Source organism: Marmota marmota, unplaced genomic scaffold, assembly GCF_001458135.2.
Source record: "Marmota marmota marmota unplaced genomic scaffold, marMar, whole genome shotgun sequence".
Classification (NCBI taxonomy): domain Eukaryota; kingdom Metazoa; phylum Chordata; class Mammalia; order Rodentia; family Sciuridae; genus Marmota; species Marmota marmota.
Genome location: NW_025999944.1, coordinates 2,638,814 through 2,887,977, shown reverse-complemented (window position 1 = coordinate 2,887,977; position 249,164 = coordinate 2,638,814). Strand labels below are relative to the sequence as shown.

Below are 249,164 nucleotides of genomic sequence, written 5' to 3'. Positions count from 1 at the left end.
CCTCCAGCCTCTGCACGGCGCCCGCCAGCGCCAGCAGCGAGTCCGAGTGGTTCTGCAGCGCGTCCTGCACCTTCCACACCTGCTCCGTCAGGTCCGCCTGCAGCGGAGCCTGCAGCAGCCGCAACTGCAAGTCCCGGAAGGTCTCATTCAGCCGGTTCACATTGCGAGTCAGCGCCTTCAGGTCGTCCGGGGAGCTGCGGGGCCTGGACACTGCGGAGGAGGAGAGGAGAGGTGAGCGCTGCTGGGGAAGAGGGTTCAGGCGACAGGAGGCAAGCCTGGCATGCCGCCGTAGATGCTCAGTAAGAGACAGGAGACGGAAAAGCGGAGCGCTGGGCTAACGAAGCTCAATGATCCCAAACGAGCTCACACCTTAGAATCACCTAGCTAGGTGTCCCAACTGCAGAGATGGCGATTTAATTGGTCTGGGACGTGACCTGGGCTCTGAAACTTAAAGGATCTTGAGTAGCTTAGAGGTGCAGGTGAACTGCCCGGCTGAGCTAAACATCCTGCTGACGTCAAGAAGACCCATAAGAAACTGCTGTTGTGCATTGAAAAGTGGTTGTGTAAGCGCAGTTTTGTGCAGTTCCATTTAATATTGGGCGTTGTGATCCCCTTAACTTTAGGAGGCAGAAATCTCCAAAGGTGTGATCCCCACCCTGCCCCGCCCCCAAATCACTTAATTGCCAAAGTGATAATATTAAGAGGTGGGGACTTGAGCAGGCAGCTAAACCCTGCAGTCAGAGCCCTCAGGAAAGAGATTATGACCTTGTAAAAGAGGTGCAAGGGAACTGTTTGCTGTTTCTGCCATGTAGGGACACACGGGAGGTGTCATCTATGACACCTGGTGAAACAGGGCCTCACCAGACCCTGAATCTACTGGTGCCCTGACTTTGTACTTCCCAGCTTCCAGGTCTGTGAGCACCACATTTCTGTTGTTTGTAAAGTACCCACGCTAAGGCAGCAGCCTAAAGTGGACGGAGCCAGTGCACTTATCTCTTTCACTGTGAGACCAGTGAAGGCTGTGCACGGAAATAAAGCAAATCCTAACCCAGAGGGTCTCTCTGGAGCCTGGGCCTCCTTAGTTCAAGGTCCCATTTCCTCCTGCTGCAGCAATGGCCCCTCTGGGCCAGGGAAACCTGCTCTTCGATCTCTATACTGTCCCTCTCTGCCTCCTCCGTCCTTCCTCTAGGTGTCCTCTTCCTCTTGTTGGCAAACAAGCCATCCTGGGGACTCCTCATCCTTTCCTTGGGGTCCCTTTTCTTGGTTATAAACAGCTCTTTGGTGATACGGAGAGAAGGGACCTTATTGCTAGACTCTGGCATCTCTGTGTCTCTTGGGGGTTCATGGACTGCACTGAGCCAGGTGTGCTGCTGCCTGGGGTGTCTAGATATGCTTGTCTCCCCGCTCTGCTCTGCACGGGAGGAAAAGGAAACCAGGAGCAGGGGAGGGACAGAGTAGGAGGTGGGAGAAGATGAGGCACAAGGAGAATTCTGCCTTGTAAATCTTGGAAATGAGAGAACCCTGAACTTGATACAAATCTTGTTCAAACAATGAGAAAGTTCAAAGTAAGTTCCCTTCCAGAACTTCACACTGGGAAGGGGGAAATAGGTGCGAGGTTTCTTGGACCACGTGCACATCTGCTACTGCAATCCTTCAGTGATGCTTCTGGAAGCACACTGTGTGGTGGCCACCCTGGAGGAGGTATGTCACCTCAGATTAAGTTCAGAGGTGCAGAAGGCTGGAGAAGTTGGAGTCTGTCTCAAATTCCCCCCAGCCCAGCACTTTCACCCAAGAAGGTCAGAGAGCCAAGTGGTCACCCAACCTTTGCTTATACTCATCTCTTGACTTTCAGCTAGTTCTCTTAGAACATTTTGCATTCTGTTCAGACTTGATTTTTTGCCTCCCTGGAGTTACTATCCACTGATCCTGCTCTTTGGTGGAGTATAGGACTGGGGAAAATTTTTAATTTTCTCACAAGACAGCGCTTTAGGATTTCAAAGATACTTGTATCCTTGCTACGTGGTAACTTTTCTGGTTTAAAGTCTGCAGTTCCTTTATTCTTTCAAGTCTAGTTCTAGCCTCCAAACATCCGGGCTGCCCTCTTCTATACACAGATTAGTTTGTTGGCATCCCCTAGAAGGTGCTTCTCGATCAAGAGGTGGTTCTCCAAGATGTCGACAGACTGGCAGAAAGATCTTCCCTTTCCTTCTGTCAGGAGACTTCCATGAGATGCCCACTGGGCCCTGGTCAGCTTCATCAGGGCTTGCAGAGAAGCCATGGGGCGGGGTTATGTAGCCTCTAGTGAACTGGACATTTCTCCATTTTACAGAAGAACAGATTGACTGAGGCCAGGAGGTGTGAGTGACCCACCTAAGGCACACCTCCTGGCCTTGCTCCTGGGGCTCACACCACTGCCCTCCTCTGGAAGTTTCACTAAGGAATCACCAATTCAAGGAAAGCTTCCAGAGAAGATGAATCCATGACCCCACCACAGCCAGGTGACCTCAGGAATCCTCTGCTGAAGAATTCACCTCAGGCCAGGATTCCATTCTACAATCAGTGTGTCTGCACCGTGTCCACCCACACTGGGGACACATACTGTGCAGGCTGGTGGAGAGCAGACAGCCTGCTCTCTACCTGCCAGTCCTGCTCGGGATGCCCCAGCGCTCAGAGGCACGTGGCAGCACATCACAAGTGGGGAAGAGGCTCTGAGTTGGGCCCATTCTGGTTCTGAACTGGCACTGTGAGTGGCTAAGAGGAGCAGAGCCAGCTGCCCTGGTGGAAACCAGAGCTCCCTGGGTGGACTTGGGCCACCTTTGCCTAGAGAACAGCCCATGAGGTGGGCTACTCCCTTCCCTCCTGCTGTGCCCCAGCCCCCACTCACCCCTCCCTCCCCCTCAGGAGGTCCCTGGGCCACCTGGTCCTCTGAGCCCTTGGAGGCCCCAGGCCCTGCCCAGCAGCCAGCTCCTCTCAGCACCAGCAGCCCTGGGTCCTCCTCCCTGTCCAGGAGCCTGCACTCAACCTGTCCATATGGGCACAGCTGAGGATCAGTGCCCCTGCCCAGAGAGCCCCTGAGGGTCCTCCATTGTTGGCTGTACATTCCACAGCCAATATTAACATCAACTCAAACAAAAGAAAGGAAACTTCTCCAACAGCCCACAACCTCCAGCAGAGCACACTGGTTTTCTTTCCATTTTCTCTCTCCAGCTCCATCCATTTGCAGGCCCAGGCTTTGCAGTTTGATTCTGTCATATCTCCCCATCTAATGTTATTATTTCACAAGTGTTTTCCACTCTTCTCTCTGTCTTTTGTGTAATTATGATTTTGCATAAGAGTCCCTGAAGGGAACACACTGTAATTTGCCCATTTTATTTCTGGGTAATCTTTTTTTTTTTTTTTCAATCATGGTAAATAAATGCTAAAATGTTTTCTCTTTTTTTTAAAAAAATTTTCCTAGCAATAAATCCCCAGAAATTGGTCAAAAGGCATGGATATTTTTATGACTTAAAAATCACAGCTAGGGGCTGGGATGTGGCTCAAGCTGTATCGCGCTCGCCTGGTGTGCGTGCGGCCCGGGTTCGATCCTCAGCACCACATACAAACAAAGATGTTGTGTCCGCCGAAAACTAATAAATAAGTATTAAAAAAAAATTTAAAAAAAATCACAGCTAAATGACTTCCCCAAATTATATGAATTGATATGTATATTTTAGACTTTTAATTGTGTCAACTTCATTGCACAGTGTATTACAATTTTCAAATTGTTAATTTCATAGATATAAAATGGGACCTTGTTGTTAGTACGAATTGAATTTCAGAAGTGATCTTGTCAAGGCGATGCCTTCCCTCCTAGGAATGATGCACACAGTTTAGGAGCCAAGGGTAATGGGAACATCATCTAGGAGGTGAATACCCTTTGGGCATCTGCTCGTGCTGTCTAAGCCTGGCCTGGCCTCACACTCCAGAGTGAATTATCTCCTTCCAACAGTCACCGAGTGTTCTCTGCTCACACTCCACCACCACCCACCCTCTTCCCCCCGTAATTCCTTCCAGATGTTTGCTGTCCTCAACAGAGAACAATTCTTACTTGAGTGTGACTCTTTTAATTCGTGTTTGTGCAAACAGTTCATTTATCTCTGTGCCTGGTGTATCTACTTTTAATGTGTTTTAAATATTCTTCAACTTTTATACTTTCACAAACAGGAAAATCAATCATCGACTACAATAATAGCTGGCATTTCCGGATCATTTACTGTATGCCAAGCACTGTTCTCAGGGCTTTCCACATTAGCACACTACCTCTCCAAACTACCCTGGGAGATAAGTATGAAGCCCCCGAGTACGTTTAGCATCCTCTATTCCAAACAAGGACATTGAAGCATGCAGAGGCTAAGTAACTCACTAAGCCACATGGCTAGGAGAGACAGGGGAGACTGACTTAGGGTCCTGGAAGTTGAGTTCCAGAATCCCCAGCCTGAATGTCTTTGCCATACTCCTGAAAACATGGAGAGTAGAGAAGACTTGGTGCCAGTCAGAGACTCAAATGTGGAACGTGTTTTGAAGGTAGTGAGCTCCCCGCTCATATGCCCAGGCTGGACTCTGGCTGCTTGGTAGGAATCACATAGAGATTCAATTTCAGTTTCTGGCTCAGTTTTGATTGCTGGATCCTAATGATGTATGATCAGTGTCTGAATGACTACCTCAGGCCTCTGCTGGGCTAGGAGGCTTGCGCATGCATGTCTCCTGCAATCTTCTTGCTGGCTCTGCCTCGCTTTGCTGTCCACACCCCAACCCTCTGTCTGCCCCCTCTTCACAATTGTCCTTCGTGTTCATAAAAAGTCATCTTCAGGCTAAGTCAGGGGGCTCCAGATGTGAGCTGACCAGCCCGCTGTTTTCCCCAAACACACCAGGCACACCTATCATTCCAGCTAGGCACGTCTGTCTGGGGTGGGAAGAAGGCCAAGCTTTCCCTCTGATGTTTAGTGACTTAACCTTGGGCACTGGTGTTAACAACCCTGGGTCACTGTATAGAACTCCACATCCATTTAATTCCAACCTAACTACTCTCGGAAAATAGGGAGGGAGAAGATTCATAATCTCATTTAAGGACCAGAAAATGGAGGCCCAGAACAATAAGAGGTTGCCTGAAGCGTAAAATAAGGACGGATTTAGGCCATCTGTCCCATATTCTAGTGCTCTGTCCTTTGAACCTGCGGCAGAGGGAGTCAGTCACCGTGTATGCTGAACTCCAGCAGGGAAAGCAGGAAAGGAGATTCGATTAAGCATCTACTGTATGCCAAACTGAGCCCCTATTTCTTAAAAGAAGTTGCTTCCTTTATCCTTCCTAACAACCTCAGGAAGTAGAAATCATCATGCCTATTAGCACAGGAAGCAGCTCCCGAATAGCAGGGGCAGCTCAGCTACTGGGCTCCGCAGTCCCTGTTGCCCACGGCCTTCCTCCCTTGCTCACAACAGCATCAGATCTCCCCTTCTTTTCTTGGGGAGCGCTGCTCAAGTGCACACTGCCAAACGCCCTGTGATCTCCAGTGGGCCTCCCACCCCTGGGGCAGATAGTGTCACCATTTTACAGACAAAAACCCAAACTAGGGTGATTTGGTCACCCATTCAAGGCCATCCCACCAGTAGAAGTGGCTCCAAGTCCACACATCTTCCAAGGCCCCAGGGCAAGTCCTGCTTCATCTTCAGGCCCATGACACAGAAGGAAGAAAGGAGGGTATCAGAATTCACAGAGCATTTATTAAGGACCAGGGGCTGAAATGCATCTGCAAAGCCAGCCTGTCAATAGGAGGGTCAAGGAATGAAAGGGGACCTGCTTTCAGGTGATCTGCAAAACTGGGTTGAGTTACTTGAGGCCTGGATCCCTGAGACCTGAACGGAAAATTCATTTAAATGCAGAACATAATATTCTTTCAGACTTTGTAACAAAATGGTTATCAGTAGAACTCTGGCACCTAACATGATGAACATTTCAATTAGGACCCTCCTGACCCAAGAGGTAGGAGAAAACCCAGGCTAGCACTCCTGGTGTGCGTCCAGTCCCTCTCCCAGAACGGGTCATAAATTGATCTTTGAATTTGTGTTTTCCCAGGGGATGATGGATCCTCAGCTCATGAGCAGACCCCCGACCCCTCACCCTTGGGAATGGGTCTTGCCTTCCCATCTCCACCTGCTCCCTCCACTCTGCCTCCACTGGAGACAGTCACATGAGGAGGCACAGGTGGGGGCCCAGGTCCCACGAGGGTCTGCACTGGCTCACAAGTCCCTGTTTTTGTGGATGCCCAACACAAACAGCAAATAAAACCACTGTGACAGTCAAGAGAGCACGGCAGCACAGGACAGCTTTCTAATGCTTTTTGGAGAAAGAACCCAGCATTTTTGTTGTATATTGGGCCTTGAAAATTATGAAGCTGGAAAACTAGCCAGTGTCACTCTGGGGCCCAGACTTCGGCCGTGACTAGGAGGATCCTGCAGGACTGTAGAAGTCAGCTCTGGCTGCGTAACAGAAGACCCCAGAATGGGCAGCCTAAACTGGTGTCTGGACATCCAAGATCAAGGGTGCCACCAGGGTTGGTTTCTCTGAGGCCTCTGCTCTTGGCTTGCAGAGGGACATCATCTTGTTGTGTCCTCACATGGCCTTTTCTCTTGATGTCTCTTCCATTTTTTTTGTAAGGACACTGGTCCTATGGGACTGGGCCACCTTTATTATTTCATTTAACCTTAAATATTTCCTTAAAGGCTCAGACTCCAAATATATCGCATTAAGGGTTAGGGCTTCAACATTTGAATTTGCGTGGGCGGGGGTAGGGCACAAACTTTCAGTCACAACAGGGTCCTTTAGCATCCCCGGTTAGCTGGAGCCATAGGAGCATGGGTTTCTGCTGCCCACTGCGGGTACAGAGAACAATCCTTCCATCAGCAGATGTATTCCACCCTTCTAAGAGGGTAGGTGGTGAGAAGTGGTCAGAACAGGCAGATTCCTGAGTGTGGGAAACATCTTAAAATCCATAACGTAAATATAAATTAGTGTAACTTTGGAGAAGCAATTTGGCTGGAATTTTTAAGAGCCATAAAAATGTCCACACCTTTTGACCTACTAATCCAACTTCTGGGAATTTATTGTTAGGAAAATTTTCAAAAGATGGGGAAAGCTTTGTGCATTTATTTACCATGGTTGAAAAGAGATTCACCAGCAAAAAGAATGGGTAAATTACAATGTGTCCCTGTGGTATTGTGAAATACGTATTTGATCTTCACCCTGTTTCCTGGCATTGAACTGAGAAATCCTTGCAGTTTCCAAGGTGATAAACATCTTCTTGTGTGCTACTAAGATGACTGGTGCTGGCAGCCCCTAGATTGCTTCAGGAGCAGGGCTTGGTCACTGGAAAGACCAAGCCAGGATTAGAGGTTTGGGACTTTCAGGCCCAGTCCCCAAACTCCCCCTTGGTGATCAACTGGAGGTTAAGTTGATTATCAATGGTCAATGACTTATTGATCATGCCTACATAATGAAGCTTTCCTAAGAACCCCAAAAGACCAGATTCGGGTTACCTCTAGAGAGCTGAACACATGGAGGCTCCAAGGGGAATGTACCCGAAGGCCTGTGAGCCCTGAGCCACCTGCCACCTTTGTCACCTTGAGCATCCCTCATCTCTACCTTGGTTATATTCCACATAATAAACCAGCAAACTTAGTATTTCTCTGGTTTTATGAATGACTCCAGCAAATTCTTTGCACCAAAGGTGGGGGTTCATGGGAACCCTAACTTACTGCTGATGAGTTAGAAACAGTGAAACCCACTAGGCCCTGAGGCTGACAAAGAATATAGGGTCTTTCTGGAGGACTGAGCCCTCCACCTGTGTGGTCTCGGGCTCCAGGCTGATGGGGTCAGAATTGAAGTAGTGAGCACACCACTGCTGCCCACTGCAGAACTGACAGTTGTTTGGTCTGTGTGTGGAGGAGCCCCACTGCCGCCCATGGTCACGTGAGTCTTCTGTATTGACTGCGGAGTGAAGTCTGAGGAAGAATTGTCTTTTCTCAGAGCTCCCTTGAGAAACTCTGATGCAGTCATCAAAATCATAATTACACAAAAGGCAGGGAGAAGGGTGGAAAACACTTGTGAAATAATAACATTAGATGGGGAGATATGACAGAATCAAACTGCAAAGCCTGGGCCTGCAAATGGATGGAGCTGGAGAGAGAAAATGGAAAGAAAACCAGTGTGCTCTGCTGGAGGTTGTGGGCTGTTGGAGAAGTTTCCTTTCTTTTGTTTGAGTTGATGTTAATATTGGCTGTGGAATGTACAGCCAACAATGGAGGACCCTCAGGGGCTCTCTGGGCAGGGGCACTGATCCTCAGCTGTGCCCATATGGACAGGTTGAGTGCAGGCTCCTGGACAGGGAGGAGGACCCAGGGCTGCTGGTGCTGAGAGGAGCTGGCTGCTGGGCAGGGCCTGGGGCCTCCAAGGGCTCAGAGGACCAGGTGGCCCAGGGACCTCCTGAGGGGGAGGGAGGGGTGAGTGGGGGCTGGGGCACAGCAGGAGGGAAGGGAGTAGCCCACCTCATGGGCTGTTCTCTAGGCAAAGGTGGCCCAAGTCCACCCAGGGAGCTCTGGTTTCCACCAGGGCAGCTGGCTCTGCTCCTCTTAGCCACTCACAGTGCCAGTTCAGAACCAGAATGGGCCCAACTCAGAGCCTCTTCCCCACTTGTGATGTGCTGCCACGTGCCTCTGAGCGCTGGGGCATCCCGAGCAGGACTGGCAGGTAGAGAGCAGGCTGTCTGCTCTCCACCAGCCTGCACAGTATGTGTCCCCAGTGTGGGTGGACACGGTGCAGACACACTGATTGTAGAATGGAATCCTGGCCTGAGGTGAATTCTTCAGCAGAGGATTCCTGAGGTCACCTGGCTGTGGTGGGGTCATGGATTCATCTTCTCTGGAAGCTTTCCTTGAATTGGTGATTCCTTAGTGAAACTTCCAGAGGAGGGCAGTGGTGTGAGCCCCAGGAGCAAGGCCAGGAGGTGTGCCTTAGGTGGGTCACTCACACCTCCTGGCCTCAGTCAATCTGTTCTTCTGTAAAATGGAGAAATGTCCAGTTCACTAGAGGCTACATAACCCCGCCCCATGGCTTCTCTGCAAGCCCTGATGAAGCTGACCAGGGCCCAGTGGGCATCTCATGGAAGTCTCCTGACAGAAGGAAAGGGAAGATCTTTCTGCCAGTCTGTCGACATCTTGGAGAACCACCTTTTGTTCAGGCAGAACCATGTGACCCATTGGAGTGTTTAGTTATTGGTGACAGCCCCCAGGAAACCAATGCAATATCCAGGGCTTAGAAGTTTCCTTGGCATCAAACACAGGCCTGAGGAGGACACTAGTGTCATTAAAGTAGAAGAAGCCACAGCACCCCAAACCAGGCTGCTCAGTGGTGATGGAGAAATGATAAGAGGAGGCTTACTAAGAGAAGAGAATGATGGTCTCAGTGGGTGGCTCATGCTCAGCAGCAGCGTCTACAGTCATTAGGACCCAGGAGAAACGCAGCAGATCAGTAATTTGGGGGTGAACCTATTTTTATTATTTTAACTACCACATGCCTGGTTTCTAGCTCAGCAGGATACACAGGGTAAATATTTACAAGCTAGAGGTCAAATTCTCCTTCCTGCCTGGGCCCCACCAGCCCCTGCATGAAATAGGACGGAGTGTGGAGCTTCTGCTACAGCTCAGAGCTACGCAGCCCCTTTGGCAAAGAAGCCAGGCAGGCTATGTCTTTGCACAGTTGGCCCATGCACTTTGATGCAGTGGCACCTGGATGGCCACAGGTAGTCTGCGTCGGCTCAGTGTCCTACCTGTGCTGGCCTCTGTCCATTCAGAAACTGGTGGGGCTCTAAGTGAGCAAGAAAAGATGGTCAATTTCAGGTCCAACAAATGAGCAAAGAAGGAGGGCATCTGCCTCACTGGAGTGGTAGGTTGGCCTCATACCAGACAGCCATCATCTACAGATAGAGACTGTCCCTGGCACAATGGTGAGCATGAGCAGGAACTGAAGGAGGCCCGACACATGCTGGCAGTCACAGATACCCATGTGAGGACGGCCTGTCAGAACTTCAAAGGAAGAAAACTCCACCAGTGTGTTTATTACCGTCCCTGGGGTGGGGCTGGACACTCTGTGACTTGGCACCAAGGTTCCCCACTGGTGGCCTCAGCACACAGAGTCTCTGATAACCTCCTGCTGATTACTGTGAAAGTGGGATCTGAGATGAATTATAAATCAAAACCTCCCGAAGAGATTATCCCCAGATTCCCATGTGGGCAGCTCTAAGGTCTCACACCATGACTAGCAACGGCCAAAAACCCAGGGTTTCAGAAGATGTGTGCACCCAATAGGAAAGCAAATGATTCTCTGCGAATTCCTAAATGCAATTCAATAGGGCTTTCTATCTAGATTACCTAGTGCCTGACATACGACCTCAGACCTCAGTAAATAGTTGCCAAATGCCTAAGTGAGGGAAAATGCAGTGTCATGAATCTCAGAAGAAGCTTTGTCTCCTGCTAGAAAAAGACAGGGGTGGGCTGGAGGAGGTGTGTTGGCAGGTCTTGGGCTGTGCCTGGGGTCCTCTCAGCTACCTCTTGCTCCATCTGTGGCCGGTGGCTGTGGCAACCGTGTCCCCGTAGGAGCAACCTGGCAGCATCAGCCCAGCCACAGTGCCATCTCTTACTTTCTGCACATGGCGCACGACCTCCCAGAGTCACAGGAATGAACTGACACTCACACATGCGTGGCCTTGACCCTTGGGGAAACCCTGACCAATGGAGGCAGGAGCTGGAGGACAAGCACTGCCTGGAAGACCCATGGAGGCTCTTGCAATGGTTCCCTTGCTGGCAGGGGAGGGAGCCCCATTTACTCAACGGAGACCAACTCAAGGCCACGTGCTTGCCTTGCCTTCCTCCTTCCCAATTTCCAGATCCCCGGATCCCTCGTTCTGCTCCTCGCCATCTCCTCACAATCAGCTGCCTGGCTCAGGTACCTCCCACAGCTCCCTACCACAATCACCCTGGCTCAGGCTCTGAGTCCACAGACTTCCCAGGCTGAGACGAGAGGCCCTCCTTCCTCCCTCCACAGAACCTGGCCGGCTGCTGCCTGTCTTCCTTGCTCTTGGCTTCTTGACGTCTTGATTCCCCATTGTCCCAAGAAACCACAGAGAGTGTGAACTTGGGCTGCTCATTAAGGCATTTGATCTGTGTATGTGGGGACCCAACTCACTCTACGGATCCGGAAGATGATGAATATGGAGAAGTTCAAAATACAAACTCTTTCATTCATGCAGTTTATTTGGGGAAATTTACACCAAAAGAAAGAATCTACCCATTGTTTTGTTTTTTGTTTGTTTTTGTTTTTTTGGTACCAGGATTGAACTCAAGGGCACTCCACCCTGAGCCCCATCCCCAGCCCTAGGTTGTATTTTATTTAGAGACAGGGTCTCACTGAGTTGCTTAGCGCCTCACTTGCTAAGGCTGGCTTTGAACTCGAGATCCTCCTGCCTCGGTTTCCTGAGCCGCAGGGATTAGAGGCATGCACCACATGCAGCTTACCTATTATTTTGTTTAAAAATGTTCATTGGGTAAAAGCAAAAGCAAGATCCAACTTTGAGATGACGTAAAGAAGTTGAACACTACTAGCACAGTTAGTAGACCTTCGTGGTGTCTGCGAGGGTGGGGTGCTTTCTGCATTTTCATAAGATGCTTCCATCAGAGGTGTGAAGAACGTACTGGAAAGGAATAAGAACTTGAAAATGAAAAGTGGGCGAGGCGGCCATGGTCCCATTGAGAGAGAGGGCCCTGAACTGTGCCCAGGCCTATTAAGATGAAGAGGGGGACGGACACAAGACAGGACAGAAATAAAATAGATAGGACTCAGTGGCCTCTTGGCATTAGAGGTAAGAAAGAGGAAGACTTGAGGACTATTGAATGACAGTGTACCCTGTGCCATTCCTCAGCTCTGCAGGGTCACTATGCCTATGGATGACCAATAGCAGTTGCAAAGCTGGCAAGAGTAACACTGTACATGACAAAATCAAAATTCAACATGTCCTTAGCAGATGTGAAGTCCCTAGCTGAAGGTAAGAGGCCACTTCAACTAAAGGGGACAAATGCGGTATTTTGCATACATAAGCAGACTGAAAGAGAGTGCTGGATCCATCATCTGTCAGCTCCCACTAATGGAACTCCCTTCTGCTCCTCAGATACTCTGTACACCTCATCCCCTGAAACCCTCAGACGCCCAGGAGGTAGGCATTACTGTCCCCACACTGAAGAGCTGAGAATGAAAATTCAATGAAGTTATGTCAGATTTTATAATTAGGAATATGCCCTAGATGCTCCGGGGCCAGGAGGTCTGATGCAACTTCCCCAGAACTTTCCCACTGGCCTCCATGTGGCTTCCCAGGGTGGAGGTTGGGGAGACCAAAACCACATCACAGAAACCAAGTGGTGTGACGTCCTGGTCTGGAGTTGTCACAAGATTACTGCTCAGGGTACTCCGTGGCACAATGAATTCACCTCAGATGAGTTATTCAGGAAGAGGCAGGTCTAAGACCATCCTACACGTGGGTATATATTTTAAAATGCCAAATAAGTGGTGTATTAGTCTGCTAGGGCCGCCATGACAGGTCACCACAGCCTGGGTGGTTTCAGCAGCAGACATTTATGTTCTCACAGGGCTGAAGGCTAGATGTCAAGATCAAGGTATTGTTAGACTTGCTTCTTCTGGGCTCCACTCAGTGGCTCAAAGATGGCCTTCTCTGTGTCCTCATGTGGTGTTCCCTCTGCGCACATGTGTGCCCAGGATCTCTCTGTATATCCAAACTTCCTCTTTTTATAAGGACATCAGTCACATTGGATTAAGGCTCATCTTAATGGCCTCATTTCAGTCTAATCATCCTTTTAAAGACCCTATCACCAGGGCTGGGGATGTAGCTTAGTGGTAGAGCACTTGCCCTGAGTTCAATCCTTGGTATGGCAAAAACAAAGACCCTTTCTCCCCAAATATATCACATTCTGTGCAACTGAGAATTAGGAGTTCAATAAATAAATTTTGGGGAGACAAAATTCCGCCCCAAATAAGTGGCTAATGATGGCTCTTATTGGACTGGAAAGAAGTTGGGGTGCACAGTAAAGGTGGGTGCCAATTTGCAAGCTATGGTCATACCATCAGGCTAATGGATGCAGCCAACTCACAAGAGCCTAGGAGGTGACCATTCTGAGTCCCATGGAGCCAGACCATCTGGTGCTCCCAGGACCAAGCATGTCTTCAAATCGCTGGGGCTGCCCTTGGACAATGACTTGCAGAAACCCGATTATTCACAGTTTAGAAACTTCAGATCTTCTAGTGGGACACAGCAATGTAAATATACTTACCGCAAATGAACTGTCCACGTAAAATGTTTAAGAAGGTAAACTTAACAGTGTGTGCTTGCACCACATATGTTTTTAATCTCTTCTGGGGACTCTTCTCTATACTGTCTTGGGAGCTGTTGGTGCTTTCTTGAAGCTGTTTCTAGAAAGGGACCCTCAATGACCTTCTAACTGAGCACTAAAACTGTAAAGAAATTCAAACCTCTCCTGGCGCATTTAGTGTGTTCTCAAACCCACATGGAAAGTGGAGTCCACCAGAGAAAGGGAACCTGTCCCACAGTAGCAGCTCCCTGACTTTCCCGGGCACTCCTCTGCATTTAAGCATAAATCCCCATTGATTTGCAATAAAATAGAGCCTCCTCCTATAATGAAATAATGTCAAGAAAGACGGACATGAGCGCTGCGCTTTTAGAGCACAGGGTTATATTATCTCCAGAAGTTTTCATTCCATTGGAAAAGGAAAAGAAAAAAAAAAACACCAACTTACTGGACTTTCTTAATACACAGCTTTTTACCCACACAGAGCACCTGCTTGTCATGAAACAGAGACTCTTTTCTGGAATCCATTGCATCACTGACCTAGCAAATTGACCAAGCATGTATTTTGAAGACATAAACGAGTACTTTAAACTTTGTTAAGAAACAAACATGGGATTCTTTCAACACTTATTGCAGAGATATTCTTTCTGTTTATGTGATGATGGGTTTCTGATATTTCCTGGAGGGAACACTTTCATTACTTCAGCTCTTACCGATTGCCAGGCACTACGCTGGACACTTTAAAGTATATAGAATATCAGACCCACCCAGATCTGCTCATTTTTATAGCATTCTCAGAGATAGATGCTGTGGGAAGCCTAGCATTTTGAAAGTGCAGGCAAGATATCCAAATGATGGAGAGAATTAAATTAAATGTGGTGGAACAAAGACTTTTTGTGCTTCATTGGCTCAAATACCCTATCCCTTCTTCCCACCCCTCAAACGGATGGGTGAGGTCAGGCACAGGGGAGAGAACCACATGGCCCTAGAGACCCTCATGCAGAAGACTCTGTCAGAGCTGGGATCTGTGGCATGAACAGCTCTCTCCATCCAGCATCTTTCAATCCCAAGCCAACAAACGTGCTCTGCCTTTCCCATGCCTCCCAACAGGGCCTCTTATCCCTGCCTGTTATGTTTTGTGTATGAGGTGTCCCCAAGAGCTCATGCATGAGACAATGCAAGAAAGTCCAGAGGTGAAGGGATTGGGTTATGGGAGCCTTAAACCAGTCAGTACATTAATCCCCGGATAGGGATGAACTGGGCAGTAACTGTGGACAGGTGGGGGTGGGACTGGAGGAGGTGGGTCACACAGATGTGCCTTTGGGGTTTACACTTTGTCTGTGGTGAGGGAGTCTCTCTCTGCTTCCTGATCACCATATCCAGAGCTGCCTTCCTCCAGCATGCGCTTCTGCCCTGATGTTCTGCCTCCTCTCGCACACAGAGGTATGGAGTCAGCCATCTGTGGACTGAGACCTCTGAAACCTTGGCACTAAATAAACTTTGCCTCCTCTAACAGTGTTCTTATTGGGTCTTTTGGTCATAGTGACGAAATAGCTGACTGACACACGGCCCATTCAGCCCACAACAGTGCACTGCTGGTGCCACAGGAATCAGGCCACACAACAGCACTGTCAGGCCTGAGGAGTGCCTATGACCACCTGGACGTCCCTCCCTGTTTTACAGGTAAGGACAGGGAGTCCTGGACAGAAGAACCCTCTTAGTCCAGACCGTGCAGTTCAGTAGAGGTACAGGGGACAAGGAACCCAACAGTCCATCCACCTGACTGGACAGAAGAAGAAAAGAAGGTCCTACTAACGAGGTCTACCTAGTGCCAGGTGGTGGGCGGGGGCAGCAAGTCTTCTATCTCAGGTGATCCTCTGAGGTCATTGTTCACATACCCAGATTACACATGAGGCTTAGAGAGATCCGGTGGCTCGTTCAGGATGACACCCTTGTGAACGGCAAATGCAGAATCGAAGCCCAGATTCTGCACCTCAATTTTGCTCCACCCAGCACAGTCTCACCCTCTCGCTCCAGCAGGAGCCCACCGAGGCTGGGTAGAGCCCCTCCCATGTTTCTCCAGGCTGCCTCCTGGCCACAGTCCCATGAGGCTGGAGTCTGAAATCAGCGAGGGCAGCCAGCGTGTTTCTCTGTTTCTATCTTTCTGGACACTTTGTTCCATAAGTGCTTGTTTTCCAACAGCTCAACGTTGCTCCCCCCAGGGGCTCCACGCAGCCTTTGGTTGGAGCAATGTTGGCTGATTTTCTCAGACCTGTCTTTCTCCACTTGTTAGGCTTGTCATAAAGTATTTTAAGGAAGTTGGAAATTATTCTCAGTAATAGTATGTAAGGAATCTGGATCAGACTCTATGGGGTCTCCCCACTCAGAACATGGGGTTTAGAGCCTCAAATTTCTCATGTCACTGTTTTCCAAAGAGAAGTGTCACAGGACAGGAAGATCATACACCCTTGAGCCTAAAGTGACCTCAGTGTGAATAAGTGGACAAAAAATGATCTGAAAAGTCCCAGGTTGCCTAGACCATTGGAGGCAGAACCAGGGCTAGTGCTCGTATTTCTTGAAACCTTGTTTATATTCTTTCTACTACTCACTGCTGTTGAGGAAACCAGAACTAGGTATCCACCCACCCATCCATCCACACTTCCACCCACCCATCCATCCATGTGAATCATCTCTGACAATAATGCAAAGGCATTTCTACGCAAATAGGCAGAGTTTTTTTTCAATTAGAAACTTATTAATGCTAAGAGTAAGAGTTACTGAGGATTAATTGGTCCCAAGAGTACTTTGCATTATTAAGTTGGTTGGATATCTCCACTATTGTAAAAACATTTAGTATTGCAAAAGAGTCATATGAAATTGTTCCAGACACAATCATCAATCACAACACGGCACTAGATAGATCCAGAGCCTTTTCTACAAAAGAGAAAAATTTTGATGACAACATTTAACATCTTGTAATAAAAAAAAAAACACCACATGCATCTCTTCTTTACAATTTTTCAAAAACTGGCAGCTTTGTGTGAAGTGTACAAAGCTATACAGAGGAAATGGATTTTAGAATTGCATAGCATTAGAGCAATCCTTGGACATAGTTAGATTAGAAAGGCAGGACCAGCTAACCTGGAATCAAGGCTATCCAACACCTTCGTGTTCCCTAATGCTCAAGCCTGCCTTGCTGTCTCTTTCTTTCAAGCAACTCTGTACCCGCCTTACCAAGAATATAAAAGTCATTTTTCATGAACTCCACTGATTCTAGATCAGAGTCCAAAATGCTTTCAAATATGAAGCTTTCTGAGTACCAACCTGAAGCTACAAGTGGAAAGTTTGACCCCTTACATCATGTGACAGGTCACAGTCAAAGCACAAGTACACTGTAAATATTGCATGAAATTACCTTCAGTCTGTGTGTATAAGGAGTAGTTGAAACAAATGAATTTTGTGTCTAGACGTGGGCCCCATCCCCAAGATATCTGATTATGTATAGGCAAATATTCTAAAATTACACTTGATCTTAGCCAAAAGGCCGAGAAGCAATACAAATATTCTAAAATTCAGAAAAACTTGAAATATAAAATACCTCTGGTCCTAAGCACTTTGGTTAAGGGATACTCAAGCTGTAACTAATTAAGGCAAGAATTATCTGTAGATGCTAAAATCACTGAGTGAAGGGGAGAAGTACAGCTGTGCAGATTCAGAGTGTTTCCCACAGATCACTCCTAAACTATGAAGAGAATAAAAGATGCCTCTCAGTAGATAAACCTGGAGGATGCCATTTACCACCACCAAAGAGGAACAAGCTGACACAATTTACTTCCTACGCAGGATTTATAGTTACCGCCAAGAATGTGTAACCTACATCATTCAGTCATGGGGAAACAATCATACAAACCCAATTTGAGGGACAGTATACCAACTGACTGGCCCATATTCTCAAAAATATCAGTGTCATAAAATGCAGAGAAAGGCTAGGAGCTATTCTAGATAAAAGAAGACCAAAGAGTATGATTATGTTAAATGACTGCAGCTAGTACATGTAACTAGAATGTGCCAATGAACGCAAAAATAAAATGAAATATAGAAGACAGAGGATGGTGAAAGAGACGCGTCAACTACGTGTGTGATCCTGGGCTGAATCCTGATCAGGGTAAAAATAACCCTCTAAAGGCCATTATTGGAGCAATTGGAGAAAGTTAAATATGGACTATATATTTAGAATCATATTATATGGATGTTAAATTTCCTAAATTTGATAATCCCATTCAATAATATTGTTGGGATATAAGGGAACATCTTTGTTCCTATAAATACATACTAAAGTATTTAGGGGTAAGATTTCTGCCTTACTCTCAAATGGTTTCACAAATTTTTTTTAAAAGGCTATAACCAGGAGAGAGAGAGAAAGAGAAAGAGAAAGAGAAGACGAGAAAGAGCACAAATATAGCAAAATGTTCCCAACTGATGGACCAAAGTGAAGGTTATAGGGGTGCTCAATAGAGTTTCCAACTTCTATACAGGTTCAAATGTTTTTCAAATTAAAAAACAATTGAAAAGAAAAAAAAGTCAAACATGAAGCAATTCTTTAACCTTCATGAAGCTGAATAGGACCATCACCTCCCTTATTCTACACACTCCACCTCTATCAATGTAACTGGTCACAATAGCTTTGGGAGGACAGCTCTATCACACATTTACTCATATGGAGCAGACCGCCAACCTCAAACTCCAAACCTTGCTTTAATTGTCAAACATGAGTTGAAATTTCACACTGTACTCCATAAAAATGTTCGATTATCATGTGTCAACTTAAAGTAAAAAATGAAGTTATTGTGGAGCCTCATCTTCTCCAGTTCTGTCACGCACGACCGCATGTTCATCATATGGAATTGCCAGATCTGAGCTCTGTCTCCGGGTTTCAGGCTCAGATTGGATTCTGATTCTGCATTCCTCTGAATTCTGTGCAGATCCCTGCGAACCACAGAGAAGATAAACATGCCATCTGGGATAGAACTATATCAACAAAAATCCACTCAGCATGCACAAAGCGAAAGCAGTGGGTCGGGTACAGAGAAATCAACAACAAATAAACAAGATGTGATTGCTGATTAGAGCTTTCTGCAAGATAAGAAGGAGGCCTCCTGCCTCCTTGTTCATCCCACAGCACCCCATAGTGGTCAGCATGTGGCAGGCACTTCATCGATACCCTTTGGGACCTTCCACAGTCCAGAAGCGAAAGGCTTCACAAGTGAGTCCCCTTAAGAGATGATGCAATTAATAATCAAATGGATGGAGAACGTTGTGGGATCATCAGCTATCAAAAAAAAAAAAAAAAATTCCAAAAAGTTTTTAAAAAAGAAAGAAAAGGAGGGGAAAAAAAGTAATTCTCTTGAAAAATCCTGCGACAATGTTACATCATGCTGGAGAGACTGGGGAACACGAGTGTGTTTATGTATTGCTGATGACTGCGCAAATTCTTTTGGAGAGCACTCTGGCAGAATGTATCAAAAGCCATAAAAATACTCGGATCCTTTGTAAAATAATCCCACTCTTGGGAATTTACCCTAAGGAATAATCCAAAAGATGGGAAATGCTATAGCGCAAAGAAATTCATTGCCCTCTGATTTGTAGCGTGAAAACCTGGGGAAGTCGTGAATGAGCAATTAGATCAGGGCATATCAATTGGATGGACTTATTAAAGCCCTCAAAATGATAGCCAAGAAGCCTGTTGGGTAACAATGCAGGAAATGTGTATGCTTTAATCGGAAGCAAATGCTCACACACGCTCAAACCCAAGGACTCAATGAAAACTGGCATTATTGAAAGTAACCGCCCGAAGAGCAATGGAATTCTGGGAAAAAAATGTAAATCACCAGTATCCTGATGATACTCTTCTTTTGGGCAATATAAAGAATCTGAAATAATCATCCATTGACTGATGGAGGCAAGAAGCATGTCATGGGCTTAACGGTGCCTCTCTAAAATTCATTTGTTGAAATCCTCAGCCCTGATAACTCAAAAGGCAAAGATTTGGAGAAAAGATCTTTAAAGAAGTGACTAAGGTAAAATGAGGCTGGGAGAGTATGCCCCAATCCAATCTGACTCATGTCCTTATAAAAAGAGGAAGAAACACCGGGAGCCTGGGCCTATATGTAGGGAGCAACAACCAGGGAGAAGGTGGCCATCTGTAGGCCAAGAAGAGAGACCTGCCTACACCTTGATCTTGGATTACCAGCCTCCAGAACCGTGAGATATAAATGTCTGTTGCTTAAACCACCCAGTCTGTGGTATTTTGTTGTGGCAGCTCTCACACACTAATACAGACCATCACAGACAAGCCAGCCAGGTGTGGCTAACTGCCATACATATGTAAGGGTCCAATCAGAAGAATGGGTGTGGTGGCTACATGGTCATTATTGATAGCCCCATGTGTGCTGAAGGCCAGAGAGACTCTGATTAAGACCCCTTTTCCCATCTTCAGCCAGTAAGTAGAATGTCCAACTTTCTGACTCAGGAATGGGTGGAATGTGCATTTCTATTAACAACCCCCTTCCTGTCCCATTTAGTGGCCTAGCTGGGCTGAGATCCTGTAGGATGGTTGACATTCATTATCCTCATAGCTCTTGGTTTTCTTCTCTATCTTCTTTCAACCTCTTGAGAAACTAATGTGACTCCATTTTTGAGAAACCAGCCTCTACCTCAGAGCTAAGCCTGTCCAAGGAAGGGGGCGTGACCCTTGTCCTTGGAAAAACCCACAGAGCACTCCTAAGCACATACCCACCCTGCTGAGTTGTTTGTCTATAAATAACAGGAGAGGGGCTAGGGATGTGGCTCAAGCGGTAGCGGTAGCATGCTCGCCTGGCATGCGTGCGGCCCGGGTTCGATCCTCAGCACCACATACAAAGATGTTGTGTCTGTCGAAAACTAAAAAATAAGTATTAAAAAATTCTCTCTCTCTTTTTAAAAATAAATAATAAATAAATAAATAACAGGAGAGGTCTGAGGCGCCAGGTGTCCCTGACTCAATTAGGCTAGGTGAGGACCCATAGCAACCCCCTGGCAATCTCCAATCAGCATTAGACAGGGAAAATACCTGGAATGCCAGATGACCCCCCAGTAGTTTATGGTGGTTGATAATATGTTGGGAAACCATGTAGATTAGCATGTACACCCCTCGTGGCCTAAACTAATCAGTTCAAAGGAATCCCCCTCTGGTACTAACCAATCACCCCTACCCAACTTGTTCCCGCCATTGAATATACTAATCAATGTTAAGAGTTGTTGTTTGATTTTCCTGTGGTATGGAACGATTTGAGGTGTGATGTTGTGACGCATAGAGTATCCCCCCAAAACTTATAAAATCTCACTGAACAAAGGACCAGGACTCACTCCCTGGGACCGTGTCGGGAACGGTTGTGAGTCCAGGCTCCAGCTTGCAATAAAGACTCTTGTGTGATTGCATCGGATTTGGCTCCTGGAGCTCTATTGGGGTCCCAGGAATCTGGCATAACATTCTGTCTCTCCCAGCAGACAGAGGTCCTAGTGGCCAGAAAGTCCTATTCAACTTTCAAGGGCAAACTAGTTTAAAAATCCATAGGACTAGCAATTCCACTTTTAGGCAGAAATTAATAGCAGAAATTTGAACAGATCATTGTTCAACCAGCAGTAGCCATTACTCACAGCAACCAGAAGGTAGAAGCAACCCAAGTGTCCATGGACAGATGAGTCGATATGCAGAGTGTGGTCTATATAGGGAAGGACATTCTGGCACATGCTACAACACAGACCTCAAAGTTGAAATTCCAAATGAAATCAGCCAGTTACAAAAGCACAAATACTGTGTGATCCTACTCACCATCAGGTACTTAAAACGGTCACATTTCTCAAAGAAACAGAAAGTAGAATAGGGGTAGTCAGGGACTGGAGAAGAGGGAATGGGAAATTTGTGCTGAATGGGTGACAGCTTCACCTTAAGGAAGATGACCGGGTTGGGAGCTGGGGGTGGCAATGTTGGCAGCCCCATGTGAATGGGCTTAGGGCTACTGAACTGCACACTAACAATGGTTAAAGTGGTAAATTTTATGTTGTGCATTTTAACACAATAAAACCATTCCAAAGGGTAATTTAAGAGGCAGCAGTGTGGGTGGGGTGGGGGTGGGAAGATGGACTAAGCCTGGGCTGGGTCTCCGGCTTCACCCCAGGGGGGATGGTGGCGACTTAGGGGAGGGTCTGTCTGGATCCAAACAGGCAAGCGCTCCAGGCAAGCAATTACTCAGACTCAGCCCAGTCCCACCCAGGCCTAGAGGATGGCTGCTCCAACTGGGAGTGACAGAGCAGCCCAGCTCAGCTTTCACAATTGAAGTCTCAGGACCTGGCCTGGAGCCCGGGGGGCTGGAGTCTTCTTTCTCCTCCTCCCTCGTCTTCTCTACCATTAAATAAAAAGGTGGAGGGGAGAGAGCTGGGCCTGCTCTGTGGGCAGGTCTGGGCTGCGGGCTAGCCTCTGCCCACTAGCCCACAGGGATGGTATGAAGGGCACAGCATGAGCACCACGTGTTTGGGGTTTGTGTGGCTGGGGACTTGAGAGCGCCTCAGACTGGCCATTCCCATGGGGCCTGGTGGGTACATTCCCGATCCCTCTCCTAGGAAGAAAAACAAACAGCTGAGAGCAGGCCGCTGCAGCTGTGGGATGCGTTCCAAGACCGAAAGGGGGAAAAGAACGATTCCAGCCCCCAAAGCCTAGTTAAATTGAAAGCAATGGGCTACAGGAGGGAATGGGAACTCTTCCATAAGCCCGTTTTATCAAAGAAATTTTAAAATCCGTCCTTGAGAGTTCATGCATTTCGCTTCGTGATTTGCAATGCGATGCCCCAGCCTGTGCCTAACGCAGACCTTATANGTAGAGAAGACGAGGGAGGAGGAGAAAGAAGACTCCAGCCCCCCGGGCTCCAGGCCAGGCTGTGTGAGCCAAGCCCTAAAGGGTCGAACGTGAATTGGCTTGGGACTGACCTTCCTTGGAGAAAATTGCCCTCTGGTTCCTCACTTCTGGGTGCCTCAGTTTCCCTGTCTGCTTCTTGCCAAGGAGCCAGTGGGGCAGTGGACAGCCCAGTGGGTGATTGTGTGCCTGGCTCAGGCTCCAGGTTAGCTGACCTGCGTTCCCTCTGGGAGGCCAGGTGGAAATCCTGTGGGGCAAAGGTTCGTGGGACAAGCTCTTGACTAGGAAAACAGTGAACCCCAGCCCTGACCCTAACTACCATTTAAATTTGATAAGCACCTACATATTTTGTACTCTGAGAACTAGAAACCTCACTGGACCTCAGTGTTTTCATCTGTAAATGGGGATAATGGCCTCATAGTTGCAGGTCTCATGGTATTGGGAGGACAAAGTGAGTTATTTTATGTGAAATACAATTACTATAATAACACAGTGGCAGAGTTGGTGCTGGTTGGCAGCTGCCAAATGTGGAAGGTCGGGGTGTTTGCGGTGCTATAAATTGGGCAGCTTGCACATCAGGCTAACGTTGCCAAATAGCTTCTCCAAGGAAGGCAAGAGAAGTAGGGATTAGCAGTAGCACATCCTTCACCTCCACCCGACCTCCTCCCCCCATAACCAGATGTCAGGGATTTTCCAGTGGAATCCGTTATGACCGTGGTGACTGGAGCCAGGTGGAAACCCTGACAGTGTTTGGGGGTTGAGACCCCCATACAGTCTGTCTGCACGTGGAAATAATGTGCACTGGAGTCTGGCTCTGAAGAGGGCCTGGGGGCTGCAGGCCTGGGGGCTGTGGGCACTGCCAGAGACCAGCCCGCCCGCTCTCTAGAGAGAGAGCACCAGGAGAGAGCGGGCGCGCTGGTCTCTGGCAGTGCCCGCAAGTCCTGAGCAGAGAGGCTGGGAGGTGGTGAGCATGTTCCAGACATCATCGTTCCTCCCTTGGGCACTGAGCTGAGAGCCCTGAAACAGCCAGAGCAGCGTCACTCAGCGGCCACCTTGGAGCTGAGTGTTGTGGACAGCGGAGGTCCAAAATTACCAACGAGAGGAAAGGGCTTAGCACATCCTCTCTGCCAACTGGAGGGCAGCCCCAGGGGCTGAGGCAGTGACACCAACATATTCACCGTCATTAAATCTCCCGTGCCTGGGCTTGGAGCAGAGCCAGGCCTCATAGGTGCCAGGAACCCAGACTCCTACCCAGAAACTGGTCCAGACCCTGCCTCGTGGGGAGTACCTCCCTGCCCCTGTGCAGACCTGCAACACCGTGGGCCCTACACTCACGCCCAGGGACACCCCTGCCTGCATGTCCAACTTCTACCCCCAAGTTCTACTGAAAAGGCTCCCCCTTCACCACCCTCCAGCCAGCCATGTGGTTCACCCTCAGCAGACCAGAGGCCCTGGAAGAAAGCTGACCTTCAGGGAAGGAAATTGCATAGTCCCAGGCCCCTGGAGCGTGCTCTAGAAGAAGGAGACATGGGCTCCAGGCAGGCATGTTCTAGCCTCACCTGGTGGGTTGGACTTTGGCCAGATAAAAAACAGAACGGGCCCTCTAATGTGTGGGGGACCAGGGTGGGGACTCTAGTCCATGGGGCTGGTCTCAGAGTGATGCTGACCTTGTCCATCCTCAGCAATGCCCAGGAACCCAATGGCCATGTTACACTTGGAATATGTGTTCACAGACATTGTCTATGCCCTCTCAGTCAATCCACATAAGCCATTATAAAATGCCTATTGAGTGCTCAGCTCTATGAGCAAAAAAACAGATGATTGTGAAGTAAGCAGTTTTTTATGAACACCGCACCAAGAATTGCCATTAAATATATTGGGACTCAACCCCTTTCTGAGAGGGATGGCAGGTGCTTAAATACAGAGTCTCCTTCAGGGATTGCCACAGGACTCCTAGGAGGCATTAGGATCCCCTTTACGGATACAGAAACTGAAGCTCTCAGAGCTTCAGTCATTTGCCCAGAGTCACAGAAAAATAGGAACAGAATGGGATCAGAACCCGTGTCTGCAGGACTCCCAAAGCTAGTTCATGTGGCTGGTACGAGGTCTTTGTGGGGGTCCCAGCTTAGCGGGGTCAGACCTAGAACACCTGGCCTCCATACAATGCAGGACAGGAGCCACTGAACGTCCACAAAGGGGAACAGTGGGAAAGGGGCAAAGCCTGGTCCACCAGCCTGGAGACCTGCCCTCCTGGGGCAGCCATGGATTTGCCCCCAACCACATGGTAAGGCAGAAGGTGGAGCCTACTCTAAAACAGGAGGGTGCCCCGCTAGACCACCTGGAGGGCTGGAAAGTCAGCAGAGCTGGGAAAGTGTCTCCTGCAGCCATGGGAGGGAGCCAAGTCCTGCTCTCTCACAGCAGGGAGGCTCCCCAGACTCAGCTGGAAGAAAGGGGTCTAGGATGCTTCTTATCCTTTCAGCTCTTCACGAGGAATGACTTCAAGTGGACTTCCATGCCCTGGTGTGCCAGGTCAAATGGTGACACACCTCCAAGTTCATGTCCACCCAGAACCCTGAATGTCATGACGGTACTTGAAAATAGGGTCTTTGTGAATGTGATCAAGATGAGATCATCCTACATTAAGGTGGGCCCTAAATCCAACGTGACCAGTGTCCGTACAGGAAGAGGGTAAGTGGACAGAGACACAGACAAGGAAGAGGACCACACGAATATGGAAGCAGAGATTATGATGAGGCTGCTACAACCCAAGACATGTTGGGGACAGTCAGTCCCACCAGGAGCTGGAAAACACAAAGGATTCTTCCCTGGAAACTCCAGAGGGAAGGTGGCTTTGCCAGCACCTTAATCTTGAACTTTTGGCCTCAGAGCCATGAGAAAATGAACTTTTGTTAAACTACCCAGTTCATGACACTTGATTATAGCAGCCCTTGGAGACTGACATGCCTGGGAGTCATTTCTGATCAACTCCCATTTGGAGCACAAGGGTTTGGGTACAGATGTGCGTTTCTGTGGGTCAGGTCCCTGCAAAAGTCATGGACAGGGCCCTCTCTGCTTCTGCTGCCACCGTCTAAGGCCAAGGATGCATCTTTTCCCATGTCCCTGAGAAATACTGCTACCTACCCTACTTCCCACAGGGAACAAGACCTTTCTTATGGGCCATGTGCGCATATTCAGACAAAATAATTTAAAAACTCTGCTGTTCCATATCATGTAAAGTGCAGCAAAACACTGAGGCATGGAATGGATTTTTTCCCCTTGTCCCTTCGCCCTTTTTTAGACATGACACACAACGACTCCTTTTGGGACTAGACACAGTCCCGGCTAGAATAACAGGTGGGGACCCTGTAATAAGCCACAAAGAGAAAGAAAGGGGACAGGAACCCTTCAACACAGAGTATAAGTAGAGCACAGGGGCTTAAATATGTCGTCTCATTCGGGTGGCAGCAGGTCACATTTGCAGGATGAAGTCCGATGTACTTGGATGCCTGACCCGGAAGCAGAACCCAGCACTGATCTTCTTCACCTCGTTCTCTCTCTACAATGGAATCCAGGGGCAACTAATGGCTCAAGGCTGACAACTGGGGCCAAAGGCTAAGAGGAAGAAGTAGGAGCGGGGAGTCATCATGGGCAGCTCTTTAGAAGGTGTTGCCTGCACAGAAAGAAAATGCGGGAGGTGTCCGACTGCGGCAGCAGATTCACGTTAGGAGACTCGGGGATGGAATCGCTGAGGTGTGCCTCTCAGGTGGGAGGAGGCGCCTTAGAAAAGCAGGTGAGAGGGAAACTGGGACCTGGGAATCATACTCCCAGAGAAGATAGAGATAATTTTAAAAATTAGCAAAGCAATAGACTTTAGCACCTAGGGAGGCTCCAGGAAGCCTGTGTCTGGGGACCCTCAAGGAAGAGGTGCGCTGCTGGGGTCCTGGAGCCTGGAGCTTCTCGCCCCTGGCCTGGGCCCCATGTACAGAGGGCCGACAGCCCTCAGGACCAAGGCTCCTATTTACACTGCTCCTCTTCCTTGCCTCTGCCCTCCCCTGCACTTTCAGGCTGTGGCTCTTTCCAGGAGCCTCTGCTGGCCAAAGACCTTTAGCCAGGTAGGGGCAGCACCTGGACAGAGGCTAGAAGAGACCTCCCTGCCCACTTGGGGGCTGCCAGGCTGCCCTCCCCCAGGACAGCAGAAACTCCTCTGGGTTGAAGAATGAGTCCTATGGCTATTAATAGCACAAATATTAGAGGAACTTGAAAGAGAAAAATATATCCCGCAAGCCTCCCACCCAGCTGGCCACGGTTGTTCTCACTTCTCCAAGTTCTCATCCCCTCTTTGGCCTTTTGTATGCATATCTGCATGATGGCCTCTTGGTGTATGCACCCAAGAGGTCTCTTTTGCCCTTAACATGAGCTCTCCTGTGGTGCTCCTACTTATCATTTGAAATGGCTGTGTAATATTCTTTTTGTGTTAATTTAGTTTTTAAAATCCCCAAAGGCTGGACATTTAGGGTTTTTCCAGTTTTCAGTGATTATGAATAATGTTCCAAAGAGCTCTGTACATATGCCATTGGCCTTCTTTGTCATTGTTTCCTAGAGACAAGTACACTGGGATTTCAGAGCCAAAGGGAATAAACTGCTTCCAGAGACCCTGAAAGCACACTGACTCCTGCAGGAAATCACCCTTTGGTCCCCGCCGTGGCAGGCGGTCAGGAGCAGGTGCTGATGGGTTTATAAGAATGCCTTTCCTTGAGCCCTCCAGGAAAGATGCAGCTTTAAAAAACTCTGGCAGACACTGTACTGGAAGGGTTTGGCAGCGGTTTGGCCAGATCTCACGGTTTTGACAACAGCAGGAGTCCAGGGAAGCCTAAGAGCCTTCAGACCATGCTGGCCTGCCCACTGAGAGGGCAACTGGAGCAAAGGAAGATTCCCTCCTGTCTCAAGGGCTTCTCAGAGATGGAAGGTGTGGGATGGATCTGGACATTGTCCTTACAAAACCAAACATGTCATCTCCCTGGAGGCCACAGCTCCGGGCCACTAGTCTCTTCTGTAACCAGAGAGAGACTAGGAAGAGTTACTGCCCGCCACTACTACCAAAACCACCACCACCAACACTAACACCATCACCCACTAATGCCACCACTACCAACAACAACCATGTCATCACCCCTACTAACACAACCACTAACTCCATCACCACCGACAATACAAATGCCACCACCACCAACAACAACACGAATAACACCACCACAATTAGCACCAACATCAACACCAGCATCACCAACAACATCAACAACAATGTCAACACCAACACCAACACCACAAGCAACAACACCATCACCAACAACACTACCAACACTCACAATACCAACACCAACACCATCACTAGCACATCCCTCACCACCACTACCAGTGCCAACAGCATGACCAATTCCACAGCACAAACACCACCACCAACACAAACATCGTCACCACCACCACGATACCACCATTTTCAACACCAACACCACCGATAACAACAACGCCATCACTGCCATCACCACCACCACCACCACCATCACCACCATCATCACCAACACCACCAATGCTATCAACACCAATAACAAAAACAGCCCTTCAGGCCCGAGACTATGGGTTATTTGAGAAATCTTCTGCTTCCCTCTCCTCTTTCCTGGGTCCTCCCACCAAATACCAAGATGTATTTATACTAGAAAGTTATCCACTGTTTACCTGAAATTCAAATGGAACTGGGCTTCCTATATTTTTCTTGGCTAATTCTGGCGACCTACGTGGGAGATAACTAAGGGAGCCCAGGCAAGGGATGAGGAGGGCCGTCAGGGCTTGCTGGTGCAGTGGACGTGGAAAGGAGGGGAGGAAAATCTAGAAGCATGGCTTGGTTTTGGATTCATACCCCTGGGTAGATCAGAGTGTCACTTACAGAGATGGAGGAGAAACAGGTCTGGAAGGAAAAATCAACAGCTCTGCTGAGTTTGAGACGCTTCTTAAATAATCAAGTGGGGATGTCACAGGAGGTAATGGAACATGTTAGTCTGGGATCCAGGGAAAAATTTGGAGAGAAGACAGATGGGACTCGATGACGGTCACTGGGAAGAGACCAGCTGGAGACTGTGAGAGGAGGGCGCAGCACAAGGTGAGCTCCTAGTCACTTGAGATGTCAAGTGAGGTGGGTGGGGCAACCAAGGACACCCAGTGAGTTAGATGGGAGCTGCCCGGAGGCCTCAGTACCTCTAACTTGAGGTTTACAGGGAAGCATTTATTGACCCTTTGTTGAAAGTGGGCGGTGTGCAAAGACACTTTACAAGTCATCTCGCTGAGTCTCAGTACCGTTAAGGGATTATTCTTAGTCCCATTTTAACAGTCTTTAAAGATAAGGCTCAGAGAGGCTGAAGTAATTTCCCCAGATCACAGCTCTCAGACAATTGAGCTGAGATTTGAACTCAGGCTTTCCTGGTTCCAAATGTCCATCCCTTGCTGTGTCTTGTTTACTCCATGCCTATCTGCTCTACCAGTTGGCCTGACCTTTATGGCCAGGGCCTCTCCTATTCCTCTTCAGACCTCCTAGTGTCTCACATGGTGCCAAGCACATCATTGGCGCTCTGTCAGTAATGTTTTGAATTTGGTGCCCTTGGGTGGGGTCAGCCAGGCATGATGCCTGCAGGATTGTCACAGAAATTCCAAGATTTTCTTACTCCTTTTCTCCAAAAGGGTGGAAAACAAGGGCATGCTAGTTGATCTGCTTCCATCTCGGTCCAAATGCAGAGCCACGGTGGTTGGCAAAATCTCCTCGCAGCCTGGGCATGCCCAGCAGAAGGCGGTAGAAGGAAAGTTGGTTGAGAAGGTACAGAAGCTGCGCCATGAAGGAGGAGGGCAAAGCTGGGAAAGGAGAAGGCGCTCCCCAGCCCCCACCCTCTCCCTTTGTTTAGGGAGGAGGGTTCCTCATCCTCGCCAGTTCCATGTGCTGTGCAGGGCTCTCCAGCATGTTCCTATCAGGGCTCCGGGACAGAAATCAGAGCACCTGACGAGTCTCCCTGGACAGCCCAATGGAGCAAGGTGAAGTGAGGGCTGGATTGTCCTTGGCTATACTCACCCGACAGACACCAGCGCACGCCAAGCATATTCCAGGCAATTACATGGTGATCAGTGGCATCCTGCCCCGCCCCTGAGAGTGGGTAGGCAATCCCGTCCACTTTGTAGATGAGGACATTGAGGATCAGACAGCTAGAATAACCTGCCCAAGGTCACACAGTCAGGGGCAAAGCCGAGGTTTGTACCCTGGTAGTCTGACTCCAGCACCTGTGCACTTCAGCACTGGGCAGCAGATCCAGCCTCAGACCAGGAGATTCGGGTGAGAGAAGATCCACGTTCATGTAACCACAAGACCCAACCCACAGCTGTGGGAGCAAAACTCACCAGCTCCTCTGGGGTCTGTTTCCTCCCTTAGAAAATGAACTATCTTCTGAATTTCTTAGATTATTGTAAGGATTAGGTGACAGAATGTACGTAAAAATCTTTGAAAACTATGAAGCCCAAAATGCAGGGATCAGCTGAGCCTAGCACAGGGTTGGCCAACTTTTTCTGTAAAGGGGCAGGTGGTAGCTATCTCAGGCTCTGCAGGCCTTGTTGACTATCATCACTGAGCACCACAGTGGCACAAAAGCAGCCATAGAGACTATGTAAATGAATGAGTGTGGCTGTGTTCCAATAAAACTTTACTTACAAACGTGGAGGTCCGAGTTGGCCCTTTGACTCCAGCAGAATGTGGCTGAGACCTGTCCTCTGCCTTTTCCTCTCTAATGACTGTAAGTACCAATGTGGCTGAGACCAGAGGGTACAACGACCTCATTCACAGGCAGCATGTCGGCTGCCTCTGTCCTCTGCTTTTCTCACTGTGGGGGACTTCAGGGCCATCCAACCTGATGCAGGAATCTTTTGTGGGGAAAGCCAAGGTGGCAGAGTTCTCCTGGCCCTTCTTCTCCCACACCCTAAGGTGAGAGTGGGGTACCTTCTGCTAGGAGCTCTGACAGTGTAGGGAGCCCATAGAGTCGGGAGGACACAGGCGAGGCAGTGAGTCTCAGTTCAAGGAAGAGGTTGTAAGGATCCCAGATGTGACCCCGCCTCACCTCCTAGGACTTGGCCCTCGCAGGGTAAAGGACTGGCATGCATTTGTGAGCCCCGGGTCACGTCCTCCTGGGAACTGGACACGTGGCAGCAGGCTAGGGATGGGGACTAGGTTGAGGCTCTGGCTCAGACATGACCGATGGCTGATGGCACCAGGCTGAAAGGGAAAACTAAATGATGAATGTCAGCCTCCAGAGTCAAGTGGATCCAATCGCCTGCAACACTTGGCAGGAGCCAGCGTGATGACATTCCACTGGGAGGACTGACAACATCTGCATTTAAGCTGAAGCAACAATGAAACCCACAAAGCCGATTGATTGCACTGGCCCAGAATGGGCAGCCCTCAGTGTCCTCAGAAAGATACCTGGGGCTGGGGAGGAAGGGGATGGATGTGACCTTTATGGGTTGCGTGGGATTCCTGCTGTGGATGCGGTGAAGTGCAGTACTGTGCATCACCTCTGGAGGGCCTCAGGCTAATTTAGGCTGCAGCAACATGGGTAGACCAGATCCCACTCGGCCACAGCCATCTGCCCTCTGCCCTCTGCCCTCTGAATATCAGTACATTCGTTTGTAAAATAAGCAGGTTGACCAGGATCTAGACACACCACGAGTGATGTCCAATTGTGTTTCCTACTCAAACCTGTCACAGGGTGGGGACAAGATGGCCATTGCTTAGCCCACAACGCAGGCATTGTGCTGGACAGTGAGGGGTATGAGGATGAAGGAGATGGATGCCTCATCATGAAAGCTCTAGCAGACTGGAAGGGGTGCGGCCACCCAAACTGGCTGTTTCAAAACAATGTGGAAGTGAAACGCAAGGCCTCCACTCACAGAGGTCTCCAGACCCGGTCTCAGGGGTGACTACTGTGGGGGGAGGGCCGGCTCTGGGGATTTCAACTCAATGACCAGCACCGTGAGGATGGGGGAAGGCCTTGCTGAGTTGTTCCTGGAACAGGAACTGGAAGCCGTGGGAGGGAGTGAAGGGGGATAAGGAAGACGAGTCCGTCACCCGTCACAGTGGCACAGTCCTCTGGCCAAACAAGAGCTACCTGAAAACAACATCCCTCTGAACATGTTAATAATAATAACATACATGTTGAGCTCCTTTTGTATGCCAAGGACTTAGAGTCTTCACGGATTAATCCATTTAGTCTTCACATCAGTGCTCTGGGGTGCACCCCCATGTTACAGATGAGGAAACCAGAGGTCTTAGAGGCTACCTCACTTGCCCCAAAATGATAGAGCCTCTGAGACACAGCCTGGGTTTGAACCCAGATATTTGACCTCAAAGCCCACATTCTGAAGGGAATAAAGCTATTCTCGTAAAATTTTTGAAAGACACAGAGAAAAGTAAAACAATCATTTAGCCTGTTGTTTTGTATACTACGACTTGTGACCCATTCATGGATTGTGAAATAAATGGATGGGTTGTGACCATTTGAAAAAAAAAATAGAGTAGAAAATCATCAGTGGTCATCATAACTCAGTTATTTGAGTTATGATTCCATGTGTGTGTTGTTCAGGGTGTAAAATGTGCCTAGATCCTGGTCAACCTGCTTATTTTACAAACGAATGTACTGATATTCAGATGGAAAAGTGATGTTCCCAAGAGTACAGAGTATTAGCAGATGAGCCGGGATTGAATTTCAGTTTACGTTATCAGGCTTAACTGGCCGCAGAGGAAACCAAGAAAAGGAAGGAGCATGGATACCAATAATAGGCACGACTGGGGTAATGACAGCACTCACAGGCTCCTGCTTCCTCCAGGCTACTGTGGGCAGCCTCTGCTCTGGTTGTTTAGACATACCAACTCCTTTAACCCTCAGAGCAACCCAGTGAGGCCGGTAGGAGCACCAGTTCCTTCCATTTTCAGATGGGGGGACTCAGGTCCAGAAAGGTCAGGTAACCTGGCCAACGTCACCTAGCTGGTAACGGAGAAGCCAGGGTTTAATGCCACCACAAACTCAGAACATGGAGACAGGGAGGATCAGGTAGTACTTTCCACTGGGACCCATCCGGGTTTTGGGGCCAGCCTGGCACACACTATGGTAAGTGTGTTTACTTAATTAATTGCACGCCTACTTAAGTCCTAGCATGGTGATTCACTGTTCATGTCCTCGAGTTGCCTGGTTAAATTGAAATAATCCCAGGTACTTTTCCAAGCTTCCTTATCTCCAACACTCATTTATTCATCCATTCACGTATTTAAAGACACCATGAACTTGAAGAATCAAATAGAACAGGGAGGTTTGCTTTTTTTTAAGACAAAACCTCACAACATCCTTCCTTGTTCCAAAAGGGATCAAGGCGGTTCATAAGGATATGTCACATACACCAAGGTAGAAGCAGATGGGGACAAGGGGGGACGAGTAGGGAAACACTGCTGGCACCAGCAATGAGCCTCTCGCAAAAATGTTTTCCCTACAGTCCGTGTGCTGGCTACAGGTGGACCACCCATCCGTCTCCTGCTTCTCATTTTAATTATCTTTGAATGTTAGGATGGGATGGCAGCTGCCTCCGTCTGTGTTAATTGCCCCCTTGGAAGTAATTTTAATGACTTCAGAGTCACAGCCTCCTCAAAGTGAAAACAAACTAATTGCTTAAAGAAAGCATTCCTCCTTCTGCAACTGAGACAGAAAATAATTCCTCCTGGGTCCTCTGAAGTCAACATTCTGGGATGTCATGAACAACATCCCCAGCAGCATCCTGAGGATGAGCAAGGACGAACCCTCAGGGGGTTGTTTCTGATCGGAGTGTCCCGATAGGCTGGGGGCACCATGCTCTTATTCCTAAGAAGCATGATGGAGTCAGATCTACCGTATAAATAAAGTGGGCTCAGAGCACTCTGTGGAGTCCAGGGACTCACCTACTTGAAACAAGGTGATCCAAAAAACAAAGGGTCACTTAATTCAAATATCTGGACAAGTCTCCCCCAGGCTGAGGCCTTCCCCAACCTGCCAACCTCAGGAATCAGGCTCTCCTTGGCATAGCACATAGCACAAGTGACATCACATTACCCGTGTGTGTGTGTGTGTGTGTGTGTTTATCATTTTAACCCACCCAGTACATCTATCGTATCTCATGACTTTTTATTCCCAGGGTTTTCCCTCGCCCTTTACCCACCAAGTGCACAGGAAGAAAGCAATGACAAAAAAAAAAAAAAAAAAAGATGGCAATGGTGGGTGCTTGCTATTCAGAAGGTTGGCCTCAGGTGTGAGAGGACCCCTGTCTCAGCAGGAGCTCTCCCTGGCTCAGGTCCTCTTTGTTGCTATGATTCTATAACATCCCCCAAATCAGCTCCCCAGGTGTTAGCACCTTCCCTTTCTGCCTCCAAATCTGTCAATGGAGTTGCCACTGGGAAGAGGAGGAAGAGATGTTTCCAGATGACCACAGTTAGTCACCATAGTGTTGTCCCAGAATGGTTGTGGGTGAGACGGAGCCTTCCCTAACCCTTTACTCTCTCACTGAGACTATCTTGCCTGAAGTGCTCATTGGGAACCTCCTGACCATGTGACCCGCCAGTCTCGATTCTCTCGTTCAGGAACTTGAACCCCATTGTCTACAGTGAATCTGGAACAAAACAATAACCCAGTAGGGGACTACCAGCCAGATGTTTGACAAAATGCATTGTAGAGATTTCTTTTAAAAAGGAATTTGGAAGTAGAAGAATCAACCACAGTAGTGTCCTCAGAGATCCTGGAAGGCTGTGAATTGAGGCAATGGCACCCAGTATTTGGGAATATCAGAGGGTAGTTCCTGGGAAGATGCTGGTCAGGAATGGGTGGTTGGATAGAAAGCAGAAGGTTCAACTGGGAGCGTACCTGGGTGATGGCTGGATTAATCTCTGACTGTTGCATAAACACAAGGTATAGTATTTGCCTTTTATTTTGAATATTTGAGCAAGGGTATGACTTGTGAGAAGTCCATGGGGGGTTTATAAGAGTAATATTTTTACACAATGAGATTATGGTTTTGTAATATTGAATACAAGTATTGGCACTCCAGTGAGATACGGCCAGCCAGGTATTCCAACATGGCACTTGTTACAGGGGATAATTCTTTCATCCGGTTGGAGGGTGTATGAGATTTGTGTCGACAAGGAGGTTTTGAAGATTAAGATGGTTCAAACAGACGTCCTGGGCAACAATTTATCCAAGAAGCAGAAGTCCCATAGCAAGACCCCAACAGAAGACCAAGCAAGCTCTGATTCACACTGACCCATGTGACCCTCTCCGCCATATTAGCATTTGCTGAAAAGGGAGTATCACTGAAGGCCTTCAGTCGGGTCATCTGAAGAAGCCCCCCTAGATCAGGCAGAGCCTCCTGAAGGAACACAGACTTGCCCACCGCGTCCCCCTCCCTATGACAGAGGGAGCCATGGATCGTACTCTTCATTGGCACCTTCCCCAGGCCTCTCCCAGAGGATTTTTCAGACAGAAACCTGGGGAGGTGACAGTGGCCCACACCCAGAGCCAAGAGATGAAGCATGACACTCTGCTTCTTCAGTCCAACCCCCTCAACATTCATTCCACACGGGCCACATGGAGCCCTAGAGCTTCAGGTTTAAAGGTGACCATGATGATCAGAAAATCCTCCCAGGTTTCCACCTGGAACAACTAAGGAAGCGTGGCAACATTTTCGTGGGACTAGGAAGTCCTGTTCCACCCTCCTTTCTGAAGATTCCAAGATGTCATCATAAATCCCATTCGACTTCCAAGCCAGGGGAAAGCCTTTCTGCGTCAAGCTGGACAGAACAACTGCTTAGCAAAGTTCCTCTGTTGTGAATGGAAATCTGCCTGCTCACCATGACCACCCGTTGGTCCTGGTTCTACCCTTGGGTCATACAGAACAGTGTCCACCCTTTTCCACATGGCAGCCCTTCAGGCAACAGAAGGGAACGTTCCTCTCCTGGACGTTTTTTTTTTTTCCCCAGGAGATGATTCCCTATGGGCCCTCCAGGCGTCCAAGACCCAGCCCTGGCCCCACCATCATTGTGCCTGTCCTCTGTACTCCCTTCTGTCACCTGAAAGTTCCTGTTCTGCAGGGCAGTTCTAACACCACAGTCTGGCTTTCCTGCTGGGTTGAAACACTCTCCAAATGTTCCAGAAATTTGTTATGGTCCTGGCAGCCAAACCCACAAAACCCAGATCCCAAGCTCTCACTGAGCAGCCCAAGAACATGTCCAAATCATCCTCTGCCTGGCTTGGCCTATGAGAGATCTTGCTGGACACCATCCTTTGGTCCCTGGGATGAATCATGAGTTTCTCTTGTTGTTGCTGTTGGCTGCCCCCCAGGTCACTGGCTGGTGGGACAGACATCACCCCTGATGCCCTGAGCATGGAGGTCTGAAGGCACAGGTAGCACTGGGCATCCCGTTACCAAGCCCAAGTGAATAGTCCCACTTGCTGGGACCAGAGAGATCCTGGGCATCTACCTCAGTTCTCCAACAAAGGGTGACCTATAAGGGCTGGACCTCCAGACTCCTGCCCTGGAGTTAACTCAAGGACCCCACCCTCGGCACTGCAAGTCAGCTCTTCCTGGCCAGGAGCCTCACTGGGACCAACCCCACCCTCCTCCACGCAATAGCCTCCTTCCCAGAGTGCATGCCTCCCGGCTTCACCACGGTGCTACTTGTGCCCCATCAGAGGGTTTGTTGTGTTCCACCTTGAGAGGGGACTCTATCTGCCCTGCCTCAGCCTCCAGACTTGAAACTCCTTGAGAGAAACCTCTGGGTCTTATTTAGCTGTGTCCCCAATCCTAGCACAGAGCCTAGCACTGCCATGAGAGACATGTTGGATTGAAATAAAGTGGCTCTGTGTCTCTACTTCATCAAGCTTCTCCAATGAGAAAGATGGGAACTCAGTAGCTCTTCTCTGGAAGGAAACCAGAGGAGACCACCACAGCTTTACTGCTTTCCTGTCTCCATCATGGTGGGACATCCTGTAGGTGATGAACCTGGCTGCTCAAAGCACAAGATCAACAGACCCCCCCTCGGTGCCACCACCACCACTACCATGTGGACCCTTCCTAAGTCTATGAGCTCTACTTCACCCTGGCTAGAGAATGGCTCCAAACCCCAGCCCATCAGCTGCCCATCTTGCAAATAGAAATTGAGGAGGAGAGCCTGGCTGCATTGGGACAAACTCATCTCACCCCCAGGAGCTGCAAAGAACAGTGGGTTGACCATGATCTCAATTAGCCTCAACACCCAAGGGGCTTGTGACTATTTCCACGACACTCCAGGACGAGGAGCTAAGAAGATGCTCAGCCTGCTCAGTGCAGACCACACTCCAGAGGTCTAGGAGACCCAGTGTAAAGTAAGGTCTCATGACAGTGCAGCAAGTGTCAGAAGCCACACTGAGCCACCAGACCTCCCCTGCTAGACGCAGAGATTCCACAAGCTCATGTGACACCCGCCAGTTGCTCTCACATGAAGCAAGCAAAGTTATGGAAGGATTCTGCCTGGGTGGAGAGACCAGCTGGCTTCTCCCTCTGTGGTTTCCAGGGTGACACGGACAGCGTTTGGGCTCATAACAGTAGGAATGAGGGACGGAGGCTCCACGTCTCCCTTTCTCATCCTAAAGTCCAGAATTGAAAAGAGCTGCTCTTACCTGCTAAGATGAAGATGCCCACGAGAATCAGGAAGACCAGCAGGTACAGCCCCAGGACAGCATGCTTCAGGGCTGACAGAGAGCCCAGCTGGGTACAACAGCCTCCTGCCCGCCGTTTGTGGCATGGACCTGGACAATAAGGATAAGAGGAGGAAGGGGAAAAGACACGTGAAAAACCCCATACGTTTTTTTCTCTGTGGATCTCATTTCTCACCCATGCACACAGATGTTTACGTAGCATCCCTTCTGCTCTTTCTGCCCATCTGTCACGCAGTCATCAGTGGGGAGCTTTCTGGAACCATCACAAGACGTTCAGCTTCTAGCTCTCCTCCCACCCTCTGTGGTCATGAACAAACAGGCAGGCATGGCCACAGCCCATGTGCTCACAGAATACACCTCCCTTGAGTCATTGTAAGCAGCAGAAAAACATGGAAAGAGGTTTGGATATGGACCCTCTATCAAGCGTCACTGACTCTTGTGGTCCAGGGAATACGGAGAGAATTTAAAACAGGACTCGCAAACTCAACTCCATAGTGACCAGGAAGGGATGGGAATGAGGAAAATGGGCCAGTGGGGTTGTGAACAAGCATGCCCCGCTCTGTAAAAGGTTGTCGCCCAGGACTGAGGGCTTGCATGTTGCCAGATCCAGAATTTCCAAGATGAGCTAGAAACAAATAGGAGACATCCCCATATTTTAAAAATATTGGCAACTAATTAAAAGCCAATAACACTGGGAAGTTAAATAAACACATTGGCAAGCCAGACCTGACCACCACCAACTGGATTTGATTTACTGGATGGAAAGCTTAGGAACCTCACCCTGTTCCCCAAATGGAACAGTGAAATATCGTTGCTGTAGTAGACCTTATAGACCATGTGTCCAATCCTGATCTTTGACTTACAGATGAAGAATGTCAACTGTAGATAAGGGAGGCTGAGACAGGAGGATCACAAGTTCAAAGCCAGCCTCAGCAACTTAGTGAGGCCCTGAGCAACGTAGTGAGACCCTGTCTCTAGATAAAATATAAAAAAGGGCTGGGAATGAGGCTCAGGGGTAAAGGACCCCTGAGTTCAATCCTCAGTGCCTCCAGCCCCGCAAAATGTCAACTGTTAATTATTGGCAACCCCACTTTAGGATCCAGGAGATCTTTGAGTTGAATTTGTCCCTTGAGGTGAGCTTCTCAGATGGCCCATGCAGAGGCCAGGAAACTGACTCACCTCTACCTGCTATGTCAACTGAAACTGGAAGGGAAGGGATGCTGTCCCATCCTGAGTCCCGCCGTGCTCGGGAGAATCACTGCAGGATGTTTTTCAATGCACACATGCCCCCTATTACCTATTCCCACCGGCCCCTGTGGAGGGACCGTCCCTACGCTGGGAGTGCTGCTAACCAAAGCGCATTGCATGTGAGGAAGGTGTGGAAACGGACGTGTGTTGACAGATCATTGATAGTTAGAATATGTCTTAAGCCAGGTGGCTATGCCTGGAACCCCAGCTAATTGGGAGACTGAAGCAGGAGACATCAGGGCTGGGCTGGCAACATAGCAAGACCTCATCTCTGAAAAAATAAAGTTTGATCCCAGCATCAGATTAGGAGATAGCATCTTTAGCAAGGCATAGCAGCACTTGCCCTTGGCCCATCTTCTCAGGAGGCTAAGGCAGGAGGATCTCGAGTTCAAGGCCAGTGTGGGCAACGTATCAAGACCCCATTTGGAAGGAAGAAAGGAAAGAGAAAAGAAAAGAAGGAAGGGAGACAAGAGAAGAGTCTTGAAAGATGGTGTGGCATTTGCAATCTCTTGGTGGGGTTCTATTTTTAAGGAGGTACTTCAAGGACTGTTTTACCTCTCAGGTATCCTTTGGCCTCAGGAGGTTTTGTTACCATGAGGGAGAGGGTGGTGACTAATGATGGCTGCTGTCATAGGGATCTTAAATGTCCCCAGAGGCCCATGCACTTAAGGCTTGGTCCCCAAGGTAGTGCTATTAGGAAGAGGTGGGTCCTCTAAGAGGTGGCCCTACTGAGAGGTCTTTAGGTGAAAGCCTTGGAGGAGATGGGGGACCCCCTCTGCAGCCTCCTCACCACCTTTTGCTCCCTGGTGGTGAGGTGAGTTGTTTTGCTCTGCCTCCTGCTTCCTGCCATAATGTGCTGCCTCGCCACAGGCCCAAAACCAACGGGGTCGATTGATTGGGATGGAACTTTCAAAATTGTGAGCCAAAACAAACCTTTTCTCTTTTTGAGTAGATTATTTTAGGTATTCGTCATAGTGATGGAAAACCGGCTAACACAATGCCTTCAGGATCCAAACAGCCCTGGACCTCCAAAGGTGCTGTGGCCTGAGGAACATTTTCACTTGTTTACTACATTTTGTTACAAATATTTCTGTTAAAACCACTGAGCGCAACAATTACATCACACATCCACAGAGCACTGGGTGCAGCACGGAGCAAGCAGTCAATAGATACAAATTCAAATAGCATTTTCATCATCCTTAAATGCTGACAGATTTTAAAGAGTCCCCTTGATTGCCCACTAAGACTTGAACAAAGCTAACATTCTAACTCATTCCACATCTCCTTTCCTAGGGCTTTCTATCCCTCTCCATTCATTGGGGCCCGTGGCTGGTTTTCTCCTAAGTACATAGGCATCTGATAACATTTCTGGGTTTTTGCTTGTGTGTTTTCTTTTGGGTGAAAGCCGCTACCCACCTTCTCAGAGAAAAGTCTTTCTCCCTCAAGAGCCAGAATGGTGGCACAGAGTTGTACAGTGTTACATGAATATTGGCTCTTGTTATCCCAATGGTAGTTCAGCTCTCCTGCTTGGGACACTCCCGTGACTGAGCCTCATTGTGGAATGAGGGGAAGAAAGCCACACAGCCATCGATACTGTTAACTTTGTCATTTGCATGTGTGTTGCTAGCTCACTGAAGGAATGGGTCATGATGCAATGATCTTGCTCTATTTATTTCCCTGTGAAAAGAGAATAGTGCTCTTGCTCTCTACCTGTGATCTCTAATAGTGAGTAGCCTCTTGGGACAGGTCCCTTCATCAACCAACGCAGAGAACACAGACCTTCCTCGGAGAAAACAGTCCTTTCAGTAAGACTTGATTATTTTGTATATTAAACAAAGTCTATTTTAAATAGAATATAATAAGGCTTTCGGAGAGTGATTTTCCACAAATAGATAAGCTGAACAAGCATGTTCTGCAAGATGCTTAGAGAATATGATTGAAGGGGAAAAAGACAGAAATTAAGAGCAAGATGAGTCCTATGCTTCCCCAAACACTATGGAGTTGTATTTTTTTTTTCTTCAGCAAAATGTTAGCTGGGTAAACCATTCAGATTATTTAAGCTTAGTGGAGGATTAAAAACACAAAGCTGATACAATTAGCAAAGCCAGGGCAAAAATCATGCTTACTTTTTTGTTTTTAAAAAAGTGAAATGAATGAGCTATAAGTCATGAGAAGACCTGGGGGGGACCTTAAATTCATATTACTAAGTAAAAGAAGTTAATCTGAAAAACCTGTGCACCCTGTAATTCCAACCACGCAGCTTTCATGTGGAAGTGATGGAAGATTGGCAGGTGCAGGGGCTGGGGGAGGGGTGAGGAGACAGAGCATGGGAATCTGCAGGGCAGTGGACCTGCTCTGTGTGATACTGTCACAGTGGGTGCACATGCTCTCAGTATGTTTTCCTAGATTCCATGTGTCTATTTAGCATTCAGGAATCACAGGGCCAAACTACTAGCTTGAAGAGCTGGTCCAAGGCCACGTCCCCATTCACCTGCATGTCTGACTCTGAGGCACCATGCACATATTTTCCTACCCTAAATCACCCAGGCTCAGCCGGGTTCAGGGTCAAGCCAGCCCAGAATAGCACGATAGCCCAAAGCTGGCCTGCACCATTCACACTAGCCCACCCTGACGTATTGGCTGAGCCCTGCTAACATTCTAGGACACCCCAACACAGACTCTGGCCTTCACCTTACGCCTCCCCCTGCCCAAACCTGGCTTTTCCTCTGTGCCCACACATGATGCACAGTGTGTGTACTTCTCTCTCAAGAAACCTGAGGAGTAGACTCTTCATTCAATGGCATCAGCCTTTCCATATTGACATATAAATTGCATCTGTGTACAATTTTAAAATATGTTATTATACGTCTGTTGAAACTCACAGAATGTCCACCACCAACAGTGAACCCTAATGTGAACTAGGAACATTGGGTGATAATATGTCGGTGGAGGTTTTTCAATCATAACAAATGTACCACTCTGGTGGGGAAATTGGCACCGAGGGAGACTGTACGTGAGGAACGGGTAGGGGGTGCATGGGAACTCTCTGCACTTTTCATTTATTTTTACTGTAAACCTAAAATAAAATACAGTTTGCTAAAAAAATAAATAAATAAGGTTTATTCCACAATTGCTAAACTATGAAACCGACCTAGGTGCCCTTCAACAGATGAATGGATAAAAAAAAAATTGTGGTATATAATACTCAATAAAAGAAGAACAAAATTATGGCGTTTGCAGGTAAATGGGTGGAACTGGAGAATATTGTTCTAAGCGAAATAAACTAATCTCAAAGAACCAAAGGCCGACTGTTTTCTTGGATATGCAGATACTAATTTACAATAAGGGGCAGGGGAAGAATACAGGTACTTTGGACTAGACAGAGGGGTGTGAAGGGAGGGGAGGGGCCATGGGGGTAGGAATGATAGTAGAATAAATCAGACATTATTACCCTATGTGCATATATGATTATATGACCCGTAACTCCACATCATGTACAACCAGTTGAATGAGAAGTTATACTCCATTTATATATGATGTGTCAAAATGCATTCTACTGTCATGCATAACTAATCAGAACAAATAAAAATTTAAAAATAAAAAAAAAATTTTAAAGTCTATTAAAAATAAAAGTAGAAGCCTTGACTTAGCTTTGTAGAGGTAAAAATAACAAATTCATTCAGTGTCCACTGTCACTTGCCCTACAGTGACAGCCAGACCTCAAGATGGCTCCCCACAACCCTGCCCTTGTGTAACCTCCAGGGTTGGTTTGTGTGACCAAGGGAATAGAATTTGATGTGTGCCTTCCAAGATGAGACAGAAGAGACTGCTGCTTCCTTCTTGCTCACTCCTCTCTCTCCGGACATGCATTTGGGGGAAGGCCAGCTGCCATGTCACCAACACCCCAGGGAGAGGCCCCTGTCATGGAAACTGAGACCTTCAGCCAACAGCCAGGCGGGTGAACCTGGATGCTCCAGCCCTGCCGGCCCTCAAGGGACTGTGCCCCAGCTCAACCTCATGAGGGACCCTGAGCTGGAACTACCCAGCCAAGCTACTCTGGGATTCCTCTCAGATCATATTCTACCTAAGCATATTTTTGAGCAAAAACTTTATCTGAAAAAAAAATCAACACGATTTTGGCTTTCCTTGCATACCCATGAATTCTGCAGAAAACGTGTGAGGAGTAAGTTTCTGTTTTATGCTGTTAGTTTGGGAGTAATTTTGTTATGTGGCAGCAGATCAAAAGGCACTTAAGACAGACACGGGGGAATACAAACCCAGTAGGCTGCTTGAGGGAGCCGAGTCCTTCACCCCTCCTTCCCAGTTCCCAGGCCAGAGCCTGGCACCTGCAGACACTCAGCGAGTGTTTGTTGAAGAGAGGTTCAGCCCTGGTTGCTGTCCTCTGGAAGCTCCCATGGAAGGGGAGGAAGGCGTGTGACCACGGAAGAAGCAGCAGAGATGGGCAGAGCAAGTGCCACCCACGTACAGAGGTGGGGATCGCATCTGTGGGGGGAGCCCAGGGTCCATGCAGAGGAAACCACAAGCCAGGAGGCTTGAGGGTCAGGCCTTTTGGGAAGCTGAAGTCCTTCCTCTCTGTCTTCTGCCTTATCATCCCATGGGCAGTTATTAATTTTAGAACTATGGCTTTAAGAGGAAAACTTTGTTCCTCCATGTGAGAACAGTTCTGGGGGCAGATTCTGACGGAGCTGCTAGTGATTAAACCTTGTTGTTCACAGGCGGGCACACTCCAGACCAGAGCGGTGGAGAAGACAGGGGAAAATGCTTCCAAGCTCTAGGAGGATCTCGGTGAAGTTTTCCCATCTTGCTGTGGCCTCCAGAAGTGAGGGTGGCCTGTCGGAGATCAGGGGGCCAAGGGAAGGGCTCTCCAGAGGGGTGGGGACGGGCTGGGGAGAGCACGTGCCTAACAAAGCCCTGGGTTCCATCCATAGTATCAGAGCGAGACAGAGAGAGAGAGATCTGGAGAGGGTCTGTGGCTCTGAGTGAACAAACAGAACCTAAAAAATAAATGCTAAGCAACTTGAAGAGTGAGCCCAGAATGCCAGAATGCTAGGCTGGGAGAGGGTGATGATACCAGCGTGGAGCATGTGGCTTCCTGATGCCTGCTGCAGGCAGGCAGCAGTGGCCTCCATCTCTAGGCATCTCATCTGCATAGATCTGTCCCACCTGCTCACAGCTGGGCATCCCTGGGCTATTGATTTTTTGAGATCACCCCACTATTGTTGTTTTTTTAAGCTAAATTTATTTTACAAAGACAACATCACATGTGAAACACTAGTATATTACTATTCTATATTGATAAAAACCTCATTATAAACATGGCACATTCACACCGGTATTCTGCTCAAAGTTGTCTCCATAACCACTGGGTCATGCATATTGTCCCATTCTGGGGAAGGGTGACATCCGTAAAAAGCCAGTCAGTCACGGTTCAATGACGAGTTGCAAGAAGAGAGCTGATGCACACCACAGAGGTCTCATTTATAAAGAAGCAAAACCAAACGTTTTAGATCTTCAAGATTAAGAATGTTCTGGAAGGTAGTACATCATGGATTGCTAACTATCGCCCAAAATACCATGTCAGAACTTTGTATGCTTCTCTAGCACCGTCCTCCTCAGGTGTGATTGTGCATCTCCGTCTCCCCACTCCTCTGCAAGGTCTTCTGAGGCATTTGCGTGCCTCTCCGTCACCCAGCACTGCCCAACGAAGAGCAGAGCCTAATATGGTTCTTTGCAAGAACAAATGTGCACAACATGTATTTTTGCTACAAAGATCATCTCTTAGCATTTGTCTTATGCAAACAATTTGACAAATTCTAGTTGGATATAAAAACATAATTTTGAGCAAAACTTTTTTTTTTAAGAGATAAACAAAAGCTCAGCTTCCCTTGCATATTCAGGACTTCCAGTTGCCACTTAGGGCCCAGGTAGGTAAACTGTGTGAACAGTTCCTTGGAGCTGAATGGACACCTCACTATGGTTGAGTATTGGAATCATGTGGAGCTTCTTAGACATTCTGAGGCCTGAGCCCTGGTCCCGGATCCCATTCTGACTCTGCAATGACATCTGAGATCAGGGCATGAAGGCCCTTGGTTCAAGAGTAAAGCATTTATCATATCAAAAGAGATGTGAAGACACATTCTTGGAAAGTGAATGAAAATCTTACTATTATAAGAGCTCAATTTATTGGAAAAAAAAATTGACTTCTTTTTTAATGGGACACATTCAAAATGAGGTTGTATCAAACTATTTTATTATTCCCAGAGGTTAGAACTGTGAATGGTTCCTCAAAATAATGGGAACCAGAATACGCCCAAAGAGCTTTTGCTAAAATATTGTAGGCTGAGCATGGTGAGGTGTTTGGTAATAGGGATTAAAGAAAACAAAAGAAATTTTCTATAAAAACCCCTCAGTCCCAGGGAGCTGAGCTGAGTTGAGTAAGGAGAGGTCCCCCAGTGTCAAGGCCACCCTGCAGTGGGAGCCTTGGCACCCGGGGATCCCAGCCTCCCTGAGTTAGGCAAGTGGGCATCCCTAGCAACCCCTAGGGGCAGACAGGGGCTTGGTGCTCCGTGGAGGCACAGTTAAGGCCTGCCCTGGCACCTAGTGACTGGGGGGCCATGAGAAAGCACTCTGAGCTGCCCCCCTCATCAACATAACCGTTCCTTTCAATTTATTATTTTAAATATTTATTTTTTAGTTGTAGTTGTCAATACTTTTATTTTATTTATTTATTTTTATGTGGTGCTGAGGATCGAACCCAGGGCCTTGCACGTGCTAGGCAAGCGCTCTACCGCTGAGCCACAACCCCAGCCCCAACTTTCAATTTCTTGAAAAATAATATTCAACTTCTTCATCATAATCATAGAGCATTTGGGGAGTTATCTGTTTAAATTTGTTTTCCTCCCATTTACAAGAATACTCACAGATTGGACCGGATAAAAGTGGGTGTTTCTTTATCTCCACAGAAACTAGGTCTAAACAGCATTAAAAAAAATAAAAATAAAAGCCAAAACAGGCCGCAATGATTCACTAATCACCTAATTAAGTTTTAACAACACACACTCTGTCATTTCTTTTTGTTCTCTTTGGTCCTGCTGTTCATAAAAGGCAGGTGGAGACGGGGTTTTATTGTTGGGAGGGACCTCAGAAGGATCTCCATTCAACCCGCCCAAGTCTGACTTCATGGGAGCAGCCTGCCCATCTCCCGTGCTGACTCACACATTGTTTTCCTTGTCCAGTCGGCCTGGTAGGAGGCAGCCCCGGTTGACCTCTCTCTTTGAACTGCCACCATCTCTGGCTTTCACAGGGACCTCCTTTTGCCTCCCTCAGAAGAGGGAGGGAGAAAGACGTGACACGGGGACACTGCCAAGGAAAGCCACCACCAGAAGAAAGAGTGGACCCAGGTAACAAGCCTCACCTGAGCCTGGGAGGGCCCTGAACAACTGGTGTGATGTAGGTGTATCCTGGCAGAAAAGCTCCCCACACCCCTAAAAAGCCAGGAATAATGCTGGGAATGCTGGGCGGGGTTTGTATGCTAATGAGGTGGCTGGTGGCTGAAGGTCCCTGGATGAGGCAGGTCACTGGAAAGATGAAGGCATGATCACAGGGCTGGCCCTTGGAGCCCCACCTCAACCACTGGGGAGGGGAAGGGGCTACGTTGAGTTGGTCACCAGTGGCCGGTGCTTTACTCAGCCATGGCTGCACAAAGAAGCTTCCCAAAACCCCAGAGGGATGGGGTCAGAGGACTTCCAGAGAGCTGAACATGGGACGTTTCTGGAGATGGTGAGCCCCAAGAGGGCCGAGAAGCTCCCTCCTTCCTCCATGCCCTGTGCATCTCTTCCGTCTGGCCCTTCATCCGTAGACTTTGTTGACATCCTCTAGGATGAAGGGCCAATGCAAGTCAGGTGCTTTCCTGAGCTCTATGAGCCACTCCAGCAAATTAACTGAACCCAAGGCGGGGGTAGTGGGAACCCTGATTTATAGCCAATTGGTTGGCACTGGCTGCAACATGGGACTTACAGTTGACATCTACAGTGGAGGGATGGAGCCCTCTACCTGTGGGATCTGATGTCACCACCAGGTAGACAGTGTCAGAATTGAAGTGCACCTCGGGATACCAGCTGGTGTCCACTGGAGACTCAGCTGCAGAGTTGGTAATTGGTGGGAGGCAATCCCACACATTTTGGCAACCCAAGATGACATATTCTGTTGATTGTCAAGTGAGAGAATGGAAAAAACACTGGGCTTAATTTTTTTCCTGTCTCCAGAACAACCAGTTGGGATGTAATGAGCACCAATTATCTCTGACCGGTCGAACCCCAGACCTCAGAGAAGAAAGCTTAGAGCAGGTACCGGGGAAGATACGGTTTTCTACATGGTCAAGTGAGTCTCTCACATCCATTTCTAAGAAAGGGAGAGTGGGTAGAAGAAGGGACAGTCAAAGCTAATTCCATGTAGATTTCATGATGACTGAAGACAGTTTCTCCTTGTACTTTCAGAGACGTCTTATAATTTTTTCACTTCCTCATGAAATCTATTTTTTCCAATGCCTATTTTCCAAGTAAAAATTCTTGAAAACAACCAAGGGATTGTGCTTATTTTTCACAGAAAGTGAGCACAAGGAGGACAGGCCACTGGCTGGTAGGCAGTCTCTTTTGCAGCTGAGGCTAAGAGATAGAGAGAAAAACCAGGGGGCGGGGAGGGGAGGGCAGGCAAGGTGAGCTGGCTGGTCACTGAGACTTGGGCAGAAGAGAGAGAGCCAAGAGCACCCCCAGGAAGAATAAGCGGGTGGTGGGACTGGTGGAAGATGCCACTGTTCTTCCTCAAGATGGACAGTGCATGGATGGAAGAAATGTTATCTGATGCAGAGAGACTCAAAGAGCTGCTGGCTCAGGGTTCTGCCCAAATTCAGACAGTAGGTCCCTCCCCCTGCAGAGAGGCCGTGGACCCTGGTCTAAAAGATCCCCAACTCCTCTACTGGCCCCTTGTCAAAGGCAGTAATTCACTGGAAGATGTTTGTAAGGTGGAAGTCGGGCTCTGCGCTTCCGTGTTTAAGGCACTACTCTTTCTGGGGTGCTAACTGCTAATGCACCCGCCCTCCTACCTCCTCCTCTGCTGGTTTGATGAACAGATCTCCCCTTTGGGCAGGAACGGAACCTGTCTCACTCTCCCACTCCCACCTCCATGATGTTGGAAGGCTCTTGTGAGTGTCCAGCTTTCAAGACAGTAAAGTTGAGATCTCAGCCCAGGCCACCAGTATGCGACTCAGTAAGTCAAGTCTCTGGAGCCCGCAGCTCTGCCACCTCTGCACAAAAAGCAGGGCAGGCTGTGCCACAGAGGGAAGCAGCAGGTGTGGGCAGACAAGGTGTGGGCCTCGTCACTGCGGGAGTCCTGGAACCAGCAACTATCCCATATAGATTCTGCTGGGAGATTACAGCCAATGGTGTGGCCCAGGTGAACACAGCCACACCCATTAATCAATTAACAGATCATAGAGACTTTCAAGGGTCCAGTCCAGGAGGGTAAAGTCTGTGTTTGATTGATCCCTGTCATCCCATAGGTCCTGGTATACAGCAAGTGCTCAGTCAACATCTCTTGACTTAGTCAATGAGACTGATACACTAGACATAAATTTAATGGGCACCACAAGCCATTGAGTTTATCTGTGTGTACTCTGTTTTGGCTTTTGTAGTAATCATATTTCCTAGTTTCTGTATTTGATGCTTTGACATCTGGGCCCTTGCTGACCCTGAGAGTTGTTAGAGACAATAAAGGACTCACCCATGAGCAGACTTTTCAGATGCAAACCAACCAGTCCAGAGCCCAACCTCAACCTTCATTTGGGGTCTTACCCTCCAGGCCACTATCCACCTGCCACAATCACCCCACAGCCAGGTGCCATACAACGAGGGTCTCTATGTCCCAAAGCCCACTGGAATTATTCACACTAGTCAATGCTGAGCTACCTGACTGCCTCCTCCGGTCACACAGAAACCACAACAAAGGCTCCCAGCCTCCCCTGCTGGATTCCTCTGCCTCCTGACCAGCCCTGGTGCTGCCCATGTGACCTCATGGAGTGGTGTGAACTGTAACAAGTCGCCTTGTCAGTGGCAGTCATCTCCTGCTTTATTGGGCTCACCATGTTGGATAACAATAAGCTCTGCATTTTACAACAGATTTGGAGCCTGCTACCAGGTGACACTCAGGGTAATAGCTGTCAGTTCCCCACCACTGGCTCTGGGCCAAACATTAGATACTTTAAATCTAAACACAACGGACAGTCGCAGAGATGGTGTTATTGCTCTGCTTCTGCAGATGAGAAAACCGAGCTCAGAGGTTAGGTGACTTGCCCAAAGCAAGTGGCAGAGCTGGGAGGGTTTAGCCCTGAAGAAAGGGGGAAACGTGAGACCTGGAGAAGGGATGATGGTGTGGCAGTGGGAGTCAGGGCAAGGAACCTGGAAAGACAGCTGGTTTATTCTTTTGTGTGTGTGTGTGTGTGTGTGTGTGTGTGTTGCTGGGGATTGAACCCAGGACCTTGAGCATGCAAGGTAAGCACTCTACCAACTGAGCTGCATCCCCAGCCTGGTTCATTCTTGCAGCACTCATTACTTGAGCTTTCTTGAGCGAAGGGTAGCAGTTAGGACAGCTGAGCCCAGGCTCCACCTCCATTGCCCAGATCAGCCATGAGACAGGAACTCTCGGTCCTTCGGGCTGCCAGTCTCAAGCCCATGGACTCCCCAATTCTGGAGGGAATGCTACTTTGGGCACCCCAGGTGAGCGCTCCATGGCTGCTGGCTTGATCTATACTGGTTACCCCCAGACAGGGGTCAAGAGATTAGAAATGCCTTCCTCTCCATCACTTATTTACCCCTGTATCCAGGGGCTATTCTGTTTCTGAGTTTCCTTTGGGACTAGAGATGTTCTCTTCCCCAAAACAGGACTTACATCAGCTACAGATAAGACTTGGGAGCTTTGAAAACTCATCTAGAAACAGCAGCATGAACAACCATTTTTATATTCCTGACCACAAAGCGCACCTCCTTTACTAGAGACAGTCGAAGAAGGGCAAGGAAAGGGCCCAAGGAAAGGAAGGCCAGCCTCTGAGACTCCATGGGCATCCAGAGGTCAGCACACTCTTCTCACAACCACTGGCTGACCAGACAAGGACTCTCCAGCCTTCCGCCCATCGACTGCCTTCTGGGATCCTTAATACAATCCTACAAACTGAAGACACTCTCCTTGAGCACCCTGGAAACGCTTCAAATCCTTATGAGGTCACATTTACATTTTATCACACACCCTTAGATCTGGGCTGGGGGGTCCTGGTAACTTTGGCGGGACTATGGTATTCTTCCCTACATTTGGCAGGGTATACGGAGACTCCAACAGGACTGGGGAACCTAGATGCCAGGGAAAAAACCGTGGGCCAGGGGACCAAGGTCAAGCTCACTTAAGGACGAATTGCATCATCCCTTTCAAACAGAGAATTGTAGGCCATCAACAGGAGGGAGAGCAGGGGTAAAACCTAGGTGTCACCTGCAAATCGGGAGGCCTGACAGTCATCAGGCAAGTTGTCCTCAGTTCCCCCACCCTCAGTAGGTCACTCCCCTCCCCAACTGAGTGCTGCCCCCTTCTGGACTCTGGTATGTCCTACCTTGGCAGTCCCTCCTCCACCAGTGAGATTCCCTGTGCAGGCCAAGGCCACCTTGGGTGAATGTAGGGTCAGGAGGGAAGGCCAGGAACAAGACCCTTCTCTCCTCACAGGCAAGGCCTCCGCCCACTGTGACCCCCTGGGTATCTTGACTTGAACTGAATCTCCTGAAGCACCATGGTCCTGAGGCACCCTGGCCCCAGGCAGCTCTAGACCTAAGCTGTAGTGTCACCACGTCTGCAGGATGAGGCTGGGCCAGCCCAGGCTGCCAGGCCCCCTTCACAGATATGTTTATATCTCAAAGACCTTCAGTGGAATCATCCCACATGGTCATAAGACTCCAGAAGACCCTGGAGGGTGGGGTGGGGAGGGAGGGGAGAGCATCTTCCCACCTGAAGTCAGCATCCAGGCTTTCTTCAGAAGCCACCCAGGGCCCTATCGTTGTGTTCGTGATCAAAACCACTCGAATTTCTCTTTCCTGGAGCAGCCCCTCATGGATAATTCATCCCATCTGCTCCCTGCTCTCGCCATTTATTCCCACGGCTATGCTCCAGCCTCGTCTTGGCCCCAAAGGGCTCCACCTCAACCCTGAGTAGCAGGACTCTGCTCTCTGGCCACCATGGAGACTCTCCAGCTCCCACAGCCTCTCCCCACCCTCTGGCTCTGAGCACCCTGAGCACAGCTCCTGCCTATGTTGTGCTCAGTCGAGGGGGGCCCCTGCACTGTCATTTCTAATGGACCCCTGCCACCCTTCCCTCGGTCTTCTTCAGTCTCTCTGGGCCTCCACCAGTCTCCACTGGCCTCCCCTAGCCTCCACGGGCCTCCTCACCTCCCTAAGAGTCAAAATGAGCTGGTCTCCTAGTGCTCCAGGACAAGGCCACCCTTACCCTGACCCACACACCACTGTGGCAGGGCAGGGGAGGGGTGGCTCGGGACCTTGGGTGGTCATGGCCAGACTCCTCCCCTGCAGACCTTCCAGCTCCACCATCAGTTTCTGCCCTGAGATAACCAGCAGGACCCCCACCCTCACTGGGTCTTCAGCCCCACTGTCTTAGACGGGGCTGCTGAGACCACATGCTATAGAGTAGGTGACTTGGAAACCCCTGGGATTGACTTCTCACAGCTCTGGAGGCCGGAGATCAGGGTGAGGTTCTGGAGAGACTCCTGCAGGCCACACTGCAGCCTCTCACTGGGTCCACACATGGTAAAAAGAGAGCCAGGGGACTCTCTGGGGGCTCTTTCACCAAGGACCTAATCCCACTCCCAAGGGCCCCACCCTCATGACCTCGTCACCTCCCAGAGGGCCCACCTCCTCACCATCACTTTGCAGATGAGGAGTTCAATGAGTGAATTTCGAGGGGACACAGCCCTTGAATCCATTGCACACACAGGAACCCACCACTCCCAGAAGCCCCTCACCCCCCCCATCATCACCAACAGCTCTGCTCCTCCTCCTGTGGCCCCAGCTTCCTGGCCAGCTTCTCACATCTTCCCACGGTGGCCCTTGGACTTCCCAGCCAGGCACCCATGGAATCGCACATCCCCTCAGTCTCTGCTCTGGGCTCCTGTTACTCTTCCTCTGAACGAAACCCTGCCCTTCTCTGTGCTCCCCTCGCCTCCGCCACAACCAGGTGAGCACTTTTCCTTCCTGAGCGCCACATATAACCGACCCGAGTGTGGTAGGAATTGCTCTTCACTCTGTCACTACTTCCAGAACTTTCTCTCTCCTTCCTTCCTCGTCACAAGACTGCACACTTCTCATTACTAAGAGTGGCCTTGTCCTCCCTCTCAGGGTCTCTGTCACCACCCTTGCTCAGTCTCCAGTTAAACTCTTCTTGCTCCCAATCCACCTCCCCATGCCTTAGCCATTCACCGTGAGCCCTGGAAACGGGCTGGCCCCACAGACCCAGGCTCAACATGCACAAGAAAATGCTATGACGCAGCCTGAAAGCCCTTGCTAGGTGCCATCCCTGGACTTCCATGCCCTTGGACTTCCCAACCTCCAGGACTTCTTCACCCAGTTTGGGGTATAATGTTGTCACAACAGAAAATGAACTAAGACACTGAGCGTAGCTGGACAATAGGAGACCATGCACCACACCAACCGGGCTGACTTCAACTCCATGCCCAAGAGGGTCCTCGCAGCTGTCCCCTCTGTTCCCCCTCTCCTGGACACTGCTTCCCAGGGGTGCCTCCTCCTGCATCTCGGTGTCTACTTGACTGAGAGTACAGAAGCAACGAGGAGGGGCCCCTCCTCAGCTGAGCTCTGTGCCACTTCCCTCGAACGCCTGGAAAGCTCTTCCCTGCCCCTTCCCCAGCACATCCTGCTGGTCCTTCCATCTTCCTCCACTGTCTATCTCATGGAGGCCTGCCCTCCTCCCCAGACACATGGTCCCCCCAGCTGCACTCCAGGGTGCAGGACTTCCATTAGGGTATCTGTCACATCACAAGCCAGGTCCCTTCACCTGCCTGTATCACTGGGGGATGCTAAGCCCCCTGAGGGCAGGAAGCAACCTTTCTTTTCTGCCTCCCGGCAGCACATGACACCCGCGTGTGGGATGAACCAAGTCTCAGTTTCTTTTCTGCCTTTTAAACTCTCCTCTCAGCCTTCCTTCATCTGGGTCCTTATGGATTCGGTGACGTGTTCATTCAATCAAGAATCTAAGGCACCTGCCATGTGGGAGTCACAATGCTAGATCCTGGGGACATTAAGATGAATCAAAGGCAGTCAGTACTTGCCAGCAAGGAGTCAGAGGGGAACCAAGATGCACCTAGTAGTAGCAAATCTGTGAATGTGGGTATTATGGGATTGGGGAGAAGCCAGGAGGGGATTAGCCATTATCTGAAACCTGGGGTCAACACAGACACCTGGGAACGAGGTCGGAACAAAGCTCACTGTTCTAGGGACCAGGAACAGAGACTATGGAGGAACAGGGGCCCCATGGGCAGGCCCTGGAGTAAAAGGAAACAGGCTGAAGGGAGATCTTCCATGGACAAAGGGCCACATGTATTCCACGTTGGAAGGACTTGCTGTGGAATTATCCATGTCATCCTCCCAATAAGCCAGTGTTGGTGCGTTGACAGCCTGATCTATAGAGTGGGGAAGCCGAGGCTGGGGGCTTCATTGAGGCTTCACAGCTTGCCAGAGCCTAGCCCAGCTGTCCAGCTCCGAGGACTGGGCTTTTTGCTCCCATGCAATGTCATCCACAATGGAGACAGCAAGACTGATAGCAATCAGGTGCCTGAGGCCAGTGAGGCTGCCTGGGGTCTGCACCAAGGACGCAGCACCACCCTGAAATCCTTCCTACGGGGTCACCTGTCAGTAGCCTTGCACCTGAGCCAACTTTGTGTGGGTCTGCAGAGGGAGGGAGGAGAAGGAGCAGGACATAGTGAAATGATAGACATCGGGAGCTTGTCTTGGGCCACCTGGCATCCCTGACTACATAGCCAGTGGGTGACACCCGCAGGGACCCTGGAAACATTCTGTTGAAAAAATGAAGGATGGAGAAATGAATGAATGAACAAGCAAGGGAATGGAGGGCGGGAAGCATGAGAGCGAGACTAGGGCAGAAATGGTGATGTGATAAAGAATAACCACGATCCCAAACCACCTCCCCTCTTCCCAGGCATCTAACGCCCACCTGTGGCCCACTTGGGTGTCCTCCAAGATTGCCCACTCCAGAGCACACCAAGCTAACGGGAACGAGGTAGGAACAAAGCTCACACCAGCCCCGCTGCCCCCACACCACATGGGGGACAGTGTAGGTTAGGGGCTCGAGGTCCAGGCAAAGGCAGAGAGGAGAGGCTCCTGCCTGTGTCCATCTATGGGAAGGCGGCCCTTGGGAGATTTATGATCCTCTCCTCTTCCCTGACACCTCTGGGAGACCCCAGCCTCCACGTGGGGACAATGAGACCCAACCTTCAGCCTTTCAGGGAGCAGACCTTGAGAAGGACCCTCATAGCAAATGACCTCCAGTCAGAGAAAAGACCCACACCATGGAGCCCTCTGGACCCAGAGTATTTCCTACAGAACCTCCTCGTTATGGTTTGGATATGAGGTGTCCCCCAAAGGCTGCCATTAATGCTGGAATATTCAGAGATGGAATGATTAGATTATGAGAGCTCTAACCCAATTAGTCCATCGTCGTTCGAATGGACTGATGGGGTGATAACTGTAGGCAGGAGGGTATGGCTGGAAGAGGTGGGTCACTGGGAGTGACTGTCCCTGAAAGGGTGCCTCCTCCTGTGGCTCCTGCTTTCTGGCTGGCATGAGGGAGCAGCTTCCTTCCAGTGGGCCCTTCTGCCGTGATGTTCTGCCTCATGTAACACCCAGAGCAATAGTCAGCTGTCTATGGACCGAGTCTCTGAAAACACGAACCCCCCGTAAACTTGCCTCCTTTAAGTTGTTGTCCAGTAGTTTAGTCACAATGACACAAAAGCTAATTAAAATACTAGGATTTATTGGGAAAAGGACAAAAGTATGTGCTTAATTTCCTGAGCAACAAGTCCTTGTGGGAAGCCGGGCTCTTCTCTCCTCACCATGCTGCTCCCATTGTGGAGGGATGGCCCATCAGGCAGCAGAGGCCAGGAGGCCGCCTGGCCACCCGGCTCACCGGCAGCCTGCAGCCTCCTCTGCCAGGGATTGGCTCTCAGCTGGTGCTTAGCAAAGCCCGTCCTGAGAGCGCTGCAGTGCTCCACAAGTTAACCCCCTTCCCTTCTCCTGCTCCAGGGCCCAATTCTCCAACCTGCAGAGGGCGGTGGCCTCTGAGGAGGCCCTAGGCAGACCCTCCCAGGAAATCCACTCCCACCCTTGGGCCTCCGCCCGCAGCCATCAGCCATGCCAAATGAGGCAGGGAGATTTGATGGATGGGGAGGTGGATGCCGCGCTCCCCTAGGAGAACAGTTTAATTTTATGGGGAAGGAACACAGGAACGGGGAGCCCCTGGGCCCAGCAAGCAGCCCGGCTGCAGGCGTCCAGCCGCCGCCAGGAGCATGTGCAACTCATTACCTCGGCCAGTTTCCCATCTGCGGCCACGATGACGCCACGGGAGTGGAGGAGGGGCAGAGGCCATGGCGAGCAGGACTGCAATATTTTTCTGACACTAACACCTCTCTCTGGCCCTTGGAAAGTGCCTCCGAGAAGCCAGGCCCAGCCAGGCACCACCCACTCCCAGGCCAGGCTTCCTCAGCTTCATGGCGCCAGACTGAAGAGGTCCCCAGTCCCCAGTTGTTACAGCAGAGGGGAGGGGGACACAGAGGCATGAAGGGGAAGGTGAGGAGAGGGAGAGGAGGAGCAGGAAGAGAGGGAAGAGGAAGCAGGCCACACTGGCCCGTGTCCATCCGCTGGGTTTCCGGTCAGAGGGAGGGTAGGAGCTCCAGCCAGAGAGGGCATGGGTGAAGCGCCTTCAAGACACCCTCTGGGACTGGCCCTGCCAAGCAGGCCTGGCACCACAGGTGGCCCTCTGGCATTGCCTGGGAGCTACCAGGTAAGAGGGACTGTCCCTGCCTGTTAGGCCTTTGCATGAGCAGTGGGCTCCAAGGAGGAGGCCAGGTAGCCAGAGCTGGGCCTGGAGGCCTCTGGAGGTCATCCCTTGACAGGTCACAGACCCTCCCTTCCCTTCTAACCTGGTAAGTGAATAAAAGGGATGGGATGAAGGCAGGGAGGAAGAAGAGGGGAGGGGAAGAGGTGGGGGGCGGGAAGAGGGGGAGGAGTGCAGAGGTCAGTGCAGTGAAGAAGTAGATGTGACAGCAGGGGCCACTCCCTGGGGGAGGGTCCCTTCCTGCGCACTGAGGGAGCCAGCCCAGCCTGCAGCAGGAGGCTGCTCCCCAGGACCTCCTCTCCCCCTCTTTCCTGCCCCCACCCCTGGTTGCTTGGGCGAACTTTTTTCACTCTCTGGGGTTTCTGCTCCAGATCCTAAAATAAGCACTTCTCAGCCCTTCAGCTCCCCAGGAAGTGCGGCCTCCTCCCTTGGGAGCCACCTGGTACCCCTTTAGGAGGAGGTGACCAGGTAAGGATCAGTGGGGTCTGGCTGGTCCTGCCTGGGAATGTGTCCTCCAGAGAACTCCTGCCCAGGACTTCTCAGGGACAGAGGGGAGCTAGCCAGCTGCAGGTCCCGGCCACACCCCTGAGCTTAGCAGCTGGGCGTGGGCAGATAGTGCTTTAACCCCCCCCCCCTCTTCCCGGCTGCTCCAAGTCTGCTCCCCGACAGGGTCTGAACCCAGCAGTGGGAGGAGCTACCTCTCAGGGGCATCAGCCTCACCGCCTCGGAATTCCTTTCCTAGGAGGGAACCTGGAAAGAAGATCCCAGTCAGGTTTCAGCCCTGCCATTAACCCCTTGGTGACCTTGGACAAGTCGTACAGTCAGTCTCCAAGATCTCCTGATGCAGAGACTGCAGAGGACAGCCAATCCCCTTCCCTGGATTCAAGAGTCTATCAAGGATGAACAACCAACCCCCTACAGTGGGACTGCACAGAGCAGGAAAGCCCCCCCCCCCNCCCCCCCCCCCGCCCCCGCCCCAAACACAGCAGCAACACAGAGCGTTTCAGGCATCTTGGATGTTAGAACTGTAGGCCCTGCGCAGGCACGAGCTAGGGACTGTGATCCACAGGGTCTGGTGTGAGACTTGGGAGGGTTCTAACAGGTAGAGAAGATGGGGTGGGGAAACAGGCTTCCCAGGAGGATGGCACCAAGGCCCAGAGCAGGAAGGACAGACAGACCCCATGGATTCACATTGAGGGTGACATGTTGGGGGTGGGAAGAGCAGACCTGGGGACCAAGGGGCCAAGATAGAGCCTGGAAACCTTGCTGGTTAGAGAGGGAGCCACCAGGGAGCAACCCCCACTGGATAAGATGAGCTTACACCTGGCCAACTTGAAGGTCCGTGGGCATTGAGGTCTGAGTCACACCTAATAGCTGGCCCCCATTTTGAGGACCTTCTTTCCCGGTGCCAAGACCCCAGAGCCCGCTTCCAACAGGAGGAAGTAGTGCCCACTCCTCCTCCCTCTCAAAGACACCACTTTGATTCACTTAAGGCCCATGGAGGTGGCCCTGGCCCAGGCCTCCCTTCCGTTTCCCTTCTCTTTCCACCTTCCTCTTTCTCCCCGGCCTGGCCCTACCCCTTCCTCTCCCTCTCTGTTCTACTTTCCAGAGTTGATCCAGAAGCAATGAAATTCTTCAGAAACAGACCCAATCTGGCTTGAATTTCCTCAGGCTCTCCATCTTCCTCTTAGGAAGATGAGAGGGAGGAGGAATCAGCCAGGATCCCAGGAGTTTTCAGAAGCTGGTTTCAACCCAACATGGCTCTATTTGGCTTCTCACACCACCACCCACCACCCACCACTGTTTTCAGGCATGGAATTTTGGAACTGGAAGGGACCTGAAATATCCCCTGCAGCCCTATTTGGCAGATGAGGACACTGAGTTCCACAGATGTGATGGAGGCAGTCTGGGCCTCACAGCTTCCAGCCTCTACTGTCTGCACCTCACCAGGAGCCAGGCCTCTGGGGACCCTGTGTGCACAGGACCCTCTCAGTATGGATCTAAAACTGCCCTCTGACAAACCTGCCCACAGCTGGGGACCTGGCCAGCACAACAGCTAGCACAACATTTACCCCTTCTGGTCCAAATGAACTTTCTTGATCTGGACCAGAAAAGCCAAGAGTGGGATGAGGTAAGGGAGAGAGGATAGGATGGTCCTGGTGACATTGCCCCACCCCATGCCTCTCGCACTGCTGTGGCCCCCAGGCACCCCAACCTGGTGCTGATCATTGCTTCCAATCACCCCGCTGTGCTGTACCCTAGTTCCTTCCGGCTAAACCAGGCCTCTTTCCTAGGTGCCAGTGGGGACAGAGGAGGATCAACATCACCTTTGCTGATGTGCAGAGCAGGGCCAGGACCCCAGGGCCTTTCCTCTCTTCCCAGGCACAAGGACTCTAACAACAGAAGCTCTAGTTCAGCCCAGGGAACAAGCTGGTAGGCCTTTTTCCAACGTCTCATAAAATCTTTTCCAGTCTTCAAGTCCATATATTTCGACCCAGTTCACCTTTGGGGGAATTGTTCCCACGACAGCTTCTCTGATTTCTCTTCAGAGGCTCCCTGGTACCTAGCACATCACCCGACACATCGAAGGTCCTCAAAATATGTCTGTGGACCGCATTCCAGAGGAACAGCTACGTGCAAGAGTGGACGGTTCTTCACAAGGGTAGGCTGAGGAAGTGGTTGGTCAGAAGCCCCAGTGTCCTTGTCCCCTCTTCCTGCTGGGACTGTCCCCACTCCCTGCCTCGCTGAGCCACCCCACTTCCCTCCCACATCAGCCCCTTATGGGAGGAAAGAGGGCCTTGGAGGAAGAGGAGTCATTTCTTTTGAGTAATTTCAGGACAAAAATCTTGTCAGAGTCGTGCAAAGCAAAGCGCGATCGTGGGGGTCTCAGGAAGACCCTGCACATGAAGGGCTGGCTCTCCCTGGTGGTCTGCAAGACGCACTCCATCCTCTTTGAAGTGGATGCTCCCCTCCTGCACATGCTTTAGTGAGGATGGATTCGCCCATGCAGTCAGCATTTATTAAACACCTTTAGTATCCAGCTCCATGCTGGTGCACCAGGACCAGGTGCTGGGAAAGAGCTCAGGGACCCCTTGGATAAGCTGCACCCACTGAACCTCCAGAATTTTAGCAAATACCCAACCTCAAGATGCAGTGCCTTTCAGCATGACCGGAGCCTTCTCCCTTCACAAATGTGTCAGGAAATGGAAAGGAGGCTCCTCCTCATCCTGAAAGGGAGAGGGCCGGCTGACTTAGATATCCTGGTCTGACCCCAGCCTTACTCTGTGAGAGGCAGAAGGACTGGCCCAGGAGCGAGGAACCTCTCCATGATGGCATCAAGTGTGGGATCAAGTTGTTCTCAGCCTCAACTAGCCCATTAGTAAAGTGGGTACCCATCTTGCTAAGCACACAGGTTTGCTGAGATGAATGAATGAGAAAACACATGGAAAGATCTTTCAAGGCCTGAAACTCAACATAGGCAGAATTAGACTGGAGATCACCAGTGCCCTGGGTAATGCCAAGGTCAGGTGGGGGTGGGGCAGGGATCCTTCCCCAACCCAGAGAAGACTATGCACCCCAAGACGCAGCTAGGAGCACTTACCATCCTCACACAGGTTCAGCTTGGACAGGCTCCTGCCATCGAAGGGCTCCTCAAAGATGGAGCCGGTGTCTCTGTCGCTCACGGTGTGCAGATACATGGCCTTGTTCTCCATCACGTCCTGCAGCCACAGGGATGGCAGGTGGGGCAGGGTGGGGGGGCAGGGGAGAGAGACACAGTCAACTACAGGTGGGAACAGGAACAAAGGGACAGACCAAGGGGCCACATAAGTGGCCCTGGACCAGAACCCAGGGATCATCTCCTTATCAACAGGAGCCAGCAGCCACCCCCAGGTCCTCTCCCTGAGTGCTCGGTGCTTGGGAAGACCAAGGCACTGGGTCTTTCTGGTTGTGGAGCCTGACACTTCCATCAACAGCTCTTGGTGGGGCTGGAGCCCTGGGCTGGGGGCACCTTGGCCACCTGGGTAAGCCCTGAGGGAGCTGAACTGGCTACCCACAAGGTGACCAGGGAGCAGCTCTGAGATGTCTGGAAGCCTGGGTGTGTCAGAGAGACCTGGGCTGTATGGTGAGTTGGGAATGAGGGACTCACGGGGGTGTCCAGGATACAAGGCCACCAGCTAACACAACCGAGGAAGAAAGAATTACTCCAGATCCTTGGGGGACCACAGCAGGGCCTCAATGGAGGCCCCAGAGGCATAGAGATGGAGCAGCCTTAGACCAAGGCAGGGATCTTGCCTCGATGTCCCTGAGCCCGACCCTCTGGTCCTTGGGTCTATCCCATAGTGTTCCAGGGATGTCCCCACTGACTTGGGAAATCCTCTGTCACTTATGATGAACAAACTGATTTGCACAACAGTGTGTGCATTTGGTAATGCACCTGGGCAACAGAGGATGTGCTCAAAGGCGGCTGGTTGGCTCTGGTGAGGCTCTGGCATGGCAGGACTTTGGGAGGGACTGTGGGGATCGGGTACTTCTTTTTGCTTGTAGATTTTCTGAGTTTTCTATGATGCATTTACATTCTTTGTGTATCACAAAAAAATCCCTTTTTTAAAGCCAATTTACAAATTATTTACGTAAAATACTTCATATTCCTTTTCTCACATATGTGCTCAGTGATCTAACAAACTGTGCTTCATTCTTATCACAGTTTTAGTCAGTCATAAGTTTATGTCAACCTTGTTTCTGATGCTTTTTGACTTCTGGATATTTAACATGCCCCCAGGAACATGGGGTCCCAGGTCTAGAAAGGAGCATACTCAACTGGAAGCCAGAGGAGCTGAGCAGCATCTCTGGGCCAGGAGAGGCAGGTGCCTGCCGGGGATTAGAGGGAGCAAGGCCATTGATCACAGGACCAGTGGGCTCCTCTTCAGAGGCAGAGGCCAAAGGAGGCATTGCCCTTGCTCCGTCATGAGGGGTAATGAGGGGGAGGCGGGCCTCAAGCAAAACGCCAGTGCCGTTTTTATGACTTGAACTTGGTCTCCAGAGACCTCTGGCTTTGAGACTGAGAAGAGGCCAGAACTGACCATTTACTGCTCAACTGTCCTTCAGATGACCCAGGAAGATAGGACTTCTGCTCTTATCTCTAAAGTAATGAGACTCCACAACCCTTGCACGTGGGCTCACACACACACACACTGTGTACACACAGGCACACACAAAATCATGCGCACCCAGTCTCTGCAGCCTTCCCTCCAATCCGTGGGAGGGACAGAAGAGCAGGGAGGTCCATTGTCCACCAGGATCCCTCCTGCCCAACCGGCTCCCACCCAGCTTCTCTGTGCCTTCCCCCGGGGTATCTAGTCTGCTAACCTCCTAATACACGCCCTCTGTCCAAGGCCTCCACCCAGTGAGGGCCTCTAGGTGGGGCCAGGGTGCTCTGTCACTGCTCAGCTGCGGGGGAGCCTCCCTTGTCTCACGAGCTCAGTGTGCGGCACCCCTCCCTCTGGCCCCGCTCCCGGGGAGCTGCAAACAGAGGCCAGCATCTCCTCTGCCTTGCTAACCCTCACTCTGCCAAAGGCAACAGAGCCCGCAGCCAGAGTGGACAGGACATGGCCCCTGCGGATGGGGTGCAGAGCCCCAGCTTCATTCCACTGTCCTCCTCTCCTGGTCAGCCCCCGGCCAGCGCAGGCCCATTATCTGGAATGTATCTGCCGGGCGGCCCCTCCTCTGCCTCCTCCCTGCCCCTCAGCTGGTCAGTGCAGCAGCCCAGGGGACCCTTCTGGGAGAGGGGCTAGGGCCAGATGTGAGTGAGATGCGTTTGGAAACCTCAGCTGTTCGTTACTTGGAAATGAAACATACGCCCGTTCTGCCGGCCCCGGTTTTATTAGGGGCTGCTTTTTTGTTCTTGGGGAGCGGGGGCATTTGGACCCTTAGATCTTGAGTCTTATCACCCTCGGGCTGTTTGTGCTCTCAGGCAGGACGGGCTGACTGGTGAGGTGTGGCAAACTGCTGGCACACGCATAAACACGCCCCACAGGGTGCAGAGCGCTGACCCTCCAGGGTCTCCCTGTGAGCTCCTTCCGGGAGCACTGTGCCTTTTTATCCCATCTTTCCCATTTTAAAGATAAGCCAACCAAGACCACAGAGGCAAGAACTAATATATGTCAGAGTAGAAGGGTGCCAGCTGGACAGGGGCTTCCCACACAGGGCACTGGCTCAGCCACCGGGTTGCTGTGTCCAGAATGCATGGGTGCCTGCCTTCAGAGTCCCAGACCAGGCAGTCAGAGTCAGTGCGCCCCAGGAGGTGGGGGCTGGGTGGAGAGAGACTCAGAGCCAGAGAGGAACACCCATGCAGGATGCCAAAGCCAAAGGGACTGTGGACAAAGCCTGCAGAGCCTGGACTCCGGCATTTCAAGTCAGAGTAAGGTCACCCCGTGAATAGGGAGGGGAGGATTTACTCCCAGGCAGTTTTACCCAAGGCACTTAAAAGCACAGGTTAGAGGCCAAGGATTTGCTTCCAAACTGCATCTGAGAACAGAGAAAGCCCTCGGCTACCTGCACCCCTCCATGCAGACAAGAGGGGGCGGTGTATGGAGAGTTCAGAGGATCCTGTCCCGGCTAGTCTTCTCATCTATAATTGGAGAACTTGACCTCATCCAGTCCCAGATCCCAGAAGCATCACCTCTACCATGGGGGTCTGTCCTGCTGCCACCAGGGGAACTGTGAGACTGATAGGAGACAATGAACATGGAGGGCTCTGTGAACGAGGTCACCCAGGGCAGCTGGTGGCAGAGTCAGGTGAGAACAAACACCCTCCAGCCAGGGATGCAGCATAGATGGGACCCTGACTCTCAAAGCCCCTCTTTGGGCATCAGAAGGACAGAATGAACTCTTCCTGCTGAGGTCAGGAGCAGGGGGTGGCGGGAGCTTTGCCTGCTCTTCTGAAGATAGTTCCTGTGGCTTCCAGCCTCTGACGCTGCAGAGCTCACAGCTTTTCTAAGGACTGTCTCATTTTAAACTCATCAAAACCAAGTTTGTAAAAAAAAAAAAAAAAAAAAAAAACCTAAATGTGGCCCTAGAGAAAAAAATTGCTACATAGGTTTTAAACTCTTTCTTCCTTTAACTGTATTCAGTTAACCCAAAGCACAACCCACAGCTGGAGAGGTGCAGATGTTTTATAAATAGCCTATTGTATCAAATGTCCCCTCACTGGGCACACGTGCACACATACACAAACAGAGCACAGGGAGAGGGGCTGTCCACCAATCCATCTGCTCCCTGAATAGGGTCTCCAGCTGTGACATGAGCCAGGCAGAGTTGCTACCAAGACAACAGCTTCCCTCTGACACCCCGATGTGGGCTGATACTCTCCAGCCCAGGTAGCTGGATAAGGGCCCAGCGGATGTCCACAGGCTCCTTGGCTGGGACCCTCCCACCTGGGGCAGGCACCTTGGCGCTTTGCCTCCCAAAGACTTCCAAACACAGTGCTCTGCTCCATCCAGCTCATCGGGTCTCCTCCAGCTGCCTTTGGGACACCATGCCCTGGTAGGCACCAGGTCAAGGTTAGTGTCAAGACTCACCTGAGTCCCCCTGCTGAGGCTGGAGAGCCTGTCCCCTCAGTTCCTGGCATTCACCATGGTGGTCAGAGAGCTGGCTGATGCCCCACTGAGACCCAGGCAGCCCCTCCGAGCTTGTCTCCACAGCCAGCCAAATCCAGACGGAGTCATAGAAAGAGGGTGCAAGGCCACAGGGTCACTTCTGTGACTTGTCTCAGGACAAGGGCCACAGGGTCACTTCTGCAGGACCACCAGGTCAGGAGGCAAGACTCAACCTGGTGGCGGAGGGAGAGGGGGGTCTGCACCTGGGACTCTCTGTCTTGATGCGTCGCCTGCGTCAGCCTCAAGCAGCAATCCAGAGATGTTCTGAGGAGGCACCGGCAGCTCTGCTAGGTACTGACCAAGTGGGAACTGAGCTGCTCCAGCCGCGCGTCTTTATAAAAAGTTTTTGCTGCAACTGCGGAGGCTCTGCTGGCGGGATCTGGAACATGCACACCCTCTTGTGGCCACTCCCAGAATTACAGCCCCTCACAGGACTGCGCCAGCCGACCACAGCTGAGAAGCCAGCTTTGGCCTTGGGACTCCAGCGCCTGAAGAGCCGGCTCAAAATACTTTTTGGACAGCTTCTAGAAGGATTGCAGCTAGATCTGGCTTATGAGCCACACAAGGAAACCAGTCTTGCAAATTTATTTATAGGACCGAGTTGGCATTGCTCAATTCATTCAATAAATTTGGCATAGAATTGTTTTATGTATTTTCCTGAATCACACCCACGGCACAAGGACACAGATGGGCCACTCTGGGGTTGTTCAGAAGAAGGCCTCAGGGGCTCTGAAGTAACATCCCCGAATCAAGCTCAACACGATTCAGCAACAAGGTCAGTGTTCATAGAGCATCAACTGCGCCAGGGCTGGAGAATCCAGGACCCCATGAGGCAGGGCTGTTGGAAAGGGGTTGAAATCTGGTATGGGAGATGGAACGGGGCACAAAAGCCATAAGCCTAAGTACAAACAGTTACATTTACAAAAGGAGATTCAGCCGATGCTCTGGGAGCAATAACATTCAGAGCAGGTGGCCAAAGTGGGAAAGATGTCAGAGAAATCCCCAAAACAGTGAGCCATGGTGGCATGGCCAGTCCCATGGATGGATGTCAGAGGACTGAACACAGAAGGTAACTTCCATAAATGATTTCCTGTTTGTCGGTTAAAAAATTCAGCCTCCAGCTGGGGACAGTGGCCCCACACCTGTAATCCCAGCAACTCAGGAGGCTGAGGCAGGAGGATTGCAAGTTCAAGGTGAGCCTCAGCAACTTAGCAAGGCCCTAAGCAGTTTAGTGAGACCCTGTCTCAAAAATTAAAAAGGGCTGAGGATGTGGCTCAGGGGTTGAGTACCCCTGGGTTAAGTTCCCAGAACCCCCTCCTCCCAAAAATTCAGCCTTCACGCTTCGGGGTCAGCTTTCGAACATGAGATGGTTTTGCCAAGGCTCAGCTCCGCCTAGAGTGCAGCTGCCAACCCATGCTGAGTCCATAATAATAAGAGGGGAAGGAGAAAGAGGGGGAGGGTGGAGAGCAGGAGGAGAAAACGCTTCATAGCCTATATTATGTGCTGGGCAATTCCAAGTGCTTTTCCTATGTTAACTCATTTAACCTGTGCAGTTGTCCCTCAGCAACCACTGGGACTGGTTCCACGTCCAAAATTCTCGCTTCCAAAGTCTTTCGTAAAAGACGGCTTAGTGTTTGCCTAAAATGTATGTGTACTCTCCCTTATACTTTAAATCATATCTATATTACTATAATACCTAATGCCGTATAACTGCTAGGTGACTAGTTGTTATACTGTATTGTTTAGGGAATATGGCAAGAAAAAAAAGTCTGTACAAGTTCAGTAGAGACACGGGGCTTTTTAAAAAATACTGTTGATCTGCGGGTGGTTTGAATCCACTGGAGGGCCATCAGCACGGCAGTCCTGTGAGGTAGGTGCTACTGTTGTGACCACTTTACACAGACAAATCAAGTAACTTGTCCCAGATCACACAGCCTGTAGTGGCAGAGCTAAAACCAAGCCTTGGGCAGTTGGACTCCAGAGCCTCCGTAACCGCGCCCTGTACCATCTCTCACCAAAGGAATGCTTCTACCACCTGTCAATTCACAACATTCCCAGGAATGGATGGAATCTTAGAAACAGCCAGGAGTGTGCTTAGAACGTGATCCCAGAGCTCTTCCCGGCAGAGAAGCAGGCACTAGAAAGAGATGCACTGGCGTGGTGCTGTGGCTTCAATTTGTCCCCCTTAATCCATGTGTCGGAAACTTGGTCCCCAGAGCAGCAGTGCTGGGAGATGGGGGCCTCACAAGAAGGTGGTGTGATATAAGCTAAGAGCAGCCATAGAAGACGCCACCATCAAAGGGGCTAGTGATGGTGGTTCTCACTCTGCCATGTGAGCACGCAGAGGGAGCAACACACTAGATGCTGGCACCTTGAAGGTGGACTTCCCAGCTCCAAACTGGGAGGAAGAAAACTTCTGTGTTATACAGTCTCGGGCATTTCTGGTTTGTAGCGTAAATGGACTAAGACAGTTAGAGAGACCCTGCTCAAAACTCACTTTACCTAAAACAGACTGTTTTCCCACATGGCCACACTGGTGTGCCCTTCACCAGTTGGGGAAGGAGGAGGAGGAGGAGAGAACAGAGACCCCAACACAGCCCAAGCTATTGGCTGAACCTCTGTCACCATGGATAATTGATGATCCGACTGGGAAAGGGTCTAGTTTCCTGCATAAGATCCAGAAATAGGCATAGAACCATTAAACTGCACTGCAGGAGGGGTGAAATCTGTACTTTAAATCCAGGGACTGTGGGGCGCCTTTTCCCTCCCTTGTTTCAGGTCTATTTCACTCCTCGTAAGGATAAGGTGTGTCCATATTGATGCTTGCGACTAGTTCCTCCTTTATTTCTTTCTTTTGGCTGAGCATTAATGTCTGTTTATCTGCAAACACCACACTTATGTATGCCCTCTCCTGTTGATAGGCATCTGGGCTGTTTCCAGTCTCTGTCTAGAATGAAGTGGGGGAAAGAGAAAGGGGACGTTTGATGATAGTGCAGGACAGTGTGCCCCAGAGGACAGACATCCCAGGGGTGAGAGGCCTTTGGACAACTCTTAGCTCATACTATGCTGTCATTGCACCTAAAATCAGAATGGTCTAAGAGTGGTTTGCTTCATTTTGATCACAGATGGCATCTGTCCTTGACACTGTCCCTCAGAAGGTGTTAGGAAATGTGACAGCATTGATGGAGGGGTGACTAGACTTCTGAAGGAGCTGTATCCTTGAAAATGCAGGCAACAGAATCTGAGCACTTAACATGGAGAAACCACACTTGGCATAACCAAGAGCTCTCCCCAGTGCCCACATCTGTCCTGTGATCCACGTGGGACACGGAAGCGCAGGGACCACATCAGAGCATAGCGCATGTACCCAGGTGTTTCCTGCTTTCTTTAACTGTACCACCCCTGAGTGTGGCCCTGTCACCTCCTGTGTCCAGCCCTGCAGTGAGCTCACAGCCCATGGTAAGCCACCACTTTCTAGCAGGGTGTGCGGACAGTGGTCCTCAGAGGTGCTTATGGAGAGAAGCCCAGATTCCAAGCCAAGGAGCCCACTCCTGACTCCCAGCTCAGGGGATGGGGGAAGTCACAGGACCTCCCTGAACCTGAGCTTCCTCCTCTGGACAGCCAGGTTCCGACTTCCCGGCCTTCCTTCCTCAAGGGTGCTTCCCAGGGTCACAGGAGCTTTGAGACACCAATGCTCTTCAGCCATTGCTATTATTTTTCAGAGTTGACAGCCCTGACAAATAGGATGTTAGTCGCTATGTAGGTCTCTCCAGGGGCCAGCTGCTGACAGCTGGCGCTGAGTCCAACGAGGGGAGGCAAGAGCCTCCGCCTTGTAGAGTTCCCTGCTCCTCACCCATCGCGGAATCTGCCCAACCATCTGCTCCGTCTCCCTGTGCTCGGCTCGTTTTAATTCATTTCCCAGAAGGTGTGGGGATGATGAATTATATGAGACAGCCCAGGATTTCTGACACTGGCTCAGGGTCATAGGCAGTAAAACAGATGAGCCTCCTCCCTGACATGTGCATGGACCAGAGACCCAAGAGCAGGACCTGGCCAGAGCTCCTTATATTGTCAAACTCAGTGACCCAGGGTACCCTCAAAGGAGATCTGTCTTGGAGCTGAGATGCTCTAAATTTTGCTTGGGAATTAGATGATGAAATTATTTTAAAGTGAGCAATTTGTAGTTGGTAGCCAAACAAGTTCATTCAAGTGAATCATAAGGAACTTCTCAAAACAGGGTGAAACTTTGGGCCAAAACTCTTCAGAAGATATTTTAGTGGGATAAATGTAAAACAGACACCAATGTTGGAACAGTGCATCTTCCCATATACAGGATGTAGGATGCCAGGCTGCTCAGAGGACATAAGAAAAAGCCTCACATGTTATATGACTTTGAAGTTGATGTAAGTCAACAAGAGCCGAGGAAATAGCAATTTTAAAACTTAGGCAGCATTCATAGAAACATGATGAGCAGAAAAATGGAGGTTATGAATCCCCCTTGAATTTTGCATTGATGATATTACACTTGATATGTAGAGTATTCAGCTCTAGGGGCAGCTGGTCAAAGGATTTAGTCGTAAGTCAGAGGTTGACTAGGGTGGTGAAAGGTCTAGAAATGGGCAGGAAAGGGCTGTATTCAGGGTTTGTGGTCTGAGTTTGCAGGCATGTGAAGGTGTTAGGTGTCTTCTGCACCATCATGGAAGAAGAGGCAGAATGCCCTCCATGGGTAGAAGCTCTGATCACCACTGAGCCTCCAGACCTGGGTGCCTGGCTGATGACTGGGGAATTCCCCCACTGCCATCCTTCTTACCAGAGCCTGGGACTCCTCAGTGGAGGAAGCACCTCACAGAGGTCTCCCGCATTGGGTGACTGGCTGGACCCGCAACCTCTGATGTCTCTCCAAGTCTGAGTGGGCCCCTGCAAGACACATACATATATATGTATATCTTCTGCAAGAAACTTGTTCCACAGTGATAAGAAGCAACTTAGAACTGATTCTACTACCTAACTTGCTCTGGTTGGGGCAGAGAAAGAACATTCCATGAATGCTTTTAATAGTAAGAACTAAGAACAGGAAATATTATAGCCAATGACCATAATAAGTAAGAATAACGAAGATATTTCAGCTATGCATTATGCCAGGAAGAGAGAAAAGCAAAAAAAGGAGGTCGAGAAAGGACAATCGAGATAAAAGACAGAAAAATAATGCAAATGAGTGGGGGAAAAAGGAGGCATGGCGGAGAGAGGAGATGGAGGAAGAGGCAGGACTCAGGATATAAAGGGATGCAGGTTTTTTCTTTCCCCCCTTTCTTGAAGCACCAGTCTCCTCATGACTAGTGAAAAATGTAGGTTTTCTTCCCTTGTAGTTTAGACTGTATAATTTTCAAAGATAAGCATGCTTGTATTTTTAATCATGCTTTTAAATAATAGTTGTGCAAGGTTTTTTACGAAAACAGCAGCTCCCTGACCTCTTACATCATATCCTGCTTCCATGGTCACTCATTTCCAACCCTGCAACCGTTACTTTCTGTATTTATTTCCACATTTCTAATAACATGGTTATACTACCTTTTTCCCCCAATTTTATGCATCATTCATTCCCACTCTGGGGGAAACAGCTCCTTTTTACTGTACCTTCCATCCTACACGTCCCCATCCTCCTAGAACAGTATATCATACTTTTTGTCTAGATTGTTTTTCAGTTTATTTTATCATTACTTTATAAATGTGGTTCACAGCCAGATCATGCAGAATGTTTTCTAGAGTGAAATGTTAAATGTTTTATTTCCCTACATTTGATTCAGTGTCCTCTCAATAGGCTTTCTCTTATTTATCATTCTATGGAAGTGTCCTGAAACTTTCCAATTTGCTTGATTCTGGACCAATGGCTCTCAACCCTAGCTCATGGCTATTATCCAAAGAATTGCCTACATGTCAATCTGAAGCTTCTCTTTGAGTCTCTCTTGGCTGGAGACTCAGCTTTTTTAATAGCCTACTTTTCCTGGTCTCTATTTATTTCCTTGTTCGGGTAAAGCACATTTATGAGGAAATACATCTATGGATATCTTACCTATCTGAAAATATCATTATTTTTATCCTTGACCTTGAGTGATAGATAGTTCATGCAAGTATAAAATTCTGGGTTCAGGTTTTTTTCCCCCCTCCAAATTTTAATGGCATTCTTACATTGTTAGAAGCTTCCAACAAACCCCAAGACACCTTGATGATTGACCCTTTTCACACAACCTTTTTTCTTTTTAGGATCTTTTTTGTGTCCAGTATTTTGAAACTTTATAAAGACTAGTCTTAGTGTGGGCTAGTTTTCATCCCTCATTCCAGGCATTTAGAATGAATTTTCAATCTGAAACCTCAAGTTCTTTCTTTCAGGGAATTTCTATTAAATTATTCCTTTTTTTAACACAATATCTTTATTTTTTTATGTGATGCTGAGGATCGAACCCAGGCCCCGCCCTTGCTAGGTGAACGCTCTACCACTGAGCCGCAATCCAGTTTCTTTTCTTGTTTTTATTTCTCTTCACCTTTACTTTAACTATTGTTATTTAAATATTGATGTTCTTGGACAACTTCTCTAGTTTTTCTTGATTTTTCTCTCCAAGCTCTTCCATCTTCTTATCCTTCTTGGAAGATATTCTACTTTGGGGGATATTTCCTTGAATTTATCTTCTGCTGACATTCATATATAATGACATTCATAAAATATATTATGCACAGTTCATATTCAATCTGTTGTATTTAAGCAGAAATTCTGTTTATTTTATTTTATTTTAAAAATCATTTGCATGCATAATTTTATCCCAATGCATTAATGTCCACAATGGTTTTTAGTCTTTTTTTTTTTTTTAAATCCTTCTGCACATGGTTGCATCTAGACCTTCACCATGCTGGCCATCCTCCTCTGGATAGCCTATTTTTTTTTTCAAAAAGCCTGTTGAAATAGAGTCCACTATTGAAGCCAGGTCTGCAGCTACATGGCATGGTGAGACAATTGTCTCCTTGTTCTGAATGGAATTCTTCCCCGTTGCAGCCTGAGACCAGATGGCACTTCTCAACTGCTAGTCTACACTGTGGAATCCCACAGAGCCTAATGACCAGTCCACCTTTACCCACAGGCTACTAGAAAGCCAGGTTTGGGTTCCCATCTTGCACCTGTGTGATTGACTTGCAGACTCTGAGTGAGAAATCCCATATTTATCCCCAGTTATAGTTCATCTGAGCTTCAGCTCATGACTCTACCTGTTGAAATTTTCTGAGTGTGGATTCTGCTTCCTAGTGTTAGCGCTATTCAGCTTGACATCAGCTCCAACCAAGCCCTTGACAAGGGGCTGAAGAGCTGGGTGACTCCACTGACTCTCTTCCTCCAAGGACTCTGTGTATCCACTGGACAAACTGAATATAGTCCTATACTTCACCTGGGGTCTACTTGGCATTTGGTCTATGTATGCCCGAGTGCATGCAGTTTATCCATCACGAGCACCAGAATGGCGTGTCTCGAAAATTATTTTAGAAGACATTATAAGGTATTTCAGGTATGTTAAGGCCAACAGGTCAGGAGACAACAGCCAATGAAAAGATAATGTTTTTCTCACAGTTCCCAAGAAGAGTGGCCTGTCATGCCACGGGGGCCAACCAGGAAGCGCCAGATTTGGTCAGGAAGCAGAGGGAGAGGAGGCAACTAGGGCAAGAGCCAGAAAGGACAGGTGAGGCAGGGTAGGCTTTGGCTTAGCTGGCACAGATAATGTCAGCAGCGCCTGGGCATGGGCCGTCCCTCGTTAACTAGGGTAAGTGGCCCTGGGGTGATTATGGCAGATAGAAAATGGCCCGGGGTAAGAGCACTTCATAAAGAAAGTGGCTGGGACTGTGGTCCTGGGTCAGTTATTGGCATTTGAAAAGCCAGCTTGGCTTGAGAGAAGATAATTTACTGCTTCTAGGAATTGGCCACCCAGGGAGGGGCAGTTCCTCAGGGGTCAGTCAGGCCCCAGATGTCAAAGCATCAGAACATATGAAATGGAAGACAAAGACAACACAAAATGCAGTGCATTTATCCCTCGGGCTTCTGTTGATGAAGCTGAGTCTGGGCAGTGCCAGGGGGTCCTGCCTTGGGATCCATGACCCTGCAGGTCTGAGCTCTCTCTTATTGAAAGGAGAAGAGAAGAAAGTAAAACGCGGCCACTACCTCCAAGAACCCTTCTCCCTGCTCATGAGGATGGAGGCTCTTCAGGGAGGCAGCAGAGGTTCAGCATACAGGGAGTGGCCAGTATTAAAGTATGTGTGTCCCTGTGTCCCCTGAATGCTCCTTGGAACGTGTATGCCCATGTGCATGTACTTCAGGGTGGATTTATTCCCAGATCAATCATGTCCTCAATTCCCCAATTCCTATTGACACTTACTGTGCATGGAAACCTCAAACCAAAGTTCAAGGGAGCCCGTTGGATTAAGTGTCTGTCCCCTACTGGGATTAAATGTCTGTCCCCTAAGAGTCACTGAGTTGGTGAAACTGGGCTGCTGGTAAGGGTCAGTGAGCAATCTGCCACAAGCCGGTTTCCCTTTCTCCAGGTGGGTGCATTGGTCACCTGTCCAGCATGTGCTGGCCCCATGCCACTCACATGCCAACATAGCCCTCATGGTCTACACACTGGACTGTGTCCACCAGGATTTTAACACTCATGAGGAACGGGCTCATGTATCTCATTGCCTTTTCTGAAAACTGCTCCAGTCCCTTTAATGAGCAGAGGGTAGTTGCCAAGGACCCAGGCTAAAGGCAGACAACCAGAGCTCAGCCGGAGGCTGGGGCTGAGCCAGGGAAACTGCTCTTGAGCAATAACCACCATCAGCCCTGGTATCTCTATGTCCCCACATGTCACCAGGAAGCTGGTGCTCAGCAGGTGCCCTATCTGCGTGAGCAGAGTTGACCCCTCAGTGGGTCACATTCCTTGGGCTGTCCACAGCAACAGAAGATACAGAGAGAAAATCCTCCTGCCTCATCCCCCTCCACATGTCCCCATTTGAAAAGCAAGCTTGGCTTGACTAGCAGGCATATCCTGGGTCATAGGCATCCAGAGGGGTGTCACTGTCCCTTCTGACCTGTTCTCTGACCACAGGTGGTTGACTGCAGGATCCTCCTTTGGAAACCACCCTCCCTGGAGCAAGGCCTATTAGCCTGCCTTCTTCTCTGGGTTGTCCTCTCTCCTAGAGTAGGACACACAGAGCCGGTTCTACTGCACAGCTGATCTTCAGGCTGGTGACAGTATCTCAGGAGGCCACGGGCATGTTACATGTCATGGAAGGTCGCAGCCCAAGTATCCAGGTGCCGACACGCCACGCCCACACGGCCGGCCTCTGGATCCCGGCATCCTTCCCAGGCCCCGCGTGCTAACATTCCAGTATCCAGTTCAGCACGTTCAAGCACAGTCTCAGGTTACTAGAATAGCTTGGCCCAGGCTCACAGGCTGCACAGTGGCTCCAAGCGTCCCTGGCAGGCACGGGGCTTTTTTAATGCCTAATCTTCTCCGATGAAGAGGGGAGGGCTCTTCTCAGGGGCTCAGGGGACCTGTCACTAGTGAGAAGCTGGAGAAATACCAAATCCTTCAAGGATACAGCAGTTCTCTTTGGAATTGCCAGCTTACCATACAAGGAAATGAAATTCTGCAGTCTCTGGAGTGGAAGAAGCGAACCGAGATGGGAAGGCTCGTCTGGCACCCCAGCGATGGTAGTCATAGGAAGCATGTGTACGTGCCCTGGTCTCTCCATCTTCTTAAGGGGTGTCACGATTCAACCAGGGAGCCCCAGCATGGGGACCTTCTCCAATCCCCATCGCCTCTCAAGGGCACCACCTCTAAATACCAGAGTCAGGTGAAGTTTCAAAAGGGACTGTGAGTACACCTTGAGTATTCAGAGGACACGAATCATATTTAGACTCCCGCAGCCCATGTTAGCCAGAGAGTCTGTTCCTGCACCCCTGGAGCTGCAGGTGAGCTATTCATGGCCTCTCCTTAACCATAGCTTTTGAAAACCAGGTGTGATTCTAACACAATAGGCTTGCCTCTAGTTTCTTTCCAGAGCAGAGAGGCCAAGATTACCTCTTTCTCCTTCCAGTGTCCCCAAACAGAGCAGGCCCAGACTCCCGGCACTGGCTCTTTTAGTGGGGGAAAGACAAGCACTCCTAGCCCTGGGAAGACACCTGTTGTTGGAGGTACAACCCTCAGCCAGTCAAATAGGGTGTCTTGCTGGCCGTCCATGGGGGCTGGGCCTGAGCCCATGCCCTAGATACCCTCAGAATCAGTCAGCATCCCTAAGAGCCATTAACCACAGCAGTTCCTTAAACCAAGGGAATTGAAAATAAAGATTTGCTGTCTAGCTGTGAATTTGAGAACTTGGTCCCAGGAAGACCTGCTCATCCAGGGCCCATGGGGAAGGAGCAGGAGTTGGGGGGCAGCTGGGGAACCCGCTTCTTGTCATGTCTATGGGACAAACGGCCTGTTTCCCCTCTCTGATCACTCTGCTCTCTGAGAAAGCTCACGGCTTCTCTCTCCGTCCCCTGGTGGAACAGTTCCAACACTGACTTTGGAGAATAGATCTTGAGCCAGGGAATGTGACTGCCAGGTGAAGGGAGCCTGAAGGAAGTGTCCATCTGGGCTGTCCTCCTTGTGGCCATCTTCCTGGCCTCCCTGCTCTCCCCATGCACTGCCCTCTTCCCCCGAGGAAGGCTGCCCGGTGGTGGAGGTGCTCACCACCCCCCTGCTCTCACCTGACTTACCCAGCCACGCTTCCTCGGCCCCTTCACACACTGCTGGTATGCTGTAGTCTAGGGTGCTTCATTGTGGGGTCCCCCAAACATGCCACTCATGTGATTCCAGAACTCTTATTTACACTACCATAAGGCACTGATTTTTGGAACACTTAATGTCCAAGTTCTACTCCCAGAGACTCTGACCCAATTGGTATGTGGGGCAGGATCCACTTGGGCTCCCCAGGACAATTCAATAGTGCAACCACAGATGAGAAATATGCTCTGAAGTCCACCCAAATTGTGTAAATGAGTGCCATTCTCAAAAGGACAAAAATCAGGTACTGGCGCACGCCTGTATTTCCAGCAGCTCAGGAGACTCAGGAGGCAGCAGGATCGTGAGTTCAAAGCCAGCCTCAGTAAAAACGAGGCACTAAGCAACTCAGTGAGACCCTGTCTCTAAATAAAATACAAAATAGAGCTGGGGAGGTGGAATATGCTGAAATGTTAAGGGGAAATATTAAGTGGTCGAGGGCCCCTGAGTTCAATCCCCAGTACAAAAAAAAAAAGGACAAAAATCAGATAGTTTCAGTAAGATGTAAAGAAATACATGGCTAAATAGATCCTTAATTAGCATTGATGACTCTTTCTAGGACACTGGTGGTCCCAGAGTTTCAACTGCTCTGTCAAGATTTTATAAACTTTCTTCTATCACAGACATTGATTTTTCTGAGAGAAAAAGAGGGCAGAGGAAGAGGGTGGGAGAGGGAGCGAGGGGAAGAGAAGAGAGGTCTGATTGCCCTGGCTTGGTCAACAGTCACCAACTCTCTCCAACCAGCTAAGTACGGGCTCTCGTCTTCCGGTTTGAGGCAGATGCTGCCAATTCCTCCACAGTGGCGCCTGAAAAGAAAGATCGTGCTCCCATAACTTGTCCCCTTCCCAAAGCAAGGGTTCACGGGCTTCTTCCAGGAGAAAGCATAGTTGGGGGAGCTTTTATAGACACTAGGCAGGGTGTTTTTAAAACAGCGATTCCAAGTGGCCTTGGTGATAGACAATATCTAAAACAGAGTCCTCTCCGGGTTTCACGGGTCATTATCAATTTTCTCTTGATCCCTAATTAGATTAAGCTGTGCTGTTGGGAGCCAGGCGATGTACAGGGTTGAGATGGGATTTAGACAGAAGAGAATAAACAGACACAAACTTATGCTATTCTGAGTAATTCGAGGGGATGGGAAGAAATGGAAGAGAAACAGAAGAACAAAGGTCAGCACTAACACTGCTCGTGCGGAAATGCTTTCAGAGAAGTGGAACGTGAGCCCCTTTTTGAATCATCCTGTTGGCCTGGCGATGCTGGTGCATGTTATAAGATAATAGCATCTCATGGGAGCGGAGGGTGGCCTCAGCAGACACTCCACAAATAGCACACACCCTGATGTCACTCAGCACTGAGGAGTTTCTTATCATTCCAGCTTGGATGGTGCACCTTCTGAAACGATCATTTCCCTGCTTTCTTAAGCAGAGTGCATTGGTTACAAATCAGCTCTGCGTGTGAAGTAGAGCCACCTTCGTGATCATTGTAACGTGGTGAAACCGTAAAGATGACATCTCCCAAGGGAGGAGCCAGACACTTGAGGTTGGCACTGCTGGGTCTGATGGATAAGACAGTCCAACTCTGTTCAAGGGGTGCCTTTAGGGATGGCTGCCCAGAGCAGGGTGGACTTGGCCTCCTGACACTACTGTGCCAAGAAACCATGTCCTGAGAGTAAACTTTCCCCGTGTGAGATGGGATAGCCTTTCTTCTAAATAATAATGACCCTTGCTTTGCAGAGATGTGCTTGCAAATTACCTGTGAGCTGGGGGAGGCCGACGCTCTGCATCAGAGTTGACGGATTTGGGCAGAGGAGGGTCTCCATTCACTTCTGGTTGAAGCCTCAGCTCTGGAGTTTTCCAATCTCCCAAAGGTAGAGCGTGGGCATGGGACCCAAGGAGCTGTTAGGAGGAGAGAGGTTGTGGGGAGAGACAGAGCTATCAGGGAGAAGGGGCCTCCAAAGGCCTTATTGGCCTCTCTGCAGTTCAGCCTCTCTGGTAGGGAAGGGCAAAGTGGAGGCAGGAGGGTATTTGTCTCCAGAAATGGAGCTAGGAGACTACTCAGTCAGGTAGTTAGTTGATATTCTGCCCCCAAGTCTTCTCTATTCTTACTGAGTTTCTCTATTGTTCTATCAATTATCTCTCCCCTCCTCTACCACACTTTAAAATTATCTTCAGACATGCTACCCCTGGACGCTGGCAGCCATGGGCAGGTGACAGTTCAGGCCTGAAAGACTGGGAGACTTGCTCCTGACGTCCTTCAACCTCCTGCCCTGCACATTCTCCCCTGGTTGACTGGAGAGGGCCACCCTGCAGAGTGGACCTGCCCCCACACCACATTAGACTGCACCCCTTCTCACAGCTGGTCTTCTCCCTCCTTGTCAAGCTAGCAGCGGTAAATTCTTTTTAATCACTTTTTGATTAAAAAGGGAACCAAAGCATTTACATGGTTGCTTCCACCAAAGATGTGTGTTCTAAACCCAACCATGAAGAGACATCCGACAGATCTAAATTTTAGAAAACGCCTGTCTGTATTTCTCAAAAATGTCAATAAGAGATGTTTTATTAAAATTTGTGCATGTCAAAAATGTTATGACAAATCAAGGCTGAGGATGTGTTCCAGATTCAAGGAATCATTGAGATGGGACAGATAAATGCAATTTATGATTCCGGGCTGGATATATGGACTGCAACTGGCTATAAATGATGACATTTGAATATGGATTTTAGATAAAGATGATGATGTTGCATTGATGTTGAATTTCCTGAATTTGATGGTTGGACTAGAGTTAGGTGAGGGGAACATACTTTTTTCATGGAATATGCTGAAATGTTAGGGGGCAAAGGGTCATTGAATAGGCAACATCCTTGGAAATTGTTCAGAAAAATTTGTACAAACACACCCAGCACATACTCCAGAGGAATGGCAGAGCAAAGCAAGTGTGAGGTGCTAAACAGCCAAGTCAGTGGACACGGGAGTTCTTTTTACTACAATTGCAACTTTTTCTGTAAATCTGGATTTTTTTTAAAGTAAAAAGGAAAGTGACAGAGAAAGACTATGGAAGGAATAATTAAATAGAGAAAAAAATTCAAATAACATGAAAAATATTCAACATCAGTAACCCAAGCAGTGAAAGATGGTGCTGAAACGCTCTTACACTTAGACCTTGTGCTGAGTTTGGTTTTGGAATGTTTGTTGAAGGCTGGGTCTCCAGCTTGGTGCTGTTGGGAGATGGTAGACCTTTAAGAGGTGGAGTTTAGTGGGAGGCTTTTAGGTCATTTGGGGTGTGCCCTTGAAAGGGACTGAAGGATCCCCATCTCTTCCTCCCCCACCCTTCCCTGGCTATGGGGTGAGCAGCTTGCTCTACCATGTACCCCCCCTTCCTGCCTTGATGTGCTTGCTGCCCCCACTGAGGGTAAAAGCAATGGGTCTGCCTGATCACACGCTGGAACCTCCAAAATTGTGAGCCAAAATAATCCTTCTCCCTTAAGTTGATTCTCTCAGTTATTTGTTATTGATGGAAAGCTAACACACAGTGTAACAGAATTCTTCAAATTTTACCCTAGAGTAAAACATCAGAGATGGGACAGAGTTTTACATATAAGAATGTTCTCTCCTATGTTGTTTACCATGGAGGTAAACAGCATCAGCTGAATGTCCAAAATCAGGATAATGGTTAAATGGATATACATCTATATGTGAAAATACTGTGTAGTCACTTAGAGTCTTGTTTTTGTGGGAGTTTTTTTAGCACAAAAAAAACTTTCTTTATATCAACTTGAAAAGTATGAATGAGTCCTCAACAAGATAATCAAAAGAACCAACACTACAATCAACAGTTAGGAGGATAGATACAGAACAGAATTCAGGGTTAGATGCTCTGAACTGAGCACCTACACCAACATTGAGTGGGAACAGCTTCACACTGAGGAGAAGCCCTCTGTGGAGTCTTATTTTTAAAGACATTGTTTTTTCCTGGTGCACCCCTCCCACCTCACATTCTTCATAACACCTTCTCTCCTGGTCTCCTCTACTACTGAAGTGAACCCCAGCGTGCTTCCTGCCTCTCCTAGCCACTGCCCGCTTTCCAGAGTGGGGTCAGGGACTGCTATGACTTAGCACCCCTGATGGAGCCTTTCATCTAGACTGAGCAGCACCAAGACACTGACTTCCAGAACCAGCGGCCCTTGTTCCTGAGTCTCCTGTTTGTGAATCCTCTTGACTCTGCCCGTGGAATTCCCTTTTCCCTTCTCTGATCAGATCAGTCTGAACTTCTCTCTGGGAGTTATGTCAGTTCCACTCTCCTGTGGAGGGGTCTTCCCGACGGGCAGCTCTTCATTGTGTTCTTCAGGCAGTTAACGTCAACCCCACTGCCAGCGCCAGCCCAAATTCTCTAAGCGTTGGCTGGATTAGCTCCTTGACTCCTGATACCAACGAGGAAATTCTAATTGGACAAACTAAAATTTGGAGGAGAGAGATATAAATCCAATAAGAACAGTCCATATTCCTCTCTTGTCATACATTTTAGTTCTACATGTTTTAGATATATTTGTATAACATGTAGTTATATAGTTATTTAGAAGTGTCTTTAGTTTCCAAGTATTTGAAGATTTTCCATATTTCTGTTATTGATTACTGATATAATTCCATTGTGGTCAGAGAACATACTCTGTATGATTTCCATCTTTTCAAATTTATTGAGACTTATTTTATGGCTCAGGATACGGTCTATTTTGGTAAATGTTCTAAGTCCTCTAGAAATGAATGTGAATTCTGATGCCCAGTAGAGTGGAATGTTCTGAAAACTCAGTCAGGTAGTTAGTTGATATTCTGCTCCAAGTCTTCTCTATTCTTACTGAGTTTCTCTATTGTTCTATCAATTATCAAGAGGAGGTGCTGAAATTTCCAACTATAATTGTGGATTTGGCTATTTCTCTTTTAAGTTCTGTCGGCTTTTGCTTCTCATGTTTTGAAATTTTATTAGCTGCACAACTAGGATTATTATAACTCTTGATGAATTAACTACTTTATCATTATGCAATAGCCCTCTTTATCCTTCATAATAGTTCTTTCTCTGAAATTTGCTTTGTCTGATATTAATATATAAACTCTTCAGTTTTTGAAAATACAGATTTTCCATACTTTTATTTTTAACCTATTTGTGTTTTTCCATTTAAAGTGGATTTCTTGTAGACAACTTATAGTTGGGGCTTACTTTAAAATATAATAATCTAACCTGATAATCCCTGCCTTCTGAATTAGTGTTTTAGACCAGTTACATTTAATGTGATTATTCATATGATTGGATTTAAGTCTACTCTGGCTATTTTTTTTCTATTTGTGCCTTCTGATGTTTATTCCTTTTCCCCACTCTCTTTGCCTCTTTCTGGATTATTTGAACATTTTTAACATTTTATTGTATCTCCTAGTGGCTCACTAGATATGTCCCTCTTGTTCTTTAGTGGTTGCTCTAGGGCTTATACTACATATCCTTAACTTGTCACATTCTACCTTCAGGTAATATTATGTAAGTGCATATACCATTACGTAACTATACTTACAACATGACAGAGGGAATTATTTGGCTCTTTTGACATTGCACCAACAGTGAAAAGAGCATATTAACTTATTGACTGTACTAACTGTCAACCCTCCACTGATGCCATTTTATTACTCTGTGTGACAAAATGGGAAGCACACAAGAGCACTTCCACCACCTCAAACGAAAATCCCCTGTGGACTGAGCTGCGAGCTGGACTTGACCCTGTCTTCATGAACATCATTTTCACCTGAAAGAACGACTCACAGACTGTGGTTAATGACACATGGGCCTGTGCTCAGTATTTTCTTGAAAATGAACAAAATCAACCTATCGCTTCAGGGAAACAACCAATAGTACTTGTTGCCAATGATAGGATGAGCTTTTAGGGGAAAACCCACAAAGTTTTATAAAACTTGAATTCTCTACTATGAGCTTGAAAGTTTCCCAAAACCTCCAGAGTCTCCTGATAAGACTGGTGGGGATATTAATAAATTGTATTGTACAATGAAACATGCCAGCATTTCAAATACCTGTTTAACTCCATGAGCAAATATTTTCGAAATGATCAATGTCTGATGCCATAAAAGCATGCTTTGGTTAAAAAAATCCAAAAAAGTTCAAGATAAACCCCTGGGTTTTATTGCAACAGAGTTTTGTGTTTTGTTTTTTTTTTTTTAAGTTGACTGATGGAGTTTCAGACTGTATACTAAAACTGACCTTTAGAAAAACAACCATTTTGCAAGATTATAGTATCAAAGAAGAATATTTAGTAATTTGATAAAAGGGCAACTAAAAACAGTTTTTTTGCATTCCAACTATGTGAGACAGTTTTCATATCCATCAACCCAAAACACATACTACAGCAGATGGGATGCGGGAACAGTCAGGAGGCTCCGGCCGTCACCAAGAAGCCAGAGATGAAGGATTTGAAAAGTGCCTAACAATGTCACTCTTCTCAGTCAATGTTTTGGAAAATATCTTTTTTTTTTTTTTCACAAAAATATGTTATTTATGTTAACCTGTAATGGATTTATTATTGTCCTTTTAAATTAATTCACATTTAAATTTGAATGTATAGATATTTAAATTTATTTTAGTTTTAATTTCATGCAGTTACTATCAATATGTACAACCCAAATAAACAAAAGCTTTTCGGGGTCCTCTGAAGAGTAACAAAATGTTTGAGAAGCACATGCCCGGAACACAACACCCTGCAAGTGAGAAGTCCAGGTCTTGGGTCCCTCTCTCTCCCAGACCACGTTGTTTCCATGGGATAATGTTACCTGCTTACCCAAAAGTCTCGCCACTATTAAAATGGGAAATAGAATCGAGTCCCTAAAGTTTTATGTTGCAATTTTTTCATAATACTTAAGTTTTTCAATGTTTAGTGAAGCAAAATTCTCTTTTTCTTAAAGCTCTAGAACTCCATTGGGGCGTCAATATGGTGACTTTTTTTTTTAGCTATAAAATAAAATTATGTGAGAAGCAACAATGTATTGGGTTTCTATTGTGTATAAAAAGCCCAAACAGTTGGGAAATGTTCTTTATTGGATTTCAAGGAAACAGAAGTCATTCTGGTTACCATGCTGAGCCCAGGAAGCAGTCAGGTTCTGGGGGAGGCTTTGCTGGGGGACATTCTCAGGAAGTCCTGCATGCCCCTCCGCAGCTGCGCGTTCTCCGCCACCTCCCTCAGGCTCCTGTGGAGCTTTTCCATCTCCCTGTGTTCACTGCTGACATCTAGGGAAGAGCAGAGGGCACACATGGCGGGTTAGTGCCTCCAGAGAACAGATCCCCCAAGAATCCCGTCCTTGTCCCAGAATGGCAGATCTGGAAGGACACTGGGAAATCAGACAGTCCAGTCTCCTGGTATAAACAACCCGAATCAAACCGGGTATTCTCCCTCTGGAGGCCTGTGTCAGCGTGAGTCACCCCGAGAGGAATCAAGAGCCTTACCACCAAATAATGCCCCCCACCCCTGGGGGTCCCAGAGGGTCCTGGCTAAGCCTGTCCAGGGCGCCAAGTGCCAGCTGGAAGGAGACACAATTAAACCCTCCCCTCCCCTGTCTCCAGGCACCTGCTGGGAGGCCTGTTGTGTGAGGCCTGTGCTCTCTCCCCATCCATTCCCTCTCCTCCCCTAGAATCTCACGTCAACTAGCCTAGGCCACGGTGTCCAGAGGTCAAATCTCAGTCTCTGCAGACTGTTTGGGATGAGATTGACTTGTAAGTCTGCGGACCCTGAGTAAAGCAGTCACCTCTCCCAGTGCGTGTGGGCCTTGACCAATCAGCAGAAGGCCCAAGAGAACAGAAGACCCCACAGCCCTGCGGGAGGCGCTCCCCAGCAGACCTCCTGGCCTCCACCTCCACCTCCGATCTGCCTGCCTGTTCTCCAGAGATGGCCTCTGGACTCCACTGCAGCTCTTTCCAGTCGTCAGCCTGTCAGCCTCCCCATCGCGGAGCCTCCAGGATTATGTGAGCCAACTCCTTAAAATAAGCCTCTTTCTACCCCTACACGCGGCCTGTGGGTTTGGGTTTTCTGGAGGACACTGACCCACACAGTCCCCTCTGAAGAGACGCTTCAGACCCACCTTGGAGTTGGCTCCGCCTCTGCTCCTGAATGCCTTCCTAGTCCCGCTCAGTTCTCCACACCCCAGTGGCAACCTGGACAAGCCACCCTGAGGCTGACCTGCTGTGGGACCAGGACCAGGAGGGGAGTCAGAACCCAAGGCGCTCTCTGGGCCTTGACTGGAGGCCTCCCTCCTGCTGGCTGCTCTCCAGTCCTGCTACCCACCTTCAGGTCTACCCCAGGGCCCAGCTCATTGCAGGCTCCCCAGTGTCCAGCCTGAACCACTGCTGTCTTCTGAGCCACCAGAACAGATGAACCTAGACCTGGCACCCCAGTGGGTCCCTGCCCATGGGCCTTTACTTAGGGGTCCCGTTCCTGGGGAGACCTTTCTTGACCCCTGTCCCCTGCTCTCAGCATTCCTCCCTTTCTCCTGCCTGATTCCCCTGCCATGTATTTCACTTGTTAGCTTGTGTATCGCCTGCCTCCGGCCCACTGGGCTAGAGCTCCTTGAAGGTCCTGTCAAGGTCACTGCTGTATCCTCAGCACCTTGGTGCGAACTGGCACCACTTGGTGAATGGATGCAGGCTGTCCCATCTGCGGATCTCCATTCTCACCAGTCAGGCGAGTCCTGAGAGCTGTCTGGGTATCTTCAGAGCCCTGGCGCCTGCACAGTCTCCCTATACTATGCATCTTTGTTGTGGATGGTGAAGAGAATGGAGCAGAGTCCAACTAGGCAGGCACGATTTACATCAAACTGTCTGCAAGACCGGACAGTTGGAAGACCTTCTGCAAGTAGGAAACACACTTAGGTGACTATGACCTTAAAACAGACCTGGGCAGAAGGTCCTAGGTGGGTCAGTGTGAGAGTGCTGTTCCTCCTTCCCTGGGGGCTGTGAAATCCAGGCTCATCCACCCAGCTGGGATGGGGACAGTGTTGTCCAGGAAGGTAGGTAAGCACAGGTCAGAGGTTTAGAAGCAGCAGTTTAGCTTCTCTTGTGGAGATAATTCTGCCTACTTCCACCCCGGTTACTCATCAATAGTATCAGGTCTATGTATTTTTTTTTTTCCTAGCAAACAGCTGTGCACATGTTTTAAAATGTAAAAGGCAAAAATCTCTACCATCCCCTGTCTTCCTTCCTTCTAAGAGGCCACCAATGTCATCAATTTCTTGTGTGTCCCAAGAGATTTTTATGCCTATACAGACATATACATATGTATTTCCTTTGCTTCTTTCACAAATTGTCACAAACCACACACATTTTTAAAATTTTTTTCTCTCTCTTTAAAATACATTTGGAGATCATTTCATGTTGCTGAACACCACATAAAGCTGCTTTATTCTTTATAACAGTTGCATGTTCCTCTACTGGTCTTGTATCTAATTTAACCAGTGTCCTATTAATAGATATTTGAGTTGTTCCAATCTGTGTTATTATAAACAATGGCACCCTGAATAAACTTGAACATATGCCAAATTGCCCATGCAGGAGGATATTGACAGGATGAATTCCTAGAAGAAGGATTGCTGGACCAAAGCATAGGTACATTTTTAATTTTTCTAGAAATATCACAGGTGCTTTTCTCTCCAGCTTACTGTGGTCTCCAGTGTATACGGGGTAGCCAGGTGGCACACCTGGGAGGCAAAGGAGGTGGTTGCCAGCCATGGGCACGCATGGCTGGCACTGCTTTCCCCAGGTCCCAGGGGATTTAAAGGAACCTTTCTCCACTACCACCAGACAATGGGGTTTTTCCTAAGGAGGCATCAACTTAAAAGAAAGGCTTTACGGAGAGAGCAGGGCGACTTTGTGGATGGGAACTCGCCACTTGCAAGCTGTGAAACCTTGGGCACATTATCTGATCCAAGTCTCTAGTTCTGCATCTGCAAAATGGAGCAATAACGTCTATCCCTGAGGGCTAAGGGGAGAATTCCACGGACAGCACCCAAGAAGTCTCGATGGGGTGAGTGGCAAAGGGCCAGCCATTACCAGCATCATCATCTCCATTCCTTGCTCTGGAGATTTCTTTAAACTCAGGAAGGAGCAACCACAGCCAGAGGTTTCACATATTTACCTGCAAGCTCCTTGTAGAGACCATCCCCCTGGGACGACACGAGAGTCAGCATGGTGGCAATGCTGCCCTTCACCTTCTCCGTGATCCCGTTCTACAGGACAAGGACATTCAGTCTGTTAGATGGGTGTGCTCCAAGGGAAAGCGAATCCTAGACAGGGAACCTCACCCCATCCTCCAGCTGGAGAAGGTCCAGACTGGGGTTGCCAAAGTCAGGCCCAAGGGCGAAGGACTTTGGAGGGCCGGGGATGCACGTCCTTGGGCTCCCTCCAGTCTCTGCATGTCCCTCCCTGCCTATCAAGAGTCACAGGGAGGGTCCCTCTGGTACTGAGCAACTGAATGAGGAGCTAATGAGGCAAGGGGGTTGGGAGAAGAGCAGCCACAGGGATGGAAAGGAGGAAGCACACTGGTCACTACCCCACTGTCCTCTCCTGCATTTATTCACTGATAACTGTAAACTGGGCACCTGCTCTGTGCAGGGACAGGTCTGATTCTTCTCTCCCACAGCCTGAGGAATGTCATGTCTTGCTACTCTCAATCCTTTTATCAACTAAAAGCATTCTCTTTTGTCTCTTGCCTCCTTTTGGAAAACACCAGAATCCTTTCTCTAATTTGGTGGATTCCAGGTTTGAGCCTGGATCTCCTGACTCATATTTTTCTTCAATGCCAGGCCAGGAGCTCAGCCTTGAGCTGGTGACATAAGCCCTTCTGGCCTCAGCTTCGTTGTCTTTAAGATGAGGGAGACGGAGATCCACAGCTCCTTAAACCAAAGTAGCCGCCTCACTGCAGAGTGAAAACAAGTCAGCAACCACACACCTAACACATCGGAGGCTGCTGGGCACATTCAGCAGATCGTTACTCCATTCTCCAAGTCATAAGAACATTGGGAAGAGGTAATTTGTTAAAAAAGACAATAAATCTTCAAACATAAAATATATGTAAGAGGAAATTCCACCCTTATTTAGAATTAAAATATTTTAAACAATTGAAAGCTAACTGATATTCTTGCTGGATGAGGTGGTGGCGCACACCTATAATCCCAGCAACTCAGGAGTCTGACGAAGGGGACTCACAAGTTCAAAGCCAGCCTCAGCAACTTAGTGAGGTCTTGTCTCAAAATAAAAAAATAAAAAGGGCTGGGGATGTGTCTCAGTGGTTCACCTGGGTTCAATTCTGGGTATTCCCCCCCAAAAAAGTTCAATGATATTCTTAATTTTAGAAAAAGGATCAAGGATGAGAACCTCCTTTGGCCTTACCTATTTTTAACAACCTATGTTTCCATGATTTAAAATAACTGTGTACCTGGGTAATATACTGATCATTTTTTATGAGCACTGTTTTCTTAAGCACCTCTGGATCTGATGAATGGAAATCGGCTCTATGGAGTTCTGTCAATCTCCTGCATGTATGTGTAGACTGTGAGGATATTCTAATATGCCTGAAATCAAACTGCTGCTGGGAAATGAGACGCTCTTGTCCTTCTCCAAAGGAGATTCCCTGCTTTTTACTGTGGAGACAGGCACCTCCAGAATTGAATGGGACAGACACTGGTGGGAATGCTTTACCTGCCTGGCTTCCTCAGGTGATCAGGAGAGAGGATCAGCCAAGCCTGGACTGAGACAGAAGAACTTGAACCTCATGTGGACAGTGAGGGGCTTGAACTAAGACAAAGGCATTCTATCACTCAGAGGAAGGGGCAGTCAGGAGACCCAGAGCTGGGTGGTCCAAGTGTGCTTGACAGCAGCACTTAGGCTCCAAAAGACTGTTAGGAAACATCTTGCAATGAGGATGGGCTCAACCTAAATCTATGCTGGGTACTGTGATTGGCTGACCTGCAGCCGCATACTGACATTCACTTATTGGCATTTTATGTACATGGGTCATTTCCCTTGTTTAAAAAATCTGTCTTGAGATTGTACTATTGTTGGAGATGCTGGAGCAGATACCTGGTCCCGAAGTCCAGCTCTGCATCTCATTAGTGTGTGGCCTCTTGATTCACCTCTCTGAGCTTGCTTACATTTAAATTGAGAACAATGGTAGTGCTCACTCAGAGACTGGTGGGGTGTGGGTGTAAATTAGCTAGTGTCTGTGTAGAATTTAGCTCTCATCTAGCTATCAAGGCTGTTGTTCTATGGATGACCCAGGAGGGAGAGGGCTCAGGGGAGAGCTGGAGGTGCTTCGCCAGCACTCGGTGGCAGGGAGGAGGGAACGCTGAGCGCCAGGGGCTTCTTCTCCCAGCACTGAAACCCCCAGCTGGGCACACCAGGCAGAAGGCACCCAGCGGCACCTGGGCCCAATGCCTACTATTTCTTCTACCTTCTGCACCGGCTCCCTCAACTTCCCATGGGCTAGGACTCCAACTGCGGACGTAGATACCTTCAGCTGCTGAAACTGGTGCTGCATTCTTTCTTGAGCCCTTTCAAACATGCCCTCGGCCACCTGCCGCTCCACTCCTCTTCTGATGACATCCTTCATCCTCTCACATGCTTTTTTGCCAGTGATCTGAGCTGCCTCTGTAAAAGATGTTAGCCACAGTCACACCACAGCAAGGACTTGTCAGAACTCTCTGGCATCAGAAAAATAAGTAAGCAAGAAAACAAAGTGTGTGTGTGTGCACGCTTTTGTATATAGGTATATGTACATGCATATATAGATATGTACACGTGTGCAAACACACATACATATGTATATAAAATGCATAACATTAAAAAATAACATCACTCACTATTTAGATAACAATCATTTGGAATATGTAATAAATGAATTGAGCAGAAGCTTACTAACTTACCCCCCACAAAACAAAACCAAGAAGGATCCTGAAAGCGGGCCCACAAACACTTAAAGGAAGTTAAGAACAAGAGCCGGATACCAAGCAGCAGCGTGGAGAGGAGAGGGGGGGTTCCAGACAAGGGGAGGACAGAGGAACTGGGAACCACGGGGACAAAGGTCCCCGATCACCTCCCCCTGCTCCCTGCAGTTATCTGATCTCCATGTGTAGTTGGAAAGTGTTACAGGACTTAGGATGCAGGAAGACTGCTCCAGGACAGGGAGCCCCGGGATAGGATGCCAAAGGAGTGACAGGAAGACCCCAAAGGAAGAGGAAGCACTGCCTCCGGAGCCCCACCTTCATAATAGGGCTTCAGGTCGTTCTGAATGGAGCTGGTGACAGATTCGTAGATCCTCCTCTTCCTTCTGAGGATGTAGCCTTCCAGGCCTCCCAGGATGGCGCTTATCTGAGAAGCCACGTTGACACAGGCCTTCTGTGACATTTCTCTGGCAGAGGCAGGTCAGGTGTGCCCAGGTGTGGCCACACTTTCCTCTGCCTCTGTTCTGGTTGGCTGTGAGCTCCTCTACACAGAACTCTGGCTTAAGCCTCTGAACGCCCCAGAGTGCTTCCACAGTGCCCAGTCCCTACAAACTACTCAGTAAGTAGGTGCTGAGTTTGACCCAAGGATGGACAGGGTTCTAGCAGGGGCCATCTTTAGAGGGCCAGAGGTATCAGCTATCTCCTACTCTCACCATGTGATCTGGACTGGCCCTGGAAGAAAGTGAGTCACAGACAAGAGTCCAGAGTTCTCAAAACTAACAAGCGACCTGCAAAAACGTGACCAAGTCTTTAAGCTTTGCTGCTTTGGACGCTACTTCATGGTACTGGCAAAAACGATAGAATTAGTGACAATATTACAAGGTGAGGCACATTCTTGTACCTCTAAGGATTCTTTGAAGGTTCTTCCTGGAAGTGAGTCAACCCTACCACCTCAGCCTACACCTCAGATGCCACACTGTGGGACAAAGCGTGCCTGGTGTCTTACACCTCCCTGGAGGTCCCAGGAGCCCTTATGTTTCCTAGTCCATGCACCTCCTAGGAGGCACATCCAGACCCTGGACACTCCAGGGATCCAAGTGGGGAGAGACCTGCAGCCTTCAGCTCCTGCCTGGGAAGAAAGCCACTACCCAAACTCACTGTGCTCTTCACTTTATGAGGAACTTACCTCCTGGATCAGGAAACGTTTTTTGTAGCTTTCACACTTCCAGCCACTTCTTATCCCAATTTCTGCCATTTTCTCCTGCAGAGAATGCTTGAAAGCGTCAATGTGAGGCATCAGCGCCGAGTCGGCAGGCTTCCCAGCCCTTCAAGAAAGCAAGACAAGCGTGAAACTGGCTGGTGTCCTTTTATTCACTTTAAAGAGAAGAGAGAGAAAATCTGACAATGACCAAATTGCTGTGACATGCCAGGCGCTGTCCTGGGCCAAGTCATTGGCCTAAAAACCCAGAAGGCAGTGTGAGGGTGCCCGTTTACTGATGAGAAAATCGGGGCTCAGAGAAGATGGCTGACGTGTCTAAGGTCACACAGCGAGTAGGAGACAGAGCCAGGCTTTGAACACCGCTTTAACCTCAAAACTCACTGTCCTCCTGATGACGAAGTGCTTTCACTTGAAAGAATCGGACTTGGACTACACTTTCAAAGACAGGTAGGATTTGGGGAAGAAAATGAAAGGGAATTATTTCCCAGGGGACAATATCTCAGAATATTCCAGGTGTAAGAAGCAGCGGATTATAGAGCACTCAGACAGCATGGGCTTTAAACCCTCGCTCTCTACTCATGAATGGGGGCCCACTGCAGTTAGTTCTTCTGAATCTCCCTGTGTTCCTATGTAAACAGGCAGAAGCCCCTTGGTGGTGTTATCGAGCACATTTGATGAGATAATGCATGCGAATGCTTGGCACCGTGCCTGGGACCTCTCGGTGGCTCTCAGCTTCCCCCACGTTGGCTCCAGCAGAGGGCTGGCACCAGGCAGCAGGGCAGTGCTAGGTCAGAAGGGCAAGTTGAAGGCTCAATGGTTCAATGCCATCCTAAGGAATTTGGAGACTCCTACAGAGCTGTCACCAGGGGCAGGATGGGGAACGTGGACTGGCATGATCCAAGAAGTGTTTACAGAAAGGTAGGGGCAGAGACATGGACACAGAGGAGGACAGAAAAGGTAGGAGAATGGCCACTGCAGCATCAGGTGGTGAACCAGGTACAATTAGGAGAAGAACGAGGGAGACTGCTTCCCTGGGGGCTAGGAGAACCTTTGTCTGTTGGTAGAGGAAAGAGCTAGAGGTCAGAACTGCAGGAGGGGCACAATGAGATCCTCCCCCGGCTGAAGCTCATGCCATGTCTGTGAGCACACAACATGTCTGAGACTCCATGAGCCACTTTTTCTTTTTGCATTCAGGGAAGGTTCGAAGGCCATGTGTTTGCTTAATTCCACGCTCTCCAATCAAAATACCCTGTCCTGGGCTCAGATCCCTAAGAAAACCATCCCTGCTGCATGTAGGAGAGACTTGAAAAATAATGGGAAACATAATATTAGTCTGAAAGCAACATCTCACTCCACCCCAGGTCACCAGGGGAGACGGTTAAGTCAACCAAACCAAGATCGCTTTTGTGTTTTGCCGAAGATGGAGCAGAGCGGCCCTCAAGTCACAGTCTACTCTTTACTCTTCCAGATCCAGAGTCTCAATTCTTAAAACTGAGACTCTGGCTTGACGTTCTTCAGATGTTTGTTCATGCAGGAGCAAGATGAAAGACCACTTTACCTAAAAATGCCTCCAAAAACAGGGTCAATCTGGTCATAGATGGGCTGAGTGACGGCTTGGTTCAGGTCGATTCTTGCCAGAGTCCTGGAGGCATAGATGCCATTCTTCAGGCAAACAGCTTTCAGGGTCTGGTGAAAACCTTGGTTCCCTTTACTCCTCTAGAAAATTAAACGATGAATTAGCAGAGTTAGTTGGCATGAACTAGAAAGTCACAGAATCAGAACTGCATTGCCTTTGGCTAACGGTCATTACCAAGAACCACAGGAAGGAGTAGAAACACGACCGGGAGGACCCAGGTCACACCTCCAGCAATGTGCCCTGGCTTCACTGAGACCACCACCCTCCCATACAGCTCTTTATCTGGCAAGCCTCATGGCTGGGCTCCTAGACCATCTGCTTGTGAGTGTCAGGAACAGTGTCTCGCCCATCTTTATGTCCTCCAAGCCTGCACTGACTTAGCTGGTACTTAATAAGTATTTGTTAAATGAATGAAAAAAACGTGTTGTGACCTGAGAGTGAGTATATGTCTTGGATTTCCTGGGGATAGTCCAAAGTTGGTATGTTTTTTATTAAATAGTTAATTAAACACTATTTGATTTGTATAACTTGGTGATATTTTCCCCAGGGAAACAAATTTACAAATGAGAGAAAAATTACAATAGTTAGAGCTATGAGCTAATCAAGTTTAGCCAGATAGTGATAAATAATAAGGAGAAAAGAAATGTTTGCTAAAATTTTGGTGGAGGGCTTTATCATCTTTAATCGATGATATGTGTTTGGAGGGAATATGTTTTAAGTGAAAGGCTGTATAGCATGATACAATTGTATAATATTCTCTCTCTACTTAATAACTAAAACATGAGCACACTCCAGAATTATTTTAAATGCATTCCAAAATCATTTTATTAAACCATATACTATCATGTAGGCAAAGAATAATTCATTTTATGGTTCTCTTATTTTTAGACATTCAGGCTATTTTACTATGCTAAGTAAAATATCACATTAGTATATAGATGACTGCTCAAATTTCTGGGCACAAAAGCACACTGTTTATCAAAGAGGAGCCCCTTGGGCATGCAGGGGTCAGGGAAAGCAGCAGTGAGACAGGGGATGGTCCCTGGGAGGCCTGAAGATGGCTGGTGCCCCTCTCTTTCTCAGAGTGCCTCTCCTTTGTGCCTCATCTTCTGGGCACACTCTTGATCATCCACTCTGAGATCTGGATTCTTCCATCACCAGATAGAACCACTTCTCTCCCTGTAACTTAGCTATCTATTGCTGCAGAACAAAAATTACCTCAAAGAGAAGCTTAAAATAATAGTAAATGTTTAGTGTGATTCTATGGGTCAGGATTTGGGATGCCTGGGCTGGCCACTCCTGGCTAGGGCTTCCCATGAGGGTCAGTCAGCTATGACTGGGGTTAAAGTCATCGGGGCTGGAGGATTTGCTTCTAAGGATCACAGCTGGCAAGTCAGTGCTGGCTCTCAGCCCCGGGTAGAAGGCCTCAGCACATTGCTCCCTGGGCCCCTCCACACAGTGGCTTGACTTTGGCACATGGAGGCTGGCCTCCCCCGAGCAAGTGATCCCAGAGGTCTCCAAAGAAGCTTCAGTGGCCATTGATAACCTAGCTCAGAAGTCACACACTGGCATCTCTGCAGCATTCTCCTGGTCACAGAGACCAGCCTGCATCAAGGTGTGTGAGGAAAATCCACAAGGGGGACAGCAGGAAGTGAGGACCTTTGGGTGCCAACTTGGAGGCGGTCTACTCCATGGTCAACACTGAATACCCTCAGTGGTCCAATCCAGTGACCTTTCTTCATCATAATTTTCCTTGATCCCTGAGGAATATCTGATTTCCTTCTTAACAAGCTTTTCTACCTTGCTTTTCTTATTGGAAAATGAGAAATTTAAATTACAGTTAGATTGATTCATCTGAAGGCTCCCAAATGTGTCCTCCCCTGAACGTCCACCCTTCCCCTCCATTGCTCTGTCTATGGAAGTACCACTGATCTTTCAGCAATATTTCAGTCTAAGGTTGTAAAACCAATATATTCATGAGGATGTAGGCCACAGAAGTTGTTGTGAGGATTTACTAGGATAGTGTGCAGTGTCTGGTCCAGAGTGAGCCTTTTTCTCATGTTTGCTGAATGAATGACCACACGCACACACACTACACCCCCAGCCAGGTGGGAGGCACCCCGCCCTCATTTTCCACCATCCAAGCCCTAGAGTCCTCCCCGCTGGCCCCAGGATCATCCGATTGTATTCACTCTCTCCACTTTTATTAGCGTTCATTCTTTGTTTCACACTAAAAGCATCTCCTGCTTTCTTACATCCCCCTTGTAGCACACATTCTTACTAATCTAGATATCAAAACAAACTTTTACATGAAACACACATAAAATAACATGTGGAGAGCAAGTATCACCAAGAGTGCGAAAAGGCTTACTGAAATGGAAGAGCCCCTCACACACCTTTTCAGGTATTTCTCACTGTTGACGTTCCCACTTTACATCTCATTAAGACCAGCTACAACATGCCATCTGTGCCCTGCTCCTGGCCCCAGAGCCATCCTTGTGATTCTTGCCACATGGGCAGTGTCATTCATTACCCCTTACTCTTAGTGGGTGCTGTGGACTGAATTGCTCCTCTGAAAGTTCACGTATTGCAGTCCTAGCCTCTAATGTGACTATATTTGGAGACAGGGCCTTTCTGGTAGAGGCTAAAAATAAGCGAGGTCATAAGGGGTAGGGCCCCCATTCAGTAGGACTGGTATCCTCATAGGAAGAGAAACACCAGCAGGGTGCGCAGAGAGGAAAGACCAGGCAAGGACACAGTGAGAAAGTGGCCGTCTAGGAGCAAGGAGAGGCCCTGGGAGAAACAAACCCGGCCAACACCTGGATCTTGGACTTCCAGCCTCTTGCTCTAAGGAAGTCTGTTGTTGAAGCCGCCGTGCAGTCTGTGGTGTTTTGTTATGGCAGCCCAAGCAGACTACACAATGGGCCTCTTTCACCTCCTAGTCTTACAACACTACCTTAGGCTTGTATTTTCCCTTAGGAACCCCAAACTGCTAATTACGAAAGAAAACCACAATTTGCACACAAGTAAGAGGTTACAAGATGCTTTCTTCTTGTGTAATGTAATTGACACTGACATCAATAGCTCAAGATAAGTAGGGCAAGCTCTTAGCACCCAGTTCTACAGAAGAAACGAGTGAGAGGCTTTTTATGAACGTAAGGTCTTAAGTGGTTGGGCACCTTGCCCAGGTCTGGGTAGTAGATGTTTGCTGGAGGTGGCGCTCAAAGCAAGATCCTCAGACCCTAAATTCCAACCCTGCCCCTGCTGAACCGCAAACTTGCCCTGGTGCCCACATGCCCAGGCGAGCAGCCCCGCTCTGTGCTGGTGTATCTGCAATTTTCAATCTCTCTGACTCTCTTCTATCTCCTTGTTTCTTTTAAAAGCAAGGGGGTGATGTGAAAAGAGCTTGGGGATCAGGTTGATCTCGCCAGGTAGTACAGGTTTTCCGTGGAAAGGGTCACTCACCACCAGGCATGCCCCGAGGATGCGTCGGTAGGAAGTCCTGGCCACCCGGACCCCTTCTTGCAGAGGCCGCTCTATGTGGGCAAAGCACTGCTCCATGGCCTTCTCCAGCAGCTCCGTCCTCTCTTCCACAAATCTCCGCAGGCCGCTCAAGTGCAAATGTTCATTCTAGGGGCGAGGTCACAAGGAGCATCAGGCCAGCCACCAACACAAGATTAAGTTTGAGATCATTGCCTGGAGGTGACTTCCCCTTGCTGTCCCCAGAGGGCACCCCTCAGTGCACAGACCTCCTTAGGCTCTGTGGGATTGGAGAGCAGAACAACAGATGCCCACTGAAGCTTATTTTGGGTGTAAAATTCACCAGGCTATTTGGGGAAGTAATTATCCAAATAGCAATCCAACTGTTACTAAAACAGATTTTTCCAATGACATCTGACTTAACAAACTTTGAATGGGCTTTCACAAAGCAGTTTTGAGAAGAGTGTTTCTCTAGTGTTAATGTGTATACAATCATTGGGGAATCATAAAAAATCCAAGGGTCTGGGATTCTGCATTCTAGCCAGCTCTCAGATGAGCTGATCTTCTGGGCCCTTGATGACACTTTGAACAGCAAAGCTACAGGACTACAGAAATAAAGTCATGGTTCCTTCTTCACAGAAGAGTACAGTCTAGTCAGGGACAAAAATATGTCGCCACACATGCTTGACAATGGTTTGGTCAATGATGGAGGGCATACATGACAGTGGCCTAAGATTCTATGACAGCCCACGTGTGCAGGGTCTGTACCATCTAGGTGAGTACCCCTATACATTCACACAATGATGACATTGGCTAAGGATACCTGTCTCAGAGAGTATCCCTATCAGTAAGTAATGCCCACAAAGGTGTGACCACAAAGGTCAACCTTGATTTTTCTCAACTCGTCCTGTTGAGAACCTTGGTGCACCCCACAGTGCCTGCAGCAGGTGGAAGCCCCACTCCCTGGCTTGGCACTTTTGCACAATGGGCACTCAACAAACCCCTCCAGCACCACTGTCTCTATTTGCCTGACACATCTCCCCAGGTTCCCAGGTCCCTGCCCCTGGCTTGCTACCACTCCCCACACACACTGTCCCTCTTAGCCCTGTGCCCTTTTACAAGAAATTCCCCTTTCTCATTCTTCAAGACAAGGCTCCAGTGTCTCCTCCCTTGTGATGCTTCGACTGCCCACCCCCCATCAGGGTTGGGCCCCCTTCTGAGCTGCCCTCACGTTTGGTACACTGCTGTGTTATGACATGTCTCCCTCACCCCTCCTGACTCCTTCCTGGACCAGGCATTTGCTGAAGGGACAGACTCTCATTCGTGTTTGTTTAATCCAGGGCATGGCATGGGGGGCATGATCCATGAACGTATGAACAGTCAACCAGAGATATGGAGAAGATGCTAGATAATGCAGGATTTAAATTCTATTCCAAACAGATGGAAATAGCTGTGGGGTAGATGTGCGACCTCACACAGATGACTGACTCCCCTGCCTGTCAACAGCATCATCTTCAAAGCAAGTGAACCAAGCTGGCTGATGGTGGAAACAGCCTCCAACTCCACAGCTCTGAGGGCACAGGCTGTAGACCTCCCGGTGCACCTGGGGATTCTCCTAGACTTAACTAGTGAGGATTCGGTAAGCCATAACTTTTTTTTTCCTGGATATCCTTTATATTCTTAAGAATTTGTGGGGTTGCTGGTGATCAAAATGAAGTAAGAGGTCATGAAAAGAAAGCCTCGCGTCTCACTATTAAACGTAAGATTAAACTGATTAAACGTAAGAAGGGCAAGAGAGGGAAGAGCTGGGTGTGAGAGAACAGTACCAAGGGGGAAGCCTGGCATTTGGTGTGAATAAATTCAGGGCTCATGAGACACTGAGGCCTCATAATAAACTTCTTATTGATTTTTAGATGCAATGATGGCTCATTTAAAAGCACTAACTACCCAACTCTAAACTTTGGGTTTGGATCACAAACTTTTAGAAATCATCAATTGCGTACATTTTTAGATTTGACTTTTCAGAAGTCAAAGGCACTGACAAAGCTCTTGCCTTCCAACTTTCCATCAAAGAAATAACACCAAGACCAACGTCAGAGGCCCAGGAATTTTGAGGAAAGCTGCCAGCCTCTCCGTGAGGAGGCCATCACAGAGGCCAAGCAGCCCCGCCTCCTCTGTGTCTTCCATGGCCTGGCTCTGGCCATAGAGATGGGCGTGAGCCCCTAGGCAGCTGCACCTGAGTTAGCAGAGAACACGTGGGCAGGGCACTTCCAGGTTTGACTGTAAAATGCCCTGTCCTGCATTTACAAATAAACCAACCACACACAGCACCATAGCTGATTTGTTTTCCATCAGCACTTCCAAGAACAATCTTGTGCTGGGCAGAGAGGCCGCTGTCACCCTGAAGAACTTTCCAGAAAGATGGAAGGAAAACCCTTCCTCAACTATTTCAGAGCATAAACGTCAAATTAGAAAATCTCAGATTTCGGGAGTTGTGCTTTTGTCTCACACAGCTAGGCCAAAACAAAGCACACCATGTTCGATGAAAGAGACAGCGAATGCTGCCCCGTGTGCCGCTGTTTATCCAGCTCTTTTCAAGTGCAGGCCTGTGGCCAGACTGCAAAGCTCTCCAGCGGGCATCGCTTATATCCCACAGAAGTGGGTCTCCAGGACCCACCCCTCCTGGCAGCCGCAGCTCATCCCAGGCTGGCTTTGCCGGCTCCAGGACCAGCCCCTTGACCTCTCACAGGACCTTTCTTGGCCCTTCCCAGTTCGGGCACAGCAAGAAGTCAGACAACTTGATTATGCAGACCTGACAGGTGAAAGCAGGGTGGAATAAACAAGGATCAACCAAGTGGGAAAGGCCATGGCTGCTTACTCCCCTGGTTGAGGGAGGGGGCGGCTCCAGGCCTTGGATTTGGCAGAGACTCCAAGGCAGGCCAAGGGGAGGGAGAGCTTGATGGTGGAGGAGAGGGAAGGCTGCGGGTGTGCCCTCAGCGGAGGCTGTTGGCCTGGGAGGCGGGAGGCCTGACATCCATGTGATTGCTTAGGGTCTCACTGGCTTTCTCTAGCTGGCCCTAAGTTGCAAGCAGGGGTAAGGATTAGAGGAGCGTTTGATCAAGTAGTGGCCTTTAGGCACTGACTGTGACAGGAGTTATTGTGTGGCTTCCTGGCTGACTGCTAGAGCTGGCAGTGTGACCTCCTGTAAGTCTGACTTAGTGCACAAGACCGGCTTCCTGGCCTGGTTATTATAGTAAGGGGGTGGCCGGCTGGGCAGTTTCTGCAGGGTATGGGGTGCAGTCATTTTTATATATGGTTTTCTGTTGTCTGTAGATTCAGTCTCTTATAAAGAAACAAAGTGGTTGCTTTGATTGATTAAAGGAAGGGGTTGTTTTTCTAATTTAGTAGCTTATCCCTCTCATGTTAGGATTTTTAAAAAGTCATCCATCAGAGAGATAAATTTGTTGCCATGAGAAATGTAACTTTTCTCTGGTCATTCAAAGGGCTTGCATTCTAGACGGGGAAGATAAATGCCTGAACTTTGCTGAAACCCATGGACAGATGTGTCGTGTTTGGGTTGTGTGTACAGACGTGGCTCTCCAAGACAGCCAAGAGTCATCTGCGTTCCGTGGAAGTCTCCTTCCCCATCCTGCACAGACTCCGTCCTGCTCGAGCCTCGGGAGAGGTGAGAGCTACCACAGACTGCTTTTACATTTTCCTCTCGGCCCATCTGTCCATTTTATCCAAATGTTACAGTTAGAACCCTTTCATTATCTTTTAGTCCCCTGAGATTCTCTGGGCTTTGTCTCTTCCTTATCATAGTTTTCTAATAGGCAAAGGGAATGTTCTGCCCAGGTGGGAGGGAGAGAACGGATGGCCCAGGCGACTTCCATACCGGCAGGTTTTCTGTGGAGTTGAAGCTGTCTGTGAGGAGCAGTAGGCCAAAGGCTTCAGTAACATACTTGGTCACCATCCTCCTCTTCTCGTCCAAGAGCCTTTTCCTGATGTATTCTCTTAACTTGGGGATTTCTGGAATTCACAGGCGGCACAGACAATTTTAAAAGGTCAAGTTTGCATGGAACAGAATTCACACACGTTGAAAGATCAGTTGGCCCTTGCAGCTGGCTGCCTCCTCAACCAGCTTTCTGAAGGACATTTTTTCACGTCTGGGATCAACAACAGTGAAAGGTAACTCAGCAATGGTGAATATTAATTTGGTTTAGCTATTCGAAATAAAATTCATAGGAAAGTACAGACTGGCTATAAAAAGAATGGGCATTTTTCTTTGGGTTGGCATTCATTGCAGAGTTGAAGCAAGGGCGCTTAACTCTGTGGTTCCCCTAGGTTTTTCTACCTAAGCCAGGTGACCCTTAACATCAGAACACCCAAGCTTGCTGTAGCAAGCAACAAGAACCTCTGACGTATGGGATTTTAGGCAGAACATGTCTTTGTCCTAACCCTCTGATAGGGTGTGGTGTGTGTGAGTGTGTGTGTGTGTGTATTAATAGATATAAAACCGGAAAGCTGAAGAAAATTTTTCCTGTGGCACAGAAATTTCTAGAGCAGGTTATTCAGAGTGCCAAACTTAGTCTTAAGAATTTTAGTGATGGGATAAGAAATATACATTACCAGTTTCCTCTTCGGTGAGGAGGATCTTCTGCCAGTACTCCTGGGCACTGACTGTGTACACCAGATCCGAGGTTTCCAGAGCCTTGGAGTCCGCAGGCAGTTTTCTCTGAAGTGAAAGGCACACAGGAAACAGAGTAAGTCACCAAAGCAAAGGAAATGTGGCACATCCCTCACAGGAGCCTTTGACAAGTTTCAGCTCACCCACCTTCAGTTCTGTCAGAGCCCTGGAAGGGACAGGCACTATTCTAAATGTCCTGTGTTGCCAGCGTCCACTCCTCAGGTCAGAGGTTGTGAGGAATTCACTGCATTGGAGCTAACTCCTTGGGAGTTAAAAATATCAACTCTCGTGGGCCGGGAAAGCACTTGCCTAGCATGTGTGAGACTGGGTTCGATCCTCAGCACCACATAAAAAATACATTAATCAAATTAAGGTATTGTGTCCACCACAACTAAACATTGTTTTAAAAAATTAATTCTCCAAGGAGATGTACAGAGAAAATGGTTCAAAAGTGTATGTGAGTGTTCAGAATGGGGAAATACTAGGATCCTTTTTGGAAAAAGAAGCCTGGGGAACACAGGGCTGGGGATATGGCTCAGTGGTGGAGCATGTGCTAAAACTGCAAGAAGCCCTGGGTTCCATTCCCAGCCATCAGTCCATCCAGCCATCAGTCAATAAGTGAGTAAAAAGCCCACCACTGGCAACGGCCAACTAGCACGTGGATTCCCAACTCTGCTTCAGCAATAGCACATTGGTAGCTTGGTATTGGCAATGGCAAGAGGCTTTACACCATAGAAATCGGCAAATGGAACAAATCAGAGTTTTTGGATGTTTTGCTAGCTGTTGTTTGAACACAGAGCTGATTTTTAAACATTTCCCAGTACAACACTAAAAAGTAAAAGTTTCTTATCCAGGTGGTTAGTGAATAATCATATACGATGATCATATAAAATAATCATTTTAATATAGAGTAATGTTTAAGTATACATGATGGTTTTAAATGTCAAGGAATTAAGAATTATGTGAGAAAAAAATTATCATTAGCAAAATATCATAACCAGAAGTCACACCAGAATCACATGTAAATTTTGTTCCATAATCTTCCATTCTTCTTACTTAAAAGAAAAAAGTAGAAGTTGTGCATGGGTACTTGAGAGAGGTGGAGGATGGGAGAGGTGGAGGATGGGACAGCTGTCGGTCTCTTTCTGATATAAAGGTATGACAGCGCTGAGTGGAGGTACTGTGGTCCTCTGGGACTGGTGAGAAGCCAAACCTCCGGCAACTTGTAAACACACTGGTAACACGTTTCGCCAAAAACCCCCCTGTTGTGGGTTGAATCGTGGCCTCCCCAAATTTATATGTTAAGGTCCTACATTACCAGTACCTTGAAATGTCACCTTTTAAATGTCACCTTTTTCATTGCAGATGAAATTAACGGAGATGCGGTCACACTGGAGTGGGGTGAGCTCCTAACCCAATATAACTGGTGTCCTTACAAGAAGAGGAAATCTGGCTGCAGATGTACATCAGTCACACACGGGGAGTGCCATGTGACAGCTGAAGTTGTGCCACCCCAAGGCAAGGAACCACCAGAAGCTGGGAGACAGGCCTGGCACAGACTCACCCTTGGGCCTTCAGGGGGAGCACAGCCCTGCCAACCCCTTGATTTTGGATTTCTGACTTCCAGAACTGTGAGAGAACAAACTCCTGTTGTCCCAAGTCACACATTTTATGGTACTTTGTTATTGCAGCCCTAGCAACTGACACACTACACACGGGTCACTACACTTGGTCACAGCTATACCTATTGCCCTCCCTCAAATGAGCTGGGCATGTTGTTGGTGCGACTCTATTTATATGCTATTTAAAATCTCTTCAAGGAGATTATATTAGAATTCAGCATTGAAATGTATTTACAATGAAGGCCTGGGAACAGAAAAGTGAAGAGTACACATGATACCAGTGAAAAACACACTGCTGGTTCGTGAACTGCACCTTGATTCCAAGTTTTCTTGCAGGCAACACTAGCACCTCCTAAGACCTAGGAAAGGGAGACACCTCATGTGAATGAAGCCATGTTATGTTTTGGTACTGAGATAGGTGAAAAGTGACGACTGCCTGTCACACACCCAGCCAAGAAATTTTCAAGATCAAAATTAGCAGGAGGCAGGACAATGGCCTGAGAAAAAATCCCAGAGACCACGGTAGAGTGTTCTTAAAAGAAATGCAGCATCCCTAGTGCTCCTGAGGGTATAAAGGATGAGGAGGAGGGTTTAGAGGGGGAAAGAACTTAGAGTTAAGACTTGACCTAGATGAGTTGGACTCTGAATGAAAAAGTGGTGAAAAAAAATACCTTAACCAATATATTTTACTGTTTTTTGTTTTGTGTTGGGTGACTAGTGAGCTAGTACCCGGCTTTTTAAAATTTTTTACTTTGAGACAGAGTCTCACTATGTTACTTAGGGCCTCGCTAAGTTTCCAAGGCTGGTCTTGACTTGCCATCCTCCTATCTCAGCCGCCGGAGTCACTGGGATTACAAGTGTGTGTCCCTGCACCTGGCTGTTTTCATTATATTTAGTGCACAAGAGTATAAATGATCTTTAAAAATCATGTTGAAGAATTAATACTGCTCTTTTGATGACATAAAAATAAAAATCTAATAACAAAGCATTATATCATAATTTCATTGCATTTTTTTCTTTTCTAAAAATATAAAACAATGGTATGCCTTAAAACTGATGATGTCTTAGAATTTTTTTTGGAACATGAATATTTGCTTCCCAGGAGGCTATGAGGAAGCTTGCAGTCTGAGAAGGTGTAAAAATAATTATAAAGGTGATAATGAAGTGAGTCAAACCCGTTGTATAAGTTATTTTATGTTGAGTTTTAGAAATGCTTTGCAAATACAATGATATGTGTATATTGCACCTGCTTTTATAGGTATTTGAAGGACAAAAGCTTGTGATTACAGTTTACAGTGTTTACAGAAACATAATTTGATATAAACATGGTATAATTTTATAAAGAATTCAAATCTATCCACCTCTATATGCTAATAGAGCATTAATCAAAGTAAGAATTTTAGCACAAAAAAATCAAGTAAGATTTGTAAGGTGAGCTTAAAGGCTCCTGATTATTTTGACTGTTTAATGCAAATGATTTCAATCAGGCAACCTGTCATTTATGCACAACATCCAATGAGCTGAATGAACTGGGGAATGACCAATTTTGTTCGCATTGCAGGAGTAACTGCAGGAGTGGCTTGTGATGCTGGGACCTGAAATGCCCTCTTACAGGCAAGGGGGCACCTTTCTGCTCTCCCTAGCACAGTGTTTCCTCCACAGTGAGCTATTCTGGCAGGTAGTATGTGCTGCACTTGCCTAATGGAGATCCCTGGTCCACGACTGTTCTGAGTGTGCTCAGGAAGTCTCTGTGTGCACAGGGTCCTCTCAGAGCCAGCCACAGGCCAGTGAGGCACAGGGCACATGCTGTGAGGCCATCAGGACTGGCCTCCACAAACTCCTCATCGCACACATTAGGAAAGGCCGTCTTCTGGACTTTGCTTAGATCTCTAAAACTTTCAAATGTCAAATCTAATGATACGTCCATACGTCCACTGTGGGGGGATATGGGAAAGTTTTCCTAGGTTTATCTGGTGAAAAGACAGTGTTAAATCCTATATTTTTTTTAAATGCTAATAGTATTTTTTTCCTAGTAAATTTAATTTTCTATTTCAAATGTTTACTAGAGAACAGACTTTCTTGATAAAATGAAGCAAATCATTTTGGATGCTTTGGACTGAACATTTGTATTTGCTAAAATCCATACATCAAATCCTAGTCCCAAGGGGATGGTTTCAGAGGAGGCCTTTGTGAAGTGATTAGGTTGTGGGGTGGAGCCCTCAGGAATGGGATTAGTGCCCTCATAAAAGAGGCCCCAGGGGGCCTCTGCATGCTTTCCACTGTGAGAGGACACAGCCAGAAGATGCCCTTCATTCTACAGGTATTCGCCAGACACCAAATGTGCCAGCCCCTTGATCTTGGACTTCCCAGTCTCCGAAGCTGTGAGAAATGCGTATCTGTGGTTTGTAAATCATCTACTCCATGGTGTTCTGTCAGAGCGGTCCAAAGAGACTAAGGAATATGTGAGTCTCAAAAGGTTTGGAGAAAGGGTATGAGAGCAGATCACCTTCAGGGAGTCCCTTTCAACTCCTTCCATCTAGCACCAGAGCGAGTACCACTCTGAATAGCAGGAGGGGAAATGTGTGTAGAACATTGTGTGTGTGTGTGTGTGTGTGTGTGTGTGTGTGTGTGTGTGAGAGAGAGAGAGAGAGAGAGAGAGAGAGAGAGAATTTCCCTCTCCTTTTCTCTTAGCCGCCCAGCTTCTGGAACAAGGAGCTGGCACAGCCCACAGCAATCCAGCTTCAGATCCGAGCATGAGGAATGCTCATGACCTTGTAACTTGCAGCCAGTGAGGGATTTTTAGTCCCTCCTCTAAGACTTCTCTGCAGCATGGAAACTTGAGCCCTTCCCTTCCTCACTCTCTTCTTCCCCCTCCTCACCTCACTGGCCCTCTTCTGATGCCTTCAGAGTCCCCATTTGATCTACAAGCTCTGTCCTTACTGTTTATAATTTTCTTTTTATAATTTAAAAACATTGACCTATAGCTACATGAATGACTGCCTTGTAGTCAGCCCACTTCTTCCTCATATTTTCTTCCTCATATTTTCTATGATTAAGATTAAATTTGCTCCAAGTGAAGGCATGCAGTACAAGCAAAAGCTTCACAATTGTTCAAACAAACATCGTGGCTGGAGTCAGGCGCAGTGGTGCACACCTGTGATCCCAGCAAAGGGAGGCTGAGGCAGGAGAATCTCAAGTTCAAGGCCAGCTTGGGCAACTTAACAGGACCTTCTCTCAAAGTAAAATAAAAAGGACTGGAGGTGTAGCTCAGTGGTAGAGCACTTGCCTAGTATGTATAAAGCCCTGGGTTCAATCCCTAGTAATGAAAAAAAGAAAAAAAAAAAGGAACGGTGGTTGGAAAATTCAGGCTTTACCTGGCCACCCAAGACGTGGGTTGCACACCTGAACTTACATCCCTCAATAAGAAATGTAGCTGCCGCAGGAGCCAAGGCACTGCTGCACAGACCTTCACTCTTGCACACTGAGTGGCCACATTTATTAGCAAAGAACTGTTAGGAACTGTGCCTTGAAGTATTTTATTTCCAGTTCCAGAAATAATATGATTAGATCCCCATAAAATGGGTATTTCTTTAATGCCAACAAGACCAGAAGATTAAGAACAGCTTTGCTGAATTATCACCTCATGAAGACTGGCATTTGATTGCTTGGCAGAAGGCTTTGGCTCAAATATGTGGCCTTATCATCCTGAACCAGAAACAAAAGCTCTGAGTTTCTTAAGTCCATGTAGTACAGGCAACATTTCCTGCCTCAATGACATTGAAGTCACAATGCAGAAAGCTATTGAATACAGAGATATTGACAGTGGTCAAATATTTTACTGTTATGGCCAGGCCATATGGGCAATGACCAAACAGATTCCGTTTTACCTTGAAACTCCACATCATGTAAGAAATGCTTCTCCCAGGAAAAGCCCCACCTCTGTATCCATCAACAGTTGCTAAGCATAACATGTTTGGCAACACAAAATGACTATTCTTATACAATGTAAAAGTGTTCTCTCTTTGGTTCTGGTTTTTCTTGAACAATGTACCCTGTCAAAGATTGTCTAGATGTTAGTAACCATTTTTTTAACTTGTACACAACTAGGGATGTTTTGGTCCACTATCTTTTCTGCTTATGATTTTAGATCTCATGATGTTTGTTTATGGTTTTGAATTCTAGCAACAGCCACTTATGCTTTAATATGATTTTGGACCTATTCTGGCAGGTTTACTGTGGTTTTTTTGTACATTTCATCTTAAAATTGGTTTAAGTTTTATAGCTGTCTGAGACTGCTATAATAAGAAGTTTTCTGTTTACAGCATTTTCGTGACAACATAGTGAAAATAAAAGGTGTACTCAAACCCTGGAAGGGGGTCGAAGTGTATAGACTTGCAGCCTATCCCTTGGCCTGCCAGCTGGTGGATCCGGACCACCAACTGGTGAATAAAGGTTCCTTCTCCTGCTTTAAGATGGACTTGGTGATTTATTGCAGTCTCACCTTAACATTACCACTGAGCCTAGAACTGAAGATTTGGTTCTGGCAAATCCATATCATCTGACATAGTTTATGGTGTTTTGTTTTGTTTTTTGTACGTTTCATCTTAAAATTGGTTTCAGTTTTATAGCTGAGACTGCATAATAAGAAGTTTTATGTTTACATAATTTTAGTGACAAAATAGCAGAAATAATTTAAGAAAACACAAAGAGTCCACAGAATGATTTTTCAAGCTGGGGAAACAGTGCTGGCCTCATCTCCCAGGACTCCCTTTACTGAGCTGTTCAAAACTACCTGCATGAAGCCAAACACAGCGACCAATGTCCACATGTTCTTACCTGTTCCCTGAGCACACCTTCCGCTATGTCTTATCCTGACTAAAGACTATTGGTTCTTTAAAATTCTGCTCAAGAGGCTGGGACATTTTCCCAGGACCACCCCTACCTACTGTCCATGTGAGTGGATATCTTTCCCGAGTTCCCACAATGCTCCATAATTTCTCCTTGAGCACCTCAAACTGGATGGGGATCCCTGACTTACCTGGGACATCTTCTCAATAGACAATGTCCTCATGCAATTTTTCCAAGAGTCATAGAGACAGATATGATTAGATCCCCATTTTATAGATGAGAAAGCAGAAGCAGAAGAGGTAATGTCATTGCCTCAGGTCACAGAGACATTGAGGAGTAGGACTGAGTTGAAGTTCAAATTGTCCACTCCAAAGTTATGACCCTGCTACCATGCAGGACCAAATATACTTCTGTTTCTCAAAATCTGGTAAAGCACAAAAATACATAGGAAGATTGGTAAACTCACCTTCAGTTTTTCCTTGAGATTTCTACTCCTCTGTTGCTTTATCATTTCATTTCTTTCCAAAACAGCCTCTCGCTGACTTTGAACAGCTTGCTAGATAGTAAAAAGAAATAAAAGCATGCAAAGAAGCCAGCATTTCCAATCGTGATGGAGGGACAGGTTGCACATTAATGGGGCCATCTTCATTTGGCCCAGTCACATCCGTATATATTAATATTATGTAGTATCAGGCATAAAAAAGTATTATTTAAAAACAACTGGTCCATACTTACATTTCCAAGCTTTCTTTCCCTGAAATAAAATCAGAAAAATGCACAATTACTGAACTTCCATCACGTGACCCAGCAGTCCTCTAACTTTCCCTGAAAGCAGTATGGTCTGCCACCTCGGTGGCTTTGTATAAGTTCCTTGGTCCAAAGGCCCCTCTTTTTTTTTTTTTTCTTTGTTTTGTTTTGTTTGATACTGGGAATTGAGCCCAGGGTTACTTAACCACTGAGCTACATCCACATCCCTTTTTTCTTTTTTTTTTCTATTTTATTTAGAGAGAGGGTCTCACTGAGTTGCTTAGTGCCTTGCTAAGGTGCTGAGGCTGGCTTGGAACTCCCAATCCTCCTGCCTCAGCCTTCTGAGCTGCTGGGATGTCTGGTGTGCGCCACCGCGCCTAGCAAAGCCCCCTCTTCTGATCTACCTCCAGCGTCCATTTGGAAAAAAGTGCCTTTATTTATCAATGCTCTTTGCGAAATTTCCTGTGACCTCCCTCCGGGTCCCAGTCACAAGGCAGTCCTCTCAGGCTAGGGTCACAGACTCTGCTTGTCCTTCTCATACAACCTTCAACCCTCTTTGAGACTGTAAGCTCAGAGATGAGGCAATCCGCAGCCCACCACGGCATTCAATAAACAGTTACTGAATCTGATTAAATTCTGTTTAGGTTTAGTGTTGGCATTGGGAAGGGGGAGCTACTCGTTGATGAGAGGAGAGTGGGAAGGAACTGCAGAGAAGAAAAATGAAGCTGAAATTCCAACAAGACCAAGTGACTTCCTGGAGCGGCAGACTTGAGTTTCAGAGGGCCTGGGGGAGATGGTGGAGGGGGCAGGCGAAGAAGCTCTTGTGAGAGCAGCGAAGCACCCACAAGGTTGCATGGTGACCACATGTCAGTGTGCCCAGGGCATTGCAGTGCACACCACCCATCCTCTGTTGGTCCACCTTTTACTCAAAGTGTCTCAATATGGAAGATAAGGTGCAGTCTCTGCAGTCACTGGGGGATCAGAGATCTGCATGCAAGCCCACCTCTGTTAATCCCCACCAGGCTCCATGCTGCTCACCTTTCATTCTTCACTGTTAGACTGTAACTCTCAGAGAACACTTTCCCTTTGGGCCAATGTTCTAAAACTTTAAGGGCCTTTTGCAGATGAGTTAAAAAATCTCAGGAGGAGAAAAATCTGAAACAGAACCTGATCCTTCAAAGCTGTATCAGGCCAGACAGTTTTACAGAATGGACTCCTAGTTGTGGGGCATCTACAAGTTCCATTTCTGTGGGGCAAGGGCCAATGCTGCACGACCCAGGGATGCCGTTTGCATACTGACTGGTGTGCGCCACCGCGCTGGAGCTGTGTAGGGGACAGCTGGCTTAGCACTAAGCCTACACCCTGGAGCTGGGTAGGGGACAGCTGGCTTAGCACTAAGCCTACACCCTGGAGCTGGGTAGGGGATCCCCAGCTGGGACCCACCTCCCCACAAGCCCAGCACTATACCTTAGATATTCCGGCAGGTGGAGCTTGTCTGTCTTGGTGACCACTAGGGCAACGTCCCTGCAGAAGCCTCGCTGGCAGGCTTTGATGCTCTCATTCAGAAGGTCTTCATGGGCTCTCCCTCCGGAAACTCTTTCTATGTCGCTGATCACCCAGATCGCTGAGCACTTATCAATGGTCTGAGGAACATGCCCACAGCAGGGGTCAGAGCATGAATGGTGGCTTGGTTCTGGAGGATGATTCCTTGGGGATCACCTGTGTCCACTCCCCAGACACCCTGCCTCCTGCCCTGTCTCTCAAGCACACCTCCCTCCTCCCTCTGCACCAGCCAGCCAGAGCTGCATGCAGGTCCCTGCTCTTTAGCTCTTGGGGCCTCTGCACTTGCCACAGCCTCTACTTAGTGTCCATTCATCCTTCAGGGCCACTCGGGACCACGGCAGATGGGCTGGCTGCCTCTCCTCAGCATCCTAGACCACCTGGACTTGCCTGCCATAGTTCCTCTCAGACAGTTACTGTGCAGGGCCAGCTCTGCCCCAAGAAGGAAAGGAGCTCTCTGTACCCTTCATCTTGGAATCCACATCACCCCAAGCTCCGTTTGGCCATTACCAGAACTTTGCAGATGTCTGTGGTATGGTTGAGTGACAGAATTCAAGAAATAGGTCCTCTCATCCCAAATCTGTCACTCACTTGCTTCATCTCAATTGTCCTCTAAGGAAAATTCAGTGCATCTATGCATCTACCCCAAACCTGTCTGTCACCTGCAGCTTCAGTGTGAGGTTTGATGGTCTCTGCATGTCTAGCATATGGCCACCATGTGGCAGCAGGAAACCAGGCACTTTAGGATTATAAATTGCAAAGGAAAGGAACACATAATACCACATCATAATAGCATAAATGCTACTTTATTAAATGTGCAACTCTCACTGACAAGCCAATGTGGGTTGCCTCTGATGCTTCTCTTGTCATATTGCTTCTCTTATCTCCATATAAATGAAAAGCTTAGCCAACTCAGGGATCAAGACAAGACAGTACTTTGCACATAAAGCTATGATAAGTTTGTGATCTGATAATTAAATCATTATTTTGCTTTATGGCAGTGGTTTTAAACTAGTGGAGATTTTGTGCCCTACAGGATATCTGGCAATGTGGGCATTACATATGCTGGGCAAGCACTCTACAAGTGAGCCACAACCCCAGCCCTGGAGACATTTTTAATTGTGACAACATGGGGTAATAGTGGGTAAAGGCTAAATGTCCTGCATGCCCACGACAGCACCCTGTGACAAAGAGTTATCTAGCTCCAAAAGACACAAAATTGAGATACATTAACCTACAGCAGGGAGTTTCAAATTCATCTTTCCCATGACCACACAGCTAGTGAGTGGTAGAATTTGAAGTGGAGAGCATGTTTCCTAACTTCCGGCTGGGGCACAACCTGTCACCCTCTCCTCGCAGGACATCCCCTCTATCCACTTCCTTTAACACCAAGCAGTTCCAGCATCCTTCCCTTGGGTCGGTAGCCAGCTCAGAGTCAGTGGACTGGAAAGAATCCCAACACATGAACTTGTTTTAAAAACAACTTCTCTGGTGGAATTCAGAGTGGGGGACTTGGAAACCCCATCTGCTTAATACACCCTACCCTGTGTCCACACCCTCTTGGCTCTACAGATTGCTGCTTTAAAAGCTTAGGTTTTATGAGTTAGACAAACCCTTGAACTAGGGAGAAGAAGACAGAGCCTGCGAGATAAAGACTACTTAGGACCCTGTGACTATGGATTCCAGCCCTTACCTATTTGTGAATTGTCTTTCATTTAAACAAGAGAAAAAAATCAATAACTGCCCCCCTCCCACTTCACAAATTATAGTCAATTTAGAGAGTTTTGAGCTCAGCGTCCATGGAGGGCAGCAACCATCCAATCAGGTGAGGAAGATGAAGGACACCAGATGGGAGCTCCTTGGGAGCAGGCCCTCTTGACCCTCGCATTCCCTATGGTTCTGATAAACCACAGGTGCTTACTAAATGTACGTTCACATGAAAGGCTATGATCTGTGACAGAATTTGAAGTGGAGAATTTGAAAAGGAGTGTACATTAACTGGGTGGCTTACACCAAGCTCCCAACTGCCAGGATTGATAAAGTCAGAGCCATGGGAGACATACACACACACACACACACACACACACACACACACACACATACAAATCTTATCTATAGAACAAGACCAACAGGACTCAGGAGTGGGTGCGATGGTACCTGCCACCCCCACTTCCATCTCCCCATGATGAATGGGCCTCGGAGGGGTTAGGTGATGTGTTGAAAGTACCCAGTTTGTAGATGGCAGACCAAGGATGTCTGAATTGGTGATGGTTTTTAGGGAAGGCAAATCTGGTAGCCAGAGAGACGTGTCCCTGTGCTCTGCTCTCCCTGAACAGGGAAATCTTCAGAAATTCCTTACGAGAAGCAATCATGAAACCGCAGGAATGCAGGGGAGCCCCGGCCAAGCAGAGCACCCTGGGAACTATCTCCCACTCCAACCAACCTCCTCAGAGCGCCTCTCCAGCCAGATCTGTGGGCTGTGATGAGTGGCCAGTGTATCTGACCACACCCCATCCAGGGAAAGGGCCTCATGGCCTCCAGTTCACTTGTCATCTGCCTGCTGTGTGCTTTACCTCTTCTAAGAGACTCCAAGGCCCTTGTGGGAAGGCTCTGCTTCTCCTTCAATCTCGTTATATTTTGCTTTCAACGTGTTAGGTGTAAACACCATACATGTTTGTGCAAAATACACAAGCAATACAGGAGTATGAGTAAAGAGTGACAGTAAACACAGAAACTGTCTGTAGCTGGAGGGGTGTATCCTCCCAGAAGGGCAGGCCCTACTGTCTGCTGTGCATTTTAAACATTACACACACACACATATAGACAGCCCTGCAGGTCCATGAGTTCCCCAACCAAGGACTCAAACACCTATGGAGGGAAAATATTCTAAAAAACTGTGGCAGGTATGGTGGTGCACAACAGATGTGGAGACAGAGGTAGGAGGATTTGAGGCCAGACAGTTTGAGGCCAGCCTAAACAACTTAAGGAGGTCTAGTCTCCCCCCCCCCAAAAAAAAGGGCTGGGGGTGTAGCTCATGGGTAGATCACTCCTAGTTTTAATCCCCAGTACCAAAAAAATATATATTCATCTTTACTGAATGTGTCATTTTCTTGTCATTATTCCCTAAAACAATACAACAACTATTTGTATTAACATTGTATAGTACCATAAGTCATCTGGAGATGATTTAAAGTATATGGACAGATGTGCGTAGATTATGTGAAAGTATTACACCATCTGATATGAGGAACTTGGAGCATCTGAGGAGTCTGGTGTCCACAGGGCATCCTGGAACCAACCCCCATGGACACTGAGGGATGAGCGTATGTGATTCTTAATATAATAGGTCATTCTCTGAGTTCTCATTCACAGAGAGAACTGTAGAATAGAGTAAGAGTTAAGAGCAGAAGCCCCCCAGGGCTAAAATCTCTGTTATGGGTGCAATTTACTTCACTTAGAACAGTGCCTGGCACAGAATAAATGTTCAGTAAATGTCCGCTGTCATTATTAGCTATGATCTTTGCCTCCTCTGGCTTAGTTTATTGCATGTGTGTGATAATAAATGAACAATGAGATACCTCAGAACACCTCAACCTCTGGTCACTAGGTGTGAGTTGCTAATTGCCCTTAAGGCTGACTCTCTGTTGGTTCTCACATCTGGAGGTGACTGAGCATTCCATTGCTGGGAACCGAGCTCCAACCCAAGCCTTTGGTGGAAGGAATGGACCTCCATCCAGACCACCGCCTTCCACCACAGCTGGCTGCACTGGGGATGGACACCTAATCTGGAGAGAATTAATCCATTAGCTGGGCAGTAACCTGTCAGATTTTTCCTCTAAGAAATTTGAGCAAAAAGACATAAAGACAGTGCTAAGCCCATGAACTTCAAGGTCATTTAGAGACAGGGGTAGGGTGGTCATTTTTGACAATGTGGATCCTAATGGCTAAGAAAACTAAGAGAAGCGGGTCTTTGTGAAGAGCCGTGGGAAGGGAGGCAGTCAGAGGAGGCCAGGCAGAGAATGACAGAGAACAGCTACTTCAAGCCTGATGGGTGTTCCTGAGGCCTGACCGTATCTCCTGAGGTCCTCTGATGTCCTTTCCATGACCCCTCTTGATCTGGTATTGCTTTAGCTGGTTTCTGTCCCTCATCAACGTGGCCGCAGCCTCTAGGTCTTCAATGAGCAGCTGTTGGGCCCTGCACCCGCTGCACTCTCTCCCTACCCCACTCTGTCTTGGATTACTCTGCTTACTCTGAGGTCTCTCTATAGCTGACTGTCCACAGACCATATAAAGTAGAATTTAATCCCAGTGAACTCATAAAATTCTCTAAGTTGGAAGTAGAATTTTTTTTTTTTTTTGGCTTAGAAAGGATGGAGGAGGTGAGGGAAGAGGAAAGAAGCTCAGTGAAAGAGAATCACCTTTTTCCACATCTCATCCCTCTTGCTGTTGAAGTCGCCTGTGCCTGGAATGTCCACCAGCACCACCCCTTCCGGAATTAGCGAGGATTTGGGGAGAGTCACTTCCACATGTTTGATCAAGGGCCAGATTCGGGTTTCAGCTGATTCTCCGTCCCCGTCTCTCCTCTGAGTCCGGATGTAGGGGTCCAGCTTGACGGACAGTTCTCCTGCCTGAGAAGGAAGGTCACAGTCACACACCAGCGTGCTCCCAGCTCTTTTCTCCTGGGTCAACTGGACACAGGTCTGTTGAAGGCCTGGCCAATGGATGTCAGGAGGCCCGTCGTCTGCTCTGCAAGGGCTTTGAAAGGTTTCATTCATTTGACTTCCAATGTGCCCATCGACTGCTTAAAATATTCTGACAGACTCATACACATTACACTTTAATTATAATACAAAAAAAAAATCTAAGGAAATTTAAATTTGTAAATATCTAAGTAGCATTAAATATTTAAGGATTTGCTTTGTTAATCAGGGGATAATTGGACATAAGATGTTAGGACGTACATAAGCAACTATTCTTATTTTGTGCAAAAATCACCAGATTTCTAAATAGAATAACAATACTTTAAGGATGAATTTTAAGAAACAAGAAAAACTAGGTTTTTAAATGCACAACTTGAATAAACTAAGTGTTGCTCCCACAAATATTTTGTTTTAATATGGAAATTAAATTTTAAAAAGTTCACATAGCACCACCCTGAGTTTTCGTCTGTCTGCCTGGGGAGGCAGTGGAGAGTGATGGGTCTAAGCCAATCAGGACAATCCTGCTTCTTGCCTCCTGTCGATCTCCCTTCAGCTAGGAAAGATCACGTGGCTCCCTTCTACATAATGAAATCAACACACAAATTTGTTGAGGGTATTTCTGGGAAAGATTTTATTTCCTGATGAAAGGGGAGAGATGGTAGGTGCCAGCTTTTCCAACTTCTTTCCACGAGGCTAGCTGTGAAGTCTAGCACTGACTTCAGTAGCGACCTTGGGACAACAAGGCAGTGAGTGTGTTGAAGGCCAAGAACTCTGCAGAGAAGCTGACCTGACACTGCTGAGCCTCTCCATCAACCCAGGACCCTGCTGCCCCCAGACTGCTTACATGAGAAGATGAATAAACCCCTATATGTTTAAGCTATCCTATATCTTTATTTTTATCATTTGCAGCTAAATAGTATCCTTAGTTAATCCTTAACTAACGATAAATGGTATTTTCTCTGCGTAAAACCTCCTCCATTCAGATGCTAAAAATTTCTATTCAACAGCCAGAATGAAAGATAACTTGGGTCATGAATAACTCTGAATCAGGCATCAATTTATTTCTAATAAAAACACTGTATCTCAGGTAAGTCCTCTAAATGGACTCACTGTTTTATTTAAGACCCGTGATAAAATGAAGAAAGCAAATCCTGAAGCTACCTACCTCTTCTGCCTTGAGAGTGATGACTCTGGAGGTGGGAATCTTCCCTTTGGGCTTTGCCCTCAGTAGCTCCTCATAGTTCTTTCTTTCTGCCCCAGTTCCATAGACCATCCTTAGCTTCCAGATGGCCTCCTCCACTGCGCCATCCCCATCCCAGGGGTCCACCTCTTCCCTGCCTGGCTCCTCTGCACTGTGCAGGAGTTTAGTCAAGTTCTTCAGCTCCTCTTTCCACTCCTGCCAAGGCAGAGCAGGGACACACCCTTGGTGACACAGGAACAGGAGGAACCATGCTACCCCGTGCAGGGCCCGGGCTGCATCATCAGGACATCTCAGATCAGCTACCATGCCCCCTGGCTGTGTGGATGAGGAAACAGGGCCCCAAGGAGAAATGGCTGGTCCCAAGTGCCACAGGGAGCTTTACAGGACCTGGCCAGAACCCATCTCACTCCACTGAGCTTTCTCATTCCACAATACGGTCTTTCCACTCAACAAAAGCATGAGCTGTGTATGCAAGGGATGTGAGACAGTGAGAAGGGAGAAAGAAGGAACAGAGAGGAGGAAGAGGGAAGGAAGGCAGGGAGTGGGGAGGAAGGATGGGAGGGAAGAGGACGGGGGACACACTTGCCTGGTCAGAGAGAAGGTGGATTTTGGCCTCATACTGCTCACAGCAGCCCGAGCGCACTTGGACGATACAAGAAGTGCAAATGCTTTCTCCAGACACGGGCAGAAACATTGCCTGCTGGATGATGGCATTGATCAGGGAGCTCTTCCCAGCCCCAGTGCTTCCAAATAAGCCAATGTAGATCGGATCCAATGATGGCTTTTCAATCAAGGTAAGAAGCCTGTTTCTGTATTAATTATAAAATGCACATTTTTATGATCATCCAGGTGTAGTGGGGAGACGATCAGAACAGAATGCAAGGAACTGAGTTCTAATCCTGGGCAAGTCACTGCATCCTCAAAATCTCTACTCTCTCCTTGGTCAAAGGAAAGTGTTATTCGCCACACAGAGTTGGCCTGGGTGGGGGTGGGGGCATGAAACTATGCAAAAATACTTGGTAAATATAATTCTATACAGATGTGAGGCACCTTGTTTGTGTTCAATAGAAATTACACATTCTTGTCCCTAATAAAACTTACACAGAGGCAAAGCAGTATTAGGAGCAACCCAGAGTCTTACTGTGTAGTGGCACCCCCTTCTCCACAGAAAATCTTAACTAAGCTTCTCCAGTTTGTAGAAGTGTGTTTGCAAATGCAAAGTGTGATAAAAAATAAAATAAAATAAAAAAGACAGATCCTTTAATAAGCTTCTCTAGTTTGTAGAAGTGTGTTTGCAAATGCAAAGTGTGATAAAAAAAATAAAATTAAATTTTAAAAAGACAGATCCTTTAATAAAGCCTCTGGCCTTGAGCTGGAGCCTCACAGAGATGTTTACATTTCTAAGATAAGAGAAGTTACCAACTGGGTTCCAAGGTAACAGCTGGCAGGGGAGAGAAGAAAGGGGAGAAGAAGCTCTCCCCTTCTCAGGGGTTGTTCTTGAAGGGTCAACTTGCCCAGTACAGTGAAAGAAAAAGCTGCTTTTATGTGATCTTCTGCAGACGGTGAACTTCTGAGCCCCTCCCCTTACATGCTGGGTATAAAGTTCTGAAACTACCTGAACTCAGGGTTCGGGGGATTGACTGATGACAGCAAAAGCTGTGCCCTCTGAACCTGGCTATAGCCAAATAAACCTGATGCCTGTTCCTTTTTTGGTGTCTTGCCTCATCTGTTCTCTGCAACAACTGAGCAGGAGAGATTGTAGCTTAGGTACCTCTCAAGCGCCTCACGTCAGTTCGCCGAGTATAGTGCGGGGCACAGGCTCAGAGTCACATAGCCTGGGGCGGATTCAGGCCCTTTTTCTTACCTACAGTTTGAGTTTACTCAGTTTACTCAGTGCATCAACCTCTCTAAGCCTCAATTTCAGTAAAATGGGAAGATCAAAATAGCTCTCCTCTTTAGAGGGTGTGAGCTTTAACATATGTAAGATACTTAACAAATCACTGACAACAGGGACAACACACTGAATGGCAACTATCAGTAGTAATGATAATGGCCCCCAGCTTCAGAAACTCCCAGGCTTCTCTGCTTAGTTTCTACTTGAAAACTTCTTTCTGTTGAGGGGGAGAAAGCACCCGAGCCTCCTAGGGAAAGGCATCAGCGCCTGAGTCAAGGGTATGGGTTTCGACTCACATGAGATACTTGACTCCGTTAGGAATGCTGTCATCCAAGAAGACACACTGCAGAAGTTTCTGGTAAGTGTTGCTCAAAACCCTTCTGGTCCGTGACTCCAATTTCTCATCTGGAATCAATAGAAATGAATTACCTGGGATACGCCTGGCAGAGATCAAGTATTAGGTCTCCAAAGGAGGAGTCTGCTGAATATTGCAGAGAAAGGGAAAGAAATGAAATGAAAAGCCATTTAAACTAGAGAGCAAGAGAGCGACCGTGGGAGATTATCACTTGATGGAGATGGCAGCGCCAATTCCGACAACTCCAGAGGGCCAGCCTCTCTGCAACTCCTAATCAGAAGCCATCTCAGGCTTTGCCACGGGCTTTAGCACCTCCTAGACTCTTTTCTCCTGTGGTCATAAAGAGACCAAAATGTAAGAACAGCATCCAAACCCCCACTAAAGCACCAGATTAACCATTTTCACGGCCTTTGTTCTAATCAGAAAGAGGTTATTTTTATACTATCACCCCGTCTTCCAGAGCAATCTGGAGACAAGCTTTCAGATGACACATCTTCATTTGAAGACCTTTCATCCTTCTCCTCTGAGCATTTGAACACAGCTGGGAAGGACAGAGCTGGGTTAAAACAAGGTACACCACAGTTTTATAAACTCACATTCCTTAAGAGCGCACTGTTCTGCTGACTGAAGGGCTCGGAATCGCTGGCCTGGGCCCGACCGGCGTCTTTTCTTCATTGGCTCTTTAAATACATCGTCTTCAGCTAGAGAGGAGCAGAGGTTACGCAGTTATAGGTACGGGGCGCGGCCTCTTTGCCTCACCTCACTCACTGCACAGGCTCTGAGGGCTAAGAGAGGACCTCTACCAGCAGCTCCGTCTGCCCATAAGCTCATTCGGAACAGGACACTGTGGCTCACCCCATGTGGTTCCTACTTCTGTCGCAGGGTTTTATTATTATTACTATTATTATTATTATTATTTTTATTTGATTCCAAAATGTAGCATCCAACATTATCTCCCCGCATGAAAAACATCAATTTGGAGGTTTTCAGAAACCAAAGTGGCTAGACATTCTTTACCAAATATCAAGTTTTAGGAAATCAACCCACTGTGGAGAGAAAATCCTAAGGCAGGGCTAAGTGTGGGTGAAGCCTTTTCAGACTAAGAAAGAAATTGATCAGAAGCAGAATGCGGGGTGGGGGGGCGGGCGGGATCATGGGCCATGTATCCAGGATAAATAATCCCCTGAGCAGCAGCTTCTTAATCTGTAAAATGAGAGAACTGATAAAAATGTGTTACAGGAGCTTTGGATGGTGCTCTCCAACATGGGTGCCTTTGAGAGGGAACATTTTCCCCTTCTTCACCTGGAGACATTAGCAGCTGCCTCCTTCCACAGTCAAGAACACACATCACAAGAGGCAAAGCTTTGTAGTTAAATCTTTGTCGTTCTGCAGACTCGCTCACTCAAGGTTTTCCCCTTGGTTACAGGTGCTAGGTTGGTAGGGCCCATAACCCAAAAGAAAGTTTAATCAAAAAGTTGTGTGTATGTGTGAGTGTGGCGGGGAGGGTTAAAAAACACCTCGGTGGTGGTGTTCACCTGGTTAGAAAGGGGATAGAATTGTTTGTAATTATCCTAGCCCAGTGCTTCTGGGGCTGGCTTGTGCCTTAGAAAAAAGCTATGGGAAGAACTGGAAGACTTTATATAAAGAGGGCTGAGGCTCCAAAACTGAATGTCACGTACAAAGGCCATTTTCCCTAAAGAATTCCACTGGGGACCCAGGGTTGGCAGCCACATCAGAAGGCCCAGCCTCTGTCCTAGGTTCCAGATGTAGGTCTCCTGGACAGCTCAGGCAGCTTCCACTGTTCAACCTTGCAAATTCCAGCACCCGTTCTGCTCACACCCCACAGAGTATTCTAGCACAGAGCCACATCCCAAATACTGTCCCTCTGCCATCTCCTGCTCAGGAAGGGACTGTTGAAAGAGCTTGTAGTTTAGACCTTGTACCTCAGACATCTCACTTCAAGAGCTTAACTGGAAGAATTCGCCCTGGTTCAGGTTAAGGACTGCATTAGAACTAAATACCAAGTGGTTGCTGGCTTGGAGGCTGGAGAGGAAGAGGCAGAGAAGAAAAGAGCATGCTGTTCAGGCACCTGGGCCAGCTGCAGGCTGAACAGCACAGTGCCAGAAAGTCTCCTCCACCTTTGTGGGAAAGAATGTAAAATGATATCCAATTTGCAACTTGGGGACTCTTTTGTGTTAGCAATGTTTCCTAGTCTCTTATCCACATGTGACAAGTGATAAGCCCATATATTCAGGGCTCTTATTTCAACTCTGTAGTGACTGGCAATTGATCTGATAACAGACCGGAAGCTTATTTATCAACTAAAGCAAGGTTAAGAAGTAGATAAAATAGCATAGTTTAAAACTCTTTTTTTTTTTATTTCCAAAGTGAAAAACTGCCTAGGAAGGAGAAAGTATTGCATCTTGGACTCATAGTATTTGCATGGATAGTATTTCCATATTGAATTATAACTTGAAATGTATGGGCCTGAACTTATATCACAGCTCTTATTATTCCCTTTAATTACTCAGGCACGCATTTGTGTTTTCCAACATTCTATATAGAGTTATCCTAGAAAAGATAGTAGAAGGGGAGGGAGACAGGACCAGGAAAAAACAAAAACAAACAAACAAACCAAAAAACCTACTGCTGCTGTTGCTTCTGTCTGCCACAAGGTGTCACATTTGAAAAGTGATCCCCAACAGTCCAACAGGAGATGCGGATTCATTGTTGCTCCAAACCATTGCCAGAGGCCTTCAGGATCTTCCAAGCAAAATGATCCCACTCCTCAATACTAAGCTCAACCAAGCGGATCCCCGAGTTGGTTCTGTTTCAGGCTCAGCCATGCTTCAGGGCTGGCCACTACCCTGCTGACCCAGAGGCTTTGCTTTCCTTTCCCCTAAGCTAATTCTTTCCACAGGAAGGAAAAAGCATTTCTCCATACATCTCAAAACACGAAGGACTATAATCCCCATTTTCTGCGCATGGAGGTTACTTCCCTGCCATCTTCTAGGAAAAGCTCTTCCTAGGGGCCCTTCATCAGTCCTCTGCATGAGAAAGGTGACAGGATTCACCCTCCAAAGTGACCTTATAGGCTACATTTCTGCTTCTAAGGATAGCTACCAACATTCCAAGGGCCCTACCTTTTCTGCTGCAAGAGAGGCTATCTTCAGAGGGTCCTAAAAGAAGGTTCTGTAACCTTTTTTTAAAAAAAGGTAGAAAACCCCACAACTGAATTGCCAGCCAAACAGTTCACTTCATCATGAATAGGCTATTTTAGTTATTGTTGAAATAATGGGCATTCATTCACTATTAAAACTTGACATGAGAAAGCGGCATCTGACTGAAGAGCAATTAGAGACGATTAGATGCAGTCTCATCCGTTACCTTTAACCAGACAACAGCAGTCTGTTCCTGTGGCTTCATCCGGGGACACCACTGCAGGTGTATTACCTGGGTGTGGCCTGGGCTCTGTTTCTGCCATCTCTTATTACGTGAAATCCTGCTTTTGTCACTTGGAAGAACCGATCTAAAAGGACGTACAAAGTACAAGGGGAAAAGCAGCAGACATTAAAAATACAAAAAGCAGAAACTAAGAATATATAGATCTGTCTATGCTTTGTTTTCCTCACTGGATTCCAAGCTCCGAAAAAGCAGTGTCCATTCTATCTTTGAATACCTCATGACACCTAGTGCAAATGACTTTTGTCTTAAATATGACAAAGGTTGATATGGGATCGTTAGTTTTCCTTCATACTTGTATCTTTGGAAGTTTAAGCTGTGATCTTTAAGACAGCCCACTCTGAATCAAGAATGAACCTCTGGAGGCTGGAAATGTGCAGGTGAAGTTCCCTGGCTTTGTGCCCCGGGCTCCAGTCAGGTGTGCCCTGACCCCTTGGGCCAGGGCTGTTCAGTCCCAGAGAGCCTCAGCAAGAATCTGGGAGGGAGGTGGCTGAACAGTGGACACTCCTGTGGAGTTTCTCTGGAGGTTACTGAGTGGGGAGGAGAGAGTTGCAGTAACTAGATTCTATGAACCTTCTTTGTTGGTTGCAGAGCAGGCTGAACAAATGTTAGCTGCAGGGTGGGCGGAACTCTTGGCCCTCACCCTCACCCGTCTGGTTCCTTATCGCTTGTTTGCCTCAAGTCTGAACATTCAATCCCACTCAAGGCTGAACACTTGATCCCCATCCATCTGGTGCAAAGGAAACCCTCATCTAGCCCCTGCCCGGTCTCACTGAGGGCAGAAGATGAGACCCTTAGCAACTATTGTATGATCCAATCACTATATGCCAACAAGGCAGCTTGCAGACCTAGAGATCTCATTAGATTTTGGCTATAAAAACTCTCCTCTCACTCCCCCCCCCTCTCTCTCTCCCTTCTCTCTTTCCCTGGTCTCTCTTTCTCTCTCTCTTTTTCTCTTCCTTCCCTGTTAATCAATAAAGATCTCTTGGTTGCTCCAAGTGTCATGGTCACTTTCCTTTCATTCTTCATCACCCCATCCCACCTCTACCACGGGACAGCCCCACTTGGAGGCTACATGCAGCACAAAGGCATGGAGTGTCTGCAGGGGAGAGAGAAGGAGGCATCTCCAGAGGAAGCACCCAGCCCATTGGCAGACAGGGCACCAGCATAGAGGGAGAGCCATGGACCCCTAGAAGCTCAGAACAGAGGGCACAGCAGCAAGTGGGTGGGAATACACTATGCTGAAGCTTCTTGGTCCCCATCCAGAGAGAACACAAGCAGGAAGCACCCAGAGTGCTTTCCATATCTGCTGTTTCTGTTGGGAGCACTCAGCCGTGTATTTTAAAACCAGAATCACTAGCCCTTCTAAACTATGCAAAATTCCTCCCGACATGACAACTTACACTCGTCAAAAAAGGCTTTAGGGAGACTGTCTCATTTGCACATTAACCCCAAATTTAAATCACAACCCATCATTTGAAACAGTCTCTTATTCTTAGTTTGGCTTGCTGATTAGAACTGGCTAAGTAGCACTTAGTGTGTTGATGGAATGTGGTCCAAACCCCTACTATGTGCAAAGTCCTGAGGAGGTAGAGCTCTTTACCTCTCTATTCTCTCCTGTAGTCTACCCTCAGGCCACCCCACACCCCTGATAGTTCTCCAGTGCAGAGCATTCCACCGAACTCCCAAACCTCTTAGCACCTGTCAGGTGCCCTTGCCCCTTCTTCTCAATGAATTTCTATTCTTCAAGATCCTGTTTTGGCATTTCCTCTGTGACATGGTGCCTGGATTCTCGACTTTCCCCTTCTAAGTCCCCACTGCCCCACAGACACCACTGTTATAATGTTGACCATGCTTTCTATATTTCTTCTCTTTATTGAGCCACCAGCTATTTGAATTCAGAGGACTGCACTTTTTTAAATACTGCATTTTTTAAAAAATACTGCATTTCTTTCAAGAAGTGCAATGACTGTCAGTAAAAGCTGAATGGCTGAATGAATGAAAAACTAATGGATCAGATTCCACACCAAAGGATGTTTAAAAGCCAAACGTTTTTGATGCGATTAGAGTTCTGCCTTAAAGAGTATAAAGCAGCAGGTAAGCAAATGGAGCAGCATTAATGGTGAAGACCATTCAAGAACTGGGAATGCTTGAACTGAGGAAGGGAAGACGTAGGCAGAGGCAGAAGACGGGAGGGGACTTCACAGTGGTTTCAAATGCATGACCCAGAGTGGCAGGTAAGAGAGGTGAAGAATCAATTTTATGGTTCCAAAAGGGTAGAACTAGACCCACTAGGTGGAAAGTAACAGAAAGCATTTTGGCCTAACATTCTTGAGTTTAGTATTTCCCCCCTTCTCTGTGGTTTTGTTTTCCAAGGTCTCAGTTACCCACAGTTAATTATGGCCCCAAAAATATTAAATGAAAAATTCCAGAAATAAACAATGCATAAGTTTTAAATTACACAACATTTGAGTTGCGTGATGAAATCTCACACTGTCCAGCTCCATTCTGCCCAGGACATGAATTGTCCCTTTGTCCAGCATACCCATACTGTATATGACACCTGCCCACTAGTCACTTAGCAGTCTTCTTGGTTATCAGATCAACCGTTGTGGTATCTCAATGTTTGTGTTCGAGTAATTTTTGTTTTACTTAGTAATGACCCCAAATTGTGAGAGTAGTGATATTGGCAATTTGGATATGACCAAAAAAAGCCACAAAGTGCTTCCTTTGGCGAAAAAGTAAAAATAAAATATGGTATTTTGAGAAACAGAGACCACATTCACCTAACTTTGATGACAGTGCTATTTTTATTATGTTATTGTTGCAAAACTCTGTGTCTAATTTATAAATTAAACTTCATCATAAATATGTATTTGTAGGGGAAAAAAACAGTAAATGTAGAATTCAGTGCTCTCTGTGGTTTTAGGTTTCCAGTGGCAGTCTTGGAATGAATTCTCCAAGGATAAGGCAGAATTACTATAATCGAAGTTGTCCAAAATGGAATGAGATCCCTTAGGAAGTAATGCATTTCCTGACACTAAACGAGTCTGAACAAGAACCCTATGACCATCTGGTAATGGGATCGGACTAGATGAATCTTAGGGCTTCGTTGACTCTCAAGATTCTGAGTTTTTGAAATGTTCAGCAGAGAAGCTAGTAATGGAAGTACTCTGCAAGATCACTAAATTTCATAAGAGACACAGCAATTTCTTGTTTGAAATACTCAGAAATGCTGAACTATATCAAAGCCTAGATGAGTGAGGAGATAAAAAATGATGGAAGAACTGTTAGATGGGCAAGCATGCAGTCATGCCTGCCCATAACTTCAGCCACAGAACTAGAAATTGACAAAGAGATCTGTTGTTTCCTGAAGACATCAGCTCAAAGCCACTGTCACATAAAATATGAGGCATTATATCATCATGGTGGATGCTGATGATATATATATATATATATATATATATATATATATATATATATATAGTCTTATTAGTGGACAAAACTAATAAGTTCTATCATGGAATTTATATTTCAGGAAGAGAGACATTGGGGCCAGATGAAGTCCAAATGAACTAATCAACCGAAGTGATAAGCATTACCACCAGACCACCACTGGGTTAAATAAATATTTCAAGTGTGAATGCAGAATCTTGAGAATTGAATAAAATGTGATCTTGAGACTAAAACCCTTCAATCTGAAAGCAATGCAGATCAAAGTGCATAAAAAGCACCAAGAGTTGAGAGGAGAATCAGATGTGCTCACTGAATTCTGGGATGTGGGTAGTGGTTTGGCTCCTTTCGGGGATGCAAGAACTTCAATTCTCTGACTTCAGTTACTAAGTCAACAGAATACAAAGGGAAGCAAAGGTCATCAGCATAGCTTGTAGCTATCTGGAGTGGGATTAGGTTTAGCTGCATCTAGTGGAGACAACAAATCATAAGCACCAACCAAACCAAAGCAGCACCCACAGTACCAGTCCTTGTAACCCCTAACCGAAATCTGAGAAAGTGGAAATTATCTGAGATGTAGTTGTAGAGAACTGGGCTTCAAATTCCTTCTGCCAGTGTTTGAAGACTGGCAGGAAGAGGTCATCTGACAAACCATGACACTGGAAAATGGAAAGGTTATCATTTCCAAAAAGGGAAAGGAGGTAGAAAGAAATAAACACCAGACATTTAAAAAGGAAAATAACCAGTAAACAAATAGAGGTGGTAGTTTAGTACAGTTGCTCAGAATGGAGTCACTGGGTTGAAAACAATGTGGTGGGAAGAGTATTAGACTGGAAACCAGATGTGGTATGTTCTATTTCTGGTTTTGCCACCAATGAAAAGAACTGTAGTGTTTTTAGATTTAAATAGGTGCTAAAAGAATGAAAATTCTCATTTTAAAATATCATTTGTCATGGAAACCAATAATGTACCAATGATTAGGGTCTTCTAGGTAGCACAACTGAGAAGACTATAATGGTAAGTTCGTTGTATTAAAGAGAAAATGACCTGCAGGTGCATCATCCCTCCTAAGCTAATGCTGGAGTCCACTTCCCTGCAGAGGGAGGTAGCGATGGTAGTGCATATCATGAAAATTTGGTTTGTGTTGAGAAGCAATAGAAAATAATTTAGACTTATTGCTCGGGCAGGCAAGGTTCTGCACGTGTGGTTTATTCTACGTGTATTTCAACTATTTGGTTAGCACCTAAGTTTTGCTTTTAGTACTTATTTACATTCATGTGCACTGAACCCCAAAATAACATCTTTTATGACCCTGCAGGTTTAGCTAGATATGGGGAGGTTGTTCAGAACTGGCTTCCTGTTAGGTAATTGTGACTTTGGGCAGTTACTCTTGCTTCTCTCATCTCACTTTCTTCTATTTGTTTGCTTACCATCTTTTTCCAAACAGGAAAGTAACAGAGGTGATACAAATGCAAGTCATCCCTATGCTAGAACAGCTGTAAACACTGGGATTGAATAAAGGTTAGGGCCCCTTTTCTTAGGGATACGGACAATGAGGCCCAGGGAGGGGAAGGATTGGGGCCCAGGGCATGTATTAAGGTAATGGCAATGAGGACTCAGATGTGGGGTTCCTGAAGGCAAGGGCAAAGTTCTTTTCATTACACTACATAGTCTGTAGTAGGTACTACTTAAAACTTCTGAAGTTTGGGCACAGGGGAACAGAGGGAATAGTGCCCATGAATGAGGGTTCTCTCAAATGCATGACAAAGGCATCTCTTGGGGACAAAGGCTGTTGAGGAGGAGGAGGAAACATGGAAACTTGAAAATAATTATATATAGGGACTCAAACTGCTGCCTGCAAATTCTAAGATGTCCTCAGAGTAAAACAAGGCAGAAAAAAGAGAGAGAGAGACAGAGAAAAAGAGAGAAAATGTCAGGGCAGTATACTTCTACTGCATTTGTTCTATTTGATGCAGAACTGAATGTGTTTATTGCAAATTATAAGCATCCTGTTCTTTTACCCTAGTTCTCCTTTGGTCAGAATCTCCTCTTACCCTACCTTGCTCCCATGATCCACCCTTCCCAACATTAATCTCTTTTTCTTTTCATTTCTATTACTCTCCTCAAAGTGGCATTAATAGGAAAAATTTTAAATGCTTAAATTAGCAAAGTCTCTTTGGGGGGCATTTTGGTTTTTAACACTGTCTTATTCCCTTCTTTTAACAAACATGTAAGTTCACGGTACATAGTAAGTACTGGATAAGTGTTTGTTGAACAAAGGTCATCTTTTAACTATATCTTAGGTGGTAAGATCAATAATGGTGGTGGTTATATTTATTTTATTCATTTGTTCATTCTTTCAACAAATATTAGTTGGGTGGTAATGGTCCTGGTGGTACAGCAGATCAGCAGGGGCAAGGTGAGCAGCCCACAAGCTCAGTCTGAATGATACACTGGACACTGCCCAGGATTTTGAGTCAGGATATTTAGATTGCGTATTTCAATATGACACTGAACAAACTGCCTGATTTTTCTGAACCCCAGTTTCTCCACCTGTGGAATAGGAATGGTTAAAACAGCCCTATCAGGAATTTCTTGTGAAAATGAACGTAACAATGCTCTGTGAGCATTTAAACATACGTACAAGTGTTATTTCTAGAATATGCTGTAAAGGCAGCGAAACTAGAAATCAGACCTAGTATTCATGGGGGCGGGTCTATTTAGTTTGGTAGGGGCAAAACGCCACTTTCACTGGTAAACTGACTCCCCTTCTTGTCTCCACTGCTCAGTCACTTAGAGGAGGCTATACCATGTTCCTCGGTGGGTCTTTGGTTAAGTTTCATCCCCCTCCAACAAGGAGGTAGGCTAAAGAATGAAGTAGAGAACAGGAGATTGGTCACAAAATGATGGAACATTGATAAAATTAAGGACTTATTTTCTTTATTTTTAAGTTTCAGGTTTGGATTTAAGTACGGTTGGTGTGGGCAACTGTTGTTGGGGAAACACTAATTAGTAACTAGGAAAGTTCGCATAAGGACGCTAAAGAATGTGATAGGAAGGAAATGGAGAGAGGAAGCTGGCCACTTCCCTTGTCTCCAACCTAGAGGTAAGGACCATAGCAGAGTGACCCAGGTTGTAAAGTTTAAGGAATGTATTCCAAAATCTGAAGGACTCCACTGCACAGTGGGCGAGCAGTCTGTCCTAGGTGTTGCCCCTGCTTGTAGGCACAGAGTGCTCTCCTGGTAACCCGGCCTGCTGCCACCCAGAAGCACGTAAGAAAATGTCCAAAACCTCTCAGTCGAGTCCTCCAAATTCTTTCTTTGGGATCAGTAAACAATGTGCTCGGATGTCTGCAGCCCTGGGAGGATAAGCAACATTTCCTAACCACCTTATTGGACATTACATTGTTCTTCCAAACTGGGGATGTCCCAACAGAGCAATTTAAACATGCTAGGTCAAAAGCAAAAGATGAAATGAAAGCCTTCGCACCCCTATTTGAAAAGGGATGTGTTTTGGCATCAACACATCAGGTAACTTGTTGGCCATTAGCAGTGTAGCCACCAGAGGCAGTCAGAGAAGCAGGAGAGGTAGTGGGGTGGATGGATGGCAGGTTTTTCTCAGCCTTCTCTTTTATGTGAATTGGTGAATAAATAAGCAGTTATTTTCATAATGTGCTTTAGCAGTTTCTAAGGAAATAAATTTTAATCTTATTGCTCTCCCAGGCTTGTCAAAGCTAATGAGGTATAAGATAACATTTCCCTCCTCATCAGGAACTCATACACTCATATACTCAATGTCAACACTAGCTGTTTTCTTTTGGAAGAAATGATTAATGACTTACCTAAGATCGTACTGTTAAACAAAACTCTAACTCAAACCAGATTCTCCCCATTTCTAGTCCATTGGCCTTTACCTAGCCTTAAAACTCACATATGCAAACAGAAAGGTACATTTATCTTTCCCCCCAAGAAATAATTGATTTACTTTAAGAAAATCAATGTAATAAGTAATAAGCCAATATTGATGCATTATTGTTAACCGAAGTCCATTTTATTCAAGTGTATGATTTGCATAGAACTTCCTTCCAAAGATCACAGTAAAGAAATAGGGTAAAAGAGTAACTCAACAGTGGAGAAACTTGACCAGCACTATTCAGTCAGGTGATCAAGGTCAACACTAATAGTCATAGATCACGGTGATGGTAAGCACCCTTGATTTGATGTGATCAAAACAGCATGCTAACTCTGTGATCTTCCTCCCCCAGATCATAACTCCAGGGTAATCATGAGAAAATGATCAGATAAATGCCCACAGAGGAGAATCCTACACAGTGCCTGACCAGCTCTCCTCAAAATTGTCAAGGTCATAAAAAATAAGCAAAGTCTGAGAAAATGTTACAGCCAAGCAAAGCCTAAGAAGAAATGACAACTAAATGCAATGTGGAATCTTGGGAAGGGGGATCCTAGAGTAGAAAAATAGCATTACATACAAACAAAGAAACATGAATAAAATGGACTTTGGATAACAATAATGCATCAATATTGGCTCATTACTTCTAACAAATGTACCACATTTCCCTAATATAATAAGGGAACTTAGGAGTAGATTATATGTAAACACTCTATTTTCTCAATTTTTCTGTAAGTCTAAAACTAGTCTCTGAAAAGAATCTTTTTAAAAAACATCAACAAGTTACAGTGTAAGTTATATAAGAGAAACAACTTACCAGATGTTTCTGAATAGAAAAAAAAATTCTGCTTTGGTTCTAGAAGTCCACAAAAAAAGATTAGGGCAGCTGCTCTGTCTTGGTACAGATATTTGGAACCAGCTATATAAGGGGTACGTGGACCTTGCAGCCCGTCACAAAGTCACGTTACACAGCAGAAGTGAAACTAACTTGCCATCCGGAGGCTATTCACCACAGTCTCCTCCCTCACAGGACACATGCTATTTTCTACTTTCATTTAAACTTAAATTGTATGTGAAGGCTCATGCACCCTTTTCTGCCCTCTTCCTATAAACAGGAAGATCTTAGTCCTTCTCCTGTTCAGTAGTATCAAAATCACTTTCAGGCTGACATTCTCCTGATTGCAGTATCCACTCTGCAACATTCTTTCTTGGAGGGTGAACGCTATTCAGGTGGATGTGGCTCACTTAAGCAGAATGGAAAAATGTCCCAGTTGCGAGAGAGATAAAGAGCTGGTTTCTGGACACCAAAATAAGAGACATGGCTGGGAGAGATGAAGAATATGCAACAGTAAAAATAAACCAATTCTTGACACAAAGTCCTGAAGTTCACCCAAAATAAAAATCCATAAAAAATAAAATAACACTTGATTGTTTGATTAGAGAAATGAATGGCAAGCCACTTTAAATAACTCTTTCTGGAATAATTAGAGAAATGAATGGCAAGCCACTTTAAATAACTCTTTCAGTTTTAAATCCATATTTTTAAGGACAGATATTTTTAAAGCACTGTCCAATAGAGAAGAGAGGAAAAGAAAACCTATTCCACCGTGCTGTGCCTGGGAACCAAACAATGACTCTGACTACAGGGAAAAGACTTTAACCTTCAGTTTCAGGTTGTGTGTTACCTCCAAAAGCTGACTGGCTCCTCATCAGGACACCTCTCTGGGACTCAGGGACCCTAGATGTGTATTTAGTCCAAAGTGGGGATGTAGAAAGTAAATAGATCAAAATGAGGACAGAACTGAAGGTGAGTCTTTTTTTTTTTTTTTTTTTTGGTACTGAGGATTGAACCCAGAGGTGCTTAACCACTGAGCCATACCCCCAGCCATTTTTTAAACATTTTATTTAGAGACAGGGTCTCACTGAGTTGCTAAGTGCCTCGCTAAATTGCTGAAGCTGGTTTTGAATTCTGTCCTCCTGTCTCAGCCTTCAGAGCTGCTGGGATTACTGAAGGGTGAGTCTGCTTTGAACTTTTAGCAAGATGATGTACCCCCTCCATAAGAAAACCATAGAAGGGCCAATATAAAGTTCAAAACAAAGAAAATCCATATGAATGCCATCGTTGGTGTGGGATCTTCTTACCACTCTGGGCAAAATCACTTTCAGGCTGACATTCATATCACACGCGCTCAGCTCTCCCTCTGCCGGCGATTTCTTTGCTTCAACAGTTAACTCTATTCCTAACCACAAGTGCTCCCAAATGACTTAAGAACTAAACTAGTTTTGAGTGTTTTTAAAGATGCCTGAATTCTTTAGGATAGACCTTGGAACCTGCTATTGGAGACCCAAATGCCTGGTCTCTTGGAAAATATTTTCATCGGTCTTAAGATGACAAAAAGTACGGATACCATTGACAGGACAGGTCGTGTCATAGTGGGGTCATATCCCCGCCTCTATTAATGAAAGGGTTCTTAACCTGTAGTCCGCGGACAAAGGAGATCTTGGATGGGATTTTGGAAAAACTATCCCAAGTCCTGCCTCCAAACTCTGCAAAATGTACATGTGTGTTTTTCTGGAGAGACAGCCACAGCTTTCACGATGGTTACCAATGGAAGGGTATGTGCCATTCTTCTGGGACCACAGTGACCGACTGGCCTCACAGCCTGCAGGTCAGACAGTTATTACTGGATTCCTGCCTGGTGTCTTCCAGGCTCTGAACTGGCTTCCACCACATGGGCCTGCGGTCTCCCCACGCGTTCCCACATGAGCTCCCACACGCCATTCAGGGACCACCCTCGCTCTCACTTAGGCTTCCTGGGGCAGAAGCTCTGCCTCATCGCTGCACTGCCCAGGCTGCTACTCAGTTCGTGCCTGGGCCCACAGACCCTGCGGGGCCGCGGCCGAGCCCCGCCCCTCCAGAGCCCCGCCCCTAGCGCCCGCCCCTCTCGCTCCGCCCCTTCTTCCCGCCCCGCCCTGGGGACACTGCGCTGCTGTGTGCGCGCAGACTTCTGGGAAGAGCTTTACGGTGTGGTAGCTGTCCTTTTACGACTGGCGGGGTTGCTTTGTGGCTGTTAACTTTCTCCGTGGTCTGAGCTACAGTGTCGTGGTGGCATCAGCTCCGACAGCGCAGAAATGAGGCAGAAGCGGAAAGGTGCCAACCGGGAGGGCGAGGGGAAAGGGGGGGTGGTCGCCCCGGCGGTCAGGTGCAAAACCCAGCTTTCCCCGCGGGAAATCTGCTGCCCGACCCAGTCTCCTCGCCGCCCGGGTCGGTGGTGGGTGGATTCCAGCCCCCACCTTCTCATTTCCTCGGGATGCTGTTTAAACCAGCCTACGCTGACTCTCCGTCTGCCTCTCGGGCAGGCACTTGGTGTCTTTTGCATAAGTCGCAGGGTGAGCTTTATAGCAAAGTGTGCTCTTCAGGGAGTTAACGTGGTTAGTGCATTTAACGCCTCCTCGGACTCTCACGTTAAGGTTTATTTTACGAGGCACTTGACGTGTCTGAGATTTTCCTTTTAAGCCTTAAATATGAAAAGCCATGGATTATCCTTGAAGTCTGTGGAACAGTTGTGCATGCGTTGACTCCCATTTCTATTTCCTGAGCTAGCTCAGAGCATTTTTCTTTAGTTTCTCAACAGAAAGGAGTGAAATTTTAGACGTCCTCCGAGGTTCTGTTCTTATCGCCATGTGCTCACTGGTCTAATAATGCTAATGGTTATCAGAATAAGAACTACTTTTAATGAGTCTTTACTAGTCATTCTGAAGTCACTATCATCTCCATTTTACGCATAAAGAGATTCAGTTAAGTAACTTTCCCAGCTCAAAATTATACATAGGAGATGGGGAGCTGGTTGGTCAGGCTGTGTCTGTGACCCCAAAAACATAAATGAAAAGTAAATGTGTGTCCTTAATCACTATGCCTCTTGGCATTAATTACTATTTATCTTCCCAAGGATCAGCTCCCAGTCTCCTGAGTGTTGTCTATTATCTTGTCACATCAAACATGCCCCAAATTAAATTTGTCCTTATCTCTAACTTGCTCCTCTCAGTCAGCCAGGCCAGACAACTTAATTATTTTAGCTTGATCTGACATCAAACCCTGATACCTGTTACTTAGAAGTCACACTTGAAATAGTTTACCCCTTCTCATTTTGGTCACTGTCATCCTAATCTGCTTTCACCAATAACTAATATTTGAATAATACTTTGGCTTTCATATATGTTATCACATATATGTGATCTTGTGAGATTTGTGCGTATTATACCATTTTTACAGACAAGGACATAGATACTCAGAAGGCTTTGATCCTCCCTTTATCACATAGTCAACAGAGGTTGGGATTGGAATCTGTCTTTTTAAAGGTTTTTGTTTGTTTGTTTTTAATTTCAGATCTTGTGGACTTTTAACTATTGCCTTTCAAGAGCCTTTTGCTTAGTGTCCAGTTTATATGTATGCTTTTCCCCTTTGAAATCATTCTTTGTATGACATTCTCACTTTTTTTAAACACTACTTTTACCTTTTTGTTTCCAAAGTTGAGAATATGAAACTCTCTGTTGTGTATTGCATTCTATTTAAATGCCTTTGTCTTGTGCCATTGTACTCTCAGCTGTCTGACCTTTGCTGAACCCTGAGCCCTGTCTGGTAGCTTGTGCTGTAGTTAGGCAGTGCTCCTTCACACACAAATAGGTCACTCTTATGCATGACATTAGTCCGTCTAGATTGCTTTCTGTGTCCAGATCCTGCCCTGTTCAGAAAAAAGACCCCGTGCCATTTCTTCTATGAAGCTTTCTCTAATTTACTGCTCTATTTAATTTAAGTGGTTTTCAGATCTTAATGTATTTTTTATCAGCCCAGCCTCCTTTTACCCTCCAAATAAAGTTTTCTGCAGAACCTCAGTATATAAGGAGATGAGAACAGAGCTGCTGTGGTGTAATGGAGAGAGACCCTTCCCTTCCCTTCCCTTCGCTTCTTCCTCTGCCACCACCACCAGCCCTTCGTGTTACATGGCCCCTTAAGCACCTTTGTAAAACTCTGAAGTGCTGAACTATGTGAGTTGGAAAGCATTTAGCCCCTGACTGTAGGCAGACTTTTTCTCTCAAATTGTTTTTTTGTGTTAGTTTTGTCTCCTTAAATAGAGGTGTGTAGCGCAGTGTGGCAGGGGAGGGGGGGGAACCATGGAAATGATAGTGAAAAGACTGGATTTGAGTCTTAGCTGTGCATTTACAAAGATGTTGTAACTTACCTTTGCTGATTTTATCTGTAAAAGGGGACAACAGTACTTATGTTACAGTGTTTCAAGTAAATGAAAGTAAATCAAAGTAAATGAAAGGACTTCAGGGCTTTCTCATCCATCCTTCTGTGATGACTTCATTATCACTGCATACCAGCTTTCTGTGCAGGCAGAAGCATGCTTACCGACAGCCCCAAGCTGAAAAAGAGTGGCATCTTTTTCCTTGAGGAAAAGAACTCAGATTGGCCTTGAACCAGTAAACTGGGATTGAGGATGGGGTCATATAAGAACATGATAGCTTCTGCTGTGTCTTTGAATGACAAGGGGAACCCAAGTTGTCAGGAGAGGGTAATGATGGTGGGCAGACTGGATCTTAGAAACATGTTAAGATCCTTAATGGTGTAAAACCTACAGCCCTGCTTTACAATGCTGCTACTACAAATAGAAGATAGATTTGAGTTTCAGCTTCACCCTTTGTGATATCTTTATGGGCAGTTGTTCTGTCTGCCACACTCTGTTCTAGGTATCAGTTGAATTAATGCATCTAAATGTTCTCTATGAACTGTAAAGTATGCAAAATTAGTAATTACTAATCTGGAGCTAAAAACAAGATATTTAGTTACTGTACAAGTAGGGAATTGGGGCCTTTTTCTAGCTTATTTTTTCCTGTATCTAACTGTAATATTCTCATAATGTTATATGCGTATAATGGGACCTTTTCCCATGTGTAGGTAAAGCCAGGTTTGTTTCAAAATAAAGATACAAAAGATACGATCACATTGTAAACAACAGATATTTAGTGTCTTCTAAACTTGAGCTACTCTCTCATAGTTGGATTGATTTTGAAGAAAAACTCCTACTAATAAGATTTTAAAATCTTTACTAAATAATGTATTTTTTTAAAACTACTATTGAATCTTATCTTTTCAGGAGATCTCAGCCCTGCTGAGCTGATGATGCTGACTATAGGAGATGTTATTAAACAACTGATCGAAGCCCATGAACAGGGGAAAGACATTGATCTTAATAAGTAAGTGCAAAAAAAGGTAGTTTTGTTCCTAAGTAGTAGTTCACATTTTGATAGAATTATAATACTGCTTGTTTTTTGTTTGTTTGGTACTGGCAATTGAACCCAGGAGTGCTTTACTACTGAGCTAAATCTCCAGTCCTTTTTTTTTTCTTTTCTTTTTTTAATATTTTGTTTTTTAGTTGTAGTTGGACATAATGCCTTTATTTTATTTTTATCTGGTACTGAGGATCGAACCCAGAGCCCTGCACATGCTAGGTGAGCGTTCTACTGCTAAGCTACAACCCCAGCCTCTCCAGTTCTTTTTTTTCCCCCTCTGTTTTTTTTTTTTTTTTTTTTTTTTGGCTAAGGGTCTTGCTTAATTGTGCAGGGTCTCATTAAGTTGCTGAGGCTGGCCTTGAACTTGCAATCCTTCTGCCTCAGCCTCCCCAGTTGCTGAGATTACAGGAATGTGCCTCTGAGCTCAGCTATTACTACTTGTTTCCTATTTCATATTTTAGTTGAGAGCTATAGTTTTCTACTTTGCTCTGTCACTTGTTTGTCTATGGCAAAATTGTCTCGTAGTATAATAATACTCATAGTTTCTCATGTTTATTGGGCACTTTCTATATTTCAGGTACTGTTATTAGTGCATTGTATGTAATAGCTCAGTTAATCCTCTCAAAATATTGGCCGAGTACTGGTGTCATCCTTATTTGACAGATGGGTAAGCTGAGACATAGAGAAGTTAAATAATTTGTCCAGAGGTAAATAACTAATAATTGGCAGAGCTGGGATTTGGAATGAGGTCATCTGTCTCCAGAGTCCATGCTCTTATCTTCTGGGCTACATCATTTTATATCCTACTTCTCTTTCCTACTGCCTCAGTGAAAGCATCTGTTCTTTGGGGACAATACTTCCTTTGGGCCCATGATGTAATCCAGCCCCCTCCTCTTTAGATCCTCATTGACACATGCATCCACTTCCTTTCCATAGTCACATTCATGTTGGTCTTTGCCACCCTCGAATGAGGATGGTCTTTCATCTCTGCATTTTTTTTTAAATTGTATATTCGCTGTATAGATCAGCCCTAAAGAAAGAGTTCTGCTCCAACTCGGGTCACCTAATCACCACACGCATGACCTATTCTTATATCCTGTTCTCTTCTTACTTAAGCTTCTGTAATACTTGGCCCCTTCCCTGAAACATCATGTTCAGTAAACATTTGCTAAATAAATAAGTAAATAATTATCGCCTTTTGAGTATGAACTCATTATATTATACTCATTTTCCTTTCATAACTTTAGTAGTTTTACTTCTCTTTTAGTTGGTTATGCCCCTAATTATATAATTGTTAATTTCTAGTGAACATTCTATTTTTGTCAAGCAAGCACTATGCTTTCTAGTAAGCCTCCCTTTAGTTCCATTTGCAGCACGAACACCATTCTCCTCTCAATTCCCACAGCACTCTCTATTGTGTTATCATTTCACAGTTACTGTATACAAAATTACTATGCCCCAGTAACTTCCTTTTAAAAGTACTTTTTATAAATATCAATTATATTGAAAGCTATCTATTTTTGTCCTTCACTTAATCGAGCACTTCTAAAGTTAAATTTGCCATTTTCCTTAAAACTGTCCTTTACTCAGATGTCCCTAGCCTATTATGTATGGACTTTCAGCCTGGCTTTAACCTGTTTTTCCAACTTTGTAAACTTCTGTACCTTTACAGGGAAAGTTTCCATCTTCCTACTGAGTTGGTCTACCCATAGTTCTCAAATTACATGCATCCTGTGTTTATATCTTCACACAGGTGGCCTGTCTGTTCTCAGCTTCATCTCTGTCTGCATTGCATATCTGCAGCCCACTTTTTCTTTGGGTTCATTTTCCATGACCATCTCTCCACACACATTAAATCCTGTCTGAATTCTAGAAGCATTTACTGGTGCTTGGTGTGGGGCAGGTGAATGTATTTTATCACAGTGTACTTGAAAGGACCATGCCTTGTGCCTTGCACCTTCTGATGTACCAGGCACTTAGGTAGTCTCTGTGCATACTTTGCATACTTGGTTAATATTAGTTGAAAATGATGTGAGCACCCCACAGATGTCTCTAAATGGATTAAAATTGGAAGATAGGATGACTGTCAGGGTTTCTTAGCAGTCACAATTAAAAGAAAAGCTGGTAAAATTTTAGAGAAAAGCAAAAGAATCATTATTTATGATGAAGGTTACATCTGGGAGCTAGGGTTAGGGTTACAATCAGGGAACAGCCTGCAGAAGTGGTTACTTTATAATTATTTAATAAAGTATATTTATGTTTTATGCTCTATTTTATGAGTATATAATATTTTGTCTAAGAAAGTTGTTCTCAACCAGAAATGTTTGGCAGTGTCTAGAGACCTGCCAAGAGGGAGGCTAGTGAGTGGAGGTCAAAGAAGCTGCTGAACATCCTACAGTGCACTAGGCAGACTCCCACCCAAAGAGCGTCTTGTCCCAAAGGTCCAAGTGCTGAGGTTGAGAAAAGGTAGTTGGAGTACCCGCTAGAATAGAAGCCGGAGCAGTGTTTGGAAGTAGACCTGCATTGTGCCTCATCTTGGGCCTCTCCACCATAGTCTTGTGGTTTTCTTTCTGGTGTTTGAGGGTAAGAAGAAGTCGCTTACTCATGAATTTTGTTCTTTTGTTTCCCTGATATTCACAGATCTTAAAGCCTCTGTGGTCACATGGTGAAGGGTAGGCAAGTGACAGGAGTTAGTGATGTTACTTAAACATTATCCTTTCGGTAGCTTGTGCTTGAAATATCATGATCTTGATAACGCTAGATGCTTTTACTGAAATTTCAGGGTGAAAACCAAAACAGCTGCCAAATATGGCCTTTCAGCTCAGCCCCGCCTAGTGGACATCATCGCTGCAGTCCCTCCTCAGTATCGGAAGGTCTTGGTCCCCAAGTTAAAGGCAAAACCCATCAGGACTGCCAGTGGGGTGAGTGATTCAACTCATGAAATATTGATACAGGGAGTGAGATGGCGGTGGGTGATTCAGACTCAGAAAGTCTGTTATGTGATAGAGTGGAGATGTGCAGAATGCTAGGAGCAGAGAGAGGAAACCAGTTAGTTGTGCTTAAATGAATAGATGATGTTTTGATGTCTTTAAAAATAAAGATTGAGGCTTGGTGATAATCACTGTGATAAATGTTGGCCCGCTAAAACTGATAGCTTTCAATGTAATTGATACTTATAAAAGCACTTTTAAAAGGAAGTTACTGGGGCATAGTAGTTTTGTATATAGTAACTGTGAAACGATAACACAATAGAGAGCACTGTGGGAATCGAGAGGAGAATGGTGTCCGTGCTGCAAGTGGAACTAAAGGGAGGCTTACTAGAAAGCATGGTGTTTGCTTGACCTGTACGTGATCCTCAGGTAAGTGGGGAAGAGCAGGCTCCAAAAGTAAGGAGAGCAAGGGTACCGGGAACCACTGTGCAGAGGTGGGGTAATGCAGAGGGCCTGGTATGTGCAGGGACACTGAGGACACCAGACTGACGGGAGCCAAAGGTTCTTTTGGAAAAGCAGCAGGACATGAATTTGGGTTCAGCTGTGAAAGATCTTAAATATCTGGCAAAGAAGCTAGATAATCAGACATTTAAAAGGATTCTGAGGAGAGGAATGATAAACAGTAGGTTTCAGAAAAATAATCTGGATACAGCATGCAGGATAGTTTAGAAACAGAAGGACTTGTTTGGAGACTTTGGTCTGAGTTCTATGTGAAGTGTAGAAATCTTAGAGATTGTTTTAGCATTTAATTCTTCACTTGATTTATAGACATGCTTGAATTTTAGGTCTGAGCATTACATATGAGCTTACTACTATGGAAGACAAAGGTTTAGTAACCTTTCAATACAACCTGTACAGCCGGCTTCCATGGTAACAGCCTGCCTAATTCTCTTTCTGTCTGACCATTTCTGTCTCTTTCTTGGAGGGCTACTCTTGTTTTTGCTTGTAGTCCTGGGTGCATTGTATTTAGGACTGTACATGCTTTCCTTGGTAATCTGATTCAATTGTTTATTTCTCCTTTTTTGGTACAGGGATTAAACCTAGGGTCTCAACATGCTAGGCAAGGGCTTTACCACTGAGCTATATCCCTAGGCCATTTTATTTTTTATTATGAGACAGGATCTCACTGAGTTGCTCAGACTGACCTTGAATTTGGAATCCTCCTGCCTAAGCCTCCCCTGTTGTGAGATTACAGGCATGTGCTACCATGTCTGGCTCATTTGATGTTTTAAGTATGGCTGTGTGCTGACCCTCTGCTGCAAACTTTCCCCAACCTCAGACCATGCCTTACCTGATAGACATTTGTCCATTGCCTCAAGTATAGCTTAGCCAAAACTAATCTTGGACTTGCCCATTGGTCTTTGCTACCATCCACTCAGTTTCCAAAAAAAATGTGAAATGCATCATCTGTTACTCCCACCACTGGTAGAAATGTTTTGGCCTTTATTATTTCTTTTTTAGATTATTACAGTCATTTCCCAACTGTTCTACTTTGTCTTATGTGCATCAAATCCATCTTTGATATCACTGGAGCAATTGATCAAAAAAATACCAGAAGCACACAGTTATACTTATGTGCCACCATTCTCACCTTTGTGATTTATTCTTGCTGTTACTCTAGAGGCACTTGGTTCTTTTTTTTTTTTTTTTGGTAGAGCAGTTATAGGTTTATAGGAAAACTGAGCAGAAAGTAGAATTCCCATATATGCCTTCCTCCCCACCCTGGTTTCCCTGTGTTGGTTTGATACATTTGTTACAATTGATGAATCAATTTTGCTAGGTTATTATTAATTAAAACCTATTGTTTGCATTAGTGTTCACTCTCTGTTGCATTGGTTGGGTTTTACCAAGTGCATAATGTCACATAGCCATATAGTACTGTATGAACTAGTTTCACTGCCCTTAAACTCTTTTCATTCCTCCCTCCTGATGATCCAAATCTAATCTGACAATCACTGATCTATTTAGTTCTTCCATAGTTTTGCTTTTTCCAAAATGTCATATAATTGGAGTCATACAATACAGTGTAGAGCCTTTTCAGATTGGCTATTTTGACTTAGCAATGTGCTTTTAAGTTTCCTCCTTGTGAAAAGAAGAACTCAAATTAGCACCATTTGTCAATGATATGATTCTATACCTAGAAGACCCAAAAAAAATTCCACCAGAAAACTTCTAGAACTAATAAATGAATTCAGCAAAGTGGCGGAATATAAAAATCAACACCCATAAATCAAAGGCATTTCTGTATATCAGTGACAAACCCTCTGAAAGGGAAACGAGGAAAACTGCCCATTTACAATAACCTCAAAAAAATAAAATACTTGGGAATCAACTTAACAAAAGAGGTGAAAGACCTCTACAACAAAAACTACAGAACACTAAAGAAAGAAATTAAAGAAGACCTTAGAAGACAGAAAGATCTATCTTGTTCCTGGATAAGCAGAATTAATATTGTCAAAATGACCATACAACCAAAAGCACTGTACAGATTCAGTGCAGTTCCAATCAAAATACCAGTGACATTCTTCATAGGAATAGAAAAAGCAGTCATGAAATTCATCTGGAAAAATAAGAGACCCAGAATAACTAAAGCAATCTTTAGCAAAAAGAGTGAAGCCTGTGGCATCACTATACCAGACCTTAAACTACACTACAGAGCAATAGTAACAAAACTGCATGCATGGTATTGGCACCAAAATAGATTGTAGACCTGTGGTACAGAATAGGGGACACAGAGACAAACCCACATAACTACAGTTATCTTGTATTAGACAAAGGTGCCAGAAACGTACGTAAGAGAAAAGATAGTCTCTTCAACAAATGGTGCTGGGAAAACTGGAAATCCACATGTAACAAAATGAAATTAAACCTCTATCTCTCACCATGCACAAAACTCAAATCAAAGTGGATCAAGGACCTAGGAATTAAACCAGAGACCTTGCGCCGAATGGAAGAAAAAATAGGCCCAAATCTCCATCATGTCGGATTAGGCCCCAACTTTCTTAATAAGACTCCTATAGCGCAAGAATTAAACCAGGAATCAATGAATGGGATGGATTCAAACTAAAAAGCTGCTTCTCAGTAAAAGAAACAATCAGTGAGGTGAATAGAGAGCCTACAGAATGGGAGCAAATCTTTACCACAAGCATATCAGATAGAGCACTAATCTCTAGGATATATAAAGCACTCAAAAACCTTAACACCAAAAAAACAAATAACCCAATCAATAAATGGGCCAAGGAACTGAACAGACACTTCAAGAAGATTATATACAATCAGTCAACAAATATATGAAAAAATGTTCAACATCTCTAGCAATTTCAGAAATGCAAATCGAAACTAAGATTTCATCTCAATCCTGTTAGAATGGCAGCTATTAAGAATACAAACAACAATAATTGTTGGTGAGGGTGTGGGGAAAAAGGCACACTCATACATTGCTGGCGGGACTGCAAATTGCTGCAGCCAATATGGAAAGCAGTATGGAGATTCCTTGGAAAACTGGGAATGGAGCTACCATTTGACATAGCTATCCCACTCCTCAGTCTATACCCAAGGACTTAAAAACAGCATATGGCAGGGACAACAGCCACATCAATGTTTATAGCAGCACAATTCAATAACTAAACTGTGGAACCAATCTAGATGCCCTTCAGTAGATGAATGGATAAAGAAAATGTGGTATATATACACAATGGAATATTATTCAGCATTAAAAGAGAATAAAATCATGGCATTTGCAGGTAAATGGATGGAGTTGGAGAATATAATGCTAAGTGAAGTAAGCCAATCCCAAAAAACCAAATGCTGAATGTTTTCTCTGATATAAGGATGCTGATTCATAATGGAGTTGGGGGAGGGGAGTGTAGGAGGAATAGATGAACTCTAGATAGGGCAAAGGGGAGGGAGGGAGTTGGGGGGCTGGGGGTAGGAATGACCGTGGAATGTGATGGACATCATTACCCTAAGTACGTATATGAAGACATGATGGTGTGATTCTATTTTGTATACAACCAGAGGTAGGAAAAAATGGGATCTATGTGTAAAATATGAATTGTAATGCATTCTGTTGTCTCATATAACAAATTAGAATTTAAAAAAAAAGTTTCCTTCTTGTCTTCATGGCTTGGTAGCGCATTGCTTTTTATTGCTGAATGATGTTCCATCATGTGGATGTACGCTTTGTCCATTTACCTATTGAAGGGCATCTTGTTTGCTTTTAGTTCTTGGCAGTTATGAACATAGCTGTTGTAAACACTCAAGAGAAGATTTTTGTATATATGTACATTTCAGTTCATTTGAGTAAATATCAGGGAGTATGATTGTTGAGTTGTATGGTATAAGTATGTTTAGCTTTGTAAGAAACTGCCAAATTATTTTCCCAAAGAAGCTGTTTAATTCTGTATTCCCACCAGCAACAAATGAGCATTGTTGTTGTTCCGTAGCCTTTTTACCATTTAGTGTTATCATTATTTTGGATTTTAGTCGTAATGATAGTTATGTAGTGATACCTCTTAATTGTTTTAATTTAAAGTTCCCTAATGACATAGGATTTTGAGCATTTTCACATGGATTTATTTACCATCTATAGATCTTCTTTGGGGAGGTGTCTGCTCAAATCTTTTGTACTATTTCTAATTGGGTGTTGTTTTCTTATTAAGTTTTAAGAATTCTTTGTGTGTATGTTGTACAAATATTCCATTCTGACGCTTGTCCTTTAATAATCTTAACAGTGACTTTCTTAGAACACAACTTTTAAGTTTTAATGAAATGCAGCTTCCCAGTTTATTTTCTTTAATGGATTACATTTTGGGTATTATTGTTATGAGACCCAAGGTCACCTAGATCTTTCTACCTTCTGAAAGTTTTATAGATTTGCATTTTATATTTCAGTGTATGATCCAGTTGGAGTTTGTATTCTTTGAGTGTTTGCTTCTTCTGTGTGGAACACTCTGATTGTTGTTATTCTTAATAGTATCAATATTAGTAATAATAATAACAATAGTTACTTTATGTATCAGCCACTCTGCCAGGTACTTTATGTATGTTTTCTAATTTGATCCTCATAGCAGTCTTGAGGGTTAGATAGTACTGTCTTCATTTTACAAAATGGGAAAATACATAGCAAGGACAGAAAAAAATATTTAAACCTAGATCTTTCCTCGACTCCAAAGTCATTGCTTTTCCATTTTGTCAGTAATTTCTAAACAGTGTTCTGTGAAACTACAGGGTTTCTTTGAAGTGTTTTAGGAAGTACGATGGAAAATGACAGGGGAGCTGTGGGAGCAGGTTTCATCTCTCCCTCACCCAGTCCAGTTGCTCTTATTTCTTTTGTGTATTGAAATAATATCGAAGTAAAATGTTACTTGAAGGAGAGTGAGATTACTTTAAAAATACTTGAGAAACACTGACTTGCTTTCCCGGCCCCCCTTTCCTTGCCCTCTTGGCTCAGCTTACTTTCTCAGTATGAATGTTCTATCCTCAGAAAGCCTGCCTGACCCTGCTGGCCAGAGCCTGTGACCTTCCTTGGGCATGGTCCTCATTTTCTACAAGCTTCTTACCCTGTTGTTTTGAAATGGCCTATCTGTGTCCTTCTCCCCTGCCGAGAAGTATGATTTCAGAAGGCCCAGGCAGTGCATTATCACTTCTATAGTTTTTGGGTCCACAGAGCTCTGTGTAACCTGGAACTGGCCCATGAGGCAGCCCCTCAATAAAAGATTGTTGGATTATTGACTTCACCAATGAGGTATATGGTTGTCTCATTTTAAATTAAAAAATTTGCTTGAAAATCCCAAGTTTTTATAGCATCATTTGCAGTCAAGAGAAATGTAAACAAAGGTATAGTATTAATTTATAACTGCAACAATTAACAGTAGTAGATACTGTATTTACCATTGTAATTATGTAACCACTTCCTATTGCCTTTGCAGTAAGCTAAAATGTTGCCAGTATCTATTTAAATAAAGTCCCTATGACAGCAACAACAACAAAAAAGAAATTCCCAAGTTTTTGGTTCCCAATTTTTAAGAGTTTCTTGCAGAATTACTTATTGGGGATTTCCTTACATCAGTATTTAATGATTTAAATTATAATAAGTTTTATTGTGAGAAATAATCACAAACTTTCAAAAAATTGAAAAGTACAATACATGGAACTTTCCCCCCTGAACCATTTGAGAGTAAATTACAAAGCTGATACTTCAGTGTATATTTTCTGCAAACAAGAATGTTTTCTCATATCACCATAATGTAGCCATCAAAACCTTGCTGTCAGACCTTATTCAGGTTTCACCAGCTATTTCAATTGTGGAGAGCCATTCTCACACGTGACTGGGTGACTCCCAGTTTGGGTCTGAGGCGTTCTGGCTGTGTCGGAACTTTCCCGGCCCTCTCCTGATGAGAGAAGCCGTCCGTGTGGGGGTGTGACTGACCACTGACCCCGGGGGCCCAATCACTGACCCTGACCTTGGAGTGCGCCCCCCCCCCCTCAACCTTCATTGGATGGAATTCTCCCCTGAATTTCTTGTTCCCCAATAAAAGGCTACTCCCTGGCGTGCTCGCTCTCTCTCTCCTGCTAACCCTGAGTAATCCTTGCTGCCCTACGGGTGGTTCGAGGTTGGAGCCAGAGAGGGGAGCCGTCTCGGACCTGGTCATAGAAAAAGGTAACTGAGTCTGTGTGTTTTATTTCGATCTCACTAGCTAACTTTTATGCCAAGAACCTCATTAATGAAACCAATGCGCAGGCCGCATGGTGGATTCAATAATGTCTGGCAGGACCCAGCTGGCATTTAGTTGTAGTATCTCTTGAATCTGGACACTTCCTCTGTCTTTCCTTGACTTCTTTACCTTAACCCTTCTGAAAATTTTGGGCTATCTTCTATCATGTCCCTCAATTTGAATTAATCAAATATTTCTTCATAATTAGACTCAGATATTCATCTTTGGCAGAAATATCACAGGAGTTTTAACTGTGAATCTACATACATACATGCGCACTGTTGTACATAACTTATTTCCATCTATGTTTATTGGTGTCTTAATCTGTATATATTGAAAATGCTGAGTTCAGAAAAATTCCTTTAATTTCATCCTGCCGCAGGGTTCACTCTGCTTCCCTCCTTGTCTGCCAGTAAGATACCTGGCTTTCATCAGCTTCAATGAATATCCTTACCTGGCCACCACCTCAGATGTCCAGTCCTGCATCTCTGCCACCTGCTCCTTTCTCAGGCTGATACTTTCCTCACACAGTCTGGCTTAGTCAGACCTTCAGAATATTTTGTACACAGTCTATGAGTAAGTCGAGACCCTATCTTCATAGTCTCTGCTCTGAATACTGAGATCTAGTGTGTCCATGAGGAATTTGGATTATAAAAGTTAAGTTTTTTATAATTTTAGAACATCGCATAAAGTGATTATTTTCTTATAGGTTATTTTAGTATAACAGTAATCAGAGAGAGAATCAGAATCACTGTGGCTACTTTGAAATGTAGTATAAAATTCGTATACAATTCATACATTCATTTTAAAAGTTATTGATATTGAAATGAAAGATCACCCTTAGACCCCCTTAAGAGTACAGCATTACTAATACCACTGAGGCTCTTTGCGCACTACTTTGATGACATGCCTCTTGTTTCTTCTGAGGGATGACCACTCTCCAGAATTTTTTGTTAATTTTTCCTTAATAGTTTGTATTAATCTTCCTGTTATAGATTGCAGTTGTGGCTGTGATGTGCAAACCCCACAGATGTCCACACATCAGTTTTACAGGAAATATATGTGTGTAAGTAGAATTTTAAAAAGTTGCATGGGTATTTTTTAATTGAACTAGTAAATTCCCAAAACCCTTGATTAGTATATGCTGGTAATATTTGAAATGTTTATTTAATAGATTTATAGGTTCTCTGAAGCAGCAACTGTTAATAAGATATTTCAGTACTTTAAAAGTGGAATATATAAAGATTTTAATTTTTTACAATCTACAGAAAATACATAGGTTATGAAACTCAGAACAGTAGACCCTCTCATAACTGATTAAGCAAACCATGGAAATATGAATTGCAGAAATTTAAAATGAATTCTGATCAGAAAATTATCAAAATAAAAATTTATCATATAAATACTTTACTTAGATATTTGTAAGAATGAACAGCGTGTATGTGTGACTCCAGGTGTGAAGATAGGAGGGAGATTTTTCGTGGACATGATTGCCAAGAAAGCACCGGGTTGGTCCAACATGGAAAAATTTGTTATGTTCACCTAAAAGTTAAATAAACCTCTAAAATAATAGTGACTATGGTATTTTGTAGATGAATGTAATAGTGCTCCTTTACCTAGTAATCTCACTTATCAGTAGAAAACTGCAAAGACTGTTCCATTAGGATTGAAAATGAAACTTGTTTCATGCCAGGATTTTATGGATACTATAGGTACTTGAACTGGACTATTAAAATAGTTTTGTGTCTGACCTCCATGTCCTTTCATGGTATTGGCAGATACTGTCCTGGTGGACCTGATTCAGATTTTGAGTATTCAACACAGTCTTACACCGGATATGAGGTAAAGTAATTTGAGGTTCTCCTGATCAAGTGTTACATTATTTTTCACCAATAACATGGTCTTATAAGTACTCACTTTATTTAAATATTTTTTAAATTAATTTTTTCCCCCTAATTCTAAAAGCTGTTCATTCAGACAAGGTATTTTCCATGGTTCAATTTTTTGTTGGGTTGTGGGGATTGAACTCTGGGCCACTTTGCCACCAAGCTATATCTCCAGGCCTTTTTTATTTTTTATTTTGAGACAAGATATTGCTAAATTGCTGAGGCAGGCTTCAAACTGGAAATCCTCTTGCCTTAGCCTCCCTAATCACTGTTATTACGGTATGTGCCACTACATCCAGCCATGATTCAAATTTTTAAAAATACCAAGTCTGTCATTCAGTGCAGAGTCACCTCACTCCTCTCTCCTAACCATCCTTTACTGCTCTTCCCCACAACAGTCGGTCAGAGGTACCTGTTTCCTCTACATCCTGCAAAAACATCTTATGGGTTTGCGAATATGGATGTTTTTACCCTACTTCTTTATATATAAAGTAGCACATCAAAACATAGTTCTGAACCCTGCCCTTTTCATTTCAGAACATGTCTCAGAACCTTTTACATTGTTTGATGGCTCTAGAGTATTCCATTGTGAGCAGATAGCATCAAGGCTATTTGTAGAGGCATTGAAAACCACGTGTATTTAAGAACTTTGTTCAAAGATTATTTTGCCACCTAAATTTTGAGTGTGTTACACATGTGTAGGAGTGTATAGCCTTTGATAACCCTGGGGATTCCATAAGCCTTTCCACAAAAGGCAAGTGTTATCCAAGGAGACATCCTGCCTTTGAGGTCCCGGAGACTGGGTGGGGACAAGGCTAGCAAGATCCTTCTCAGGTTATTATTTGGAACCCTAACAAGACTAAGAAGGCAAAAATGAGATACAAACCATAGAGAATTTTAATTTTAATACAACCCTTCAGAACTACTTTTTGTTTTTTAATTTGATGTGGATATAATTGAATGTTTTTCGTTTTTCGTCTTAGCCAACCTCCATGCGAGCTATCCGTGCTAGATATGACCCTTATCTACAGACAAGACACCGGATAGAACAGGTAAATTTTTAAAAAGCATTCTTTTAAATTAGATTTTTGTCCTTAATAAGGTATTGTTGCTTGGGCTGGGGTTGTGGCTCAGTGGTGGAGCGCTTTCCTCACACATGTGAGGCACTGGTTTGATCCTCAGCACCACATAAAAATAAATAAATCAAGATGTTGCGTTCATCACTAAAAGTAATATTTAAAAAAATAAGTTATTGTTGCTTTATTTGGGTTTGGCATGAAATAAAAATTATGTTTTCCCCCTTTGAAATTTTTAATATTTGTTTGAGGGAGGGAGATTGTTTAGTGTTGCACAGCCTGGTCAAATATCTATTTTATTGAGAGACAGTATTATATTCTTTAAGGGTTGTATATTCTCTAAATTTCTTTCAGTTTGTAAAAAGTCATTTATGAAGTGTTTGAAAGCTTTTAGACAATTGGTGAATGAATTAATTTTAGCTTCGATAAGCCTGGTCAAGAAGTATTATGATTGGTTTGCTGGGTGAGGACAGAGAATTACTGCAAAGTGGTGTGAGAAACTTTTGGGGTATGAAATTGTTTTATGTCATGGTCATGGCAGTGGTTGTACAACTCAGATATACAACAGAATTCATTCATTGTGTACTTGAGGTTAGTGGATTTTATTGTAAATAATTATCTCAGTGTTGCTGATTAAAAACAAGTATTGTATATGTCTGCGCTGTTCAAGAAATCTGAACATTAATGGATTTTTTTGGTTGTTTATAAGTTTACTTTAAACTTGTCCATTTTTAAAAATATGAATACCACAGTTGTCATAGTTATATATGGTAGGGCAAACTTAAACTCTAAAATGGAAAGTACATACCTCAGTTGATAAGTTGTTTCCAGGTTTATTTAACTCTATTAGTGAATACCCTGCAGGTCTCGTTTCATGTCACTGTCCTGTAAGCATATGTGGGACAGTATTGTCAGCAGTAGGAAAGGGCCTCACCTGGGTGAGCCTAGTAGTTGGGAAGAGTATGTTCTGAAGTGACTTTGGCTTCCTTTTTTTTTTTTTTTTTTTAAGCCATGATACTTAACTTGTAAAATGTACAATTCTATTTCAATAGAATGTGAATGTTTGTGTTCACCAAAAAAGAGCATGGGTTTTGTGTTATTATTGTTGTTTTTTGCATCTTATTCATTTATTTGGGTGCTAAGGATCTAACCGAGGGAGGAGCATGGGTTCTAGAGATCTGGAAACTAACAGAACAGTTCTTTTAGCTGTTGGTGCACTAGAATCAACTGAGTAACTTCTAAGACATGGGGCAGATCTTTACCGCTGGAGATTTTGCTTACATCTGGCTTAGGGTCCTCCTGGCAAGAAATTTTGCAAAAGCTGCCAGGGAATTTTGATGTATATCCCTTGTAAACAACCATAGATTCAGAAGTAGAGTATTCTTTTAGTGTCAAAGTCTAGATGTATACATATCCAGTTGTTGTTGTTTTTTATAGATTGTTGTTTGCCATTTCAGAAACAAATATTTTTAAAGGTGCCTTTGTCTACAGTTACTATAGTCATTTTTTATTTGGTAAGTTTAGTTCATAATTTGATTCTTTGACTCTGGTTTCCTCAAGCCTGAGATAGAACAAGAAACTTAAATACCTGTTTTTAAAAAAAGAATCTTATTGTAATTGACAAAATGAAAGATTATGCTGTCCCTTAGTAAGAAGAGACATAGTATTTTTTTTTTTCATCAATCAGACATTCACTTTAAATTTTTTTCCTCCAGAAAACAGGCTTGAGAGGCCACCTGTGCCCATAATCTTCAATTTTAAACTGCTTTCTTGATTTTCCTTCTAATCTAGTGTTTTTGTTTCTTCTGTTACTTGATATTCTGATGAGGTTGTATAATCATACAAGCATAATTGTTTAATAGTCATAAACACATCTTCCGTAGTCCCCAAGGAATACCAGAGTCTGGCATAAAATACATGATCAGTGAATATTTGTGTTGTATTTTATCACCTTTACTGCTTTCTAGATGATATTTCTGGTGTTTTTAATTTCCATTTAACTCTGAAGGTATTGGAATTAAGCCTCTTACTTAACTCTCACCTTCACTCATTTGATCAGTAATTTTTTTTTCCAGACTTGAGTCTGTTTTCTTATACACAGAATTAGTTAAGTGTGTTTAATTGCATCTCATTTTTGAACTATAATTGTGAAACATTGCCAGATAAAATTAGAAATTTTGCAATAGCCCCTTAGAGTAGTTGCCTAAATCTTTCTAATGTTGATGATAAATTTATTTCTCTTTCAGTTAAAACAACTTGGTCACAGTGTGGATAAAGTGGAGTTTATTGTGATGGGAGGAACATTTATGGCCCTTCCAGAAGAATACAGAGATTATTTTATTCGAAATTTACATGATGCCTTATCGGGACATACCTCCAACAATATTTATGAGGCTGTCAAGTAAGAAATCCTTATTTTTTTTTACCCTGTCCAAAGTAATTGTCATTTTGTCCTCCTAGCAGCAGCCTCTGAGAACGCCTTTTAGTCTTCATCCATGGTCTTATTTCCTGTACTCTCTCCTGTTTTGTGTGAAAGGATTATTTTCATTGAAATAATCTTAAAAAAAAAATTGAATACGGCCCATTGATGTAGTAGTGTTCTCAAATAGAGTCACAGAATGTGGTCTCTAGAAGATCTTTTCAGACTTAGGCTGATCTAAAACTATGGGGTCTCAAATAAGACTTCTTTTGATTGAACTGGACTTTTCAGCCCACCTAATAAGAGGACTGGGTACTTACTATCAGAGACATTTAGCTGTTATAAAATCTAATGACTGTCATTTAAAAACTTAAGTTATCAGTGACTGTTACTATTAGTAATTTCTGTTTATGAATGGGCTTTGTTTCATGCTGCTATAACAATACCTGACACTAAGTACTTTATGATGAACAGAAGTTTATTGTTTCATTGCTCTAGGGACTAGGATGTCTAGTATAAAGGTGCCAGCATCTGGAAAAGACCTTCTTGCCATGTCACCACCATGGTCATCATGGGTCTATATCAAAGCTGAGGAGGAAGGGACATGAGGAATGGAATAAGGGAAGATATTTCCATTTGCTCTGTGCACAGGCATTGTGATAGGTGTTTGATTCACTTATTTAATACTAATAATAAGCCTTGAGTTAAGTATTCAGATTATCTCTGTTCTTCAGATGAAGAAACTAAGGCACCTTGCCCAGAGTTGCACAAGTTCATTGGTGGAGGATTGGGGACTACACTGTAGGCAGCTGTGCTTCAGATCCTGAACTTACTGCAGTGGTAGAATCTGCTAGGTGGAAAAATCGAAATGAGTAGCTTTGCATGTGCGCGCACACATGTGCATCATCAGGGCTTGAAACTATTGGAAGGAAATGCTCGGTTTTTCTGATGTATCCACCACCTCAGGATTTTTTCTGGCTTCTCTTTTATAAAAGGTTAGGGGGTATTATATAGCTAATTACATGGTTGTTCAAATAGTGCCCCTCCTAGACTTTTTTGTGATGGTAAGTAGGACCAGATTTTAAGTGGACCTAAGGGTAGCCTTATTACCCATATGAAAGCAATTCTTGGCACATAGTAGGCTTAGGTAAACTTGTGAGAGGCTTTTGAAGGAATGATCAAATGACCTTGGTAGGTTTGCCTCTTGGAAATGGGGATAGGGATATTGTTTTAGTCAGCTTTTTTGCTGCTGTAGCTAAAGGACCCAACCAGCACAAAATATAGAGGAGGAAGAGTTTATTTGAGGGCTCATGGTTTCAGAGGACTTGGTCAGTAGAAAGCTGGCTCCATTCCCCAGGCCTCAAAGTGAGGCTAACATCATGGCAGGGTGGCAGAGGGAAGCAGCTCCCATCACAGTGATCAGGAAGCAGAGAGAGAAACTCCACTCTCCAGACACAAATATATGCCAAAGCCGTGCCCCAATTCTCACCTCTTCCAGCCACACCCTACCCCTTCAGTTACCACTCAGTTAATCCCTATCAGGAGATTAAATCACTGATGGGTTAAGATTCATACAACCTGATCATTCCTCCTCTGAACCTTCTTGCATTGTCTTACATGCGAGCTTTTGGGGGACACCTCACATCCAAACCATAATAGATATCTTTGTGTACTGTCCCTCTTTCCCCTATAGCTGTCCTCGAGTTTGTAAAAGAAAAAGAATAGAGGGGCTTTTTCTTAAATTTACTATCTTGGGTAGCTCCAGGGCCTGTGTGAGGAACTTGCCGCTGGACAGTGCATGGTGAGCAGCCTTTCATTCGGCTGACCCTAGGTAATATGACAGGTGAATTCTGTGACCTCAGTCATGTGATCTGTTCCCCAGGGGCTTGGAAGCAGGATGAGATGATGACTATTTTTACTGCTCATTCAAAACCTGATCATTCATGGATATGAGTCATGCTTAGTAAAACGCTGAAGTCTTCAAACTTTTAAGGAGTAATGATGTAATCCAGCTCATTCCTCCTAATACTGAAAGATCAAACTATAGCTTAGAAAAAAATGTGACTTGAGGGAACAATTACCTCAGAAGGTGACTGACGGAAATTCATTCAGCTCTGAAAATTCTCTGGGGGTGTGATCTGTCAAGACCATTTAATTTTTCTTCCTGAGCTTATATATACTCCTTTCTCAGTGTAGATTTCTTGAGTCGATGATCTTGCATATTGAGTAAAATTGAGCTATAAATATCTTAAATGTTTGCCTGCCCCCTCCAAAAAGTCTGCCACACACAGCTTTCCACAGTCTGCAGTTTGGTCCCTTGATCATCTGAAGCAGCCAACTAATTTGATCTCTAGGATGCAGCTAGTTGACACTTTCATCATTTGAAACTCTTTAACAATTTTGCTTTATTCTTGGGAAGTTTTATATGTGCAGAAATGTTCTAGTTTCAGATGGTGTTGGAGTGTAAGTTATATGTCACTAGGGTAAAAATGGGGTTTTGTGTGATGGCTAGCTAACTCTGGATGGCAGTGTGTTTGTCCAAAAAGCCCTTGGAGAACAAAGCCTCTTTCAGTGGCAAGTGAGGCAAAGCCAGCATTGTTATTTCTGTTCTTGAGTTTACCTCAAGAGGGCAACACACACTTTACTTTCAGATAAAAATTTGTATTGATTTGAGCCCTCATTGCGACAGATCTCATGAATGATTCTTAGGAAATAATAAAAGTACAATCCAGGAGCCATAAAACCCTTCATAATGTCATACTGAGTCTGCCAGCCCACACTCCATATTTTGTTCTGGTCTCCATACACTGAGACAATGTGGAAAAGCCAATTTTTGGACTCTTTGTTGCTTTGTTTTAATAGGGTTTTTGCTGTAATAGGGTTGTTATTCATTCTTAGAGAAACAATTGTGTTATTTGTAGAAATAGTAGTCTGATTAGCACTAGAGAACAGGAAAAAGAAAATTATTTTCAAATCTTAGCATCATTGGGAAATAAGGAACAGCCCAGAAAAAAACTGTCTTTGAAATACTATGCTTTGTTCAGATTCTTTGGATTTAACCTTGCTGTTGCTGTCTTGCATAGACGGTGTTCAGGAAAGCCGGTTGGTTTACTAGGATAGCCCCCTTCCTCAAGGATGTAGGTAATAAATTTCAGGTTCATTTTATTGCTAATTGACATTAGTTGTTTTTGCTTACTAACCACACTGGTGTAACACTGACTTTCACAAGCCTAGAAGGGTGTTTTTAAAGATTCATTTTAAACTCGGTTAAAATTACATATTGTGGCAGATGAGTAAACAGTTTTTTTGTTTGTTTTTAATTTTGTTGTTTTATTTGGTACTGGGGATTGAACCCAGGGGTACTTAACCAGTGGGCCACATACCCAGCTCTTCTCTTAATTTTTTATATTGAGACAGGGTCTCACTAAGCTGCTGAGGCTGGCTTTGAACTCACGATCCTCCTGCCTCAGCCACCCACATCACCGGGATTACAGGTGTGATCACTGCCCCTAGCTAATCAACAGTTTTTAAGGTTAAGAGTTTTTATTCAAAACAGGGCCCAGCTTCATTATTAGCTCAGGTGTTCCTGTTTTCCTGTGTCTAACCTGAGTAAAGGTCTACTTCTTAATGCAAGAGAAGTCAGGGCAGGGAAAGCCTCAACTAGGTGAGTCTGGTTATCATTTGTGCAAGTTAGTACCAAGCAGTGCACAATATCCCTGTGGATGGAGAAATTGGAAAGCTTAGTGCCAGAGGTCTGTTCAAGGACACAGCAGACAGGGAGAATTCACTGCATCAACATAGTGCTGACCACTCATGGCTGTCAGCTACTCTGAGACTCCCCTGTAGGCTCTGGAGAGCATCCTTCACTGGTGACCACCATCCCCTAAAAATCATAGCTCTGGAAAAGGACCATCAGTGGGCTCTGAATCACCCATTCACCAGAATGCATATGTTGCCAAATAACTTAAAACAGCCTTTTAGAAGAGTTTTATTCCTTTTTAATCAGCTCTGCCCAGAAGCAGTTTTACATTCCATCTTTAATGCTCCTTGGCTTTTTTCACAAGATGCAATTTAAAAGGGTAGTTACCCATTAAGAAGTGGGTGAGTCACACATTCTCCGTTGGAATTTTTAATTGATTTCCGTTCCTTAACTCTTTTTTTTTTTTTCCCCCATCGATGACTTTAAATCCTCCAACTGTGTCCTTATATGTCTTAGAAAAGCTAGAGTGCTAGGGAATACTGGGTTCCAGGCCCCAAAGACAGATTCATAGACTTGCACAGCTATGAAGGAAGCACAAACAACCCACGCAGGCTTGAAAGAGTTGGGACTGGCCCTGCACTGGCCCTCTTCAGGCAGGCCTCAGAACCTCCCGTACTCCCTCCCCCTCACTGATGTGTTGATTACTTCCTTCCATCACTACTTCGGTCTTCATAGACGGCAACAAGGGTCCTTAGCATTGTCTGGCCAGCCAGGATACAGACTTGGTCAGGTTTTGGTATCGGTGTTGTGCAGCCTCAACAAAGCAAGTAAGAAATTGTTTCCTCCTCTGTCTTCTAGAGGAGCTCATGTGAGACCAATGTTATTTCTTCCACAAATGTTTGCTGGAATTCCCCAGTGAAACTGTCTGGGCTGGAATTCTCCTTATGGGAGATTTAGGTGATTCACTAATTCCTTTAACAGATACAGGGCTACTCAGATTTTGTTTCATCCCTGTCCTTTTTAGTAAGTTTTTCAAGGAATTTGTTTATTTCATCCAAGTTGTCAGACTTGGGGATTATGTTTATATTATCTCTCAGAATGTTCTTACTCTCTGTAGGAACTTAGTGATCACCCCTCTTTCAGCCCTGGTGTTGATTCAATTACCTTCTCTTTTTTTTCTTGATTGTTGTTCTTTGGATGTTGTTTATTTCTTCTCCATTTATTTCTGTTTTTATTTTTATTCACTACCTTTGGGTTTTCAGTGCTCTTCCTTTTCTAGTGACAAGTTGGGTATAGAAGCCTGGCCATTGTTTTCGACCTTTTTTCTTATAAATATTTACAATGCTATTTTTCCCTCTAAGCACTGCTTTACCTGAATACCTGCATTTTGATACTTTGTGTTTTAATTATTATTCATTTCTAAATATATTTGATACTCTATATTTCTTATTTGATCCATGAATTGTATATCCATGAATTGAAGCCTACTCAGTATTTCCATTCTTAAAATTTTTTAAGATTTATCTTGTAGCACAGTATATATTGTCTCTCTAGGTGAATATGGCATGTGTATTTGAAAAGAATGTGCATTCAACGGTTTAGGTGTTAAGTTCTGTAAGGATCAGTTCAGTCAAGGTGGTTTTTGGTGTTATTCAGACGATATGTTGCCTTCCCATCACTATAACAAACACCTGGGGTAATCCACTCACAAAGAGAAAAGGTTGATTTGGGCTTGCTCAAGAGTTTTGGAGGTTTTAGGCCTTGGTCAGTTGGCCCCATTGCTTTTGGGACTGTGGCAAAGAAGCACATCCTGGCACACAGTGTGGCTAAGCAAAGCTGCTGCCTTCTGGTCAGGACATAAAAGATAGGAAGAAGGGGCCAGGGTTATGGCTCAGTGGTAGAGCACTTGCCTAGCATGCATGAGGCACTGGGCTCAATCCCTGGCACCACATAAAATAAAATAAAGGTATTGTGTCCAACTATAACTAAAAAAAAAAAAAAAGAGAGAGAGAAAGAGGAAGAAAGGTCCTCAATCCCACAGTGTTCTTGGAGAGCAGCCCTCCGTGACCTGAAGGCCTTCCACTGGGCCGTGCTTCAAACAGGGCCAAGCTGGGGAGCAGACCTCTCACTTGGGCCTTTGGGGAATGTTGGGTGGTAGCAGATTGTCCTGGTCTTTGGGATTTTGTCTTATTTTTTTTACTCTTGTCTAGTTTTATCAATTGCTAAGAAAGAGGGATTTCAAAATCTCCAACCCTGATTCAAGAATTGTTTATTTCTCCTTTTAGTTATTTTAGTTTTTACTTCATGTATTTTGAAGGCTTGTTATTAGGTAAATACACATTACTGTTATGAGTTTCTAATTTATGGATAAAAGTTAACACTTTATAATTTCGAAATGTCCTTTTGTAACCCTAGACTTGAAGTTTTCTTTATTTTATATTAATTCAGCCATTGTAGTCTTGTGTGCTTTCTGTTGTCCTGTGTTATCTTGTTCTGTTCATTTACTTTCCACACACATGTACCTTTATACTGACAATGGGTTTCTTACAGACTGTAGTCTGTAGTACTTGGGTCTTGTGGGGGATTTTGTCCAAAATTTTGATGTTGTCTTTTTATTGGAATGGTTAGTCTGTTAACAGTTGATGTAATTATTGATAAATCAGTTTATATTGATGGTTGAATTTATATCTACTAGTTTAATTTTACTCTTACTTTGGTTTTCAGTAGGAAGAATAATGTTTTAATGAATACCATTATTGTCTAATTCCATATCATGTATTTTTTCCAATATCCTTTAATAGGGTCTGTCTTCTTAAGAGAGAGGATCTCTTATGTCTTAAGAATAGAAGACACTTAGTGAATGTTAATTGAATGCAATGGAAAGAGCTTTTTATTAAGAATTAGGAGGGCCAGGGTTGTGGCTCAGTGGTAGAGCGCTTGCCTAGCATGTGTGAGGCACTGAGTTCCATCCTCAGCACCACGTAAAAATAAACAAAATAAAGGTGTTCTGTCCATATACAACTATAAAAAGAAAAAATTAAAAAAAAAAGAATTAGGAGACTCAAGTTTTTAGATTTTTTTTTTTTTTCCCCCTTGAGATGGAGTCTCACTATGTTGCCCAGGCTGGTCTCAAACTCCTGGGCTCAAGCCATCCTCCTGCCTCAGACTTCTAAGTAGCTGGGATTATAGTGCCCATCACTACACCTGGCCATGCTTATTTCTGTTATTACTTATCATTATTACCTGGTATAAATCACTTATTTGCTCTGTATTTCTTCATCCATAAAAATGAGGTGGGACTAAATTGTCTCTGATATTATTCTGTCTCTGACATCTGTGATTCAGACATTTCTGTTGAAATGAGAATTTTTATCTAAAAGATGTGTTTACAAGTTGTTTTTCATTTAGCAGTTACTTTCTAACAATGACAACTTTTCTGTAATGCTTTTATGTGTATAATCTTCAAATTTCAAGGTGGTTATAATAAAGAATGTAACATCTGATGTTTTTTCTTTTCTAATCAGCATGTTGATTGGGACTATAAAGTGGTGTGTGTGTCCTGTAGAAAGAGAATAAAAAATGTCATGGGATGTTTTTGTATAATAAGCCTTGTTGACTAGCATGGGTAAGGCATAATGAGTTTAGACTCTAAGCTACGGTGTTGTCAGGTTGGTTTTTCATAGGTAATACTCATTTAAAAACCAAGATTCTGTTCCTCTTTTCCTCACCTTGTGTAGGGCAAGACCAATTGACCAATATCTCAAAAAAATAGGGGTGGGGAGTTATTCTTAAATTCCTTGAACATATCAAATACCCAGTTCTTAAATTACATATATCACTAATGCAGCATTGGGTGGAACACCACAGTTTATTGAGGAATTTTCCAGATATAATCATAGCAAAAAAAGGAATTTGCTACAACTGAGGGATTATAACAAAAACAAGTGTTTTTTGCAATCCAGACAACTTTGGCTCTGCACAGAAGTTATAAATTCTACTGACTCACTTTGGGACTGTAGATGCTGAAAAGTTTGTAGATTATGACTAAAGAAGGTAAATATTTCTTCTGTGTGCCATTTATTTACTTCGCAGTTTGCTTTGAGCAGTTAAGTTTGAGGGCTTGGGTTGTCGGTGTAGGTAACATCCTGTTGGCCTTTTGGGACCCTGGGCCTAGAGCTCCTTAAGCTTTCAGGTAGTCCTAGACTAAGGCACATCCAGTAGCAGAAATGACCAAGTTTTGAAAGAACTGCAGCAGATTGGTAGTAATGAGAGGTTCTCTTTGATGCCACAGCCTTCTTGTAAAGAATCTAAAGGAGGTTTCCAGAAGATAAAGGGATTTTAAAAGCAGTGTGCTGTCTCCCAACAGTGCCCTGCTTGAGGCCTTTAGTGCAGGAGACAGTAAGTGATAATAGATGCTACTTTTACAGGCCGCTTGCCTCTTTCCAGAAATAGAAGCCCTCTTCCCAAGAAGTCATCTATATCTATTTATATTTCCACCACTCTGGCTTTTTGTTTTGTAGTGGTTTTTAGAGTTTTCTCTGTGTCTTATCCCTGCAGCTAGATTTTTCAAGCATTTCTGGAATTAAAAACTAGTGTATTTTTAGTTTGCAGTATCACTGACCTAGGGAGGGTCCCTTTCTAAGGGTGGATAAAAGGAAAGATTGAGAGAGGCTGCTGTGGGAGTGAGGAGAGACCTCCTCTGTCCCCAGTTTCACCTAATTTGGGTATTCATTCTTTAGACTTCAAGCCCATTAGGAGCTTCCTGTCTAGGTGGAGAGAAAGACATGTTTACAAATAAATAACAAGGCAAGCTATTGTAGTATGACAGGGAGCTTTGGGAGTGGAAGCACAGAGTTCTTACCCTGGGTTCTAGGAAAACGGCATGATAGGAAAGATGTATTTAATCTGTGTTTTGAAGACTGGATAACATGGTCTTGTTTGCTTTTAAATTCCCAGGTTATTGTCCTATTTCTCTCCACCCCTACTTCCTACCTTCTATTTATTCAAAAATTCTGTTACCATTAGTTATTGACTTAAGTTATGCTTGCCAGAGAACATAAGCATTGTTATAGTCACCATCACTCCTGTGGCATACAAAAAAAAAAAAAATAGCATAGGATTCAGCATAACCCCACATCAGTAGGAGGTGTATTAAAATGACCATGTGGTATCACAGAAAGAACAGTGAAATTGGAATCAGAACACCCCAGTACAAGTCCTTTGGGACTATAGATACTGAAAAGTTTGTAGATTATGACTAACGAAGGTAAAGTCCTGGCTTCATCTCTTAGAAGTTAATATATTTCCTGTATGCCCAAGAACCTAAGAAGTCTATGGCCTAGGGAAAATAGAGGAATTGGCAGAATTAATGAATTATTAGACTATATAAAGCATTACTTTTGTTGTTCAGATTTGATAAGAATTTCTACTTAGTTGCTTTTTAGATGAAAATACACTTCTGAAAAGAAACCTAAAATTTTGACTTTTAGCAACTTTAATTATTTGTTTCTGCCTCCATTTCTGCTTCCTGCAGGAGATAATGTCCTCCCCAGAGTAAAGATATTTTTGAAATGGTGTTAAATATTTGAGAATGAGGTTTGCTTCTGCCTGTTCTGTGTTCTGACTTGTGAAGAGACCTTATCATCCCTGCAGCAGCTTTCCCCACGTGTCCTCTCCTGGGCCTTTGGTGACCTGTGCAACAGGAAGATTAGCTGGGAAGTTTCCCCTTTCTTCTAGACAAATTCCCGCTGGTGTAATTGCCTACCCTCTAGTTTGTCCCAGTGGTACAAACTAGTATTGTGCCACCTGGCTCGCTAACTTAAGGGCATCACTTAAGAAAATAAGAAATACTGCAGGCTTTTTAAAAAATATCAGTTAATAGGGGAGGTTATGATATAATTTCAGAATGCCTATTTTATGACATTTCTCATTTACTTTAAAAAATATACTCATTTAGAGTTTTCTGCCCTCTGTTTTCGTCAAGCATCATGTAGTTTGCTTTCTCCATGATATGTACATATTTATTTTGATTTTTTTCAAAAAGTTTCCCTCAAGCCCAGTAATTGCTGCTGGAGGAAGGTGCGTTTCATTTATCCTGTGGCACTGTGTACTCCTCCTTACTGATGTCGTGGTACCTGCCTGTTTGGGAGGCATGGAACTTTCTCATTCTCTTGTTTCAGAGAAGTCAACGCCTAAGTGTCCTGTCTTAGGCAAGATTTGATAAGACGTGAGCCCATTTTTGACTAGTAATTCATCTTTTAATAACTCTACTCATTATTTACCTTTTGACATGTTGCCTCTGAGTAAAACCTTATATAACACAGAAATAAAAAGCCAAAGAGTTTGAATGTCTAAAATGAAAGACTTTAGAGTTAGTCTTCCAATTCACTGATTCTTAACTGTCTTAATAATTATTATTCATATTCAAATAAGTTCGTTTTTACTAACAATTAAGATGAAGAAATGAGCCTGAGTAGTTATAAAATTGGGGAAATTTTGTGATTTTTACTTTTTCCACAAAGAGCTACAAACTTCTTTAGAAAGAAGGAAAATAAAGGCAAAAATAAATAAATGAATGAATAAATAAAATTAAAAAAAAAGAAAGTCTCTCTCACCCTCTTCAAAGAATTGAGAAAGTTGTAACAGTGGGCACTGAGAGGAAGGAGGTCAGAGATGTTGGGGAAGAAAGGTCTGCATCCCCAGCTGCATTGTCTGAACAATGTGTTAAGGGACACGTGGCAAGGATTTTTAAAGGAGGTGGCCCAGCTTCAGATCCTGGTGTGGATTTTATTAGCTCTAGACCCTTGGTTGGACAAGCTGTTTATTCTCTTTGAACTTCAGTGTCTGTCTGTAGAATGGAGATGACAGGGCACGCCACAGAGAGTTAGTGGGAGACTCCATACTGATGGTGGCCTCGGTCCAAGTGAGCTCCTGTCCCTCACCTCACCTACCCACTGAGCTAGTGATCTGACTTCTGTGTGCCAGCACAAAAGTTGTTAACTCAAAAAACTTAAATCTAAAGTGGTATACTAATCTGTTGCCTAATTTTAATGAGTACTAAAAATGTTTACCAATTTTATAAGTTATTGCTAAGATTAAACAGACTTGGTAAAAAGACTTCTGTGTATATAGAAGACATTTAATCTAAATTATTGCTATGATCATTGCACATAACTCCCTTTTCCCTTTTGTTTCCTCAAGATGACTCTAAAATACAGAATGGGAAATAAATAACGCAGATGGTTTTAACTTATGTGAAAAATGGTTGCTAGGAATTGAAAAATAGGTTTTCATAGTTGAAACCACTGTTTTCCAGGAGATGATTGTTGCAGCATGCTGCACGAGGAGAGTAATGATAATGAAGATAACATTACGATGCGCTAGTCACTTATGTCAGTCCTGTGAGGTGCAGGTTCCGTTATTATCTGCACTTTGTAGATAAAGATCCAAAGCACAGAGAGGTTAATAGCATTCCATTTGTGTAGTTAGGAATAGCAGGGCCAGGATTTGAACCTAGGCAGTCTGGCTCAAGTCCATGTTCTTAACCATTGTCTCACACTGATAGAACTGAGAGAAGGCAGTCCTCTGAGTGGGAGTAAATGACCCAAAGCTGCAGCAGGTTTGTTGTTTTTACATTTGCTCTACAGGTATTCTGAGAGAAGCCTCACAAAGTGTATTGGAATTACTATTGAGACTAGACCAGATTATTGCATGAAGCGGCATCTAAGTGACATGTTGACCTATGGCTGCACAAGGCTGGAGATTGGGGTGCAGAGTGTCTATGAAGATGTGGCCAGGGATACCAACAGGTAAGGCGGCCAAATGATCTTTCACAAGCCTTCCTCTCCCACTGGTTCTCTCTGCATGCATACTAGTCCTCTCTTCTCTCTGGCTAGCTCAGAAAGAAGTTTGGGTTCCTCCTTTCCAAGTCTTTCCTTCTGTCCACGCCCTTTAGTCCATCCTCTCTTCCCTTTGTTTTCATTCTTTCTCTGGGGACCCTCTTCCAGTAGCCTATACACATGCTGGTACCACTCCCTGCCCTTTCCTGTGGAGGAGCAGGACATGGGATGCAAGGTCAGTAGTAGCAGTAGGTCTGTAGCAGGAGAGAAAGCCAGCAAAATTGGCAGAAAGAAAAGGGTTTAGATAAGAAGGCAGTTGGATGACGTTTAAAACATTAGTTTTTGTGAAAATGATTTCATTTGTTAGGGAAGTAGAAAAAAGTTTGAGACAATGGGTATGAATTAGAAAGTGTAAAAAAAAAGAAAGACTTAAGAGTTGGTAGAGTCCAATAAAGTTCTCTTCCCCTAGAAATGCATCATTGAACTGAAGAGAAAAACTATTGAAGAACTGCCCTCTTCCCAGGCTGTGCTAGAGAAGTCTCTGTGGAGAGGCAAAGAGAGTTTCTCCAAGGTCAGGGACACTTTCTGAAGAAAATTATATCTAAACTAGGACTTAAAGGGAGGAGAGGAGTTCCGTGTAGAAGAGGAAGGTTATTTTAGGCAGAAAGAAAATACCATCAGACTCCTGAGGATGGAACTGCATGGCAAGCAGAGGACTAATTAGGAGGGGCCCTGAGAGATGGCCTCCGGAGCCAGGCCCTAATCAGCAGGCAGGCTGTGAGCTAAGATAGGAACGGGTCTGCATTTCAGAAAGCTCACTTTAGTTCCAGTATGGGAGGTAGATTAGCGAAAAGCAAGCTGAAGGGAGACAGACTGTTTAGGAGGCTGTTGGAGTAATTTAAGCAGGAAATACTGATGTCCTGGAAAAAAGTGAGGGGCAGTGCTTGGTGACTGATTTGAAATGAGAGTAGGAGGGAATAGGAAGTCACAGAGGCACAGAAAGAAGATGAGTTTCATTTTGGATATGCTAAATCGTAGGTTTTTGTGGAACAAACAGTTGAAGGTTTTTGCTTTAGAACAGAGCTAGCCAGCAGAACATACTGCATGGATCAAAATGTTCTAGATCTGCACTCTTCAGTAGGATAATGCAACCCAGGAACTTTCCTTTCAGTATTTCCTTTCAATCCATTTAAATAATTTGTAAAACAACATGTACCTAGTGGCTGCCGTATTGCACAGTGCAACTTTGAAGTGTTGGGTTTGGGTGTAGAAGTCTTAAGAGAGGTCTAACTTTGTCAGAGAACTTTGGAAGTCATTAACAAAAGGAGATGAGAAATTGAAGCCATGGAAATAGATGGGAGTATCCAGAGGGTGTGAAATGGAGTTCAGGCTTCTAGGGTCTTTGTGTGGTGAGTGGGAATGTCCTGGGGTAGAAGGGATTGGCAGGCTTCAGTCTTCAGTTGCCCCCTAATGGTTACTGAGGCACACTTCCTTTGTGGGTATGGTACTCAGATGCTAAGAGGATTCACCCACGTGGGCCCAAATGATTCCACCTTGTCCTAGACCATTCTCTCTTCTATTTTTTCTTTAAGGACTCTCCAAACAGATCAGTTAAATCTATTTTGTATTGTAGGTTTCACTTTTCCTCTCTCTACCAATAATTTCACAAGTCTTAAAGGAAGGGATGTTTAGCAAGCTGCAGCTTCTGCATGGTTCTGAGCTCATTGTTCTTGTTTTAATATAGGTATTTACATTAGTAAGCTTGTTTTGATCGATGATACTAAGTCAGATAGCTTTATTATATGTTAATTCTTGTTAGTCTAGTATTTACTTCCAGAACTTTGAATAGGTGCATAAAGAAATTTTTGAGAAATATCTCAGAAGTAAAATGATTTATTTCTAGACCCCTTCAGAGATAGGGATGTAAAGAAAATGGCTTTATAAAAAGATTCTGTGTCCTCAATCATGTGATTCTTGAGCTTATATATTGTTTTCCTGTGCTCCCCTGTAAACTTTGATGTCCGTTTATTTGTGTAACAGGTAGTAAATTTTCTTCCCTCAGGGGCCACACTGTGAAGGCAGTATGTGAGTCGTTCCACCTGGCCAAAGATTCCGGATTCAAAGTTGTGGCTCATATGATGCCTGATCTGCCAAACGTGGGACTAGAAAGAGACATTGAGCAGTTTACAGTAAGTGTACCCTTCGCCCAGGCCAATGCAGGATGCGTCTGCGTGCTCCTCATACCCTCTTTGTGTAATGAGGCAGCACCTCCTCCTCACCATAGAACAGTAGAAACACAAAAGAGAAGTCCCCAGAGCCCAGACACACTCTGTTTTGTATGTTCTTCCCAGGATCTTTTAATGCTTAGGCTTTCTTAGGGCTGAGGTTGTTTATGCACATATGACACCTGCACCCTTATGCTTAGTTGTGTAGAGATGGTAATTCTTTCATAGCTTTTTCATTTAACGTTGTAAGAAGAATTTATCCAGTTGCATCCTGATTTCTGTTAAGATGTTTACATATTAAATGTCTGTTAATGTAATCTGTCATGCTTTGCTTCACTACTTCCAAAGCTCTCAAAATTTAGGACATTACCAGTTTTCGATATTATGAATAACTGTGCAGATAAACAACTTTATAACTTTTTATAGCATTTAGGTTTATTTCTTTTGTTTCAGGGATTGAACTTAGAGGCACTTGACCACTGAGCCACATCCCAGCCCTGTTTTGTATTTTATTTAGAGATAGGGTCTCACTGAGTTGTTTAGTGCCTCACTTTGGCTGAGGCTGGCTTTAAACTCATGATCCTCCTGTCTCAGCCTCCCGAGCTGCTGGGATTACAAGCGTGCACTACTGTGCCCGGCTAGGTTTATTTCTTTATGATAAATTCATTGGAGTACAATTATCTAATGAAGGTACGAACATTTTAAGAATCTCACTGTATTACTCAGTTGCTTTTCAGAGGTTTCTAACAGTTTTGCATCATTTTCAGTAGGACTTCCTTTTTCCCCAGATAATCCTCTTGTGTTTATTTTCTATATATAAACATGAAAGACATGTAATTAGTAAATACAATCCAAAAATACAATTTAAGATTGTAAGTTTAAGTGGCACTTTTGTCCATTAAATTAACATATGTTAATTATTAAAATATGTTGATGTTCTTTTTCTTGAATTGAGTGACTAGGTGCTAGTTATAAGCTTTGTAAAAATTGTCAAGATGTGCACTTATGATTTGTATATTTTTCTGTGAAAACCCAATAGAAAGACTACATGAAAAGTTTCAAAACTGTGGGTTTTTTGCTTAGAAAATCTTGTTTGGCCTATTTGAAATTCACAACTTATCCTGACCTAATAGGCACTGATTTTTGCCTTTTTAAAAAAAATTTTTTAGTTGTACAAGGACACAATACCTTTGTTTTATTTATTTTATATGGTGCTGAGGATTGAACCCAGGGCCTCACATATGCTAGGCGAGCACTCTGCCACTGAGCCACAACCCCAGCCCCTGACTTTTGCATTTTAAAAAAATGTTTTTCCCCTGCTTTGTCACATTTGCCCAGAATTCCTTATTAACAACCACAGATGTATTTCCTTTAATGTGTTTTGTTCCACAGGAAGGGTTGCTAAGTCAAGCGTCTGCTTGTGTAATTGCACAAGTCTGCAACATTTTATCTCTGCAGAGGATGAATCACTTTGCCTGGTATGGGTCCATCCAACCACTGCCCAGCCCACTAAGATGTAGTTAAGCTGCATGTGTTAGTTAAGAAGTGGCTTATGTCTCACACCTTATTGTGTAGGTCAGTTCTGTATCACTAAGAGTGTAATCATATTCATTTGCAACAGTTTCTTGTAAATTCACATTTTAAAAAAAATTGACACCTAAAAATTGCATTTATTTCTAAGATAACATGTCATGTTTCAGTATAAGTATACATTGTTTTATGTCCAAATCAGGGTAAATATTATGTGTCTCCTCAAATATTTATCATTTCTTTGTGGTAAAAATATTCAAAATCCTTTCTTCTAGCTTTTGTGGACTATATAATATACTATCATTATCTTTGGTCTCCCTACTGTGTAGTAGAACCCCAGAAATTATTTTTTTCACATTCTTAGATAATGGTAAGTACAGTGATTATAGCTATATGTTATAATAACAGCTGATTATATTTTCCAGTAACTCAGATTTTTTCCCTTATTTTTATTGGTACATTATGATTGTACATAGGATGGGATTTGTTGTTACATATACACACATGCACACAATATAATAATATGGTATGGCCAGTATCACTCCTCAGCACTTCCCCCCTCCCTTTCCACCCCTCACCTTCTGGTCCCTTTCCTTTACTGATCTCTCTTTGATTTTCATGAAATCCACTCCCACCTTTCTTTTCCTTTTCCTCTCTAGCTTCCCCATGTAAACAAAATCATACAACCCTGGCCTTCTGAGTTTTGACTTATTTCACTTAACATTATGGTCTCTACTTCCATCCATTTTCCAACAAATGGCATGGTTTCATTCTTTTTTTATGGCTGAATAAAACTCCGATTCCTAATGTCAGTATCTGGAACCCTTATGTAGGACCATTTGATAAATCCAGAGATGAACTTTCCAGTTCTTAATTGACTGGTGGGTGGTATGGATAAGTCACAGGAAATTGGCTGCTGGCATCCACAGAGCAGGGAAGAGGCTTCACCAGTAAATATGTTGGCTTCCCTCCCATTGTCAGCCTTGGCACTCACCCAGGCCTTTCTTTGGGCCTGGAATGTTGGAGTACAGAGGCTCTCTAACTCTCCAGGGAATGAACCTTCTCTTCTGCCTGTACAGGAGTAAGGGATAAATCCCTCTCTGCAGACTCTGATCCGGTGCCCCTTTTCTATTTCCATGTCTTCCTTTCATCCTGCTCAGTTCCTGGTACTTCTGATCTTTAAGCCTTTCTGGGACTCTCGTGTGACTGAGTAGCCTTTCACTAGTATCTCCTTAGTAGTTTTCTTCACTTGCAAAGCCGTTTAGAGTTTTCCATTCATATTCCGTTTTCAACAAATATGCTGCCATCATTTTTCCCCACTCTTGTCTCCTTTGCTCTCTTTATTCTTGTAACTTTATACATCTTTAAGATCTTTGGTGTTATTTTATTATGGTTTTGGAGGGAGAGAAACACATTTTATATGTTTAACATTTTCTATGTTTAACCAAAATCCCAGAATCAATTGAATCTGTCTTCATTTTTACAAAAGGAGTGTTATCAGTTTACATGTCTCCAGGAACCTGAAGTAGTTTTCTGAAGCCTGATGTTCAAAGGTGGATTCTGTCTAAGTGGAGATTGCTTTCTTATGTGCTGTTTTTAGGTGGCTAGACTATATATTAAACACCTAATGAATCTTTAAAATATATGTTATAGAGAAAATTACAGAAGAATATCTGTAAGACCATGTGGTGCATAAAGAATAGAATATTTTTGAGTGTCAAATCAATGAGAAATATCAAAAATTCTACTTGCATTTCTTTTAAAAGCAAATTAAACAATGGAATGTTTTGCAAGAATAATGTTACAAAAGATTTTTTAAAAACATGCAAAATCAAGATTAGAGCAAAGTCATGTCAAGGAGAATGCCTCATGTTTCTTGCTGCATCCAAGTAAAGAAATAAGGCAGCCAGTGGGGACGTTGTAGTATAAAACATGACCATGTCAAAAGCAGATGAATTAGATGTATTACTCAGTGTCCAGAAAACAAATGAACAGTGTGCAGCCCAAATTAAGGATGATGCTAACTGGCCTGAAAAACAGGATGAAATAGTTAATCTAGAGATCAGCCAACTTTTCTATAAAGGGCTGTGTAACAAACATGGTAGGTTTTTATAAGCCAGATGGCCTTTGTCACAATTTTGTTTCTTCCCTTTTTTTCCTTTTTTGTTGTATCCTTTGTTTTTGTGAAAACTTTTTTAAAGTTTAAATAATTAAATATATTGCATTATTAAAGAAGGCTCTAGTCTGGAAGTAAAAGACATGAAATAAATTGCCAGGATGATGCTGTTACAAAAGACATAATACAAACAGAGTTCATTATTATTATTTTTTTTAAGTGGGGCAGCTAGTGTTTGAAGGTCAGGAAGGCCTCTGATGAGTAGCCGCCAGGCTGAGACATGAAGTTAGCTGGATGAAAAGAACGGTGAACTTTGCAGTCAGAGGGAATTGCCTTTGCAAAGGTAAAGGGCCTGAGATTAGATGGCAGCCATAGATGTGGATGGATGAGTAGACCCCTGGTCCAGCACACATGTGTTCTGCTCCAGGGGGGCTGAGGGAACAATGAGTTCCTGTCCTGTCCATGTACAGAAATGAAGAGCAGCCTCGGGGCCTGCTGGAGTGTGCGAGAAGCTGGTCCAGGATTGAGACTGCACCCTGGGTGATGCTTGTATAAGAAATGGAAGAATCAGTTGTGTTCTGTATTCACAGGAGTTTTTTGAGAACCCTGCTTTTCGTCCTGATGGTTTGAAGCTCTACCCTACCCTGGTCATTCGTGGAACTGGGCTATACGAGCTTTGGAAATCGGGAAGATACAAGAGTTATTCTCCTAGTGACCTGATTGAACTGGTGGCTCGAATCCTAGCCCTTGTGCCTCCATGGACTCGAGTGTACCGAGTGCAGAGGTAGGGTGTTGTCTTTTATTCCCAAAATAATTGGTGACTATCTTAATAATTTCTAATAGAAATAGTCTGATTTCATATTGAGGGTGATTTTTTTAATTGAAATATCTGGAATGCTCTGTGTAAGTAGAGAGGAAGGGAAGCCAAAGCACAACATGCCCAGCCACTGTTGGTACCTATTTATTCATCTATCCATTTGTTCATGAGCCCGGAGATGGTGTCATGAAGGCCAGTAGGCGTGGTATTTGCATCTAAGGAGCTTATGGTCGGCGTGCAGGTTTCCTCTGGCAGGACTGCTTTAGTGTGGATGATGTAACGGGAATGCGAGAAGGAGCGTAGCCATGTCTGGAGCCTCAAGAAAAGGAAGCTGTGTCGTTCTGTATAGATAGTTCATGTGTACGTGGAGAACAGATGGCAATTCTTGATGGCAGGAAGAAAGTAAGATGATTTGTTTCTTCCGAGGAGAGAAAAAGTAAACCATTTACAGTTGTATACCTTTAATAATTGTTTAAAAACTAGGATTATAACATTGAAAAAAGTTTTGACACTGTAAAGTTACCTGTGTACCTAACAAAGTGATTCCTGAACTTTTTTAGTCATTATGATACATTCCCCCCACCCTGCCAAAAACTGCCCATGTTCCCCTATAATACGTTTAAGGCCAAAGGTGACAGGTAAATGGGAGCACAGCCAGCCCCTGAGCACCAAATCATGTCATGGGTAATGTGGAACTGTGAAAGCTAAGAACAGGCTACTTAAGGAAAGAAAAGTTATCAGCTACTTAAGGAAAATTATTAAGAGTACAAATAAAATAATGGATTCTCTTAATGGGTCAAAGTATATTTACACTGTACTTTTGGTACAGCATATTGATTTCTCAAAATTTGTAAATCAGTAGCCTAATTCTAGGTTCTAAATTGCCTGTGTGATCTCTTATTTTTAGAAATATAACAGGAAAATATTCAGGAGATAGTACATAGAAAAGTTGGCTATTAAGATCACCTATATTGTCTTTTCCTTTCTTTTTAGCCCTTCTGAAAAAATTCAGTAAGAAAGACATTAGATGGGCCCAAGCAACGTAGGTGTCCACATGTTGGGGGGATCTTTGAGGGGGGGGTGTGGTGCCTCAAGCAGAGCAGGCAGTGGCGTGGAGCAAGCTAATGGAGTGTGTATGGTGCACGGGGCTTTCACTCCCCAGAGAGCCAGTCGGTACAATGTCATAGTGGAGCAGGGTATGGGGGATGTCTCTGGTGGGGAGAGCAGTACAAAGAAGAGGGGATAGCCACAAAAGATTGGTTACTTAGGGGAGTTGATCAAATGAGTAGATATATTAAGGATGATAGGTGCTCAATTTTTTGAGGGGGGTAGGGGCGGATACCAGTGATTGAACTCAAGGGGCACCACCTAGCCATATCCCCAGCCCTATTTTGTATTTTATTTAGAGACAGGGTCTCACTGAATTTCTTAGCACCTTGCTAAATTGCTGAAGCTGGCTTTGAACTCACAATCCTCCTGCCTCGGCCTCCCAAGCTATTGGGATTACAGGAGTGCACTACCACACCCAGCCTAGATAGATGTTCAATTTTTTTATCTGAGAAAGCAGTTACACATGTGAAAAAGAAGAAAATTCAAGTGAATGTTGTGATTTTGGAAAGAAGCTACAGGTGTGAACTCATGGTTCTCAACATATAAGTAGATACAAATGTAACAAATAACAATAAATACAGTGTGTGTCCAAGGTGGGTTTACAGCAGTGAGCATGCCAGTTTCCAGATCTTGGTTTATAAATATCCTGCTCAGTTAAAAGGAGCTAGAGCTCCTTGGAGAAATGGCTGATTGCAGCCCTTGGGCAAGGAAAGTACAAGATGAACCTAGAACCTTTTACGCCAGGAAGTAAAGAAGTGTTCAAAGAGTGATGAGGAAGCCAACTTGAGGGCTCCCATTGGCCAAATTTGAACAGCAAAATAAGCATTGATATTAACAGATTACAACCAACTAAATAAAATAAGAATTCACGAGTCCATAGTGATGTACCTAATGAAATCAATGATTTCTAAGTGTGAATCAAGAACATAATATCAACAGTCAATCTTAAGTATAAGCAGATTCCATATTTGCATATTTGCCTACTTGGTGATAAAATCTGTGACTCAAAATCAATACTTGCAGTTCTTTGGCCACAAATTATTCTCAGACATGAAGAGCAGTGAAAAAATTGAGTCACCCCCAAACATGTTCTCAGCCAAGGTCAAACAAGGCAATGCTCTGTCTTCCTTTTCTAGTTCTCACACTGTGATCTGGTGTTCCTTTTATAGTTTTACTTAGTGCTACATTTTTAAAAATTTCGTCCAGTTTATTAGGGATTTGCTCTTTAAAACAGCCCCCAAACAGAGTTAAAGTCCTGTCTATTGCTCCTGAATGCAGAAAGACGGTGCTCTGCCTTATGGAGAGGAAAACTTGGTCCAGAGCTGCTGGCCATGAGTTCAGTAAATATAAAGCCACAATATATGATATTCAGTCACAGTATACATTTAAATAAAGTGCCTTGAAAGACATAGAGCAAGATTATGTATTAACGAATGACAGACATATTGTGGCCAAAGGCTCACAGGAATCCAACGCTCTATTTTCCATAGCATCAGTGACTCAGGGTTTTCTTCTTTGGTGTTGGTGGTAACTTTGAAGAACATAATTACCTACCAATTACTTTCTGCCTACTAACCTGATGAGAATTGAGTGTACACACAATATATTAAAAACAAAGTGGAAAGAATAACTTGACAGCTGATCACAGTGAACATTATCAGAAATTGTGTAAAGCACAGTCATGTGCCACCTGCTAGGACAGGTGGAGAACACAGTGTCACCTCTGTGTTCTTCAGTCAGAAGTCCATCCCTGCATTTAATCAGGAGGCAGCACTGACAACCCAAATGGAGGAATATTCTAAAAAATAACTGGCCTGTCATTTTGAAAGTATTACAATCAGGGCATTTGGTTCCATTTTGGAGACTAAAGAAACTTGACAGTTACAATACAGCAATACAATACAGTCTTCTGAACTGGGTGCTTTTGCTGTAAAGAACTTTTTTGAAATCCTGAAGAAACTCAAATGGAGTCAAAGATTTAGACAGTAGGGAAGAATCAATGTTAATGTCCTGATTGAGATGGTTGTTTTGTCGCTTTGTAATAGAATATCCTTGTAGGAAATGCTTAAAGTATTCTGAGAGTGTTGGTACATGTCATTCACCACTTACTTTCAAATAGTTCAGGAAAATAGTTACTTGCATTTTTTTCTGTGACTTTGAAATTTTCTTTTTCAAAAAAGTTGTTTCCGAAGAAGGAAACAAAGATGCAATAAATAGCATTAGTAGAGACAAAAGAAAAAGGTCATTGATGTTTAACTGACGTGTATTACCAGAGAAGAGTGAGAACACTTCGTGACAGCAGCTTTCACAGAATAGACATCCAGAGAACCAGTCTTTCCCAGTGTGGCTGGCGTGGATCACAGGAGAGAGTGTGCTCTTTCCCTCTAAAGTTTTCAGCTTGAAATTTCTCACTGCTACAACCAGCAAGTCAAGAGTAACAGAGACATAAAAGCTTATTTTTACAGACACTGTGAAATATTACTAGAGTCATTATCCTGGCCCACCCATGATTGAGAAAACAAGGATTCAGAGGAACAAAGGCAGCAGATCTCAGCTAAAACATCTGAGGGAGGTGCTGCCAGGTGTACCCAGACGTGAGGTTGATCCACAGATACAGGGGTGAGCTGAAGGAGGTGGTGTACCTGAAGGAGGGTGGTGCAGCAAGAGGTAGTGTGAAGTCTTTTTAAAAGTGTGAAGTTAGTAATGTCCTGGGCGGGTCTGGTTTGAAGAGAGTGATGACTAACAGCAAGTGTGCTGGCCAGTCCTGCAGTCCAGCTGTGAGGGTTGGATTTTCACACTTTGGGCTGACCAGCGACTTAACTTTAAAGGTGACCCTTTGCTAGAATGTTTAGTACAAAGACAAAAAAATCTTTATAGTGCTGTCCAATTTATTTTTTATATTTTTGATGCTCTTAATATAACTTATATTTATTGTTACACAAGTTTACATTAGAATTCATTGGGTTGTTTTTTTTTTTTTAGTGTAGTTTACTGTAGACTGTTATTCAATAGAGCATTTGCTTTTTGGCAGCATGAGAAGAATTCCTTCAAATATATTATTTGATGTTTTGCATTGGATATTGCTGAACTGTTAAAGGTGCTATCTAGGAATTCATATTTATTATATTCTGAGATATATATATATAATTTACTTTGTATATATAGTTGGCCTTTCATATGGGGAAACAATTATCTGTAATGAACACGTATAGAATTTTTTTCTTGACATTTTCCCCAAATGATACTGAATAACAGCTATCTACATAGACATTATATTAGGCATCAGAACCATCTGGAGATGATTCAAAGTCTACATGAGGTTATACATCTGTATATCACAGCATTTGATATGAGGGACTTGAGCATCTGCAAATTGGACTATCTATGGGGAATCCTGAAACCAGTCCCTCACAGAAAATGAGGGATGACTACACTACATTAAAAAATGATTCACGTTTAACTTATACTCTGACTTGCTTTTTGCTCAGTAATCACTGAAAATTTAGACTAGGCTTGTGCAGTGCCAAGGTAGCCTGAAGATCTCATTTACTAGTGAATGCCTAGAGCCAAGTGTTTCTGCTGTGTACTACTGTCAGGTGACCTCCATACATTTCTTATTTAATCGTGTCCTCTTATACTTTATTTCCAACAGTTTATAATATACTACTAATATCCAGAATTTATATTTTCTTCCTCCCTTCTGGTCATATGGATAAATATATATATATTTATATATTTATTCTAAAAAACTACTTCAATATATGTGTTAACGACAAGCTCATGTTATTTTTCCAAAAATTTTCTTGTATGATTAGGATGCATCTTATTACATGGCAGTACATTTTATATGCTGGCAAATATGCTATTTGTGTTTTTGCATTCTAGTTCTTATTAAAGATATGTTAAGTGATATAAACCAGGTACAGAAAGGCAGATACTGCATGATATCCCTCATTTTTGAGATCTAAAATAGCTAACATTACAGAAACACAGAATAGAACAGTGGCTTCCAGAATCTGGGGAGTCTGGGGGCAAGGAATAGAAAGAAATTGGTACAAAATTAGGAGGAATAAGTTCTGGTGTTTTATTGCACAGTGGGAAATAATAGTTTTTAAAAAAACTATTTTAAGATTATAGGAAGAGAGGTTTTGAATGTTTTCATCACAAAGAAATAATAAATGTTTGAGGGGGTGGATATGCTAAATTACCCTGATTTGATCTTTTCATGATGTATGCATGTATCAAAACATTACATTGTACCCCATGTATATGTACAGTTTTTATCAATTAAAATATTCTGAAATGCAAAAAAAGATTTAGAATAATTTTCATGGTTATAATTTTAAAGACAGCATAATAGTCTGTCATTTACATTTTTCTCATCCAGTAAATATTCCCATTGTTAGACATTTAGGTTTCTTCTGGGTTTTGTTACCTAACCCAGGTTCAGAGACTGATCCGATAGCAAAACTAATGCCCATTTGAGAGACAATGTTAGGGAGAAAGAAAGGCTTTATTCCTTTATTCAGTGGCCAGAGAATGGAGAAGAGGGAGCTTTGCTCACAAATCATCTTCTCAATTCCACGGGGTTGAGGGGCTACAACGGAGGATAAGAATAAGGAAGGAGAGGGACAGGCCAGTAAAGGGAAGGGGTACTCATGTATTTACTGGGAGCAAGTGAAGATCCCCCAGGAACTTGGCTCTTGTTGTTCCTTTTGTGGTCTGGTGTTTCTGCTCATGATAGTATAGGTGTCTTTGGTCTCAAGGGGACCAGGGAAGACCAGGCAAATCTAGGTCTAGTTAACCATATATTATAGTTTTGGACATGACACATCTTAAATGATCAATGTGTCTATGTGCAGTCCTGAGTAGACAAAAGTTAAGGCAATAAAGGAAACAGACTCAACATGGAGGCCAAGATCCACACCTTTCCCTCCCTTTTAGTCACCCGTGGAAAACCTGGAGGCCCAAGTGAAGAGTCAGTGTTTTCCTCAAAAGCGGTTTTCAGGATCCCAAAGAGTAACCTAGGCAACTGTTAGTCATCTTAATCCACCCATCAGAGGTGAGAGAGAGAGTAGAGCTAGTGGGAGACTAATAATGCACCCTCCAGCTATGTGGCCTCCAGAAGTAGAGATTTTTTTAAAGTCCATTAAGAGCAAATGAAGCTAGAGGGTTTAGTTAGGTTTTTTTTTTCCCCCTCAATATCTGTTTCTTTACTTTTGCAAAAGTTATTATCCTAGCTTCCACTAAAATTTATGTGCATGCAACTTTTTACTGCTGTACTTACAATACTATCATCTATGAGAATTCCTACTGGGGAAGGATCTAAGCATCTTTTTTCTTTTTAAATAATTTTCTGCGGCTGGGGATGTGGCTCAAGCGGTAACACGCTCGCTTGGCATGCGTGGGGCGCTGGGTTCGATCCTCAGCACCACCTAAAAGAAAATAAAGATGTTGTGTCCGCCGAAAACTGAAAAATAAGTATTAAAAAAAAATCCCCTCTGCCTGTCTGTCTGTCTGTCTCTATCTCTCCCTCTCTCCCCTCTCTCTCTCCCTCTCTCTTAAAAAAATAATAATGATTTTCTAATACAAGCAAAGTATAAGTAAATATGAATTTTTGCTATGTGTATTGACAAAATTGGTAAGATTTTCCAAAGAGTTTATACCAATTTAGAGTAAATAGTTAATGGTTTTATCACATCCTCTACAACGGATCCCTATATTTTTAATTTTATTTAATTAATGGTGTTAATGTATTTTCCTAGTATGAGCAAGGATTAACTTTTTTTTACCTTGTAAAAGTTGTATTGCTTCTTCTACCAGTTGATTCTATTGAATTTGCCAGTCGTAGAGTTTGGATCATAAAAATGGTGTTTTTTATGGAGATAGCTCATAAAAGTTCATAATGCTGCCCCTCATTTTGAATTCTCTCCTCTCACCTGGAAACTGGGAAATCAAAAGGCCACATCCACATTTATATAGTACTATTAGCACTTAAGAACAATTGGATGTCTGTGTTCTAGTGAAACAGTGTCATATCTGTTTAAAAACCTTCTATTTCATTTCAAATTTTTTAAAATTTGCACTTGGACATAGTGAGAATTTGTTGTGTCTGAACACCTAGAAAGAAACTTGTACCAAGATCTGGAGGGTGAATTTTGAAATACTAATAACAAGGAAAGAGTTAATGGACACTGAAAGCTAACATGCAGAGGAGTGGTGGAGGCTGAGATCAGCAGAGTCAGGTCCTTCTGACTGGGGAGGGGAATTGTTTTTCAGGCAGTGTCTAAAGGAACCAAGGACAGGAAGATGATCAAGTGAGAATGTAATGTTATTTCTCTCATTTGTTTACTGTATTTTCTAATAGATTACTTGATGCTTTTAATTGGTTATTTTCCACAGCATGCCTGTCTCTCCTTCCTCTCACTTTTTAATTTCGTGACAAGTGAGTCAATGACATCTTTCTGGGTATTTTTATGAAGCAGCATCCTTATAGGAGATTCTATATTCTAGCTCCCAAGGGTGCATTCAGTGATTAAGTGTAAAAATTCGTCCAGGCACATGATAGAGCCACATTAAACTGCTGCTACCCACAGGCTGTTCGACAGCTGTCTGCCTTGATATGATATTTAAATCACTGTGAGGCATTAGAATAGGAATACCAATTTGCAACCAAAACATGCCAGAAAAGTGAGAAACTTCAGACAAAAACAGCTCTAGACATCACTTTGAAGGGTTTGTGATAAGCAAATTGCAAATATCAGCACCTCCAAGCTGGAGATGTTACCCATAGGATTAGAAAAAGAATATTCTCATATGTAATCTCTCAAAGCCAAGAAAGCAAAACTAGATTGAATTAAATCGAGAAACCCAAAACTAATTTTAACTCCTACCTAGATGGGTATAGTAATTTCAAATGGTGAGTAATCTCGCATTGGGTTTGAATTCCTGGATGATTGTAACAGTGTCTGAGTATATGGTCTGGATTGCTTCACGTGGTATTTTGCATGTAGAAGATGCTCAGCCTATGTAGAATTGTTTTCCCTTGGTTTCAATGAAAAAAGACTTTTTCACTAAAATGGCAATTGCCACATTTCTGTTCTTAATAAGGAAAACTTCCATCTGGTATACTCTAGGCATGTCACTGCCAAAGACCATTAAAGACATTTTTCATTTTTGTAGTGACAAGCATAAATTTAAGGACATAAATGAACTGTCAGCATCATTGTAAATCCCTCTGTCACCAGGTCCTCTATGGTCATCAGGGCCAGCCTCAAGAACATGTGCCCTGTGCAGTTTTGTGGGTCTTGCACTTGGCTTAATGCTGTACCATCACCATCTTGGAATTAATCAGGGGCCATGTATTCTCATTTTGTACTGTCCCACAAGTTATGTAGCAGTCTGCTGGGTACCAACACTCTCTTATAAAGAGAGTTTACTTATCTTGAATTTTTTTGTGCCATTTATTAATGTGATACTGGGAATCAAACCCAGGGTCTCATACATGCTAAGCAAGTGCTCTACCAGTGAGCTACATCCCAGCCCTAATGTCTTTTTAAAAAACACTAGTTTGTTGTTAAAATATATTTGACTTTGTATACAACCAGAGATATGAAAAATTGTGCTCTGTGTAATAAGAATTGTAATGCATTCTGCTGTCATATATAAATAAAAAAGGAAAAAAAATATAAATATATATATATTTGTCAAGTCCATTTTCTCTTGCCTTCCCATTGCCTGTGGAAGCAGTGCCACAGAGGTGGCTGACACTGTGTTCCTGGCTTCTGACACAGCCAGAGGTAAAGCAAAAGTGCAGAGATGAAGCTGGAGGTCTTGGAAGATTGGTTACATTGAACAGATAAGTTACTTGATTTATCATATCAGTAAATGTGCTGAAGATAATGAGAGACTTCTTTCTCACTATCTGAAGGGATTTCTGAACATTAAAAGTGGAAGACTGAAAAGATCCCTGAGGTGCTAATTTAGCATTGGAATTATCAGTATGATCCTGCAGATTTTCAAATTTATATATATGTAGTAGTTACATATATATTTATGTGTGTGCATATAAATGTGGATACACATACACAAATGTCTTAGTTTGTATAGCGACAGGATCTAGAGGCAGTGGCAGAACACTGGCTCATTATAAGGCCATCCTTGGTTGCATCACCTCGTGGTGTAGAGAGCAATGGCAGGAGTATGTGTGGGAACATCTGGAACCAGATGGGGTCAGGTTTGCTCATTCTGATATTCCTCCTGGGAGAACTACCATCCAAGGGCACACCCCAATGACCTTAACTTCCACAAGGCCCCACCTCTTTAAGGTTCTGCCACTTCCCAGTTCCACTCCCCAGACCTAGCCTCCAGTCACAGTGGAAACTTGTGGCACATTCAAGCCGTATCCAAACCACAGCGCATGGAGAATTCCCTTATACTTTCAATGTCTACAGGATCTGTTAGTGATGCCCCCTCTTTCATTCTGATAGTCGTTTCTGCCCTCCTCTTTTCCCATCAGTTACTCTAGCTAGATGTTGATTTATTTGATTGATCTTCTCAAAGAGCCAGCTTTCAGTTTTGTTTGTTTTCTCTATTGATTTCCTGTTGGAATTTCATTGATTTCTGCTCTAATTTTAGTTATTTCTGTTCCTATGCTTACTTTGAATTTAATGTGCTCTTTATCTCATTTCCTAAGGTGGAAACAGATTTTTTTTCCCTTCTTTTCAATGCTTAAATTTTTCCTCTAAACACTGATTTTATTGCCCTTATTCTTTGCTCCTATTTTTGTTTTCCATTCCTTTTCTGCCTTTTATGGTTTTAATTGATCTTTTTATGCAATTTCATCATTTCTTCTTTCTTACTATATCAGTTGTACTTCTTTTTTTTTACTTTATTTAGTAGTTGCGTTAGAATATGTCTTGTGAAACAGATCAATTAGCAATGAATTCCCTCAATTTTTGTTTGAGGAAGTCTTTACTTCTCTTTTACCCCCTTTTTCCCCACCTGTGGTGTTGGGGATTTAACCCAGGCCTTGTGCATGTGAGGCAAGCACTCTACCAACTGAGCTATATCCCCAGCCCCACTTTTATCCTTTTGAAGGATGATGTCATGCAAAACAGGATTCTAAGTTGATGGTTTTTAAATATTTTGCTCCACTCTATACTTGATTGCATGGTTTCTAAAGAGAAGTTAGATATAATTCTTGTTCCTTGGTAGGTAGTGTTTTTCCCCTCTGGCTTCTTTCAGGACATTTTCATTAAATTCAATTTTCTGTAGGTTGAAAGTGGCAAGCCTACATGTAGGTTTTGGAGAATTTGTCCTGTTTAGTGTTCTCTGAGCTTCCTGGATCTGTAGTTCAATGTCTGACATTAATTTGGAGAAATTATTTTATTATTGTTCAAATATTTCCCCTGTTCTTTTCTCTATTCTCACAGTGCACATAAGTACATCTTTTGTAGTTGTTTCACAGTCTTTGGATTTTCTTTCTTTCTTTCTTTCTTTCTTTCTTTTCAGTTTTTGATGTTTCTGTTGATATATTCTTTGGCTCAAAGATTTTTTTTTTCCCTCAACCCTATCCACTACTCATAATCCCATGAAATGTATTCTTCATTTGTTACAGTATTTTGGATCTCTTAACATTTTATTTTTAGTTCTTTATTTGGATTTCCATCTTTCTACTTACATTCCCCTGTTCTTAACATGCCATCTTCATGTGCCTTCAAGAAAAAAATGTGTGTTAAGTGGGCTTCTTTGAGGCATGAGTTATAGTGCTATGATAACAAGTTCATGTTATTGAGTCAGCTGTGTGCCAGATAGGTGCCTTTAACAGAGGCACACGTAAAACAAAGTTAAGTCCTGGTCAGTTGAAGACAGCATTGAGGGGCACACAGGAACCCAGCCCTTGCATTCCCCAGGAGCAGTGCTTCAGGGTCATCTAGTCAGTGTTCATAGCAGGTTTAACACCTCACTACCATGAATAGCAAGACACAAATGTGTAGTTGCCATTGATTTATCAGGTTAATTTCACACCACTATAATAACAAACATTTGAAAATTTACTCCAGGCTACAGATGTTTCTTGTGTTCTGTGTTTATTTACATGATGTATAGTTTCTATGTTTAATATATTCATATAAACTATTTAAGGGTGAAAAAGGACATGTAGAGGACTTTAACTTTGGCATATATAATATGAAACAGCAAAATATTTAAAGCAATATATATTTACTTATATATATAAACATATATATATATATATATATTCCTTGCTAAAACATACTTTTTACCTTAATAGCTTTCATTCAGTTTCATCTGATTACTAACTTTAAAATATATTTGATTTTAAGGAATTATATTTCCGAAAATAGAAAGTTATTTCACTAAAACCTATATGTCAACCACATATACTATTATATCACTCTACTATAAAACTTGATCACTCGTGTGTGTGCATGCGTGTGTGTGTGTGTGTGTGTGTGTAATATCACTCTCACTTTGAACCCCCGTTCCTCTTTGTCTTTATAGTGTTTTATGAAAACTCTGCTGGCTTCCAGAGCCTAATAAACTTAATTGTGTATAGCTCATTGTGCAAATTGATTGGCTTTTGATACTTGTGAGTAAGGAATATCTTATTAGAATCAAGTAGATAAATTAGCTAATTGTATTTAACATACGAAGACAGGTGAAAATTGAGACTATTCAAAAGCAACATGAGAATAGAAGATAATTGACTATTCTTTCATCTTTCTTCTGATCAACCAAATATTAGACAAAACAAATTTGAGGTTTGTCTTTGAATAGAAAGCAGATGTGCTAAGCATATTCTTCAATTTGGGTTTTTTTGTTTATTTTTATTTTTTAAAAATCTTAGATACTGTATCTTTATATACTGATTTTTTTGTTGTTGTTTATTTTTTTTTGTTTTCTCCAGGGGTATATTGGGATGACTAAAATGAAACTTATGATTTCAGTTTTTGATTGACATCTCCTTAATACCTGGCATTTTATACCAATGCCAGGAATTAAATTTTATCTCTTCTCATCTTTAGGCAATATGATATTCTTCTAATGCATCACTTCTAATTTCGATTTTTGTGAAATGAGGTGAAAAAATATTCTTTGAGACCAATTATTACTGGGCTTTTGAGCTTCCTGGTTACTTTTGTCATTCAGTTACTATGTGGGAAAGTGTAAGCTATAAAGCAGTGCATTAATAGAAGTTGCTATTTCTCCTCATTAAACAAATTGAAGTTTATTTTTTAAAAAAAATATTTCTTGTTTTATTTAGTACAAATGTCTCTTCAGCCAAAAATCTGTACTAATGGTTATTAGGCTTTTGGGCTTGGTTTTGTACTTTGTGATATTATAAAATGATTTCTATCAGATGTCTCTCACAGAAAACCAAGAAGTTGATGAAAACTGGTTTTATGGATGGAAAACTGAGGTACAGGGCAGCTCTGATTCTACTTCTTGATTTTGATATTCAGCCTGTTTTCTTGTCTGTTTCTAATTTCATTTGAAATTAGAAGTGACTCATTAGAAGAACAGCATATTGCCTAAAGATGAGAAGAGATAAAATTTAATTCCTAGCATTGGTATAAAGTGCCAGGCATCAAGGAGATGTCAATCAAAAACTGAAATTGTGAGTTCCATTTTAGTCGCCCCAACACCCTCCTGGAGGAAAAAAAAAAAATCAGTATATAAAAGATACAGTGTCTAAGATTTTAAAAAAGCAAAAAAACCAAGGGGCTGGGGCTGTGGGTCAGTGGTAGAGTGCTTATAATATAATACCATATATAAATAAATAAAGGTCCATTAAAAACTAATAAAATATTTTAAAACAAAACAAATTGAAGAATAAGCAAATAGGGTTTTTGCTTCTTTTCTTTGCTTTTTTTTTTTAATACCCCTGTCTTACTGTGATGGAAAAGGATTCATATTTTGCTACAGCTGATGTTTTTCTCCTGCAGAGATATTCCCATGCCCTTGGTCAGCTCAGGAGTGGAGCATGGCAACCTGAGGGAGCTGGCGTTTGCGAGAATGAAGGACCTTGGAATACAGGTGAGAGTGATTTGGCTGTCAGTCCATCACTGTTGAGGAAAAAGGAACCTCACAGGCAAACGCTCTGTGACAGTCCTCTTACAGACTGCTCCTACCAGGCAGGTTAGGACACCTGCATGCACTGAAGGTGTTCTGTGTAACCTGGGAGCGGAAGCACACAGCAGTGAAGGCTGCACTCTGTCCATCATCTCCTCTGCCTTCCTCTGTAGGCTTTTCAGTTGAATGGTTGTTTTTCCTACCTGCTTTGATTGCCAACTATGTGTTCAACTCCTGCTTTCAAAAACATTTTTCTTCTAAAGTATTAGGTGTTCAGGCTGTAGAAGAATAAGATGTGGTTCCCCAAAAGAAATTTGAAGAAACAAGGATTATGTGTAGGAAATAATTACCAAACAGTGCTGTTGCCCCACATAACCTGCTCCTTCACCCCATCCATGTTTATTTAAGTCACTTATTATTTTACAAATGTTTACTAATCACCTCCTCTCTGCTGGCGCTGGCAGAACAGAGGAATTTGTAACTTAACAGTCTCTCTCCTTGTAGTTGGTTCTTAAGTCAGAGGAAGGTTTGAAATTCAGTGCCCTAGATACTTCTTAGAGCTGCTGAAGAGAGGACAGGAGTGGGTCTACCCAAGGCACTGGTGGCTGGTTCTGTCTTCAGAGATTTGGATTCAGTGGGTGGGGATGTGGCACAGGCATCCACTGCACTATGTACCTGGCTCTCATGCACAGTTCAAGCCTAGACCATGCTTTGAGAAACTCTGTTCCAAGAATTTCACATTGTGGACTTGCCTAAGATAGTTTGTATTTTCTCTCAAATAATTATTAAGAAAAATTTTCCGGGGCTGGGGATGTGGCTCAAGCGGTAGCGTGCTCGCCTGGCATGCGTGCGGCCCAGGTTCGATCCTCAGCACCACATACAAACAAAGATGTTGTGTCCGCCGAAAACTAAAAAATAAATATTAAAATTCTTTAAAAAAAAGAAAAGAAAATTTTTCCGAAGATTTTGTGCCCAAAGAAAGTCTGTAAACAACATTGGCTTATTCTACAAAAAAAAAAAATAATAATAATAATTTTAAGTTCTAGAAAAGAAGTAAATGCATTTAGAGTGATTAAACAAGATTGTGTGCCTACTCTTGTTCTTCAGCCGTCCTTGTTCTACATCTCTGGCTTCTAAGAGTACCGCTGCTGAGGGCACTGCAGGGCCTGGTGACTGACAATGTCCTTGTCCGTTCCTCTTCTTTAACCCTTCCTGCCTCGCTAGCTCATTAAGTAGACTGAGATTGAGTCTGAAGACTAGTATTCAATCAGAGTCAAAGATGCCTAGTACCCATAGGCAACGACTTTCCCAGAAAGTAAGCACAGACTATCTCTGCCTTTAAAAAAAAGCATGCAAGAAAGCAATAGCAGTGTTCATCGAGAACATGTAACTATAACACATCCACATACAAGCTGCCGTACAGGAGTACATATTGAGTAGATCAGTAATTACAGGGAGTGATAACCTGTTTGCTGTGCAGTCTGCATCAACAGAATATTATCTTGGCTGTTTCCTGGGGTTTCCTTCCTAACTGGAAGGAGCTTTGTTTTTTGAAAACTAAATAATGAACTCTTATTTCTTCATGGAATTTCACACGTCACAGTCCTTCAGAAATATATTAATACAATAGGTTGTAGTTGGTTCTTAAGTCAGAGGAACATAATAGTTATATCCCTTGAGCAAAATTAAAGTCTAAATTTAGTTTAAAAGTAAAACAATACAAATTCATAAATTTGTCATTCCGGTTTCCTCCATTCTCAAATTTATTAAAGATGGGCCTTTTTAAGTTCAGTTACTTTATCTCAGTGTAAATTGTATCCAAACGTAATTTTCAGCCCAGGGTTTGGCTTAAATAAGAGAAGTTTAAATAAACAATGAATTAGTTGTGAATTTAATTTCTCTAATTTCTCCTCCAATCTCTGCCTGATTTTTTTTATTTTTGTTTTTGTTTTTGCAGTGTCGAGATGTGAGAACCAGAGAGGTTGGAATCCAAGAAATTCATCACAAAGTACGGCCCTATCAGGTCAGTTTATGTCTTTGCCGAGCCTGGACCCCCACCGTCTTACAGAGAGTACCAAGTCCTAAAAGTCAATGAATAACTCAGAGCAGAAAATAACTGAAGATTAGATACAGATGTCAAGCTAGGAAAGCCAAATATGAAGGTAACTGAATTATAGAAGAGCCAGGATAGGAAAAACAAGACTGCATCTTATTCTAGATCACTACTGTCTATCAGAATTTACTTGCAGTACAGGGAATGTTCTGTGATCTGAGTTGTCCAATATGGTAGCCACTAGTCAAATGTGACTTTTGAGCACTTGAAATGCAGTTAGTACAAATAAGGAACTGAAGGTTTAGTTTTATTGAATTAATTCAAATGTAGATAGCCACACATCTGTAGTGGCTACCTTCTGGTAGAGCTTATCAACTCTTGCCCATTGGGGAATAAGCAAATGAATAGATGCTGTACCTATATCCAAACGTGTAGATTTATGGGTATATGCATATCATTACATATTGCTCATTTTTATGCAAAGTACCAGAGCCATTTGTACAATGAGTTGAAGAGTCATAACTCTTTATAGATTCCCACCACAACACTTGCCGTAAAAGCTTCTGCCCAGTGATTGAACTTTCTTTAATATAATTGTTCCATAACTAGGTACGATTTAAGAGCTCTGTGAGATGTCATACTTTCTTAAACCTCATCACAATACAAGGGATCACCCCCATCCCCTGCAACAGGTTCTAGTGGAGGAAGTAAGATCTAGAAAATTAAACCACTGCCAGGAGTGTTGGTGCACACCTGTAATCCCAGCAGCTGGGAGGCTGACAGGAGGATTTTGAGTTCAAAGCCAGCCTCAGCAACTTAGCAAGACTCTGTCTCAAAAAGGGCTCATGATGGGGCTGGGGTTGTGGCTCAGTGGTGGAACGCTTGCCTGGCATGCGTGAGGCACTGGGTTTGATTCTCAGCACCACATAAATAAATAAAATAAAGATCCATTGACAAGTAAAAAAATATTTTTAAAAAAGGGGGAGGGGGCTTGTGATGTAACTCATTGGTTAAGTGCCACTGGGTTAAATCCCCAGTACCATAAAGAAAAAGAAAAGGCAACCACTGAACATCTGAGAATTTGGAACTAAACAAGTGCTCCTAAGACATGATTTGTAATTTTACCTTAGAGACTGTTCATGGAAGATCAAAGATTTAAATACATAGAAGCATTAACTGAGCTGGGTTTCTGGAAGAATCTCAGGTTAATTAACTTCAAATATTTGTTAAATGGTTTTCCATTTATAACAGTTCATGATCAAGGCATGAACTCTTATTTATTGGTACTGTTTGAGAGGAGACCAGTAAAAAGAACATAATTAGCAATGATTCATTCTTTTTTCCTAACTGAATATTAGCCTAAATAAATACATACGATTATAAAAATGAACTTGGTTTTTAATTTTGAAAAATATTTTTGTTCACTTTCTGATCAATAGGTTGAATTGGTAAGGAGAGATTATGTTGCAAATGGAGGCTGGGAAACATTCTTGTCATATGAAGATCCTGATCAAGACATTCTGATTGGCCTCCTGCGATTACGAAAGTGCTCAGAGGAAACTTTCCGTTTTGAGTTGGGTGGAGGTGTGTCCATAGTCCGGGAACTGCATGTGTATGGAAGTGTAGTCCCTGTGAGCAGCCGGGATCCTACTAAATTTCAGCATCAGGTATCCTGTATTCTGGTTTTGTTTGGCTTATAATTCAGAAATTGCCCAAGGGCTGGGGTCGTGGCTCAGTGGTAGAACACTTGCCTGGCATGTGTGAGGCACTGGGTTCAATCCTCAGCACCGTATATAAATAAATGAATAAAATAAAGGTTCATCAACAACTCAAACAATATATATTAAAAAAGAAAAGAAATTGCCCAAGGTAGGAAAAGAGAAAAGGAATGGTGTTGGAGGCAGAGGAAAGGGGAAAGGGGAGTAGTAAGAACAAAAGAATCAGCATTTCAGTTGTTCCACCATGTTTTCCCTCCACACTGCTCCCTCTGGTGAGTGATGGGGCAAAAGGAAGGACAAACAGATTCAGCTAATTGAATATATCAGATTGAACCATGTGAAATTTCTGCTTGTGGAAGTCAGAACTCATAATACTGGCAATTTTATGAGTCAACTGTGCACTCAAGTGAGAGGATGACGTGAAAGCACATAAGGAACAGTGAAGCCCTTCAAAAATGGCAAGCTGTAGTTTATTCAGTGGACCCCTGTTCTGACCCCAACCTAAAATTAGTAACTCACTCTTTAAAATTCAGAAAAATGTGTTAAAAGTTCCAATAGTGGATTTAGGGTAAGCCCCACAATTGGCAAAGTAAAGGACCTTGCCTGATTTCTAAACCACTTTAGAAAGTGGAAGGATGACAAATCAGACTTACAGCCCCAGACTTCCGTCATCTGGAGACTGCCTAGAACTTACCTAAAAAGATGTGGCTCTTGTGAGGCATTGTCCCCTTGCTGTGACTAGATTATATCCTCCACAGAATACCATTTGGTAGCTCTAGTTGGAAAGTTAAACCTTTTCCACCTGTCAGCTGTCAAGTATTGGTATAATTGAATGGTTTCTTCTTTCTTACTCACGTAAGTAGATTTTTTAGCAACTAAAAAATTGTAACCTTCTTGTTTTGTGGACTTCTTTTGATGGACTTCCTCCCTTCTTAATCCCCCAACCTCTTTATTGCTCCTTCTAGGGATTTGGCATGCTGCTGATGGAGGAGGCAGAAAGAATAGCTCGAGAAGAACACGGATCTGGGAAAATAGCTGTTATTTCAGGTAACTTGGGGAAGGAGAAATTCGTGACTCATCCACATTTTAAATTTGGTAATACTATGAAGTCTACCTCAGTGCTCTCTTGCCCCATTTATGATTACTATGTTTAAAATTAGGACTGACAATGAAAGACTTGTGCCTGAACACTCAGAAAAATCATGGAAGCAGTTTGGTGAACTGGAACTATCAGAAATGCTCCCTCTCTGAGAGTGCAGAGCCAGTTATCAGCATCCTCTCTTCTTCGCCATCTGTCACACTGGTCATTGTGGTCAGCATCTCTCTTGTGCTTTGTGCCCAGTTACTTTGTCTGGGGAAATGGAATTTGATGATATGGATTCAAGAAAAATTTAAATCAGTGTGGAGATTATCAGTGTTGTTCAGAAAATTAAAATGGAGCCTCAGTTGTCAGTGTAAGATGGGTAAAAGCAGTGTTCTTGCTCCTTCAGTACTGTCCTCAGTGATTCATTCCTGGACAGGGGAGGACAAACTTTTCCTCAACTGTCTTCGGTTCCCTGACTGGATCTGAAATTCAACCAGCAAAGACAAATTAATAGGGAAAGAACATACAGATTTATATAGTGTAAATTTTGCAGAACCCAGGAGCCTTCATAAGGAAATGAAGATCCAAAGAAATTATTAAGCCTGAGTTTTTATACTAGCTACTTGATATAGTGTTTTGATACTAGGTACTTGATTTAAATTGGAAAGTCATGGGGAAATGATTGGACAAGGGAGAATGAGCTAAAGGTAAGAAACCAGGGCAGGGGCACTTAGCAAGCCCTGTTCATTCAGAGGTAAGGATGCTCCTATTCCCCAATTCAGGGAGGGCCTTACCTCTGCTTCACGGGAGAAGGGTAGGGGAAGGTCAGAGAGGCCTTCCTGTACCTGCTATTTTCTTATCTTTTTTTCAGCTTAAAATTTTCAGTGCCAAATCACCTGTCGGGGGTTAGTGCATTCTGAACCTCATCAGGAACTTCCCTGTTCCTTAACCAGGACATCAAGTACTGGGGAAAGGGGCGTGAAAAGGAAATTCTGATGTGAATGCACACTCTTTCATTTCTACTCTTTAGGATTGTATCCCTACAGAAAGTGGCTGATTCGTAGTAGGAGCCAAAATAGTGAAAGCCAGGATCAATATAGATTATTTTTCCTCAGTGGTATTTTGTTTTCCCATCAGACTACCACATTCCAAAAGCTAACCACACTTTTGGAGAAAACAGTCTTTCTGAAAATGAAATTTGAAATGAGGTTTAAAAAAAAAAAATCAATGTTTTTGCCAATCATTAAATCAATACCCTTTCCCAGGTCTTAATGATTATAATTATGAAAATGTAATCATACAGGTACACTTGGTCATTTAGTCTGGCTGTGACTTTTGGTATTATCCAGGTTAATAGAGCATTTCTTGCCATTTCTAGCTATATATATGTTTCTCTGTTACCTTAATTACACAAAGAAGATGTCTAATTGAGGCTCACTTGATACTGATACCTGTAGTAAAAAGTGCTTACCTCTCAGCCATTTTACCTGTGGATAATACCAGGATAGGGCCACACTGACTGAACCCATTCTGCATGTGCATCTCTGTAGGGTTGATAACACCTGAAATTTCCATTAGTCTTTTTGCCAGAGCACTGTCAGTGTTTTCATTAAAGAACTCTGGGACTTGACTGTGCTTAGCAATCACCTGGAAAGCTTATTGAAATGCAGATCCAGACTCCTTAGTGAGGACCTACGTTTCTGAGCACTCCTGAGTGATACCTCTGGTCATTGTCTTCAGAATACGTTTGAGTAGCAAGATTTTAGTGTTCGCTTCCACATGTCCTTCCCCAGTCATCACGGTGGGGGTGACTCTGTGACCCTGGCAGCACTGCACTACTGATAGGGAGCGACTGATACGCAGTTGCATGATTTTCTAGTGTCTGTGGGAACCTAATCAGTTTTAAAGCTGAAGAGTGTCCATGTTCCATCATTGCTGGACATTATTTTATCTGTCTTCATGACATCTGTCTCTCTTTGAAATGTTTCAGGCCCCTGACTTGCCTGAGGTCACATCCAGTGGCTCATAAGAGCCTCAGATCGGTTTCTGCTTTTCCGAGCAGGGTGTCTTTCCTAGTGGAAATCAGCATCTGTCCTCTTTCCAGCTTTTTATCCAAATCTAAATGATAGCTCAGTTTTAAATCACCCTCATGGAGACTTTGTAAAATAACAAGAGGCCTCCGTGGTAGCAGGGAAGAGCCTCCCCTTGTCAGCTAGCACAGCAGCTCTGCTGCGTGCGGCTCAGGGGGTTTCTTTTGGCCGGTGGGATTCTAGGTGAAGAGCCCTGGAATGCCCACTTGGAACTCTAGTTCTTCCCAAAAAAGGACAAAGCGGGTGTCACTCTGGCCTGGGAGCCCCACCATTGATCCCTGTAGAGAACCACATAGGCCTTGACTCTTCTGTTTGACTCAAGCTCTGGTTATCCTTCTAGTGAAAACACCTAGAACTTCTGCTTTGTGGATGTTGGGTTTAATTTCTCCAGTTTAGCAATATATTACTGTTCTGTTCAGGTTTCTTCTCAGACACCTGAGATGTCTATTCAGAACCGGAAGGAGTGTTTATTATGTACAGTGTTCTTTTTCTTTACATGTTTCTTTACTTTGATTTTGGTTCTTCTGATTTAAGAATAATTATGAGAAGTGAGTGTGTGTGTTTTAATTTGTGTAAAAAGTCAAGCAATTAGTCTCTGTATGTCAGTCCTTATAATGAAAACCTCTTTATGATAGTACTGGTGTTTATGGGCTACATTATATTCACAGTGCCCCATTAGATAATAGCTAGCATTCAGAAAGAGACAGTGATGGGGGTTGGGAGGAGCAGGGGGCCAGGATTCCATTCCTGCTTTGCCAGTGGCCCTCCTTGTGACCTAGGATAATTTTACTAGATCTCCATGGGCCTTTATTTTCTTATTAAAAGCAAATGAATCAGGATATCTTGTACATTTCTACCTATCTAGAATTCTGTCCCTTAGAATCTTCACTTCTTTACTCCTCAACATGACCACTTAAGTTTTCCTGATTATAGTTTAAGTAGATTATTTTTCTGAGAGCATGTTAGAGGACCTGAATTTCATCAGTAATGAATCTGAGTCCCATTGTAGGTTGGTCATTTGATGATGACAATGATGATGCTGAAGTCTCCCATGGGTAGTTAATCCTGTTTGCAATTCATGGACATATATTAATGTTGGTCACAGCTGGTGACACTTTGTGAACTATTTGGCCTACATTTTTCTCTGACCTTGGCCTTAATGTGCAAATCCATCCTTGTTCTGGGTCTGCCAGCTTTCCTGTAGGTCATACACAGTGGTGACCTAGATGTTCTCTCTTGGCATAACTGATAACTTGAGTAAAGAAGAGACAGAATCATTTATCATTTTGGTTACCTGTCTGTAAAAGTACTGCACTATGTACAATTTTTTTAAATTGTGTTCAGATTCATTTTAATTTCCTTTCATCTTGCCAGAAGATTTTCTTAGTTTAGATTTATGACCTTTGGTTCTAACTCTAAACAATATTAACTGCACAGTAGATCTCATTTGAATCTCTAGTCAGAGTGACTATATTCTTGCTTTCCCTGTTAAGAAACAAAATTGCTTTTTATCTGTATTACCTCAGGATATTTTATTTATAGTGTATAATAAATATAACTCAGTATATTTTATTTATTTATAGGTATACACTCAATGTTTTATAGCTGATCATCTTTAAAAAAAAAAAAAAAAAGACCTAATAGTACAGTACTACCTTTAATCTGTATGAGAAAATTGAAAACTTCTGCATTTATCAAAGTCAAATGAAGTACTTCTTTAGAGGAGTTTTTTAGGTATATTCATTCTACATATAATGGTCTTAATAAAGTGTGTTTTAAAGTTGACCATAATTTTTAAATGTGAATATTGTTAAATAAAACAAAAATGACATCAATATTGCTGCAGGTGTTGAGGGGCAAGCAGAGGAACGAAGGTGTGAGGTGCCCTGCTGCCTCTCAGGAGCACCCAGGGGCTCTGGCTGGCTGGGTCTTCACCTTCAGAGGAAGACCAGTTTCTCCCTACTTCTCCAGATGACTTCTCCACATGGGATTAATTTGCTTCAGACTAAGAAGATAATCTCTTCCTATTTGTAGAAATGGGTAAATCAGTGTCATAAGAACGACCAATTTGTAGAATAATGTATAAGCAGGAAATAACCATAAATTACTGCTGAGTGTCTAAGTAATTCTTCCCAATTCGGTCCAATGCTTTAATATCTCCTTTACCCATGTGTCTTCATTCAACACACATCTATTTAAGATTAACAATTCGTATTTACTTAAAAACCATGTCGTTTATCTGCTTGGATGATCTCATTCTTTCCTTCAGACCTGTCAAGATGAGGCAGTTTTTTTCTTCCCTCATGTATAGTGTGAGGTGCAAGAATTATACTGTAGAAGCTAGCCGTAACATTTAAAATGCCATCACTAATAATCACCATGGAAACTGGAGATCTCTTATGTCATACTCCCCATACCATTTCTAAAAGAGCAAATGTAACTGTCAATAGCCACTATTCAAAAAGCCGTTTAACGCCCCCTACAGAATGAGTTTTTTGTTCTGGCAATTTTGGCTAGGTATCAGAGTCATGTCACTGTTTCATTTGCCGAGCTAATTGCTATGCAGTAAGATGAACAGCTATTCCCCAAGCTCCCCGTGCCTTCGTCATAAGCAGGATTCTATTTGTGTTCTTTCAAGTAGAAAATTAATATGGCCATTGGCCAAGAATTGTACAAGGTTGATAGATCACACAGTAATGGTGAGAAAGGAGGGAAATGTCTGAATGGTTAGTGACAGAAATCACTGAAGTCAGAAGCTGATAGCCATTTTGTTTAAATCTATTAAAAAGCCCAAGAACAAGGGAGGGGGGAAGAATTTAAATATAGGGTGATTAAACAAGTCACTATGGAGATGAGATCATTCTTAATCATGATGCACAGTCATATGACCCTAAAGCTGTGCCTACAATTCCCAGTAGTCAAAAAATCGATGTGCTTATGCCTTATATAATCCAGTATGGCTTCCTAGGACCGAACTTAATGATCTTATTCCCCATAGCCACTAATTAATAAAATTATTGTGAACAGAACATAGCAGTTGTTTTGTTGCTTTACACTACAAGTGTCTTAGACTTACTTGCTGGACCCCAGAGACTTCTCCTGTATTCCAGGCCACTACACATCTCCCTCAGTTTCAGGTGAAGGTTGTTTTATTCTTTGCATTATAGTCTAGTTGAAAGGAAGGGTACATTTGTAGCTAGGTCTGTCTGATAATGGACTCATAATCCTTACCAAAGTGCCTAGAAAAGCTTTTCTTCATTATGGCGTAGCTCTTTGCTAATGGACACAGGAAACCTGCCAAATGCAAACCAGTGTGTGCCACAGGCGTCTTGTGTTAATGTGGGACTTATCAGAAAGGACAGGAAAAGATTGTTTCCTCTTTTGTTCTCTCTCCTTTAGCTGTTTACATAATTTGTCTTTTTATAAATTATCCCCTAAATGGCCCCTAATTAAATGTACATTTTCTGGATTTTGTTCATTCCTTCCTTTCATTTTGTATTCTCAAAATGGTCATACATATTTCTTTCTCAACACATGTTCCAATAAGACTTTTTAAAATCATTATTAGTATCTTTCTTTTTAAAAACAATAGATACAACATAAAGATGATACTACAAGATCTGTATTAATTTCAGCATCATTATTAATCAAGACTGGCATTGATAGTGGAGAATGCGACTTTGCTAGATAACGAGTTAGCTAGATATTTGCTAATTGATGTCTGTGTTGTGGCTCCACATGGAGACATTGTTGCATGTCTCCTCTCAGGAATCCTTATTCCCTGGTTGACACTTATTCATTTATAGGTGAATCAGGTACCAGTTTGTAGTACTTTGCATGTCAAATGCATTAAACCATTCCTCACTTGGCATCACATGACACTATTCATTAGCACACATTTTGAATATTCCTGAATAGGCCACCAGTGAGTTTTTGCTACTTGATCTTGTAGGCATCTGAATTTTTCATGACACTTCCTTGGCAAAAGCTAGTGATATCAATTTGTAGTGGCCTGTCAGAACCTGAAGAACAGCCTTTGGCAAGTGCTGTTGCTGATTCCCAATCCATGCAGTCTAGCCTTCTTCTGTTTCAGAAATATGTACCTGAAAGTCTCAAAGGCTAGCTTAGACTTTCTCTCCCCTATTCTTGTTCCTCTTTGCTTATGAATATTGGAATGATGGTTTTGAGCTTTAGCCTAGGAGAAACAGGGCACATCACGTGGTCTCTGATAACATTCCTGCAAAGTCTGGGAGCTTAAAGATAAATGATTGCCACTTTTATGAAGTTGGACACTTCATAGACTTCTCTGAGTAAGGAAGCCCCTCTTCAAAGGTGGCCTTTCCTGCATACGTGTCCATCAGGAAGTTTGTTTTAATGGCTTGCTGCCATGCTCCTCACGGCTGCATAACTCTCCTAGGAATAGTACTGTCCTATTCTCTAAACACTTGACATTGTCTTAACCCATTTAGTTTCATAAAGGCATTTTATATTAGATCCTGTAGAAGCAGGAATTTGACAGATTCTTCCCCTTTAGGTGAGCAGGTGATATTAAATCATGCTTAAAATATTGGTGCTACTTCCATAGCAGCCTTCAAGATGGTGACTTTATAGAGCCTTTAAGTTTAGAGATTTCAATATCAACAGGTCATACAAGGGAATTTTTAACTCAGGCATTCTGGCTTAAACTGTTGGATTTAGGATTTTAGATTGTGGCCATTGGATAATTTCCTTATGCATCCCACTTGAGCTTCTCTGAGCAGCTGGTTATCTAGATTGTCCGTCCCTTAGAAATATTCAGTATGGGGCTGGGGATGTGGCTCAAGCGGTAGCACGCTCGCCTGGCATGCGTGCCACCCGGGTTCGATCCTCAGCACCACATACAAACAAAGATGTTGTGTCTGCCGAAAACTGAAAAATAAATATTAAAAAAAAAAAGAAATATTCAGTATGACAGCTCAAGAAGCCCCACATCTGTACCCTGTGTAGTCCATTGCTTTTTATTGCGTATTATACCAATTACTGGTTATTTTAGTTATGTATTGGTGTATAATGCACCACCCCAAAATTTAGAGCCTTCAGATAGCAACCTATTTGTGTGTGTGTGCTTGCATACTTAATAACTCTTATAGAGAAATTCAGCAAGGCGTGAAAGAGATGGTTCCTCTGTGTCCCATGATGTTGAGGGTCTCAGCTGGGGTGGCTTAGGAAAAACACCTCGATTCTTTTTGACTTGTCTTCTCTACTCTAATGCCAAAGAAAAAGTATCCTTCCTCTTTGGAAGAATTGATATTAATTCTTTTGTAATTATTTAATAGAATTTACCAGTAAAGCCATTTGATCATGGCCCCTTTTTTTGGTTGGAAAAGTTTTGTTTGCTGATTTAGTCTCTACTTTTTATAGTCTATTTAGACATTCTGTTTCTTCTAGAGTCAGTTTTTATAGTTGGTTTCTGGGAATTTGTTCATAACACTAGGTAATCCAATGTGTTAGTTTACAGAGTTCGTAATAGTCTCTTAGGATTCTTTTTATTTCTGTAAAGTCAATAGTACAGCCCTCTCTTTGATTTCTATTTTAGCAATAAGTTCCTTTTTTGGTTTTGGGAGGCCAACCTAAGATAAGGGCTTGCCAGTTTCATTAAGAAGGAACTCTTTATTTTTTTTACTTTCTCTGTTGTTCTTCTACTCTATGTTTATAACTAACCTGTATCAATGCCTTCCTTCTGCTAGCTTTGGTTTAGTTTATTATTTTTCTAGTTCCTTAAGGTATAGGGTAGGTTACTGATTTGAGACTTTTTTTCTTTCAACATAAGCATTTATAGCTATAAATTTCTCCCTGAGCACTGCTTTTGCTTCTTTTCTTAAGTTTTGGAATGTTGTGTTTTTCTCTTCATTTGTTCAAAATGTTTTCCTCATGATGTCTTCTTTGGCTATTTAAGAGTGTATTTAATTTTCACATGTTTATGAGTTTTTCACCTTTCCATCTGTTGATTTCTAGTTTCATTCCATTGTGATTGGAAAAGGTACTTTGTCTGGTTTCAGTCTTTTTAAATTTGTTGAAACTCTTTTTATGGACTGACCTATGATCTGTCCTGGAGAACGAACGCCCTCTGTGCACTTATGAAAGATGTGTGTTCTGCTGTTGATGGTGGCATGCTGTGCATAGTAGGCAAGCACTCTGCTCCAGTACATCTCTGTCCCTCTCCCTTTGTTATTGTCACAGATTATATACCTACGTGTCTGTTAACATAGATTTATAATCTCTTTGAGTTTATCCTGCTTGGGATTTACTAAGCTTCTTGAACATATAGATTTATGTCTTTTATGTTTTCAATCATTTCTTTACTGTTTTTTCCTACATCTTATGCCTCATCTTTCCCGATACTCCAATGATGCATATGTTGGTATCCTTGATGGTGACCCACTGGTCCCTGGGGTTCTGCTCACATTTTTCTAAATTCTTTTTGCTTTCTGCTTCTCAGAGTAGATCAGTTCAATTGCATTATCCTTAGGTGTAATGATTCTGCCTTCTGGCTACTCATAACTGCCGTCAAAAGCCCTCTAGTGAATTTTTTCTTTTTAGCTATTTTAACTCTCTACTCTAGAATTTCTGTTTGGTTTCTTGTTATAATCCCTTTATTGACATTCTCTCTTTGTTCATACAGTGTTTCCCTATTATCATTTAGTTGTTTGTCCATGGTTTCCTTTAGCTCCTGGAGCATTAATATAGTTGACTTAATGTGTTTGGTAATTTCAAAGTCCGAGGAATAGTCAAATTCTTTTCTCTTGTGAATGAGTCAAGTTCTTTGTATGCTTTATAATTTATTGTTGAGAACTGGACATTTTAGTATATAATATGCTAATTCTGGAAATCAGATTTTTTTTGCATTCATCCATTTGTCTAGTGCCTTTTCCAAACTATTTTTGCAGTGCCTATATTCTTTATATGCGTGGTCACTGAAATGTCTTTTCTTATCTCTGTGATCAGCCTGTGACCTAAGAGGGATTTCCTTAAATATCTGTATCCAACAATAAGGGTATGTGTCTATTCAGATCTTCCAGTAGACCTTACCAGGGAAGCCAGTGCAGCCAGAGGGATCCAAAACAAAAATTTTTTCACTGGTCCCTCCAAACTGAACAAAATGCACAGCCTGGGGGATTTCTGCCCACCCTTGTCCCAGGCAGCTGCCCAAGGAGCACAGGCTGCAATCCCTGCGGCTGTGATGGGGCCAAGGAATGGGATGGTAGGTGGTTGTGCACTCTGCTCTCTGACCCCATTTCAGCAGCCTCTCTCTTCTCCAACCACACCTCTAGTAGTTATACATGTTTCAACGGGCTCCAGCATTCCAGAATAGTTGTTTCTCTACTGACTGGTTGATTCAGTGGAGGAACTCACCTCAGAAAACTCCTACTTTGCCATTTTTTCCTCTTTTTTAGGGTGTGGTTCCTGAGGGTTGAACGAGGGGCCCTTTGCCACTGAGCTATTTGCCCAGCCCTTTTTGTTTTTTATTTTAAGAAAGGATCTCATTGAATTCCCAACACTGGTCTCAAACTTGATCCTCCTACCTCAGTCTCCCAAGTCATTGGGATTATAGGAGAGTGCCATTTCTACCTGCCCCATTTTTCCTCTTAAAGTCTGTATTTAAAGGGATGATCAGTAGAAAGGATCTCTCTTCCTACCAGGCTGTAAGATAGCACAGACTTTAACTTCTTGGAGACACCCTAGGTATTTGGGCCATGAACACAGTAGTGAGAATGATCTGTGCCACAGCACACATCCTGCACTGGTGACAACAGGGCCACTCCTCTTGTGAGACAGAGGACAGTGGACCTCCACCTTAGACTCCCTGATAAGAGGAAACGAGCGCTGTCAGATGACCCACTGCATCACCCGCCTGCAAGTCACTGCCATGGCTTCTGTTAGATCCCCTATAGCTCCTTTATAAGTTATCTGCCTTTTCATTGTTGTTGTTCATTTTTACTCTGCTGTTGTCTTGATATAGCCCTTTCAAAATGCACAGGGGAATCTTTAGGCCGCTGGGTAGCAGACTTCTTTGAGATGCACTGTACATATCCAAGGTGGTAGAGAATGATCTGTTGGTGACTTGCATAACCAGTAGCTTTGAAGAGCCAAGAGTCCTGTGGATAATCTTTATCATCCTTGTAAGTTTGTGGGGTTTTTTTAACAGAATAGAAAAAAAGATTTAGGGTCTCTGAGTTAATTGGTTCATTTTTAAACATTCAGAACAAAACCTTTCCCCAACTTTTATATCAGTGTGCGTTGTTGAACAATAAAATATTGCCGTCCTTCCAGAAGATCAATGAGATGTAATAAACTCTCGATTCAATAGCAAATAAATGAAACTAATGAATATATTTCCTTGTATTAATGCTGCGAGGCATATATCACTCAATAAATAGTTGATTAATTGAATCAAAAGTAATTAAAATAGTTTCTATAATTTGTTTTTATAAAACAATCATGAATCATCATTTAAATCTTTTGTGTCTAATAAAAAATCAGATTTACGTTTCAAAGGATAGATTTAGCACATTTTTTCTCTCTCTTTTCAAGTTAGGCAGTGGGAGTATAATGTGGGCTGAATTTGAATTTGGTCCACTAACACCTGACTAGTGATAAAGGGCGGTCTGGTGTCCTAGCAAAGAAATTGTCAAGAACAGGAGCATACCTCCGGCTGTCTCACTCCCTTTCCTGAGTCAGCACAAGAATGTCTGAATTGTGAGGCCCAAGTTTTTCTTTTCTTGAGGAATTCCAGGAGGTAAAACTTCTCAGTTTCCAGTAAATACTTGATCAAACTTTCTTTGTTATTTCTTCCTGTGTTATTACATTTACAATTCTGTGTTCCTTCTTTGTCCATTTGGAATCACAACCCAAATCTCTTTTGTTTGTTTTTATGTAGGTATGAAAGAGTGATTTATTTCCCATTTAAACAAGGACTCACATAGCTGAAATTACTTAATCTTGCCCTTTTTTTTTTTCATTGTTTTCCTATAAACTACATAAGACAGGAAAATCTATAAACATTAAACAGATGAATTGTTTGGCCACACCTGTGTTTAGGCCACCAGGCCACTGTAATGATGACCTTACGCCCAGTAATTGGAGCAACCGGCATCCCAGCAGCATCCTGTGGCCCTTCCAATCATGATTCTCCCCCCTTTTGCCTTCCTTTCCTCCAGACTCCTCTAACTTCTTTGGTATTTTCTTTTGCCTTTATTTTCACTATGTAATCATGTATCCCTTAGATATATAGTTAAAGTTTTTAATTTTAGATAAGCAGAATCATTGTAGTGCAGTTTTTATTTCTGCTACGTTTTCTCAGCGCCGTTGTAAAACTGAGTCCCTCTGTATGCTTAGTTCATTCATTTTCACAGATATGGAGGATCCCGTTATGCACATGTCCCAGAATTTGTCCTACTCTTATTGGATATTTGGGTAGTTCCTGGTTTAAGCTTACGAATATTCTTGTGTATATATTTGGGACATATAGACATGCATTTCTGTGGAATATGTGTCCAGAAATAGGATTGCTGGGGTTTAGGGAGCACATTGTTCAGCTGGAAGGTTCTGCCAAGCAGTTTCTGTCTCACCGGGGCTGTATGGCTTCAGCTAGAGCAGTCTGGTGAGTATTAGGGGCGTTCCTTTGCGGTTCTAATTTGCCTGTGAGGACTGCCTCCTCATGTTTTCATGGGCCATTAGGTGGCCTCTCAAGTTCCCCCTTGTGTGAGTGTGGCTGTGACAGTTTTCCTAAAGTCCACAAGTCCACAAGTACTAATTTAGTCATATTCTGCTGGTAGCAAATTATTCCCGTTTTGATTGAATAAAAATGTCATTATTTGGCTTCATTCTTAAAGGAAGTTTTCTGTAGGGAATTCTGGAATTACAGTTGTTTTTATTTCACACCTTGAATCTATATCCTGTTTTCTGGCTTTTAATAATGCAGGTCACAGTTACGAAGCCCTGTCTTTGAGGACACTCCTCAGGATGTTGCAATGACTTTCATTTCAGACTGTCCTTGTTCACGCTGGTTAAGCCCCCTGTGGCCTAGGTGTGGACCTCCCTTCTTGAGCCTTTAGCCTTCTTTAATCAGTGGGTTGATTTTTTCTTCTTCTTCTTCTTCTTTCTTCTTTCTTCTTTCTTCTTTCTTCTTCTTTCTTCTTCTTTCTTCTTCTTCTTTCTTCTTCTTCTGGTAGTTTTCAGCCTCTAGTTCATAACACACAGGCTCCTCTCCTCCACTCTTCCGGGGCTCCAGCTGTGCCGTCCTCTATGTCCCGTCCCCTCCCCTCCGTGGTGTTCTCCATGCTGTGCCGTGACTGCCCAGACTCACCTTCCTTTTGCTGGTTCAGCTGTGTCTGATCTGCCAGTGCCTCTGTCCTACTTATCTTTAAACTCCCTGGTTTGGGCTGTCTTTTCCAACTCTGCCATGTCTTGTTTGATGGTCTCATTGTTTTTAACGTACTTAAATTCAGCCTCCTATGAACATAGCAAGCACTGCCCTTTTGCAGTCTGTGTCCAACGGTTTCTATCTGTTGTCCACACTCTGTGGTTTCTTGCCATGTCTTATCTCAAAGTACCTCATCTTGTTTTACAATTTTCTGAGCATTTTACATGAGAATTTGCTGCAGGGATACTTTGGGACCTAGATGTGTTAGTCCTCCCTAGGGAGGGACTCTTCTTTCTTTACTACACCCCTAAGCATGCTGTTTGGCCAGGACCAAGGCTTTTGGTCTCTGTAGGTCATCGGGATGACCCCACAGCAGTCCCTCCCCAGCTTCAAGTGGAGCTCTTCAGAGTACACCTGGAAGGTCTTGGTCTGTCCCCGCTCAGAATTCAGACCTCCGTTCTTTCACCTCTTGAGCCTCTAAAGCAACTCTGCCCCTCAGTGCCTCTCTGCCTCCCAGGGCATGGTGTTGCAGTTGGTTCTCTGCTCTGGTGACCATATTACTCCTGGCCAGGCCACTTGTCCCCATCCAGCCTGCATGGGTCTCCCCGCCCTTTCTGGATTGGCAAAGCTGCCGAGGCAGAAGAGCTTCCACTCCCTGCTGGAAGCTCACATTCTCTCCTTTCTCAGCCTGATAATTAATAAATGTTGAATCTTTGATGATTTTTAGTGGACACATTGTAAATTCTGCCCGCATACTTTCATTGTCAGCAGCTGGAGGGCTGGTTAACCCGCTAACCATTTAGTCTCCCCAGTCAAGCCCAAGTCATCTTTTCTATAAGCTTAAATCCTCTGGCTTTTCTGCCCTTTCTCTAGTATCTAGTTTCTATCATTTCACCGTCTTTGTTACAAAGACATTCCCCCTAAACCTAAATTGTAGTTCTTATGATTTTTAAAATGGTTACCTCAGTTTATCCACATGTTCCTGGAAAGGACGCCCCTTCCCAGCAGTTGTCGTTTGTAAGCCGCGTCTGTTGGTAAGGTTTCTTATTGCCTGTGTGTGTTATCTGACCCTTCTTATGATTTATTCTTCTGTTTCTTACTGATCCCTGTTATTGAAATCAAAGTAAGGTCACTGTCTGTTTCTCTAGTGATTTGTCAAAGGACATTGAAAAACCAGACACAGACACAGAAAGTTAAGGTGATCAAGGCAAGCTGAAGTGCTTCCCGTACTGCACCAGGAGAGTGCTTTACCCGTGGCAGACTCCACTTGGAGAGCAGCATGGGGGAGGTCCGATGGGCAGGCCACAAAGGCTGGTCCTGAACTGCAGTTCTTCCGCTTCCTGGCAGTGCGCACTGAAGTTCTCACTCCTGCTGGACGGTGATCCCAGCCTCTCTAGGTTTTAAATAAGGTGGTATGTGTAGAGTGCCTGCTCTACTCTGCTGTGCCTGGTGCGCATTTACATGCTCAGAAGGGTTGTCTTTCCCTCCTAGCTTTATACCTTATAGTCACTCAGCTATTACGTTCTTTTTTCTTCTTTTTTTTTTTTTTTTAGTTGTAGTTCAACACAGTACTTTTATTTCACTTATTTATTTTTATGTGGTGCTGAGGATCAAACCCAGGGTCTCGCACATGTGAGGCGAGCGCTCTACCACTGAGCCACAATCCCAGCCCCCCCACCTTTTTTTTAAATGGAGTTAGAATCACAAGCTTAGTAGCATTTAGGTTCATTTCCTACTCTTGATTATTTTCTCTTTTAAAGAAAAAGTGTTCGCCTTCAGTGTTCTGAGACTTTAGTGTTGAATTTATCCCCTTAATAATAAAAGCTGTGGTAACTTAGAGGAGCAGTCCGCTTCCACCCATTCGTTGGTTGTTTGCTCGCTCCCTTCCTTGACATTTTCTTTCTAAAACAGAATCAGAGCAGAACTTGAGCAAACACTGGATTCACTCCATTCTGCCTTTGGTTCACCTTTGTAAGCTTCTTGAACCCTCCGCCCCTCACCCCCCACCCACACACTTAAAAAGCTCTGAGCAACCTGGAATCCACAGCCTGCTTCCTCAGCGGGGCCTGAGGCTGTTGGCGGAGGCATCTTTCCCGATTTCCTTTGTTCTTCCTTTCTTACAGTCAGGAAGCCTGTGTCCTGAGCTGAGTGCTTGCTTGTAGGGAGAGGGAATCGGAAAGCAGAGGTGTTCTTTCCCTGTGAGGGGCTTGAGTCTCAAGGACATTCATTTCAGAAAAGGGATTCTGCCCCTCTGGTCTCCTTCAGGCTGGAGCTCCTGAGAGGCCAGCAGATCTTGGCAGCCAGTCTCACAGATCAGCAGTGGGAAGGGACCCTCCCCAAGCTAAGCAGTGCTTCATCCCATCCAGCGGCAAGCCGTGTCCTCTGCCTTTAATTTACTCCTTCCCTGGGTCTGCATTCAGTCCAGGTTGGGGGACACCGCTGGAGCTGTTTTATTAGCTTAATTTGCATTATATACAGGAAAGTCTGTTCACACGAAAGCATGTATTCCCTTCTCCCAAAAGAGGTGTGAGTCCTGGGCAGAGGCAGATGTCAGAGAGGTGACCTGAGAGGCTGGTCACTACAGCCAAATCTCAGAATATCACTCTGGACACTTCCAGGGTGTTCTTTTTCCACTTGTTTTGTCATCGTCATAGCTGGTAAAGCGGTGAAGATAAAAACGTATCTCCTGCCTAAGAACAGGAAGAAGCCCCCAGCACAGGGTGGACCGCCTATCCTCCGGGACCCCCAGGTCTCCTTGTTCTCCCACAGCAAGTGTGTGGACTGTGCCTTCGTCCCACCCTTAATGCTCTGGTGACAACTGAAGGCTCTGCATCAGGGCTCCCCGAGGCCTACCACACGGTTGGTTCCTGCTCATTCGCAGCCCAGGATGTGGTAGCATCCCACGCAGGCCATGGACGGGTGGAGCGCGGCCACCACCCTCTGCCTGTTCCTCTTCTCAGGGGAGGCGGCAGCAGCCAGGCTGAGGGCTGGGAGACAGAGACAGCCCGCGCACGTCAGTCCAGGAGGTTGGCTGACGTCAGCTCTGAAGGGTAATTGCTTTTCCTTGGCTGACTAACAAAAGGAAAGTTACCGTGACGGAGGACTTTCTAGGAGCCTCCAAAGCACGGAGGGGAGATGGGAGCAGAGCGAGGCATCGCCCACCAGGTGATGGCATGTTCCCTTCTAAGCTGGTGTCACACCAGCAGCACAAAGAAACAGACATGGGGATTATTTTTGGTTCGTTGTTTAGGTGAGAAGAGGTCAGGGCCCAGAGTGGCTAGAGGTCAAGCTTCCTCCCCAGAACACATCAGCTTCTCAGAGGCCCCAAGGTGGCTTTTCATCTCAGGCCGCTGCGTTTACTGAAAACAAAGACGAGCTCGGCAGATGCAGGCACTTTTCTTTGAGAAACGCCCATGGCAAGGCCTGGGTGCCTCTCCCTGGGTTCGTAACATTTCCTAGGCAAAAGCAGAGGTCCAGGGAGCCTTGAGGCTCAGCTGGATGTTACAGAGAAGTGTTTGGATGTGCCCCAGTAAAGCAGTTCTTGGAACCACATGCCGCAGTCAGGGCCCTCTTGGTGGTTGGGGTTGTCCAGGGCTGTCTGGTCATGTGTTAGAGGTAAGAACTGCAGCTGTCTGTGGTGGGCAGCACAGGGGTGGCATGGTTCTGAAAGGAAGGCTCTCTGCCCAACTGCACATGTTCATTCTGAAAATATCATCTTGATTTGACAAAAGACGGATAAAAGAGCCAAATTAAATAGATCTCCAGGGACTGAGCTGATCAGGACCAAAGGAAGCTTCAGATATGTTCTGTGACACCACTTAGGATGCAGTGGCCAGGGCTGAGGCTGGGTGCAGGCAGGGGCCCCAGTATACTCTTGTCCTCTACTCTTGTATGTTTGAGACTCCAGAATAAGTTTTTTTTTAAAAATCCACAGAAAAAATGGCATCTGTTTTGTGAAATTAGAATAAAAATATTAAAAGCCAGAGAGATTTCTGAAAGATTTGGGTACAGTTTTGTTTTGTTTTTTTCTTTTGCTTCACTGGGGATTGAACCAGGTCCTCACACATCCTCAGCAAGCGCTCTGCCACTGAGCTGCATCCCCAGCCCTGGGGTGGTTTTTATTAGATAGAGATAATAGTGCTAAATCAGAAAACTGCTTTTAAGTCTCTTGGCTAACAAGGTAGGAGTTTGTCAGGTTAGGGAGCCCCACCCTTTGTGCCTTAGGTATGGACTCCTTCCCACGACGACCTAGCACCTAAGGTGAGACTTTTTTAATATGTCCTCCAGGAGCACGTTTCTTTGTGTGTCCACAACATAAAAATAACTAGCATGTAATGGGTCTGCAGACAGTTCCCGCGTCTTGGTTGTGTGCCAGGCGCTGCAGTAAGTCTGATGATAGAAGCCATCAACTGAAGAGCTGACCTTCTGTGAAGAGAGGTGCACAGGCAGGTGGAGCAGGGCGAGGTGACTGGGCAACAGAACCGAGCTTATGGTGGCTGGGGGTTGTCCAGGGCTGTCTGGTAGTGTCCACGGTGGGGATCGGAGGACAAGTGGAGTGTGCCGGGGCAGCGCTGAACGAGCAGCAGCCACACTGGGATAGCAGCTTTGTGACGTTGTGCCTGGTTTTCTAGCAGTGGACTAAAATGTAGTGAAGGTCAATTTTGGCAGGCACCAAAGCCGAAAAGTCGGTCCATGAAAGACCTCGTGTTTCAGACTAAGGAATTGGAGCTTTTTCTTGGGACAGGCCTTTAGCAATTCTAAACTGGAAAATAGTGCGGTCAGAATTTTCACCCTTGACGCCGATTTCTATTTTATTGATGACTTAGCCTCGTGACCTCGTGACTTAGCCCATGACCAAAACCCAGCTCCTGGTTTCCCTCCCCTCCTTAGCTTCCCTTTCCTGTCCTCAAGTTTATGTCAGTTACAAAGAAAAGATTCTTCTCAAAATGACTGCTAGGGTTTGGCTGTTTTACATGTGCCCCTCAAAGGCTCCTGTGTTGGAAGTGTGGTCCCCAAGATGTTGATGTGGGAACATGGAACCTGTGAGAGGAGAGGCCTCGGGTCATTGTGTGCTCTGCCTTTGGAAAGGATTAGTGTGGTTCTGAAGGGGGACCCCCAAGTTAGATCTTGAGAAAAAAGTTGTTATAAAAAGAGCAAGCTGGGCCCCATCCAGTTCTCCCCCGGCACCTTGTCTGGTGATGAGATTGCCCATTCTGACATAAGCTTCTGCCTCTGCACTGACATCCACCATAGTGTGACACAGCCAAGAAGGTCCTCACCAGAACTGAGCTAGTGCCCTCGAACCTCTAAAACAGTGAGCAAAATAAACCTCTTTTCTTTATAAAGTTAGCCTGCCTCTGCTATTTCATTATGATGATGAAAAATAACCTGGTTTAAACTCAGCATGATTGAATGTTGAAGACGTTGTGCTGAGTGAAATAAGCCAGTCACCAAAGGGAGAGCACTGCACCATTCCACTCCTTACGCCCCTGGAGTCATTCAAAGAGACAGGAAGTAGAATAGTGATGGCCAAGGGCTGGGGGGTTATTTCATGGATGCAGTTTCAGGTTTCTAGGATGACAAAGTTCCAGAACTGGGGAGTGGCCATGGTTGTGCAGTGTGAATGTATGTAATGCCACTGGATTGTACTTTTAAGTAGTTAAAATGATAATTTTATGTATATTTTATCACAATAAAAAACACCACAAAATAGGCCTTATACCAAATGGAAAAACATTATTTCATGACAAACCTGCAGGTAGAGCAGTTTTGGGATTGGTTAATTCAGGGTTCAGCAGTGTCAAAAAGCCAAACTGCTTCCGTGTTCTCTCTGCCACCGCTGCATATCCCCTTTATCCCCTGTTAAGACAGCTGTCCCAACCAGAAATTACAGAACTGCCAAGGGTGCGTCCAGGAGAAGAGACCGTCGGTCCCTGTGTCTGTTACTGAGAGCTAAGCAGGATTCCAGAGCCACGCAGTACTTGGCATCTGCACTTGGGTGGCTCCCAGCCATTTCACATGTCCCATGACCAAAACCCAGCTCCTGGTTTCCCTCCCCTTCTTCTTCCCAGTCTTCCCAGTTCAACAGATGGCAACTCCTCTGTCTCCAGCCGCTTCCTTTACTTGGGCTAAACCCCTTGGAGTCCTCTTAGACCCCTACATGCATCCACAAGTTCTTTTACCTGTGCCTTTAAAACGTCTCTCTGACTCCAGCTCCCTTTCACCACTGTCACAATGCCTGGGCCACTGTCCCCTCTCACGTGGATTATCACGGTCACCTCCTAACTGGCCTTCCTGTTTCTGTCCTTGGTTGCTTGTGTTGTGCCTACCATGTGCTGGGTTTTGCCCAGGCACCAGCAGTTCTGCATTCAACAAAGTCAAAGTAAAATCCTCCCCACCAGGAGCTTCTCCTCTGTTCTCTAAGCTGCAGTTACAGGGACCCCTTTCCAATGGAAGTCCATCAGGTAGCTCCGTTGATCCTTTTTGTACTTAGTCAAGCATAGAACTTGCAATTCTCATGATTTAGAAGAAACTAAAGTCAGCTTGGAACCACCCAACTTCAGTTTCTGGCTGGTGGGATTCCAGACATGGGAGCACCACAACGCATGACTCGGGCACTGTGAACCGCACCACCACTATTCTGGTGACAGCGTCTTAAGTGCCACCTCTCAATCTGCTCCTTCCTGCCTCTTTTTGCCAGTTCTCTGGATAGAGTGAGCTCTCCGAACATATTGACTGAAATGCCTATTAAGAGGGCGTGCCCCCTCCAGAGGAATTCTTGATTGAAATGTAACACACATGGAATGAGTGTGAAATTTGAAATCGACCGCTTGATCAATACCATGTGTGCATGTCACCACTACTCAGGTCAATATCACGTTGTCAACACCTTGAAAGGCTCTCCTGAACTAGCCTGTGCCAACTTTTAAATGTGACCACTCTCTGGAGAGACTTCTGTCACTATAAAATCAGTTTTGTCTGGGTCTGAACTTTGTGCAAAGTGGCTTGTTGTTTTTTGTTTGTTTGTTTGTTTGTTTTGTACCAGGGATTGAATTTAGGGGCACTCAACCACTGAGCCCACCCCCAGCCCTATTTTGTATTTTATTTAGACACAGGGTCTCACTGAGTTGCTTAACACCTCGCTTTTGCTGAGGCTTGCTTTGAACTTGTGATCCTCCTGCCTCCCCAGCTGCTGGGATTACAGGTGTGCACCACCGTGCCCAGCAAGCAGAGTGTTTGTTGTCTGGTTTCTTTCACCCACAGTTAGTTCTATATTCATTGCATAGAGCAGTAGCTCCTCTTCCGTCACTCCTTCAGGTTCCCTGAGTGAATCTACCAGGTGACCCCTCTACTTCCCATGGAGGAGGGTCACTTCTTGTCGGCACATGTCTTCTGTTGGGACACAGCATTTCTCTTTTCGCTGGAGAGTGTGCTTGCTGGGGGGAGGGTGTGCCTGGGAGATACTGCAAAGGAGGACGCACGGTGCGCCAGTCCCGGGACTCTGGGTCTTCCGGATTATTCACTGAGCCTGGGCTGTCCCATGCCCACTGCGGTTCGTGTTCTCTCCCTTGGTCTGCACCCGGCCACGTGCGAGCAGCACTGATGGTGACACAGAAGGTGGAAGTGTGCAGGTGGAGCGGAGTGATCTTGGCTGAAAGGCCGTTCCCTGCTGTCCCTGGTGCCGTTCTGTTGCCTCCATCATGTCGGCTTCAGGCCCACTTTCTTTACCTTTCTTCAAATTTTCCTGAAATTTAAATTTTGAAGTTGGTGTAAAGCAAAATGTGGTGGGAAATCGGACTCCTGAATACGGACTGTTTGGATTCAAGATTCCGATAGACTTGAGAAAGCTGACCGGGGACTGGTTTCCTGCGAAACCCTCTGCCTTCCGTTTGATCTGTTGGGTAAATGTTTACTGGGCACAACACTGATCGCTGGGAGCACAGTGACGAGCAGATCCCTGCAGCCCGGCACGGGAGGGCACCTGTGCTCCAGAGCCACAGACTGGCTCTAGCGGCACAGTGGGCTGGGGCTGGGGTGGGCAGCAGTGTCAGGAACGTGGTCCACAGGGAGCTGAGGAGAGCGTGAGCAGAGACTGGAAGCTGGAGAAAGCCTGGCTCGCGCAGAGGGTGGTTGGAGACTGAACTCCAGCTCGACTGGAGCACAGTGGGGAAGGCGCAGGGGCGGGAGGTGGTGCCCAGAGCACTCTGGGATAACAGCAAGCAGCCAGCGCTCACTGGCTCTGGACTAGGGCTGGTTCCTCTCAGTTTCCTCCTCAGAGCACCAGAGACACAGGTACCAGCTCACCAGGGAAGAGGTGGAGGCTCAGGGAGGGGAGTAACCACGTCTCCAAAGTGGCAGGTCTGGGTTTCGGACCAGGGTCCGTGTCAGCAAGCACCTTCTCGTAAGCCCCTGTGCCCGGCGCGGAAGCCAGCTCTGCCCTGCAAGTTCAGCTTCTCGGGTGCAGTCCCGTTTTTGTTTCAGAAGCACTGTTTAAGGTAGTATTTCTCAAACATGGCTCATATACAGATCCCTTTTAAAGGAAAACAAATTCCCGGGGACTGGTGGTATTGGCTTAAACCAGTTAATGTTCCTTAAATACCCGGGCATAGTAGGAAACCTGTAACTGGCCTCTGTCCCCCTCCTGACACAGAACTTCTAAAGCCCTTGGAATTTCCGTTCTAATGGGGCAGCTCTTAGTGGGCTCCTTGATGGGTGGTCACCAGAAAGATCAAACTGGGCTTAAAAGCTTGGAACCTTTAGCAAGGGGGAGGGGAGAGAGGCTGGAAATTGAGTTAATAATTGATCCTGCCTACAAGACAAAGCCTCCATAAAATCCCCAAGACTGGGACAAACACATCCATGTGCCGGGAAGGTGGCACCTGCTGACTTCACAGAGACAGAAGCTCCAGGACCCTTTCCGACCTCGCCCCATGCACCTCATCCACCTGTTCTTCTGTATCCTTTGTCACATCCTTTAACCAGTAAACATCAAGTAAATGCTTCCCAAGTTCTCTGAGCTATTATAGCAAAGCCTCTCATCATATGGGGTTGTGGAAACCCCAGTTTGTAGCCAGGTTGAACAGAACTCACCTGCTAGACCCACTATTCACAAGGGAGGTCTATGCCTGGGGGCAGTCTTGTGGAGCTGAGCTCTTAACCACGGGCTCCGTGCTCAGCATGTCAGCGCTGGAGTTGAGTCAACTTGTAGGACGCCCAGCTGGTGTCCACGGAGAATCAGGAATCGCTTGGTGTGGGAACCCACTTCCTCCCCACAAGCCACATTTCCGTGCACCAGCGCATCCCAGCAGCCCACTCTCTTGTGACCTCCTCTCTCCTCTTTGCAGTTCTGACACCAGCCTAGGTGAGCAGGCGCACCATTGCCACCTATGTCTCCTACATGGAGACCCCATTTTCCTACCTCTCTTCACTTCCGGGAAACTGTGGCTTCCTCACACACCACATCTCCCTCCTTGTTTACCAGAGCACCTAAAGCAGTGCCCTGCCCCCAGAGCTGCCAGCGCGCACGTGCAGCCCCAGACCCCAGCATGTGTTAGCAGTCAGGGAGAAGGCTGGCTGCTCTGTGGGCAACAGTTTCTCTATTTGCATACAGCTTGAATTCAGTGTAATAAAAATGTTCCGAGCTTGTTAAAACCGAGGTCTGCCTGGAGTAGTTTGGTCTGTGAATGGAGTGGGAGGGGAGGCTGAGGACACAGTTGCTGACTTTCGAGTGTTACTAAAGTTGTGCTGATTTCACGCTGTTTACTTCGGTTTTTCTGCAGGGGTTGGCACCAGGAATTACTATAGAAAGATTGGCTACAGATTACAAGGACCATATATGGTAAAGATGCTCAAATAATGGCTGTTTTGGCTGCACCAGTCCACCTTGATGCCGTCTGCTCCCTGGCAGAAGACGGAGAAGCAGGAGTTCTTGAAAATTCAGCAGAGAGGCTGAACAAAGCCCATGGACCTACACTGTCCCCTGGCAAGGAGCTTCACCCTCATCCTATGGCTGCAGAGACTGGAAACTGCTTTCAGAGCCGGGGCCAGATGTCTGCTGACCGAGCCCCGCAGCAGTCATCTCTTGTGTGTCCCCAAGAAGTCACTTCAGTTTTTGAGGCTTAAATCATTTATCCAATTTCTGCATTCTGCATGAGGCCTGCAAGTGACCTGTTTGGCTCAGACACAGTGACAAAAGTATATCAACTCATTTGAACAGCATAACTTGTGAAATAAGACTCATGACTGTCATTTGAAGAGCAGCCTCCAGAGTAGTTATTTATGTACTCCAGGGACAAAAGTCAGGTTGGACATATGAAAACTGTCAGACTTAAACCTCTGGCCTTTAGCTACATATGCATTTGCCCACAAGTTAAGAAAATGAGCTTTTGTTTTCATGGAAATCATTCTGGTCACTGTGCCGAGTTTTGAAATGAGACTGTGGCTTGTGATGATATTCACATTCTCAGACGACCCTGAGCCTGTCGTCACAGAGCCTCTTTTTCACAGTCGTGATTGTCTGTGTTCTTCCCATACCCATGACGGCTGCAGACAGTGGGGGCAGCCCCAGGTGTGGTTCCAGAAAGTGTTGGCCTGTCCAATTGTCTGTCCTGATGGACAATCCATCCTGCATGGTCAGAGGCTGTGTGGCTCTAAATCAGGACCTGCCTGCAATCTCAGAAACCTGTCTGTTCTCTAAGAAGGATGTTGGCTTGTGTTAAGTGGAGAAAGCAAAAAAAAAAAAAAAAAACCTGAAAATAGGTCTTTAGCAAAAAATGGGGAAAAGATTGGATTTTTTCAAAGGTTTGTCTTATAAAGCTGCCTCTAAACTTCCAGGTAATCTGTGAAGGAGGCCCGACTCAGCAGGTCAGCTCCTAATTGAGAGCATGGCTCCCCAAGACCCTGTGGCTCCTGTGCCACTTGCAAAGGTTTGTTTAATGGAATTGATTCCTCTAAAAGGTCTGAAAATAAAGTCTTTAACATACAAAGAAATCCTGTGGGGTCTTTTTCCTCTCCCTTTAAGTGCAGTGACATTTGTCATGAATTTACAGGTTTCAGTTTCCAGCCTGTGACACTATTCATTTCCTCCTGGGTGCCGTTTGCCATTTCATTAAGCTGCTCGGAGACGAGTGGCAGTGGCTTTCCTGCGGGTCTTCTGAGGCTCTGCGGCTTTCCGTGGGTGTAGTTGAGGGAATTTAGCTACTTCTCAGTGATGGGTTTTTTCCCCTATAAAAATAAAACTATTAAACTAATAAAGCGTAGCCCACGCTGACTGTCACACACACATTTCAGGAGCCTGGAACATGCTGGGCCAGCAGGCAGGGCCGAGGCCTGCCCCTTGCAGCGGGCCCCAAAGAACACAAGAATCTCTGGGCCTCCACTTCTCATCCCCTGTTTTCCCAAATGGACCTAAATGTACAGTGTACCAGAAAGCCCTTTTTGAAACTGGCAAAGGCAAGCCCAGCCTGTGTCGTGCTCATTTTAAAAGATGACAACTTGGAACAAGATCTTAAAACCAAATTGCTGAAGAGCCCACTCCTTTGTGGTGGCGCTGGGCCCTGGTGAACCCTGATTTTCCCCTCTGGGCTCAGAGGACACTTCCCAGGTGGCCTCCGCCCTCCTTGGCAGGAGTCTTCTAGGCTGTGCACAGCGGCAGCAGAGAAGCTCCAGCTTCCCGGGACTACCCTCCCGAGCCCTGTGCTGTTCAGCCTCAGGCAGCCCATGACAGTCATCCGATGGGCCTGATCCTTGGGCAAAGCAAAGCTGCAGCTTGTTTCTGATGTGCAGTGATGACATCCCAGCAGCCACCCACAGCAAGTCGGGAAGTTGTGCTTTCAGTGCAAGTTTGAGCTAAGTCACCGAAGACTTGTTTCAAAAAAATCAAGCCATATCAAAAACAGTCAGATAGGTTTAGATAGAACATGAAACTCCTGGCATGCGTGCGGCCCGGGTTCGATCCTCAGCACCACATACAAACAAAGATGTTGTGTCCGCCGAAAACTAAAAAATAAATTAAAAAAAAGAAAATGAAATATTAGATTCTATTTTACTTCCAAACAAAAGACCTGATAAATTGTTTCTCAGATTTAGGAACAAATGGACTCATTTTCCATCTCTATTGATCTGAAAGGGTACTAAAAAATGTAACTTAAAAACCAAAGCCTTTCTATGTAAACATCCTTCTAATTCCAAATTTTCATAGCCAAAGGTGTTTGGGGATATATTTAAAGATTATCATCTAGTAGAAATTAAATTTTGTTCTTAAGGAACTCACAAACCACACACCTGTAATCCTAGCAACTTGAGTTTGAGTCAGGAGGATGGCAAGTTTGAGGCCAGCCTCAACAACTTAGTGTTAGTGAAGCCCTTCTCAAAAAAAAAAAAAGACTGGGAACATAGCTTAGTGATAGAACACCCCTGGGTTTTTCCCCCACTTTGGGGAGCAGAGGGTGGGAGGCCAGGGAGCTTTATAAAAAAGAACCCTGAGCTTACGGACAGAGCTAGAGACCTGGGCTCACTAACTGAGATGCTTTGGGTGAGTCCCTCACCTTTTTGAGCTTCCTAATTAAAAATAGCCATTGCCCTGGGCAGGTGAGAGGGTCAAACGTGGTCCTGTCTGAAGGCAGCACATAAACCCCAGAGTTATATGAAAGCTGTTGCCGTCTGATGAGCAGTTTCTCCATAGATGTGTGGCCTTGGGCAGATCAACTGCAAGTTTCCTCATCTGTGGGATGAAAATGGTAACAGTGCCTCCCGCCCTCGATACTTGAGAGGATAAACTGGGCTCGTTTCCTGCTTTTCAAGCAGGGCCCGTGTGACATTAATTGCTACCATCTAACAAGCGTGATATTGGGCACAGTGTCTTCAGTGAGGGAGTTTTAAATCTGTTCAAAACAGAATCTCCATTTTTTTTTTTTTTTTTTTTTGCCGGAACCTAAATTTCTTGGAAGCCAGTGTCAAAAAGACAGTGTGTCTGTCTCCTCCATCCGCTGGTTGATCTTTCTCTTCGTTCACATAGTGTGTGTGGTTGCAGACTGTCAGAGCCTTGCCTTAGGGGACAAGATACTAGCTGGGATTACAGTGGCAAAACCATCTTTAAATGCCACTGTAACTCTGGGAGCTTGTCCAATGTCGGTGTGCCCTGCTCCCCTGCCGTGTGAGCCGAGGGCGCAGGGCTGCCTTCCACGGCAAGGGGCAGGCCTGTTTCTGGAGTTGTGTGCACCAGCAGCGTCAATCCAACAAGCAGATTGACGAACGTTTTAAGGAAATTGATTTTAAACACACAAATCATCACACCCAGACCCAAATCAAGCAACAGGTCAGCTGCTTTTCTATGTCCTCCTCTCGTCCCTGTTACCCTTACAGGCAGCCATATCTCCTGCTCCTGCGCCGCCGTGGCCCTAGAATGCCCTGCTGTCTGCCTGGAAATGTTCTTACCATCATTCAGAGGAACAAGCATTGGTTGGAGCCCCACCGTGTCCCGGACTCTGCCACGGGTCCTGAAGGTGACTTCCGATCTCAAGGAATCCTTAGGGCCATCCTCAAAGTGAAGGATAGTGTCTTACACTTATCAGATGAGGGCACAGGCTGGTGTCCTGATGTCCAAGCCTGAGGTGGCAGACGGCCACCGTGTTGACGGTGGCGGTCAGCACCGTTCCTGCAGTGGTAGGCTCTGTGCTGCGGCATGAGCAGGTCCCCGAGTGGCCCTGCACACCAGCCCTGGTCTCAGCCACTGAGATGCTGGTAAGACCAAGGATCCAAACACGGGTCAGTGACTCGGCCGTTCCCCGCCCACTGTGCACCATTTTTCCTTTCTCAGGGGAAAAAAGCTTCCAGTCAGCTCTGCTGAAGAGGGTGCTAGCAGGAAGTGGGCAGCCAGTCCGCCCTTCCTGTTTTCAGGTCGTCCACCCGCACAGCAGCCTGTGAGGCACAAGCTGCCGCCATCATCACGGTTTCCACAGTTCAAGTGGAGAGCAAGTGGCCTCCTCGAGAGAAGGCAAAGGAAAGAAGAGTCTGCTCTTCAAAAAAATCAAAATAGGGGCTGGGGATGTGGCTCAAGTGGTAGCGCGCTCGCCTGGCATGCGTGTGGCCGGGGTTCGATCCTCAGCACCACATACCAACAAAGATGTTGTGTCCACCGAGAACTAAAAAAACAAATATTAAAAATTCTCTCTCAAAAAAAAAATTCTCTCTCTCTCTCTCTCTCTCTCTCTCTCTCTCTCTCTCTCTCTCTGTCTCTTAAAAAAAATCAAAATAGCTTGATCGGCTTCTAAAAATTCATATGTTCATTATAACCAATGCATACGAGACGGTCACTGGAAACCCACGTCAGAAACACTGTGGTCAACACAGATGAGGTCCTTCCGGCCGCCCCTCGCTCCAGGTGGACACTCGAGTTTCACAAGGGACACACTGTGCGGGCTGCTCGGCCTTTCACACAGCCAGCAGTCAAGAGAGTGTCTTTGGGTGTCAAACGGGTCTACTTCATCCTCAGAGGTGACCACTTGCCATCCACTGTCTGCAGGCTTGCCATGTCTCAAATGTGTCCCCCAAAGTCCATGCCATGGAAAAACAACCCCAGCGTTGGAGACTCAGAGGAGACTGGGCTCTGCCCCCAGGTGGGCCGCGGGCTGGTGGTCCTGGGAGTGGGTTCCCAATCTGAGGATGTTCGGCCCGTCCTTCTCTCCCGCGCTCATGCTTCTCACCTGGTACTTTCCACCCTGAGAGGACGCAGCCAGAAGGCCTTTCAGGCGCCGGCCCCTGGACCTTGGACTTCCAGCCTCCAGAGCTGGGAGAAACCAACCTCTTCCTTATGAATTGCCCCGTCTCAGGGCACAACAGTAGCACACAGCAGATAGGACAGTGCCACCGTCTGTTTAGGCAGGTCTTCAGTGTCACAGACCCTTTCGTTTCCTGTCACATGTCAACAGGGAGGTGGCACAGGTGTGTGGAGTCCTAACCTAAGACGTGCTCCCTCCAGTTGTTATCTACGAGCATTCACGCACCCAAGCCGGTGTCCCCGTGTCCCCCCTTGAGATGTTCTCCCCCCTCGCTTTCCAGCTTCCCTCCTAACACCCCTGTGGAGGTGAGGGCGGGTGGGCTCTCTGGCGCTTGGCCTTTTTCATTCAGATGGTAGCCGCCGAACAACCCCATCACACAAAATGTCAGCCCGCCTGCTGGCTGCGAGGCGCTGGAGCGTGAGCATCTCTTACTGAGGTCAGAGGTGGCCCTTCCTTGTCCTGCCTCCCCTGCTGTGGAGGCTGGCTCCTGCACAGCCACAGCCCTGCAGAGGAGCCATCCTGTGGTCTCAGGGTCCTTCCTCTTTGTGAGGTTAGAACTTGTGAGCTCCAGGAAGACTTGACATCACCTGGCTGTGACATCAGGGCAGGCAGGGGATGGGCTCCCAGTACTGGGACCTGCTGTCCCCAGGAAGTGGCCTGGTGTCCAGCCACCAGGGTTCTGGGGGTTCCAGGCTTGCTTCCGCCTCGGTCCAACCCTGCAGACAGATCTGGGTCAGTGAGTGTCTGGGATGCTGGGGCAGCAGCCACAGGGCCACCTGTGTCTACCTGGAGGAAGAAAAGACAGGAGACAGGGACCAAGGGAAGTCGTGTGTGTCCAGTGGCCATTCCTGGAACACCCTCATGACAGTCCTCAGAAGTAGGAACCGGGGTCTCCCTTTGCAAAGAAGAATCACGGTTCAAAGGAGACCACAGAGTGCGTGGGTGCAGAGCCGGGTGCCAAGGCAGCCAGCTGACGTTGGTAGACGTGCAGTCAAGGACTCCTGCCCGCCAGCAGTGGGGGCTCTGGAACTTCCAAGACCAGGGCGAGGGGCTGGCGAAAGAACTGGTCTGGAAGCTACGTTTGCCCTGCAGACTCCGTGTGCCCCTCCCGCCTGCCTGAGCCCTCCTTGGCACCACAGCTGCCAATACACACTTTGAAAAACGCTCCATGAAGAAATGAACCCAGAGCTGCACCCAAACAGAGAGCGTGGGAGTGGGCACCATGTGCAAGGAGCCGTGGCAGTGACCAGCCTGCCCAAACAGGCTGAAACGAAGTGGCGCTAGAAGTCACTTTTTGCAGAAAATCACGGAACTTTCTGAGTTAAAAGGAGGATTGAGTACTCACCTGGGGTTACGCTCCTTCCCAGAGCAACAAGACCGGACTGTGCATGAGTGTGGAAAAACACACATCGAACCCACGAAGACAGGAGAGAGAGAATGGCAGAGCAGAGGAGCGCGGGACAGCCACTTAGCACTGAGAGTGGGCAGCAGAGGAGGCCCCAGCCAGTGCAGCCCAAGAGCTGACAGTCTGCCCACCCGAGGAGAACCAGGCAGCAGAGAGGCTGCGGGGAGCCCCACGGGAGGAATTAGTCCCCCCGGCAGTGAACACCGCAGGCGGGGGGTGGGGGTGACTGCTGCAGGGTAGGCTTGTTCTCCAGCAAGGCCCAAACTGGATTTGGGTGAGTCAAGGCCAGGGGAGTGGGTAACGGAACCCAGGATTGAGTGATCCTCCCTATACCGGATGTTCAAACTGGATTTCAACCCTCTTCCTAACTCAGATTCAGAGTGCTGGCAGCTAGACCCCATCTCTACAGGCAGGAAGTTTGTTTTATTGTTTACCTGTCTATTTACGTTTTGAACATGGTGTCTCGCTATCTGACCAAGGCTGGTCTCAAACACCTGGGCTCAGGCCATCTTCCCACTGTGTCCTGGTCAGGCAGGAAACTGAAAGGCTCTTCTGGAGAATCTGACCAGCCCTAGAAGAAGGACCTAAAGATACTGCATATAGATTTCCTCAAAAAACAAGCCAGAAGGGCCATGCCACAGCAAAACTCACAGTCAGGAAGCCTACCTCTATGGTCTGAATGTCTGTATCCTCCAAAATTCATGTTGAAGCCCCAACTTCAATGTGACTGGGAAACAGAGCTTTGTGGAGGTGATTGAGGTTACATGAGGAAATCAGAGACCTGACCTGACAGGAGCAGTGTTCTTAGAAGAAAAGACATCGGGGAACTCAGGCTCACTCATGCATGTACCTCTCTCCCCCAGCCCTCCTCTTCTCTCCCCGCTTTTTTTACAATGAGGACACAGCAAGAAAACAGCCATCCAAAGCCAGGAAGAGAGCCCTCTCTAAAAACTAAACCTGCGGCACCTTGCTCTTGGACTTCCAATCTCCATCACTATAAGGAAATTAATTTCTGCTGTTAATGCTCCACCAGTATGTAATACTGGTCATGGCACAGATCAGAATAAGATACCTACTATATACGCTAATCTTTAATATGAAGAAGAAATAGCTTGGAAGTATTAAAGAAAAAAAAAAACAAAAAGTAAATAGCATTAAGATGAAACATATGTTTTAGCTGTCTTTTACTGTAACAAACTACCTGAGATAAAAAACTTAAAAAGAGGAGGGGCTGGGATTGTGGCTCAGCGGTTGAGCGCTCCCCAAGCACACGTGAGGCCCTGGGTTCAATCCTCAGCACCACATAAAAATGAAATAAAGATATCATGTCCAACTCCAAATAAAATATAAATATTTTTTTAAAAAAACTTAAAAAGAGGAAAGGTTAGTTTTGGCTCCTGGTTTCAGTCCGTTAGTGACCCTGTCACTCTGGTCCTGTGGTGAAGCAGCACATCATGACAAGAACCAGTGGTGAAACCATTCATCTTACAACCAGACACAAAAGAGAGAGAGAAGAAGAGACCAGCTCCCACAATCTCTTTGGTGGCACATCCTCAGTGACCTCAGTGACCAGATAGGCCCCATCTCTTAAAAGTTTCCACCACCTTCCAACAGCACTAAGCTCAGGACCATACCTTTAACACGTGGGCCTTCAAGGGACATTCCAGATTCCAACTATGACAATATGCTTGTGATTTTACTAAATATAAGTGGAACACACCCTTACTAAGCCAAATAATAAATCTAATGATTGTTAAATATGAGACATTTAAGATGAAAGACTGAACATAACACATCTATCTGTTCTATTAAATATCAACTAAAGGCAAAACTAGACTTATCACATTAATATTAGACAGCACTGGGCTGGGGTTGTGGCTCAGTGGTAGAGCACTTGCCTCACACTTGTGAGGTACTGGGTTCGATCCACATAACAGTGGATAAGTGAAGATACTGTGTCCATCTCCAACTAAAAAAAATATATATTTTAAAAAATTAGACAAAACCGAATTTAATCAAAAATATCAACACATAAGAGAAACTATCCTGTTACAGTCAGTACGTACCAAACTGTAAAGACCCTTAAAGAATAATTTTAAAAAATATAAAAATCCTCAGGCAAATTAAAAAAAAAAAAAAAAACCCACAATGTCAAAGTGTTCATTTAACTATTAACTAATGAGGGAACCAAAAGGGTGTTAGTGCCAGTCAAGAGAGCATTCGAGAAGCCGGGTGTGTATATGCAGTTAATTAATAGATCAGGGGTTCAAAACAAAACTGGTTAATATCCAGCGGGGCCATCAACTTTGACTGACACCTGTACCTGACAACAGCCTCCAAGTCAACCTCCCCCCGCCAACGTGAACCCCTACAAAGCAGAGCCGAGCCCCGCACTGCACGGAAAGAACTCCTGGAAACCCTTCTGCCCGATTCCAAGTCCTAGATCATTTTCTCGGAAAAGCACAAAAAGAAGCGAATGTGAAGGGAAACAGACAAAACCCGACACAACGGGAGGCCATCCGCCCTCTGGGAAGATCAGACGGCTTAGAAAGGACGAGTGGAAATATAGGACAGGTCACAATTCCAATGTCCACTAGGGCCGAGTGTTAACAGAAGTGAGTGAAGTAGGTTCAGAAAGACATCAGCAGGAAAGGAGAGTGTGCTATAAATATAAATAGGTGACACGCCTCAGGTGACAACAGTGCCTTCCGTTGCCTCAGGATTTGGGCTGGAGTCCTCCCCACTGGGGTCGACAGTGACGGGGAGCCAGTGACTGCCCCCCCACACACACCTACAGAGAAAAGGCTGAAATGGGAAGTCCCTCCCCTCCAGCCAACGGTGGGGTCTCCATGAGGACCACTAGGATGACCAGTGCCCCGGGAAGCAGACCTCACGGCTCCCCTCCACCCCAGACACACACAGGCCTGTCAGTGAAGGACCAGGGCGCAGGCCAAGCAGAGAGGCTGGGGAGAACTGGAGTCTGGGTGCCTGGGCCTCTGCAGGAGGATCCGCAACCAGAGGCCGACCAGAGGTGGGGACCAAGAGATCCGAGGGCCAGGAGGAGTGGGAGGACCAGCAGCAGGATACACGTGTTCCCATGAAGCTGAGGACCGAGAACACAGCCTGCCTGGGGCAAGGGGCATTGCAGGGGCCACGGCCTCCACAGAAGGCCCCTGAGACGCAGGGGGGTGGGGGTGCAGGACCGTCAGCAGAGTGAGGAGCAATGAGAGCCTGGACCCAGAAGCGCACCTCCAGGAGAGGGGCCGGGGCTGTCTCGGCAGCCCTTCCTTCACCCTCGTCCACCTGAGCCCACAGCACAAGGGTGGGGAGAGAGGCAGGGAGAAGGGGTGAGGGGCACCCCATGGACTTGTAAATGTCCAGAACCAATTCTGCTCCCACACCTCCAGCAGGGAGTCAGATCTGCCCAAGATGTCACAGCAAGCAGAAAGGGACAGTATGGGGTCACACAAAGGTGGGCAGTAAACAAATAACCGAACAAACGCCGCTGTTCCCTGCCGGCGGCTAAGCCGGTGGCCCACATCACAGAAGGCTCAGGAAGCCCCCAGCCCCTTCCCAGAGACCCTGGAGCTCAGACCCTCAGCCTCTCACCCAGACCAAGAGTGCAGAAAGCCAGGCCGACATCCAGAGAAGATTCTGGAAGAGGATGTTTTAGAGAGTTTTGATATGCTGAAGAGGAGAGATGGGGACAGACTTCAGGACCCTCCCCTGTACAGACTTCAGGGACCCTCTGAGAACATGGGAAACCCAGAAGCTTCTGTGTCCCTCTAAGAGACTCAGGAAGAGGGGAGAGGATGGAGGGCAGCGTTCCCCGGGTCCGTCTGGACAGGTGCCTGAGTGCCCCCCGGGGACCAGAGGTCAGCCACACAGGAGAAGAAGCAGTGGGGGTCCAAAGGGTCTCCCTGAAGGGCAAGAGGTCTTCACAGGGAGAAACGGAAAGTACCCCGCAGACGCACAACTCTTAAGGCCGCCGAGGAGTCGGTGGCCGAGCAGAGTAGGGGTGCAGGGCCTTCTGCCCCATTAACCCTGTGCTGGGCCCCGAGAGTGAAGGTTGCTTAGGTGGGGCCTGACCTCAGAAGGCTCTTCCCACCTCTGTCCCCAGCGCCCCGTCCCTTCATCTGTCGGGGTGAAGCAGGCTGTCACCTGAGAGAGGGCAACCAGGCCTTGGGAGTGTGGCTGTCTATGGGATGGGATGTCCTGATTGTGCAACTGAGGTTATGGTGGGGGCTCAAAGAGAAGGAAGGACAAGTCACTCCTAAGAGAAGCCATGAAAGTCAGGGGAGGCCAAACGCAGCCACCCCGCGACCCTGGCATCCACAGGGCCCGTTCACATCATGGTGTGCCATGTGTGTCCCACTGCTCAGCTGTCCACTTAGCCGGGATGACACATATTCAGCATCATTTCTGTTTTGATCATTGTAACCCCCTTTGAAGACAGACGCTGTTCGTTACTGAGTCCCATGAGTTGAATTTGACGTTTCTCTGGGACTCAAGGGTTCTCAGCCTTGAATCCCTCACCTGGGATTACTTAGTAGATGAGGCCATTTTCAGTCTTGGGGAAGTTTAGAATGAGATGAAATTCACAATATTGACACTTTGGGGTTAAAATTAGATATTATCTGGGGTTTTAGTGTTTAAGGTGTTTTCAGAGAATTTGGTGGGCTAGTTTATTGGTGTAGGGTGGGAAGTTTTGATACGATCCCTCGCCCTATCATAAGGGTCACAGCCAATACAACAAAAGACAAGTTAGCAAGAGAAAAGCATAGAATTTTATTTGATCAAAGTTTTATCCAATATAGGAGACGTCAGAAATGAACACCCAAAGACTCAGTGAGAACTCTGTTTTTGCTTAGGTTTCACGAAGCCTGGACTGTCGCCATTGGACAGAAGGGCCTGATCCAAGGGGAACAGCTTGGGTGAGCCCAGCAGGGCCCACCTGCTCAGTCTTCTTGGCCTCTGTGTGTGTAGGGGGCAGGTCCTTTGTGGATTGGGTTTTCAAGAGAAAGGGGAAGTGACCTTTCCAGGTCTTGGGGCTGGCTCTTGGGGAGAGGGCTTCTAGTTTTATGCCCCACCTTGGGCAAGGGGAACTCTGGTTTCTGTGACTTGCTTTTGGGGAGCAAGAGGGAGTGGAGACAGGGGGCAGGAGAAGGCCAGAGGGAGCTTACTTCTGAGCCTCCTCTGAGCCCTTTCAATCCCCTCTACTTCAAAGTACTTGGCCTGCCAGGGTGCCATACTTGAGGGCCACCACACTTTAGGGTATCCTAAGCCCCAACATTGACAGATTGGCTAAAATTCCAATTTTTAAAACGCAGTTGATTTTCAGACTTAGGATTTTAAGTTGAAAGATCTAAGAGATTTGAGCTGAATTTATAAACAATGCTGGCGTGTTTTAGAAAACTTGAGACTGTTGGATTATCAGTGTTGGATTTATAAGACTTTTTAAAAGTTACTTGGAAGGGTTTTCTTTGTTAAAATGTGGGAGTGGAGGCCTGTGGTCCCAGCTACTCAGGAGGCTGAAGCTGGAGGATCACTTGAGGCTGGGAGCTCAAGACCAGCCTGAGCAACACAGCAAGACCCCATCGCAAGAATAAAATAAAATAAAATAAAAAATAATTGCCCTGTCAGGCATTTGAAGAGCATAAGAGAAAATCAAGCATGTTGAATTTTCATGAATTATTAATGTGGTTTAAACCATTCAAGGGAATGTTGTTGAGTAGAAAACAGGACAGATTTTGAATTCAGGCTTTAAATTTATGCCAATCCCAAAGAGACGCAGGGGACCACAGCACACTGTGTAAACTCTGCCAATCCTGTGCTGCTCGCACGCAGGCTCTGCACTCAGCCAGCAAGTGGGGCCACCTGCAGAGAGTCCACACCATGACTGACCAATGGCGGCTCATCGATGCCCTACCTGGAACAGACTTCAGTGAGGAGGTGGACAGAACGCTCGTGGACCTCCATGCAGGGCGCCATTGGTATGTCTTGGTTGTGGTTGAGTGTCCCCCAAAGCTTCGTGTGTAGTGTGGCCCCAGGGTGATGATATGTGAGGTGCCAGGCCTTAGAGAGGTGGGGCCTTGTGAGAGGAAGTTAGGTCCCCAGGGGCTCTGCCTCAGCAGGTGTTAATGCAGTTCTCTTAGGACCCTGGGTAGCTGCCACAGAGCAGGCTGTTTTAGAGGGGCTGGCCTCTGAATCCCTCTTGCCTCCTGTCTCGTTGATCTCTTCTTCATGTTCCCACCATTGTGATGCCATCTCCACGAGGTCCTCACCGGACGTCACACAGATGGAGCCACCCCATCTTGGACAGTGCACTAAATAAGCCTCTTTTTGTAAAGCAGGTGTTTTGTCATAGCAGCAGGAAATGCACTAAGACAGTCATGAGGGACGCGGAGTTGGCAGGAGAGAGAATTCTGAGCTGAGAGGCTGTCCCAAGGCGCGTGCCGTGCCGAGCAGTGAGAGCAGCCAGAACTTGGCGGGAGGGCGGTGGCTCAGAACAATTTCAGAAAGAAATGGGCCAGAGGGGCCTGAGAGGCTGTCTGAGAACTCAGTGTGGAGGTCCAAAGCCCAGCAGCACATGGACACGTGGGGACACGGAGCCAGGGGCGGGGTCCCACAGCAGGAAGCAGAGCCCTGGAGCCTGACTTGCTGGGGCCACTGCAGATGTGTTGTCACACCTGGCCACCCAGGGCACAGGTGAGGGGGCCCAGGTCTCCCTGGGAGCGGCTCCAGGCTGGGACTCACCTTGTGCCCCTTGGTGTTCCCAGGCCCCGACGCCCAGCAGGCGCTCTGAGGATGTGTGCTGTGACCTGAAGGGAATGTCACGTCTCCTGCTGCAGAATTCCAGAAGAGAAGCCGGGAGTTCCAGAAAGAAACCAGAAGCCACGTGCCCCGGCTGTGAACCAAGCTTGTTCTTCTGTGCTGTTTCTCTCTATGCATTTGTCCTACCCAACAGGAAAACCACAGCAAAACTGCTTCATATTTTATAAAGTATTTTACTTTAAATGTTACCCACTGCAAGTTGTCTGTGCTTTAAAATTCAGCGTCAATCGTTGCTTGATGCTCCAGGGTCTGTTACCTGGATGTTCTCCTGAGCCTCTGCCCAGCATATGCCAGCTCCTCCCCCTGAATCCCACAGTGACAACCGCGTCCCCTCCCAGGAGCGCCAGTCATCCATCTCCAATTGTACACTTGACATTTCGCAGTGATGTCCCATTGTCACCTCAAAGTCGCTAAAATTAGACTCCCTTCCCTCCATGCCCCAAACCCCTGCCTGTGACGTCCACAGCTCTTAATGGCTTCAGCTTCTCCCACCACCCGACTCCAGTCTGTGGTCACTGGGGTCTTCCCTGTCCTCCCCGTGGAGGTGGCCAGTTCTCTAGGATTCCTCTGAGTTTCCACTGCGTGGACCACCTTCTGGGTTTATATTACTTTACTCTGCTCCTCGTAACTGATCCATCTGCCTCCATTTTCTCTATCCTTAAATTTAACCTATCAGATTGACCTTCTTGTAACAGTAATGACAGCAACAATTGCCAGCATTTATTAAACACTTAGTGCATGCCAGGCTCTGCTCTAAGACCCTTATGTATGCATATATTTGGTGCTCACAGCAACCTTCATTTTGTTTTTCTCATTTTACAGATGAGAAAACTTAAGGCACAGAGAGGTTAAGTAGCTTGCCCAAAAATACACAGCTAAGGATGTGAAGGAGGACATCGGGGTTCCCATGTCCTATGGAAGGTAGATGAAACTCCTTCCTCCGTTGAGTGCCCGACCTCTCTCTCTCTGCACAGCTGCACTGACCTCCAAAGACTGGTGCCTTTCCCTGGCCCCATGGGCCACACGCTTCCCCTGCTGTGCTCCCACGTCCGCCCCACCCTCTTTGCCTCCTGTTCTCCAAACACAACTCAGCCAACCCATCCAGCCCTACTGGAGGCCTCTGGGCTCCCAGAGTGTCTGCTGGCTCTGGGCTGTGCTAGTGCTGTGGATCCATTGAGTAATTTGTTTTTTTCCTGCTCTGTGGGTCAAATTCCCGAGAAGCAAACCTGGGTTTGGGCATCCTAGGCACCACCCACTGGCTGTCTGGAAATCGTGGTCCTCTGCTCTGCCAACTTTGCTGCCTCCTTGGCAGCACATAGTTCAGCCTGGTTCGACCCTTCGCCCTGATCCGTGGGCTACAGGTCCAACCTCCAGCCTCCCTGGTTGCCAGCTCTCGTGGTTTAACCGTAGTGATCCCAGCTTCCGTCTGGCATCGCCTCTTGGCAACCCAACGCATCAAGACCTGTTGGAACAGATGGAAAGCAAGCTCCAGACCACGGAGGGAGGTTGTCAAGATGGCTTGGACTCAGATTCGGCCGAGTTCACGGGGCACGCTCACTTTGGAACGATGCAGAACCCTCTCGGTTAACTGAGAAGAGGTTTGACTTTTGCTTCTACTGTGTTTTCCTACCAATACCCAGGGACTGATTCTTCAGCTAAATACATATGAGAGACAAATGGATGCCCATCATCAATGCCACCGTGCTCCCAAGTGGTACCTTCTCTCTGAGGCGCATGTGGTCAAGGAGGGTGTGACATTCTGGCTCAACTGATGGGATGGGGTCATTGTGGCAATGAAGGCATTTTGAGGAAGCACGATGCAGGCATATCAACACAAATGCATTATCGGTTGCACTATTGGTTTTGGTTTTTATCTTAATGGCCAAGAAATATTCATAAGAGGCATCCTCCACCCACACACCATCTTGTCCCTTCACCTGTCTCTGAGCTGGCTGAGGCTCAGGGACAGGGTAGGAAGGTCTGTGGCTCATAGGAGGCGAAGTCTTTATTTCCTTAACTACATTGACTAAGCTATGCATACTCTTAGTCCAAAGGTTCAAAGGACATATCATGAAATATTTCCCTGGTATCGTGTCCCCACCCACCCCTCCCTTCCCAAGGAAAACCACTCATCTTTTCAGAAATACTGAGTACATGTGTGTGTATAGACACACACACACACACACACACACACACACACACTTTGATTATTTTAAAGATGAAATTTCAACTGTGTTTTCTGACACTGTGATGATCAAGACACAGATATTAAGAATTCTCCTCAGTCTAATACCACGCACGCCCCCCTGGCCCCTTGGAAAAGGAACTGTGTCTTATATATTTCTGTGTTCCCTCTCCCCACCCGGTGTCCAGGGCTAGTCCAGGGTCTGGGCCCAGAGCACACACTCGATAATCTGGTGTGAAGGGGAGCTTCCTCAGAACCCCAATCCCGAGCAACGGAGAGGACTGAGTGAGGGGTGGACTGGGAGGAGAAGGTCAAGGAGAGGGAAAAGATGGAGGAATAGCCCCGGAACAAGCACTGTACAAAAGTCACTGGGTGCTTGCCTTCAGTCAGCTCCCCTGTCCAACAGAGCCTCAGGGAGCCAAGGACAGCCCCACCTTGGGAAAGAACCTGGGCTTCCTGCTGGGGGTCCCTCTCATCCAAGGTGGGCAGGGGGCTGCAGCCTGGTCCACCCTCCCAGAGGTTCATCCACTCTGCAGAGTTAGGCTCAGCTCGACCCATCAGGCCCTGTGCTGTAAACAGCTTTCCCGGTCCCTTAGAGAAAATTGCTTCTGCGATGACTCACAGGGAAGGAGCCGTAAAACTGAATCACCATCACCCCCTCCGCCTGCTCAGGGGCTTCTGCTTTGTGTTACCCCTTCCAGAGACAATTTAGGATCTGTTTCTGTGATCTCGGCCCCATACAACGGCTGCCTGCTGGCTACACCGAAATCAGCAGTAACCTTTTCCCCAGCTCATTGTTTACCTGAAACTGGCTGTCACTGATAAATGCCATACTAACCAAGGTGAGAAAGAAAGAAAATCAGATCAAGGAGAGAGCAGATCTGTGCTGTGCTGGGGCCCACGCTGTTTCTACATGATAAGCAAGAAGTTCATGCCCCCGACAGAGACGCTGTGAGGAAAGCGTTCTCTAACTGTGTTTGAAAACTGGTTAAGAATTATTCTGAATGACTTAACTTTGAAAAGGCCTACACAAAGGGGAAATGAAGCACTTCTTGAAGTCATGAAGTTTTTCCCTAAGTAATGGTCAGTGATCCACATGCAAAACAAACAAGACTAGACTCGGGTCAGATGCCCTTCCCAAAAGTTAAAATGGATCACTGACCTAAATGTAAAGCACAAAACTATAAGACATCCAGAATATACAACAGGTGAACCCTAGATGACTTTGAGTGTGGAAGTGACTTTTCAGACAAAACACGAAGAGCACAAGCCGCAAAAGAAATAATTGATAAGCTGGACTTTGCTAAATTGAAAACTTCTACTTGGCAAAAGATAATGTCAAGAGAACAGAAAGATGAGCCTCAAGCCGGAAAGAAAGTATTTTGCAAAAGGACTCATATCCAAAGCACACGAAGAATGCTTACAACTCTATAATAAGAAAATAAACAACCTCCTTTTAAAAATGGGCAAAAGTCCTGAACAGACATCTCACCAAAGAAGATAAATGGCAAATAAGCACACAGGAAGATGCTGAACAGCCTATGTCCTTAGGGAGTTGCAGATCTAACCGACCATGAAATACCACTCCACAACCAAAACCTGAAACACGGACAACACCTAACACGGATGAGGATGAGAAACATCAGGCGCTCTCATCCTCCATCCGTCGCGGGCGGGAATGCAAAGTGGTGTAGCCATCAGGGAAGACAGCGGCAGTTAATTAGAAAGCGAAACATAAGCCTGAAAAGGACGCATAGTGAGTGTATGATTCCAGCTACACGACACTCCAGAGACGGCAGATCTATGGAGACAGAAAGGACCAGTGGTTGTCAGGGGTTAGGGTGGGAGGAATGGATAGGGAGAGCAAGAGGGCTTCTGGGTACTGCCACGGTGCATGCATGTCATTGTAGGGGTCCAAACCCACAGAATGTACAATATCCAGCATGGGCCCTGGGTGAACCGTGGATTCTGTCTGATATGATGTCTCAACAGAGGTTCCTAGATTGTAGCGATCACACCACCCTCGTGGGAGATGTGAATAACAGGGAGGCTGAGGGCGTGGAGAGCATATGGGGATTCTTCGTACTTGACACTGATTTTGCTGTGAACCTAAAGTTAAACCTAGGGGGAAAGATTCTAGGAATAAGTTGATTCTCAAGGTCACGTAAAAAGGTACTCAATGTATAAGGGAGTGGGACAGGGTTGGACCTCACTTGTCCAGCCAGGGCTAATAAAGACCACCACGTGCTTTCCCAGGCTTAGAGGAGGAGTGAAAGTGCCAGGTTTATAAGAACCAGTGCTCCTGAGAGGACCTGGCATTCCCAACAAAACCCCTGCGTGTCCCAACAAACCCCTCAGGCTGGGGGACGGGGCAGCGATTCTCCCCACAGATTAGGGTCTGTCTTGACTCTGTCTTTGGGCCTGTTGGAAGGTGCAGGTGTTCTGCCCTGGCCTTCTAAGTCAAACCATCAACAAGTGACATAGTCATTGTTTTTGAAAATTGTGCTTTTGGGTTGTGTGTGGTGCTGGGAATTGAACCCAGGACCCTGTGCCTGCAGGGCAAGTGTGCTACCAACTGAGCTCTATCCCAGCCCTGCTTTTGAAAATTTGGCTTTTTCCTTGTATTTTTCCCTCTTCTTCCAACCCCTGCGAACAGGGAAAGAAGAGGGAAAAATACAAGGAAAAAGGTTTTTGGTTGAATTTGCCCACATTGTGAAAGACGTTAGAGAAACAGAAAATGAAATCCAGAAGGAATCCAGCGCTGGGCAGAAGAGGCCTCCCTACCTGTCCACACTCGCAGAACCAGCAGCTCCTGCCCCAGCTGCAGGCTAGAGAGCAGCACGTCTCATCAAGGGCAGACGCTGATTGCTCACTCCAAGGGCAAGTGACGAGAACAAGGGCCACCAAGGAACAAAAAGCCTCTGACCAGCGGATCTATGTGTGTGAATAACTAAACATGCAGGTTCAAGTGTGTTTGCACACATCAGTGTGCCTTTCGGGTTATGCACACAGAATACACATAGACACACTCGCAAACACCTATGTATACAGAAAAATTTCTCCAGATATGTACCTTCAGCCAATATGCAAAAGGAATATTTTCCATTTTCTTCATCATTATCATCCTATTAATATTAATGGGCAAAGTGATTGCAACGCAGAGCCAGCTGGTGGTTCTTGGATGACAGGCTGCGCACTAATACGTAGCTTTGTGTTGTTCTGTTTTCTTGAAGTAGTCCATTGTTACTTTCTCTTGCAAAATTATCAGAATTCCATGTGGATAATTATCCTGAATTTGTTCCATCCCCTTGCTTTGGAAATATAAACTATAAATATATTTAACTAATTTTTTTTTGTAAAAACGGTCTTAATGGGATATAATTCTCAAAAATACAATTCACCCCTTTGAAGCACAGAATCCAGTGGGTTCAGTGTGTTCACAGAGTCACGCAACCCTGGCCACAGTCCGTTGGGGAATGTTTTCATTTCCACAAGCGGAATCCCCATGTCCTTTAGCACTTGTCTTATTTCCCCATTTCTTCCAGCCCCAAGCATCACCGTCTACCTTCTGTAGCATTGATTGGTCCCAACTTTTCCTGCCAATGGAATGCAGGACATGTAGACTTTGGTCACTTTCCCTTAGCTCGTGTTTCTGAGGATCGTCTACATTGTACCATGCGTCAGTACAACACTTCTTTTTCAGGTTGAGTTATACTCCATTGTACATGTGAATCATATTGTTTACCCACTTACCTCTCCATGGACATTTGGTCTGTTTCACCTTTTGGCTGTCGTAAAGAACACTGAAATGAACATCGGCGTACAAGCATCTGTTTGAAAGTATGTTTTCGGTTCCTTTGGGTATGCACCGAGAGGGGGACTTGCTGGGTTCTGTGGTCATTCTATACTTTGCTTTTTGAAGAACCACCAAACCACAGTGACTTATTTCCCCCAGAAGTGGGTTCCAATTGCTCCACATCCTCACCAACGGATGTTAATTTCTGTTCTTGTGATGGTGATTATTATAGCCTTATCAGTGGGTGTAAAATGGCATCTGATCTTGGTTTCGGCCCCTATTTCTCTAAAGTAAGATGCTGAGCATCTTTTCATAGGCTCACTGGCTTCTGTGGAAAGGTGTCTTTTCAAGTCTGTTGCGTGTTCTCATGGGCTGTTGGTCTCTGCTGTTGAGTCCACTCTTTCCTTAATGATTGCTGTGTTTCGTCCAGTGGTCCATAGCTGTTGGCCCAGACATACAGGTGAAGCTCCTCGTCTCCTCTGCTCCCTGAGTCAGATGCACCAGGCTAACCTGCTATTCCTAACTGCCAGCTCTGTTGCCCTTGTCATCTGGGAAACAGTGGAAAGACTAATATTCACCCTGTGCCCCGTGGTGAGCCACATCTAGTCAGACCATAATCACGCTTGAATAGAGTTTGATGCAAGGAAAATTATCATTCATTTTGTGAAATAGAAGGTCTAAACCTCCCCTTTCAATGAAGTAAAATTATTTTAAAATTTCAAAACTTATACCTACCACAGAGGAGGTGGCCAGTAATCTTTGGTATCATTTGCAACCTAATCTTAATATAAAATGTGGACTCCAAAAAGTATGAGTTCAGTTTAAATGGGGAAAATGTCAGATTGATTCACCGCCAGTGGCTAAGACAGCGGGGGAGATGTTCCCTGACGAATAGAAGTGAACCGTGGGTCTGCACCCACCCACATGCCCCATTACCCAGCATCGTGTGTCCCTTGGAGAGAGCTAATGTGCCTCTTGCATCAGACGCGCTGGGCTGTTGGTGAAGAATGCATATCCCAGGTTCATCTGCTGCTGGGCTCGGGGGATTGACACATTCTCTAGGTGTCTCAGTTTGACAAAATGGGTCAGGGTGGCCCTGATAAGGGATCGTGCAAATTCAACGCACAGAAAGAAGGACCGTTTTCAAAGTACTTGATAAAGCAAACACAGGTATGTTAAGAGTGCTTCCCTCGAGTAGCACTTGAGACTTTTGAGAGCATTGTCAGGTTAGAGCATCTCGATTATCTTATTTCTCATTATCAGCTACTTAACTTGAGGGAAGCCTAGACCTACCCATGAACATTAAACTTGAAATAACTCTTTCCAGAATTTCTATCCTGTATCTAGTTGAGGGAAGTCTTTTTTGTCCCTGCCTATATTCCAGGGGAGCCAACCATCCCAGTGACCACAGAACATATGAAACTTTCCCCCCAACGTGACCTGCAGGAAGTGTGCCAGACTCAGGCCATTCCACAGTGAAGGTGCTCAACCGGCACCCTCATGTGTGGCGTACTGCACAGCTGTCAAAACTGACACAGACGGTGTTTAAAATGAGGTGTTAGGGAAAACACATGCAGAGATGTGATCATAACTTTATATTAAAAGAACTGAAAATCCCAAAACCTGCAAGTAAATCCACCACCAAAGCACTAACCATGGCCTCTTTGGGCAACATATCTACACCTACACGTAGTTGGTTTTCTTCCTCCTATTCAACAAGCCCAGCTTTACAGACCATATATTACTTTTATAACACAAAACCTTTTTCCTAATAAGAGACATTTTATTGCTGTGATTAATTACTGCCTCTTCTCAGTTCAGTCTCTAAACATTGGTGAAGTAGCAGCCATCTATCTTGCCTGCCAGATAGTTCCCCTGATCAAAAAGTCGAGCAAAAACAAATTGAGGACTTGCAGTTTTCTCTTTCATCCATCACCCGCTGGCTTCAGAGGGGCAGATGCGATGGGTGGGTGTTGACAGGGCTCTCTGGACTTTCCCTGAACTGTAGGATATCACCCTGGCGGGGGATAAAGATTCCCAGAGAAAAACCCAGCAGCTGAGGGGAGTGGGATCTGGTCATCTGGAAGAGAGCCCTGAAAGTGAGGTCCTGGGCCTGCCCCGGCTGCACGTTGGCTGTGCTGTGTTGGCAAAAGCACTCCCTCCCTGTCAGCCTCCGTTCATCTGTAAAACGATGAAATTCAACTAGATCCTGAAGGTCTTCCCACCGTTAGCGATCCATGAACCCCACTCAAAGGGGTGAGCCGTCCATAGAAATTATTATTTTGTGAAAAAAAACAAACCTTATTTTGTGTGCATGAGAGTGTGGGAATATAAGAGGAAGGCCAGGAGAACATGTCCTCAAGGGGCAATAGACAAAATCACAAAGAGAAGTTCCTTATAGCACTGTTTATAATAGCAAAAACACAAAAATGATATGATCTCCCAACAGGAAGGGAAGGATTAAATTAACTATTGTATAACCCCCAAAGCATAATGGTTGGCGGTAATTATGCCAATTTGAACCTACTGACAGAGCTATTCATAACATAAAAGTAAAATCTACAAAAATGTATAAAATATACCTTTCTGAAATAGGTATAGCTACATATGCCTTTTGAAAAGTGAACAGTGATCATTTTGTGGTAGTGAAACTGCTACCATAATTTTTTTGGTTTATTTGTCATTTCTAATTTTCTATAATAGACTCTCCATATTTGTGTAATTAAAATAAATTCACAGGGCATGTCAGTCCAAGTTATCCAGAGAAACAGATCCGATAAGAGACATACACACATGAACACTGTACATACAACACACAGAGCAGAAGGAGATGTATATGTGTGTACTTGCACACATGTGTATAGTATCAAGAGGACATACAAAAGAACAGACAGAATGGGTTATACACACACAAGTGTGCATGTGTGTACATGTGTGATGCTGTTCATTGTAAGGAACTGGCTCACATGCTTGTGTAGCTGACAAGGCTAAAATCTGTATTAAAAAAAAAAAAAGGTCAGCATCCTGGTAACTCAGGTAGGGGCGGGACCTTCAGTCTTGAAGCAGAATTTCTTCTCTGGGGAACTTGAGTTTCTCTCTTACAGCCTTCAGCTGATTGGACGAGGCCCACCATCACCAATGCTAATCTCCTTTACTAAGTCAGTGTTAAGAACTCAGGGCCAGGGATGTAGCTCAGTGGTAGGACGCTTGCCCAGCATGCAGAGGCCCTGGATTCCCCTGACAAGTACAACACGCCATCACACAGGGGAGTCTCATTTCCAGCAACAAAGCAGAACACCACCATGGGAACATTTTCATTCACTGGGACCTCTGCGGGCCAGGGCTGGGCAGCCTGGACCCCACGGGAGCCTGGAGGGCACCTCCCAAGCCCTGCCCATGGAGGTCACCTGTGCTGAAGACAGCCCCAGGAAAGCAGGGCCCAGGGGGAGGCAGCAGCCACCCAGGCCGTGGAGGAGGGTGGGGAAGTTCAGGCCAATTCTCTGGTGGCACGGGAGCCATGTCCCGTGTTAGAAATCGAGTCCGGATCTCAATGGCTCTTGCAGGGTTCCTTCCCTCTTCCCCTCACGCCGTGGGCAATCGAGTGGCACCAACTGATGTCACACGTTTCATGAGTTTGGAGTCATTCAGTGCTGAATTAACCAGCTGCGAGATCTCACTGCATGAAGGCACAGCCCGCCTCGGGGTTCCAGGCTGTCGCCTATTCAGAGGCGAGAGCAAGGCAGGAGCAGGACCGTCAAGAAGCGACCTGATAAGACCACCCGTGACAATCTACAAGCCCCCAGTAAAACCCCGCTGCCGCATTGGGGAAACTACAAAGGAAACCAGCTGCGCCTCAACCTTGGGTAGCTGGAGAAAGAGCTTGTCTTTTCCCGTCCTCGTTCCTGGTGGATGAGGTGCCAGGGCACGGCCCTATTCTCAGATCTCCCTGCCTCTGCCAGGCTGCAGGCGCCTCCCTGCCGATTCTACAGTGAGCACACTTCACTTTGATAATAAGGCAAAAACATATTTTAAATATCTATCAGGAGACTCCTGGCTTCAAGACGATGATTTGAGGCACATGCTCTACCTCCCCACCAATGGCAAACTCTTTTGAAATGAGCCAATAAATAGTGGGTCAAAGGGGAAACATCAGCAGCCAGAGTAGACAATGGAGAAGGATACCCCAAGTGCATGAGAGCTCTGAGGATTTCTTTTGAAGACCTGAGGCAGATGGGAACAGCAAACAGATTAGGAGGGTTTCAACTGGGACCCTCTTCTGCAGGGTGATTTGGCAGCATATTAATTATAAATGTGCATGCCCAGATTGGCGGGCACCCTGCGCCTGGGGATTTAACTAAGGAAATATGGCCATAAGAACAAAGATGTATGCTGATGATAACTTTATTTTCACTTGCTTGTTTTTTCAAAGTGTATTAAATTTCACCTCTGTGCTTCAACTGTTTATAGCTATATACTCATTCTGAAAGTTAAAAAAAAAAAAGCAATTCATTACTGTACTAGGCCAGTCCTATCCTATCCTGGAATACATAGTGCATTAAAATCACCTTTATTTTTTCATGTTCAGTTGCACTACACCAAGCCACAGGGAGGGGGACATGGTTACTGTGAAGAACAAATAGATTCTCTACTGTTACACCCCATTGACTCCTTAAAATTAGACCACACTGGATGTCACCTATAGCCTGGTAAGTTTTTTCTCTTCTAATTTCCTTTCCCTCTTTATTTAACTTTATATTCCCCAACTCTTTAGTCAAACTCTCCATTCTGTAATCTCCCCCCCTTTTTTTTGTGGCGCTGGGGATTGTAATCCCCTCTCCAAGAAAGAGGAAAAGGAGAAATAGCACCTTTTGTGTCCTTTTATAAAGGATACATAGCCTTTCTTTTTTTTTAATATTTATTTATTTTTTAGTTTTCGGTGGACACAACATCTTTATTTTATTTGTATGTGGTGCTGAGGATCAAACCCAGCACCTCGCGCATGTCAGGCGAGCGCACTACCACTTGAGCCACACCCCCAGCCCGATACATAGCCCTTCATGCTCGTTAGCAGAACTGGTCTAACTTCAGGTTATCAAGCAGCAGACAAGGAATGCACAAAAGAGGAGAGTTACAGGCCAGTCCCACTCTCACAAACACTGTGGTCAGAACATCGGCTGCACAACCAAAGCCATATTTTACTTTTCTTCCTTGCAAAATGGATTCTATTTCTCAGCCTCTCTTATGGTGTGGCCAGGAAACAGCATTCTAACCCATAAGATGAACAGAGGTGAGGTGTGTGATTTCAGGCCAAAGTGCTTAATGAGCACTCATTCTTCATATGCTTTCTGGTCCACCTGCTGAATGCAGGGGACTGCAAGGCCCCAAGGGACCATAGATCAACAAGACAGAAGGCACCTGATCTCTACCAACTAGATTGTTACAGAGCAAGAAATAAGCTGTGGTTGATTATGCAAAACCGTGGAAATTGGGGGTCTATTTGTTACATCAGCTGGCATTATCTTTTATCAGAGATTGCTGTTCTGAAATGGGGTGCTGCCACAAAACACCAAGAATATGTGGCCATAGCTTGGAGAAAACAGATTTCATAGGCTAAGTCAGCATTTGGAATCATCTGGTGACACTGTCACCTGCAGTAACTGGAAGGTAGCTCATGTGCTCATTTGAGCCCATAGTTCTAAGAAAAATTATTGGACTAACCAGAGTGTTACATGTGTCAGTTTTTACTTGCTGCACTTGACAAGTATTACAAAGAATTGAGCACAGACAAAAATGTCTGGTCTGAGAACAGTGAAGAAAATAGCCAAAGCACAAAAATTAAGGGTAAAAGTTCAAATGGTTCATCTGGGTTTCTTAATTACTCAGAGGGACTCAGCACTATAGCAATGATCAGATCAGGAGTGCCATCTACAAGGCTGCTCTCAGTAAGTTGAAATAGAAACCCTGGTGGGTCAGGGAGGAAGCAACAGGCAGGCTGGATCGAGGGTGTTTCTAGAAGGATGCTGTCACGCAGTGACCGAGCACCAGGACTGGCAGCCCTGACATGAACACAAAGAGTAAGACAGACACAGACATGAGATCTCAAAGACCTGCTATGAAAAATGTAAACTATCTCAATAATAATTTTCTATTGGCTACTATCTTTTCACTGAAATTATAATATTTTTGGAATTGAATTACCACTTGGGAAAAGGGGGGGGCCTAAATTTAAGAACCCACAGCTGTATAATAAGATCCCAAATGTGCAGCAGCAAGAAATTCATAATCACTCTTTTCTGATTCTGGATTCTCAGGATTTCGTGAGAATGTAAAATTCCAAAATTTATGTCTTAGAATATCTACGATAAATCAACTTGGATTCAAACTTCCTGCATATAAAACATGAAGAAATTAAGAGCGTGATAGAGAAAAAGAAGTACTCCAAACACATTTTGCTTTTACTAGTCAAATTCAAAACTGTAGACTAAAGAATATTTTAAGAAGATAAATTCAGTATAACTTTGAATTTATAGAAGCTAACGTTTTCAACAAAAGATGTATAAATAATCTTTGCTGTAGAATGCTATTTTCAGCTAAGATGAAGGACTTTTAGATATGCCCAAGCTCTGAAATCTTGGTACCCAATCTAGAATACGTGGTAGTTAAAATACTAAGCTATTATTCTGCTATGCACAAAAAGATCCATTGTATTTCTTTAAGTGCCATGAAAAGTGAGCCCCTGTTTGGTATTATAAACCGGCAGTGTAGCGATAACCGAAACAAGGTAGCTGCTGAGTGTTGCGATATTATTATTCCTGGACTAAAGTATCATACTTGTAAAATTTGAGTTCTAAACTTTCAATACAGAAAGTGTCACGTTCACGTGTAGCTTCAGTCCTAGGCTCTGGTGCAGATATTTAGTTCCGAAGTCCTGGCAAGGGTGCCTTCTGCCGCAACAAGTGACCTTGGTCATGTCTGGCTGGGCCTAGTGAACACCGTGACCCATTCAGGTGTAGACCATTAGGACCCATCAGTCCTTTGCAGTCTTAAACCTATTATTGCCCAGAGATGGAGACATTTCAGAATATTTGAGACCATTTTTAAATGGCTTTGAAAATTCACCTCAGACATATGATGATCTTCCAGCAAATTTTGGTTACAGACTTTAGACCAAGGCTTCAGGGTTTTCTGAGTAACCCAGAACCAGAGAGTGCCTCTGAACTCGACACACCCTCACCACTGAAAAACGTCATCTCAGATGGTCATCGGGTTGATTAGGAAAATTATTATGATTTTTCAATGAATATTTTCATTTTGGAATAATTTCTGATTTACAAAACGACTGCAAAGATACTTCAGAGAGTTCTCACATGAGCTCCACCCACCTCCTCCTAATGACAGCATCATACATAATCACAGTACATTTGTCAAAACCAAGAAATTAACACTAGCAGGGCACTTTTAATTAAACTTCACACTCTGCCGATTTCACTAGTTTCTCCAGTAAGTTTCCGTTTCAGCCCTAGGATTCAGTCGAGAGTCTGCTCCGAGTTGGTTCACCCTGTCTCAGTCTTTCCTTGTTTTCGTGACCTTGTGAGTTTTAAAGCAGAGTGAGTCACCAGGTTTATTATAGAACAAACATCCCTGGGGTTGGCTGTTCGGTTGCCTTCTCACTGTAGGCTGGGATCACAGGGTTTTGACGAAGAGCACCACAAATATACAGTGCCCTTCTCGTCACATCAAAAGACTCACGATACCTACATGACGAACCACAGGCGACGTCCACCCTGGTCACTGGGTTAAGCTGGTCCCTTTTCCACACTATTTCACTAAATCTGGCCCACAATCAAGGGGGAAAGGTGGGGAGAGAGTCCACATATATAATTTGTGGAATTCTCTTTAAGGAAGGACTGCACTTATGTCAGTATGGGCTCAGATCATTATTCTTTGGGATATAATCCTTTATTATCATTATTTGGCTCAAAATTTTCTAGCTTTGGTCACTGGAAGCTCTTTCAGTTTGCTCTTTGTCCCTTTGACATGCTCCCATTCCTTTGTGTTGTGTGTCTGTCTCTCTCTCTTTTCCTTCCTTGCTTTCCTTGTTTATTTAGAGAGTACCATCCCCTTACTTCCCTGCCTTGAGTATTATACTAGTCAGTTTTCCATTTTTATAACAAAATACCTGAAGTTGGATGTGTATAAAGAAAAGAGGTTTATTTAGCTCATGGATATGGAGGTTCACAAGCATAGTACCAACATCTGCTCAGCCGTAGTGAGGACCCCTGGCTACATCCCATGGATCACAATGTCATGGTGGGAGCACATGTGTGAGGGCGATCACAGGGCAAGACAGGAAGGCAGAGAGCAGGAAGAGGTCGGGCTTGCTCTTTTATAAAAACTCATCTAAAGCTTCCACCCTTCCCAACATCACCAGTCTGAGGTCTACGCTGCAAATGCATGAATGCTTGGGTTCATGCTCAAACCATATCCAAACTGTAGCGCTCCTGTTTTCTCTGCCCCAGCCCTATTAGTTATAGTTTTGCTATTAAGGTTTTAAATGCATGGAGAACGGTACAAAAAGCAACCCAAGTTCATAATATTGATTCTGATAAACTAATGGGATCCAGTTGATATGATGTTTTAAAAATGGCATCACTGAATAAAGTTCCCTTTCAAAGAAAGGGATCTCATTGACTTGTTCCAGAATTAGGAACCAGAATATGACCCTCTTTCTCCCTGGGCACCATATCATCTTGATGCTATTCTCATGTTCACATGCTTTCCCAGGGGCAGATATCCAAGCTAGGAGAGACCAAGCTCACAAAGGCCATCTTCAGAGACCTCCCTGCGTGAATCCTGGAAGGAGAGGAGTGCGACGGGTGTGCCACCTGCTTGGGTGAACGCGAAGGTGCTATAGCTCAGCGTCCTTCTCAACCCCGTGTCTGACACCACAGGTGTGTAGTTGTAGACTCTTGGCTAAACAAATTCCCGAATAACCTGCCCCATCTATAAACAAAACAGCATCCTTGGGCTGGGGATATGGCTCAGTTGGCAGAGTGCTTGCCTCTCGTGCACAGGGCCCTGGATTCAATACCCAGTACCAAAAAACAAACAAACAAACAAAATCTCTCGGTCCTTTTCAGAGAGATTCAGAATCTGACACAAGAGTGGTCATGAAGTTTCCAAACATATCTGCATGCACCTTTTATTTGGGTCAGAACCCCGTTATTAAGGGGTGAATTATAATCCCCAAATTGAAACCCCAAGCCCACTACCTCAGACTGTAATCGTATTTGGAAACAGGGCCGCTGAGGAGGTAATTAAGGTAAAATGAGGCCACTGGAGTTGGCTCTAATCCATCAGGTGGGCATCCTCATGAGGAGATAGGACACAGACACACACAGAGGGAAGAGCATGAGAAGACAGAGGGAGAAGACGCCATCCACAGCCCAAAGAGAGAGCTTCAGGAGGAACCAGCCCTGCCCACACCCTGATCTTGGACATGTGGCCTCCAAAACAGTTCCATGACGAGTCTGCTGTGCCCCACCCCGTCTGTGGAGCCGGAACAGCAGCCCGAGCCCTCCAGGGCACTAGTCATTGTGTCTCTGCGGGAATCCTGCACCCATCAGAACCCAATGAACCTCCAGACGGTGAGGAACACTCCAGCAGAACCAACCACGAGAACCCGGTAATAAACCAGCGTTGGGGTCCAGCTGCAGCCCGGCGGGGAGCAGGATTACAGCGCAGCGACTCTGTTTGACCTTCAGAGGCAGATCAACTTCTTTCCCTTTAAAATGTTTATTTAGGAATATCACTTGATTCTTCCTTTCGCCCCTCAGGTATTTTTACAGAAATAACTTGATATTAGTATTCTATAGTTTAATCAGATGGTTGAAAGATTATGTTGCTCAAGGGTTGAGCTGTAGAAGTACTCTGTATTTCACCACCAAGTGTAACTTAAAGGTGCAATCAGTCGAATCTCTTTCTGGGATGGAATGTAGCCAAAACCTGTTTGTAAGTGCTCAAGACCTAGCTCAGACCACACAAATGTGTTCCATGCACAGCTCCAAGCTGCTGCCACCATCCATGGCCTTACGACAACCCCCACCACGATAGAAAATCACCTGGAGTCATTAAATTAGAAACTGCTTGTCCCAGGACTTCCTGAAATTGTCACCAGGGAGAGAAGACAAAGTAATTAAGGACACTTACCAAGATAAACATATATCTTATGCAGATGTCTTTCTCCAGGCAGGAACAGGCTGTGTAGGCATAGATTTTGAGTACTTAACCATTTAAAAGAGGCGTGTAACACTTTGGTGGTATTAACAGTTGATTCAGCAGCTAGATGAATATGCTCTGACCTTTACACCCCCAACTTCAGTACCTTAAGTGCTCTGTGGGTGTCATCAAAGTGGAAGACAGGAAGTCCACATGAATCCAGAACTTCAGCCCCGAGAATGCTGATAGCGCTTGCTAAAGCACACCTAGGGACCACCAGCTTAGCTGAGCACAGGGAAATGGTACTTAAGCACTGGATTTGAAAATGAGTGCTTGTGTTTAACAGGACTCAGGGTATCTCTGAAGGATATGTGAGCCAAAGCACTGAGCCATGGACCCCTAGGAACCAACCACCTTACACGGGAAGACTGCCTGTGTCTACAACCACCCGCCCTGCTCATCAGCACCAGGAGATCCTGCCAAAACACCTAAGGATCAAACCCCCAACTCTATATGGATTCTAATTATGATGGTCCTCTCCCAGTTGACTACATGTCACTCAGCCAAAGCTCTGAAGCGGAAATGGGTCCCATTGAGGGCCTACTCCTTTGACAGCTATGTTAGCCACTCAGTGACTCTGGCAATTCATGAGGTTTTCCCAAATAGTAGTTCGGCCACTATAAAATTATATGGAATTTCTGGCCCAATTTGCTAATCTTCCTGTTGGGGTTCCATATTTGATTTCCTTTAAGAGGTGTTGCATGGATCATCATCAATACCTTGGGACTGATGGCATCCATGTGGGCATTCCTGCCAACTCTGAGGGCTTGTTCCTCTGAATGATGATAAATCTGTTGTTGCCCCCACCCCAGGACGGATTATTCTTCACTCTGTCTTTTATTCCTGTGGATATCTGTTTATCAATCCCAAACCAATTTCTTATCTGGAAATTATCAGTACTTTGGTACAGATCACCAATGGCCCTAAATTTATTACCTTATGGGAATTAAATCTCTAGCTTATATATTGAAAACATCCTTATCTGGTCTAGGTTTGCACTTGATCTCTGGACATTTTGCAGCTCAGCATTCTATGTTCTTAAAGGGATCAGATACTTGGGCACATTTTGGTCCTCCAGATTCACTCACCTTAAACGCAGGCTGTCTTAATGGACATGGTGACTTCCCCAACATTCCAGGGAAGAGCCTTCCACTGGTAAGTAAAATTGCAACTGAATATGTGACGGTCTCCCCTGCTGACAATTCCCAGATAGAAGCAGTGTGTGATGTTGGGTGGGTGATACCGTAAGACCCTCTGGGAGAACGACTGGGCATCAACGAGGGGAGACAGTCCGGGAGCAAATGTCCATGGTATTAAGGAGCAAATCTGGCTCTCAGCAGCCAGCCTGCATCTGCACTCGGCTCCACCTGCAGGAAACCTGGGCATTGTGTTTCACACTGAGGACATCTTCACCCACATTTGTCCTTTTGTAAGCATGTCAGAGAAAGCTTTTATAAAGCTATTCCTAGTGCATTATTTTCACCATAAAGTCTTACTTTTCTTGAACCAACTAATAAACTGAGCAATTGATCATAATAAATAGTGTTCATCACATTTTTAAATTTTATGGTCTTCACATTATAAAATACAGTAACCTGGGGACTGGGGTGAGCTTACTTTAAAATTTCACCCAAAAGAAAATAAAAATAAAAAGTCTGAGTTACCACAATATAAAGAGGCTGTGATGGAAATATATTTCATTGCAAGCTGAATTACTCATTTTTTACTATTACACATGAGACCTAAATTAGATATTGCTGAATCCAGGGCAGTCTGACTCCTAAACACAGTGCTTATTAAATTTTTAAAAATGTATTCTTAAACGCAAAATTATGTTATACACTATTGTAACTATGTAAGAAGTATATACATGTTTAAAGGAGATGCTGAGGACTTTTATATGACCATGTTGGAGGCATATATAATAAGTGCGTGTTTTCCACCTTTCGTGAGAGCGAAGAATTAAATTTCCAATAACACATCAGTTCCATTCTCATCTCCCATAAGTTCTCCCAGTGGTGGTAGTAATTGGCTTTGGCCTCAGCTTTGAATGTTGAATGTTAACATCTGGCCATCTGGAGATCAGCCATGGTGAACATCAGCTTACCTGGTGAAGTCCACTCAGCCAGGGCATGGTCCTCCTGCAACGGCATTCAAAGCAGCTGGGACTTTTTTCTCAAGTCTGACCAGCACTACAGAGCAGTTACACACAGCAGACCTGAAGGGACCCGAATGCCCAGAGTTCCCGTTTTCAATTTCCCAGGGAACCTACAGGACTTATGGGGGGCCCAGGAGCCAGGCTGAACCTCTGTCCCCTGGGCTTTGAGGTGCTTTGGCAAAGAACCTGAGGCACTGCAGACATTGATGCTCTCCGTGAGACACCAGACGCAGGCAGATGGAACCTGTGGGTGACAGAGAGCCCTCAGATCTCAGACACCCAGGGGAGACAGCCCCTGGGGAGCACTGGGCTCTCCTTACCCTGCTTTTAAACTTCTACAGTTGGACAATCATATTTCTCAGAGGACTCGTGTGCATTTTAGACACCCACCCCTCCAAAAAAAAAACACACACACACACAGGAATAAACAAGTTTGGGCCTTAACTCCACCTCAGTGAAGAGGATGAACCTGATCAAGGCGAAGGAAACCGTACCAGTCACCCGGTGGCCAGCGGAGATAGTGGCACAGAGCAGTTCTCATTTGGGATTTTCATGTTCCTGACAACCTGTAGCCTTCGCTGTTCAGGCCCAGAAATTCCAGGCTGATGTCGGAAAGAGTCATGGAGACGCCGGAGAAGAAAAAATTTCTCCGCCTTTAGGTTTTGAAAACTCCAAATCCTGCTTTTCCAGGCTTAGCCTCCATGCTGAAGCCACCAAAAACCAGACAAAACCCATGGCCAGTGGGTTCCAAGCCACAGGCCATTAGGCTGTGAAGAACTGTGATCCCTGAGAGAGAGGGAACCAGCAAAGAAGCCCTGCAGCTGCCCCAGGCGGGGCTGGAGTGTTCCCAGGACAGAGCCCTGGCCACAAGCAGATGGACCCTGCTGGCTCCTCAGGTTGGGCCTGCAGGCTCTGTCACAACCACAGTGCCATCCAGTCTGCCCAGCCAGTGAAATCAGAATCAGCCCAAGAAGGGTGAGGAGGGCAAATACTTGACAGACTTTAAATCTAAAAAGACTGAGAGAAATTATTGGAGGATTTGAGATGTTTTCAAAGTGACTTGATTTTTTTCCTATTAAATAAATGAATCTTGAGATAGAAATTACAGGTAAATGGTCAAGTGTTTTCCCTTTTGTATTTCTGGCCGTAGCAATCATACCCATTATGAAATATTTGGAATCAATGAAATTTCACTATTAGAGAAATTACCAGAATGATGGCACTTATCTGGCCACCTTTGTCTTCCCAGGAACTATCCAGTATGCCAGTTTACACAAACCTTCTGTATTTCCAAACATCAGGTGCAGAGCTGAAAAGAAAATACCCAAGTCATCCAACAGAGTGATTCTTATTCCTCTGGGGTAGGACAAAGAGTGCCCTCGCTCCCTGCCAAAAAAAAAAAAAAAAAGCATATTCTTATCAAATATCTGGAACCTGGACTGTGGCCTTATTTGCAAAAAGGCTTTTGCAGATGTGATTAAGTTAAGGATATTGTGAGGAGACTTATCCATGAGGGCCCTAAATCCAATAGCCAGTGTCCTTGCCAGAGACAGGCAGAGAGGGGATTGAGACATTCAGAAGAGAGAAGGTAGGCACACCAGGAGAAGGCTATGGAAGAGGGGCAGAGGCTGGGTGGTGCCAGCACAGACAGCAGAAGCCAGAAGGGCAGGGACTGGATCCTCCCTAAAGCTTCCAAGGGCAGGATTTCAGATGACTGGCCTCCAGACCTACCAAAGAATACACTTCTGTTATTTAAGTCACCAAGTTGGCAGTGATTAGCTTCACCAACCCCAGGACGCTAATGCATCCTCCCACCTGCCACAGCAGAATGCATCCCTGAGTCCAGAGTGCCCAGCTTTACACACCTCAACTGGCCAAGGAGAGAGTGGGGACTGCAGAACTTCTGTGTGTCAGTGCTGGGGGGACGATGGCTGTGTAATCATTGTCCGCAGCTGTGGGCACAGGAGCATTGATCCGTGTGGGCGTGAATTACAGCTCCTCTCCTGAGAGGGCCGGGAGGGGGCGGTGCATAGATTTTTACGTCTCAAACCTATTTCAGCCAGAGCTATGCTCAAGGTCAAACAGCATAAAAGCCCACAAACAGCCAGTCTTAGATCCAAAGAATTGATCTTACTGGCACTCTGTTAAAAAAGAAATGTATATATATAAAGTAAACCATTTATTATTCCAAGGCATGAAAAGACCTTCTCTTTGTTCCTGTTTTGCTCTTTACATGGGTAAAGAGCTCTGAATGAGGAAGAGAACACTTGGAAGGAAAGTCAAGGAGAGACCCTGTCCTCTCCCCTAGCGTCCGAGCAGACTCATCCCACAGTCCACCATTCTGACAGGAACATTGTGCATTGAGCCTATTGTTCTCTCTCCCTTCTGGGAACATACAGGAAGATTCAGCCTTATCTGTCCAGGCTCAGAAACCTCTCAGGAGCCCAAATCTCAGCATCTTCTCCCTGGGGAGTGTGGGGCAGGTAGAGGCAGAAGTAAAGGAATGAATAAAGAATAGTTTTAAAAAAAAAAAAAAAAGCCTTCAAGAAATCTCCTAAGTATTGGGAAATTATTTAGTGCAAAGGCTTAAAAGTGAGCCGGCAGGAGGGACTATATGACATTATTCAACCCTGTGGACAGTCCTGAGGGTCAAGTGTTCACTGATGGGGCAAATGAGGTTCCAAGAGGTTAAGGACTTGAGGTTACGGTGAGATATGAAGCCCTGGTTAGAACCCAAACCCGTAGTCCTCCTGAGGGCCTTCCCTGGAGCTCTGCCATGTTTTCCCAAAGTCAAAGAGACGAATAGATAAGAAGGAATCTGGGGGCACCACCTGGGCAGGGAATGCAGTAAATCCTGAGACGGGTAGTGCAGTGGATTGGGTGTCACGTAAGTGCCCCCCACCCCAAGGACCCACTGTAATCGAAGGCTTGGTTCACAGGATAGCACTGCTGGGAAGTGACAGAACACTAGCACAACTCACCCCCTGTGAAACAGATCGTCTGAAGAGCTCAATGATGCCTAAGGGAAAATGAACTCATAATTTAAAACTTCCCAACAAATAAATATCCAGGCCCAGATGTTTCACTGAAATAAACATTTAAAGAAAACTTAACACCAGTTTTTCACTTCTTCCAGTAAATGCAAAAGAAGGAGCCAGGCATGGTGGAGCCTGCCTGTAATCCCAGCAACCTGGGAGGCTGAGTCAAGAGGGTCTCAAGTTCTGAACCAGCCTCAGTAATTTAGCAAGACTCTCAAAAAAAGGATGGGGGGGGCTGGAGTTGTAGCTCAGTGGCAGAGCATCCCTGGGTTCAACCTGTAAAAAATAAATAAGGTAAGCATTCTAGCTCTGAGCCACATTTCCAGAACTTTAATGCTTACCTGGCATGAGTGAGGCCCTGGGTTCAATCCTCAGCACCACATATAAATAAATAAAATTAAAGATCCATTTACAACTAAAAACTATTTTTTTTAAATTTGCATAAACATTGTAGCAGCATTACTGGTAATAGCACTAAACTTCAACCAACTCAGATGTCTTTCAGCAGGTGCATGGTTAAACTCATTGTGCTACATCCGTATGATAGACTCCTGCTCAGCCGCAAAAAGAACAAACCATTGATAACCATTCATAACTCAGGGAATTAGGCTGAGTGAAAAAAAGCTAACCTCACAGGTGACTTGTAAGATTCCCACTTACATAACATTCTCGAAATAACAAAATTATGAAAGAGATAAAGGGAAGAGGGATAGCTAGAAAAGGGCTATATGAGGGATCCTTATAGGAATGGAAATGCTCTGCACCTTGATGACATCAATGTCCATATCCTGGTTGATGTTGTACTATAGTTTTATGAGATGAGACCATTGGGGGAAACTGAGAAAAGGGAAGATGGAATCTTTCTGTATTGTTTACAACTGCATGTCAATCTACAGTTATATCAAAATGAGAAAAAAATTGCAATGGAAACACAGAATGTAAGATAAAATACACAACCATGTGAAAATATAAGGAAAGACCAGAAAGAATATGCAAAATCAAAAATATGTGTATTGGGGATAATAGAGAATTTATTTTCGTAAAATTAAAAACTATTATTATTTCATATATCTTCAATAATTTTTCTAAGGTATTTAGGACATCATTGTGCTGAATGCTGAATGACCTACCATCATGTGCCAATATGAGGGTTTCTTTCTTTTTTTTTTTTTTAAGAGAGAGAGAGAGAATTTATTTATTTAGTTAGTTAGTTTTTGGCAGACACAACATCTTTGTTTGTAAGTGGTGCTGAGGATCGAGCGCGCTACCGCTTGAGCCACATCCCCAGCCCAAGGGTTTATTTCTTTTTTTTTTTTTTTTTTTGAATATTTATTTATTTAGTTTTCGGCAGACACAACATCTTTGTTTGTATGTGGTGCTGAGGATCGAACCCGGGCGGCACACATGCCAGGCGAGCTTGCTACCGCTTGAGCCACATCCCCAGCCCGGGTTTATTTCTTATTGCAAGAGTAGCAAAAGTACACCCAGTTGAATCTGTCTATCAATTAGCCATGTCAAATCTCTAAGCCACAGTTTCTTCGGAAGACACATCACATCTCTCCTTTCTGCCTCAGTGTTGTTACAGGAGGGTCAAAATGGTAAGGTGCCTCCAATCTGCACATTCATTGTCAATCCACAAAGCATGTGATCACAAAGTAGTCTCCCTTTTAGATATTCAAAGTACAGAATTTGATTAACCAAAATTGAATGAAGAAAGGAAATAATTAAATGTATCTAGTGTTATGGACTGAGTTGTATCTCCCTCAAATTTACGTGTTGAAATTCCAATCCCAACCCCCTACCCTGCAAGTACCTCAGAATGTGACTATAATTGGAGATAGGGTCTCTACAGAGATAATTAAAGTAAAATGAAATCATTAGAGTGGGTCCTAATTCAACAGGACTGGGGTCTTTATAAGAAGAGCAAACTGGGACAATGCCAGGCACCGAGGGAGACCACTGTAAAGGCAAAGGCAGACATTCTCTCAACAGGGGCAGGTCACAACCAGTTCTTGATTCCTTCTTCACCTTGGCCTTCAGGGTAGAGTCCCATCTTCTGTGTGGTAAATGGACCAGTTTTCATATAAGCAGAACATGGGCAGGGCGCATGGAATACGTCCCCATTCTCAAAGCTCTGTGTTTTTTCCTTTTGAGGGTTTCAGCGTCCCACCTGGGTCTCCTTGGGCCCTGTTCTAGGAGCCCTGAGCCAATACAACCATGATCTCCAAAGCCTAAACTTCTCTACTGAGTCTCTCCCTCACTTCAAAGCCCCTTCCTCCCAAAAAACATATATATGAAAGGAAGAAATTTAAATAGAATGGCTAACTTTAAGAGCAAGAGTTTTCCTGATTCTCTTCCCCTTGTGGAGAGGCAATGGACCGCAAGAATCTGAATTAATCCTGAGTCTGAATGTTGCCTTGGTTCAGCCCATGGTCAAGATTTCCAAGTTGGCTCTAAACCAAGCTGTAAGTTTCTGTTTCTTCACATGCAAAATGAGGATCCCATGGTCGACCTGGTGAGATGGTGGGAAGACCAGCCTGCAAAGGATTTGGCACCGTGGAGGACCACAAGGGAATCCTGCCCCAGCCCCATCTCTCCTTTCCTTCTCCTCCACAATCCTGATCTGGGATTTGGGACATTCCTAGCAGGAAGACCACAGGAGTGAATGGGCTACCTACCAGGAACTTGTCCTTAATTCTCTAGAAGCCCCACTGGAGGGAAACCATATCCTAAATCAAGGATATCCATACACACCTTGCTCAGAGGAGTCTCTCCTAGAGGTGACTGGGAAGCAGCTCTGCCTCTCCCAACCTTCCCAATCAAGACAGCATGGAGAACCCAGACCGGGAGTCCAGGGCACCAGTCTAGTCCAGGTTCTGGCTGGATAGGCCCTTTAAGGGAAGGGTCACCATCAAGAAGACTGAACTGTCATCATCCCAACAGCCAAACTGTGTCCCCGCTCCCAGATCCAGCCAGGCTCACTCCTCCCAGATACAACCTTCCTTAAGCCTTTGCACCATCCGGAAACTTCTTGTCTCCTCTCCTCAGAATTTTTAAAGAAATCATGTCCATGTTCGTCCATCTGACTCGCACCTCTCTCCAAGGTCAGCCTCGGGGTTCCTGCCCCACCTCCCAGGATCAGCCTCTCCCTCCTACCCCACCTCCCTGCCGCCTCCACGCTGCTGCACTTCCAGGTTCACTCTAGCCTCGCCCACTCCGCCCACTCCACTCTCACTTGACCCTCCTCCTCCCTTGCCCCGGGCAAATTTAGCCAGGTTGAAGGCCAAGTTTTTTGCCCCTTAAGTCCACGGCAGCTGACTTCTTTCCAACTTTGTGTTTCAAAAGCCCGCAGCTGTCTTCTTTCCAACTTTGTTCCTCAGAATGTGACAATAACTGGAGATAGGGTTTTTACAGAGATGATTAAGGTAAAATGAAGTCATTAGAGTGGGTCCTAATTCAACAGGACTGGGGTCTTTATAAGAAGAGCAAACTGGGACAAGGCCAGGCACGGAGGGAGACCACTGTATCTCCGCTCCCAGATCTAGCCAAGCTCTCAGATGCAAAATGAGGATCCCATACCCGCCAACGCCCCCTCCCAGACCCAGAAAGCTCTGCCTGGCAGGAAGCTCTTCAGGAGGCCTCTGCCTGGAAAGCTGCTTTCATAAATTAGTCAACAAAGATCGGGGGCTTGTTCTTGGAAGCTGAATTAGAGGGTTGTTTGAAGACTCTTTTTCATTTTAAAATGTTCAGGGGTGTTAGCTGGAGGCTCCTTCTGAAAACAAGAGAAACATAAATTTCTTATAAGGCAGACATTCCAATTTCATAGATTTTGCCTGGTCCTCTGGATAAATACTTAATAAGAAATATCTGGACTTCTCTCTGTAAACACCAGAAGTAATGGGGCCTCCGGCCATGCCAGCACCCTCAGAGACAGTAGCAGGCAGGAGGGGGTTCCAAAGTCATCGTAAAGGGTCCTTAGGTACCTGCCCCTGGCCAAAATGAGCTCTGGAGAACATTTCTATGAAGCAAATGTAACTTGTAGAAATAATGCTATAATTCAAAATTAATAAACACATACATCACAAAAACATACCATCTTTAAAATAGCTCTCAAATTATTTATAAAAAAATTTACAGAAGAACTGTCGTAAATCTATTATAAATATAGTATTATACTAATTATAAGGTTCCATTGTACACTCATAAACACAGGAACATACAATGCTTCTGTACAGGGAACTTTATCTACAAAATATTAAGTCATGATTGTAAATATTCAGTGAATACTAGTTCTCCTGGCCTTGTTGGGTTTGGGGCATATTTTGCAAAGATGGCATGGTCCAGGTTTTCTAAAGAATTAATTGGGAGAGTTTGAGCAGCTGTAGCAAGTGAAGTATTCAGGATCACATGGTTCATCTTCCAGAGGAGGTGGGGCCTCAAGGGGGCGAGCAAGCAGGTGAGGTGAGGGGAAAAGCATGGAAGCCAGAGACTGTTGTAGGGACAGGCGAGGCAGGGCACCGGAGATGGCAGGAAACAGTTTTATTTGGCTGCAGCCAGGTTCAGAGGGCACAGCTTTTGCTGTAATCCATCAATCCCCTGAACCCCGAGTTCAGGTGGTTTCAGAGTTTTCTACCCAGCATGTCAGGGGAGGGGCTCAGAAGTTCACAGTCTGCAGAAGTTCACATAAAAGCAGCTTTTTCTTTCACTGTTCTGGGCAAGTTAACTCTTCAAGGACAACACCTGAGAAGGGGAGAGCTTCTTCTCCCCTTTCTTCCTCCCCCTGCCAGCTGTTACCAAGGAGCCCATTTGTAACTTATCTTAAAAATGTAGACATCTCTGTGAAGCCCAGCTCAAGGCCAGAGGCTTTGTTTGCACATTTCTACAAAGTACTCTACATGATATGTTCGTGAAAAAACTAGTAAGAGATGTCCAGCACCTGGAGTGCTGTTATCTTCTCGGCCAGTGGCCAAATAAAACAAGGTGACACAAAAATAGGAAGAAATTTATCTACATTGAACTCTTTTGCAGAGACTCTTTTGCTGACAGTCTTAATATCAGCCATGGTGAACATTTCTGGAGAGGCCCAGTTAAGACTTTTCAGTGGAGAAAGTGGGTGCCACTTCAAGACCTGCTAATAATTATTTTGAAACTATAGTGGAGTTCTGGGGAACAGGCAGGGGCAAGGGGGGGGGGGGGCAATAGGACAGCAGCAACATATTCTGGTGTGACAGCACCCCACACTGCCTTTGTGATGTTTCTTTGTACATGTCCACTTGGCAAGGCTCTGGTGCCCAGTTGTTTGGTCAAACACCAGTCTAAATGTTTATTTAGAGTTTATTAGAGTTTGTGATTGTAGTAAATCAGTAGACCTTGAGGAAAACGGATAACTCCCTAATGTGGCTGGGCCTTTTCCAGCCAGTCAGAGACTCTAAGAGCAAAGACTGAGATTTCCCCAGAAGAAGGAATTCCGCTCAGACTGCAATGTGGAAACCTCACCTGAGTCGCTAGCCCACTGCCCCACAGAATTCAGACACAAGACTACAATGTCAGCTCTTCCTGGAATTTGCTGCTGACCAGCCTGCCCTGCAGATTCAACTTGCCAGCCCCCACCCCCCGCACACACACACACCAGGAGCCAGTTCTTTAAAATAAATGAGGATGGATAGATAATAGATAATAAATGACACACAGATAGACAAAAGATAGATGATGGATAGTTAATAGGTAGGTAGGTGATAGATGATATATAGATAGATGGATGGAGAGGTAAGAAGGTAAACAGGTAGATGATGTATAAATGGATGGATAGATAATGAAAGGTGATAAATAGATGCAAGGTGGATAATGATGAGAGAGAGAGAGAGAGGAGGGAGAAAAGAGCTGTCTATCCTCCTGGCTTTATTCCTCGTAGAAATCCCAAGGTGCCTCAAGAAATCAAGCGCATGGCCAGGCAGACTGCCTACTTTTCTCCCTAACACAGAGCTGAGAGGAGGAGCTTGGGGTTAGAGTCCACAAAATTGGCACAAAGGGAAGGGCTGTCGTTAAAATGGCTACAGTTGGATCTTACATCCCAATTCAGGCTAAATACTGTATTCTGAAAATGAACCCCAGAACTTTCTATTTACCAGTCACGCTCTGGGGAGCCCTGACCTGACCACTGTACTCCTCTGGCACCCATGGGCCCAAGATGAAAACAAGCCATGCACAGAGGGCCCTGGACAGTGGAGAAGCTGCAAGAAATGAGGAGAACTGTGGCCGCCCCCTAGGTCACTCTTCCAAAGACAAAAGAGCCTTCACAATTTGTTCAATGGTCCTGGACACCACACTTTCTATAAGTGGGACCAGCCTCAGAATCTTCCCCTGGAGACCACCAGCATCGTCACCCAGGGCCCCAGAGGAAAACCAAGGGCTTGCTTGGGTCAGGTCTGCTGGGAAACCCAGCAGTTCACCTGGACATCCTGTCAGGGCAGGCTCTCTTTGGGAGATTTTCACAGTCCCTCAGGTCAGCTTCAGGCCTGACCCTGTGGAGGTCAAGGAGGGCTCCACAGAGGGACCCAGCTGCCCCTTTTTCTGGCCTTGGCAAAGGACAAGAGAAAACCTGCGCCGTCCTTTGTGAAATGAAGACAGTTCTGGCTCCGGGCTCCCGGGCCACGGGAAGGCCCAGGTAGGCACACACATCAGGGCCAAGAGGTGGCTGGGAACCAAAGCTATGGCTAGCTGTGATTCAGCCTGCTTTCAAGATGACTCCAGGTTACCTCACACAGGGAAGACCGTCCCCTTCAGCTGTGACAACAGGGGCTCCCAAAACTGAGAAAAGACAATTGTCCTACCTTTAAAGGATATGAAGATTAGACCCCCTGGGGGGACAAACACTGGGACATGATGACCAGCAGGAGGCCCCTGCAGAAGGAGAAGGTGGATTCTGGGGAGTGAAGCATCTCAGCAAGAGGAGGACAGGTTTGTCACTGTGTCACCCTCCAAATGAGGAACCCTGGGGGCCCTAAAAGGGGAGAGAAGGGGGCACTCAGCAGCCTGTGAGAAAATAACAACAACCACCACTTTACATCTATTACCCCTTGAGACTCACCGCGATCCTCCGGAGCATCGTTAGAGCATCTTTTACACATAAGGAAACCAAGGCTCCCAGATGTTGGAACTTGGCCAAGATCCCACACATTGCAGGGGAGCTGGGAGCTGAGCACAGGCCCATGTGGTTCTCCACCGGCCCCTCCCCACTACACCTGGCCTCACTCACGCCATCAGAGGGGACGCCTCCACACTGGTGTGGCACAGGACATGGGATTTTGGTCTTTGTCTCATGAATTTAAAGAATAAAATCCACAGGCACAAGAGTGAAGATACAAGATTTATTAGAGTAAGAGAAAGCAGAACTCCCAAAGAGGGAGGGGGTCCCAAGAGAGGGATACCAAGAAGTGGCTATTGTCTGGGGGTTTATATAGAACTATAGGTTTAAGGAATTCAGCCCCCTGCCCAATCCTGGGTAAGGCGTTCGGTGTCTACAAGGCGTATGGTGTCTACAAGGCGTTCATGCAAACTTCAGTCCCATCGAGATATCAATCAGGCATTTTCCTTCTTTAGAGAGGCATGCACCCAGTCACGTAGATCCTGCTTTAAGAATAGCCTTTTTGCAAGTTTCTTAGCAAATATCTGCAGGTGCCCTTTGTGCTCTGCTGCCCAGGAAGTTGGCCAGGGACCCCTCTGCCTATCCTCCCAGGCTTAACTCTTCCTCCTGACATCCCTGGGATTGGGGTAGGTGCTGGGGTCCAATGATACAGGAGACAGACCAGTCCCCGAGACGATAAAGAGAGTGACAAACAGGAAAGCCATTTTATTTTGTGAAAGGTTACTTTCAGGGAATGATCAAGTGTGGATAAAACACCCCTCCCTCACGGAGCCAATGCCTAGGGAGGAAAACAGACTTTAAACCAACACAGACACGTCCTGTCTTAGGAGGGAGAAGTGCAGCAGTGGAGCTCGTGGTGGGCAGGTGATGGAAACATGAAGGCTCCTGGTGGAGGAGGAAAGAGGCCTGGAGTGGGTGGCTGTGTGGGAGCGGGATGCATTCCAACGTATGGGAAGGACAGGGACGATGTCCCTGAAGAAAGAAGGAGGGCAGGAAGTTCCCTGTGAGGTGTGGACACCTCACAGAGTGGGAAACCAGGCCAAAGGCTCACGGGGTCTATGTGCCCAGAGACCTAACCCAAAGTACTTCTATGGTAAAGCAGAACGCAGCGGTGCTATGGCGCAGTGTGTGAAAACTTGTGTCTCCTTTGAACTTAGCGCAACCCCCCTCCCCCAGAGTCTCCAGTTTTAGAGCTGGCTCCTCGTCCACCACAAATCCTACAGCCACATCCAAATCAAGCCCTCAGACAAATGTGCAGGCTCGAGTGCATGCTTTCACTCTGCTTGTTTCAAAGAACTAAATCTCAAGCCTCTTCCCACAGGCGGCCTGCTAGCACAGCTCCAAGGGCCTCCAACAGGTCGGTGGGCTAAAGCGCTTCATGCCAGGGAGAGCCTGAGCTCCCCCTCTCCTCCCCCTCTCCCTCCTTCTTTTTTTCTTTTTTTTTTTTTTTTTTTTTTTTGGTACCAGGGATTGAACCCAGGGGCACTTAACCACT

At 45.1% G+C, this 249,164-nt stretch overlaps 3 protein-coding genes, 1 long non-coding RNA gene and 1 pseudogene across 8 annotated transcripts in view; 3 read left to right on the top strand and 2 right to left on the bottom strand.

The window, feature by feature from the left end:
• Scara5 (scavenger receptor class A member 5) overlaps positions 1-63,649 on the bottom strand; it is a 105,844-nt gene extending 42,195 nt beyond the window's left edge. The window contains 4 exon segments of the mRNA XM_015499437.2: positions 2-210; positions 37,162-37,290; positions 59,258-59,375; positions 63,234-63,649. Coding sequence (XP_015354923.1) covers positions 2-210; positions 37,162-37,290; positions 59,258-59,369 — 450 coding nt within the window. The 5' untranslated portion in view covers positions 59,370-59,375; positions 63,234-63,649.
• Positions 45,318-49,694, top strand: LOC125616384. Its single transcript, XR_007347014.1, has 3 exons — positions 45,318-45,869; positions 48,457-48,553; positions 49,404-49,694. It is a non-coding gene; the product is annotated as an uncharacterized LOC125616384 (long non-coding RNA).
• A 17,565-nt stretch (positions 63,650-81,214) lies between the features above and the next one.
• Nuggc (nuclear GTPase, germinal center associated) lies at positions 81,215-126,894 on the bottom strand. Of its 4 annotated transcripts, XM_015499434.2 has the most exons (19): positions 126,712-126,892; positions 118,458-118,599; positions 115,667-115,771; positions 115,012-115,120; positions 113,408-113,630; positions 112,786-113,016; positions 111,339-111,548; positions 106,828-107,003; positions 105,349-105,367; positions 105,080-105,169; positions 98,086-98,191; positions 97,352-97,485; positions 93,442-93,606; positions 89,899-90,056; positions 88,308-88,446; positions 87,440-87,548; positions 86,692-86,828; positions 84,319-84,409; positions 81,215-81,422 (listed from the first exon to the last, which is right to left on the bottom strand). In XM_015499434.2, exons 2-19 carry the CDS (start codon positions 118,552-118,554, stop codon positions 81,289-81,291), a joined length of 2,433 nt encoding a protein of 810 aa, XP_015354920.1. In that variant the 5' UTR covers positions 118,555-118,599; positions 126,712-126,892; the 3' UTR covers positions 81,215-81,288. The 4 variants fall into 4 exon arrangements, 2 of the variants coding, with proteins under 2 accessions (XP_015354920.1, XP_015354921.1); XM_015499435.2 differs by lacking the exon at positions 84,319-84,409 and having other exon boundaries at positions 126,712-126,894; XR_007347013.1 differs by lacking the exons at positions 84,319-84,409; positions 87,440-87,548 and having other exon boundaries at positions 126,712-126,894.
• Positions 126,895-128,900: 2,006 nt separating this feature from the next.
• Elp3 (elongator acetyltransferase complex subunit 3) lies at positions 128,901-207,043 on the top strand. Of its 2 annotated transcripts, none has more exons than XM_015499433.2 (15): positions 128,901-129,045; positions 132,053-132,152; positions 134,971-135,109; positions 142,890-142,960; positions 143,673-143,736; positions 144,764-144,832; positions 147,103-147,257; positions 158,622-158,783; positions 160,876-161,002; positions 165,275-165,468; positions 178,581-178,671; positions 180,665-180,730; positions 182,200-182,427; positions 183,444-183,525; positions 205,834-207,043. In XM_015499433.2, the coding sequence occupies exons 1-15, from the start codon at positions 129,027-129,029 to the stop codon at positions 205,908-205,910; spliced, it is 1,644 nt and encodes a 547-aa protein (XP_015354919.1). In that variant the 5' UTR covers positions 128,901-129,026; the 3' UTR covers positions 205,911-207,043. The 2 variants fall into 2 exon arrangements, with proteins under 2 accessions (XP_015354919.1, XP_048657473.1); XM_048801516.1 differs by lacking the exon at positions 205,834-207,043 and adding an exon at positions 185,754-188,681 and having other exon boundaries at positions 183,444-183,548.
• Positions 207,044-234,572: 27,529 nt separating this feature from the next.
• On the top strand, positions 234,573-236,577 carry LOC107153820 (annotated as a pseudogene).
• The last annotated feature ends 12,587 nt before the right edge of the window (positions 236,578-249,164 follow it).

Excerpts from the sequence above, each read along its gene's own strand:
- Nuggc (XM_015499434.2), bottom strand. The coding sequence starts at position 118,554 with ATGGCAGAAACAGAGCCCAGGCCACACCCAGGTAATACACCTGCAGTG. Across the intron at positions 113,017-113,407 it reads TCCACCTTCTCTCTGACCAG|GAGTGGAAAGAGGAGCTGAA; the intron begins GCAAGTGTGTCC and ends CTGCCTTGGCAG. Across the intron at positions 81,423-84,318 it reads TCTCTACAAGGAGCTTGCAG|ATGTCAGCAGTGAACACAGG; the intron begins GTAAATATGTGA and ends GCTCTTCCCTAG.
- Elp3 (XM_048801516.1), top strand. Across the intron at positions 142,961-143,672 it reads TTTACAGGAAATATATGTGT|ATACTGTCCTGGTGGACCTG; the intron begins GTAAGTAGAATT and ends TGGTATTGGCAG. Across the intron at positions 144,833-147,102 it reads CAAGACACCGGATAGAACAG|TTAAAACAACTTGGTCACAG; the intron begins GTAAATTTTTAA and ends TTTCTCTTTCAG.